At 40.6% G+C, this 248,468-nt stretch overlaps 1 protein-coding gene across 7 annotated transcripts; it reads right to left on the reverse strand.

The window, feature by feature from the left end:
• Nucleotides 1-3,431: 3,431 nt before the first annotated feature.
• pds5a (PDS5 cohesin associated factor A) lies at nucleotides 3,432-228,162 on the reverse strand. Of its 7 annotated transcripts, none has more exons than XM_072567817.1 (34): nucleotides 228,033-228,162; nucleotides 227,046-227,195; nucleotides 173,183-173,386; nucleotides 157,183-157,269; nucleotides 143,472-143,569; nucleotides 141,805-141,931; nucleotides 132,235-132,315; nucleotides 126,104-126,244; nucleotides 110,929-111,044; nucleotides 105,674-105,768; nucleotides 102,311-102,456; nucleotides 99,809-99,960; nucleotides 91,514-91,627; nucleotides 86,553-86,634; nucleotides 86,271-86,319; nucleotides 79,652-79,791; nucleotides 76,202-76,317; nucleotides 74,067-74,172; nucleotides 69,042-69,202; nucleotides 64,489-64,612; nucleotides 63,182-63,349; nucleotides 61,813-61,881; nucleotides 58,259-58,395; nucleotides 45,007-45,130; nucleotides 35,953-36,157; nucleotides 31,862-31,976; nucleotides 31,566-31,698; nucleotides 26,099-26,218; nucleotides 25,004-25,066; nucleotides 21,285-21,430; nucleotides 15,338-15,455; nucleotides 11,758-12,110; nucleotides 11,417-11,567; nucleotides 5,799-7,677 (listed from the first exon to the last, which is right to left on the reverse strand). In XM_072567817.1, the coding sequence occupies exons 2-34, from the start codon at nucleotides 227,154-227,156 to the stop codon at nucleotides 7,633-7,635; spliced, it is 4,197 nt and encodes a 1,398-aa protein (XP_072423918.1). In that variant the 5' UTR covers nucleotides 227,157-227,195; nucleotides 228,033-228,162; the 3' UTR covers nucleotides 5,799-7,632. The 7 variants fall into 7 exon arrangements, with proteins under 7 accessions (XP_072423922.1, XP_072423918.1, XP_072423919.1 ...); XM_072567818.1 differs by having other exon boundaries at nucleotides 63,191-63,349; nucleotides 227,046-227,198; nucleotides 228,033-228,159; XM_072567820.1 differs by having other exon boundaries at nucleotides 11,758-12,077; nucleotides 227,046-227,198; nucleotides 228,033-228,159.
• Nucleotides 228,163-248,468: the final 20,306 nt, after the last annotated feature.

Below are 248,468 nucleotides of genomic sequence, written 5' to 3' on the forward strand. Positions count from 1 at the left end.
TGGAAGCCTGGACCACAAGTGTTGGTATAATACTTGGTGTCACAAGCCTCATCATGCTTTCACCTAATATTGAACTCATGGGTAGAAATTGATATCCTGTACTTGTTTTGGGATGTAAAGGAGGCAAAAATATAAGTTAGCTCACTGAGCTGGAGGATTTGTTTTCAGATGTTTCATCACCATCCTAGATAATATCTTCAGTGAGTTTCTGGTGATATGTCCCATCTATTTATAAGTCTTGGTTTCTTAAGGTGGGTGATGTCATTTCTGGTTCTGTTTTTCAAGGGAAGTTAGATAGTGTCTAAATCAATGTGTTTATTGATGGAGTTCTGGTTAGAATGCCATGCCTCTAAGAATTCTCATGCGCATCTTTTTGATTAGATTACTTACAGTTTGGAAACAGGCCCTTCGGCCCAACAAGTCCACACCGCCCCGCCGAAGCGCAACCCACCCATACCCTTACATTTACCCCATACCTAACACTAAGGGCAATTTAGCATGGCCAATTCACCTGACCTGCACATCTTTGGACTGTAGAAGGAAACCGGAGCACCTGGAGGGAACCCATGCAGACACGGGGAGAATGTGCAAACTCCTCACAGGAGGTCGCCTGAGGCGGGAATTGAACCCGGGTCTCTGGCACTGAGAGGTGGTAGTGCTAACCACTGTGCCACCAAGCCGCCTGTCCTAGCATGTGTGTGGTCCTAAAGTGGTGTCCTTCTTTGTCTGTATATTAAAACTAGTGCTAGTGGGCCATATCTTTTGGTGGTCAGTTGGTGTTCGTGTATCCTGGTGTCAAGTTTCCTGCTAGTTTGTCTGGTGTGGTGTGTTTTTTTTAAACAGCTCTTGCAAGGTACCTTGTAAAAAGGCATTATGTGTTAGCAGGTTTGTGGGCTACCATGATGGCGAGGGGTTGAATGGTCTGGAAGTCATTTCTGATATGCCTTTGATGTAAGGTAATGTGGCTATAGTTTGTGGTTGCGTGTATGGGTTGGTTTTTGAGGAATCGGTGGATTGTGTTTATTGGGTTGAGTGTGTGTTGCTGGAAAAGCACAGCAAGTCAGACAGCATCTGAGGAGGAGGAAACTTGATGTTTTGGGCTGGAGCCCTTCATCCGGGGCTCATTCCTGATGAAGGACTCTGGCACGAAACATTGTTTTTCCTGCTCCGCAAATGCTGCCTCACCTGCTGCGCTTTTTCAGCAACACGGTCAAATCTGATCTCCAGCATCTGCAGACCTGTCTCCTGGTTGATTTTGACCTTACGGTGAAGCCTCTTCCAAGGATGTCTACTTGAATAAATTCTTCTCCTCTCTCTACAAAGATTTCAGTGAGTCTCTCTTTCACTGTACTTCCCAAGTCCTCTCCTCTGCTCTGAAGCTCTTCAGCCACGTCCTCAAGCAGACTCGCTACCACAGCCACATCGCCTTCCTCATTCCTGATGAAGGGCTCCAGCCCAAAATGTCAATTTTCCTGCTCTTCAGCTGCTGCCCGACCTGTGTTTTTCCAGCAACACATGCTCAACTCTGATTTCCAGCATCTGCAGACCTCACTGTCTCAGTATTTACTGAATACCCGTTTTACTTGAAAATCTTGTATAGATATTTTCCTTCTGCTTTTTGTAGTTCTTGGGTGCTGCAGTGTGACGTAGCTCATTCATATAATGTCTTGATGTAGCTCAGTTTGTGGGTGTTAGGATGATTGCTTCTGAAGTTAAGTATTTGACCCATGTGTTGTTTTTCTGTTGACACTGGTTTGAAGCTCTCTGTTGACTGTACGTTCAACTGTCACGGTTAGGAATGAGAGTCTGATGTCGTTTTCCCTCCTTTTTTGTGAATTTTATGCCTGTCAGGATATTGTTGATGGTGTTATAATTCCTCTAATTTGTTCTGTTTTGTGATGACAAAGGTGTCATCGATGTAGCGGACCCAAAGTTTGGGTTGGATAGATGGGAGGGCAGCTTGTTCAGGTCTCTGCATGACTGCTTCCACTGTGAGCCTTGATATTGGTGATCCCATAGGTGTTCCATTGACTTGTTTGTAGTCTTTGTTACTGAATGTGAATGGGTGGTGAGGCACAGGTCCACTAGTTTGAGGATGTTGCCTTTGCTGATGAAGTTGGTGCTGGCTGATGTTTGAATTACAAAAAGCAGAAGAAAACTATATAATGTTTTCAAAGATGACTTCCAGACTACTCAGACCCCTTGGCATCATGGTGGCTCACAAACCTACTAACATACTTAAACAGCGACTAATGCACCTAAAGGATCTATTAGATACCACCAGCAAAACTAACGTCATTTATGAGATCCATGCAAGAACTGTAAAATAAAACACTATACTGGACAATCTAGCAGGAAACTTACCACTAGGATACATGAATACCAACTGACACAACCCACTATCACTAATTGCTATACAGAGAGACAAAGATGGACACCATTTGATAGGGACAACACACACATCCTAAAACAGGCAAAATAAAGACATGCACGAGAATTCTTAGAGGCATAGTATTCTAACCAGAACTCCATCCTTAAAACACATTGATTAAGACTCTATTTACCTTCCTTTGAAAAAAAGAACCGGAAATGACATCCACCCACCTTAAAAAACTAAGACCTATAAATAGAGAGGCAGGACATAGCACCAGCGCTTCACCAGAGACCCTCACTGATGATGTTACTGAGTGATGGTGACGAAACATCTGAAAACAAACCTTCAAGCTCAGCGAGCTAACTTACATACTTATTATCAACCTGAGCTACAAATAGTCTCAAAAATCACTAACAAAGCATTCTAATTTAACTGTTCTTAAACCTTTAGTGCCAATATTTTCTTGGATATCCCTGAACAGAAATTGGGTTTATTTGAGATGTAAACAACACTAATGTGGGATAATGGACACTATTACAAAATTTATCAACCATTCTGCATTTTTCAGGAGATCCTGCAGCTGCCAATAAAAAGCAAATGCTATTGATTTCTAATATCCTCAATTCTGGAACAGCACATGGGCACTCCCCAAAGTCCATAGGATTTGCATTCAATCCCTTCTGTGATAATCTCTCTACCTGGCACTTACCTGCATGCTAATGCAGACAAGGGTATGGAATCATGATCAGGATGCAGATTGCACGAGGTCAGAGGTCCAATTTCCTTCAATCATTTTGCTCAATTCCAGGTTCAAGCTGGATGCACAGCACCAAGTGTGGGCTCAAAAACAGGGCAACACACTGGCAGTGTAGGCTAGTGATAGGAGGAAGTACTGACTTAATCTCTCCTCCCAGTTTAGTGGCACTGACATTAGTCACAACACATGTACACCTTTGCCCTGGCAAATTAATTGTATACAGATGAGGACACCAATCTGGTATCTTTCTTGGTCCATACAGTTCAATTACGCATTGGAAAAACCTGCTGAGTCATTGGGAAAGTTGGAAAAGTAGATTTAATCAAGTGAGTTGATAGTTTGATAATTGTTAATATTGCATTTGCTATATACATGTTAAAACAAATCCGTGGCTCTCAACCTCAACTTCCTGGGTCAGTCACCAAGTAACACAAATATATTACAAGGAATGATTCCAAAATCTGCACATTATGCTGATTCTCAATTGTTTCATTCCTCTTCAATGCAACATGACAGATATCTTGTAAGATTGCCAAGTGAAAATAAATATCCTTTTTAGATTACAAAGGGAACAAAACCTTGAATTTTCTTTGCCTAATGGCACCTTTCTTTAGCCATTAAAAGATAACTAGATATTTCTGTACTGTCCAACAGGTTTGAATACTTGTTTTGAGAAAGGTAGCCCTCAATTTTCATGTATTCCCCTGAACTCAAGATTTCTTGAATAGGTGCAATCCTTCACTGACAGTTGAATCCATGACAATGTGCCATTTGCCATTTAAAAAAAAACTATTGGATGCAGTCCACAGGAATTCTTGCTATGATCTATTATGGCAGCCATTCACTGCTGATGTGCATTCTAAAGTGTTCAAGGTCTCCGAAAGGTTTCAAACTCCATTGGTAGTCCTCAAAATAGTTAGGATTGTTCATAAGGTACATTCTCTGTAAAGGTAACTTCAAGAGGTTCTTTTTTGGAGTTCCTCAGTCATATATGTAATGCGGTGTGTTCCATCTATTAAGGCCATTCATAGTTGATTGCTATAACACTGATCCTCCTAATTGATTTCAATATTTTTATTGTACATTGTTCACAATTGCAGAGTTGCTTTGGGAAGTGTTAACAATAGTCTAGAGAACATACACAAACTTCATCTGGTGGAATGGGGAGGAGGTAATGCACATTTGCAGTTTCAATGCTGAATACAATTTCCTTTCAAACATTTAATTTTCTTTACACTTTCGTGGGTGGTTAGCAGCTTTGGGCATTTCCATATTCTGTCATTTTATATAATAGAGCTTATATCCATCTTTGTTTTTCTTATAAAATCGAAGTTGACTTCTCAGGAGTATTTAAAACCAGTTTGCTTAATGACTTTTTTTCCCAACAAGATATAAAATTAAGTTCCCTGGAGCACAAAAGTGCTCTTTCACTTTTATCTATCTATCTTCTAGATACAGAACCTAGAGTTAGACAAGTCTTGCATCAAAGGTTGTGCTAGTCCAGAAGACTTGGTAACAACTTCAAATTGGTCATAAATTGCTGGAAACCACTCCTCAGGTTTGTTTTCCTGCAATACTCATGAATACCTCTTGCTTAGCTCAACTGTGAAACTCTCTGACCTGGAGCAATTGAGAAAGTACACGCTCATCAAGCTAGTCTTCTAGTAAACAAGCCAGCTGCATTGAAGTCTTTGCGGAGTTTGAAGCAAGCCTCATACTGCTTAAAGTCATGCAACATTGGAAGGAAGTACTACAAATACCAGGAAGTGACTGTTGTGGTTATTTGACATGTCTTAAGGCACAATTCACTATTGGCAGAAAGCCAGCTGCTGAATTTGTTTTACGGAGATATCAGCACCTGCCTTGTCCTGGTGACGACTTGTGTTTTGTTTGTAGCTGCGAAATCCAAACAGATAGGTGGTTACTGTGAATCTGTATAACTTGTCAAGCCTGTTAACAAAGCTTCAGCTCTGCTATGCACTCCAAGTAACAGCTTGATTCAGTAATTGGAAAAGAAATTTTTAAAAAATTAATAGCTACAGGAGTCATCCATAGACACAGGATTCAGAAAATAAAGACTAATCTTAGGTGAGGTTGACATTACAGTTATAAATTGAAATGACACCATGATTGAAGGTATAACTAAAGCATAAGAAAAATTCAACAGTGGCCTCCTATAAAAGGTATTCATAAGCCATGGTCAATGGATACTTAATTGATGAGATTCAACATTGAAGCCAGTGAACTGTTCACAAGGATGCTACTGCTAATGGCCTAGGATTGATCAATCCTTTTAAGTTGACATGGAAACAAAAAACAAGTCCTTTATCAACAAATAAATTCTTTTTAAAACCATGTTGACTGTGCCCCAATGGTTTAGGTAGAAAATTAAGACTCCAAAATTCCCACTTTATTATGCATTTTTGAAGGCGGAAGAAAAGTGAGAGGATTCAATTCATGATGTATGGTGGCGATGGATTAAGTTTCCCAGTAGTCTAAGAAGGCTCATCTTCTCTGGACAGTTTCTCCTTCCCTGCTCCTGACTCCACATCATTTAAAATTTTAAACATAGACTGAATCATTTTCAATACGCATCTCTTGCCATTAATCTATCCTGTTAAATTGTTCAGGAGTACAGGTTTTGAGAGAGAGAAACAGAAACCAGGAAACACCTAAGAAGCATTTATTTTTTATGCAACAAAAATTTAAATATGATCATGTGTACATCAAAATGTACACAATAACTACAATGAACAATGTCTGGAATCACAACATTGATGCAATTGTAACGAATTTCACTAAAATAAACAAAGATGAGCGTGAACTGGGAGACAAACTGGTGAAAAATAGTATTTAAAAAAAATTCAAACATATCAATAAAAACACTCAGTTAAATGCATTAACAATCTGAACTTTTTGAACTGTCTTCACAAGCTGCCAAAATCCAAATTTTTCTAAAACACTTCATTTTTTACATCATTGGTTACAGAGCCTGGTAACTTGAACATTTCATCATAAAACTGGTCTTTCAAAAGTACCTCAATTTACTTCAAGATTTGATACAAAAATCTGAAACTCAAAACGTTTCCATTTACCTTTCAGAGCAATATACTTTTATAAGAAAGTAGAACATAAAAGGCCTCTGATAAATTTTCATAAATTAAAACTACTAAAAGCAGGATTTAAAAGGTAATGTTAGGATAGAGGATTTTTTAAAAACATCCTGTTCTAATTTTTACTCTTTCCAATATTCAACATTAAAAGCTGCAATTCAAGAATAACCCATTAAGTAGAGTATTGAACATCCACATAAGGGTCCTTTGAACCCCAAATTCAAATACTAGCTTAAACAAACATTTGCACTTTGCTACGAAGGTTCAACTTCACAAGTTCTCAGCTGGGTTGTCAGATGGTAGAGTTTTATTGTAAACTCAACCATGTAGGGAAAGGGTAGATATAATTACAAATAGCCCAATCCCACCCTAGAAAGTGTGTTGCCTATTGGCCATTGGCAACTGTAGAGAACTCCATATTTTCAGATCATCCTCACTCTCCTGGGGAAATGAAGGTAAGCAGAAGAGAAAAAAAAAGAAAATACATTGGAGTGGAGGGGGAGAAAAGCACAAAAGGCAGCAATTCCATGATCATGCCATCATGAGACTTCAGTCTGTATTCACAAAAGACCCACATTTCCCTGTGCAAATTCCATTAACTGTTAATATATATTACACAAAAATATGATTTTTTTTGTAAATACAGACTCTGGCTAGTCTACAGATACACATAACTTGCTGCAATTTCTTATTGAGAAGGATAAACAATATGGACTCAGTGCAAAAATTTCAAAGAACAGTGTCAAAAATATCCCCAACGTCTAACAGCAGACTTTAGTAATCACTTTTTTTTGTAAGTCTTTACGACATGTATGGCAGTAGATCCAAATATTATAAGTGTATATCCAACTGCTCTTTTAAGCAATAGTTTCATTCTTCCACACTCACCAAAATGAAATTCTGTTCAATATGGGACTATTTAAAATAATACAAATGCTTCTGCCTGAAAAAATTGATAGTAACGCATGACGATAATGCACCACTAATGGCTTCACAAATCAGTGTAATAACTTACTTTGGAAGGTAAACTGCTGCAGTCAAATTACTGATGCATAATTAAAATGGTTAAATAAGACATCTTGTAACAAAATCCTGATGTAGCAATTATTTTTATGAGTGTTGATAATAGTTAAGTAATCTTAACATATAAAAATGCTTCATAAAAATAATCCCAGGGAATTACAATGCTGCCGTTCCAACATTGCAAAGTTAAATGTTCAATTAGATTTAAATGAAGGAGTTCAATAATATCTTAACTAAAACTCTGATGCAGTGCTGTCCTGATGTTTTGAGGGTGAGGAGTTGTGTAAACTAATTTAAGGTTTTGTATAGTATCTCAAATCCTTTTATGTGGTACATTTCCCTCAGTGGCAAGGAATACTTCTTTTCTACAGCCTTTGTCTCCTTCCCTTTGGCATGGACTTTCTTCTTACCTACACAAAACAAATTATGAAAAGTTGAAGAAAGCAAAACAAAGAAATTGTCGTACTGAACAGGCACACATTATATATGTATGTATATTGTGATTGCTTTGTGAATTGGTATTTTCTGTGAGATCAAATGCAAAAGAGTGCTTACAATTTTGTGGAAGTAACAACTTGTAGTTTTTTTTTAATATCCAAGAACGTACCACACAGGAGAACAAATACAGATGCTTTATGGAAGTTTTAGGAGGTGAAGAAGTTTGATTTCGAAGCTTTGAGTTGAGTTAAGGAATTGATTTGGAGAAATCTTTTAAAGATGGGTTCAGAACAAGAAGGGTTTACAGAGGGAGTTTCAGAGAACAGGGTTGAGATCGCAGATAGTTCTGCTGCTAAAGATGAAAGTTTGTGTGAGGGACAAAGCAGAGGGCTAGAATTAGAAAAGCAAGGGGAAAAGAAGGAATGTAAAGCAGCAAAAGTTACCGTGAAGGTTTGGAAAGATGGAAGGATGAGGAATTTAAATTCAATGATAAATTAGTGGACGTCATTCTAAATAATCGAGCTTTGACAGACAACTTGTCAAAGAGATTGGTAGGAGCAGTCTTTTCTAGAAATACTTAGTTTCAGCAGCAACTAGGATGGCAAGAGGAAATGTTGCATATTTAGAATGCTGTCTTGTTAAAAGGGTATGAAGCTCAATTTTGATAAGGTAGTTTCATTTATAGGAGTAAGTTATTTTTAACCCTTTCCTGTAAGAATCTCAGAACTACAGATTTTTTTGACACATATTGAGTGAATTTCGTGCCCATGGTAAAGAATGTCAACACTGGAATTTGGGAGACTTAGCACGATCTTACTTTGTGTCAGCATCAAACATTCGAATAAAGCATTGTACACAAGCTGTAATGCAAATATTCCACATTAGCAACTATATTGAATCCTCACAGTCAAAGGAAATCTGTAATGTTAGTCTATGCATATTTGCACCAAAGCTCAGCATATACCTTATTATGTGACACAATCAATCGTGAAGTCCTCACTGGGGAAACAACCCTAGCTAAGAAAATTCTCTAATAATAGAATATATATGCTTTTACTTAATTCTACAAGAGGGAAAGATGAAATTCACAAGTTTTTATTCTCAATAGTTTTATCTTTAGTCGTCCAAGGGAGGAAATAACTGAATAAACTGAAGAGGCAGAACAAAGGGTATGCTTAATAGATTTTGTCAATTTGGTTCATGTGTACTTGGCTGATTACACTTTTTCTTGCTGAGATTATTACGATCAAGATGTCAGTTTATAAAACTAAACGCCGAGGATTCAGAAGCAGAGGCAATAAAAGTGCACATGGACAATTCTTGGAAAAACTTTTTAATTTAGAAAATAGTGGAAGTTATATGTCTTTAGAAGATTCAAAATTGTCATCATATGATATCAGATTTCAAAGAACATCCACAGATAGTCCGATGCTGAAACTGTCAGCATCCCATACAACTCTGTTTTTATCTTCATATGAAATATTTTAAAGGGATCCAAAACAGATTTCTTAACATCTAAACCTGGATTTTCTACACCAGCTTCAAATGATTTGCTATAACACAAAAACTGTCCTTCACTTCACAAATCAATGTGAAATACTGAAGAGTATTAAGAAGTTGTCAGCAAGAACTGAACAACCATCAGAGGCCGACTGCCTTGGAAATCTCAAAAGCTTCAAGGCTGACCAGAAGATTATCCATTACAAAGTAAGTCATATTGAAACAAAAAAAAACAATCTGAGAAAGAACATACCCTAAACTAAAATTAAGGAAGCCATCACCTTGATTATTCATCTTTTCCTGTCTTTTCTTGTAAAAAAGGCCGATTTGTACTTTGATGAACATTCCAAAGATGCATCTGAAACTCAGTGTGAGGGAACCCCAAGGATTTTTTTCTACCACTTTATGCAAATATAAATTTGAAGTTTCTAGTTCTCTCCAGGCAAACCAGCTGGAAGGTCGAAGACCACTCTCCCATTGTGAAAGAAAGCAGAAAATTCGGGAAATACTTAGCAGGTCTAGGAGCATCCATGGACAGAGAAAAAATGTTACAGGTTTAGGTCAGTCACCTTTCACTTGCCCAGATGGTAGGTTATTGACCTCAAAAATTAACTTTGTTTCTCTCACAGCAGTTTTGTCTGACCTGCTAAGGATTTCTAGCACTTTGTTTTTACCTTTACTTCAGATTTCCAACATTTACACCATTTCACTTGTCTTCCAATTCTGAACTTCTCTTCAAGGACTTTTTTGTGACACTAATCATATGGGAGGTCTTGGAGACACACAAAAACATAGACCTTTAGCCCACCAGGTCTGTGCCAACCATGATGCCATTCTAATCTAATCACAACTGCCTGCATATGGTCCATATCCCTCTATTCCCTGCCTGGGGATTTTTGTGTCAAAGTGCTTCTTAAAAACTGCTACCATCTCCACTTCTATCACCTCCGCTGGCAGGGCATTCCAGGCACTTATCACCCTCTGTGTGAAAAAAATTTCTTTGCACATCTCCTTCAAATTTCTTCGCTCACACCTTAAACTTAAGCCTCCTAATATCTGATGTTTCCACCCTATCCATGTTTCTCATAATTTAATATACTTCCATAAGTTCACTCCTCAGACTCTGATGCTCTAGCAAAAACAATTCAAGTTTGTCCAGCCTCCTTATCACTAACACACTCCAATCCAGGCAACATTCTGGTAAACCTCTTTTGCACTTACTCCAAAGTCTCCATACCCTTCCTGTTGTGTGGTGACCTGAACCGCATACAATACTCCAAATGTGGCCCAACTAAAGTTTTAATTAGCTGCAATATGACTTGCCAACTTCTTTACTCAGTCCCCTGACGGACGAAAGCAAGCATGCCATTCGCCTTCTTTAACCACCTTATTCACTTGTATGGCCACTTTCAGGGAGTTATGGAGTTGCACCTCAAGATCCCTCTGTTTTCAATGCTCCAAAGGATCCGGCCATTTACTGGATACTTTCCTCTTGCATTTGACCTCCCAAAATGTACCACCTCACTCATCCAAGTTAAACTCCATTAGCCATTTCTATGCCCAAATTGTCTATATCCTCCTGTAACCATCGATAATCTTCCTCATTAACAACAACAACTCCAATTTTTGTGTCATCTGCAAACTTACTAATCAGATTACCTGCATTTTCATTCAAATCATTTATATATAGTACAAACAATAGAGATCCCACCACTGGTCCCAGACCTCCAGTCAGAAAAACACTCCCCACAACTACCCTGATTTCTATGACCAAGCTAGTTTTGTATCCAACTTGCCAACTCACCACAGATGGCACACAGTAACTTTAAAAAAAAACAAAGTAAAATCAAACATCTCAGTTTCTTGCAACAGACCTGTAGAATTTGAATTATTTTAACTTGCATTATGTTATGGTATGGGTTATTGATGGAGTCTCTAGTGTGTGAAATTTGCACCTTCGTCAATCATGAGTTTGTTAACAAAAGTGATTTTGGCTGCATTGAGTCTTGGCTATTTCACAGAGTTAGAAACTTATTTTGGACCTGGACGTCTCCAGATGAGGAAGATGTAAGAGAGCTGATTTTCAATAGTGTTCTGAGCCTAAAACAGTTCATTTAAGGTCTTCCACCTAACCCTAGTTAGGCTAGTCTTAATGTTTTCATGTTGTCTCTTTCAATAAGATTTTACAATTGGTCTTTAATACTACTGCACCTTAAGGAAGCCTCTCTCTGCTAGCTTTGTGTTATCAACCTCATTCTGGCTGCTCTCACAGGATTTAAACAAATCCAGTTCCTCAGCTGAACTTTCTGGAGTAGACTCTAGATCCATCACTGAATATCCATCACTGTCCAAAACCTGGATTCTGAAAAATAAATAGGGCTCAAAGTCAGTAGCAGGAAATTCTATTTCATTCCCTTAAACTGACGTGTTATGTTTATTTAGTTATTAACTTGTTAAAGCTGGCAGAGAGGACAAAAGCAAATTTTGAAAGTAAAAAACCAGACAAAGAGAAATAAACATTCATCAAAAGCTCCCCTCCCAACAAAAACTACCTTTGTAGATCCATTTGTCTCTGTGCTGATGTTCGCTTGACGTTTGTCTCTTGCTGTTTTGGTACTTTAACATTTGTCGTTTCTGGTTCTGCAGGACTCTCCTGACTGGCTGCAACTCGCTTCCTGCCTCTTCCTGCAGCTTTGTTTGGGTCTGAGTTCTTTGCAGTATTACTTTCAGATACAGCTTTGGGAGGACGGCCTCGTCTGGCTTTGGGTGGAACCGGTGCTGCTGACTCTTCAGATTTTCTCTCTTCTGTTATCTGCTGAATATTCTCGGAACCAGCTGGCGCTGTCCTTTTTTTTCCACGTTCTGTACTGGTCTGTGGTGGTAAAGACTGTTCAGAGGACATCTCCTATTATAAGGAGGACAGAATGTACACAGAGCAATGCGTAATACTGCAGTAGATAATTACAGAAGCTATTGCTCATGATTCTATTTTGAAGAAGTTTTGTTTTAGTTTATAAAACCCATTGATTAAAAATAACATTCGAATGGTGGAATGCAATGTGTCAGCTGTCCATGTTTAAAGGACATCTTACCATAAGGCACAAAATTGATAATGCATAGCTTGTCTCTAAGATTTTATAATAAAGTTGAGGAAAGGATGAAATGTTTTCAATCCAATTTGACCAGAACCATATATTTTGCAATTAAATAAAGTATATTGATATGATTTATTCAAAGGATTGGCAAACATGACAATATCTGAGAAAGGGCGCAAGGATATGTACTTGTAACTGAAGGTCTACCAGTTTAACATCAACAGTAGATTTTGGTGATTGAGAGTTTAGAAACAATAATTTGAGAGGAAAAAAGTTAAGAAGGACCCGGAGAGTTAAACTAATTAAAAGATAGGTAGTACAGATTTGGAATAGGCAGATCATGCCTGACTAATAAGTGAAGATTTTATGAAGTGACAGGGAAGGCAGATGAATGGAAAACAATAGCTGGTGCCTACAGGGATTATACAAAAGTGTCTAACAAAAGTACTAAATAAAAAGCTGGTTAGCAGAATTCAGGCTGCTGGAATTGTAGTGTTAGCTTTCATAAAAAATGGTCTATGGACAGAAAACAGTATGTTTTTCAGACTGAGGATGGCTACAGTGATATTCTCCATAGTTCAGTACTAGGACAACTTTTCTTTGGTGTATATAAAATGATTTAAGATTAGGAATACAGAAACATTTTTTCTACAATACCAAACTTGGGTATCTGGCAAACAGAGCATGATACAGAGAAGCGAGAGATGTTGCATTTTGGTATAAGAAACCAGGAAATGCAATACACCATTAATAACATAGTTTAAAGAATGTTTAGGGACAGAGATACCTGGAGATTCATGTGTATTAATCTGTGAGAATATTGAGAACAGTAAACAAAGCATGTGGGATTGTGTTTATAGAAGTAAGTATTGAGTACAAAAGGAGAGGAGTTATGAGGAACGCTTACAAAAGTCCAGTTAGGACACAATTGAAGTTCTGCTATTATGCGTGTTTTATTAATGCGAATTCTCTGTAATGCAATTGATGAATTGGGGGCACAAACTTTTAAAACGTGTGTTGGCTGTAATGCAATTACATTGCCAGCACTTTAAGTGTAGTTTTTAAAGTGTGATTTTTCTATAAAGTGAGGTTGCAAAAGAACAAAAACATCACGCTATTGAAAAACTAGCTGTACTGCATCCAGTTTTGGACATCGCACTTTAGGAAGAATGTGAGGATGCATAAGAGGGTGCGCACAGGTGGTTTAGCAAAATTATTCTATGGAATTTTAGTTACAAGATAATATTTGAGAAGCTGGGTTGGTCCATTATGGAGCAAGAGTAGAGATTTGAAAAGATATACAAAGTAGGAAAAGTAGATAAAGAAAAGAGTTTGAGGATCAGGGAGCACAGATTTAAGGTTCTGGGCCAGAGATGCAGGACACCTTTGGGGAAGCAGCTTTTGTAAAAAATATATGCAAGTGGCAAATACCTGTAAATTACTGCTTATGAGGATAATGGGAGCAAATAATGAAAATAACAGATGATTTCATAGAGTCATAGAGCACGGAAACAGACCCTTTAGTCCAACTTGTCCATGCCGATCAGATATTCCAACCTAATCCCATTTGCCAGCATTTGGCCCACATCCCTCCAAACCCTTCCTATTCATATACCCCTCCAGATGCCTTTCAAATGTTGCAATTGTACCAGCCTCCACCACTTCCTCTGGCAGATCATTCCATATATGCACCATCCTCTGCGTGAAAGCGTTGCCCCTTACGTCCCTTTTATATCCTTCCCCTCTCACCCCAAACCTATGCCCTCTAGTTCTGGTCTCTCCCATCTGAGGGAAAAGACTTTGTCTCTTTATCCTATCCATACCCCTTGTGATTTTATAAACCTCTACAACGTCACCCCTCAGCCTCCGACGCTCCAGGGAAAACAGCTCCAGTCTGTTCAGCCTCTCCCTATAGCTCAAATCCTCCAACATCCTTGTAAATCTTTTCTGAACCCTTTCAAGTTTCACAACATCTTTTCGATAGGAAGGAGACCAGAATTGCACACAATATTCCAAAAGTGGCCTAACCAACATCCTGTACAGTGCAACATGACCTCCCAACTCCTATAATCAATGCTCTGATCAATAAAGGAAAGCACACCAAACACCGTCTTCACTATCCTATCTACCTGCGACTCCACTTTCAAGGAGCTATGAACCTACACTCCGAGGTCTCTTTGTTCAGCAACAATCCCTCGGAGCGTATCATTTTGCTTTCCCAAAATGCAGCACCTTGCATTTATCTATATTAAACTACATCTGCCACTCCTCAGCCCATTGGCCCATCTCATCAAGATCTCATTGTAATTTGAGGTAACCTCCTTCGCTGTCTACTACATCTCCAATTTTGGTGTTAGCTGCAAACTTACCAACTATACCTCCTATGTTCATATCCAAATCGATTATATAAATGATAAAAAATAGTGGACCCAGCACCAATCCTTTTGGCACTCCACTGGTCACAGGCCTCTAGTCTGAAAAGCAACCCTCCACCACCACCCTCTGTTAAGCCAGTTTTGTATCAAAATGGCTAGTTCTCCCTGTATTCCATGAGATCTAACCTTGCTAACCAGCCTCTTATGAGGAACCTTGTCAAACGCCTTACTGAAGTCCATTTCAATCAAAAACAAACTGGATAGGCAGTTGAGGGAAATAAATTTGCAACACTATTGGGACAGAGTAGTTGAGTGGGACCAACTGGAGTCCTTTAGAGAGTAACATGTAGTTGACAGACTACATAGCTGTTCAGTGTCATAATGGCTGTATAACAATAAGTGACTCTCAATAAGTGACCATACATTTTCCTTCTTGTGAATTTTTGTACATTAGAAATCACAATTGGCCATAAATGCTCATCTTTCTCTTCCAAAAGAAAGACATGGATACAAAGCATATGGATTTGATAAGGGGCAGATAGTGAAAAGTGCGTTTCATATCAAATTTATTTCCCATCCTTCCTTCTAAGGTCAGGAAAAAAACAAGACTGCTGTGGTGACTTTTAAGGGTCCAAGATCCAAACAGACCAAGCGTACTGCACCTTGTTTCTGACTGGCTCATCCTTCTTCTCCGTTTTAGCTGGTACAACCGTAAGTAATATGACTGGGTTTTCCTCATTCTCACTAACTTCTGTTTCTGGAACTTCCGAATTCTGCTCCCTGCGATGAATTAAATAAAGATGCAAATAATCTTTCCAAAATCAGAAGCACCATAGCAGAATTAGTTAATTCAAATAGTTACACTACAAATGTCACTATAATTGTACTTTGAATTTGGCATTAGGAATGTCAAAATATTGCTTAAAATTGATTTAACTGCCCATGCAGCTGTTTCAAACATTGGTTAGACAAGTAAGTTAGCAAAAAAGACAACACATCTGGAGAATGTACAGACAACAGGATTTACATATATGATTTGAATGGGTTTAACTGTGTGCAAATACTAGAAGAGCAGGAACAGCATCTCAGCTACTAACATCATAATATTCAGAGGGAGAACATAAATAACATCCAGATTTTAAGCTGATCTTACAAAAATATCCTAACTATAAATTCAGGTACTCTGATAGGCATTTCAAAACAATCCTCTTTTCAATAAGCATTATTCATATTTCAAAAATAATATAAAGGTGGATTTATTTCATCCAAGGTAAGTTTTGTACCATTTAGTTTGATTTTACAGTATTTTCTCCAATTATATCTTATGCTATCATATTTAGGATCGCCAAAATACTATTATTCAACATTGTTCTACTGCAATAGAATTTTATTATTCATATTACCTATAACATATATACAAGTTATATTAATTATTTTATAAATGTGAAGACTCTATGGCAGTTTCAACTTTTTTTAAAAAACAGCAAGTTTGCCTAATTCAATTTTCAGTCAATTCAGTAAAAAGTTTGAGTGTGGCAGAGATTTGATTGAATGCAACAACAGAAGACTATAATGCGTTGAAATACTGTATACTAGAAAGTGTTTTGAATTGTGTATATGCAAGGCAGTATATGGTGTAACGGGCAATTAACACAATCAACTAATTAAAAAAACAAATTCACAAGGGACTCCACAGCACTGAAGATGTCACCTGGAAAGAGGACAAAACGTCTGCAAACCAAATTCCCAGCTCAGCACACATGCCCACAACAATTGCAACCAGCACCCAAGCTAAAAATCTTTACACGTACCTTGAACAACTAGTAATACACTAAGGTTTTTCCTTATGTTTAAACAATGTGAATACACTAGATACCGTCTTTCAGGTCAAATGGAGAATTTCATATTGGTCACTCCATATGCAGAGCAAAAAGTAAGCTTCAGAAAGCAGTGATGCTCAACACAAAAACATGCAGAATTGAGATCTACAGCAAATAGCTGGTTTTCCAGCCAAACTATTTCTATATGGTATATCTCTCCACTGGCAGAAAGGCAAAATAAATGGCTTTTTACTTAAATATGCATAATATTCAAAACAACTGAATAACTGAACAGCACAAACATAGGCTAATGAGTATGATCTTATAGCTGTGACGAGACATTACAAGATCAGAGCTAGGAACTAAATATTAGTGATGTACGACTTTTGAAAAGACAGTCAGGAAGGGAAGGTACGGGAAGCAGTGCAACTTTAACAGTACTAATATGATAGCATGATCGAGGATCAAATGATATAGAATATTGATGGATGGAGACAACGAATAACAAGGGAAAGATGACCCTGTTCAGCATAATTTATAGGCTTCTAACAATAACTGTCTGTAGGACAGAATAAATCAGGAGGAAGTGAATATACAATAGTGAGATTTGCAGATAACTCAAATCAGTGGAAAGCAAAGTAATGAGAAGGAACTACAGTGAGATATAGACAGATTAAGTGAGTATGCAAAATTTATCAGAAGGAATGTGTGGAAATGAGAGGTATTGCATTTTGGCAGGAAGAACAAAAGAGCTGAACATTATTTAAATAGGGAAAGACAGCAAGCTGCAGCACAGAGGATTTTGGAGGTCCTCAACATAAATCAAAAAAGCTAACATCCGTGCTCAGCAGGCTATAGGGAAGGCAAATGGACTGCTGACCTTTATTTCAAAAGGATTAGGAAGTTTTACTAAACTGTACAAAATATTAATAAGACGACATCTGGAATATTGTGAACAGTTTTGGTTCCTTTACCTAAGGGCATACTGCCATTGAAGACAGTCCAGAAAAAGTTCACTAGGTTAATCCCAGGTAAGGAGACATTTTCTTTGAGGACAGATTGAGTAATTTGGTCATGTATGCATTGCGGTTTAGGAGAATGTTAAAAGACCTGATTGAAGTATATGATTCTTAGAGGCCTTCACACAGTCGATAAAGGGAGGATGTTTTACCCTTAGAGAGTCTGTCGTACCAGAGAGGCCACACATTTAAGACCATGATGGGGAAGAATTTCATCTCTCAGGGGATTTTGGGAATCTTTACCACAGAGGGCTGTTAAGTCTAGGTTATTAAGTACATCAAGGTTGAGATAGCCAGATTTTTAATTAGTAAGGGAATCAAGGGTTATGAGGAAACAGCAAAAAAGTGGAGTTGAGGATTATAAAATCAGTCAATTTTTCACCAAATGGCAGATCATAACTTTAAAAAAATATTCATTGTGGGATGTAGGTGTCATTGACTGGGTTATCAATTTTTTCCATTTGTGGGACTTGGATGCTGCTGACTTGACCAGCATTTACTGCCCATCGTAGTGGCATTTGGTGGGAGACTGCTGCAATCCACATGCAATAGGTAGACACAACACAGTTAGGGTCAAAAGTTCAGGATATGACTCAGCAGCAGTGAAGGAACGGCAATTTATTTCCAAGTCAGGAAGCTGAATAGCTTGGAGGGGAGCTTGCAGTTCTTGGTGCTGTCACATATTTGCTGTCCTTGTCTTCTGGATGGAAGTGGTTATGGGTTTAGAAGGTGCTGTATAAGAATATTGGTGAATTTCAGCAGTGCATCTTATTGATAGTACACTGTTGCTACTAAGCTTGAGGGATGGAGGTTGTGGACATTTGTGGATGTGGTGCCAATCAAGGGAGCTGCTTTGTCCTCAATAATATAAAGCTTCTCGAGTGTTGTTGGAGCTGCAGTCAAGTAGGGACTTTTTCATTGGACTTCTGACTTGTGTTTTGGAGGTTTGTGGGAGTCAGGTGATGAGTTCCTTGCTGCAGTATTCTGAGCCTCTGACCTACTCTTGTAGTTGAGTTTCTGGTCAATGGTAACTCCCATGCTGTTGACAGTGGGGGATTCATTGATAGTAACACCATTATGTGTCAAGGGGCTTTGCTAGATTGTCTTTTATTATAGATGGTCATTGGCTGGTAAGTGTGTGGTGCAAATGCTACTTGCGCTCAAACCCTAATATTGTCCAGGTCTTTTTGCATTTCAACAGTAACTAAGTCATCATGATTGGTTATGAAAATTGTGCAATCATCAAACATTCTCACCTCTAATCAATTGATGGAGGAAAGGTCATTGGATAAAGCAGCTGAAGATGGTTGGACCAGGACTTGATGGGCCCAAATGCCTACTTTGCTCCTACATCTCATGGTCATAAATGTGGGAGGGTGAACATTTGCTGGAAGTCCACGAAAACACCTACATAATTTCAGATTCTTTCTTGAACTTCCATTTTGAAATGATGAGTATGCATAATATGGCTTTGAAGCTTCCTTAGATAAAGCATCCTAAAATTTAAGTTTTGTATCTTTGTACTGAATAATTCCATCACAGAAAATAGTTTCTCCCCATCTCTCTCAACCAATTATTCTGTCACCTTAAGCAATTCAGTTAGATCACACCTTAACTGTCCATATTCAGGAGACCCAAGCCTCATCTATTCAACCTGCCCTCATAATAAATCTGGTATTGTTTTGATGAACTTACTCCAGGCTTATGCTATGGCATCCAAAACTGAACACAGTACATAAAGTAGGTTTAACGGTACCATTGGCCTTCATTCCTGTTCTCCAAGACTCTTGCAATAAAGAAGTTATGTGATAACTATACTGGGCTTTGTTGGGACCCAATTCAGAATACTATGCCAGTGCTTGCCTCCAATGAAGATAGATATACGTCTATTGGAGGCAGGTCAGAGATGGTTAATAAATTGTCCCTAGAATGAGGGCATTGTCCTGTGGAAGGCTGTTTAAAATGTGCCTTTATGCCCTGGAATTTAGAGAAAAGAAATATTATTCAATTGAAACATAGAAGCTTCTGAAGGAGTTTTATAAGATAGATAGTAAGAGATTGTTTCCAATGGCTGGGGAATTTTTAAAAAATCACTCACAGGATGTTGGCATCTCTGGCTAAGCCAGCATTTATTGCCCAGAGGGCAGTTAAGAATCAACCACATTGTCAATGTTCTGGAGACACATGTAGGCCTGACCAGGTACAGATGATAGATTTCCTCCCCAAAAGGACATTAATGAACCAAATGGGTTTTTCTGACAATCAACAATGACTTCATGGTCATCATTACACTCTTACTTCTAGACACTCCATTAAATGCAAATTTCACCATCTGCCATGGCATGCTCTGAACCTGGGTCTGCAGAACATTAGGCGAGTTCTTGGATTCGTCTTAGCGATAATACCACTAGGCCACTACCTCCCTCGTCTAAAGTATAGGACCACAATTTCAGGATAAGGGTAAAGATGATCATTACTCCAAAGAAAGGGCTGTGAATCTTTTGAATTCTCAGAGAATAGTGGACATTCTATCACTGAATACATTTAAGACTGAAAGAGAGAGATATTTGATGTCTCAAGGATAAGGTAAATGGACAGGAAAGTGGCAAAGAAGTTCAAGATTAGCCATAATCAGTCCTGCTCCTAGTTCTTATCTTAAGGTACTTTATCAACAGCATTTCTTTTAGCATGTTATCAAAAACAGGGTGAAGCTGGCACAATATTCAGCACTATTTGTCCTTCCTTAGATACTGAAGCAGTCCATGTTCATATTCAGCAAGATTTGCACAATATCAAAGCTTTGCAGATATGTAATACCAGCGTTACTTGCCATTGATCAGCCAGTGCAATAACCATCTGCAACAAGAAAGAACTTCTTGATATTCAGCAGCAACGCTACGGTTGAACCTCCCCACCATCAACATTCTAGACATTACCATTGGCCAGAAGCTTAACTGGTCTTGCCATTTAAATACCGTAACTCTATCAAGTCAGAGGCTTGGAATCATCCAGCAAATAACTCAGCATCTAGCTCCCAAAATCTACGCTCCATCTCCAGGACACAATTCAAGATGGACTTTCTCCATTTGCCTGGCTGAGTGCAGGTCCGACAATGTTCAAGGAGCTCATGCAAGACAAAACAGCGCACCTGATTGGCACCCCTATCCACAACTAGTGTTCACTGGCACCAATTTATACCATTTACATGATGTGCTTCAGGAACTCACTAAGGTTCATTCAACAGCATCTTCCAAACAGGTGACCCGCTCCACCTGGAAGGGCAAGGGCAACAGATGCATGGAAATATCACCATCTGCAGGTTCCTCTGCAAAACTGTACCACCTTGACTTGGAAATCTTGGAATCTTGTAACTGAAGCTGTACCTACCCACCTTTGTACCTAAGATGATGCTGTCAATAGCAACTTAACTTTTCATTTGAGTACATGACAATAAAGCTAGTTCAATTCAATTGAAATATATCACTCACCTTCACAGTTACAAAGTTAAAAATGTGGAACACACTTAACAGCAGTGAGTATGTACTTACATTACAAAATGCAGCAGTTCAAACTTCACTGTCCTATTTTCATCATTCACTGTCCTAGCTATTACATTAGGTAATAAACTTGCTAATGTAGTTAGCTATTAGCTAATAAATTATCTTTTCTGCTCTTTACATCTTTCCAAGTCTATATAATTTTGATAATTCCCAACAACAGTGAAAGGTCCAATCTATTCTTCTGTTAAGCACAACAGTGTGATAGCTTACCTTCCCCTATTTGGGGCTGGTGAACTGGGCTCGGAGTTTCCACTTATATTACTTCCCATCTCTAACCCTGGAGCTCTGTCTTGTGGTCTTCTACCAGCAGCTGACAAAGGTTTATTTACTGTACCCAGTACAGTGGCTGGTTTGGGCTGAGAACAATAGTGTTAAAACATATGCATGAATCACCACAAAAAATTCATCCTTCAAATGAACTAACAGGTTTGAAACGTTTTGCAGAAACAAGAAGTTATCATGCATTGGAATCCTACAAGTCAATATGCCACAACCTGAACTATTTACTGGGAAAAATTAACTGCTGTATTCTTCAGCTGGTACTTGTCCAGAAATACTGAAATTAATATTTAATAAACAGACTACTGCAATGCTGCTGAAAATGCATGATATAACAGATCACTTACATGCCACAAAATGGATAATCAAAGTACAATGCATGTGACAACCTGCACTGTGATGGATCAAAATCTGTCATGTTTTGACAATACAGAATTATATTTCAGAAAATTGGGTAATGATTTTATGACTAATGAAAGCAACACCACCACCAATTTTTATGATTTAACCACAGTGAAAAATAAGATCACTGTAATGACTCTTATCAAATGAACATACTACCATAATTTTGTTTTCAAATAGTATACAATTGTTTCACTTGAAGCTCATTTTAAAAACTGAAATTACACCCAAAGGATCACATTGAGCCAAGCAACTAGTGAAAGAAGGATCTTGCATATAGATCTACATAAACTTCTTATATTGTAATCAGTGTTAATTTTATGAACAATATTCAAGTACAGTAGTTCAAAATTACATTGCACATTTAACAGAACTCTGAATTCCAGGAAACTCATGACTGTTTCAAACATTGATGATAACACACTCCTGAATAACTGAAATCAAACTCTCAATTAAACCAAGCTTTGATTATTTGAACATCTCAATAGCATGGATGTCAGCCTTTATATCGATTATTCTATTCGTAAAATTAAATTTTAAATTTATTGTAAGCTGATATAAAAAGTTGGAAGAAAATGTCATGCCTTTAACAGTTTCCACGATTAACAGGCTAAAAACCTTGTTAATTATTACATCAACTTCATTTCATGATCTTTCGAGCCATTCTAAAATTTAGCCGAGTTTCTAAAGACAATGACTATAAGGGTAATTGTTACCATTAAGTAGGACAGGAGGGAAAGGGAATACGTGAATGTAGCGAGTTGGAGAAAGATAAGCATAGCAGGACAGGGAGTCTAACAGTAGTAACTCCAAATTAAAAAAAAGTGGAAAAATAATAAAATTAGTGATCCTCTGAAAACCCAACATTTATAGTAACCAACTGTAACTAGTGACACTAATGGAGAGAAATGGTTTAGATTCAACTATGTCATTACTTTGATGCAGTTACAAGGTGAGATTGTTCCTTGGAAATTGGGCACTACTGCAAAGACCAGTAATCTTGCCCGTCCTTAACTTCCCTTGAAATGAGTGGCTTGCTAGGCCTTTTCAGAGGGTTGTCAACCATATTGCTGTTGTCTGATATAATATCTAGCCAGACTTGTTTAGGCTGGCATCATTTCCTTCCCTAAAATACATTAGAGAAACAAATGGTTTCATGGTCATCATTACTCAGACTAGGAGGTTTATTAATTGACTTTCAAACCTCAAGATGGGATTTGAACCAATGTCCACAAACCAAGACCTCTGGTTTACTAGTCCAAAGAGATTACTGCCAAGCCACCATTTCCCTCAACAGAGCACACATTTCATGAAAAGGTAGATTAGACAATAGCAGATGATCAGAAGAATGAACAGATTCTGACTCCTCAGTAGAATCAGCACTGATAGAAATTTGGTAATTAGGAATAACATACCCTAAATGATGACGCAACTAGTATTTTTGGATCTGAACATTAGTTGTACCAGTGGATGGAGCATTAAGCAAATAATGACTGACTTGCAACAAAGACAATGAAACAATCTTGAGGAAATTGAATCTTAATTTTTAAAATTAATTTATTAACAAGATTAGTTGCTGGCTAGGCCAGCATTTACTGCTCATCCCTAATTGCCAAGAGGAGTCACGTGTAGGCCAGATCAGGTAAGGATGGCAGTTTCCTTTCCTAAAGGCCATTAGCGATGGTTCTTTCTAACAACTGACATTGACCAAATTGACAATTTCAGATTTTTATTGGTTTAAATTCCACCATCTGCCATTGTGGGATTTGAACCCAGATCTCCACAATATTATCTGGTCTCTGGATTAACAGTCCAACATTAATAACACTAGGCCGTCACCTCTTAAAATTCAGGGTGGACAAATCAACTTGGCAAAGGTTGTCTTGAAAATGAGTTTATAGAATGTTTCCATGATAGCTTCCTGAAGAACACGTTAAGGAACAAGGACAAAGCTGTTTTAGATCTGGTACTGTGTAGACGGCTTAACTGGTAATCTAATAGTAACAGGTTCTGAGAAAGTGTGACTCTCACAACTGAACAACGTATTAAGTTTGGAACACCATATTCAAATTTAAAACAAAAATCTGAATTACATGGGCATCAAGGGAGAGCTTGCCAGGATGAGTTAGGGTAAATAGTCTAACGTGTGTGAGAAGAAACAGCAAGAAACGTACAAATGAACAATTCAAAATGTTGCACGAAAATATGTATAATTAAAACACAAAAACTTGGAGAACCATTTGTGGCTTACGAGGGAAACAGAATGAGAGAAGAGGCTACTAATGTTGTGAAGAATAATTGCACACCTGAGGACTGGAACAGTTTCAGAAACCAGCAAAGCACAGGCAAAAAGGGTGTCAAGCAGAATGAGAGTAAATTAGCAAAAAACGTATAAACAGACAGTAGAAGTGTATGAAAAGAACGAGAATCATTAAAGTAAACATTTGACCATTAGGGGTTGAGACAAGTGGGAAACAGGAAAATAACAGACACTTTGAGTAAGTATTTTTTTTAAAAAATCGGTCTTCAAGCAGCAAGCACAAAAAAAATCCAACAAAATAGAAATACTAAAAGAGAGGGTGTGGGAGGCAAGAGGAGGGGGTGGGCAGGAGAGGAGGGATGATGGAATAGAGGGAGACCGGGCGGGGGGGGGGGTGCAGAAGAGAGGCAGCGGGCGGAAGGGGGGCAGAAGAGGTGGGGGGCGGAAGAGACATTTAGGCAGCAAGGGAATCAAGGCGAAAAGGCAGACAAGTGGAGTTGAGAGTTATCAGCCATGGTGCAGCAGACTTGACCGGTGAATGGCCTATTTCTACTCCTATGCTCCTATGTTTTATGGGCAAACTTGTGGAACTGCACCTAAGATATTGAAAGTTGCATGAAAACTACACAAACCAAAATCAAAACAACTATCTTAAATTTACTTTTTTTAAAAAAAAACATATAAATAACCTAAAATGTTAAAGTATAAAAGATTATTCAACTTATACAATTTTATTTTGTTCTTGAATTTTGACACTTCGAGATGTCACTTGAAAAATGGAACATTTTGATTTTTGGAAACCTGAAGGGCCCTGTCAAAAATTGCAGATCATGTAAACAATGTACCATATACACAGCAAAACTTTGTATGTTTTCTATTAAGAACAAGCTTAACCTCAGGAGTTCCACATAATTAATGCTAATTGTGTTAAAATGTGGGGAATTTTGTAACACAGAACCGCAGTGATGAGGACTGGATTGAACCTTACCTTCCCTGTCAGTAATAATGTCTTTGCCTCATCTGACAAGTAGCACTTGTTATTACTGGAGTCCTGAACAAAGAAACATTGATCAAAAACAATATATTTGCTATTGAGGCAGGAAAAAAAATCTAGAACCAAAGCTACAGTGAAGAAACTAATGGACATGCATTTTGTTAAAACAGTAAAACAAAATAAAAGATTACAAGTAATTTACTCGTTCTACCATGAAACCTCAATGTGAATACATATGCCTTATCTTGCTTGTTGAGTTACATGTTGCACAGACCTCTACTAATCATACTTGAACCATGAAATGTACATTTGATACAAATGACCATTTTCAAACTGCCTTTTCTCCGTAACTCACTTGATGAATGAGAAACATTACCAGTCCATAGTGTGGTATATTTAGTATACACCAATGTCACCAGATTGCCTTGATGGTCTATATTTTGCATCATTTTCAAAACTGAGAAATTTGAAAACAGAGTTATCAATACTCTTCCATAGGTGTTATAGATGAATTGCCATGGTTCACAACCTGAAAGCACCTAAAAATGTAAAACCTACTCCATCTCACAGCACAATACTTGGAATTTAGTTATGCTCCAACACTGAAGCTTGGTACATGGGTTGTTTTCAACAGTTCATCACAACACTATGAATATTCTCTTTACCATCCAAGAATTACATTGATGCAGCTGTTAAATTATGATGATAAAAACTGCGTAGCCTATCATGCATATAAGAATGGTGAACGAGGAAGAAATTCTGATTAAAACCGCACTGACCAATTACTGCAATAATCTACAGCGTGCTCTTGTTAATATGCATTTGCCCTAGCATTGCCCACTTACCAACTTGGTGGGTTTGCAAGTTGGCTACTTTGCTGTTGCTGGGAATATTTCCCACATTCTCACCACCTTTTGTGCCTTCCTCAATCATTTAAGTTCAAAATTTCTGCTGAAAGATAATCCAATGTCAACCTTCCAATAAAAGACTCACTCAGTTTTGTTTCTGTTGGGAAGAGCTGACCACCCCAATACCATCCCTTCACAAGGATATTTAAAGCCAACTTCAAGAACAAAATTAACAAATTACTTTGTCAGGTGGGGTGAAGAACTTCGTCGGCAGTACAGGATCCTTTGGGGAGTCCAGGTTATAGGTAGTACTTTTGGTTGTGATGACAATAAGCGCCACATCACATACTATGTAGAGTTTCTGTAAACACAAACAGAAAAGCATAAAAGTAGCAACATTTGTCATGTTTAAGAGGTTCTGAATATGAAAAATAGTTGCAACATTCCAATACAATTAGATTTCCCATTGAATCTTCCATGGCAAAATGGAGGTTATGACTTTACAATGGCAGCAGCTTGTCATCACTCTGATGCTAATGACATTTGCAACTTAAATGTGAAATTAAATCAATTAGAGCAAAATCATGTTTCCAATTTGGTGGCAACTTTTGCTGTATCTAAGATTAGGAAAACATGAGCAGGAAATGACTGAATTTCCAGGCTTGAAAACTGAAAACTACAAAATGTGTAAAAGTCCATCTCAAACATTATATTTATCTTCAACAGGTCAATCATCTCGGCTCCAGGACATCATTGCTGATCCTACACCCAAGTATCTTCAACCTTCATGGGTTGTGGGCATCACTGGCAAGGTCAGGGTTCATTGCCCATTAGGGGTCAAAAATGTTGCTGTGGATCTGGAGTCGCATATAGCATAGGTAAGGACAGCAGTTTCAATCCCTAAAGGACATTAATGCCCCAGAACATAACCTAGGCCTCTGGATTACTTATCCAGTGAAATTACCACTTTGCTGTCGCCTTCCCTTGCTTCAAGTGTCCTCGATTACTTTTCCTCCATCATAAGGTCAGAAATGGGGACATTTAATGACAATTGCACCATGTTCTGTACCATTTGGAACTCTGCAGATTCTGAAGCAGTCAGTGTCCTTATGCAACAAGAATTGAACAATATACAGACTTGGACTGATCAGTAGCAAGTAGAATTTGTGTCACCTAAGTACCAGGCAATGACCATCTCCAATAAAAGAGACTCTAACTATCATCCCATGACAATCTAAGCATGACTACACTGACTGTCCAAGTCTTAACAATAGTGTGACATGAAAGTGTAGATAAATCGGAAAAGGTTAGAAGTGCAGACATTCACAAAAGGAACAAAGTCATCCTCATCAATGAGCAGATTGTGCAATAGTGGTAATGCAACTGGATTAGTAATCCAGAACACCCCATGCTCTGATTCAACCCCGGCTTTTATCTGATTTTCATGTGTTGCCAGTTCCATAGCAATGTGACTGATGCTAGGTAATAATTGCAGGCCAGCCAGTGGTACCCTTATACCTTGAATGAGTACTAAAAAAAAAATTCACTGAAGAACACGCAGCTGCAGCAAGCATTTAGAAGGTCTAATGGCATGTTAAGCTTTACCACAAGAGAATTTAAGAACAGGAGTAGCAATGCTTCAAATGTTTCAAATCTTGGTTTGACTACATCTGGACTGCTCTGTGCAATTTTGCCCCCATAAGGCATTGGAGCAGAAGCAGGACAGTCAGGTCCATGAAGTCTGCTCCGCCATTCAATGAAATCATGGACGATCTGATCATTCTAAAAACTTTCTTGCCTTTTCTCTGTAACAATTAATGCCTGTACTGATTAAACATCTGTCTATCTCAGCCCTGAATATACTTAACAATCTAGCTTATACAGTCTTGTGAGGTAAAGGACAGCATAGATTCCACAGCAATCCAAAAGAAATTCCTTCAGCTCTGTCTTAAAAGGGTGACCCCTCATTCTAAGATGGTGCCTTTAAATCCCAGAGTGTCTGACAAGAGAAACCAATATCTCCATGTCTACTCTATTAAGTCCAGTAATAAACGAGTATGTTTCAATAAGGTCACCTTTCAAGTCTTCTAAACTTACTAAAGTACAGGCACAAACTCATCAACCTCTTCTCATAAGCAAATCCTTCCAAATCTAGGATTGACCTCGTAAAACTTCTCTGGATTGCCTCAATTGCTAGTACATCTTACTTTAGGTAAGGAAACCAAAACTGACATCCACTGCTTCCCTATTTCTCAACTCTTCAAAGAATCTTAATAAATTTGAATAAAGGATGAGTAAACATTCCCACTGGAATGTTGTAAAAAATAACAGGATTTTTTTCCAATCATCAGTTCAATTGTCACAAATATAACTCCATTTATTGCAGTTTGCTGCTACAACATCATTCATTATTGATTTGATATAGGAGCCCTTACTGCACTGATACATACTGTTGTATTTAATTTGTTTGAAATAAAGGTACAGAGACCTGGACATATTGAAGAAATGTTCAAACAATGCAGGAATATCTTATAATGTGTTCTTGGCCACTAAATATAATTAGCGATGAAATGTGATTACTTTTTTATATTATGCAGAATGCATGAGAACAAAGGATCTCCAATAAGTAAGCACAAACTGAAGTTCAAATTTACGAAGTTCATTGATCACTAACTGACTTTTTATTTCTAAAATCCCTGAGTGTGAACAAAGATAGAAGTTTGTTGAACAAAATTAGGAAGGGACAGGGAGGCTGGCCAGGACATGCTAAGAGGAACCTGACCAGTAAAAGATGTTGTGGAGGGAGGATTTCAAAGGAATAGGGGGGAGGAGTAGGAGAACGAGAATGGCTTGAAAATTGAAATTAGTAGAACATCAAAAGACTAGCACAGAGCAAACAGACATAGAATTTATCAAGGCACTGCCTTTAGGCAGAACACATATTGTGATCAAGTAGTGCAAAGTGCAATGCACTTACAGTAAACTGACTAATACCTGCACTCAAGTAGCAAACAAAAGTTGGAAGATTTGTGTGTAGGACTCAATTCTGTTTCAAAATAAAGTTATATAAGTGAATAATTAAATTAAGTTAGACACATTAAATAGATTATTATGTACTTTTGCAATGTTAGCACTGAAATAATCTTCAAAATTGTACACACTTGATAATGGTACAATTTACCTCAACCAGAAAGGAGTTGCCTCGGAAGTTTTCAACAATGGCTCCGGGTTCCATTAAGTCTAATGGCATCAGGTCAAACTCCATGGGCAAGCAAATTTCTTGCCAATTGCCACATACCTTCTGCTGACTGATCAGTAGTCCTCTATGTTGAATACCACTTGGAGGAAATATGGATGGTGGCTAGAGTGTAAAACATACTGTGCATGAGGGATTTCAACGTCCATCACTAAGAATGGCTCAGCAGCACCACGAGTGATCAAACCGTCCAATTCCTATGGACGTAGCTGTGCTGCAAGATTGGGTATGCAGTGGGCAGTGAATGAACCAACATGAGGTAAGAATCTACTTGGCCTCATTGTTGCCTTTTTACATGTTACAGGTGCTTCCACCACTGCATAGTCCTTGTGGAGATTACATCATTTGTTTAAAGTTTGAGTTACTGTCATCACATGTTCTGAGAAACAGTGAAAAGTGTTGTTTTGCATGCTGTACAGGCACATCATAGCATACAAAGTGCCTCAGGGTGGCAGAACAGAGTGCAGAATAGTGTTACAGCTGCAGAGAAGGTGTAGAGAGAGATATCAGAATTAACATTTGAGAAGTTCGTTCAAATGTCTCATAACAGCAGGTAAGAAGCTGTTCTTGAATCTGATTGTACATATATACAAATTTCTTTATCTTCTCCCCGACAGAAGAGGGATCTTTGTGTAGCCTGCTTACCCAAGGCAGCAGCAAGTATAGATGGAGTCAAATGGATGGAAGGCCAGTTTGCAAGATGGACACTGTAGTTTCTTACAGTCTTGGGCAAAGCATTTACTGCATCATGCTGCAATGCATCCAGATAAAATGCTTTCTATGGTGCATTTATAAAGATTGGTAAAGTCTTTGTAGACATACCGAATTTCATTAGCCTTCTGAGGAAACAGAGACATTATTGTGCTTTCTTGACTGTCACTTTGATGTCGGAGAATCAAGACAGATTGTTGGTGATCATTACTTCCAGGAACTACGTAATGGGACAGACTTTAAATGGATCTGCAATTAAAAAATTAGGCTTCTCTGAGATCACAAGAGCTGTTAGTAACAGCAGAATTGTATTTAACTACAATCTGTAAGGCCTAGCTTATCAGGCACTCTGTCATGCCCAGAGATCAACCTTTGTTCAATGAGGAATGCAGGAGTGCATTACAGAAATGCCAGTTACATTAACAAATGAGGTCTCAACCTGGTGAAGCTAAAGGGCAGGATGACTTGCCTGCCAAACATTGGAAGTAACATGCAACAGACAGGATGAAGTGATCCCACAACTGGAGCCCAGCCATGAATAGTGGTGGACTATTAACAAGACATCAGCCACGATCCTACTGAATGGCAAAATAGACTCAAGGTGCCGAAAGCCCTACTCTTCTTCCTGTTGTCTTATGTTCTTATAGGAGATAGGCTTCCATAAACATTCCGTATTCAACAATGGGAGCGCCCACATCAGTGCGAAAGAAATGGCCGTAGTATTTACATCAACCTTCAGCCAGAAATATAGAATATATTTTTATCCGACCCAACAGCCTCTTGATGTCCCCAGCATCAGAAATAGGGGCATTTGCTTATGCTTGTAATAATGTTCAGTGTCATTCAGGAGTTCTCTGCTTCTTCTGAAACAGCCTGTGACCAATACTACCAAGTCGTGGATAACATCCATGCTTGGGCTGATAAGTAGCAAGTAGCATTCATGTCAAAGAAGTGACAAGCAATGACCATCATCCTTGACATTTAGTGGCATTACTGTCACTGAATCTCCTACAATCAATATCCTTATGGTCACCATTGACCAGAAGCTGAAATGAATCAGCCATAAAATACTTAGGCTGCAACAGTAGGTCAGAGGCTAGAGATTTTGTGGCAAGTAACTCAGCTCTCATTTCCCCAATGCCTGCACCACCATCAAAAAGTACAGTAAAGAGTGTGATGGAATACTCTTTCTTTGTGGAGTACAATTACAACACAAGAAGTTTGACACCGCCCAGAACAAAGCTGTCACTTGATTGATACCCCATCCAACACCTTCAACATTCACTCCTTCCACTACCAGTGCACAGAGAGTGTACCAACTACAAGACATACTGTAATAAGTTAACAAGGCTCCACACATTGGACCTTCCCAAATCTGCAAGCTCTATTACTGCTTGAAGGACTGCAGGTGCCTGGGCACACCAACATCTGCAAATTCCCCTCTAAGCCACAAAACCATATTTACTTAAAACAATATCATTGTATCTTAACTACTGACAAGTCAAAAATCCAAGAATTTCCTTCTTAATTGCATGTTTTATATGAAAGAATTGCACTGTTTCAAGAAATCAGCTCACCATCTCTCCAGGGCAATATTTAGGGACAAATGCTGATCTAGCTAGCAAAGTCCACAACTCATGAGTGAATATATAAAAAGGTTATCTAGTAGATTACACTATGTCAAGTAGCTTTTATTCAGTATCTCTGTACAGCAGTACAGTACATGTTTTGCACTTCTTACCTCATTCATTTTGCCATCATCCGGTGCTTGGGCATCCTTTGTTTGTTTGATGTTCTCCACCATTTTTCTTATAAAAGCATGACTATTATTTTCATTTTTTGTCATTAAAACTTCCAACATGAACCATAGGCACCTTATCAAATATAATTTTAAAAAAGCATTAGATACTTTAAAACAAAACAAAGACAAGGCTTACAAAGCAAAAGGAGAATGCTATAATTGGCACCTTACATTGAATGGAACACTACTTGGAAATAGTTGTCAAGGTCAAATTTTTGCAGTATAATTTTACTTACTCTTTGATGTCACGCAGCTGTTCAATATCCTGTGTTTTTGTAAAATCTGGGTCATGAGCAAGCAAATGAACGGTGTATGGAACTACATATTCTGGCAATAGAGATAACAGCTTCTCTGAAGAAAATAAAAAGCATCGTTTAAAAAGTCTTTTTCTGAAAGGTTACAAGTGCAAGATACATATATGTCAACTTGAAAAGTGGCAAAAACTGACAAGCAATTTCTAACAGTCTTATACTAACAAAATCGAGTAGTTAGTGCATAGAGTTGTTATTGCTTAAACTGAAGCTTATTCAAGATTTAATTATTAATTACAGAAGGAAAACCTGAAATAATCAAATAGCAGTTTATCTCAGTAGCTATTTTTCAAAATTATTAATGAGTGCACTTATTATCAACAATGGTCAATCAGCCATGGAGGCCTGCTCTGCCACTGAATTAAATGGCTGCACTTCAACACCATTTGCCCACCAATGCTCTATATTTTTAGGCGACAGAAATCTCAGCTTCAAAATCTCAATTGATGTCGTACTCTGTATTTTGAAGAGAAAGTTCCAGATTTCCGCTTTCCAAGTGAAAAAATACTTGTGATTTTGCTCTCGCATAGCTGAGCTCTAATTTGTAAGATTATGCCCTTCCACTACATTTTCAACTCCTCGTCATACTTTCAACCTCTCAGCCAGATCTTTGCTACATATTTATCCTCAAAGAAATGAAGAATTTAAGGAGGACTAGAATTCCACTCTTATTTTTGAAATGGATATATTGGCAGGCACCCAAGAAAGTAGAATGTTGATAAATGTGAAGTTATTCACTTTGGTGCAAAAATAAGAAAGCAGGTTAATTGAACCGTGATAGATTGGGAAAGGGGAGTCCTGAGCGTTTTTGTGTATCAGTTGCTGAAAGGTGACTTTTAGGTGCAGCAGGTGAAGGCAGAAAATGTTATGCTGGCCTTTCTGCAAATGTACAGGACCTTGGTGTGACCACATCTGGAATAGTGTGCGCATTTTGGTTTCCTTATCTGAGGAAGGATATCCTGACTATGAAGGGAACATAACAAAGGTATACTAAATTGATTCCTGGAATGGCAGAACTGACGTGATAAAAGAGAACGGAATAGTTAGAATTATATTTCCTTAGGTTTAGAAGAATAATTAAGTGGTGGGGGGGGTGGGGGAGGTATTATCTCATGGACGTCAATAAAGTCCAACAGAACTAGATGGGTGTAAACGTAGGATGGATGTATCTGACGATTATGGAGAATATGGTCATGTCTAAAGGGATAGGATAAGCAATTTAGGATAGATAGGAGGAGAAATGTCTTTACCCGGAGAGCGGGAGCTTTGTGGAATTCCACACACAAAAATGAATTGAATATTTCCAAGGAGTTAGACAAAGGTTACTGAGTTGGATGATCAGCCATGATCAGTTGAATCATGAAGTTGGTTTGAAGGGCCAAACAGTCTACATCCGCTCCTATTTTCTATGCTTCCATGCTAATAAACTTTTTAAAAAAATTTAGTGTGTTTTTACAATAATTTTGACTTTCGGTCCTTGTTTCTACTGCAAGGGAGCTGAATAAGCTGTGATGCAAGGAAGTGGAGAAAGCTCACACCTCAAGACTGCGATGGGCTAAATGGCTATTAATAAGAGTAAACAAAAGGGCAAGTTGACTTAACTGCTTTTAAAGAGGAATGGAAGAACATCTAGGCCAGCTTAGGTATCCTGGCTCAGTACAAAGCATTGGTGCTGACTTGCTCAAAGGACATTTAAATCTGCAATGTTAGTAGATGGTAGGTTGCAAATTAATGCAGGGTGAGGTTGATGTCAGGGTTTAAAATAGTGGAAAAGGGAAAACTGAAAGTGGCATGATTAAGTGAGAGAGGCAGTAGAGTAAGAGCTAAATAGTAATGTGTCCAAGTCCAGAGCAACAACCAAGCAACAGATCAGAGTGAACAAAAAGTATGATTTGCATATCAAGGATTTGGCAAAACTGATGACAGACTTAAGCTAAGTACAGGAGGACAGAATTTAGATCATCCAGCTGACCAAGCAGTTATAGTAGGAGGACAAGTCCACTTGTACAGATGTGGAAGAGAAGCTGGAGCAGTCACAAGTTACTGAAAGGGAACCATTCTTGATGGGCGGCATGGTGGCTTACTGGTTAGCACTGCAGCCTTACAGCACCAGGGACCCGGTTTAGATTCCAGCCTCTGGCAACTGTCTGTGTGGAGCTTGCACATTTTCCCCGTGTCTGCGTGGGTTTCCTCCGGGTGCTCCGGTTTCCTCCCACAGTCCAAAGATATGCAGGTCAGGTGAATTGGCCATACAAATTTGCCCATCATGTCAGATGCATTAGTCAGAGGGAAATGGGTCTATGTGGATTACTCTTCGGAGGGTCGGTGTGGACTTGTTGAACCAAAAGGCCTGTTTCCACATTGTAGGGAATCTAATCTAAGCAAGAACAAGAAAGCAGTTGACCCAGGAGCTATCAAAGGGGCATAAAATTGTTTCAGTACTATTTGAAGATTGACACCAGGAACATATTTAAAGTAAAACACTATTTCATGGAAGGCTTTTCAGATAAAGTTCATTAGGATGATACTTAGTATGGAGGAGTTATCTCATTAGTAAAGGTGTCTAGTCCTACTCACTGGAATTTAAAAGAATAAGAAGTGATCCCATTGAAACATACAGGATTCATAAGGAGCTTAAGAGGGTAAATGTTGAGAGGAGGTTTCCCTTCTCAGGAAAGTTGGGCACAGTCTCAGAATAAAAAAGTGCCAATTTACAATTGAGAGGAGGAAGAGTTTTCTCTGAGGGTTGGGAGCCTTTGGAATTCTTATGACAGAAAATTGTGGGGGCAGAATCCTTGTCGTTAAGATTGAGCAAGAAAAGATTCTTGATTAATACTGGAATCGAAGGTTATGGGGAAAGGGCAGGAAAGTGGATGTGAGGATTGTCAAATCAGTCATGGTCCTACTGAATGGCCTTCTCTAGTTCCTAATTCTTATGGTCTTATTATCCTTGGAGTTTGGAAAAGGAGTGATGAAATTATCAGGAATCAGCAGAAGTTGGTTTCAGATGCTAACAGTGGAAATCAGCAGACCTGGACAACACCAGTGGAGGAGTGAAAATCCTTACCCATGACCAGGGTAAAGAGTAAACAAAAAAAAATGCTTGCCACAAGTCAGCTGAAATTGATCTTGGGGAGATGGCAGAGGGAAGGTATAAATTTCAATTGGTTCCGAGAATCAACAAGCAGTAAGAAAAACTTTGTAGTCTCAGGTCTGAAAAAAATAACTCAAAGAGTACATCATATGATTTATACAGTGGCATGGTATTTTAAATAGATCTAAGTTGGGTGCTGCTGCAGAAACAGTTTTTAGGAATTACGCCCAGTTAGTAGCTTCTAACTTAAGAAACTTACTTAAGAATTCTGTATGTAGATTTGAAAAGGGATGAATACCTTGACAAAGGTTTAGCGAGGCTCTGAGGACCCTTTTGCTCCCCAGGATGAGGGATAGCTAGAAATCACTGTCAGAATGTGAAGGCAGAAACCCTCAATATGTAATAAGTATATCAATGAGTACTTGAAAAGTCATAGCATATGGGCCTAGTGCTAGAACATGGGATGAGAGCAGATAAGTACTTGATGAGCAGCGCGGACATGCTATAAATCTGTACTATAAAATTGTAAGACTTCAACCAAAGGTAAGAGTATGAAGATTGACAAAGGAGGGAAGGGGCACGAGTGGCATCCGTAGTGAAAGATCAAGTAATTTTTCAGCATTTTAACATCATAAAAATTCCAAGACACTTCACAGAAGAGTTTTCAAACAAAATCTGACACCAAGGAACAAAAAGTAATATTGGGGCGGATGACCAAAGGATTGATCAGAGCTAGTTTTTCTTAATCAAAGACAGTTGGACTGTTTCGCAGGGAGGGAATTCCAGTGCTTAACACCTAGGCAACTAACAGGCACAGTTGACAACAGGACTGACATGGCACACCCACTGGATGAGCCAAACAAAACTATCTACAATTTATGGAAAATCTTTATGAATATTGACTGTAAATGGCAATACTAACCATGAGCCATTGGGTTCTGTTTGATATACTCTCTCCGTATACTTATATTTTTAAGGAGGCACTGTCTGGCATGCGCTCTTCGCTCTTTCACAGGGTCCTTGGCACAGAGTGCAAACACTGCCATGTACTCCAATGGAAGCAGCAATTTCCCGAGGGCCTTATGGAGTTTCAGAGCAAATATCTGCCTCACCTGGTAGCACTCATCCTTCAACAATAAAATTATAAAATCAGAAAATGTTGGACCAGTCAGAATTTTAGAGCATAAGGCACTACTTTTGTAATTTAAAAAGTTGAATAAGGCATAATAATTTTTCACACATTATGCAGCATGTCATCTTCTGAAACCTCAGCTGGATGTTTCTTGAGCTGTGAACATTCTGATTTGCAGATAATAATTCAATTTCATTACAACACAAACAAAAGACTGTGAAGGCTCAAAATCTGAAAGAACAACAGGAAATGATGGAAACATTCAGCAGGTCTATCTGCATGTGTGGACAGAGAAAGAGTTTGCTGCTTCACCATCCACAGATACCAATACTATGGAGTCCAGAGCTGTTATTATTCTATTTCACTATATGTGTCTTGGTTAAACAAGCTAAACACTAAATTCTTTACAAGCACGTTAGCATCATTAAACCAATTAATTATGAATGTTTTATCAGCATGTCAAAATTTATTGAGACACTTCCAGTTGCTAATTACATACTTTAACATCTGATAATTCATTGAGCAAGTTTCACTTATCAAGCACAGTTTAGCAATACTCTCCTGACCTCATTTTGAATTAGTACAAATGGGCCACTATTTTCCTTTGATTATATTAAAAAAAAACAAATAGATTATTAACATTGCTTATTTCAGGACACATCCACCAAAGTGAAGTAATACCAGTCTTACAATCACAGTAATGTTGCAGCACAGGAGGCCATTCAGTCCCTTGTGCCTGCACTAGCTGGTTAAATGAAAGTTATTGCGAGCGCCAATCACCTAATCCCCCACCAGCCCCCTCCATACCCTTACACACTATTTTTCTCCAAATAGTCATCCAATGCCCTCTTGAATTCCTCAACCGAACCCACCTTGACCACTCTTCCAGTTGGTGCATTGCATACCTTAAACACTTGCTTCATGAAAACTTTTTTCCTCACTTCTCCCTTGATTTTGTTTTGCTGATTACTTGAAATCTACAGTCCCTCATTCTTCTTTCTTTTACAAGCAGGAACAGTTTCTCCCTATTCATTCTATCTGACCCAATCACAATTTTCAAAACCTCTATCAAGATCTCCTCTTAGCCTTTCTTTTCTCTAAGGAGAACAGTTCTCAACTTCTGCAATCTATCTTCAAATTAAATTCCTTATCTCTGGAATGATATTTTTAAACTGTATCTCTATTCTCCCTCCTTCCTATATTGTGTCATACAGAACTGTACACATTACTTGAGGTCTAACCAGTGTCTTGTACAAGTTCAACATCACCTCCTTGCTCTTGTGCTCTATGTCCCCTATGACAAGGCACCGGGGCCAGATGAGATGCATCCAAAAATTTAAGGGTGCGTGTGTGGAAATTGGAGGAGCACTAGGCCCAATCTTTGTCCGCCATAGCCTTTGGGATGGTGCCAGAAGACTGGAAAATTGCAAACAGTGACTTTGTTCAAGAATATGGCTAGGATAAGCCCAGCGAATACAGACTAAGTGTTCTGCCCTATCAATTTTGAACCCTTCGATTGACTGAAGGGTTCACTTAACACCTCAGAAATGAGCCTCGTCTCCAGCTAGAAATCCTATTACTGGTATCTAATCGGCCATGCCTCTCCTTTTGCAACCCTTTTACTGCTTATATGGCTAAAGATGACTTTAGGACGCCTGTAGACTCCCAGTCTTTTCTCATATTTCCTCTTTGCTAATATTTGCTTTTTCATCTCCCTCACTGAACTTCCACTATTCTTCCTGCTTCTCAATTTTATTTTCTACCTGATACTTGTGCATTTGTTTCTAATTTATCTTAATTTCTTTTGCCTTTGGCATCCAGACAACTCTGGATTTGTTTCTACCATCTTCGTGTTGGAGGGCAGCTAAATCACATCCTTTTATAAAGTAGCCCATTGTTCAATTACTGTATTCCCTGCCAACCTCTTGCTCCAGTCAATCCTGCCCAGCTCTGTCCTCAGCCATTGAAGTCCGCTCTCTGTCAATTGATTTGTTCACTCTGGGTTGTTGTACATCTTGTCACAATAGAACATTACAATACAATGATCACTGTCACTTGATCAATTTGGCCCAATTAATTTCAAAGAACCAGGTCCAACATTGCATCCTTTCTTGTTGGAATGGAAAGGTACTGTTGTAGCGAGCGCTCCTAAATGTGGTCTATGAATACTTGACCCGTATTGTCCTATACACTACAAGAATCCTAGCTTATGTTCAAGTGTTTGAAGTCACCCATTATAACTGTCCTATAATGTTGACATATCTCTGTAATTCCCCTGCAGATTTGCTCTTCCACATCTAACACTGCTTAAAATTGCTGAATTCTCTCACATTTTGCAATTACAGTAACTAACAACTTAATTATTAAAACTCCTCCCAATCCTACCCTGGATCCCACCATCCTTGCGAGCGACCATCGCATCTACAAATTCCCTTTATCTCCAAAACCTTCAATATGTTGTTAACTCCGAAGTCAACTTGCAGCTTTCCTCAAACTCCATATTCCATGTTCAAATTCCTCTTATAGAGTCATAGAGATGTACAGCATGGAAACAAACCCTTTGGTCCAACCCGTCCATGCCGACCAGATATCCCAACCCAATCTAGTCCCACCTGCCAGCACCCAGCCCATATACCTCCAAATTCTTCCTATTCATATATCCATCCAAATGCCTCTTAAATGTTGCAATTGTACAATCCTCCACCACATCCTCTAGCAACTCTTTCCAAACACGTACCACCCTCTGCGTGAAAAAGCTGCTCCTTAGGTCTCTTTTATATCTTTCCCCTCTCATCCTAAACCTATGCCTTCCGGACTCCCCGACACCAGGGAAAGGACTTTGTCTATTTATCCTATCCATGCCCCTCATAAGTTTGTAAACCTCTACAAGGTCACCCCTCAGCCTCCGACGCTCCAGGGAAAACAGCCCCATGCTGTTCAGCCTCTCCCTGTAGCTCAAATCCTCCAATCCTGGCAACATCCTTGTAAATCTTTTCTGAACCCTTTCAAGTTTCACAACATCTTTCCGATAGGAAGGAGACCAGAATTGCATGCAATATTCCAACAGTGGCCTAACCAATATCCTGTACAGCCGCAACATGACCTCCCAACTCCTGTACTCAATACTCTACCAATAAAGGAAAGCAAACCAATTCTCCCAACTTCCACTCATTCTGCCTGCCCCAGCACCAAAACGGGGTTGTGAATCTCTGGAATTTTCAACCCCAAAGGACTGTGATGGGTAGTTTGCTGTTTATATTCAAAACGGAGATTGACAGATTTCTAGATATTAAAGCCCAAAGGGCATTTGTGGGAAATAGCATATTGGTAGAGGACCAGCCACAATCTAGTTGAAAGCAGAACAGGTTCATGGGGCTGACTAGTTTATCCTGGTCCTATTTCTTATTTATCGTATTACTCCGCTTGACCTGCTTGCTACCTTTGACACAAATACCACATCATTCTACTCCAACACCTTTCCATTGTTACCCAGTGTTTGGAATTGTTCTCATCTGGTATCATTGTTATCTACAATTTTAGTCAGGAATCCACTTACAATCACTTAGCTTCCTGATCCTGCTCAAGTTAAACCCTTGTTTTCCCAAGGATCTACCCATGATCACGCCCCTGTCCATTGATCTCTATTTGCATGGTGTCCCCTCAGCAATATCAAACACACAGTTTTAGTTTTCACATGTGCACTGATAACACCCAGCTCTACCATACCATCACCTCTTTTGACTCTTGTACAATTACTAAATTAGCATGCTGCTTATTTAATATCTATTATTGGATAAGCAGAAATTTCCTCCAATGAAACACTGGAAAGATTAAAGGACATGGCCTTTGGCTACTTCTCCAAACTCCATTCCTCAGATTCAAAATCCAAACCTCTTTAGGACAATTGTCTGCGAGCCAATGTCTTTTTGCAAAAGCAAAATCCTGGCGATACTGGAAATCTAAAATAAGAATAGCTTACAAAACTTAGTTAAAAATCACACAACACCAGTTTATAGTCCCAACAGGTTTATTTGAAAGCACTATCTTTCTGTGTGCTGCTCCTTCATCAAGTGGTCATGGAGTAGAAGATCACAGGACACAGAATTTATAGCAAAAGTTTAGCGTGATGTAACTGACATTATATATGGCACGGTGGCACAGTGGTTAGCACTGCTGCCTCACAGTGCCAGAGACCCGGGTTCAATTCCCACCTCAGGCAACTGACTGTGTGGAGTTTGCACATTCTCCCAGTGACTGCATGGGTTTCCTCTGGGTGCTCCGGTTTCCTCCCACAGTCCAAAAATGTGCAGGTTAGGTGAACTGGCCATGCTAAATTGCCCATAGCGTTCGGTGAAAGGGTAAATGTAGGGGAATGGGTCTGGGTGGGTTGCGCTTCGGCGGGTTGGTGTGGACTTGTTGGGCCGAAGGGCCTGTTTCCACACTAAATAACCTAATCTAATTTATATATTGACAAAGACCTGGATTGTTGGTTAAGTCTCTCAACTTTTAGAATGGGCAAGTTGGTTTCAGTTCTTTCATATGTAAATTCCAGAACTAAATTACATTCTCAAGTGAACTTTAACAATAGGTGCCATGTTAGCCCAGATAATGCATTGAAGGTGTTAGGTGCCTTGTGTGAAGCTGTCTGTGCCCCAATGTTCAGACTGATTCTAATCTAAAAAAGGGATTTATAGAATCTTACATGGATTCATGCAGTCTTTGAGCAAAATAAAATGTAATTCTGCAAGTACAAATTCATCCCACAAACTTGTGTGTGTGCACGCGACAGCTGCAGAGGGGGGAGGAGGAGGAGGAGGTGTTAATGAGTATCTGTAAGAGGGTGCATGTGTATGTGTGAGCGTATGACAGAGAGCTTGTGTAGAGTGTGTGCGCACTCGTGTGTATCTGGAGGAGTGCCTGAGAGTGTGCACGTGTGTGTGTATCTGTATCTGTGTGTGTGCAGGTTGTACAGTGGGGTCACCTGTAGTGTCACATGAACCCAATGTCCCGGTTGAGGGCTAACCCATGGGTACCAAACTTGGCTATCAGCCTCTGCTCGGCCACTTTGCATTGCTTCCTGTCCCAAAGTCCACCTTGGAGGACGGTCACCCGAAGGTTCGAGGTCAAATGTCCCAGAACAGTGAAATGTTCTCTGACTGGGAGGGAACAATCCTGTCAGTTGATTTTTGTGAAGTGTCCATTCGTCTGTTGCCATAGCCTCTGCTTGGTCTCACCAACGTACCATGCCTCAGGCCATCTTTATCTGCAGTGTATAAGATAGACAATGTTGGCTGAGTCACAGGAGTACTTGCCACGTACATGGTGGGAGGTGTTGCCACATGTAATGGTGGCATCCGTATTGACACTCTGACATGTCTTGCAGCATCTATCATGGCAAAGTTGTATGGTGGTGTTCTGAAAACCAGGCAGTTTGCTGCGAACGATGATCTGTTTGAGGTTTGGTGGTTGTTTAAAGGTGAGAAGTTGAGGCATGGGGAATGTCTTGGCGAGCTGCTCATCCTCATTGATCCGTGTTGCAGGCTGCGAAGAACATGGCGTAATTTTTCAGCTCCTGCGAAGTACTGGACAACGAAGGGTACCCTGTCAGGTATAGCTCGTGTCTGTCTCCTGAGGAGGTCATTACGGTTTCTCGCTGTGGCACGTTGGAACTGATGAGTTGAGCATCGTACTCAGTTCCTATGAGGGCATCCTTGAGTACTTCCAAATGTCCGTCACATTACTCCTCATCTGAGCAGATCCTGTGCATGCATAGGGGTTGTCTGTCGGAGATGGCTATTTTAATGTGTTTTGGGTGGAAGCTGGAGAAGTGCAGCATTGTAATGTTATCTGTGGGTTTGTGGTAGAGCGAGGTGCTGAGGTGCCCATCCTTGATGGAAATGCATGTGTCCAAGAATGAGACAGATACTAGAGAGTAGTCCATGGTGAGTTTGATGGTGGGATGAAACTCATTGATATCCTCAGTGGTTAGCACTGCTGCCTCACAGCACCAGGGTCCCATGTTCGATTCCAGCCTTGGGCGGCTGTCTGTGTGGAGTTTGCATATTCGCCCCGTGTCTGCGTGGGTTTCCTCCGGGTACTCCTGTTTCCTCCCACACTCCAAAGATGTGCAGGCCAGGTGAATTGGCCATGCTAAATTGTCCATAGTGTTAGGTACATTAGTCAGAGGGTAATGGGACTGGGTGGGTTACTCTTCAGAGGGTCGGTGTGGATTTGTTGGGCCGAAAGACCCGTTTCCACACTGTAGGGAATCTAATCTAATCAACACTTAGTTGTTTCAGTGGCTCCTCACAATGGGTCCAGAGAGAAAAATGTCGTCAATATACCTGGTAGATAGTGCTGGTTGGAGGTCCTGCTTAGAGAAGAGGTCTTGTTCAGACCTGTGCATGAAAACGTTGGCATATTGGTGCAAACTTGGTTCCCATGGCTGTTCCGTTTGTCTGGATGAAGAACTGGTTGTCAAAGTTGAAAATGTTGTGGTCAAGGATAAAGCTGATGAATTGTAGGAGATTGATGGTTGTTGGTGTTGAGTACTGAGGCTGTTTCCGCAATGCCGTCATTGTAGGGGATATTGGTGTAGTGTGAGACACATCCATTGTGACAAGCAATGCTCCTGGTTCAACTGGTCCGTGGGTGCTGTGTTTCTGTAAGAAATCTGTAGTTTCGCGACAGAAGCAAAGTACTCAAGGATGCCCTCATAAGAACAGGGTACGATGCTCAACTCATTGACCACCAGTTCCGGCGTGCCACAGCGAGAAACCATAATGACCTCCTCAGGAGATAGACACAAGCTACAACTGACAGGGTACCCTTCGTTGTCCAGTACTTCCCAGGAGCCGAAAACTATGCCATGTTCTTTGCAGCCGGCAACACGTTATCAATGAGGATAAGCACCTCGCCAAGACCTTCCCCACGTCTCCATTTCTCGCCTTTAAACAACTACCAAACCTCAAAGAGATCATTGTTTGCAGCAAACTGCCTGGCTTTCTGGACAACACCATACAACCACGTCAGAATGTTGACACGGATATCACCATTACGACACCTCCCACCATGTATGTGGCAGGTACTCATGTGACTCAGTCAACATTGTCTATCTCATACGCTGCAGGCAAAGATGCCCTGAGGCATGGTACATTGGGTGAGACTGAGCAGAAGCTACGGCAACAGATGAATGGAAACCTCACAACAATCGACAGACAGGAGTGTTCTCTCCTAGTCAGAGAACACTTCAGTGTTCTGGGACAGTTGACCTCAGACCTTCGAGTGATCGTATGAAAGAACTGAAACCAACATGCCCATTCTAAAAGATGAGAGACTTAACAAACAGTCCAGGTCTTTTTCAACATATAATTTCAGTTACATCACACTGTAAACTTTTGCTAGAAATTCTGTATCCTACGATCTTATACTCCACAAATTCCTGAGTAAAACAGTGATCTGAATTTATCATAAGATCTTTTTATACAATTAGATGAATCATTTGCTTGGTATGAATTTCAAGTTGAAAGCAAGATTGAATTGTACAAATTTATTGGAATTGTTTTTATGTTGAGCATCTTTCTAACTTTGAGATCTTTGCTGCAAACCATATTCATTTAATAGTATACTGAAGCCCGAGGAATGACATAGGAGCAGCGCTCCGAAAGCTAGTGCTTCCAAATAAACCTGTTGGATTATAACCTGGTGTTGTGTGATTTTCAACTTTGTACACCCCAGTCCAACACCGACACCTCCAAATCATTACAAAACTTAAGAGGTCAGGGAACACCTGTGGACAGAAACAGAGATATTGTTTCAGGCCATTGACATTTCCATCAGAAAGGTCAAATATTACCCTTTTTTTGTTTAACCACAGATGCTGAAGGAACTGCAGTGTGTTCCTGGCCTTTTCTGTTGTTATTTCAGTCTGTTCACAAGCTTGGTATCAAGCTGAGTTGATGACTACATTTTCACTGTATTACCAAAATTGTTTATTTCCACCAATATAACATTGCCTGACTTCACCCCTGAAATACTCACTCATATTTGTTACCTCAATTCTTGACAATTCCAACAGTCCTGAATAGTTTCCCACATTCTACTCTGTGAACTTGAAACCATTCAAAAGTGTTTAAAATCCCTTTTATTTCTCGTCCTGTTCCTCTTTTTGCCCTGTGTTCGCCTATTCAAGTCTGTAAACTAGTGATCCATGTTTTCTAATCCTTCTGCAGTTTTGCCCCTCCTTCCTTATCTATGTAACCTCCACCAGTTCCATGACCCTCTAAAGTGTCTGCATCCCCCAATATAGGCCATTAGGAGCTCCACCACTGGTAGATGTTCCTCCAGTTACATTGGTCCTAAAGCTCTGGAACATCCTTCTCACATCGAACCTAAATGTTTGACCAAGTATTTGATCATCTAACCTGAAATAATACACGGCTTGGTGTCAGACACAATAACTTAAATCTCCTGAAAAGATCTTGGGAGATTTTATCACATTAAAGTGCTAAATAAATTATTACTGCCAAGAAAGGCAGCTTTATTTGGAAACCAACTTTTCAAACTTTTAAAATTCAGCATAACTTCCTGAGTAAGCACTCTCTTAATTAAATATTTAAAACTGATTTGAATTTTTTGAAAGATCTATTTATACAATTAAATGAATCATTTGCTTAGTATGAATTTCAAGTTGGAAGCAAGATTGAATTGCACAAACGTGTTGGAATTGTTTTTATGTTGAGCATCTTTCTAACTTTGAGATCTTTGCTGCAAACCATATTCATTTATTAGTGTACTGAAGCCCGAGGAATGACATAGGAGTGAAAAGAAAGCAACCACACTTACATTAATAACAAGTGCACAGAGCTGGAACTGCTCTGGGGTGATAATCTCATGATAACAAGGTTCTTGTGCAAGTTTTAGTATGGCACATCCTGCAGCCAACCGTAATCGAGACATATCAGATTTACTGCAAGACAGGAAAAACAACGTCAACTATTCATGGTAAAGTTCCACATCTGTACTTAAGAAAATCTCCCAACTAGATCACTGACAACCTTCAAGAAACCAAAATGAAAATACTGTAAACAGAAAAGTGAATTACTTGACAATCTTTACTCCTCAAAGAAAAGGTCTCCCACAGACATGGGCATGTCGCATGTCTGAACATGACAATGAGGAAATCAGGATTTTCAGTTCCTCTTTTTATTCCTCAGATCATGTTTCCGACTGATTCTTGCTAATATATGAAATACTGTAAACATCATTAATTCAATTTTGACCATCTTCAATAAACAAGTACTTTTTTCATAAGGAGCAAAGGTGTTTAGAGAAGAGGCATTTTATTTGAAAAAAATCATTGCAAACTAAGTGGTCTACTTTTCTTTTATCATTCTTAGACTTCGTTCACATATATACAAGCAACCTCGCCAAACAATAGTTCCTACCAAAAGCAAAAGTTAGAAGTCAGAGCCAATTACAGCTGGCAGTAAAAGTGTTTCAAAACGTACAGATTTCACTCAAAATAACTGAATCCACTTGTGATAAAGTGAACAAATATATTAAGCCTGCCGAAGAAATTTAGAATACTTTAGTGGAATTATCAAAGACAATTAAAGCAGCACTATAAAAGCAGACTAATATATTTGCTCAAATATGGTTGATCTCCAGTTTAAGAGGTCAAGTCACAAGTAATAGTTTTCAAAGAGGAACCATAATCTGTAGAAGTCCAGAACTTATTTATGTACAGGTACCGGATGAACAGATTTCCATCCGAAGGGTTGCAATCTCCTCAATGGTAGGGGGAAAAAGAAGATAGTAATTAAAAATATACTTAAAACATTGCAGATGCTGGAAATCAGAAATAAAAACAGTAAATGGTTAAGACACTCTGCAGGTCTTGCAGCAACTGCGGAGAAAGAAACAGATTCAATGCTGTAAGTCCAACATCTGCAGGACTGAATGGGACTGGAAAAATTGTGTTTATTTTGCTGTTGACAGACAGGATGTTGAGCAGGTGGAATAGATTGCAAGGCTGCTCAAAGCAAAAAAACAAAGGAAGTAGCAAGAGAGATCTAAAATGAGCATATATGACTGTTGTGAAAAGGGAAAAAAAAGGTCCACACTACTGACAGCAAAACCAACAAGACGCAGATGCAATCAGACGGGGATTGGGAATCAAAACGGAAGCCAGAAGAACTACTCTGAAGCTGTCAAGTTCAATGACGAATCCTTAAGATTATAAAATGCTAAAGTGGAAATTGAGGTGTTGCTCCTCTTGCTTTATTGGAACACTAGCAGGTATAGGATGAAATTTGTTAGGATGGGAATAAGATAGTTTATTGAAATTACAAGCATTGTAAGGTCAGGGTCATTCTAGTGGACAGAATGGAGGTATTCCACAAAGCAGTCACCTAATCAGTGTTTGTTGCTTTTTACCTCAAAGGAGGATTCATTCCTTGGCCCACCCATACCCTCATCCTCACTTTCCACCTCACCATCTCTGCATTCAAAGGATCATTCTCTACCATTTCCACTATCTCTGGCAGGACAACAGTATCAAACAAATCTTCCCCTATGCTCCATTATATGTACTCTGCAGGGATCCTTTTCTCAATGTCACCCTGGCCCACTTCTCCTTGACTTTGAACAGTTCCTCACTTTTCCATGAAATACAAGGTCCTCTCTGTCCAAGACCTTAACACAGTTTCCAGATGAAACAATCTTTTACTTAGAGTCATTGGTTTTTTGAAGTAACAAAGAGGATTGACGATGGCAGAGCAGTGGATGCAATCTATGTGGACTTCTGCAAGGTGTTCAATAAGGTTCCTCACGGTAGACTGGTTAGCAAGATTAGGATCACTTGGAACACAGAAAGAAATAGCCACTTGGATACAGAACTGGCTCGAAGGTAGAAGAGAGAGGGGGGTGGGGGAGGGTTGCTTTTCAGACTGGAGGTCTGTGACCAGTGGTGTGCCGCAAGGATCGGTGCTGAGTCCATTTTTTTTGTCATTTATATAAATGACTTATGTGTGAACATAGAAGGTATAGTTAGTAATCTTGCAGATAACACCAAAATTGGAGGTGTAGTGGACAGCGACTGTTACCTCAGAGTACCTTGGGATCTTGATCAGACAGGCCAATGGGCCAACGGGCCAACGAGTGGCAGATGGAGTTTCATTAAGATAGCTCTATTTATTTTAATCTAACCTACTGTAATCTGCTTATCACAATGCAGTAGCTTTGACGCTGGCAAGATGAAACGAAGTCTGGGAGACCACTTTGCTGAACACTTTGTTCTGCCTGTAAGAATGATCCCAAGTTCCAGTTGTTTACCATTTCAATGAATCACCGTGTTCTCATGCTAATATTTTTGTTCCGATCTTGCTACCATGTTTCTATGATGCTTGTTGAAAGCTGGAAGGGTACCTAATTTTCTGTGCAGACACTTTACAGCCTCTATGACTCAACATTGAGTTCAATAACTTCACAGCATGATCTCTCTGTTGTCCATTTCGATTTCGCTGATTCGCCAAAAACCTGCTTTACTCTCAGCAGAGCGACCCATTTTACATCTCTACTCTATCATCATTAGCATTCCCTTTTTCTTTTGCTCTGGACACCTTCATCTTGTTCCTCCCCTCTTCTGTCAACAGCTTTAAAAACCACCATTTTTCAGCCCCTGTCAGTTCTGAAGAAATCATTTCAGATTTGACATTAACTCTTTCTCTATCTACTCACACTGCCAGGTCTGCTGAGTTGCTCGAGCAATTTCTTTAATTAAAACTATAGGTCACTTAAGAAAATACCTGATAGATAATTACTAAAGTATGGATTTTTCAATTTGACACTCAATTTGTTTTAGTTAACAGTTCTCCCAGCTCCAAGTCAGATGACTGTATGAATCGAGAATCATTCAAGTCCTTTCATGCATAATACTTGCATACCACAGACAGTTATGAACTGCTGGAGATACAAACCTCTTATTGAAAACTCAACTTTCACTAATGGTTGGAGCATACAGTAAAGATACCATAGCACTATATGAAGGAGAGAATGTTTCCTCCATCTCCTGGAGCCAATAGCTTCAAAAACCACTCTAAAACACAAAGAACTGTAGATGCTGGAAACCTATAATACAAAGTACTGAAAAAACTCAGTGCATTTGGCAGCATCTGCAGAGAGACAAGCAGATTAACATTTCGAGTCCAGTGACCCTTCATCAGAAGGAAAATTCATGTTATCAAGTATCAAGCCTGGGTGGAATGAATCTCAAGATTAATGGCAAAATTAGATATGCCAAGGAGGCAGACTGAAAGGCTAGAAATACAACACAAACTTCCTCTTGTCTGCAAACTGATATTTATAAATATGAAAATCATAAACTGCAGCCAAGCATTGTAAAGTTACTGATATTGCTTAAAAATGTGAACTTTCACTTGTGCATTTCACATCTCAAGGGGGCAAGGAAATATAATCCAGCCCATTATCATCATTCAACCAACTTAAAGATCACAGGCTAAGTTAATTAAAATGTCAACAACAATGTCACAAAATGACAGCTACTCATCATAAGATCTCGGAGCAGAAATAGGCCATTTAGTCTATTGAGTCTACTCCGCAATTAAATGAAATAATGGCTAATCTGATAATCCTCAACTTTCCTGCCTTTCCCCTGTAACACTGGATACATTTACTAATTAAAAATCTGTCTATCTTGGTCTTCAACAGACTTAACCACCCAGCGTCTACAGCCCTCTGTGGTCAACAATCCCACAGATTTACTACCCTGAGAGAAGAAAATTCCTCATCTGTCATCCTTTCATTTTTCTAAATTCCAATGAGTACAAGCGCAACCTTCCCCTTTCGTCAGAAGACAGTTCTTCGATATCCACCTGTCCAGCGATCTGGACTGCCTTCAATGCTGTTATCCCCTTGCTTAGATAGGAGTTTCAAAACTGTTCACAGTATTACAACTGAGGTCTGACTACAGCCTTCTAGTTTTAGCAAAGGCTACTTTTATACTCTGATCCCTTCGAAGTAAAGGCCAACATTCTATTTAAATTCATCATTACCCATTGAACGTGAATGCTAACTTTTTGAAATTCCTACACAGGACTCCCAAATCCTTCTGTGCTATAGCTATCTAAAGTTTTTCTCTGCTTAAATAATATTCAACTCCTCTATTCCTCCTGCTGAGGTGCATAACCTCACATTTCCCCACATTCTATTTCACTACCCAAGTTTCTGCCCACTCGCTTAATCTGTTCATATTTCTCTGCAGTCTTTGTGGCATCCTCAAAACTTACCTTCCCATATATTTTTGTGTTATCCATAATCTCAACTGTAGTACATTCAGTTTCTTCATCCAAGTTATAAATTTATGTGGAAAACAATTGTGGCCCCCGAACTGATCACAGGAGCACTCCAGTGGTAACAAGTTACCATCCTGAAAATGACCTGCTTATCCCAACTCTGTCTTTTATTAGTTAGCCAATCCACTATCCATATAAATATACAGCTTCCAACACCAAGGGCTCGTATATTATTAAGGAGTTTAATGTGTGGCACTGCACCAAACACCATTTGGAAATCTAAACTTATTACATCGACAACTTCCCCTTCATCTATCCTGCTTGTTATCTTCTCATGGCATTCAAGTAAATTTGTCACGCATAATTTGCTCACTGAAAAATAGCTTGGCTTCAACCAGAAAGGTTTAAATGTACAGCCTTGATCCAGACTATGAATCTGAAGTGCTACAATGTGCTTGAGCAAATGTTAAAATGCTGTTCAAGTTTTGGTTGAGCTGAATTAGAATAGAGGGGGAAACCAAGAACAGGGAGATTGGATTGAAAGTGCAGAAATGAGAATGATCTTGAAGACAACAATTTCAGAGTGTCTACTGTCAAGGTTTTTTTGTGTAACACATTGGAAGTGATTCTGTTCTTCCCATTTATAGCTCCTCCGGACCCATCTCTTGCTTCTTTACTTTCCCGTTCACCACCTTCTTTAGCTTTGTATTCTTGCATTTCATCATTTAATCTCTTCAGCCTTCCAAAGAATTACAGATATTCACTTTTGTTCTTACATCCACCACCTCTTCCTGTCATGGCATTTGTTCAAAACCTGTTTTGCTTCAAGTGTTTTCAGTTCTTGCGAAAGGCCATTAAACTGAATAAGCTATCCGGTATTTTATTTTCTGTTCTTTGGGTTTCATTCCATAACTTTGTAAATAATTTCTGTTTTTTTGCTTTTCAGCTTCCACAGCATTTTGCTTTTAGAGTCATAGGGATGTACAGCACGGCAACAGATGTTTAAAACTTGGCAGTCGAATCAATTAATTCACTCCAAGAATATCCACTATACAAATAGCAAAGTTACGGTCTGGGCTACCTGCTTAAGAATGTTTGAGGGGTCCATAACAGAGTGGGGGCTCTTTGTGGGACTTAAACAGCGAGTGTTAAGTGTTAGTGTCTTTTATTTTGAGCGTTGATTTGGTTGGTTTTAAACAGCACTCAGATAGCAATGGCTCTTTCAGCCACCAAAGAGGTTCTGGAAGTGGAAGAAGTGACCTTGAGGGTTTTCAAAAGGCAAATAAGACCAAGCTGTGGGAATTAGTTGACAAGCTGGAGGTGAAGTTACCTCCTAACGTGAGGAAAGATTAGATGATTACAGCAATAGCTCAGCATTGAAACTGGCTGGAAACACCATCAGGATCTATAGAGATGGGAAAAATTCAACTGCAAATGAAACAGCTTGAGTTAGAGGCAAGAGATAGGCAAAGGGCAGCAGAAATGCAACCGTTTGAGTTACAATTGAAAGCAGAAGAGAAAAAAAGAGGGAGTTTGAACTTCAGAAAATGACACTTGGAAAGGAAAGTCAGCTTAAAAGGATGGAGATGAATGCTGATGATTCTGAGCTGGTTCATAAGACATGGTTTGGCTTTCAGAATCCATTTCAGTCCATAAGGGATAGAAATTAAGAAAAAAAGAGAAATCCTTAATGGAAAGGAAAAGGTAGATCTCGGTGAAGACCCTAATGATAACTTACCACAGGGTAAAAAGGAAACCCCTGAAGAGGACAAAAGTTAAAAGCTCGTGTTTTCACTGCAATAAAGTGGAGTGCAATGAAATCAGAGTGTTGGTGGACTAGGAAAAAAACAGATGTAAAAAAACAGGAAAAGTCTGGGAGTTTTGTTCAAATGGTAACAGAAAGCACAGTGGAAGCTAGAAAGCTGCATCAGAGTGTACAAGGTGATCAGAGGCTGGTTAAGGAGGAATAGCCAGATCTGTTTAGAAAATATATCTGCAAAAGTAAAGTTTATTCACATAGGCCAGAGGAAGCAGGAAAAGAGGTTACACTATTAAGGGACACAGGATCCACTCGGTCTGTGATGCTGAAGGATGAGGAGATATATACTGAAGGACTATTGCCAGAAAAGGTACTGGTAACAGGAATTCATGGAAAGCCAAAAAGTGCTCAATTATGTAAGGTGAGGCTAGGGTGTCCAGAAGAGAGTGGAAAATTTGTGGTAGGAGTACTGGACAAACTTTCAGCTCCAGGAATACAATTTGTTCTCTCAAATGATATCGTTGATTCATCCGGTAGGCATGCTATCGACTGTCGTTGAAAAGTCTGTGGAGACTTGGGCAACTGAAGCAATGCAGGATTTTTACCTTGGAATCTTCCCTGATTGTGTAGTAATGAGGTCACAGAGTCACCAGTTGAAACAGAAAAGATCAAAGGGTATAGATAAGGAAGCTGAAGTGGCATTAGCAGAGACTGTATTCCATCAGATAGTTGAAAATAAACAGGAGCAAATAGGTAATCATGTAGATATCTTTAGCTCTGCAAAACGCATTGAGTTACAGCAGAAAGGTGAAAATTTAAAGCAGTTGTACCAAAAAGCAAATACAAAGCAAAAATCTGAATGTATCCTTGAGTATTATTACCTGAAAAATGATGCTTTATAATGAGGAAATGGAGATCATCACATATTCAAGCAGATGAGAAATGGGCAGAAATTCATCGAACTGTCTTGTCAGCGAGGTATAGAAAGGAGGTGTTGCGAGTGGTGTATGAGCTATCATTTGGAGGTCATTTAGGAGTGAGGAAAACACAGGCTAAAATAAAAAGACATTTCTACTGGCTCAGACTGCGTGAGGATGTAGTTGAATTTTGCCAGACGTGTTACACAACAGGTAATTGGAAAACCACAGGCTGTAATAAAATCTGTACTTGTAATACCTATTCAAGCATTTGCGGAACCTTTTACTAGAGTCTTAATTGATTGCGTAGGTTCGCTACCTCGAACAAAAAGTGGGAATCAGTATTTGCTAGCAATAATGGATGTGTCAACGAGACTTCCAAAGGTCATTTCATTATACAATATCATAGCTAAAAGGATTGTAGAGGAATTACTCAAATTACCATTACTAAATATGGAATACTGACAGAGATAGAGTCAAATCAAGGATCAAACTTCACATCAAAACTATTCAAGCAAGTAATGAATACCTAAGCCATAAAACAATTCAAATCTACTGTGTGCCATCCAGATTTGCAGAGGTGGCATCAAACATTAAAAGATCATGTTGAAGGCTTTTAGTCAGGACTATCCAGATGATTAGGATAAGGGAATTCCGTTTGTGCTTTTTGTAATCAGAAATGCACCAAATGAACCGACCAAATTCAGTCCATTTGAATTAGTTTTTGGGCATGAAGTGAGAGGACCATTAAAATTGATTAAGGAGAAGTTAGTAAGTCAGAATTCAGAGACTATGCAATTGGACTATGTGTCAAATTTTAGAGAATGATTGAACAGAGCTGGGGAGTTGGCTGGACAGCATTTTAAATATTGCAGCATGCAATGAGACTGGAAGCAGACAAGAGATCAAAAATGTAGAATTTTGCTATTGGGAATAAGGCATTAATGTTACTTCCAGTAATAGGTGAACCTTTAAAAGCGAGTTTTAGTGGACCTTATCAAATTGAAAGGATTGAGAGTAAGGTGAACTACTTGATAGGGACTCCAGACAGGAAGAAATCTCAGAGTGTCTCATGTGAATATGCTCAAAAGGTATTTTGACAGAGAAAGCAAGTAGGAGGAGGTGGTGTTAATGATTACAAGACAGAAGGAAGAACCAAGTTCAGAGGACTCTGAATTGGATATTCCTCAAATCAAAGTGGACAATGAGGAAGTTGCCAAAAATTGGGATAAATTACTGAGAAAAATCGAAATGATCTGAAAGAGTTTTTTCTATCCCAAGAGCAGATATGCAAAAATATACTGGCAAGTACTAACCTAATAATATACAATGTAGTTATAGGAGATGCTGTTTCGATTAAGCAACATCCTTATAGACATAACCCTCTAACATTGACAGGTTCAGAAGGAGACTGAACACATGTTCCAAGATGACATAATCAAAGTGAGTCACAGTGACTGGAGCTCACCTGTAGTAATGGTGTCAAAACTAGATGGCACCCAATGGTTATGCGTGGACTATTGCAAACTCAATGCAGTTACAAAAATGATGCATATCCAATTCTGCTGTTGGATGACTGTGTTGAAAAGTTGGGATAAGCAACTTATCATTTCTCAGTTGGATCTGCTCAGAGGCTACCGGCAAGTACCGGCAAGCAATTTTAGCTTTCATAATACCAAATAGATCGTATCAGTTTAAAGTCATGCCATTATGAAAAACACTCCGGCCACATTTCAGAGACTAACCAATAAGGTCATTGCCAGATTACCCAACTGGGTGGTGTACATTGATGACCTGGTAAATTTTAGTCGCTCAAGGAAACATTTACAACATTTATCAGACTTGTTCGATCTACTCTGGAAGGCAGGCTTGGTGATAAACCTTGCTAAAAGTGAATTTGCCAAAGCCCAAGTCACCTTCCTGGGTCAAGTAATTGGACACGAACAAATGGCCCCACAGGATGTGAAAACAAAAGCAACTGGTGAATTTCCCATACCATCGACAAAAAGAGCAGTACTACTGTTCCTGGGATCGAGTGGATTTTATCGAAAGCTTGTGCCGAGTTTCAGCAGTATGGCTGCTGCATTCACTGAATTGCTAAAAAGAGGCACAAGTTTCAGTGGACAGCGGACTGTCAGAAGGCATTTGATAGTCTGTGTTAACCACTGCCCTGATATTACCCACACCTGATTATACAAAACCTTTCAAGGTGGCTATCGATGAGAGTGTTGGTGCTGTGCTCCTGCATGAAGATGACGAGAAGATAGAAAGAAGATAGGTATTTCTCCAGGATGTTGAACAATCATTAGCAGAAATATTCGACTGTTAAGAAAGAGACTTTGAGCTTGGTGTTGGCGCTACAACATTTCACTGTTTATATTACCAACAACACATCTGAGATAATCATTTACACTAATCATGACCCATTGAAATTTGTGGAGAAATTTAAGGACAAAAATGCCAGACAGTTTAGATGGAGCCTGTTGTTATAGCCATTCGATTTGAAGATTGTGTACATGGCAGGTTGAGAAAACGTGATTGCTGATGCATTATCAAGACTCGAATGGGAGATGGAGGCATTTGGTGGTGAGAACTGCAGACTGAATCTGAAGGTAGTCATGCGTCCTTATCGTCAGTGAATGGATGTGTGTATTTTAGGGTATTAATCACTAGCTTTTGGGATTTTGAAAAATGAAGCCATTTTGGATATTGATGGTTCTTTTTTTAAGGGCAGAGGTGTCACAATGCTGGCGTTTTTACAAGGTTACTATGCCCTTAAGTGTTTTTCTCAAACAGAGGGTAATTGGCCAGACTCCAACTAGGCTGGGTTTGAAAGATTTATTGGGGCCCTAACAAATAATGTCTCTGGCCTAAGGCTTTCACGTCTTTTTTAAAAAGGGTATAGTCAAAGAGGAGTGACTAGCTAGCTGTGTAGCTAGCCTTCATTTGGATTAGAGTTTTTGATTCGGTTCAGCAGCAGTGTGTGAGAAAAAAAGGGTGCTGAGGCAAATCCAGCCGGGTACACTCTCTCTCTCTAACTGCAAGCTTGTAAGCCCTAGTTTGTTTCACTTTTACACTTTGTGCTAAGGGATGTGTTTACTGGGACTGTTAGAAGTATTTTCGGAACAGCATTGTTAAGTTGGGATGGTCTGTCGAGCTTTCAGATAGGATAAGCTATCTGGTATTCTATTTTCTGTTCTGTGTGTTTCATTCCATAATTTTGTTAATAAATTCTGTTTGTTTAAAACTTGGCAGTCCAATCAGCTAATTCACTCTGGGAATATCCACTATATACTTACCTAAACAAGTAGCAAAGTTATGGTCTGGGCTACCTGCTTAACAATGTTTTGAGGGTCAAGCCTGGTCCATAACATCATGCATTCCAGATTCCCACCATCCTCTGACTTTAACATTTTTCTTCAAATCCCCTCTAAACCCCCTGCTCACCACTTAAAGATTAAACTAAGGAGAACACAGCTGCTTCCTATCCAGCCTGACTATGCCCCTCATAACCTGATAACGACTCAAGTCAAGTGCCCATCAGCCTTGTCTGCTCCACAGAAAATCACCCAAGCCAATTAAGTTTCTCTCCATTGCTGAAGTGCGCAATCCCAGGCAACATCCGAGCGAAAACAACAAAAAATGCTGGAGATCACAGTGGATCAGTTTTTCTTAACAGCTGAAGAGAAGTGTGGAAAGTACAGTATTTATGCCACGGGGTGGGGGAGTGGGGTGGGTGGAGGGTGCTGATGCAGAAAAGGTGTTGATAGTTTCAATTAAGTGATTCTCATATTCCAATCACTATAGTGAGGTACCCAGAACAGTACTGCAGCTGTGGCCTAACCAAAGTTCAGCTCTAACCTCCCTGCTCTTATAATCTATTCCATAATTTAGAAAAGACAAACATCCTGTAATGCCTTATTAACCACTCTATTAGCCTGCCATCTTCAGAGATCTGTGGAGAACCTCAGGATCTCTGTTCCTGAGCTTCCTAGTATTCTACCATTCATTGAGTACTCCCTTATCTTGTTTTTTTTACCAAAGTGCATCATCTCTCACTTTTCAGGGTTAAATTCTGTCACTAATATGCCTATCCAACCAACCTGTCAATATGTTGTAACCTAAGACTTTCTTATTCACTATTACCATTCTGCCAATCTTCCTATCATCCACAAATTCATTGATCATTTCCCACATCCTCCCCCGCCCCTATTCTCACCAATATCATGAATGATAAGGAATGCAGCACTAATTCTGGTGGTATGCCACTGGACAATGGTCTCCAGTTATAATTAGCCTTCTATTTATCATCCTCTGTCTCCTACCCCAAAGCCAATTTTGGATCCAACTTGCCAAGTTATCCTGGATCTCATGTGCATTTACCTTCTTTATCAGACTCCCAGTTGGGACTTCGTCAAAGGCTTTGCTGAAATCTATATCAACTAGATTAACTGCCCTACCCTCATTATACACCCGATCATCTCCTCGAAAGATTCTATCTAATTTGTTAGGTACAATCTCCCTCTGATAAGCCATGTTGATGATCTCCAATTAAACCTTGTCTTCTCTAAATGGACATGGAGGTGCTGGTGTTGGACTGGGGTGGACAAGGTCAAAAGTCAGGCGACACCACATTATTGTCCAACAGGCTTATTTGAAATCATAAGCTTTTGGAGCACTCAAAAAGTTTAAGATTTCAAATAAACCTGTTGGGACTATAACCTGGCGTCGCCTGACTTCTGACCTTCTCTAAATACAGCTTAATTTCAGCTTCCAGAATTTTTTCCAATAGATCCTCTATCACTGATGAGAGATCCACTGGTGTGTGATTCCCTAATTTATCTCTACCACTCTTCTTGAAAAGGGGAACCACATCAGCTGTTCTCCAGTCTTGTGGCACCTCCCCAAGGCCAGAAAAGAATTAAAAATTTGAATTAGAATCCTTGTAATTTTCACCCTTGCCTCTTACTGCAGTCTGGGATACAACTCATCCGGATCTGGTAATCTGTCCACTTTTAAGTCTGTCAGCACTTCCAATAGCTTCGCGGTCCAATTTTCAATCTTAACAATTTCACAGTCTGTCTTCCCAAATTCTGTACCTACATCATCCTCCCCGAGTGAAAATGGATGTGAAGTTTTCACATCTGTTTAACACTCTACCAATGTCCTCCCCCTTTGTCCTTAATGGGCCCTACTCTGTCCCTGGTTATTCTCTTCCCGTTGTGGCACATCGTATAGGCAGTGGTGCAACAACAAACATTCAAAATATACAGGCAACTTGGCAAAAGGATCATCAGGTACTTAAACAAGCAGCTTTTCTTTTCAGTGTACAAACAGAAGATGACTGTACCTTGTGACAGAAAACTGAACTTCAATCACATAAAATCACTTTATATAATCGGTGATGAGAGAATTGAAAAAGTAGAGATGAAGAACAAAGAATAATCTTACCACTTCCCCACCATTCGAGATATCTACCTTTATATAATTGTGGCCTCTTCAGTACCCTGATTTTAAATGCTCCAAGATTAATGGCCATGTCTTCTGATGCCTTGGTCTTCAGTTCTGAAACTTCCCCTCTAAACCTTTCTGCTTCTCTATTTCTCTTTCTCCTTTAATTGAATCTACATTCCCTGGAGTTTAGATGGAAGGTAATCTCATAAGAGATAACAGATTCTGAAAGAGTTTGACAGGGTATATGCTGATCGTTTTAGAATTCCTGACCAACAAAAAAACACAGTCTTAGAATAATAGGCTGATCATTTAGGGCTGAGGGGAGAAATTATTTCACTCAAAAAAGGCAAAACATCTATGGAATTTTCCATCCCAGAGAACTGTGGATTCTCTATCATTTAACAATTCAAGGTAGATAGATTTTTGATCTCTAGGGGAACTGAGGGATATGGGAGCAAGCAAGAAGGTGAGGTTGAAGGTCAAGATTAGCTGTATTAAATGGCAAAGTCAAAGATATGTAGTTGAAAAGTGCTCCCACTCGTGTCCTTAAAGGGACTCTTAAAAACTTCCCTCTTTGACCAAGCTTTTGCCCTAATCTCACCCTAATGAGCGCAGTGTCAAGTTTTGTTTTATATTTCTTCTGTTATAATTACCTTATCTTTTTCTGTTCAGTTAAGTCACCCTCACTGACCAACATGGCCGATAGCAGCCGGAGTGTGGAATTCGCAGATTTGGATTGGTTGTTCTTCATCCCTAACAACCACCGTACCAAAAGCTTAATGGCTTGAACCTAATGAAAAACATTGAAGTTACTGCATTACATATTCACAACTGTTTCTAAATGAACAATTTTTCAAATATAGACAACCACCAGTAGACATTTCACTTGTTGTGCATGTAGTCAGAACTGATTAAAATATAAAGTAGCATCGACTAAGGAATATTTTTATTGTTATACATGAATGCAGAGACAAGCACATTTTAAGAAAATGAAGCTTTTCAAGTCTTAAACTAGTAAAAGGCAGCATAGTTATAGTTTCTAAAGAGGTGTCACAGAGTTTTACAATGTGGCAAGAGGCTCTTCAGCACATTGCATCTGCGCCAGTCATCAAGCACCTATCTACTGCCATGTATGTTATGAGCACTGTATGTTATGACACTTCAAGGGATCATATAGTGTTTTTTTTAAAAAATGTTTTGATGATTCCTGTATCTCACACCATTTCAAGCAGAGTTCTACCTGGAGTGATAAAAATATTTTTACTGAATCCCCTTTAAACATTCGACCCATCACTTGAAATCGACATCCTCCACTTATTAAACCGTCTACTAAGGGAAAAGTTTCTTCCTATTTATGTCTCTCAATTTTGTACATCTCAATTCGGTCCTCCCAGCAATCTTACCTGCTGTAAGGAAAATAATTCCAGCCTATCTAGTCCTTCTGCATAGCTAAAACGCTTCAACTTAGGTAACATTTTGGTAAATTTCTTCGTAACCTTCTCTTGTGCAATCACATCCTACTTATGGTGTGGCAACCAGAACTGCACACAATACTCCAGCTGTAGCCTAAGTAACATGTAATACTGCTCCATTACAAGTTCCCTGCTGTTGTATTCAATGCCTTGACTAATAAAGGCAAGTACTCTTAGCCACGTGACATGCTGTTTGAGGATCTATCGACATGCACACCAAGGTCATCGTGATCCTCTGAACTCCATAATTCATCAAAATCACCCTGGCCTTGTTAGTTCTCACAAAATACATCACCTCTCATTTTCCAGGACCAAACTTCATTTGTCACTGTCCTGCCCATCTAACCTGCCCCCAGATATACTGTCATCTTTCTCCTTTCTCCTCGTTATTTACCACATCACCAATTTTCATGTCATCTGTGAGCTTACTAACGTATCCTCTAACATTCATGTTTCGAGTGTTACGCATGCTACACACAGCAAGGGACCCAGCACCAAACTGTGAATGTATCATTTGGTTCGGACTTCAAGACACAAAAACACTCTTCAAACATCACCCTCTGCCTCTTTTCACTAAGTCACTTTTGGATCTAATTTGCCAAATTGCTCTGGATCCCATGGGCAAATACCTCCTTGGTCCCATGCAAACTTCATTCAATGTACATCTTCATCCACACATCTAGCCATCTCTTCAAAAAACGTATTCAAACTTGTCATGCATGATGTTCCTCTTGATAAAGCAATACTATTACCTTGGTTAATCCTCATATCTCCAAGCAGAAATTAATACTTTCCTTCATAACTTTTCTTGGTCATTTCTCTACCACTGACATTAGACTCATTTGCTAAATGTCCCTGGTTTATCTAAACCACATTTATTAAATTATGGTCCACATTAACTATCAGCTAGTTCTCTGGAACCCTCCCACGACTAGAGAGGACCTAAAAATTTATGTCAAAGACCATTTAATCTTCTCTTCAATGCCTCCCATATCCAGCGTGTCTGTGGTCTGAGGACTTATCCAATTTTAAGGCCACTCACCACCCCACCCTCCAACTCCAATCTCTGACCACCAACCCACCCACGCACCTGCCCCCTACACACACAAAGTACTCACTGCCCTCTTCCCTGATTTCTATCCCTACACGTTTTCTCTTATACTTATTCATAGGTACTTTCTTAAAACCTCATTTACATCTTTTGACTCCACCCACAGTTTGACATTTAGGTTCTCTAACAGACCTACTCTTTCCCGAGTTATCAATTTGCCCCTAATATACTTATTAAAGGACACTAAATTTTCCTTTATTTTACTCACCAGTGTTTTCTTGTGCCATCTCTTTACTTTGCTGAAATCTTTTCTTAGTAACCCCTTGAAGCTTCCATTGGCATTTTCTGGTGTTCTGAGCCCTCAGTCTGTACCACAACTGTTTTTTCCCCCCTTATCCAATCCTGTATAATCCACAGTATCCAGGATTCCTTGGTTTTGGTCCTACTGATTACCTTTATAGGGTCATGTGGGCCCTGTACTTCCACTATTTCCTCTTTGAAAGGCTCTAATGTAAATTCTTCTCCAAGTAGCTGCTCCCAGTCCACTCTGGTCAGATCCCATTTTATCATACTAAAATTGGGCTTTTTCCCCAATTTAGAAGCTTTATTTCTGGTCCTTCCACATGACATCTTAAATCTTACTGAGTTTTTTTTTAGATTAGATTAGATTAGATTACTTTACAGTGTGGAAACAGGCCCTTCGGCCCAACAAGTCCACACCGCCCCGCCGAAGCGTAACCAACCCATACCCCTACATCTACATCTACATCTACCCCTTACCTAACACTACAGGCAATTTAGCATGGCCAATTCACCTGACCTGCACATTTTTGGACTGTGGGAGGAAACCGGAGCACCCGGAGGAAACCCACGCAGACACGGGGAGAACGTGCAAACTCCACACAGTCAGTCGCCTGAGGCGGGAATTGAACCCGGGTCTCCGGCGCTGTGAGGCAGCAGTGCTAACCACTGTGCCACCGTGCCGCCCAGAGTTATTGTCTCTATCGTCGAAATGCTCCCACACTCTTACTTCTACCAGTTGCCTTTGTTTCTTAAAACTAAACTACCCCATGTCATGTAGGACTTTGCCTTTAAAAGCTCTCCACTTTAAGAATTCTGCCCCCCTCCCACTAAGCCATTTACACTTTGTCTATCCCATTTAATATTACAAAAATTCCCTATTATTTTACACTTCATTGAAATTTGTCTAGAATCTGCCCTTTTATCTCTTCCTGACTGGTTGTAAGGTCTATAATGCATTCCTAACAATGTAACTGCCTTACGTTTTTAAAAAAAATTTCCACGCATATGGCCTCAATTGAGGAGCCTTCCAAGGTCTCAACTCTTCTAATTGCAGCAATTGACATTTTAATCACTACTGTAACATTACCTTCTCTGTTACACTCTTCCTTGTCTTGCCTGAAGATGCCATACCCCAGACATTGAGCTGCCTCAACCACATCTTCACGATAGCATAGATGTGTTAATCAGCACTGTAACTCATCTGCCTTACTTGCAAGGCTCGTCATATGGAACTCGAATTGGTAACTTACTCACTCTCCACAGATGGTGAGAGAACTACGCGTTTCCCTAGCACTTTGTTTTTCACTTCAGATTTCCAGCATCCACAGAATTTTGACTTTATATTAACACAGCTATAAGTTAATGTTTCAGCCTACAGTACCTTAGCGAGCACCTCTGGAGAGACTTCTTCATTTGGAGTCCACAATTTACCATTTTTCCCTCCAGGAAACTATAGAAATGAGATGCTAATTATTTGTATGTAGAGAACAGATGAAAGAAATCCGGTCAATAAGCAATTTCTTGCTAGCTAGTGATACAATCATTCCGGGACATTATTCCTATCCCTGATAAAGACTCAATATATAACTCAGCAACTTTTACTAAATATAATACTTACAAGAAGTCCCTTTATAACAAGTGCACTACAGCATCCTGTTCTAAAGATGATCATCAATGATGGGGTGTGGTTTCCAAATGAAGCATCTTACCCAAGTGACCATTACTCACTAGAGCATAGAAACTAGAAGCAATATTAGGTATTTGGCCCTTTCAGTCTCTTTTGTCAATCAATACGATCATGGTTGATCCTCTAATTCATGCCATACTCTAACTTTCTCCTCATACTCCTTGATTCTCGTCAACGAGAACAGTTGTTTCCTTTCCACTCTGTCTACATCACTTACAATTGTTCAACACCATAAGACATAGGAAAGAATATAAAGAAATTAATTTTGCTACTCAACTTTATTCATCATTGTAATGTTGTTTATTGCTCATTATTTTCTTGTCACGCCATAAGATTATTACTATTGTGACAAATCACATATCATAAGGAAGACATCTATATACAGGTGAACAGTCGATAAACTTTTCAAATTTACTCTAGGATCACATCTCAGCATTGGTTGATATATCAAGTGTAGGTTTAATCAGACAACTAAACATGGGTCTAAATTTGTAAGCATTTCTCTAGGATATTTGCTAAGTAACCTGGTACAAATATCTCATAAAAGCCTGCCAAAAGAGTTTTTTTTCCAGTCTATAATTCCACGACATTTGTAAAAATCAGACATATCCTTCTCAAAAACTGTTCGAGAGTTAGATGATGGGCCCTAAGTTTCCTCGGATGTCCTCCCATCATGTTTCACTTTGATGGAGGTGCTGCAGCAACTACACGTAAATGAATAAATACTATACTCAGTATAGCAAAGTTAACAATGTCATGATAGAAAGTCTGAAGAAATTCAATTTTTTTCTTTCTGGCCGATCAATTAACAAGTGAAGTTAACTACTGAGTAAGTCAACTGAAATAAAAACCCCAAATTAAGATGAGGAAAGCACACCTGAATTTAATATGGTGGGACATTTATAGCCTCTGTGACAAATGGTGAGCCACATATTTCAATATTTAGATTCCAGTAGTGTTTTAAGATCAAAATGAAGAAAGCCATCATGACCATGGTAGACAAAGAAAAAAACATCAGTTCAGTAACATCATAAAAATAAATTAGGAAACCAAGTGCACAAACCTGACATACCCTGTCATTCATAAGTAAATCTTTGACAATAAAATTTGCAACCACTGATTTCATTGGAGATGCAAACTGATCTGGGGCCAACATAGCAATGTGTCCGAGGGAGACGAGCGGCGTTATTAGCTGTTCTGGGGTGTCAGCATTTAGGCTTTTGCTTAGTGGCTGGAGAAAACAAAATGTAAATGGAAAGAATTTACAAAAATTTAAACTTCAGAAAACATGGATTGAACAGTTCACTGAATGTGCAGTATTTGATTCCAGCTTTAAATTTTCAATGAAGCCAGAAAGATGTTTGCAATAATTTCAGCAGTAAAGATCTTAAATGAGACAAAATTCTTTCCATTACAGACAAGTTATTGACATTTTCAAATAGCAATATACAAACTCAGACAATGCTCGATCTCGTTATTTCTTGTAGAAACTATTTATTGTCTTAAAACTTAAATGCTATATCAAAGACCTGAAAGCTAACTTTGATCTTTCAAAAGACGTGACTAATTACAGCTCATATCAACAGATAATGAGGAAGTGGTCTATAGGTAAAATAATTACTTAGACCAAAAGAAAACAGAAAATTGTATTTTGGTCTTGATGAAATGTCAATCACCACCCAGCAGAAAACCAACCAACCTTATTTCAGTGAAGTCTGGGGTCAAACAAGGCTGCGTCATTGCACCAATTTCTTCTCCAATTTCCTTGCTGCAATATTCCATCTTACCTCCAGCAAATTACCCAAACGCATGGAGATAATCTATGGAACAAACAGCGAAGCTACACTGCCTTCAATCCAAAACCACTCCAGCCTCAGTCATAGAACTGCAGTATGTGATGACTTAAGTGCCTGCACATTCAAGAAAGGAGCTGCAACTCATTGTTGACTCCTGCTCTTAAGTATATGGCCTTACACTAAGCATTCAGAAATCCTCTTGCAACCAACTCCACAGCACAAATGCCAGTGAACTTATTGGCCAGCTCATAACCAAATTTCCTCCTCAGTTTGCTTAGGCTTCCACAGGCTAAAATAGCACGCCTTGCATTGGCTTCCACTTGTGGAAACGACTGCTATGGCAAAGGCCTTGGAGTTCCACATATTGCAAAATTATATTATACTGAACGCTGCTTAGAACGCACAATTAGACTAGAAGCAAACTATCCTCAATCCTGAGGGACTACCTAAGAATTGATGATCAGCACCCTGCATCAACTCAATGCTGTCAAACAATTTACTACTAATGCAGTCAGTTGATCACACTGTTCATGGTTTAAACAAAGAATAATTGAACAAAACTAAGCTTACATACCTCAAAGATCTGTGCCAACTGTACTTCTTTGTTTGTGAAAATGGCATGAATGCAGTGTACAGCTTGCTTCGCCTGGCGAGGGGTACCTCTTTTTGCTTTCTGATGCAGAATGGGAATGAGGGTGCTGCAACAAGAATAATCAAATTACGCTATTAACAAATTTATTTTTCTCAGATCAAATTCAGAATTTAAAAAATTTCTATTGCACATTTTAGTTTTCTTTACTTATATTAGTCATATCCTCCCAACAACATTAACTTTATATAAATTCAAAATGGTCTACTTCATTCCATACGTAAACTTAAACAAGTAATTAGACACAGAAATAAAATATAAAGTAGAATCATAGACTGATACAGCAAACAGATAGATCATTAGTATTATACCATTTCTGCAAAATTCCTTTTCCCCTGTTTTACCCACAGTCTTTTAAGTATTTCCCTACAAATATATGTTCAATTTGCTTTTGAAAATCATTGCTCCACTACCCATTCAGACATTACAGGTCGCAACAAATTGCTGCTTTATAATTCTCATCTTACCTCTGTCTTTTTCCAATAACTGAATTTGTTTCTTCTGGTGTTGAAAAATGCTACTTCAGCAAAACATTTTGAAGGCCTTTTTAAAATCTTTCTTACATTTTCAACTCTCAGTAAAACCATCCCTGCTTCTTTCGTCTCTAACTGAAGGTCTACATCCCTGATTATATTCTAATAAATTCCATCTGAATATCGGAAAAGCCTGACATACTTATTGATGTGCTTTGCTAAGGATTGGAAACAATAATCCAGCTGGAGCTGAAGCAGTGATTTCCAAAGGTTAAGCACATCTTCCTTGTCTTTGGACTTGATTCTTTCGGAAGTAAAACACTGCTCTTGTTCCCACTTTAAAATTGGACCATTTAGTTTATACTGGCTCTCCTTTCTCTTCCTTCCAAAATACATCTCCTCACATGTATAGAAGAGACTCATGGTTTTAGAAGGGAGAGCTGACAGGAAACAGTGAGTAGAAATAAAACAATTTTTTTTTAGAAATTGTTGGAGGATACCAAAAAGATCAGAGCTTGGGACCCAGCTTGTCTCAATACACATCATATATTTGGTTGAAAGGCTCAAATGCAATATCCCAGTCTGCCGTTTCTACGGTTTCCACCTCTGCCTGGAAAACACTTGGCTTTCAGGTGAAATGGTAAAACATGCAAATTGCACATGACAGTCCGAATGGACCAATTACTGAATCAGGTTATCTGTGTATTTCACACATTGCCATGCAAACATAAAATACTTCAATACTATAGAGGGATAGTGCCTATCAGCAGGTAGTGTTCGGCCTAAATCCAAGAACTGAATTTATAAATCATTCCCTATGTCAGCTGTATTTGTTATCAACACCACTGCGAGGTGGAACAGTGACAGTGCATGCACAGTGACACAGGCTTGAAGTGCTACATAACTGCAAAGGTATGGAACTGCAGCTGCCAGGAACAAAGTTGGAACTGCATATGTAATGAGTTTGCAGATTTGGTTCAATTTAAAACTGACACCTGAGCAGTCAGCCAGGGGAGAAATGGCTCCCAGGCTGTGGATAGTAAGAGTGACAGGAACAACAGTTGCGACAGCAAGCGGTGCTACCAGTCAACTTTTGACTGTATTTAAGACAGAAATATCATTGCTTGTTTTCACTGTTTCAAAGCTGTCTTGCTTCTTTCCTACGATAAGGTGGACAGTACCTTGTGGCAAAATGAATGTAACTCAAATAATAAATCTTCCTACTTCTCATGCACGAGAAATACTCCAACATATCCATGCATGCCAAAGATTGCCATCTTTGCATTCAGGTCAATTGCATCATTTGATGTCACTGGGTTTTTAAGAAGAGCATGTGATTTTTTTTCAAAATGTACTTTTCTCCTTTATTACTGAACTTGCAGGAGGTTCTGGTCCAAGGTTGAAGGTTCACAGTTGCTTGTAAAAAGTATTACATAGGACTTGAGTCAGGCTAGGTAACTGGAAAATAGCACCAATGGATTCAGGTGTGGCCGAGAAAGGAAATGGGTAAGATGCACTTCAGGGAATAACCAAAAGTTGAAAAAGGATAATAAAAAGGTCTCTTTTATATCTTTCCCCTCTCAGCTTAAACCTATGCCTTCTAGTTCTGGACTCCCCCACCCCAGGGGAAGAGACTTTGTCTATTTATCCTATCCACGTCCCTCATGATTTTATAAATCTCTAAGGTCATCCTTCAGCCTCCGATGCTCCAGAGAAAACAGCCCCAGCCTATTCAACCTCTCCCCATAGCTCAAATCCTCCAACCCTGGCAACATCTTGTAAATCTTTTCTGAACCCTTTCAAGTTTCACAACATCTTTCAGATAGGAAGGAGACCAGAAATGCATGCAATATTGTGTACATGTATGGAATGAGCTGCCAGAGGAAATGGTGGAGGCTAGTATGATTGCAACATTTAAAAGGCATCTGGATGGGTATATGAATAGGAAGGGTTTGGAGGGATATGGGCCGGGTGCTGGCAGGTGGGACTAGATTGGGTTGAGATATCTGGTCAGTATGGACGAGTTGGGCAAAGGGTCTGTTTCCATGCTGTACATCTCTATGACTCGAAAAGATGAAAGTGACTACACAATGGAAAACAGTATATATGACAGGAACAGTCTTTTTTTGCAGGAACAGTCTTTTTTTGTTTTTGCGATATAGGCATGTCTGGGAAGGCCAGTATTGCTTGCCCATCCCAACTCCCCTTGAGTTATTTCAAAAAGTATTTGAAGAGTCAATCACAATACTGTGGCTCTACAAGTCACTAGTAGACTAACACAGTTAGCAAGTACAATTTCTTCCCTGAAGGAAATTTATGAATCAAATGAGTCTTTATGATAATTGACAATAGTTACATTGTTGCAATTAGCTTTCAATATTCAAGTTTACTGAATTCAAATGTTACAAGCTGCCACTGGAATTTGAACCCATTCTCCCAGAACACTAGCCTGGACGTTTGGATCACTCGTCCAAAGATATTACCACAATGTCACTGTTTATCGAGAAAGAGAGATAGATAGATAGGAGGACAGTATGATTGGAGTAGAACTGGGTCGAGGACACCTAAGACTCTGTTTCAACATTGCAATTGCTGCCAATGACTTCTCCAGTTCTTTACTCTAAGCATCCTTCCACCTTACCTGTAACACTCCCAAGATTTGATGAGCCAGAACACATACAAAATACAACCAAAGGAAACAGTATCAACAGTAGACAGTTTGGTCCCTTCAGACTGCTCTGCCATGTAATACAATTACGACTGATCCAACATTCCTCATGTCCACTCTTCTACCTTTCCCCATAACCTCTTGGTACCCCCATTAATCAAGAATCAACCTCAGTCTTAAATACACACATGAATTCTGCCTCCAGAACTATCAGTTGCAAGGAGTTCCAAAGATAATCAACTCTCTGAAAGAGGATATTCCTCCTTATTTTAGTGTTAAATGGTCACTCCTCTAATTTAGATCTGTCCTCTGGTCCTAGATTCTCCCATGAAGGGAAACATCATCTCAACAGTTACCTTGTCAAGCAAATTCTTTATGTTTCAACAAGATCACTCTCGTTCTTCTAAACTGCAGTGATTTGAGCCCCAATCTGTTCAGCCTTTGCTCTTTAGACAATCCATCCATACCAGGGATAATTCTAGTCAACCTTCTTTGAACCACTCCTAATTAAATGATATCTTTTCTTAAATAATGGGACCAAAACAGCTCACAGTACTTCAGATGTGGCTTTACCAACACCTTGTGTAGTTGCAGTAAGACTTCCCTACTCTTATACTCCACCCCCTTGAAATAAGGATCAATATTCCATGAGGTTACCTGCTACATCTGTGTGCTGGCTTTCTGTTTCATGCACAACTTGCCCCAAGTCCTCTTCTGTTGCAGTTTTCTATTGCTTTTCTCCATTTAAATAATTTTGCGTTTTGTTCTCCCTTCTACAATAAACTACTTCACAACTTCCCATATTATACTTAATTTGGTAAATTTTTGCCCACTTAGGTAACCTATTCATCTACAAATGGGGCTACAATACATTCACTTCCTTCTTTTCAAGTCATTAATGCATACAGTAAATAGTTGTGGTCCCAGCACTGCTCCCTGTGGAACCCCAATGGTTACACATTGCTGACTTGAAAAAGAACCCCCATGTGCTGTTTCTTGTCTATTAATGAGTTCACTGTGCACAGCTGAGACTTGTCCAGGAAACTCAAATAAATTAGTCACAAAGCCATGCTAACTTTGCTTGATTGGAAAGAAGAGGAAGAGGAGAAACAATGTGATGCAACTACAAAATGACAAGTGGAGCAATTCTGTCACACACTAAAAAGTATCTAGCAAGGCAGATGGCATACACTAACTTATCAAGATCAATACTACAAGACATCTGCTTGCGCATGCATATGTTTTCTACAATTGCATTATCGATAACTGAGTACTTGAAACAATATTTTGCACACTTTCCTTTGCACAATAATGTTTTTGTCCAAATATGTACTTACGAACGAATTTGTAGAAGGTCAGTCTCTATTTTGTGTCCAGTATTTCTGAAGATTTGAATAGCAGCTTCAGCTACTTTATCATCCTCCATCTTAAGACATTGTAACAGTGATTCATAGGTCTCTGAAGAGTGGAAGGAGGTGGGATGTGTGAATGATAAAACCTGTGGGACAGAGATTAGGAGAAGATAATAAAACTTTCAATTGTCATTTTTTAGCGTAATAGCCTTTGAATAAGCCATCGTACCTTTCTTTTATTTAACAGGAACTAGCACATTACAACAAAACTAATTCAGTGTTGTTGCATATTACTGAAAGATTCATGAAACAAGAATGATGTTAGACAACAAAGTAAAATAGACATTTGCTAGCACAGAACTTCATTTTTCTGCAAAAAGAGACATACTGTCAAAGCTTTTCAACTTGCACTTGGGCACATGAACACAAAATTTCAAAGGTAGCATCTGTAAAATGCCATCTGCAAAGCTGTGATAAGAAATTTTAAAAACTAGGCTAATGTTAACCAGGTGCCCAAATATACTGGCCATTCACTGTGCATGCACATCACTCACTCTCATTCAGTTCAGTCAGCTGATGAATCAGTACTACTCCATGTTACACATCACTCAGAGATAGCACTGAAGGTGGCAACAGCACAAAATGTGGGGGTCCTAAATGTCCATCATCAAGAATGGATTGGTAACACCATTAAGCTGGCTGAATCTTAAGGACAAAGCTGGGTCTGCAGCAGATGCTGAAGGAACTAACAAGAGAGAAAAATCTACTTGATCCCACCGATCTACCTGTCGCAGTTGCATCTGTAAACAACAGTATCAAAACAGTGACCAATGCGCAGACCTTATGCAGACAAAGTCTCAACTTTACAGGGAGGATAACTTCCATCTCGTTTTGTGGTACTACCAGTGTGCCAAATGGGACATACTTGAAACAAACATACCAACTCAAAATTGGGCACCAATGAGGTGCTGTGGGGCACAAACAGCAGCAGAATTGCATTGACACATTATCTGTAACCTTACTGCATGGCATGTCTTCCAGTCTAACAGAATCACCAGACTGGGTTATCAAACTTGATTCAATGAAATATGCAGGAGCAAAAACAGGCATACCTACAAATATGGTGTCCACCTGCTCAAATCACAACATATGATTAGTGTGTGTAGACATGGCTAAGGAATCCCACAACTAACAGATCGGATCCAAGATCTGCAGTCCTGTCACATCCAGTCACGAATGGTGGTGGACAACTAAATAACGAACAGTAGGAAATAGTCTATCCTCAGCAATTTTGGGGGTGGTGGTGGTGGGGGCAGAAGACAAAATAGCACGGATGCTCCACCTTGACTTATTCCTGAGGTCCCCAGCATCACAGATAGCAGTCTTCAACCAACTGAATTCACGTTATGTGGTGTAAAAAAACATGAGGAGGCAATGGATACTGCATAAGCTGGAGGACACTGACAAAATTTGATAAAACTATTGAAGGTAGGTTCTACAACTGGTCACATTCTTAGCCAATTCAATAGTTACTATGCTGGCATCGACCCGACAACGTGGTAAATTGCTCAGTTACATGTGCTGTACCAAAGCATGACAAATCCAACCCAACCAATCTATTCGTCAATTCACATTCATTCATAATGTGATGCAATCAAGTGTCACTTGCAAAGGAATAAGCTGCTCATTTGACTTTCAGTTTGGGGTTCTGACAGGTTCACGCGGTGCCCTGATGTCAAGGTAGCATTCACTAAATTTGGGATCAAGGAGCTCTAGAAAAATTGGATTCAATGGCGGGGGGGGGGGGGGGATTCTACAGGTTGGTGTCATACCTGGCACAAAGGAAGATGGTTGTGGCTGTTAGAGGGTTAGATTACTTCGTGTGGAAACAGGCCCTTCGGCCCAACAAGTCCACACCGACCCGCCGAAGCGCAACCCACCCATTCCCCTACATTTACCCCTTTTACCTAACACTACGGGCAATTTAGCATGGCCAATTCACCTGACCTGCACATCTTTGGGCTGTGGGAGGAAACCGGAGCACTCGGACGAAACCCATGCAGACACGGGGAGAATGTGCAAACTCCACACAGTCAGTTGTGACCTCAGTTACAGGACATTACTGCATGTGTTCCTCAGGATGGTCTCCTAGGTCCAACCATCTTCAGCTGCTTCATCAATGACCTTTCCACCATGATTAGGTCAGAAGTAGGGACATTCACTGATGATTGTACAATGTTCAACATCATTCACGACTCCTCAGATGCCGAAGCTATCAATGTTCACATGCAGCATGACCTGGACAGCTTCCAGGCTTAAGCTAAGCATCACCATTTAAGTAACACTTTTTGTTTCTCATACTGAAGTGTATAACTTCATATTTAGCCATGTTGTACGACAGCTGCCTTCATTTTTCCCACTCACTCAACTTAACTACATCATGGTGAAGTCTCCTTGCATTTTCCTCACAAGTCAAGCACGCTCCCCATGTCGTGATCAAACTTGGAAATGCTGCATTTGATTTCTTCATCCAAATTATTTCTAATTATGCTTAAATAGCTGGTTTCAAACAGTGAGCCTTGCATTACCCCCCTTTAACTGCTGCCACCTGGAAAAAGACCAATTTATTCCTGTTGTTGTCTGTCTGTCAAACCAATTCTCAATCCATGCCTAAATATATTATATACTTTACCGTTAATTCATTTGTGGGACATAGGTGTTGCTGGCTGGCTAGCCTTATTGCCTGTTTCTGGTTGCTCTTAAAATATATGACCTCCATCCCATGTGTTTCATTTTGCCCACTGACCTGTTATATGGGACCTCATCTAAATCCAAATACAACACTTCCACTGGTTCTCCCTCATCTATATTACTAGTTACAGCCTGAAAAAAAGTTAACTGGATTTGTTAAGCATTATTTACCTTTCTTAAACCCATGGTGACTTTGTCCAATCCATTTAATGCTCTCCAAGTGTTATCACATCTTTCCAGTATTTGAAAAGGGCAGTAGACAAAAGATGTGGAATTATAGACCGGTTAGCTTAACATCTGTAGTGGGGAAGATGTTTGAGTCTATTATCAAGGAAGGAATAGCAAGGCACCTCGATAGAAATTGTTCCATTGGGCAGACGCAGTATGGGTCCATGAAGGGCAGGTCATGTTCAACTAATCTTTTGGAATTCTATGAAGACATTACAAATACAGTGGACAACGGCATCCAGTAGATGTGATGTACCTGGACTTCCAAATGGCCTTCGACAAGGTGCTGCACAAAAGGCTGCTGCATAAGATAAAGATATATGACGGCATGGGTAAAGTATTAGCATGGATAGAGGACTGGTTGACTAACAGGAAGCAACGAGTGGGGATAAATGAGTGTTATGCTCGTTGACAATCAGTAACTAGTGGTGCACCTCATGGATCAGTGTTGGGGCAGCAATTATTCACAATTTACACGATGATTTGGAGTAGGGAACAATGTGTCATGTGTCAAAGTTTGCAGATGACACTAAGATAAGTAGCAGAGCAAAGTGTGCAGAGGACTGTGAAAATTTGCAGAGGAATGTAGATACTTTGAGTGAGTGGGCAAAGGTCTGGTAGATGGAATACAATGTTAATAAATGTGAAGTCATTCATTTTGGGTAGGAATAACAGTAAGGAGGACTATTACCTGAATGGTAAAAAGTTAAAACATGCTGCTGTGCAGAGGGACCTGATGTCCTTGTGCACGAATCTCACAAGGTACAACAGGTAACTAAGAAGGAAAATGCAATTTTGACCTTCATTGCTAAAGGAATTGAACTGAAAAGCATGAGGTTATGTTGCAGCTGTACAGGCTGCAGGTGAGGCCACACCTGGAGTAGTGCATGCAGTTTTGGTCTCCAACTTGAGAAAGGATGCACTGGCATTGAGGGGGGTACAGAGGAGGTTTACGAAGTTGATTTCTGAGTTGACGGGTTTGGCTTATGAGGTGAGACTGAGTAGACTGGCATCATATGGATTAGAATTTAGAAGAATGAGGGGTGATCAACAGAAACATTTTGAATTATGAAGGGAATAGATAAGATAGAAGTAGAGAGGCTATTTCCAATTGTGGGTGATACTAGGTCAAGAAGGCATAGCCTCAAAGTTAAGGGGAGCAGAATTTAGGACTGAATTGAGAAGGAACTTCTTCACCCAGAGGGTTGTCAATCTATGGAATCCCTTGCTGAGTGAAGCAACTGACACTATTTCAGTAAATGTTTTTAATGCTAAGATAGGCAATGATTTTAAACAACAAACAAATTAAGTGTTACGGTGAGAGGGCGTGTAAGTGGAGCTGAGGCCACAAAAAGATCAGTCATTATCGTATTGAATGGCGGAGGTGGCTTGAAGGGCCAGATGGCCTACCCCTGCTCGTAATTCTTATGTTTTAATAGGCTCCAGCATTTTCACTATTACTAATGTGAGGCTAACTGGTCTGCAATTTTTTTTCTCCTTTTTTAAAATGGCGGTGATACATTTGCACCCTGTAGGAAATGCTCCAGAGTCTACAGAATTTTGGAAGATGACCACAATGCATCCAATATTTTCAGAACTCTGGGATATCAATTATCACACACTGATGATTTGTCAGCCTGTAATCCCATTAATTTCCCTTGCACCATTTTCTCACTAATACTGACTAGTTCCTTGGTACATTCTCTGAAAACCAATCCAAAACTAATTTGCTGATCAATCAGTACACCTTCTTGTGCAGTATAAAATGTCGTTCATTTTGAAATTAGGTAATCTTGTATTGGTACTGTTGAGTGCAGGACAGTCTTGGCACTGTCTCTTTTCTTCAGCATTTCTGAAGTGAAATTAGGTCAGTCTGCCAAATTATAGATATTAATTGCATTTATAGAAAGGTCTTCACCCTTCTTAGAAGTCTTACATCAACTGAAGTGTTGAAACACAAAGCTCAAAAGTAACATTTAAATAAAAATGGAGTCTAGAGCATTGCTTTCAGAAATATGGATAGATGCATACCTTAAGCAACTCCAAGCCTGCCCTGATTGCAGAATCGGGGGTCACACCTTCCTCTTCATCATCTGCAGTCCCTTCTATAGATTTGTTCATTAGTTTCACTAAAGAACTGCAAAATGTACAAAGCATCTGTAGTTTAATACAGGCAGTAACGTGAATGAAGACAAGTTAATCCAAAAAATGCTGCCGTTTCTGTGAACTATGCAATTCAGGGAGTCAATCCAAATATTTTTAAGAAATTCATTAATGGAACACGAGTATTACTGAGCAGCCCACTGTTTATTGCTGCCCTCTAGCTGCCCAGTTTCCATGTTTCCCTTCAACCTACAAGCATTCGTATTTTACTTTAGAATCCATAGAATCCCAACAAGCCCTTTGGCCCAAGTCCGCACCGACACTCTGAAGAGTCATCCACCCACACCCATTCCCCTACCCTATTACTCTACATTTACCCCTGACTAATGCACCTAACCCACATATCCCTGAACGCTATGGGCAATTTAGAATAGCAACTTCACCTAACCTGCGCATCTCTGGATTATGGGAGAAAACCAGAGCACCCAGAGGAAACCCACACAAGCACAGGGAGAATGTGCAAACTCCACAAAGACAATTGCCCAAGGCTGGACTCGAACCTAGGGAACCTAGGTCCCTGGCGCTGTGAGGCAGCAGTGCTAACCACATAGCCATCCATTTTGTGTCAATGGATGACAGAATTGCAAATTGTTTTAATTATCAAAGGCTGATTTGGAGGTTATGAAGAAAGATCCAGAATCACGGCCTACATCACAAGTGCAAAGGTAGGCAGACTAGTGGTAAAATATTTCAGAAATACTGCAAAATAAAAAAAATTGCTTCAAGTGTCATTTTGGTAACATGTCAGGCAATTGCTGACAAGTCTGGCTCAAATTATTTTCTAGTTAAACTTGGCAAGAACACAATTGTCTATGTCCATGTCCTTTTCCTTAAATATTAGTTGCAGTGAAGAAGTGCTTCATCAATTTAACAGTAATAATTCTATAAGGGACTGTCATCGTCAATGTAGTTTCCCAAGACATTGGATGATGATCATACCAACAGCACAACCAGCACTCTACTCATGCCACAATGAAGATAACCATCCATTGTGTAGCTAAGACAATCACTGGGAACAGTTACTTCATTTCACTTGACCTCAAGATCAGTCTGAGAAACTGGACTCAAAACTGCACTTACAGTATAGAAACACCTACTTCCCACAAGAGAATAAAAACACTTGGACACGAATGCAAAGCAAAATGATTTAGTAGCAAAGCTCAAGACGCAGTATAATTACAACATGTAAACATTATACATTAAATCAATTTAACTTTAAAAAAATTACAAATTCAGAACCAGTGACACAGTGAACTTTGAATTGTTGCCAAACTTCAATAGAAGGGAAAAGTTAATCAATATATGTTAACAGTTTGAGAAGATTTGTAGCTCAGGTTGAGGTCCTCAATGTACGTTTGCTCGCTGAGCCGGAGGGTCATTTTCAGATATTTTGTCACCCTACTAGGCAACATCAGTGAGCCTCCAGTAAAGCACTGCTCTCAACCTAACTAAATGACATCTCTCACTACCCTTCCTGCAGTTCAAGAGTTTCTTCTGAAAAATATTAAATGCCTCAGGAAAAGTTTTAATACTGAATTTATTGCTTCAGTTAGTATTTTGTTTAACTTTATTTTGTTCTGTATTTGTGCTTTTTCCCCTGAACTAGTAAGCTCATTTTGACTTCATTACTGTCATGCATTCTTGCAATCATTAAAAAAACACCAAAACACACAAGCCAAAAAGAATGCTGTGATCAGAGGTACATGCAAAAACTGTCAAATTTCTAAAAATCTCTAAGTACAACTTGTACTAATGAGACAAAACATTTCAGTGATAGCATCCCAGAGGTGTTTAAAAGTTACATGAGACATCCCTGATCTTGTGATACAAATTCATATGTAATATAGCACTTATCAATTACTTAATATTTTAGTGGCCTCACAACTCTTTTGTAGAACAAACTATTAAAGTCACATAATAAATATTTCAATCATACACTTAGCATCAACAAAAGTTTGTAAAATACAGTTTGACTAAATAGCAAATATTACAAAAAAACATACCTTATGGCTTCCGAATCGATGTGTACTGGTGCAATCCTCTCCAGTAAGAATTTCACCATTTCTAGGAAGGGATTAGTGGGCTGCTTTGGATTTGCTAGTTTACGTGTAATTTCCCTCTAATTAAAGGAAAAGTGTACTGTTTAATGATAACATATGGATGGTGCCATTGATAAAGCTTGTCAAGCAGTATCATTTTTTAATTCATTCATGGAGTGTAGCTGAGCGTTTATTACCCGTTCATGTTAGCCCTTGAAAAAGAGGTGGTGAACCACCTTCTTGAACTATGTAGCCAAGCAAGTGCTGATTGACAACACCAGTGATGACCTATTAGTTTACGGATGATTGAGAATAGACTGATGATGTAACAATTAGCAAGTTGAATTTGTGTACACAGGGCTTACTTGGAAAAGTAGTTATATTGTTGGAAAGATGCCAGTGTTGTACATTGTCAATGCACATTACAATGAAGTTTGAAGACATGAGCTGATTATATAACTAACCACTTGTGTTTTTACTAAGTGTTTGAAACTACCATGACATCATTTCACAAGAAAATTATTAAGTCTTTATTGGGGTTGTTGCTTTTTACTTTTCATCATCCAGGTCAATTTGAAAGCAAAACATGAATTTACCCCAACTAATGTGAAAAGTTCATACATTGTTCTAGTCTAAGCATATAATTTTAAATCAATTTTTGAGAATTTCATCATAGAATGGGAAAATTTCAAGTGTTTGCAGAATAAGAAATCACCAGTTAGACTATACACCACGTCACTGCTGCTTACAAAGTTGAATAAAAAGTTGATTTTTGAGAGTTAGGAATACAATTCATATGAAGGGAGTTGTACAAAGAATTATTTTTAAATTTAGATGTTACTTTAAGGATCTTTCCTCAAGTATGCCTAACCATTACAAAAAGACCAAAAGACATAGGAGCAGAAATTAGGGCATTCAGCCAATCAAGTCTGCTCCACCATTCAATCAAGGCTGATAACTTTCTCAACCCCATTCTCCCGCTTTCACCCTGTATTCCTTGATCCCCTTGATACTCAAGAACCTCTCTATCTAACCTATATTCAATGACTTGGCCGCCACAGTCTTCTGGAGCAATGATTTCCACAGATTCAATACTCTCTGGCTGAAGAACTGTCTCCTTATCTCTGTTCGAAAAGGTCTTTCCTTACTCTAAGGCTATCCCCTCTGGTCCTAGTCTTTCCAACCAATGGAAACATCTTCCCAACATCTACTCTGTCCAAGTCATTCAGTATTCTGTATGTTTCAATAAGATCCCTTTCCCCATCCTTCTAAACTCCATCAAGTACTCAGAGGAACCTCTATTATCCAGCATTCGATTATCTGAATACCAGCTTATCTGGCAAAATCACAAGGTCCCGATGCTTGGCGAAACAATGTTATCTGGCATTCGATTAACCGAATGAAATATGCCCCACCAGTGTCCTTCGGATAATCGAGGTTCCTCTATAAACGTACCTCATGTGTTAAGCTTTTCATTCCTGGAACCATTCTCATGAACCTCCTCTGTACAAGCTCCAAGGTCAGTACATCCTCCCTGAGATATGGGTCCAAAAACTGTGCACAATACTTCAAATGTGGTCTGACCAGAGCCTAAAAGAGCCTCAGAAGTACATCCCTGCTTTTATATTCAAGTCATCACAAAATAAATGCATCATTGCTTCTGCCTTTCTAACTACTGACTCAACCTGCACGTTTACATTCAGAGACTCCTGAACTAGAACTCCCAAGTCTTTTTGCACTTCAGACTTCTGAATTTTCTGCCTATTTAGAAAATAGTTCATGCCTCAATTCCTTCCACCAAATGCATTACCTCACACTTTCCCATGTTGTACTCCATTTGCCACTTTTTTGCCCACTCTCCTAACCTGTCTAAAGCCTTCTGCAGCCTCTCCACCTCCTCAATGCTACCTGCCCCTCCAGCTATCCTGGCAAACTTAGCAAGAATGCCCTGCTCCTTCATCTAGATTGTGAATGTATAAAGTGATAACTTGTGGTCCCAACACTGAGCCTTGCAGAACACCACTTGTCACCTCCTGCCATCCCAAGAAGGACCTTTCTGTTCCCATTCTCTGCTTTCTGCCGGACAGACAAGCTTCTATCCATGCTAGCACGTTGCCTCTGACACCATAGACTCTAATCTTACTCAGCAGCCTCCCTGTGTGGCACTTTGCTAAAGGCCTTCGTGAAGTCCAGGTAGATAACATGTATTGGTTTTTCTTGGTCGAATCTGCTTGTTACTTCCTCAAAGAATTCTAGCAGATTTGTCAGGCACGACCTTCCTTGACCAAACCATGCTGACTTTGCCTTATTTTACCATACACTTCCAAGTATTCAGAAATCCCTTCCTTCACAATGGATTCCAGGATCGTACCCACAACCCAGGTTAGGCTAACTGGTCTGTAATTTTCCATCTTTTTCCCTACTCCTTATGAAATGTTTTACATTCTTCAAGCAGAATATCATATTTGAGCTTTCTGATCACCATGCTCATGAAATCTCTGATTTAAAAATAAAATCTTCAGGCTTGAAGAGAATCTTGTTTTTTTGTTAATTACAAGTAAAATCCACACCAAGCTTCAGACACAAAAGTAGAATAAATTCAAACTTTCGATGTGTACATCAAATCAACATTTTTGAGTGAGAGTGGTTAAAGATAAGGTACAGCACAGGGAAATGAATGCACAGTGAGGGGATTACACATTGCCAGATTTTGCCACCAAAGTAATAATAGTGCTGCTAACTATTACTGTTATTTATATCTATGTAGTTCACTAACTTCAGGCTAATGACAGATTTGTGCACAAATCTGAATATCTAAACGTTAAAGTTTGACTTGTGCCACTTCATAATTAGTCATACAAAAATGGGATTTTGCTGTCTGCATTGTGACATGTATTGATCGCAATTCTGTACGGAAGGCATTAAATAAATAGTGAAAATACTTTCGAATCATAAGATCTGCAGCACAAAAAAAGGCCCTTCAGCCCATCAAGCTGCACCAGTCAAAAACAGCCATCTAATTAATTCTAAGTTCTAGCACTTGGTCAATAGCAGTGCGTCCTTTGGCATTACAAGTTTACAGCTAAATACCTTTTAAATGATATGAGGGTTTCTACCTCTACCATCTTTTCAGGCCGTGAGTTCCAGATACCTATCACCCTCTTGGTGGAAACATTTTGCTCATATCCCCTCTAAATCGCTTGCACAATAGTTTGAATTTATGCCACCTGGTCATTGATCTCTCTGCCAAGGGGATCTCTTCTCTTCTTCCTGTCGATATCACGTGAAATTTTATAGATCTCAATCATACTCTTCTATTCTTTCCCTTACTTACTTAACTATTTTCTTCTTAAAATAGGATCGCAAAGTATTTAATAACAGGCCACATTCACATAAAATAATAATGCATCTTACCACACAGACTTCTGCTTGTTTACATGAACATGCTGGGCTAATCAGCAGCTCTAACTGAGCCCGCAGCCTCTCATCATCACCCAGCACCTGGTTGAACTTCTTCATGAAATCTTGTGCTTTTCCTGGATCAGGCAAATTTTCTGCTCATAGACAAAACAGATTTTAAGATTGTGCATTATTAATACTTACTGTATACAGCAATCAGAATTACTATTCTTAAAGAGAATTATTGAACATTTCCAAAATCTAACTTTATTGTCAGTAACTCTACCATTTGCACCACTAAGTTTCAAACTGGTAGTTTACTTACCATGAAATGAATTGTCTTAGTTCTTCCAAATAAGTTACGTTACACATAACAGTAAAAGTAAACTGAGAAAACAGGGGTGCCTGCCCCTTTGAGAAGCATTTCAAGTGAAACTCCTGATCTTTCCTACCTGTGCCCAAATACAACACTGCCCTCATCTTGTTATCTTCATTTATGTTTCAGGCAGTTGATAAAGTAGCCAAATTTAAAGCAATGTGACCAAAAGACTACATTCCCTCCTAACTGAAGGGATTCATTTCTAAGGCTTTTAATTTTGCATTGTTGACAAAGCAGATTTGTAGTAACTAGGTTAATTAACCACAACATATGCAGCTCACCACTTTAAAAAACTAAAATGATAAAAAAAATGCCAACCATCAATAAATAAATAATTCAAGAACATAAATGCAGCATCAACACTATGGCCCAGTAGGAAGGTGAATGGGAAATATGATACGTGGAAGGTCACTGCCAGAGGAACCAAAGGAGGAGAATCTTTGTTCAGTTATTATCTTCCACATACCATGGGTAACTTTTTATCTAAAGCCAAGACAAAAGCTTTGACAAACCACAGGCATGATCAGCTTTCAAAACTTCACAAATTGAAGCAAACTGATCAGTGGAACAATTCATTCCATTGGTTTTCAGTATTCAATATCAAATGGAACAGGTACGCCCAGAATTAAATCCCATAGATCATGTCTGAAAGTGTATTATTGATAGAGAATTCACAATCTACAAGCCTTTTGCTTTTCTTCAAAAGGAATCCAGATAACCAAATCATTGGATTAGAGGTCGGAGGTCAAATCACAAAATTAACGTCACCTTTATGAATTCAGAATTCTCTTACCAGTCAAGAACATTTAAAGACAATTAAGTTGAACAACAGAATCTTCAGAAGTGTAACAGTGGGAACTTAAAAGCTGACTGCTGCAGTTTCAGACAACTGTAAAGTGACAATTCCTACTGATGACCTAATACCTAGAAGTGGCTTAAATGACAGCAGATAGACCCTGCAATTCAAATCCTACCAAAGCCAAATTTTGGATCTTGCATATTTCCAGATTTATAAGTGTAGCCATTTGAAGGATGTCTTCCATTTTCACGAACAATCTGAGGATACGACCCAATTGGGCAGCCACTTAAAAAACAGGTCTTCCTGTGGCACTGACACATGGTTATCAGCCATGCTTTTGCTGATGCTAAATATCAGAGATTCAACACCTAATATTTTCAAACGGTGAGCATTACAAGAGCTTACTGACACATCCGATGTTAGACAGATTTCCATTTTCTTAAAGGTATCCAAGGCACATTTCTGGTGGTGTGATTCTCGGTGTCCAAATATGTTTTTGTGACAGGTGAAGAATTGATTAGAATGACCATTTAATTTGAAAACTGAGAAAGAAATGCATTCTTTTACTCAATACCAAAGATTTGTTAAAGGGAGATGAAGCTTGCTAAAATGGAGGGTATATTCCTTATTCAAAGAGATGATTTCACTTCATGAAACTGATAACACATCATTACAAAGACCAAAAAAGTTTGAGGCATGAACTGGTTACATTTAGAAAGAAAGATAAGGAGGCATGTATTGCAAATGCCTCAAACTCAAAACATTTTTTTTTAAAAACATGCTCAAGTTGATACCCAAAATTCTCATGATACATGGATTGCATTCCTGCTCGCCTTTTGTATTCCACTCAGACAATGGGTTGCATTTACAAATTATATTCTTTGTTGAGGCTCATCGATTTTGTCTATTCAGCTGTTTTTGTTGCCCAAATAGTAAATGAGATTTCTGAACGATAAACATAACAAACATGAACTGGTATTCAGTGTCATTCAAGTAACTTTACAGTTGATTCATGCAGAGTGTGGCACTAACATGCCCAGCAAAGATATATCCTAACTTTACAGACAGAAAGATAAAGACAGAGTCAAACAGAAGGAGACAGAGCGTAGAAATGATAGCGAGCTTGCAAAAAAAATCTCCTTCAGCTTATCACTTCTGGAGAACACAGCAAGGCAGATTTCCATGATACCAAGAGCCTATCAGTTTTTCAAACAAACTCCAGGAATTATGGAATAAGTCAACTTGTAGCATAGTGGTATTGCCAGGGAACTGCCAAAGACCTGGTCTAGGGGCATGGGTTCAAATCCCTGATTAATAAATCTTGATTTCACTAGTTTCAATTTAGCATTCAGAAAATGAACAATGACAGATGCATATCAAACCAAGACATTTAGGTGAAGAGTACCAGCCCCATTACTCCTTGTCAATTCAGTGTCTTGCCTTTGTTTGTTTTTGGTGGTGGTACCTGGAGTTGGGGAAAACGCACACAAAATTCCAAAAGTAGTCTAACCAATGTCCTGTACAGCCGCAAAATGACCTCCAACTCCTATACTCTATGCTCTGACCAATAAAGGAAAGAATACCATCTTCACGATCCTATCTAACTGTGATTCCACTTTCAAGGAATTACAAACCTGCACTCCAAGGCCTCAGCAACACTCTCTAGGATCTTATCATTAAGTCTTGTTCTGATTTGCCTTTCCAAAATGCAGCACCTCACATTTATCTAAATTAAGTCTGCCACTTCTCAGATCATTGGGCCAGCTGATCAAGATCTTGTTGTACGGAGGTAACCTTCTTTGCTGTCCACTACATCTCCAATTTTGGTGTCATCTGCAAACTTGCTATCTATACCTCCTATGTTCACATCCAAATCATTTATATAAATGACAATGAGCAATGGACCCAGCACCAATCCTTGTGGCATCCCACTGGTCACAGACCTCCAGTCTGTAAAGTAACCCTCGACCACCACCCTCTGTCTTCTATTTTGAGTCAGTTATGTATTCAAATGGCTAGTTCTCCCTACATTCCATGTGATATAACCTTTCTAAGCAGTCTACCATGGGGAACCTTGTTGAACGCCTTACTGAAGTCCATGCAGATTACGATCACTGCTCTACCGTCATCAAACTTCTTTGTTACTCTTCAAAAAACTCAATCTAGTTAGTGAGAGATGATTTCACACGCACAAAGCCATGTTGACTATCCCTAATGTATCCTTCCCTTTCCAAATATAAGTAAATCCTGTCCCTCAGGATTCCCTGCAACAACTTGCCCATCACTGATGTCAGGCTCACCAGTCTATAATTCCCTGGCTTTTCCTTACCACCCTTCTTAAACATTAGCCAACCTCCAGTCTTCCAGCACCCCAGCTGTGACAATCAATGACAGAAACATCTCAGCAAGGGGCCTAGCAATTCTTTCCTTAGATTCTCATAGAGTTCCACAGTATACCTGATCAGGGCCAGGGGGATGTAGCCATCTTTATGCATAGTAAGTCATCCAGCACTTCCTCCTCTATAATATGGAAATTTTTCAACATGTCACCATCTGTTTTCCTACATTCTATATCTGCCATGTCCTTCTCCATAGTAAATACTCACTTTGTACCTCCTATGGTTCCACACATAGGCTGCCCTGTTGATCTTTGAGGGGCCCTATTTTCTCCCTAGTTACCCTTTTATACTTCATGTATTTATAAAATCTCTTAGGACTCTCCTTAATCCTATTTCCCAAAACCATCTCATGTCCCCTTTTTGCCCTCCTGATTTTCCTCTTAAGTATACTCCTATTGCCTTTAAACTCTTCTAAGGATTCACTTGACCTCTGCTGTCTATAGCTGACATATGCTTCCTTCTTTTTCTTGACCAAAACTTCAAATTTCTCTAGTCATCCAGCTTTCCCTACACCTAGCAGCCTTGCCTTTAAACCTAACAGGAATATACTGTCTCTGGGCTCTCGTTATATCATTTTTGAAGACTTCTGCGAACATCCACGCCCAATCAACTTTTGAAAGTTCTTGCCTAATACTTTCAAAATTTGTCTTCCCCCAATTTAGAACTTCAACTTTTAGATCCAGTCTATCCTTTTCAATCGCTATTTTAAAACTAATAGAATTATGGTCGCTGGCCCCAAAATGCTCCCCACTGATCCCTCAGTCAATTGTCCTGCCTTATTTCCCAAGAGTAGATCAAGTTTTTCACCTTCTCCAATAGGTACATCCACATACTGAATCAGAAAATATTAGTGTACACACCTAACAAATTCCTCTCCATCTGAACCCTTAATATGGTGGTGTGCGTGTGGGGGTAAAAGTAATAGGAGTTGTGGGGGGTGGTTTGGCACAGTTACATCCCAATAAGATGATCATCTCTTTCTTACTTCTCAGTTCCACCCAAGTAATGTATTCCCAGGAATATCCTCCCCTTAGTCAGCAGTAATTTGAACCCTTGTCAAAAACACCACTCTCGCTCCCTCTTCATATTCTCCCTATAGCATTTGTATCCTAAAACATTAAGCTGCCAGTCCTGTCCAACCCTAAGCCACACCTCTGTAATCACTATAATATCCCAGTCTCATGTTCCTAACCATGCCTTGAGTTCATCTGCCTTCCCTATTAGGCCTCTTGCATTGAAAGAAATGCTGTTTAATTCATCAGTCCTACCTAGTTCTCTGCTTTGCTCCTGCCTGCCCTGACTGCTTGACTTAACCCTTTTCTCAACTGTACCCAGTCTTAGACTGATCTCTTTCCTCACGATATCCCTGGGTGTCTCCCCAACCTTAATAATTTAATCGAACTTCTGGGTAGTTCGATCAAATCTCCCTGCCAGTATATTAGTTCCCTTCCAATTCAAGTGCAACCTTTCTTCCTTATACAGGTCACTTCTATCCCAGATGAGATTCCAATGATCCAAAATGTGAACCGTTCTCAACTGCACCAGCTCCACAGTCATGCATTCATCTGCTCTACCCTCCTATTCTTACCCTCACTAGCTCGTAGTCCCGAAGGTAAACTGGATATTATGACCCTTGAGGACCTCCTAATCGAACTCCTGTCTAACTTCCTACATTCTCCCTTCAGAATCTCAATCTGTTCTCTTCCCATATCATTAGTTCCAACATGCACAACAACCTCCTGCTGGTCCCACTCCCCTTTGAGATATTCTGCACTCTCTCCGACATATCCTTGATCCTGGTACCAGGAGGTCAACATTGATTTCTCGCTACTGGCTGCGGAAAAGTCTAACTGTGCCTGTGACTACAGAGTCCCCTATCACAATTGATCACTCGGAACTTGAGCCAGTTATATTTAAGCCAGTCTCTGTATCAGAAACTTGACTGTTCGTGCTACATTCCAGAAAGTCCATCGGCCTCTACATTTTCCAAAACAGCATACTTGTTTGAGATGGGGATGGCCATAGGAGTCTCCTGCACTATCTGCCCCCTTCATCTACCTTTTCTGGAAATAACCCATCTACCCGACTGTATCTGTGGTTCTTCTCCCTCCCTATAACCGCCATTCATTACACCTCTTAGCTCCTGTAAATTCCTCATTGGCTCTAGCTGCCACTCCAACCGATCCATGCAATCTGATAGGATTTGCAACCAAACACACTTCCTGCAAACATAATCATCGGTAACGTGGAAACTCTCCCTAATCTCCCATACCCAATAAGAGCACATCACTCCATGAAAGGTCATCTTTGCACTTTAACAATCAAAAAACCCAGTAAATAGCACCATCTTACTGCTCTAAAAAACACTGATCCAGGCTAACTTTGAACTTATGGCTTATATTTTTAAAATTTAAGCAAGAGACATCTCAATAAAAAACACAATCAAAAACAAAGTCCTTCACTACTCACTATTGTAGATTTACAGCAAGGTAACATTTAATAACAATGCAGTTTGCAAATGAAAAGGTTTTAACTACAAAGCTAAGAAGCAATTTAGAGATGCTGTGTTTTAGGACTAGAACTTGTGTGCAAATCATGCACCTCATCACTGAATGAGACCAACAAAGCTTCAGCACTATGAATGAAGAAAAGCCAAGGCCTTTCAAGGCAATCAAGAAATAAATTGGTCAAAAACTCAAGAATGCTGTGAAATCCTTAAAACTTGATTTTTTATTTGCTTTGCTTTAATTGGAAGAAAGGTGTAAAGGTAAGACAACCATTGACAGTATTTGACAGGCATAAACACATCAGATTCCAAAGTTTAGGGAAACAGGATTATTCACATATTCAATCAAGAGATTCACATCTGCAAATAGGGAGCAAAGTAATATCGGAAATTAAGGTAATTAAGCATATCATACAATCAAATTATATTCAGTCAAATAAACAGATACAACTTTCACAAAAAAAAGGAAAATTCTTTCAGAATAAATGTCAACTGCTACATCTTAAACCACACCCCGCCCCAAAAAATTACAAAACAAATTAGGTACTTACTTGCTATCGCCATGAGCTTGGCAAACATTGCAGTATTGTTTGCTTCTGACTGGAAAAAGACAAAGGATTAAAATTAGGAAAACAGATCTTACTCTTGTTTGAAAAGAAACATTTTTTTGGAAGAGGTGATGCTCACTTTCAAATTTTGTTATGCTTCTCTTCTTTAAAAAAATAAATCAAATAACATTCCAGAAGAATTGGTAAAATATCAGAACATAATTTATTCAGTTTTTGATCAAAATGATATGCTCATGAAAATATTATAGAGTAAGTCAGACTTACAGCAGGCTGTTTGTGCAGGTCTAATAACTCCCGGACATGACTCCGTAACATGTTCTGGCACTTCCACATTTCGTTCAATGCTCTGTGGGAGAAACCAAGATTTAGAATTGAAAATAGTTCTGTTTCTCAGCCATTTCAGAAATCCCTTGAGGAAACTGCTCTAGGCCTAAAGTCACAAAGCACAGAACGGACAAGGATCGCAGACTTTCCTCCAAAAGGAGGTAAATAAATGGCATTTCACAACTGTGCAGTTTTTTCATCATCACCATTGTTGCTATTGGCTTTTTATTCCAGATTTGCTTAAGTAATTTAAATACCCTAACCCACCAGGGTAGAAATTTGACAGAGGGAGAGAGTGCAATCTTCTGCATCCCATTTCTAGTTTCCATGCCAACACTCTCAAGTTGTTGTAAGATGTAGCGACTGTGCATTCACTCATTAGTCATAAAACAAACCAATTTGTTTCAGAGATGTGCTTAACCAGAATTTTTCCCTGTAGAGTGTAAACAGTTAGACCAATAATATGATTATGCAATATTGCTCTAAAAGCAAAAAAATTAAGATTTTGACAGTGGAAAAAATATCTAAAAATGTGATAAAAGAACAGACAAATTACTTTGCAAGAAAAAAATGAAGTTAAAGCCCTTTTGACTAAATGATTCCTCTTTTCAAGACTGGAATTTAAGTAAACAATTATGTCAAGCTAAACAATGGATAAGTTTAAACTGAAAATCTCTTTACTGCATACTCATTACTGGAGCTATTTTATAGTATAGGAATACTTTAATTACAAACAGTTATGCAAGCACGATCACAAAACAATAAAATGGAATTGGGTAAGCAATACCAGATACAGCAAGGCTGAGGTGCAACACACTGATTGCATAAAACCAGTTTCTCCACAAGTGGTCTCATGCCATGGAGTGAACATATCGTGGGTAATAACTTAGTTTGCCTTATAAAGTTGCTTTTTATCATTAATTAAATTCTCCTTACAGTACTTGCATTGTGTTTTACATTTATAGGTATAATTCCCAAGATTTTTTACCAACATATTGCTAGCTGTGTCTTTCAGGTGAGGTCAATTTCTTAGAGTATCATTTGTCAGCATGATTGTCTTGTAGCATCAATGTTTTAAATTCTGAATTTAATGTTGTGTTTTTTTTTGTAGCTGGGACCAGTAGATTGAGGACCATGGTAGCCCACTTACTGAACTCCTTGAATATCGAAGCAACCCAGGTCGAAAATGCCACAAGATCTGGGTAAGATCTAGGCTTGGGCTGACAAATGGTACGAAATAATCGCATCACACATAAGTGCCAGGCAATAACCATACCCAACCAGAGTAACTAACCATCCACCCTTAATGTTCAATGACACGACCATCACGGAATCGTCCCCACTCTCAACATCCTGGAGTGGGGTTCCCGTTGACCTGAAACTGAACAGGATTAAACGTATAAATACTATGGTCATGAAATCAGGTCAGGGAGTGACTCACCTCCCTACTCCACAAAGCCCATCTACCACCTACAAGGCACACGTCAGGAGTGTGACTTGCCCACTTGCCTGGATGAATGCAGATGCAACACTCAAGAAGCTTGGCATGATCGAAGACAAAGCAGCTTGCTAGATTAGCACCATATCCACAAACATTTAACTCCCTCCAACATTCAGCAGAGGCAGTATGTATGATGTAGAAGACGCACTTAACTGATCAAGGCTCTTGAGACACTTCTTTCCAAATCCACGACCACTGCCATCTAGAATAAGGGCAGCAGATACTAGAGAACATATTGACCTATAGGCTCTCCTCCAAGCCACTCTCAATCTTGATTTGAAAATACATCGCCCTCCTTGGAGCACTGCTGGGTCAAAATCTGCAAACTCTCTCTGAATGCATTATGGGTGTAGCTGCATAAAGTGGACAGCAGCGCATCAAGATAGCAACTCATCACCGCATTCTCAAGGCTAACTAGGGATGGGCAATAAATGCAGCCCAAGCCAGCAACGTATATAAAACAAAACCCTGTTTTGCATCAGAATTCCAGGAAACTTCATAAGTTCAAAAAAAGAACTTGAGTTGCTTGAGCTGAACTCAAAAATTTCAAAGCTTGGAGGTACTGGTGCCACTGTACTACATCTGGGAATCATGATCATGAGTTTCATGAAATAGTCACCCCACTTCCACAGAAGATGCTGGCAGTGAGAGAAAGACAGACCACCAGACTGTGTAAGGAGAAGACACAAATACTGCTGCAAACTCCCAAGCCATGGGCATTTACTAATTAGTTTCAGTCTTGAATAAGGGGGTCTGTGACAAGTCCTTGGAGAAATTTTACAAATAAAAACCTCATCACTAGGAGAAATTTGAAAGTCTATGTGGAAAAGACTAAAATTTATCTGTCTTTCCAAGAACTGCTCTGCATGTGACTCCAGACCTGAAACAAGGTGGTTGTCTATTACCTGCCCTCCTCAATGGTGCTCAGAAAAACTAGGAGACAGTGAGGTCTGCAGATGTTGGAGATCAGAGTTGAGTGTGTGTTGCTGGAAAAGCACAGCACGCCAGGCAGCATCCCAGGAGCAGGAGTAGGGAATGGTACCTGAAGGGCTTCAGCCCAAAATGTCGATTTTCCTGCTCCTCGAATGCTGCCTGACCTGCTGTGCTTTTCCAGCAACACACACAACTGCTAAGAAAACCGCTTCGCTCAAAAGTAAGTGGCATGTGAAACAAATGCTGACCTTCCCACCAATATCCAAATTCCATTAAAGAATGAAAAGTTAGGTTTTAACAAGTGTTGGGAAGTGGAAAATGAAAGTAGAAAAGCAGAGAAGTTTTGAGAAAAAGCTAGAATCATTACGGCCCTTGCAGCTGAAGGTACAGTCATCAATGGTACAGCATTTAAAATCAGAAATGGTCTCGAAGCTAGAATTACAGCACTGCAGGTGTAGTTGGTGAAGACAACAGGGATAAGGAAAGATGAGATTACATGAACAATGAATTATTGAGTAGACCATTCAGCACCTTTGAGCCTGATCCAGCAATGGCGAGATTCAAGAACTGAGTTTACAATATGATAATGTAGCTAATATTTAGCAGGAGCCAATGAAGGTTCGTGAGCATGGGTTCTATGAATGGGACTCTAGCCAAGATAGGAAACAAGCAACAAAGTTTTGGAGATCAGGCAGATGTGTGTGGTAATACTGAAGTCTCGAGGCAAAGGAATGGCTGAGGCTTTAAGCATCAACGAAATTGAGGCTCACTTAAAAGGGACCTGGCATAGGTCGAATGAAAAAGGTAACTGCAGGACAGAGCAGCAAATCAGAGCACTGGTGGCCATGCATAGAAGAGATAACCTAATACAAACTAGGCATCCTCTGTGAAGGAAAAGTGTTGATCAACAGCTAATGTGCCTTGCATTACAAAGGAAATCAAAATTAAAAACACAAAGGATTATAAAAATACCAACAGGAAAATTTAGTTAAGAGCTTGTGATGTTGTAAGTATTGGTGGGAATTTGAAAAGTTAAACAGGATGCAGCAAAGTCAGAAAAAGAAATCGCAGGAAGCAATAAATTGAACATGTTATAAGAGAATTAGTACTTAATAGGGTTAACCAACAACACAGGAGAAACTTCACCCACTTGGATATAAAAAACTGGTCCTTGAAGGAACTAACCAGTTATTTCAGTATTGCAGTGCTCCACTGTACTGGACGTTTTTCTAAGTTGTGTCCTAAAATATTTCTGCAGCAATAGAGCTGAATTTCAAAAGTGAGGTGAGAGTGGCAGCCCTCGTCATCAAGGCTGCATTCGACAATGTGGCATCAAGGAGCTCTGGCGAAACTGGAATCAATGGATATTAGGGAGAAAACTCTCCAGTAGTTGGAGTCATACCTGACACATAGGAACTGGCACTACATCCACAAGCATCCACTCTTTCCACCGCCAACACTCAGTAGCAGTAGCGTGTACCATCTACAAAATGCACTGCACAAATTCACCAAAGATCCTCAGACAGCACCTTCCAAGCCCCAGACCACTTGCATCAAGTTCTCCTCTAAGCTACATACCATCCTGACTTGGAAATATATTGCTGTTCCTTCACAGTTACTGGGTCAAACTTCTGGAACTCCTTCCCTAAGGGCATTGTGGGTCAACCCACAGCAGGAGGGCTGCAGCGGTTCAAGGTGGCAGCTCACCACCATCTTCTCAAGGGTCGGGCAATAAATGTTGGCCAGTCAGCGATGCCCACAACCCACAAACGTATAAATTTTTAAAAAGCCTCTGTACAGTCACATCCTTTAGACTCAAAATGCATGAGAAAACACATACAACATGGCACAGGTTAGTGGTAAACCAGAAGATTAGGAAAAGTTTAAAAACCAACAAGACAATAAAAAAATTTGATAAAATAAATTGTAAGGGAAAACTAGCAAGCAATATTTTTAAAATGTCAGACCTTCTTTAAATATATAAAAAGACAGAAAGAGATGCTAAAGTGAACAAAGGCGCTTAGATTAAGGCTAGGGAAGTAACAAGTGGGGAACCATGAAATGGTCGTGTTGAATAAATGCTTTGTATCAGTCGCCATGTGAGAAGACAGAAACAGCAGTCATCAAATACAGTAGCAGTAAGCAGATGGGAGGGCTGATAAACATGATACCACATTTCCTGAGTGGGAAGAGCAATAAACCACGTAACTATGCATCTGTCAGTCTAACATCAATGGTGAGAAAATCAGAAAACATTATCAGGGACTATAAACCCTTTTTGGAAACACAAGGCTACCTGGATTTATTAAAAGAAAGCAGTGCCTCAACTATTTTGACTGAATTCCTTGATGAGCTATTGGAGAAGGTTCAAAGTAGTGCACTTCAGGAAGGGCAATGCAACAAAATGCCACACAAATAATGTAAATCATTCTGTAGAACATAAAATTTAACCTGAAATAACACTTACTTTACTGCATTTGGGTCCAAGGAAGCATAAAGGTAATACAAACACTTCATTCTTTCCTCAGTCTCCAGATTATGTGGAACAAGGTACTGAGCGAAGATTTTTTCCACCAATAATCTAACCAAAGAGGAAAACACAAAGTATGAGATAAAAAATTGGCTAATGCTAGACATGCATACAGGTTGGATATATACATTTACATAATAAAATACTCCAGTCCCAAACAAGACCTCTGAACTTGTTTGTCTCCCAACATGCGCAACTCCCAAGAGGGAGGGTAGCAGCCTCCTGGTAATGTCACCAGCTGGAAATCCATTGAACCAGGCTAATTTTTCAGGGACGTAGTGGGAATCCCATTACAGCAGGTACTGAAATTTAAATTCAATAAAATCTGAAATTACAAGCTAGTCTAATGGGCGAATGTGTAGCCGTTGCCAACTGCCGTTTAAAAAAAGCTACTTCATTCATGTCCTTTTGGGAAGGAAATCTGTCATCGTTATCACATCTGGCCTCCATGTGACTCCAGAACCACAGCAAGTGGTTGGACATAACTGTCTTAGCTGAGATAAACATTCATTTCAAGGACAATTAGGGAGGGGCAGAAAATGCTGGACATCCATGCACGAACAAAAATATTCAGCTCCACCACTGTTCATCCCAAAGTCCAGAGCACACCTGCACCAAATATTAAATAAGACCATAAGACATAGGAGCGGAAGTAAAGCCATTCGGCCCATCGAGTCCACTCCGCTATTCAATCATGGCTGATGGGCATTTCAACTCACTTACCCGCATTCTCCCCGTAGCCCTTAATTCCTTGTAACATCAAGAATTTAACAATTTCTGCCTTGAAGACATTTAGCGTCCCAGCCTCCACTGCACTCTGTGGCAATGAATTCCACAGGCCCACCACTCTCTGGCTGAAGAAATGTCTCCGCATTTCTGTTCTGAATTTACCCTCTCCAATTCTAAGGCTGTGTCCACGGGTCCTAGTCTCCTCGCCTAATGGAAACAATTTCCCAGCGTCCACCCTCTCCAAGCCATGTATTATCTTGTAAGTTTCTATTAGATCTCCCCTTAATCTTCTAAACTCCAATGAATACAATCTCAGGATCCTTAGCTGTTCCTCATACGTTAGACATACCATTCCAGGGATCATCCGTGTGAATCTCCGCTGGACACGTTCCAGTGCCAGTATGTCCTTCCTGAGGTGTGGGGACCAAAACTGGACACAGTACTCCAAATGGGGCCTAACCAGAGCTTTATAAAGTCTCAGTAGCACAACGGTGCTTTTATATTCCAACCCTCTTGAGAGAAATTGACAATATTGCATTCGCTTTCTTAATCACGGACTCAACCTGCATGTTTACCTTTAGAGAATCCTCAACTAGCACTCCCAGATCCCTTTGTACTTTGGCTTTACGAATTTTCTCACCGTTTAGAAAGTAGTCCATGCTTGTATTTTTTTTTCCAAAGTGCAAGACCTCGCATTTGCTCACATTGAATTCCATCAGCCATTTCCTGGACCACTCTTCCAAACTGTCTAGATCCTTCTGCAGCCTCCCCACTTCCTCAGTACTACCTGCCTGTCCACCTAACTTTGTATCATCCACAAACTTCGCTAGAATGCCCACAGTCCCTTCATCAATATCATTAATATATAACGTGAACTGCTGCGGCCCCAACACTGAACCCTGCGGGACACCGCTTGTCACCGGCTGCCATTCCGAAAAAGAACCTTTTATCCCAACTCTCTGCCTTCTGTCAGACAGGCAATCCTCAATCCATACCAGTAGCTCACCTCGAACACCATGGACCCTCACCTTGCTCAGCAGCCTCCCGTGTGGCACCTTATCAAAGGCCTTTTGGAAGTCTAGGTAGATAACATCCACTGGGTTTCCCTGGTCTAACCTACTTGTCACCTCTTCAAATAAGTGCTCTCTTCTCTAGGCTGCCAGTCGGCATCATTATCCATGTGATGGTTCCTCACTGCAGAACCACTGGAAGTGCTACCATATCATCAGCTATCTCTATAATTGGAGAATCTAGCTTAGAAGTTTAAACAAATACATTATGAATACAAGATGTCCAAGAATGTAGGGAGGCTGTGGAGAAGGTAGCACTGACAGGGAATACTTGCGGACACAGAGATGGGCTCAAGTGTGTATACTTCAACGCAAGGAGTATCAGAAATAAGGTGGGTGAACTTAAGGCTTGGGACTACGATGTTATGGCCATTACAGAAACGTGGTGGATAGAAGAGGGACAGGAATGGTTGTTGGAGATCCCTGGTTACAGATGGGTGGTGGTGGTAAAAAAGGAGGTGGGTGGTGTTGCTAATTAGAAATGGTATAACGGCTGCAGAAAGACAGTTCGAGGGGGATCTGTCTTTGGAGGAAGTATGAGCTGAAGTCAGAAATAGGAAAGAAGCAGTCACCTTGTTAGGTGTTTACTATAGGCCCCCCAATAGCAGCAGAGATGTGGAGAAACAGATTGGGAAACAGATTTTGGAAAGGTGCAGAAGCCACAGGGTAGTAGTCATGGGCGATTTCAACTTCCCAAGTATTGATCGGAAGCTCTTTAGATCAAGTAAACTGGATGGGGCGGTGTCTGTGCAGTGTGTCCAGGAAGCTTTTCTAACTCAGTATGTAGATTGTCCGACCAGAGGGGAGGCCATATTGGATTTGGTACTTGGTAATGAACCAGGACAAGTGATGGGCTTGTTAGTGGGTGTGAGCATTTTGGTGATGGTGACCACAATTCTGTGACTTTCACCTTGGTTATGGAGAGGGATAGGTGCGTGCAACAGGGCAGGTTTTACAATTGGGGGAAGGGTAAATACGATACAGGATCTGAGGAGCATAAATTGGGAGGATAGGCTGTCAGGGAAGGATGTCATTAAAATGTGGAACTTTTTCAAGTAACAGATACGACGTGTCCTTGATATGTATGTACCTGTCAGGCAGGAAAAGAGATGGTCGTGTGAGGGAACCTTGGTTGACGAGGGAGGTTGAATGTCTTGTAAAGAGGAAGAAGGAGGCTTACATAAGGTTGAGGAAACAAGGTTCAGACAGAGCGTTGGAGGGATACAGGATAGCCAGGAGGGAGCTGAAGAAAGGGATTAGGAGAGCTAAGAGAGGGCATGAAAAATCTTTGGCGGGTAGGATCTAGGATAACCCCAAGGTCTTTTATGCTTATGTGAGAAACGTGAGAATGACAAGAACGAGGGTAGGTCCGATCAAGGACAGTAGTGGGAGACTGTGTATTGAGTCGGAAGAGATAGGAGAGGTCTTGAATGAGTACGTTTCTTCAATATTTACAAATGAGAGGGACCGTATTGTTGAAGAAGTATGAAACGGACTGGTAAGCTAGAGGAGATACTTGTTAGGAAGGAACATGTGTTGGGCATTTTGAAAAACTTGAGGATAGACAAGTCCCTCGGGCCTGACGGGATATATCCTAGGATAACGTGGGAAGCAAGAGAGGAAATTGCAGAACTGTTGGCAATGATCTTTTCGTCTGCACTGTCAACGGGGGTGGTGCCAGGGGACTGGAGAGTGGCGAATGTTGTGCCCCTGTTCAAAAAAGGGAATAGGGATAACCCCGGGAATTACAGGCCATTTAGTCTTACTTCGGTGGTAGGCAAAGTAATGGAAAGGGTACTGAGGGATAGGATTTATGAGAATCTGGAAAGACACTGCTTGATTAGGGACAGCCAGCACAGATTTGAGAGGGGTAGGTCTTGCCTTACAAATCTTATTGAATTCTTTGAGGAGGTGACCAAGCATGTGGATGAGGGTAGAGCAGTGGATGTAGTGTACATGGATTTTAGTAAGGCATTTGATAAGGTTCCCCATGGTAGATTTATGCGGAAAGTCAGGAGGCGTGGGATAGTGGGAAGTTTGGCCAGTTGGATAGAAAACTGGCTAACCAGTCGAAGTCAGAGAGTGGTGGTAGATGGTAAATATTCAGTCTGGAGCCCAGTTACAAGTGGAGCTCCGCAGGGATTAATTCTGGGTCCTCTGCTGTTTGTAATTTTTATTAATGACTTGGAAGAGGGAGTCGAAGGGTGGGTCAGTAAACTTGCAGACGATACGAAGATTGGTGGAGTTGTGGATAGTGAGGAGGGCTATTGTCGGCTGCAAAGGGACTTAGATATGATGCAGAGCTGGGCTGAGGAGTGGCAGATGGAGTTCAACCCTGTCAAGTGTGAGATTGTCCATTTTGGAAGGACAAATAAGAATGCAGAATACAGGGTTAACGGTAGGGTTCTTAGTAAGGTGGAGGAGCAGAGGGATCTTGGGGTCTATGTTCATAGATCTTTGAAAGTTGCCACTCAGGTGGATAGAGCTTGTAAGGCGGCCTATGGTGTATTAGCGTTCATTAGCAGAGGGATTGAATTCAAGAGTCATGAGGTGATGTTGCAGCTGTACAGGTCCTTGGTAAGGCCACATTTGGAGTACTGTGTGCAGTTCTGGTCGCCTCACTTTAGGAAAGATGTGGAAGCTTTGGAGAGGGTGCAGAGGAGATTTACCAGGATGTTGCCTGGAATGGAGAATAGGTCATACGAGGATAGGTTGAGTGTGCTAGGCCTTTTCTCATTAGAACGGCGAAGGATGAGGGGTGACTTGATAGAGGTTTATATGATGATCAGGGGAATAGATAGAGTAGACAGTCAGAGACTTTTTCCCCTGGGTACAACAGAGTGTTACAAGGAGACATAAATTTAAGGTGAAGGGTGGAAGGTATAGGGGGGATGTCAGGGGTAGGTTCTTTACCCTGAGTGTGGTGGGAGCATGGAATGCGCTGCCTGTGGGAGTGGCAGAGTCAGAATCATTGGTGACCTTTAAGCGGCAATTGGATAGGTACATGGATCTGTGCTTAAGCTAGGACAAATGTTCGGCACAATATCGTGGGCCGAAGGGCCTGTTCTGTGCTGTATTGTTCTATGTCTATGAAACTCCCATGCTGTTCATGGCGTGTCAGACATTTAATGACAGAAGTGTAATGCCAGGCAGCATCACCAATGACAGCACTTAACAGCGCTGAGGTAATTTTAGGATCTGAAACGGTGTCCTTTTCAAAAATAAGAGCTTCTTATAGTATTTTCCGGGAGTGCTGGAGAGAAGGTTCTACTGCTCCATGCATCTGGGAAGTTTCCCAGTAGAATTATAAATCTTAGTTTTAATAGAAATTTTGACTGACTAAACAAGACTAAAGATGCACAAATATATCACTGTTAAAGGAGCTTCAATACAAGTTTTAATTGTCAAATTTAAAGATCTCTATTTCAGATGATTTTTTTGTGCTTTTGATAGAAAATAAAAGAACTGATAAATTCACAAACAATAAGTGCATATTGAACAAATCTAAATCTCAGGAAAATGAGAGTGAAATGGCAAACAACAAATAATTACATGACGTGTAGATAACACAGTTACAGGTAGAAATGTTCAGGCAATTGAAAAAAGTGCAATGAACATTTTCACACATCCTTTCTGAGCAGAATGTCTCATTATTAAGTTTCATAAATTGAAATAACGCAGCTCAAACCACCTTCACGGAAAGATTTTTCATAAGGTGACATTTGATAAGGTGGCATTTAAACAGTGACTACACAAGAACTCATGATTTGTTTTATTCATTCACGGGATGTGGATGTGCTGGCTAGGATAGCACTTATTAATTGTCTAGAATAGAGTGGTGTTGGAAAAGCACGGCAGATCAGGCAGCATCCTAGGAGCAGAAAAATCGATGTTTCAGGCAAAAGCCCTTCATCAGGAATAAAGGCAGAGAGCCTACAGAGTGGAGAGATAATGAGGGGGTGGTGGGGAGAAAGTAGCACAGTACAATAGGTGAATGGGGGTGGGGATGGAGGTGATAGGTCAGAGAGGATGGTGGAGTGGATAGGTGGAAAATAAGATTGGAAGGTAGGATAAGTCATGGGGACAATGCTGAGCTGAAAGGTTGGAACTAGAGTGAGGAGGGGGAATGGGAAACGAGGAAACTGGTGAAGGCCACATTGATGCCCTGGGGTTGAAGTGTTCTGAGGTGGAAGATGAGGCATTCTTCCTCTCGGCGTCGGGTGGTGAGGGAGCGGTGGTCGAGACGGCCCAGGACCTACATGTCCTCAGCAGAGTGGGAGGGGGAGTTGAAATGTTGAGCCACAGGGTGGTGGTGTTGATTGGTGTGGGTGTCCCGGAGATGTTTTTACCTAGCACTTATTAATTGCCCAGACATCAGTTAAGAGGCAACTACATTTCTGTGGATTTGAACTCGCAGAGTAGGCTAGGTAAGGTCAGCAGATTTCCTTCCCCGAAGGTCATTAGTAAACCAGATGGGCTTTTCCAACAATCAACAACTGTTTCATAGTCATCATCTGTCTCTGAATTCCACAAACATTTTTCAACTGAATTCAAATTTCACCATCTGCCATGGGTCCTGGGTCCAAATATTTCCTGGATCTCTGGATTAATAGCCAAGAACAATGCCACGACGTTATCCCCTCCGTCCTACCAGGGTGATATATTACCATTGGGGGCTGAATTATTTTCTTGAAAAACACTCATTAAGACAACAGGCATAAATTAGCAAAAGATTTTCCTTTCCCCAAAACAACAGATATACACTTTGATTATTATTCTAAACTTATCTTCCAAGACTGGTCACAGCTAATGCGTTTCCACGCCATTTGTACAAAGCTGCAAGTGTTTAAGCAGGTATTTATAACCAATTTGTTGCACCTCAGATTTACATTTAACAATTGATAGGGTTCAAAATCATAGCATCCAGTCATTCTTTCTCCATATCGCTCCTAAAGATACAAGTCTGAAGCTAGGAATTCCACATTGGTTGATAAGGAAGTTCTTTACTGATGTGATTTCAAGATTTGTTGGCTCCTAGTTTCCCGTAGACCTTGGCAAAAACATTACCCAGCCCTGGCAAAAGGTTGCATCCCATCCTAGTTCCAGTTTTGGAAGATGAGTCACCCCTCAAAAAACAGGAGGATGATGAGCCAGTGACCTTCAGTTTCTTTACCTGAATGCTCACTGCTCTACAAATCACAGGATGGCTTGCTTCCATGTTACTGCTGATGCATGTAAGCCAACCCGTCCTTTCACCCTCACCAGCTGGCCTCTTGAATCTCACCCCCCAACACCCTCATTGAGATCCCCAACCTGGACTTGCATAAACTGTGCAGCAAAATGGCATGGGTCTTAGTACCAGCAGTAGCCATTGTTTTCAACTGATGCTGCGGGAAGACAAAGATACTAGTCATCTGATTAGATTAGATTAGATTAGATTAGATTAGATTACTTACAGTGTGGAAACAGGCCCTTCGGCCCAACAAGTCCACACCGCCCCGCCGAAGCGCAACCCACCCATACCCCTACATCTACCCCTTACCTACACTACGGGCAATTTAGGATGGTCAATTCACCTGACCTGCACATCTTTGGATTGTGGGAGGAAACCGGAGCACCCGGAGGAAACCCTCGCAGACACGGGGAGAGCGTGCAAACTCCACACAGTCAGTCGCCTGAGGCGGGAATTGAACCCGGGTCTCTGGCGCTGTGAGGCAGCAGTGCTAACCACTGTGCCATTGACTTGCAGTTCTGTAAACTGGGGATTCCTCTGAAAAATAGACAACAGTCTCACTTTAAAACAATTAACATTGTTCTCAGCATTAACTTTCCAAATGGCAGCCATCACATATGTGGGCAGCCGTTCATACTCAATTTACAGTGAAGGGTACAGGGGCTTCAGCGTCCTGTAAATTCCAGCTTAATTAATATCTTGGGATTTGGGGCACTTCAAGACACTACAGAAGTGTAATTTCTTGCTACCCAAGGGGAGATGGGTAGGGACTCAATATAGCATTATTCAGATTTTTGTCGTCATTAGTTAATGAAGAGCAAGTATAGTGAAATACTTAAAATACACAAATAAATGCAAGAGAAAGAGGATGCTTCATGGACCAATACATCTGAAAAAGATCAGCTTGTACAAAAAAAAGTAATTATTTATTAACTAGTCAAATAAAGATAGGAGCTACTGGAAAAAAGCAACCCAAAACAGACCAAGTTCTAACACTAAGGCCCACAAGGCAAAAGTGCAAAACTAAGGAATATTAATCACATAGGTATGAACAACAATTCAAATCCTGTTTCAAATTCGGAAGAAAGAACAGTTGCAAAATTGTGAATAGCAACGTTTTCTAAACACATCTGAAAACCATCCATGGTGTCATATATTGTGTACAGTTATTTTCCAATCAAAATATGCAACTCAACCTACTTGTCATCAATGCTGTTCTGGTAATAGATATGCAGGAGCTTGTCCTTGATCCAGTTTACTTTTTGAGCAGCCTCCTTCCCAGCCTCTGCATGAAGACAGTACTTTTTGTATAGTTGAGCCAAACCCATCATTGCTTCTTTCCGCACTCGCCACTTAAAACACAGAAAGATAACTGAAAGTCAGTCTGATAAAATATTGAATATTTTTGTTGTTCTTATGATTTTATCCCTCAAATTTATAGCAACTTTTGGATTGGCTCCCTTGGAAAAGTGATCCACCCACTGCACAAGTTCTGGCAGCCATTTTACCGATAGCCAGAAAATAAATGAAATCAGTTTGGTGAAGACTGCTCTGAATTTCCTTATCTGTGCAGAATGACCGAGCTTGGTAGAAGCAGAACAATCAAACTTCTCTACAGAAATAGATCTGTGGTTCATGCTGCTGTGACTAAGGTCTACTGCTATAAACTGACCTCCACACAAATCTTTTAAAAAATTCATTCATGGGATGCAGATGTCACTGGTCAGACCAGCATTTATTATTCATCCCTAACTGACCTTGAGAAGGTGGTGGTGGTGAGCTATCTTCTTGAACTACTGTAATCCCATTTTGTGGAGATACACTATGCTGTTAGGGAGCTCCAGGAACTTGACCTTTATGGAAGCGATGTAACATACTTCCAGCTCCAGATGGTGAATGGCTTGGATGGGAAGTTGTAGACAGCATTCCCATGTACCTGCTGCCTTTGTCCTTCCAGATGTGGCGACCATAGGTTTGGAAGTTGCCGTCTGACTAGCCTTGGTGATTTTATATAGAACTTTGCTGTCACCAAGCTACAGTGGTTGAAGGACTGATTACTTGATTAGCACTACATCCTCAAGCATGCTGCCTTGTCCTGGATGGTGACCAGCTCCTTGAGTGTTGTTGGAGCTGCATTCATCCAAGGAAGTGGACAGCATTTCATCACACTCCTGACTTCATCACACTCCTGACTTAAGCCTAGTAGATGGTACCCAGGCTTTGGGGAGTCAGAAAGTGAGTTACTCACTGCAGGAATCCTAGATTCTGACTTAATCCTAGATTCTGCTCTTAATAACCAAAATCTTTATATTGAATTTCTGGTCCATAGTAACACCACAATGTTGACAGTTGGGAATTCAATGATGGCAATGCCAAGAATATCAAAGGGTGATGGTTTTACTCTCTTGTTATGGTTATTGCCTGGCACTTGTGAGATGCGAATATATACTGTCATTACATTGAGGAACTAGGGCTCTTGTGGTGCCCCTATCTCTTTACCAGGAGGGCCAAGCTCAAGGCCCACCTGCTCCAGAGTAGTGCATCAAAATGTGAAAGTAATTTGAAAAGACCTACAAAATTAGTAATTTTGTTTTTGGTCATGCAATGTTATTTCTACATCGACATTTGTTCATTTATCTTTAATAACTGAATGATGAGAAGGAATTCAACATATAATGAATTGGGAATGCATTTCTGTCACTGAACAGAAGCAAACTGCTGATGCTTATGGTAATCATTTTTCTGCCTTCTCTGAGGGGACAAAATGTATGCAGTGTCAGAGGGACAGTACTTTTATTTAAATACAGCACGAACGGACAAAGTTTGCATGAAATCCAAAGTAAAGGTGACTTTTGAACTATTACAAATGAACTGTGTCTGAATATACGTGTCTAAATTTATTAGTTTCCTACAAGTTTGTTCCTACAAGTTCCAAAAGTAACAGTTTTCCTGTGCAAGATTAATTCAGTCAAATATGTGTGGCTTTACATTTCACAACTCTGAAGTGAACATTAGGAAAATTGTTAAAATGATCAATTTTTAATAGGTAGAATAGAACATAACAGTGTTTATGTAAACAAACAGGACATGCAAGATGAAGGAAAAACATCAGCACCAAGGTAATGATGTGACTCATTATCTTTTTATATTTGGTTCTTTAACAGTTAGGTTCTTCTGACCAAGATAAAGCTATTCCTGATGTTTGACTACAGTTATGATAGTTTGATTTCAATTTTGATTTCAGATTTACAAAGAAACAACAAAATGTGGATTACTGTTGAAACAAGTGTTTCACTTTCCCTGCTTGTGGATACACTTCTAAATATATCAATTAAAATTGAACAAATGTAAACTTTTCAACATTCTACAATGCCAAGTTTCATGAAATGATTTTGACCAATTGTTATGCATTACGGGAATATTTATTTCAAGAGTACAACATATTGCAATAACATTTTATTTTCAGTGTGACTACTGTTCTTATGAATTGTCATTTACAGAAATATTACAAACAACAGAAATAACACCAATACTCATAAGGCCTGGACACCACAGGTGGCAACCTTACAGTTTTCATGAATTGATAATTAACACAAAATCCTTATTTGAATTTTAGCTTGTTTATGAAGCAAAGAAATGGAACCAAGAGATAAATTATGCAGAGGCAAATTATGTGCAACAAGTGCAAATTTGAGACCTTACCCTTTTGTCTAGTGTTCTCTCCCTCACAAACCCAAGCAGTTGGTCATTCACTAGTGATAGATCTTTCTTCCCTGCTGTTATTATTGTAACAATGACATCATGCCGGATTGCCTCTTCTGGATCATGTGATCGAACCTTCAAATATTCTATTAAAAGAATTCTTATTTAAAACATAATTTCTGAATCAGGATTACTGCAAAACCTTTTACACAGAGACATACACTGGAGTAAACAATTATACTACCTCACCTAAAGATCATATTTTTATTCAAAATTCTTGCAGATCCACAAAACTAAGTTGGCCTATTCTTTCAGACTATTAGAAAATTAGCAATATTTAGTGCTATAGACCCAAGTTCTATGCAAAATGTTAATTACTATTACATTTTGTGAATTTTAAAAATCGAATTCAACAACCTGGATTCTGCACTTAGTAGTGAAGTAACTGTGACATGGTTTTCTCTTTTCAGCAACAGTTTAAATCTGCCGTTTAAAGGAATCTCAGGACATGGAGCAGCGCTGATGTCAACCAGCACATAACTAGCCAACTACATTCATGTCTTCACAAATAATTTCAAAACAAATCTGAAACAAAAACACTATGTTGGGGACACAAAACAAGTCTTTGACATCCTAGTTGTGCAATCAGCCAGGGTTTCTCTAGTACCAAGTGCAAACCTATCTTCACTTGGCAACATACTTATTGGAGGTCCTACAATGTCATACCCTATTAGAATACTTATTAGCAAGCCCAGAAAAAAGGGCAGAGCCATTTGTGTACTGTGGGTGGGCCAACACCAGATAGTTTGAAGTGACAGCTCACCAACACATTCTCAATGACAATTAGGGACTGGAAATAAATGCTAGTCTCAACAACAATGAATACTTCCCAAATGATTCCTTTTTTAAAATGCATCTGTAGCAGTGCATTTTTCAAGACTCTAGTTAGAATATAAGCCCTTGCTCGTGGTTTAATTTTGTTCACAAATCTAACCCTGCTAATTTATATTTGCAAATATGCTTTAAAAAGTATAAATTCTGAATAACATGAATGAATTTATCTGAAAGTTAGGATTTTTAAAATAGAGGAAGGTTGATTTTGGTTTCTGCTCTGTAGGCTAACCTTTTATGAAAAGAAAGGGGTCAGAATGTCATTTGGGATAGTGACCAAACTACATAATGTCCAAGAAAGCATGTAATTCAGTGAAGAGCTGATGAAATGTTTCTAACTGCGTCTTATGACTTACAGTGAAAATAGATCAGGGACCACTCATTTAGCTTGGTCAGGTGTTCAGTTCAGAAAAATCAAGTTTTCATTTCAGAACAACAGTAAGAAAGGTTTTCTTGTGATGTCTACAAGCTGTGACAGTTGTCCATAGCTTTTTCAAGTAATCAGAACTGAAGAGGGGTTCAGGCCAGCAGAAGTGGAACTAAGAGTTAAAACTGTCTCAGCAGTCCAAGAAGAACTGAAAAAGGTCAGTTAAGTTGGAAAGTAAAGACTTGGAATAAGAGTGATGCTTCTCCCGGATTGACTGTCAAGGGTAAGGGCTGGATAAGAGGTTGAAAGTTGGTTTTGTTCTCTTTATGTTAATGTCTTGTGTTAAAGAATATGGCAGCCACATAAGAGTATGTTCACTGACTAACCACAACAGTAAACATGCAAAAATTAAACTTGTGATACATCAAGCTTATGATCCATCAAAGTAGATTCCACCAAGGTCCGACTTGCCCAGTTTCATCACCAGCTGGAATCATAACAAAAGACTTTCAATTTACTAAATTAATCTGTATTTTCGTGATCGGCCTAAAAGAAGCCTCTCTTGCAGACTACAGGATCCAACACAGCAAATGCTAATTCAAAATAAATATCAGGAGCAAAATTTGGGTAGCTTGCACAAAATGATGGCGCATGTTAAAAGTAATACCAATTTTAAATGAAGTACTATTGGATTTATTTGATAACCATCCAGATCGCAAGGATCGCCCATGATTATATGGGCCAAATACACAAAGGAAACGCAAAACTCTGTCAACAAAGTTGCAAGACTGGACAAATTTCAAGAGCAAGGAGGGACAAGGTCATGCAGAGATTAAACAAAGCAAGAATTTAAAATATGAAGCACTCAGGGACCAGGAGTTAATGCAGAAGTACAACAAGGTGTTGTACCAAAAACAAAAAGTACTGGAGGTCACAGCAGGTCAGCAACATCCATGGAGAAAGAGCAAGCTGATATTGAGTCCAGATGCTTCTTACATTGTGTTGGGCCATAATGTTGCAAAGGCTATTTATGGGTGGCAAATTTTCAAATGAATATCTCCAGAAAAAAGTAAGAAATGATAAACTCACTGAATTAGTAAATAGACATTTATGCTATTAGCCAACTGCTAATAGTTAAAAAATCAAGTTAACTCAAGTTAAAAATCACCAAACAATTGTTTCAAATTCAATGAGCTATCATTTGTTACCAATCCAGTATTTCTCACTGTATTACTCACTTCGTTTCCCCTTTAACAATGCACTTCTCAATTGGGAAGAAGCATGTAATTAAATAATAACACAGAACAAGATATGCAAAAATGTTCCAATGATAGTATATATCAAACACTGAATAACAGGATGGTTAAGCATGGTCTGATTGTTCAAGCATTTCATACAGTTGAGAAACAACATAGTAACATTAAATATAGATGTAACGCTTCCAGACAGATGTATCAATTTAGAAATTGGGAGATGCAAGTACTCAAGAACTTACATATTTTTAAAAAGTCGTGCAACAACTATGAAGCAATTGGCTTTTATCAGCCAACTCTGCACAGGCACCTAAACACTTACATTAGCAAGTGAAGGTAGACTTATGCTAGACTTATTAGAGTAATAATCATCTCGCCAATTTCATAACGAGGATATTGATGAATTATTTTAAGCCCCCAGATAAAGTGTTCGCTATTTGTAAATACTTCAATGCAACTGACGAGCTAAGTGCTTGTTGATAGGAGTGGGGTTTGGTCCATGCCCTGAGATCCTTTTGATTTTGCAGCAGATTTAAACTGTTGTTGGAAAGGAAAAACCATGTCATAGAGTTACTCACTACTAACCATAAAAGCCAGGTCCTTGAATTCAATTTGCAAAAATCACAGATGAAATCATAAGCCAAAATAATTGATCATAAAAGTTCGCACAGAATTTGTTCAGACCGCATGTATCTGCATCTAGCTTCCAAATGTGCAGATATGGTAATGTCCTTTAATCAATTTCTGATTGATTCCCTTCAATCGCCAATCCACTGTTCACACAGGTGCATTAATACCTCAACTATTGACCCTGAAAGCAGATTTTGCAAACTACGTGGGTTAATATCTCACCTGTAAGATCTTTGGCTAAGTCTGGATGATTCATCAAACAATGACTTGCAAACTTCACGCATTCTAGTCTCACAGGAACATGTATATCGTTAAATCTATATAAAAAATAATATTTTTGATTTTCAAGTATGTTAACACATGCAATGTATTTTCCCAATCTCAAAATAATTTATAGAAGACTCCTGAACAAAGAAATAAACTGATTTATTCATCTAATGAACACAATAATAAAGATACTTCAAAAACAAGATGTGTATTGATCATTTACTGTAGAGTCTGTTCTTATATTCTTTAACTGTACCTCACGCTCCATGTTTTCTGATCAACGTTCTGCAGAAAAACACTGGAGGACATTGTCTACTTTGAGCATAATTGGGAATCCTGAGGCAAATTTTGGTCAAAGTTATACCTGCTTTCAACTGATTTTCAAAAAAAATTTACATTTATATTGTGCCTTCAATGCAATGAAATGTCCCAAGGCAGAAGCAGATTAAAATAAATTATGATATAGAGTCAGGAGGAGATAGTCGGACAAACAATGAAAAGTTTTGTCAAGGAGGTAGTTTATGCAGTGTCTGAAGGGATAAAGATGAGTTGGATACAAAAAGAGCAAGTCGAAGAACATCTTCCTAATCTTGGGTTAGAGATAACTGAAGGCTCTGCGCCCAATAGAACATTAAAATTTGGAATATACAAGAGGTCAGACTAAAAGGCCACATGTGCCTGAGGATTGTGGGTGAAATTACAAAGATAGGGAAAGGCAAAGCCATGGAGGAGTTCAAAAATTGGGATGACATTTTCAAATCCAGATTTTGCTTGAACTGGAGCCAGCATAGATCAGCAAAGAGAAAAAAAATGATGAGGATAGAAATTTCTACCCATTGATGAACTGTGAACAGAGTTTGCAGATACATTCTATTTTGCTAAAAAAAAATGCATAATCTGCAGGCAGTCAATAAGTGTAATGTTTTGTAAATTCGACTTTGGAAAAAGAACCAGTCTGACTCATGATTGGGATACAGACAGACTCTGACCTCACACCTTTAATGTATTGTCTGAGCTGAGATGTTACCTTTTGTTATAAAACCTTAAGTTATCTCGTGAAGGTGAATTAAAAGTAGTTCTGGGATTTACATATTAATGAATCGAAACCAGTAACCCATTCTAAAAGATGAAAGACTTAAAAATCCAGGTTTGTTCAATATATCATTTCAGTTGCATGACACTGTAATCTTGTCATAAATTCTTTGTCTTTTCTCATATTCCATAACCACCTGATAAAGTAGCAGCGCTCTGAAATCTAGTACTCCAAATAAATCTGTTGTTGTGTGATTTTTAACTCTGTTCACTGTGGCGACTTTGCACAGTGGCAACAGTGTGTACCAGCTACAAGATAAACAGCAGCAACTTTTTGACAGTACCTTCTAAACCCAAAACATCTGTTACCTAGCAGGATAAACATATTAGACATAAGACAATGCCAATGCCTACAACTTCACTTTCAACGTCATTCTTACTTTGAACTTTGCATTTTTGCATTGTCACTGGATCAAAATTCATGGAACTTCCTTATTAACAGTATTGCGGGAGTGCTGTGTTTCCAGAAGGCAGCTCATCATCACCTTCTCAAGGGAAATTAGGTTTGATCAATAAATATGAGCCAAGCCTCCAATTCCCACATCCAACGAAAGAATTAAAGAACTATAGCTTAGGGAGTAAAAATGTCTTAATAGATGCCAAAAACAATAACTTCAGCATCCGCAATGCTTAATTGGAAGAATTTTTTTATCATCCAATATTGAGTATCAGATAAGCAAACTGATAATTTATCAACAACAGAGCAAGTTGAAATATGCTACTAGTATGGTAGAGTTGGGTGTCTTTGGCATAGATAGGAACATTACAGCTGCACTTGTGAATGATTCTGCTGAGGGATAGCAGGCAGATGAAAAATAAGAGGGTCCAAAGACTAATCCCTGCAAGGCACCAAAGATAAAAGTACAGGAGCAGAAAGAGAAGCCAAGTCATGTTTGGTTCCAGTTAAATAGGGGAGAATGGAACCTGGTGAGATGACAAGACAGACGACAGTGCTGAGGCAACCATTATTCTCTCTTGATTCCCAAACTCCCTCCCTCACAGCAATTTAGGTGCACCTACACCCCAAGAAATGCAATTGCAGTTCATCATGAGCTTTTCGAGAGCAACTTGTGATGGCAATAAACATTGGTTTAACCATCAATATATGCTTCCCCGAATGAATTTTTTTTAAAAACTATTAACCTACCTTCCTCTCAAAACAGTCTCCAAATTCCACCATTCTCCTTGACACCAGGTCAAAGGTTATCAAAATATAGAGTATATCAGGATGTTCTTCATACCCCCGCATCTCAATCAAAATTTCAGACTGTGCCCCCTATTGTCAGTAATGGAAACAGCCTTTATCTTTCTTGTCTAAAGCTACCATAATCTTGTACAGCTCCATCAAATCTCTCCCCAGTTGTTACTATTCCAAGGAAAACAATCCCAACTTCTCCAACCTCGCTTCATACCCAAAATATCTCATTCTGGGAAATCTTCCCTGTGCCCGCTACATGGGAGTTCCATTTACTTCTGCTTAAATCTGCAATGGCAGGCCACTCTTATTAGTCAACACGATTCTAAGTAAGTTCAGTATGACTTAAAAGGAAAAACGTCCTGCATTTCTATCAAGTACTTTCTGCAGCCCAGTTGTCTTAATATTGGCTTGAATAATTTTAAGCCTTGGCACCAAAGTGGGCTGAATAAAGAGGAACCTCGATTAACCAAATACCAATTATCTGAATATTGGATTATCCGAAGGAGATCTCAAGGTCCCAGTAGAAACATTACATTAAAGAGATGTTTCCAACACTGATCCTGTGTTTTGTTTACAATGATTAAACAGGCACTACCTCCAAATGACTGACCTCCCGCTCCCCCTTCCCCCTCTCCCACATTTTCCCTGGAGTTCTACACAGGGGTGTACCCTAAACCCACCCCCTTCCCCAGATAATCTCTTCAACATTATCCTGCACGGGGTAAAGGTGGAACCTGTCAAAACATTGCAGTAAAAAATTGTGTGCACGCGCGCGTGCTTTATTTGGAGACTTACCCCACAAAGACAGTAGCAGCAGTCTTGTTGGTGGCAACCAGTCTGGCTGCCTCAGAAAGGAGGCGGTGTTTGTGGGCTGTGAGCAGTGTTGGACGGAGGCAAGTGGCGGTGTTGGAAGCGGTGTTGGATGGGGTTGGAGGCAGGCTGGGTGCAGTGTTGGACAGGGTTGGGATGTGGGCGGTGTGTGTGTGTGTGTTGGCTGGGGGGGCGGTGTTGAATGGTGGGGGCAGGGGCTCGCATGTGGTGTGCTGCTGTTTCGTCCCCTGAATGGGGAGCAGACTTAAAAAACCCCGAGCCCCAGAGGAAAGGCATTTAATCAATTAACCGAATAATCGATTCTCGGAACGAAATGTGCCCGCCCATCTCGTTTGGATAATTGAGGTTCGTCTTTACACTGGTATTTTGGGTGACAAGACATGAGGGATCTCTTGTGCCTGATATGACATCCAGAACCCTGTGCCAACAAGGCAATTTCCATCCTTGGTACTAATTAATATCCTTGCCCTTCAAGCTTCTGGTTCTTGGAGTCCACTCTGCTATGCCAAATTTTACACATTTTTGTTTCTTCTCATTTCCTTCATTTTACCTCCACAACTATTCTCATGCTGTTATGACTCATGCACCTTTTTTCTGAGGTTCTCTTCTCTCATTCAAAGAGCTTAGAACATTACAGCACAGTACAGGCCCTTCAGCCCTTGATGTTGCACCGCCACATGAAATCAATCTGAAGAACATCTAACCTACACTATTCATTTCTCGTCCATATGCCTATCCAATGACCATTTAAATGTCCATAAAGTTGGCAAGTTGACAACTGTTGTCGGCAGGGCGTTCCATGCCCCTCCTACTCTGAGTAAAGAAACTACCTCTGACATCTGACCCCACAATTTGAAGCTATGCTCCCTTGTGCTATCCAGCATCATCCTAGGAAAAAGGATTTTCACTCTCCACCTGGTCTAACCCTTACATGTCTCAATTAAACCACCTCTCAACCTTCTTCTCTCTTAACAAAACAGGCTCATATCTTTCAACCTTTCCTCGAAAGACCTTCCCTCCATACCAGACCACATCCCAGTAAGTCTCCTCTGAACCCTTCCTTTCCAAAGCTTCCACATCCTTCCTATAATGCGGAGACCAGAACTGCACGCAGTACTCCAGCAGCAGCCACACCAGTTTTGTACAGCTGCAGCATGACCTCATGGTTCTGAAACTCGATCCCTCTACCAATAAAAGCTAACAAACAGTATGCTTTCTTAACAGCTTATCAACATGGACGGCAACTTTGAGGGATCTATGTGTATTTTGCACACTCCTTTTGCAGTTAGCATTTTACAGGCCACTATCACACATTTTCCCCAGACACTTCCCTTCACTTTGTTCTGTTCCATCTTTGAATGTCACCCATCTGCAACATCTTCCAGTTGTGATAAAGTGTCCATGCTTGAAATACTAATTTGTCTGTTCTCTCCCCAAATACTAGCTAGTTTGTGGAATTCTTCCAATTTCTTCTGTTGCAGATTTCCAGCACTTGCTGGTTCTAAAAGTGCCTTTTAAATTAATTTGAATAGATTTTCTTGGATTTTAGAGGTCGCATATGGCAGATGTTACGGAATCAACATTTAAGCTAATGAATTCCTAATTTACGAAATGACCTCAATACCCATTTGGAGACAGAGAAGAGGAAAATCTGGAAAGCGTGCTCATTCTTGATTGAGATCCATTAATTTGACAAAGTATGAACACTGATATATGGCAATCATCAAATATTTGGTATAGGGGCTTGGGGTTTGAAACATCGGCCTATATTTATTGTGAACAGAGAATAACAATTTGGTCAAGGTGCAATGATGCTATCCCTGTAAACGATACCCAAATTCTTTTCACCACTTTTACAGAAGGAACTTTCAATAGCACCCACATTTTAATATGGGATAACAGATAAAAAAATCATGAATAGAGTAATTATCATGATAACTACAGCAAGTTTTTCTGAAATGTAACCACTACAGTAGTATCGGAAACTCAATTTGTGCACTGCAAGCTCCCACAACTATCTTGAGCTTCCAACAAAAGTAAACCATGCACAAGAACACCACCTTGAATCATTTACAAGTATGTATTGTACCGTCCAAGGAAGCACTGCCAGAGAGGACGATTTTGTGTTGCGAGCTCTGAATCCTTTGCACCGAACAACTTAGCCAAGAGTCGAACAACAGCCAATCGCTCTTCTCCATCATTACTCTAGGAAAACAAAATGACATGAGTAAAATATACAAGAAAGACTAGTTTTTTGAGGACTAATGGAAGTTAGAGAAAACCTGAACTCTGACTAAAATACTGTACCAAGATGTACAGTAATTCAATTTGACCATTCACCAACTTACCTAACAAACCAAATACATCTTTTACATGCTGATGCAAGAATAGAATCTAACTGAATTAAATTCATCCATCTCATAGCCAGGATGGGCCTTAGATACAAAGTTTTGACTGCACAATTCATTGAATATTCAACCATTAAGTGGAATATTAGAACGTAAAATATTAATGCCATTATTACCACTTTAACCACCAGGAGTAGAAATTTTTATATCAGTGCTGTCTCATTAAACAGCACTGTATTGTTATCTATTTGCATTATATTTAATAACTAAACATAAAATAGATCCTCTGTCACAGAAAACCGACATCACATTTCACAGAACAGTATAAACAAAGGGCTTAGCGTCAGAGTCATGCCGCACGGATGTAGACCCTTCGGTCCAACCAGGCCATGCCGACCATAATCCCAAACTAAACTAGCCCCACCTGCCTGTGCTTGTCCCATATCCTCCAAACATATTAGCCATGTACTTATCCAAATGTCTTTTAAATGTTGGAACTGTACCCACATCCACCACTTCATTCCACTGCGTGTATAAAAAAGGTGCACCTTGTCTTTTTTAAATCTTTCTCCTCTCACCTTAAAAATAAGTCCCCTTGTCTTGAAATATGATAAAGTATTTCAGTCAGCATATGTACTGCCTGGATGTAGGTTTGCTCGCTGAGACATTTCGTCACCCTACTGAGTAAGATCTTCAGTGGGCCTCCGAGTGAAGCACTGTTGATAATTCCTGCTTTCAATTTATATGTTTAGGTTGGTGATGTCATTTCCTGTTCTTTTTCTCAGAGGGTAGTAGATGGGGTCTAACTCGATAAGAGTTCCGGTTGGAATGCCATGCTTCTAGGAATTCTCAAACATGCCTCTGTTTGGCTTGTCCTAGAATGGATGTGTTGTCCCAGTCAAAGTGGTGTCCTTCCTCATCTGTATGTAAGGATACTAGCGAGAGAGGGCCATGTCGTTTTGTTGGTGGTTGATGTTCCTGTATCCTGGTGGCGAGTTTCCTGCCTGTTTGTCCAATGTAGTGTTTGTTACAGTCCTTGCATAGTAGCAAACACTACACTGGACAAACAGGCAAAACACTAGCCACGAGGATACATGAACATCAGCTAGCCACAAAAAGACATGGCCCTCTCTCAATAGTATCCTTACATATGGATGGTGAAGGACACCACTTCGACTGGGACAACACATCCATTCTAGGACAAGCCAAACAGAGATACACATGAGAATTCTAGAAGCATGGCATTCCAACCGGAACTCTATCAACAAACACATAGAGTTAGACCCCATCTACCACCCCGAGAAAAAGAACAGGAAATGACATCACCATAGAAAATAACATCACCAACCCAAACATCTAAATAGAAAACAAGAATTATCAACAGTGCTTCGCCTGGAGGCCCACTGAAGATGTTACCTAGTAGAGTGACGAAACGTCTGGAAATGAACCTTCCAGCTCAGCGACCAAATCTACATCCAGAACTGCAAACTGAGCTACAAATCTTCTCAAATCTCACTAATACGTGCTGCCTCTTAAAATGACTTCCATATGAATGCACCCCTCTACTTGCTCAGCAAAATTCAGGCTTTGTAGTTTTAATGCACATATATTTACGTCAATGACACAATATAAAATACAGGTCTGCATAAAGTGCTCATGTTCTGATTTACCATGAGCTGTACCTCTGGAAACTTTCAAATAAAGTAAGAAAACATACTGAAAGTCTTACCAAGTTATACCTGAAGACAAAGAATAACTGAACTAAAACTAAACCAAGCAGATAAAAAAACCTTCTAACAAGAAACTACTACAAACTCAGGAAAACAGCCAATTGCAGCCGGCAGTAACAGCAATGCGTTAAACAGTGAAGCAATAAAATCACTTCCGTATTTTAGGAAGCATTAGCCTTTTTCCTTCAGGTGTTAAATGAGGCTTCAAACAAAGTTTAAATTTCAAAAAATTATATATTCACAACCAAATTATTAAATTCCCTCTCAATTATATTTTATTGTTTAATGTCTCAGATTTTCTCAGTAGCTCAAGCTTCAATTGTATATTTTGCTCCAGCATAATTAGAATGTTTTCAGTCACATCTGTGCACATGCAGCTTGCAGAATTTTTCATTATCCTCAAAATATTTTGGAACTGAACTAGTGTGACATGAATTTTGCATGGATTGGAAAATTTGTTTTTAAAGATATTCTTTTCTTCGACCTGTTCTATTAAAATCCTTCCAACTCCTTTCCTGTTTTAAATTCTGATCAAAGTAACACTTGTGCTCAAGAATTCCTAAGACCCCTTCACAGTGAAACTAAAAATTGCTAAATGCTTCTTCGCTGAAAAGGTTTCCAGTTTGTTATTTTCCAAGTAATTTATGCCCACTTTGTTTATGGAACTCTGTAGAAAGTTTATTATAAGTGTATCAAATACCTTTGTACAAAAATGCTAACAAGTGAAATTGGCTGATGATGAGTTAAGCAGTTTGCAACATAATAAACACAAAAGGGACTGCTGCATAACATGAGAAACAATGGACAAGTGAGAATGCAGAATGAGCACAATGGCTAGTTTTTGGAGGCTGGGGGTAAGTGGTTTTCATTGTATATTGACATATTATGAGCAAGATCAAAACATGAACTGTTAACCCAGAATTAGCAAGCATATCAGTCTCTTAAATATTGCTTTAAAAGCAGAATAATAACTGCCGAAACAAATCAACAGAGTTGCAATATGGTATGAAATAGAATTATTACTCATTACAAATTAGTGCCTAACTATTCACAAACATAATTGGCAAAATAAAATACTCAACAGGGTAACTTGCTACAACTTCGAGAAAGAAAGATATTTGTGTTCCAAGAGATCAACTGGGATTTTGCAGTTGTATGCCTGTGCTCAGAAACAACAGCAACTTCTTGATGCTCACACACATGCAATTATGTACAAACATCCAAATTAGGAATAGACTACTCAGCTCCCCCCACTACTGTGCTGCCATTCAATAAGACCGTAGCTGATCTGATTGTTAATTCAAATCTATAATTTCACCTCCCCTCGATAAACTTGAAAGGTTGAAAGGTTAACAAGTATCTATCTACTTTTGTCTTTAAGATATTCAAGTATTCTGCTTTCACCACATTTACAGGAAGAGAGTTCCAAAGACTCATAAACCTTTATAACAAAAAAATGGTTTAATCTCTAAGCCACATCTACCCTGCCAGGATCCCTCAGTGGTTTATATGGTTCAATCAACTAATTTCTTACTTTTCTAAACTCCAGCAGATACAAGCCCAGTTTGCCCAACCCTTCTTCCTATGACAATGCGCCGATTTCTGGTATTATTCAAGTAAATGTTCTGTGAGCTGCCTCCAATGCATTTACCTCCTTCCTTAAATAAGGTCACCACTCCTGTGCATGGCATTCCAGATGTGGTCTCACCAGTGCCCTGTATAGCTAATACATAACCTCGCTACTTTTGTATTGAATTTTCCTCAAGATACACCACATTCTATTAGTTTACCTAATTATTTGCTGTACCTGCAATACTTGCAAAAGGACTCCCAGCTCCCTCGACAATTTCTTAACAGTCACATTATACGTCTTACTTATATAATTCTTCCTCCAGTTTCACATTATCCCACATAATATTGTATTTGTCAGATATTTACCCACTCAATTTTTTGTAATCACTTGTGTACTCATCAGAACTGATTTTCCTATTAATGCTCAACGAAGAAGTGTGTCATCTCAGTGCTAGGACACTCCCGCTGAGGCTCAAGAAGAGCCCTAGGCTTTACCACTTTGTCTGCATCATTAATGATCTGTCCTCCACCATAAACAGCGAAGGAGATTTTCTAAGATTACAAAGGGATCTTGATGACATAAGTCAATGGGCTGAAAAATGACAAGAGTTCAATCTGAATAAATACGAGATACTGCACTTTGGTACAACAAACAAGAATAGGGCTTATACAATTAATTGTAGGGCCTTAGATAATATTATGGAAGAGGGACCTAGGGGTTCAGGTACATAAGTCTTTGAAGTTTGCGCCACATATAAACAGGGTGGTTAAAAAAATAATTTGACAAGCTTGCCTTCATTGCTCAGTCCTTTGAGGACAGGAGTTGGGATATCATGTTTCCGTTTGTCCAGGACATTGGCGAGGCCTCGTGTGGAATACTGAGTCCAGTTCTGGTCACCCAGTTATTGAAAGAGTATTATTAAGCTGGAGAGGGTTCAGAAGAGATGTACCAGGGACTTTTCTCACTGGAACACAGGAGGTTGAGAGGCGGACCTTATATAAGTTAATAAAATAATGAGAGGTGTAGATAGAGTTAATGGTAGTTGTCTTTTCCCCAGGATGGGAGATTTCAAGACTAGGGGGCACATTTTTAAGGAGAGAGGAGAGAGATTTTTTAAAAAGGCATGAGGAGTATTTTTTTACACAGAGTGGTTTGCATGTGGAATGAACTTCCTGGAGAAGTGAAGTGGTGGATGCAGTGCAATTATAACATTTAAAAGATTTTTGGATAAGTCTGTGTATGAGAGAGGCTAGTGGGTGGAGAGATATGGGCCAGAAGCAGGCAGGCGGGCCCAGTTTAGTTTGGGATTATGGGCAGCATGGACTGGTTAGACCAAGAGGTCTGTTTCCATGCCGTATGACTTGATAAAGTCAGGCGTGGGATGTGTACTGATGATTGAACAATATTCAGTACTATTTGTGACTCCTCAGATATTGGAGCTGTCCAAGTTCATTTGCAGTAAGACCTAGATAACCAGGTTTGAAGTGACGTGTTAAGTAAGGTTTCATGCCACACAAATGCCAGAAGAGGGCCTAAACACTAGCTCAAAGTTCAATAGCATTATCATTGCTCAATCCTCACTATCAACATCTTGAGTATTACCATTGACCAAAGTTTGGACTGGACCATCCTGCTGTAGCAAGAGCAGATTAGAGGCTACCAATCCTACCGGAGGCAACTCACCTCTTGTCCACCAACTATAAGGCACATCAGGAATGTGATGGAATACTTGTTTGGATGAACACAGCTCCAACCATGCCCAAGATGCTCAACACCATGCAGCACAAAGCAGCTCACTTAATGAATAACCCCATCTACTACATTAAGTATTCACTCCCTTCACCACTATTGCACAGTGATAGCAATGCACAAGGTGCACTGCAGCAACGCACCAAGTCTCCTTCTACAGTACTTTCTGAACCTGCAACTTCTGGAAAGACAAAGGTAACAGAAACGCCACTACTTGCAATCTACCCTTCAAGCCACACACCATTCTGACTTCGAAGCACATTGCTATTAATGTGACAAACAGTAATAATATGAAGACAACAATGAATAACCCTACTCACCAAGTGCTATATCGTTTCAAAAAGGCACTTCACCATAAGCTTCTCCATGGCAATTGAGGATGGGCAATAAATACTGACTGGATCAGCAATGGCCAACAACACAATTTGTTTTTGAAAATGGGAGATCTTCCAGCTTTTTTCAAACTGTGTCCCTTAGTTGTAAACTCTCCCTTAAGGGAAAACATCCTTTCAGAGTCCTGCTTGTTAGCCTCTCAGAATCTTGAACATCTCAATAACATGACTTCCTAAACTTCAAAGCTCCAATGGATACAAGCCCAACATATTCAAAATCTGCCTTGTGAGAAGCCTCTCCCACATCCAAGGTATCAGTCCAATGAACCTTTTCTGAATTCATTCTCAAGCATTTAGATCCTTTCTTAAGAAGACCAATATGCAGTACTCCATGTGATCTCAATGCCCTATACAACTCTCAATGCTCTGTAAAACTGTAGCAAAACATCCCTATTATTATGCTCCTTGAGCAATAAACAACATCTCTCTATCATTCTCTGCAATTAGGACTTTTTAAATTTAGGTTTGCTTTCTTTGAAAATCCTTCATCACGACTGGCTGTTTAACTTGCTGAGCAATACATGTCTAAGGAGCCTTAAAAAAACTCAGGAAAGGTCCTGCTAAGGGAGCATGAACAGGTGGCTATACAACAAAAATCACTACCACAAAGACAGTGTATTTGGATTACTAGGCCTCACCCCTTGCAAATGTCCATTATCAGGTTCTTGCAAACTGTGAGGAAGGATAAGTAAACTGACCATAGCTATTCAAGTGGAGAATGGAAACAGGAACGTAGTATTGGTAAAGATAGTATAATTAGAGGAATAGGTACTGCTCTCTGCAGCAGTGAGCGGGAGACCCAAAGGCTGCATTGCATGCCCAAGGTTGAGGTTAAGGACATTTCTTCAGGGCTAAAGAGGAAATTGGAATAGGAGGGGAAGGTACACATCCACACTGGTACCAATAATATTGATAGGACAACAAAGGAACATTTTCTTGAAGACTTTGAACAGTTACAAGCTAAAGTAAAATGCAGAACCTCAAAAGGTAATAATGTCTGGATTACTACCAGCGCTAGATTCAAAGCAGCAGCTCACCACTATCTTTCTCAAGGGGAAATTGGTATGGGCAATAAACGTGGTTCATGAACAAATTTGAAAAGACATTAATCATGGGAAGAAAACAGCAGAAACTTTCAACAAATATTTTACATGTCATCACAGTAGCACATGTAAAATGCATCCCAAGAATAGTTGAAAATCAATAGGATAGAGTGAAAAACAAACTAACACTACAGGGAAACAAATCCAGGAAAAATAATAAGATTAAATGCTGACATGCTCACATCTGATGGGTCCTCTTCCCAGCATCTTAGAGTCATAGAGGAATACAGCACGTAAAGGTGCCCTTCAGCCAAACTCATCCATGCCAAACATGTTTCCTAAACTGAACTAGCCCCACTTGTCTGCATTTGGCCCATAACCCTCGAAACCGACTCGATCCATGTAACAGCCGAAATGTCTTTTAAATGTTGTCATTGTAACCGCCTCTACCACTTCCTCTAGCATCTTGTACCATAAACACACATGAAAAAGTTGCCTCTCACATCCTTTTTAAACCCTTCCCCTCTCATCTTAAACCTATGCCCTCGATTTTCCAGCGGCAGCAGCAACTCGAAGGGTGGGAGCTTGGACCAGGGGCCTGCCGGGAGCAGTGAGTCACTGATTTGAGCTTTAAAATTTGAAGTCAGAGAACACAGGTTTCTGGGAAAGGAGGGACTTCTTACATAGCTGGACGGAAATAAAAATAAGTCAGTGTCTTCTCAACTCGAGACACTACCTTTTTAAGGCCTCTCACCCAACCACCTTCTCTAACCTTAAAGACCAGGGACATATCAAGTAAGCGTCTCTCGTTTTTATTTTGCGATAAGCGACTAGCAGGGATGGTAGTGCAGGGAAAGCAATGTTCCTCCTGCATGATGGTTGAGGTGAGGGACGCCATTAGTGTCCCATCCAAGTACATCTGCAGGAAGTGCACCCAACTCTCGCTCCTCCAAGACCGTGTTAGGGAACTGGACTGGGAGCTGGATGAACTTTGGATCATTTGGGAGGCAGAGGCTGTGATAGATAAGAGTTACAGGGAAGTAGTTACTCCTAGGCACGAAGAAAGCTGGGTGACTGTTCGAAGTGGGAAAAAACAGTCAGTGGAGGGATCCCCTGTGGTTGTTCCTCTGAAAAACATGTATACCGTTTTCGATACTGTTGAGGGGGACAACTTGCCAGGGGTATGCAGTGGGGCCCAGGTCTCTGACACGAAGCCTGTCCCTGTTGCATAAAAGGATAGGAGGAGTGTGTTAGTCATTGGAGACTCGATAGTTAGAGGCTCAGATAGAGGGTTTGTAGAAAACGAACGAGACTTGCGGTCGGTGCGTTGCCTCCCAGGTGCCAGGGTCAGTGATGTCTTGGATCATATCTTTGGGGTCCTGAAGGGAGAGGGTGACCAGCCTCAAGTCGTTGTCCATGTAGGTACCAACGACATAGGTAGAAAGAGGGATAGGGATGTAAGGCAAGATTTCAGGGAGCTAGGGTGGAAGCTGAGAGCTAGAACAAACAGCGTTGTTATCGCTGGTTTGTTGCCCATGCCACGTGATAGCGAGGCAAGGAATAGGGAGAGATATCAGCTGAACACAAGGCTGCAAGGATGGTGCAGGAGTGAGGGTTTCAGGTTCTTGGATAATTGGGGCTTATTTTGGGAAGGTGGGACTTGTACAAACAGGACAGTCTTCACTTGAACCAGAGGGGTACTAATATCCTGGGTGGGAAATTTGCTGGTGCTATTCAGGTGGGTTTAAACTAGCTCAGCAGGGGGATAGGAACCAGAGGTATAGTTGCAGTGCACAGGAGGATGAGAGTAGGAAGGACAGGGACAGGATTTCAGGGTCACAGGAATGTGCTGGCAGACAGCAAAGTGGTTTGAAGTGTGTCTATTTCAATGCCAGAAGTATCCGAAATAAGGTAGGTGAGCTTGCAGCATGGATAGGTACCTGGGACTTCAATGTTGAGGCCATTTCAGAGACATAGCTAGAGCAGAGTGAAGAATGGATGTTGCAGGTTCCAGGGTTTATATCTTTCATTACGAAAAGGCAAGGCGGTAAAAGAGGGGGAGGCGTGGCCTTGTAAGTCAAGGATAGTATAACATGGCTGAGAGAACTTTTGATGAGGACTCGTCTACTGAAGTAGTGTGAGTTGAGGTTAGAAACAGGAAAAGGAGAGGTCATGCTGCTTGGGGATTTTTTAAATAGGCCTCCACAGAGTGCCAGGGAGGTGGAAGAGAGGATTAGCAAACTTATTCTGGGTAGGAGTGAAAGGAACAGGGTGGTCATTATGGGGGACTTTAACTTCCCCAATATTGACTGGAAATGCTATAACTCTAGTACGTCAGATGGATCAGTTTTTGTCCAATGTGTACAGGAGGGTTTCTTGACAAAGTATGTCGAAGGGCCGACAAGAGGGGAGGCCACACTGGATCTAGTGCTTGGTAATGATCCAGGCCAAAAAAGTGTTTGATTTAGTTGTAGGTAAGCACTTTGGAGAGAATGATCATATTTCAGTTACGTTTAGTTTAGCGATGGAAAGGGATGGGTACATGCCACAGGTCAAGAGGTATCGATGGGGCAAGGGCAATTATAACGCCATTAGGCAGGAATTAGGATGCATAGAATGGGGTAGCAAAATGCAGGGAATGCAGACAATGGAAATGTGGAGCTGGTTTAAGGAACAGATATTGCGTGTCCTTGATAGATATGTCCCTGTGAGGCAGGGAGGAAGTGATAAGGTAAGAGAACTGTGGTTTACAACAGTAATTGCATCTCTTGTTACGAAGAAGAAGGAGGCTTGTGTGTTAATGAGGCAAGATGGTTCAGATTAGGCGATGGAGAGTTACAGATCAGCTAGGAAGGATTTAAAGAGAGGGTTAGGAAGAGCAAAGAGAGGACATGAGCAGTCTTTAGCAAATAGAATAAAGGAGAACCCTAAAGCTTCCTATAGGAATATGAGGAATAAAAGGATGATTAGGGTAGGAATAGGGCCAATCAAAGACAGAAGTGGGAAGTTGAGTGTGGATCCTGTGGAGATCGGAGAAGTGCTAAACGAACATTTCTCATTGGTTTTATAGAGTCGTAGAGATGTACAACGTGGAAACAGATCCTTCGGTCCAACCTGTCCATATATCCCAACCCAATCTAGTCCCACCTGCCAGCACCCGGCCCATACCCATCCAAATGCCTCTTAAATGTTGCAATTGTACCAGCCTCCACCACTTCCTCTGTCAGTTCATTCCATACACGTACTACTCTGGTTTTCACTCAGGAAAAGGAGAATATTGTAGAGGAGAAGAATGAGGTACGAAATATTAGACTAGAAAGGATCGAGGTTAGTTACGAACAGGTGTTATCAATTCTAGGAGGAGTGAAAGTAGACAAGTCCCCTGGGTCGGATGGGATTTATCCGAGGATTCTCTGGGAAGCTAGGGAGGAGATAGCAGAGCCTTTGGCTTTGATATTTCAGTTGTCATTGTCTACAGGTTTGGTACCAGACCACTGGAGGATTGTAAATGTTGTGCCCTTGTTCAAGAAGGGCCGTATAGATGACCCAGATAATTATAGCCCAGTGAGCCTTACTTCTGCTACAGGTTGCAGGGGGACTTGGATAAACTGCAGAATTGGGCTGAGAGGTGGCAAATGGAGTTCAATGCAGCTAAATGTGAGGTGATGCACTTTGGGAAGAATAACAGGAAGGCAGAGTACTGGGTCAATGGAAAGATTCTTGCTAGTCTAAATGTGCAGAAGGATCTTGGAGTCCATGGACAGAGATCCCTAAAATTGCCACCCAGGTGGATAGTGCTGTTAAGAAGGCATACAGTGTGTCAGGTTTCAGTCGTAGAGGGATTGAGTTCCGGAGCCGCAACATCATGCTGCAACTATACAAAACGCTGGTGCGGCCACACTTGGAATATTGTGTACAGTTCTGGTCCCCATATTTCGGGACTGATGTGGAAGCCTTGGAAAAGGTGCAGAGGAGATTTACCAGGATGTTGCCTGGTCAGGAGGGAAGGTCTTATGAGGAAAGGCTGAGACACTTGGGTCAGTTCTCATTGGAAAGAAGAAGGCTAAAAGGGGATTTGATAGAAACATACAAGATGATCAGAGGATTAGATTGGGTAGACAGTGAAAGTCTTTTTCCTGGGATGATTACTTCAGCGTGTACGAGGGGGCATAACTACAAATTGAGGGGTGATAGATTTAAGACAGATGTCAGAGGCAGGTTCTTTGCGCAGAGTGTGGTAAGGGCATGGAATGCTCTACCTGCTAATGTAGTCAACTCAGCCACATTAGGGAGATTTAAAGAATCCTTAGATAAGCACATGGATGATTTTGGGATAGTATAGGGGGACGAGCTGAGAATAGTTCACAGGTCGGCGTAACATCGAGAGCCGAAGGGCCTGTTCTGCGCTGTATTGTTCTATGTTCTATACTTTTGAACCCCCCCCCCCCCCTCCCAACATAGGGAAAAGACCTTGGTTATTCACCTTATCTATGCCCCTCATGATTTTAAAAATCTCCATAAAGTCACCCTGAGCCTCCTCCACTCCAGGGAAAAACATCCTAGCCTATCCAGCTTCTCCTCATAAATTGAACTTTATAGTCTATGTAAAATCTTTCAAAATATTTTTGCATCCTTTCCAGTCCAACAACATCTGTGCTACAGCAGGGTGACCAGAATTGACCGCAGTAGTCAAATGTGGCCTCACCAATGTCTTTTAAGGCTGTAACAAGACATCCCAACTCCTGTACTTAATGCTGTTACCAATGAAGGTAAACATGCCAAACACCCTCCTCACCACCCTGCCTACAGAACTGGCAAGGGTCAATGGGGGCCAGCAGAAAAATGGAGTTATGGTCACAATCAGATTATCCAGAATTTTACAGAGGTTTACAGACCAAATGATGTACTCTGGTTCTTGTTTCTTACAGGTCATGGACTCAAACAAAAAACAAATTTAATTTGTTCTTAGTGAGGTAGCAGTTTCTTTCATTCAATCACAAGACACTAGATTGAAAACTAGTTATTCACACAATTATACCCACAGTTTTATTTAATCTCAATGTCAACATGGTTTACTCCGTCTTCTCAAAAACTACAGAAAGCCTCCAGGGTGCAACCAAGCCACAAGCAAACAAAAACATCTACAATTTTCCGATTTAAGTAAACAACTGACTGATTCTTCTAATTTGAACAACTATTTGAACTCCACCACCTGCTTAAAGGTTGTTTAACTGGATTAAACTACTTAAATCATTAATTTGGCTTGATCCTTTCAAAAGATAAATTAGGTTAATTAGTTGCTACATTCAGCAAGGTGACAAGTGCTGCATGTACAATTAAATACTGTCATTGCAGCTTATAGATCATCATAATCTGTTTATGCAGCCGATTAGTACATAAATTTTGTCACTGCTTTCCTTCAAAATATTTCCTCAATTAGATTTTTGATACTCTTCTGCTTTAAAGGTACAATAGTGTGAAAGCAATTTATCAAAAAGGTTAGAGGTAGTAAAGCTAGGAATCAAAAAGAATCAAGATTCATCCATGAGTCATTTTAAATACACAAGTCAAAGTAGAAAAAAATCTAAATATTCACAGAATTATAGAATCATAGAATACTTGCTGTGCCATTTGGCACTTCAAGTCCACCCAAACCTAGATGCCCCACACCTCCCCTGTAACCCTGCATTTCCCATGGCTAATCTACCTAGACTGCACATTCCTGGAAACTACAGGCAATTTAGCATGGCCAATCCACCTAACCTACACATCTTTGGAATGTGGGAGGAAACTGGAGATACAGAGAGAACATGCAAACGCCACACAGTTGTCAGAGGGTTGAATCGAACCCAGGTTCCTGCCGCTGTGAGGCAGCAGCGCTATCAACTGAGTACTATGCCGCCCATTGCCTTCCGGTTTTCTCATAATTCATGAAGAGTTAGCGAGACAATTTTGAAACATTTTGAGTGATGTGGTGAAAATCATAATTAACCAAGCAACGTGAGCATTTCAACCAAAATGGACAGAGGAAAACCAGTAGACATATTGTATTTGGATTTCCCAAATGTGTTTGACAAGGTACCTCTCAAAAGGTTAAGCCATAAGAGAAGAGCCCACAGTTCTGGACGCTGTATATTGGCACAGATAGAGAGTTAGCTAACTGGTAGGAAACATCAAGTAGAGGTAAGAGGTTCTTCCTTAGAGTGGTGACTTGTGACTAGTGGGGTTCTACAGGGATCAGTGCTGTGTCCACAACTGTTTACAGTATATATTAATGACTTGGAGGAAGGAAGTGAATGTAATTTTCCAAATTGCACATGATACAAAGTAGGTGGAAAGGCAATTTGGGAAGGATACAAACAGATTAGAGAGAGATATTGACAGGTTAAGTAAGTGGGCAAAAAGTTGGCAAACCAAATGTGTGAAAATGTAAAGTTGTTCATTTTTGAAGGGAGAACAAGTGAACAAATTATTATTTCAATGGAGTAAAAGTGCAGACAGCTGCAACACAAAGGAACTTTGGAGTATTTGCAAATGAAACACAGAAAGCTAGCATCAGGGGTGCAGATATTCAGGAAGGCTAATGGAGTATTGGCTCTATTTCAAAGTGGTTGGAGTATAAGAGCAGGGACTGGTGAGACCACATGCGGAGTACATTGACCAGTTCAGAGAAGGTTCACTTGGATGAGACCCCACCCCCCACCCCCACCCCCCAACCCGCCCATATGGATGGACTGTCTTATGAGCAAAGGTTAAAAAGTTTGGATCTTTACTCATTGGCATTTAGAAGAATGGGAGGTGATCCCTTTGAACAAACAGGGTTCTTGACAGGGTAAATGCTGAGAGGATGTTTCCCCCCCCCCCCCACCCAGTGTGTCTCGGACCAGATAAAGTAAAGTCTTAGAATAAAGGGTCATCAATTTAAAGCTGAGATGAGGAGGAATTTCTCAGAAGGTTGGTAGCCTTTGGAGCTCTTTGTCACAGTCAGGTGTGGGGGCAGTCCTTGTGTATATTTAAGGCTGAGATAGATAGATTCTTGATCAGTAGGGTAATCAAGGGTTATGGGGAAAGGGCAGGAAAGTGGGACATGAAGAACATTAAATCAACCATAAATGACAGAACAGGCTCGTGGGGCTAAATGGCCTACTCCTGTTCCTACTACTTATGGTCTTAGGAAAACTGTGTTTACTATCAAATCTAAGGGGGGTGCCAATGTATAAGTGTGGAACTGGGCACCAGTATGGTCCCTAAAATACCCCAATCAATTTATATCTAGCTTGGTAAAAGAATGTATTTATGTAATATTCTGCTGTAAAATAATTTTCTTGCTCATGCCGCTTCAAAGGTTTTATGACTCCATGCCTTAGCTATGAATTTTTAAATGGAATAACAACAAAGCTTTTGCAGGTAGCTAAGACACAATAAAAAATTAATTTTCATTGTTTTATTTCAAAATCATATTAATAGAGAATTTTGGGCCTTTTAACTTTACGTGCCTTTTCCTGAGTCCATATTCACTGCCTTTATAAAGTTATGATTTTCCTGGAGCTCAAAAATGCAAAGCTTGAAACTTGTTGGAAATATTTGTCTATAAAAGTGTTTCTAATAGACCATTTACAGCTATGTTTTCATTCTTTTAATGATTATGGAGTCGTGTTAGTTACTTTGCAAAGCTCAGGAACATGATCGTACGTTTAGTCAACTTAGCAAGCTTCACTAAGTCAACCCTCTTTGCTTTAAGATACCTGATTGCAAGTGACTTTGGCTTGTTTCTTTCAAGTGTACCTAACCTCAGGATGGCCAGAATATCATTTACTATATGCCTAGATTAGGTTCTCCTCTGTGCTTCCAATAAATTTGATACTTCATCCAGCAAATCTTTATTACCCCAGGTAAAGGCAATATAATTTAATTGTAATCATCTGAAGTTGTTTTTGTGGTCAAAATATTCAAATTATCTAGAAATTCAAATTAAAGAACTTGCACACTGACTCTCATGAATGATTTTGAATTATCTAGTAATTTGAACCAAACAATTCCTAATTAACAGGAGTAAACAGTCATCTTTTATTCATTTTCTCTTTGTTCTCAGATTCTAGGCTCTTGCAATCACTTTACCTGGATTTATACTTTAACGCTTGCTTATTGCAGTGAATTTGAAAAGTGTTTCCTTTTCACTTCAGTTATAGTTAGCAATGTTTAAATGAGTACTTAGTTGATGTTTCTAACCTATTTTCGCTAATTTATTCCATTTACATACAAACATCAGATTTTAAAACTTTGTAAGTCTTGAATGCCCTTTTCATTACCGTTAGCAGTGTTTAGATCTAAACAAAATCGCTTGAACAATCACTTATCTTCAAAAAAAAGATAAATCACAATAATAATTCTCTCCTTCATCACTCATCCATCAACATTTCCGAAGTTACCTTAAGTTTAAACTCCAGCTGTGGCATAACCGAGAGAAGGAGATGAGGATCAATAGCGAAAAGTTCCATAATGAGATCAAAAACGTGTTCGGATAAATCACTCACTGAAGACTTTCCCAGAACTAGGACCTGATTGAAGAACTGGTTAAACAAATTTCATTAAATATACAGCTGAAATCAGTGACACCACATAGAAAACAAAAGTAATAATTTTATAAATAGTATATCACCATTAAGATCCAGTATTACTCATTTCAGTAAAGGTAGTTCTCCTATAACAGCGTGGTTATATCCAGCGAAACCTAGCTTAATGGAAAATGGCTTAAGATAAATAACGGGGCCTATGGGAAAAGTGGGGTATGGGGCAGACCAGCAAAGAATATCACTCACGATCACTCAAAAATCACCCAGAAGTCTAACACAAAGTATAGCACAGCCCAAACAAAGGTTGAAATCATTTTAATAAAGAAAACACAAGTAATTTTAACACAGTAAGTTTAAAAACTGTAAGAAAGCTACTCTCTGTACAGTATCGTTCACAGAAAGTGGCTCTTGGAAGCTGACATCAGTCCATGTGCAGAATGGCATGAAGATTGGCACTGACATTGCACATGTGCAGAATAGCACATAGATGTCAGCGCAAGCGCAAAATGAAGCGTGCAAACCAATCCCCGCTGGAATCGCACTATTGCCAACAAAGACAATATCGTTCTAAAATATCGTTCCCTGATTCTTCAGCAACATTGCAGCTAAATCGCACTGCTGAATCGAGTGTTATAGGGAACTGAACAGAACTCCATTGGTTATATCAATATTTGAGTGTTCTTACTACAGTAGTAAAAATATTACATCCTCTGTGATGACATTTCACCTCTCCCGATGTGCTTTTGCTCACGTAAAATATGTGACTTGCTGCTTTTTGTTTGAAGTTCAGCTCAAAATCAATATTAGTTTACAACCGTTTGTTTATTCCAGACTAGGTGCATCAAATTTTAAAATTACAAACCAACCAGTATCATACAGCCATAGGAAAAAATCCACTTCTGATTCATTACCTACACTGAGACATAATACTGAAAAAGAGCACCTGATCTGGGAGCTGCTAGTCTGTAATGTGTACTATTTTTGTGACTTGGCACACAAAGAAGTGAAACATCCTGCACTAAAAAGAATTGAAAACTACAAGTTGTTGAAATAACACAACTGTCATAAAAAGCCACATTTCCCAGCTACTTGAGCACAAACTTCCTGTTTTAAAATGGTATTTTGACCAAAGTTTTCTGAAATTTAGCAACTATTAACAATGGCATCATTTACATAGTAGTGTCAATGGCATCATGACGAGGCTGTAGCTTGAAGGTTGGTTGAAGTGACTTCTATCATAGGTATCTTTTCATGGTTTAATGGTCTGATTCTGAAAACTCAGCTGCATTTAGGAAGAAATTTATAAACATAAATAAAATACTTCAAGGGTTTTGGAAAGCAGGCAGGAAAGTGGAGTTGAGGTTGAGAGGAGATCAGCCTCGATCCAGTCAAATGGCAGGGCAGGCTCGAGGAGCCAAATTACCTACTCCTGCACCTAGTTTTTACCACTAATACATTACAAACTGAATACCATGACGGTTGCTAATAAATGTTCAAGACGAACAGCTTTAGTGCATTCCAAATTTGTAACATAACACTGGGAAATAATGACCAAGTTTCAAAAAATGAAACATCTAACATTTACAAGTTGATCAATACCCATTCACTGTTAAAACAGTTCTATGGTTAAGAATGATCACTTTGTCTAACCAAACGTAATGTTAAGATTTATAAAAGCCAAACCATTAAAACAAAAATGTTCTTGGGCTTGGAGAAAATCCTGAGAAAAAATGCAGCCTTTCCTTCATTCAATCTGATTTACATAATATACGAAATAGGAACAAGAGTGAGCCCTTCGGCATGAATCTGTTCAACTTTTAATACAACCTGGGCTGACATCCCGTACACTTTCCCAAATTTTCTGCATATGTCTAATTCCGTTAACACTTTAGTCTCTGATATAGATATACTCAGTAACTGGGTTTAACAGCCCTCTGAGGTAAAGCTCATTGAACAAGCAAATTACTTGCCCAGCTATTAAATATATTTAATGGCCAGCCCCTTCGTCTTGAGACTTATCAAGACTCCTAGCTCCACACCGCCAAGCCCCTTAAGAATTTAAGTTTCATTGGGATAACGTCTCATTTTCTAAATTCCAGATAGATTACAAAGTCTATGTTGACCTTTGAAGCCTTGAAAAATCCTTCCAAGGGCAGTCAACATAAATCCCAAGTGAAAAATGCAGAAGCTTGTTGGTCTAAGGAATCAGTAGTGTGAAATGTAGAAAAGACAATGTTGGTTAACTCAAGTTGCACAAATTGTTTGTGCTTTATTGCATATAGGTAGTTCTCTTCTAACATCGTAGCTGTATTCTAGCGGAACCTCGCTAAATAGAAAATCGCTTCATATTAATAATGGGCCCAAGGGAAAAGTGGAGTTGGGGCAGACCAGCAAAGAACACTCACGATAACTCAAAAATCACCCAAAAGTCTAACACCAAGTATAGAACAGCCTGAATACAGGTCAAAGTCATACTTAGAGTCATAGAGATGTACAGCATAGAAACAGACCCTTCGGTCCAGCCCGTCCATGCCAACCAGATATCCCAATCCAATCTAGTCCCATCTGCTAGCACCCGGCCCATATCCCTCCAAACCCTTCCTATTCATCTACCCATCAAAATGCCTCTTAAATGTTGCAAATGTACTAACGTCCACCACTTCCTCTGGCAGCTCATTCCATACACCTACCACCCTCTGCATGAAAAAGTTGCCCCATAGGTCTCTTTTATATCTTTCCCCTCTCACCCTAAACCGATGCCCTTTAGTTCTGGACTCCCCGACCCCAGGGAAAAGACTTTATCTATTTATCCTATCCATGCCCCTCATAATTTTGTAAACCTCTAGAAGGTCACTCCTCAGCCTCCGACGCTCCAAGAAAACAGCCCCACCCTGTTCAGCCTCTCCCTGTAGCTCAGATCCTCCAACCCTGGCAACATCCTTGGAAGTCTTTTCTGAATCCTTTCAAGATTCACAACATCTTTCAGATAGGAAGGAGACCAGAACTGCATGCAATATTCCAACAGTGGCCTCACCAATGTCCTGTACAGCCGCAACATGACCTCCCAACTCCTGTACTCAATACTCTGACCAATAAAAGAAAGCATACCAAACGCCTTCTTCACTATCATATCTATCTGTGACTCCACTTTCAAGGAACTATGAACCTGCACTCCAAGGTCTCTTTGTTCAGCAACACTCCTTAGGACCTTGCCATTAAGTGTGTAAGCCCTGCCCTGATTTGAGATTCCAAAATGCAGCACCTCACATTTATCCATATTAAACTCCATCTGTCAATCCTCAGCTCACCAGCCCATCAGATCAAGATCCTGTTGTACTCTGAGGTAACCTTTTTCATTAATCAGTACACCTCCAATTTTGCTGTCATCTGCAAACTTACCAACCATACCCCTTATGTTCACACCCAAATCATTTATATAAATGACAAAAAGCAGTAGTCCCAGCACCAATCCTTATGGCACTCCACTGGTCACAGGCCTCCAGTCTGAAAAGCAACCCTCCACCACCACCCGAATTCTACCTTTGAGCCAGTTCTGATTCCAGATGATTAGTTCTTCCTGTAACCTATGTGATCTAATCTTGCTAACCAGTCTACCATGAGGAACCCTGCCAAACGCCTTACTGAAGTCCATATAGATCATGTCCACAGTTCTGTTCTAATCAACCTTGTGTGTTACTACTTCAAAAAACAACTCAAATATGTTAACAAGACACAATTTCCCATGCAAAGCCATGTTAACTATCCCTGTTCAGCCCTTGCCTTTCTAAATACACGCAAATCCTGTCCCTCAGGAGTCCCTCTAACAACTTGCCCACCATTGATGTCAGGCTTACCGGGCTGTAGTTCCTTGGCTTTCCTTACCACCTTTCTTCAATAGTGGCACCATGTTAGTCAATCTTTAAGTCTTCCAGCACCTCACCTGTGACTATCAATGATTAAAATCTCTCAGTAAGGAGCCTAGCAATCTCTTCCCTAACTTCCTATGGAGTTGTACGATACACCTGATCAGGTCCCGGGGATTTATCCATGTTTGCGCATTTTAAACCAGTCAGTACCTCTGTAATATGGACATTTTTCAAGATTCGCTATCTATCTCCCCACGTTCTATATCTTGCCATAATCATGCACAACAATTCCTACAAAGAATTTAAATTTTTAGCATTTGACTTCTGTAAATCACCACACACTTCAACTGTGCTCCAGCTACCACACATGAAGGTTAACATCACAACGAACCTTCACTGATCATATCCTGCAGTTTTCACTAGAATGGTTTCTGGATCTTTCCAATCCATTGTCTGGGCACACCAACTTAAAAGATATTTCAATCACGCTGTTAATGTGAGATAATGGGTGTTCACGTTTTTGACAAATCACTGGATACCAGTAATTCTGACATGGACCTTTTAATAGTCCGTGGACTCTAGGCCTTCTGTCAGAACACTGGACATGTGTGTTCCGAAAAGCAGTTTTGCCAACTAGCTGCTGCTATAAAATCTTGGCACACTTAGCTGACACTTGTGTAGATGCATTGCATATCTGGTAATATTGTAACCATTCAAACAATTTTCAATATCTGCTTCTCAAGATCAAGTCAGTGGCTGCTCCATGTTCTCAGCACATTTGGTCTTAGGCATCATGTTGAGCATGCATTCTTCCTTATTTCATTCTTGCACCAATTTTTGACTAAAGCCTTATTTCCTTTTTGCAGAAGCTAATTTTAAACCTGACTTTTTTTGCAGAAGGCTCTTTTCTCCCCCTGGTCATCCACCAGGCACTGCTGGATGCGTTTGGAGCCTGTCTTAAATTTCCATACATCACTCATTTGATCCTCTGCACTGACTTACAGAATGCATAAAACACGCATCATCCAGCTATGCCCACAAAAAAGCAGCTCAAAACAACTCTGATAATTATCATTCAACCAGTCCACTCTTGGTATCAGCAAAGTGATGATTAGTTAGATTAAATTAGATTACTTACAATGTGGAAACAGGCCCTTCGGCCCAACAAGTCCACACCGCCCCGCCGAAGCGCAACCCACCCATACCCCTACATACCCCTTACCTAACAGTACAGACAATTTAGCATGGCCAATTCACCTGACCTGCACATCTTTGGACTATGGGAGGAAACTGGAGCACCCGGAGGAAACCCACGCAGACACGGGGAGAACGTGCAAACTCCACACAGTCAGTCGCCTGAGGCGGGAATTGAACCCGGGTCTCTGGCGCCTGTGAGGCAGCAGTGCTAACCACTGTGCCGCCCACAAACAATATACAAATATTTATATACAAACAATGTGCAGTATTACAGGGAAAAGCAAGGAGATGGGCATTCAGTCAAAATGTTCGGAGAGCTATTTTCGAGAGCAGAGGCCAAATGGCCCCCTTCTGCACCAGAACAATTTTGTGAAGCTGTGAAAGAAATAAAAGTTGTGGAAAGGAGGAATTACATTATTTAAGAAGCATAGCCTCAATCAAGAAGTGAGAAAGATATGAACACAACTGCTAATACTTTTTCATAAATATCTTAAGTTATTATAAAGATTATGAGCAGATACATTTGGTACACTTGGAAAAAGTGGAATTTTAATTTCAATATTTCTTAGCGCAACAGCACAGATGATCAAATATTCTTTCTTCATTTTTTTTCTAGATCTGACAGGTGGTGAAAAAATGTAGGATTTCCCACCAGTTGGAACACAGTTACTTTATCAGCAAGGACCAGAAATGTTAAAGGAGCAACTAATCAATGAAAGAACAAGTCTTAAAACTACACCAACTGGATTTATCTTTCCAAACAAGGTGGGTTAGGTTACAAAGTAAACTGTCACAAGGACTATGAAGAAAGTAAATAATTGACCTATTTCGAACGTCAGTTTATAATTGGCGCAATCAAAACTGCACAATCCAACATTTGCTATGGACGTGAGCAGATAGGAACATGGCTAATTTTGTACTTACACTCGCAATACACGGTTCAATTGTTTGAGCTGTTCTCTTCAGGAGTACTTTAGCTAAATCATAAGCTTGCTTATTCATGTTCTGAAACAAAAAAAACAAGAACAACTATATGAATGCATTCATCACACCTAATAAACTATAATCAGAAACATGCCTTGAAATAAATATGAAAGTTATGGTCAAGGCTATCGCCTAGATAGATTTTTAGGGGGTTTAGTCTGGTCCATAATATTCAGCAAGGTAATGGGTAAATGGGATTTGACACAAGTTAGAACATAGGGAAGAGTTTTGGATTACGTCAAGTTTTGTCATTTATATAAAAGTATTAAATACGGTCAGGAGTACACGAAATAAGTTTAAAGTTAACAAATCAGCTTAGGCAGGGAGATAAGACAGATGATGTTATGAAAGTAGAAATAGCTTGTCTCAGTGATGGTGATCATGTGAATTAAAAGTTCATCTTATGGTAATATACCAGCATGGTTGTGAAGTCTGGTCCAGACTCAGATGATTGCCAAGGAGAGCCTGAAAGTCAATGGCTCAGGAACAAAGTTTGTGGTGCAGACTAAATACAATGACTTCAGTCTTCTCAGTATTTAAGTAGAGAAAATTTTAATTCATTGCTACGAGATATCAGGCAAACACTCTGAAAATTTAGAATCTGAGGTAAAGTTGCATGTCATGGAGAAAGAGAGAGAGAGAGAGAGTCATCTAAGGTGGTACAATGCACAACAGACCAGAAATGGAAAAGCACAGCCTTGGAAGTTGGTGTTTTGAAGATGATAATTGAGACTGAGAAAACAATTTGAAAATAAGAATAGGAGTTGCAATATCATGTTGAAATTGTAAAGAGCATTGCTGAGGTCTCTTCTGGAGTACTGCATACAGTTCTGTTTGCTCTGTTAAAGGAAGGACATTATTAAATTGGAGAGGGTTTAGGAAAGATTTACCAGGATATTGCCAGGGATGGAGGGTTTGATTCGTAAAAATAGGCTGCAACTATCTTCCACTGGTACATAGGAGGTTGAGGGGTGACCTTATAGAGGTTCATAAAATCATGAAAGGCATAAATGAGGTAAATGACAAAGCCGCCTCTATATTGGGGAGACAGGCCGCCTACTTGCGGAACGTTTCAGCGAACACCTCTGGGACACCCGGACCAACCAACCCAACCACCCCGTGGCTCAACACTTCAACTCCCCCTCCCACTCCACCAAGGACATGGAGGTCCTTGGACTCCTCCATCGCCAGACCTTAGCAACACGACGGTTGGAGGAAGAGTGCCTCATCTTCCGCCTAGGAACCCTCCAACCACAAGGGATGAACTCAGATTTCTCCAGTTTCCTCATTTCTCCTCCCCCTACCTTGTCTCAGTCCCAACCCTTGAACTCAGCACCGCTTTCCAAACCTGCAATCTTCTTCCTGTCCTCTCCACCCCCACCCCCACTCCGGCCTATCACCCTCACCTTGACCTCCTTCCACCTATCGCATTTCCAACGCCCCTCCCCCAAGTCCCTCCTCCCTACCTTTTATCTTAGCCTGCTGGACACACTTTCCTCATTCGGGCTCATGCCCGAAACGTCGATTCTCCTGCTCCTTGGATGCTGCCTGACCTGCTGTGCTTTTCCAGCAACACATTTTCAGCTCTGATCTCCAGCATCTGCAGTCCTCACTTTCTCCTTAGAGGGATATGAGCCAAACGTGGGCAGTATACTTATCCAATTAGTAGTTGTGTCTCACAGGTCAGTGTGATAACAGGTTTAATCTCTAGTATTTGCAGAGTTAACTGATCTGAAGTTGGACTCTGCCACAGATGTGATGACCTGTGACTATGTTAGTGAGAGTTCTCACTTGATTATCTTTATAGTCCTGACAAACTTTCTGGAGTGAAAACAGGATTGGTCTCAAGACAATAATGTAAAGCTGAAATCCAGATTGTTGTTACTGACAAAAGCTGGATTTCACATGTTCTAAGAGCTATTAGACTGTTAAGTGAAGCATTCCACTGGACAATTAAAGAACGCTAGCAGGGTGGGAAGGTCGTGGTATAGCGGCAATGTTAGTAGACTCGGAACCCAGAAATGCCAGGCTAATGTCCTGAGGACATGGTAGTAACTGTGAATTCAAGTTTTAAAAATCTGGAATGATGACCGTCATAAAAACCCATCTGTTTCACGAATATAACATCAGGCAAGGAAATCTGCTATTCATACACAGTCTAGCCTACATGTAACTCAGCCATGTGGTTGGCACTTCAATGTGGTTGATGGGTAATAAATGCTGGGCTTGCTAATGATGTCCACATTCAAAGAACATGTATTAGAAAAATGCTATGCAATAAAAATCAGAAGATAAAGCAAATCTTTAACCTTCCACTCAACATGACTGAAGCACTATTTAAATGATGCACAGATGTCAGTCATCTTTGTTGAGACAAAATTATACGTTAATCCCTGCACTTGCTTCTGCTAGTTAACTAATTCAAAAGCATGGGTCCTGAATTAAAAGCAATTATTTTCTAATTAAGAAGGTTGAAGTTAGTACAGGTGCATCTTCTGGATACTGATGCAGGACCGAACACGACCATCTTGGTCCTTGATCCTTGGTCAAGATCCTTGAAATATGCATTTTGCCACTCTCCCCTCCCTAGCTCTCCACAAATTGCTTAGGTTGCACAAATAAAAGCAGATCTGTTGAGAGAGTAACAGATTTAACTTCCAATATGACATTTCCTTAGAAACAAAGAGAGGTCAAAATGTTTTATGTTGCTGAAAAAGGGATTGGTGGTTAGTTGGAACACAAGAAGCGTCAGGATAGGGTACGAGGTAGGAGAAATAAATAAGAATTTCGTGGAACAAATGGAAAAATCAGTGGTAATGGTAATTGCTTGATTACAAATTTTACAATATTTATTCTCTTTAAAGATTGGGAAGAAAAAAAAGAATAACATTGCTTATAAATATATAAAGTGAGAGCTGCAGGAGGGAAATATCAAGAGTAGAACAGATTTTGAAAAGTAAATCTCATCTGGTGGTTTTTAGGGGATAAGAATGTAAGAAGAGAACGGACCAAGTTAGCTTGAAAAAAATCAAGATCTGCGAAAGAAAGAAAAAAAAGGAACAGAATCCAAATTGGAATCCACAACTAAAACAGAAAATCATAACATTATAGTTCCAACTGAAATGTGGACAGAGGTGTTAGGGCTCACAGTAAAACATTCCAAAGTACAAACCTTCAGGGGAAAATGGTAAAGAAACCAGAGAATAGATACCGTAATTAATTAAAAACAATATTATTATGACTATTTTGAAGACAATTCAGCTTGTATTCATTTAGAACCAAACTATGACCTCTGGTTCCACACACAAATTACCATTAAGGCCCTGAATGGACCATATTCTTTTCCTTATCATCCTTTTACCTTTAATGCAATTTGAAATAATTTAGGATTTTCCTGTATTTTACCTGCCATTATTCTCATGCATATTCTGTATTCCTAGAGCTTCTGTTTATCTGAACCCTTGTATCTGCCATAGACTTCCCTTTCTCTGTTTATCCAATCCTGAATATCCCTTGATATCCAAAGTTTACTGGACCTGTTGATCCCACCATCTACCTTTAATGAAACATGTTGGTCTTGTACCCTCCCCATTTCCTTCCTGAATGTGTCCCACAACTCTGACACATATTTGCCTAAAAGTATCTACTTCCAGATCACTTGTCCGAATCATACATGGTCTTAATAAAGTTGGCCTGTCCCCAGCTTCAAATTTGATTCTCGGCCCATCCTTGCCCTTTTCCATAACAATCTTCAATCTAATGAAGTTTAGATCGCTGTCTGCAAAGTTCCATCACTGATGCTTCAAACATCTGCTCAACTTCATCTCCTAAAATTAAGTGAAGACTACCCCCTCTCTTTTAAGACCTCTACACAATAACTTGAAGAGCTCTACTGAATGCATTTTAAGAACACCATTCCCTCTGAACCTTTTACACGATGGCGAAATTGAAATCCCCTATTGTGACCCTATTACTTTTGCCCTTATCTGAAATTTACCTACAATCTGCTCTTCTATTTGGCCTCAGAATGTGAGGGGGCACAGAGTACACTCCCAGCAATGTGATTGTTCCTTTTCGGTTTTTAAGTTCTATACTCATGACTTAATTTGAGGAGGCTTCTAAGATGCCTTCTGTCATTCCTTGTTCCTGCTGTAATTGATTCCCTGATCAATGTTACAACACTCCCCCTTCCTTACCTCCTTCCCTACCTAACCTGAAGACCCTATACCCTGGAAGCTTGTATCAAACTGCAATTCCTGCCCCTGCCTCAACCACATCTCAGTGACAACAATAATATCATAAGTTCATATTTTAGTCTGTGCCCTGGAGTTATTCGTTTATTTCAGCTGACTCCTTGCATTGAAACAAATATCATCCAACATTGCCAGACATGACTTCAAGGGCCTATAATTTATATGCCTTCTTGATTTACTTGCTGTCACTTCTACTTTTGGCCATTCATCTAGACTAACCTCCAAATTCTATACTCACTCACACGTGGCACTGCAAGTAACCCAGGGACTACCACCTTTCAGGTATTGTTCTTTAATTTACTTCCTAGCTCCTTAAATCCTGTTTGGAAAAACCTCATCCCTTTTTCTATCTATGTCATTAGTACCAATGTGTTTGCCTTCCCACTTCAGAACGTCCTGCAACCAGCGATATCCATGATCCTGGAACCAGGGAGGCAATTCACCATTCTGGAATCTTTTTTGTGGCCACAGAAATGTCTGTCTTTTCATCTTTCAATTTAATCACCTATCACTGACACCCTTTCATTCTTCTTCCTCCGCTCTAGTACAGCAGACCCACCATGTTGCCATGAAGTTGGCTCCTACTCCTTTCCGCTGCACAACCATCTCCCCCAACAGTATCCAAAATGGTAGATTGGTTAGAAACGATAATGCCCATTGGGAACTCCTGCACTGTCTGCCTTACTATACTCTGCCTGCTCGTCATCCATGCCCTTGATGCCTGAGCAGTCTTCACCTATGGTGTGACCATCTCACTGAAAGTGCTATTCACAACATGTTCAGCTTTTCAGATGCTCCACAGTGAATTCACCACTGCTCCAGCTCCAAAATGTGACTAGCTAGCAGTTTCAAGCCAGACACACTTAAATCTGAGTACAATTAACTTGCCTCCCTTACCCTACATTGTTTACTTACATCACTTTATCATACTGGACATGTTCAGTTATTCTTGTTGTTTCTCAGGTAATCCCTTCCTCCAAATAAAAAAAGTGCACTTCTTTAACATCTCAAGCCAATCATCACACCATTTCCCTGTGACAATTTGGCTTGACTTTTTCTTCCTCTATCAGCAATTCCCTGAAAATGGAGACATTAAAGTAGGTCCCTCCTGTGGCACAATGGTACTGTCTCTACTCTTGGACTGGGACGTACGAGTTCAAGTCCCACCTACTCCAGAGTTGCGTAATAACATCTGTAAACAAGTTGATTAGAAAAAATGTATTAAATTAGGACTCTCCTCTTGTTGCTGTCCCTCTCTGATCCTTGGCCTCAAGTTAACCTGTTACTGACTTGCCCCTATCTGCTGTCCATCTGATCCTGGGACCCAATTTACCTTGTTGCTGACTCTTTTCTCTTTGTTCAGTTGAATCTGCAGCCATCTAGGCAAGTAGAGGGTATTCCATCACACTTCTGACTTGATGGTCAAAAAGCATTACGAGACAGAAGCTGAATTACTCACCACAGAACTTCTAGCCTTTGACCTTTCCCATCGTCTTATAGAACAAAGAACAAGGAACAAAGAAAATTTACAGCCCAGGAATGGGCCCTTCGGCCCTCAAAGCCTGAGCTGATACAAATCTACTGTCTAAACCCGTCGCCCAATTCCTAAGCATCTGTATCCCTCTGTTCCCCACCTACTCATGCATCTGTCCAGACGCACCTTAAATGAATCTACTATGCCTGCATCTACCACCTCTGCTGGCAACGCGTTCTAAATGCCCACCACCCTCTGTGTAAAAGTACTTGCCGTGTGTATCCCCCTTAAACTTTTCACCTCTCACCTTGAAAGCATGACCTCTCATTATGGAATCCTTCACCCTGGGAAAAAGCTTATCTCTATCCACCCTGTCTATACACTTCATGATTTTGTAAATCTCAATCAGGATCCCCCTCCTTTTTTCTAATGAAAATAAGCCTAACCTACTCAACCTCTCTTCATGGCTAGCACCTTCCATACCAGGCAACATCCTCGTAAACCTTCTCTGCACCCTCTCCACATCCTTTTGGTAATGTGGCGACCAGAACTGTATGCAGTATTCTAAACGTGGCCGAACCAATGTCTTGTACAATTTTAACATGACTTGCCAGCCTCTTATATTCAATACCCTGTCCAATGAAGGCAAGCATACTATATGCCTTCTTGACCACTCTGTCCATTTGTGCAGCAACCTTCAGGTTACAATGGACCTGCACTCCCATATCTCTCTGCCCATCAACTTTTCCCAAGGCTCTACCATTCATTGTATAATTTGCTCTCGAATTAGTCTTGCCTAAATGCATCACATTTGTCTGGACTGAAATCCATCTGGCACTTTTCCGCCCAACTCTCCAGGCTATCTATATCCTCCTGTATACTTTGACAGCCCCTTATACTTTCTGCTACTTCATCAATCTTCGTGTCACCTGCAACCATGCTGATCATACCAACAGTGCCCTCTTCCAGATCATTTATGTATATCACAAACAACAGTGGCCCCAACACTGACCCCTGTGGAACACCACTGGTCATCTTTTTCCATTTCGAGAAACTCCCTTCAACTACTACACTCTGTAATCTGTTGCTCACCACCAAGCTAGAACACCCTGCACACCATGTGACTTCACTTTCTCCATTAGACTACCATGGGGAACCTTATCAAACGCCCTACTAAAGTCCATGTATGTCATGAACAGCCCTTCCTTCATCTATCAACTTGGTCACTCCTCAAAGAACTCTATTAAGTTGGTAAGGCATGGTAAGTTGGTAAGCTGCCTATCACTTTTCTAAATATAAATAGATCCTATCCCTCAGTACCCTCTCCAGCAACTTTCCCAACACTGATGTCAGGCTCACTGGTCTGCAGTTACCCAGAATATCCCTACTACCCTTCTTGTACAGGGGGACAACATGGGCAACCTTCCAATCCTCCGGCACCTCACCTGTGTTTAAGGATGCCACAAAGATATCTGTCAGGGCCCCAGCTATTTCCTCTCTCGCCTCCCTCAGCAAACTAGGATAGATCCCATCGGTGCTGGGGATTTGTCCACCTTAATAACCTCTAGCCTACCCAACAGATCTTCCCTATTTATATCAACATGATCCAGACTAATGAAACCTCTACCTCTAATCTCAAGATTCATCATGTTCCTCTCCTCAGTGAACACTGATGTAAAGAAATCATTCAGAATCTCACCCATTCTCTCACGTTCAACACACAGCCTTCCTTTATTATCCTTTAGTGGACCAATCCTTTCTCTAGTATTTAGATGACTAGTCCAGTTCAATTTCTGATTAATGGAAGCCCCAAGAATGTTAACAGCAGTAGATTCAGCAATGGTAATGATCATATCTAGTGAGCGGATTCAACTCTCTTCTTAGATATAATTGTTTGGCACTTGGATGATGTGAATATTACTTGCCACTCATCAGCCCAAGCCTGGATACTGTTCAGTTCTGGCTGCATTTGGAGATGGATTGCTTCAACATCTGAAAAACGTGTAGCCCCTTGATATTTCACAGACCTTTTTTAAAAATTGTGATCATAGCCTAACTGGTCGATCCTTGAAGCCTGAATCCTGAGTTGAAAATCCAACTGAAAAGCAAGTGTTTTTCACTTCAAAATATTCTGTGCACTAAACAACTCCCATTCCCTCACTTGCTCTAAAGTCTTTACCCCTCCTTTGCCCAACCCCACACTCCTCACCGTCACAGGGTTCTCACCTGCAGGAAAAGGAATCGACGTACAAGAAAACCTTCAAGCACATACAACACCAGAATACCTGAAAACCCTTGAAGAAACTCAAATTTGTTGATCAAATTATAAACCATATGATGCACTCCAAGTGCCTGAGGACGGATAGGATTTCTCTGGGTTCATAGCAGCTCTTATTATACTACATATGAAATTGTTTCACAGCTTTGAAAAACGCAATAAGTCCTAGTTTTTTTTCTTTAGGGAACAAAAACTTTACTGAGTTAACAGAGCAGTTAGAACCATACATATTTGAATAACAAGGTGACTGAATTCCAACATCCAATTGTATAAACTTGGGTAACAGTGGTGGGATCTGCAGCCCGAAAGGGATTCATCTGCTTACAGTTAGACATGAATAGCCAACTCATTGCACCTTGTTACTTGCAAGTTACCTTAAAAATGTAGTCTTTTGCTTCTTAGTTTCAAGAAGACAGCTGTTCCACCACTGGGGGCTTGTATATGTGAACATAATTCTGCTAGAAAATAGAATCTATTGTGATTTCTGATCACTCTGGCACCTCCAATATCCCAGTCTTTATTTCTACCTCCTTTGTAGCTGCAAAGACACTGATTTCACATCATGGATTTAGAAAGAAGGAAGATTTACAGTGCGACCACATCTTTATTCTCTCTCAGAACCTCAAAACTGTAAAATGCATTACAGTACTCAACCTCTCTTCCTCCTGTAATCTATCTTTCAGTTGGTTGGACAGGTGTTTGCAAAGCAGAGTGCAGTTCAATTCCTGCACCAACTGAGGTTACCATGAAGGAGTCTTCTCAACCTCTCCCCTCACCTGAGGCATTGTGACCTTCAAGTTACTCCACAACTAGCTCTCTTCTCTTGAACAAGAGAGCAGGCCTATGGCGACTTGACCGTTTAATGTCGGTTTTATATCATATTACCTGTAATTTACTTTCCATGTTTGAAATTTGGTGGCATGCTGCAAAGTAGACACCAAATATCATCTTAGTTGCTCATGAAAAATATCTTCAAGCCACACACTGTTCTGAATGGACACAAATTATCTGATTTGACTTGGTATATTTGAGGGAGAATTCAGTGGAACGATGAAGTGCAAGAATGGTGGTACTGGTAATCACAGAAAATAGGTTTCTTTTTAAAAAGTAGTATGATAAGCACAATAAAAATGAAGCTAAAGGTACAGTTCAGCATGAAATTTCACAAATAAAAAGCAGGTCAGCTCATTACATTATAAAGATGCAACAGAAGACCACAAATGAAACTATGGTAGATAGTCAAATAATTTTGGATCACAGTTTAATGTGTTTTAATTCCTCAGAAAACATCTCAAAGACTTGTAAAAAGTGGATTCAATGAAAAGGTGCGAAAAAGAATAGACATTGAGAACTGCCAATCATCCAAGAGACAAATCTGATGCACAACAGACAAGATGTGAGAAAACAGCAGTTTAGGACAACTGCAATTTAACAGTTATCAGATGTTTATTTCTACTTCAGATAATTTTGTTTCCTATCAAAATATCCCATTCAAAATCAAATACCTTGTGAGCAGGAATAAGGTTGATAAGAATAGAGTCCAGTAGGTCCTGAGTTACTCCATCTCCTTCCATGATGATAGAACTCATCAAATCCAACATGTGCATCTGAACCTTCTGATTGTGGCTGTTGCTACGATAAAAACATGTTCAAATCATTAGGATTATTAGTGCACCTCTTGAAAACAGACTTTGTGTGCCTCCTGTAGTTGCTGCATTTGGGAATAACAACTTCTGAAAAAAACTCAGGGATACTATTTATAAACATGTGAATTAAGAGTAGTCATCCACTGAGCCCTTCGAGCCTACTCAATCATTTGACAAGGACATAGCTGATCTGACTGTGGCTTCTACTTTCCTGCTACTGCCTATACTGTACTCTACAATGTCCTAAACCTATGGCAATTTTTATGTTTGAAGTTGAAATTGTCACTTTTATTTTGATTGCATGGCAAAATGCCATGCAACTACAAAAAGGTGGCTTACAATTATATTACCACTGAACATAAACATTTGATCATCTTTCCTGATACTGTTACCACAAATATATAATCAAAAGATTGATACAACACATTGTATTTAATTTGAATTTACAGTGAGCAGAAAAATGTATATTTAGAACTTCACAAATCACATTTTGGAGAAAACTAACAAACTAAACCCCACATCAGAGATTGCACCAGGTAGTAGAGATAATTGATTACTCTAATGTGTTCTTTGTATCACCTCTAATTGTCAAAAAACACACTACTCAACAAAAGCACAATATCTAGCGCTAGCTTTTATTGTGTGACAATATTTGAACGCACATAGAATGATCATTTAAGAAATTAAACATAGACAAAAAGAATTCCTCAGTGACTAAGATTAATCAAGATTCAATGATATATGTGAATGCGAACTATATAAATGCCACGACTATTTTATAGTATAAAAGGTGAGTAATTCAAACATAGCGCACATTGCAATATTCAACGGGAAGATCTGTTTAAGTTCTTCCATTTGTCTACAATACTGCTTCCCTGAAAATTATCATGGTTACACAGAAGGAAATTGGAAAACAGTATTAATGGGAAACAAAAAGCAACTTAAAAAATGGTATCTGTATTTCAGCAGTTAATATGCCCAGACAAACAAGCTGCAAGATGCCAACTTTGATCTTTAGTCCAAGTTCTCTCAGGATAGACTAAGTAGAAGGACAACGGAAACACAAGTAGCAATCCTGGACCAAAACATTCTCCCCGTGTCTGCGTGCTTTCCTCCGGTTTCCTCCCGCAATCCAAAGACGTGCAGGTTAAGTGAATTGGCCATGCTAAATTGCCCATAGTGTTCAGGAATATGTAGGTTAGGCGCTTTAGTTAGGTGTAAATATAGAGTAATAAGGGTAGGGGAAATGGGCCTGAGTGGATTACTCTTCGGAGGGTCAGTGTGGACTTGTTGGGCTGAATGGCCTGTTTCCACACTGCAGGGATTCTCATGATTCTGAAACACCAAATCTAATATTTCTTTGGGCAGACTCATATCTATTAGATTTCTATGCCTTGCATTCAGTATATAGGGTTCACACTAAGTACAGCTAGAAAAAAAAAGGAAATAAATAATTTTCCCCTGTTTTTAACTTTTGGAACAAAATATGATGTAACAAAGTATATTGGGAGTTAAAAAATACTTACTTAATGACCGAGAAGAGAGTCCTGAAGAGCTGTATAAAAATCTCATTACAATCTTCAAGCTCAAAACAGATGTTATATGACTTGACCCACGCCAAATTCTGTGGAGCAAAATTATATACTAAGTTTACTATTCCCAAGAAAATAATTAAACAGCATAAGACATAGAAGCCGAAGTAGGCCATTCAGCCTATCAAGTCTGCTCCAATGAAATTACAGTTGATCTCATTGTCACCAATTCTATTTTCCTGCTTTTCCCCTTTATCCTCTTACTTGTGAATTCAATATTTGCAGAAACATAACTTCAAAATAATCAGCATGAAGAAAACAAACTATAAATATCTGGGCTCCCAAATATTTTTAAACAAATAAATAAATAGAGCAAATGCTGAAATAGAACATCATTCACGGTTTTAAAAATGACACTCACAATACGGTTGAGATTTAAAACTTAGGGTTACAATAGCCAAGTGTATCCAATTGTTTTGTGAATTTTTTATGAATCAAGTGCTATATTTTCGACAAAAACAATGTGAAATAAGAACTTGCACATGGAAGAGACTTAGAGACAGGAATTGCTCAAGAATGTCTCCAAAACTACAGATAATACGAGCTGAGATTATAATCCAGCAAACTTGACTTAAAACTAAATACCATTCACTGTTACTTGAACTATATGGAAGTATATAATATTGAAAATTTATGAAAAGCATCAAGAAAACACCGAAGATTTTTTTTCTAAATACATAAACATTACAGGATTACAACACAGATAATCTGATAAAAGGCTCTTAGGAGCCATTAGCGTAAACTGTTTGCAGAGGGGTAGGAAGTTGGAATGGTTCTTATTAACTACTTTGCATCAATTTTCACAAATGAGACACTCTATTTGGAGGTGATTCTGAAAGGTAGGATTTACATGCAATTGGAGAGGCAAGGGATAGTCAACAGGGTTTTCATTAAAATCCCTACAGTATGAAAGCAGACCTTTTGGCCCATCGAGTCCACAACCGACCCTCTGACAAACCTCCCACACAGACCCCCACCACCCCAATCTCTGTAACCCTGTATTCCCCATGGCTAACCCACCTAGCCTGCACACTTTGCACAATTTAGCATTGCCAATCCACTTAACCTGCACATCTTTGGACTGTGGGAGGAAACCAGAGAACCATGAGGTAACCCATGCAGACATGGGGAGAATGTGCAAACTCCAGTCGTCCAAGGCTGGAATTGAACCTGGGTCCCTGGCATTGTGAGGGGGTTTTATGCAAGGGAAATTGTGTCTCACGAACTTGAGTTTTTTGAGGAAGTAACCAAAATGATCGATGAGAGCAGAGCGATAAATGTTGTTACTTTGACTTTAGTAAAGCCTTTGATAGGCACTGCATGATAGACTAATTAGTAAGGTGAGATCACACAAGATTCCCAGTGAGCTTACCAAATGGATAAAAGATTATTGTGACGGCAGGAACAGAGGGTGGTGATGGAGGATTGTTTTTCCGAATGGGGAACCCATTACCAATGGTATTCTACAGGGATTGGTAATGGGTCCACTTCTGTTTATCGTTTACATAAATCATTTCAATGAGAATACAGGAGGTGCAGTTAGTAAGTTTGCAGATGACACCAAAATTGGTGGTGGAGCGGACTGTAAAAATGTTACCTCAGATGACAAAGAAATCTTAATCGATTAGGTCAATGGGCTGAGGAGTAGCAAATGGAGTTCAATTTGGATAAATGTGAAGTTTTCCAGTTTGGTAAAACAAACAAAGGCAGGACTTATACAGTTAAAAGTTGGGCCCAGGAGTGTTATAGGAAAAAACAATGTTGCAAAGACTAGCAGTAAGCCGGAGGATTTCAAAAGTTTAACAGAAGGCTATCAAAACAAATTGTGGGAGAATATAAACTTTGAGACTAAACTTGCAAGTAACAGCAAGATAGACAGCAAGAGCTTCTTGAAATATCCAAATAGGAAGAGAAAGAGTGAACATAGGTCTATTAGGGAACAAGGTTGGAAAAATATTAATGGGGAACCAGGAAATTGCAAAGGAATTGAATAAATACTTTGCATCAGTCTTCAAGTAGCATTCCCAATTACTAATAATGAAGGAGCAAAAGGAAGAGCGGAAATAAACATTACCAGAGAAGACATATGAGTGGAACTAATGGTGCCAAAGATTGATATATCCCCTAGACCCGATGAAATGCATCCCAGGATACTGAAGGAAGTAGCTTTGGAGATAGTGATGCATTGGCAACAATTTTCCAAGAATCCTTAGAGTATGGAAAAGTCCCACGGGACTAGAAAACTGCGAATTTCACCCCTTTATTTAAGAAGGGGAAGGGACAAAACAGCAAGTCAGCTTGACATCTGTCATTGGGAAAATGCTAAGAATCTATTATAAATGATGTAATAGCACAGCATTTATAAATTCATACCATGATCGAGCAGAGTCAGCATAGCTTCATGACGGGGAAGTCATGCCTGACAAATTCACTTAAGTTCTTTGAGTGGTTATCAAGCAGAATAGAGTGGAACAGGTCTACAGCAAGAAAAAGGTCCTTCAGCCCATAGAGCCTGTGCTGGTCAAAAACAGCCATCTCGCTATTCCAATCCATGTTCCAGCACTTAGCCAGTTGCCTTGTATATCTTGGCATCATATCTGTACTTCTAAACACTACTTAAATGTTATGAGGATTTCTATTTTTACCTCACTTAGGCACTGAGTTGCAGATTCTCAACACGCTCTGGGTGAAAGGATTTTTCCTCATCCTATGTAAATCTCATATCAATTTCCTTGGGCATTCATCCTTCCACCAAGAGGAAAAGATCATTTCTGTAGACCTTGTCTATGCCCTTAGAATTTTACATATTTCAATCATATTCTCTCTCTCTCAATCTCAAACCTGATCAACCTTCCCACATTCAAGTCTAAATCGCTGGACAGTGAAGGAGGTTACCTCAGAATACAACAGAATTTGATCAGATGGGTCAATGGGACGAGGAGTGGTAGATGAAGTTTAATTTGGATAAATGTGAGGTACTGCATTTTGGAAACTCAAATCAGAGCAGGACTTAATGGTAAGGTCCTGGGGAGTATTGTTGAACAAAGAGACCTTGGAGTGCAGGTTCATAGTTTCTTGAAGGTGGAGTCTCAGGTAGATAGGATAGTGCAGAATGAGTTTAGCATGCTTTCCTTTATTGGTCAGAGCATCGAGTATAGGAGATGACCATATAGAGGCTTATGAAAACATGATGGGCATGGATAGGATAAATAGACCCTGGGTTGGGGAGTCCAGAACAAAATGGCATAGATTACTTACAGTGTGGAAACAGGCCCTTCGGCCCAACAAGTCCACACCGACCCGCCGAAGCGCAACCCACCCAGACCCATTCCCCTGCATTTACCCCTCACCTAACACTACGGGCAACTTAGCATGGCCAATTCACCGAACCTGCACATTTTTGGACTGAGAGGGGAAACCGACGCACCCAGAGGAAACCCACGCAGACACAGGGAGAATGTGCAAACTCCACACAGTCAGTCGCCTGAGGCGGGAATTGAACCCAGGTCTCGAGCGCTGTGAGGCAGCAGTGCTAACCACTGTGTCGCTTAGGTTTAGGGTGAGAAGGGAAAGTTTTAAAAGGGACCCAAGAGGCCTTGGGTGGTGCATGTATGGAATGAGCTGGCAGAGGAAGTGGTGGAGACTAGTACAATTATAACATTTAAAAGGCATCTGGAAGGGTACATGAATTGGAAGGAGTTAGAGGGATATAGGCTAAGTGCTGGCGAATGGGACTAGATTAATTTCGGATATCCGGTCGCTATGGATGAGTTGGACAGAAGACTCTATTTCTGTGCTGTACATCTCTACAACCCTAAGACTGTTGTACATCTCTACAACGCTGTGACTCTTATACATACTAGAAACAAAGGCCCCCAACACCGATTCTGTGGAACTTCCATGGACAGGGGCTTCCAGTCAAAAGAAAATCCCATGACCATCACCCCTGCTTCCTACCACTCAGCCAATTCTGGATCCATTAGTCAAATTTCCCAATGTTGGATATGCACAATCATGCATACAGTCAGGACTGCCTCCCATCCTCTCTGAGAGAAGCAAACATATGTCCTTTATTCTTAAGGGGGGGGAAAGCCCCAGAGGATCGTACTGCGAGACATTACCTTCTAATAAAGAAGAGATTGATGGATTCTGGCTTCCCAGAAGAGTTTCCTGTTTGAGAGATTTATTTGAGGGGGAGGTCTTGATGTCTTTTGAGCAGTCGAGACAGAAATATGAACTATCTCGGAGGGACCTCTTTCGTTTTTTTTCAGATTAGGGATTTATACAGAAAAAGACTACATTAATGGTAAGTCCCTATATGTCTGATGTGGAGAGGAGAGTACTTCAGTCCAAAGAAATGCAAAGAAATGTGGATTTTCAAATTTTGCCAAAAATGCTCGCATTGAGATTAGAGAAAGTCTTGCCCTCCATCGTAAAGGAGGACCAGACAGGTTTTATTAGGGGTTGCAGGTCTTCTAATAACCAACAAGTACTGAATATGGTTCAGGTATGCCAGCAAGGGTAGATTCCGGGCTTGATAGTCTCCCTGAATGCGAAGAAAGGATTTGACTGGGTGGAGTGGCTGTACCTCTTCTATGTCCTAGAACAGTTTGGTCTTGGAGGGGTCTTTGCCAGGTGGGTGGCAGTGTTATATAGTGACCCTAAGACAGTGGTACTCACCAATGATATAAGGTCTGACAATTTTAATATAGGTGAAGGCAGCCGACAAGGGTATCCCCTTTCACAGTTGCTATTTACACTGGTGATAACCTCTGCCAACGGCTCAATCTGGAGTGACCCCAATATAATTGCCTCAGAGGGAGGATCAGGAGGGCATAAGATCATCCTTTATGCAGGTGACGTTCTTCTTTTTCTAACTAACCCATCAATATCTATAATCACTTGTATTAAGTGATTAAATTACTTGGTTCTTTCTTGGGGTATAAAATTAATTTTATGAAGTCAGAAGCGATGCCTGAGAGGGGGGGTCTTGTTAGAGTACCTAATCTTGGGGGTGGAATCCAATTCCCTTTCAGGTGGTCACAGGAAGGTTTCCTATATTGTATTTGCATACCATTGCATGGTATTTTGTAAATGATGTTAGTCTTACTGCTAGTATCTAATGGACCTCTTAGGTTCATTTGTCACTGTTTAAGTGTGTTGGTAGGTTTGTGGACTACCATGATACCACGGGATCTGAGTAGTCATCTTTGATATGAGTATAACAGCAAGGAGGTAATTTTGGAATTGGACAGAGCATCGGTCAGGGCACAGCAGGAGTAGTGAATGCAGTTCGGGTCACCTCACTACAGCAAAGATGTGATAGCACTAGAGGGAGTACAGAGGAGGTTAACCTGGGTTGGAGAAACTGAGCTATAAGGAGAAACTAGACAGACTTGGATTGTTTTCTCTAGAGCAGAGAAGACTAAGGGGGGACATGATTGAGATATTTAAGATTATGAGGGGTTTGGACAAGGTGAATACAGAGCAGCTGTTTCCCTTGGTTGAAGAGTCAATCACAAGAGGGCACAGTTTTAGGGTGAGGGGCAGGAGATTCAGAGGGGATTTGGGAAAATACCTTTTCCTCCTCTGTCAATAGGGGAAATTATAGAATGCAATGCCCGGGAAGGTAGTAGAGGCCAGAAAACTTACAAACTTTAAAAACTATTTGGATGGGCACTTCAAACATTCAAGGATATGGAACAAGTGCAGGAAATTGCGATTAGTGTCTTCAGTGATAGTTCTTGTCAGTGCAGCTTCAATGGGCTAAAGGGCCTTTTCTGCACTGTATTTATTAATAAACATAGATATGGGTAAAAGAAAGGTTGCATTTATTTCGCTCTCTTCAAGTCTCAAAGCAACTTTTTCATTGGCTATGAATATCACTTTTATTACCCCAACCCAATTGCCTTTGAAGTGTTGGTAAGTTGCTTTCTTGAACCACTGCAATCCATCTTGTTTAAGCAAACCAGAAATGCTGTTCAGATGGGCATTCCAGATTTTTGACCGAAGAACATAATAGGAACAGCAACAGCTCTGAATTAGGATTGAGGAGACGCTTAGAGGGAAGCTTGCAACTGAAAATTGTTCTGCTGCCTTTGCCCTTCAAAGTGATAGGGGTTGTGAATTTGGAAGACCATTTGCTGCCAAAAAAAGTACTTTGAAGTGCTGCCACCACCGCAATGTTGGAGATCTGGCAGCTAATCGGTAAAGAGCAAAGCAATCTGACAATGACCAAACAGTCTGTTTTTATGACATTGAGTTATACATGTTGGCCAGAACACCCAAGGTAACTTTCTTGTTCTCCTTAAAAATATGGTCATAGGATCTTTTATATTCTCCAAGCAGACAGGTATGGCTAAACATTCATCCCAAAGATGGCACTTTCTCCACTGCAGCATTCTCTCAGTACTGAACTGAGCCATTATATTTATCCTCAAACCTTGAAATGCGACTTGAATCACGATCTTGTGACTCAGAGGTAAGAATGTAATTAACTGAGCCACAGCTGTCAATAAATAAGAAAACTGCAGACCTGTTAGAATGAGCAATCCGTTTTCAGAGCAGAAACATGGACAAAATACACTGGAACTTAAATTCCAAGAAGCAATTCAACAGATTTAAGTTAAGGATGATAATGGTGAAAACTTCAGCACTCAAGACAGACAATCTACCCTTATGACTTCCACTCAAGATAGAAGGAAAGCAAATTGCAAATGTATGAGTGAAAATTTCCCAAAGCTCTCTTGGTTCAGAAAATACACATTTGATTTGGGAAATCTTTTATCATTTAAGTAAAAAGGAGAGAAACCAGAAACAGAGTGCCTTCCAAGGTTATCTCCAGACTCAATTCAGCCAGCTGAAAAATTGAGTTGGTGAATTGTCATTGTATACTTTTGATAGCAATGATATCTTTCCTTAGCTAAGGAGATCAAAACTGTCCACTGAGAATCAGGTGCAGTCACATCAAAGCTCTATACAATTGCAGCAAGACTTCTTTACTTGTAATAAACACCAACTATATTAGTTAAGACAATATAAAAGGTTGAACAACAACTCTAGCAAAATTACAAACTGAGAGAAAATAAACGTCTTAACATTGGAATCACCATCATTACAACCACAAAACTTATTCTCGGGTAATTCAAAGATACAATGGTAAATAGGGATATAAACAATCCATAATACAATCGATATATGCTTCGGGATCAAGATCGCCAGTGGAAAGATGGTATAATCATAGCAGTACCAAGCCTGAGCAACTGAAGAATTTTAAACATCAACAATAACTCGAGAGTGAAATGAAAGCAGCAGGCTTAATCACTCACTTCATACTAAAGCTATAGAATATAGATTTTCCTGCAATCGATTCTCCTGCAATGTCCCAGAAGTCCCTCTTTTTTTGTGCTCAAGATACTAAATCAATGCCCTCCATCTATGTATTCCTAACCGATAAAGACAATTAACACAGCATTAACATGGCTAATCAATAAAGCTTGAAAGTGGGAGAAACTAGAAAATCGTAACAAAACAAAAACACTTATTGCAAAACTAATTGTGCATCTTTGACAAGACAGAGATAGGAGAAGTTACATGGGAAATAAAGAAACAGGAGAGACAATAAGTAAAACAAATTGTACAGGTTTTTATTGCAGAAGACAAAAAACATAACCAGAAGAATGGGAATCAAGGATCGAAAGAGGGTAACAAATTTAAAGTAGCATTAGTAAAGAAAAAGCAGTGGAGAAATTAGTCCAATGAAAAGTTGACAAACCCAATGGTCTATGAGGGAAATTTCAATGCATTGTAACTCGAATGGAATTTACTAAACATGAGAGTCGACTGCAGTCAGAATGGATATGTTGGCTTTAGTGCTTCAAAATTTCATTGGTTCTAAATCAGTTCCAGTTTAAAAGGTAGCAAACATATTCAAGAAAAGGGGCAGATGAAGATCAATCATCAAATGGTATTAATATCTATGGTCAATGATATCTCCTTCATCAGTCCAGATAAAATTTAGCAGCTGTGAGCCATGAGCTAATGATGTAAGTTTTGACAGAGACAGAGGGTGAGAGAGGAACAGATATACAGAAGGAAAAGCTACCAAGCTCAGTCACACCGGAGAGGCCATGTTCTCCCAGCAGCCAAGAGGAGCAGTTTCACCATGACTGCCCCCAGGATCCACAAAATTATGGTCAGTGAAAGTGGTTGGCTGAACTCTCAAAAAGATTCAACGGCTACAAAAAACAAACCACTGCTTCAGCAGATAACCTGTAGCTTGATGAGCAAAGGTTCCCTTGTGCAAAACTATAGCAGTGCTGCCTTGGGTTCCCTCTGAGGGTTATGGAGGGGAAGCTTCTGCAGTAATTGCAACAATGATCAGGGAGCAGGAGGTACTGCAAATTAAAAATTCATTCTTCAAGTATTGTGAAATTTATTTTGTTTCAATAGTACTTGTTTTGCCAATGTAGGAATATAGCCGTAAAAGTTTAGAGCAGAGAAAGAGCCCCATTTCAGCAATCATGCCTGCAGCAGTCACCAGGTATATATCTGCTCTGATCCCATTTTCCAGCACCTGGCCCATAGCTGTATATATAATAGTGTCTCCACTGTTCAGCTGAATACTTCTTAAATATTGAGGGTTCCAACCTCCACCACTCCTTCAGGTAATTAGCTCCAAATCCCCCAAACTCAGGAAAAGTCCATGCTCCTTACCTTAAATATACACCCTTTGTTAGTGACCCCTCTACAAAGGGGAAACATTTCTTCCCATCTGCATTGCTCATAATTTTGAGTACACCATTTAGGTTCTCTTCTCAGCTTGTCTGCTCTAATGATAACAACCCCAGTCCTCCATCATAGCTGAAACACTCCGGTGCAGGCAACATCCTCCTGATTTCTGTCTGCAGCCTCCATAGCGTAATTACATCTTTCCCATAGTGCGGTGACCAGAACTGCACAGAATACTCCAGCTGTAGCCTGACTAGCATCTTACACTGTTCCATCATCAATTCCTTGCTTTTGTATTAAATTCCTCAATTAATTAGTATTCCATGTGCCTTCTTAATCATTTTAGCTACCTGTCCTTCAATTTTCAAGAATCTATAAACATACGCACCATGGTCCCTCTCATCCTCTACCTCCTAGGGTCATTTATTCCCTTGACTTGTTAGCCCTCCCAAAGTACGTCACCTCTCACTTTTAAGGATTAAATTTCATTCGTTACTGTTTTGCCCACCTGATCAGCTCATGTATTTGTAGTCAAAGGCTTTCTTTGTTGCTATTTACCACACCACCATCATTCATGTCTTCTGCACAATTTCAACCTCCTACATCCACATTTCAATATAGTTACTTCCAATCCACTTTGATATGATAAGACAGGATCTAACCAAAGTCAGCCTTTGTCCAATTTAGAACATTTAATTCCAGTCCATCTAGTCCTTTTACATAACTAACTGAAATCTTAGAGGCTGTGGTCACGATCACTAAAATGCTACCCATTGTAATTTCTACCATTTGCCTGGCATTGCTCCCTAAAATTAGATATTGACAACTGCCTGGCTCTCTTTTTCAAGCCCATTTCTTCTCTGACTGCAAATCTAAAGATTTATTATCCACATAACTTTCAGCTTTGCAGATGTATTACTGCGTCCCTGGCCGAAACTCAACCTTCAAAAACAGATGCTCAAGCTGCTCAAACAGGGAGCACTTCTTGTAGATGTGAAGACAGTTCAGATTTCCTACGTACTGCAGGCCTTACAACATATGGGACTGAGCTCCCTGCCATACTAGAGATCAATTACACTTACTCCAAGAATAAGACAAGTTTTAAAAGTATTTATTTTTATTCTTTTGAAAAAGATAAAAAAACTCTTCATTTTTATTAATGCAGCTTGAAAAAGTGAGAAAAAACTTATTCATTACATACCAATCAACTTTCTGCTTTGTGCTGATGTCACAGCTTTTTCATATGCTAGGAGGGCTCGTGCATGGGGTTCATTGCTGCTGTGACTGGCAAGATTTGAGCCCCAATGCTTTTATTGAGCGATCCACTGCTGCCTTATATCAAAGGGCTGCTTCACTTCCTTTGTGGTTTGGATAGGCTCTATTTTGACTTCTACCCTCAAGCTTTCATTGAGAAGTACCACTAACAATGTTCACAGCTGGACTCATTCTGCTTTGTTCCCAATTGGCCCAAATTCCATGTGAAGTGCCACATTTTAACTGACAGGATACAGGTATAGTGGAAGGTGAGATTTTCAGAGGAGTAGCAATTGTTATGATTTTTTTTGGGTGCACATGGTGTGATGGAGGGTGGGGGCATAGAGAGCAATATGGTGGAGTGGGAGATTACTCCTTGAGGGATCAGTTTAATAATTACTCTAGAGTTAGATTAGATTAAAGGACCCAGCCTTTCCTGAGTAACTCGGCCAACTGCAACAGAATCCTTCACTTTAATTCCAGGAGTAAGGCAATTGCACAGCAAAATTTCAATTTACTAGACAATTTGCTCAGACTGCAACATGAGGGATTCCACAGGACCCCACGATGCAACAACTATCTATTGGTAAATCAGACCATATTTTAAATAAAACCAGAAATTACTCAACAAACTCAGTTCTGGCAGCAACGCAAGTCATGTCAGATTCAAAAGGTTAGCAGTTTCTCTCTCTACAGTTGCTGCCACACCTGAGTGTCCCCAGCATTTTGTACTTTTCATTTCAGATTTCCAGCAACCATGGTATTTTCTTTTTATTATAACTTTTAATGTTTTATTTTTCTGTTAATTATCATTAATCATTGGTGATCACTTGCTGTTGAAACTATCGTGTTGTCATCCACATGCTTGATTAGCACCATAATCTTCTGATTGGCCACTCAGTATTCATCCTCAGTTTCCAAGTTCTACTTTACACATTTTAAATGCGTAACCAAATTCTGTAACTGTTAGCTGTGATTTGGCAGTCTCTCATTGTCCTAGATTTTATTGTTTTGGTCTTCTTACTTAAAGGAGATTTCTACTTTCACTGGAGGCAGTTGAGAAGGTTAGTAGATTGACTCATGAGGAAAGTTAAGCAGAATGGGGCTGTAAACATTGAAGTTTAGAAGAAGCAAGCAACCTTATACAGAATATGAAGTGTGTAGGATTTTTAGGGGGCTTACAAGGTAAATGCTGAGGGGATGTGTCCCATTTTGGGGTAATCTATAACTGGGGGCACAGATTTAAAATAAGGGGCCTCCCATTTAAACAGTGCCAAGAGGAATTTCTACTTAGAGATCTGTTAATCTTTGGAATCCCCTTCCACAGAAATGAATTAACGCTGAGTCACTGCATATCTTCAATTTTGTGTTTGGTGGGGGGGTGGGGTTGCCTGTGTGGGTGCACATGGTAAGCAGAGTTGAGTCCCAATCAGATCAGTCATGCTTTAATATCTCAAAATTTGTTTTCCATGTGTTTAAATTCCTTCAGTCTCATTTCTCTGCCACACTGCAACTTTTTCAAACTTTAAAGCACCTTTCTACATGCAGACACATCCTCCAGCACCATAGCCACATTGTTAGATGTCAATGTCTCACTCCTGTATTGTCTTCTCCACCAGTATCTCTCCATCCACTCTCCTTCAAATCCATTCTTTAAATCCAATTTTTCTACCTGGATTTATCAGATCTCCTAAAGATCCATTTTCTCCTCTCAACTGTGTTCAGCACATGGAAAAACTATGTGTGATAATACTATCACTTTAAGAGCTGCATTATGTCCTACATTTCTTTGAAGAGAGGTTTTAAAGCAGAGGTGAATCCACTGAAGTTGACAGCTGGAGAGGCCTCAAGTTTTTGTTGATGTTGAAACAGTAAAAGCAGCCTAAATGGGTGGAGTCAAGCTCCCAGAGAGCTAGGATTTTTAATTTTTAGATTTTCAGTAGTTGCTGTTGGGTTTGGAAGCTGCAATACATCTCACCCTGCTACCCCCTCACTCAGTTTTCTCTCAATGTTTTTTCTCCGGGACCAGAGAATTGCCTGTCAGACAATTCATTTTACTAAATTTGCCTTTCATAGGATGTTACAAAATTGGAAATGTTACTGTTTAGTGGTTAAATAATCTATTTTTCTAAGTTTTCAAGAAGTTATGTTATTCCAAATTTCTTTCATTGTATTTTTAGTGTATGAATAAAATGCGTTTTGCTTAATGTCAAGTAGTTTGACCAACTGAATTGCATCTGGAACACAATACTTTACACTTACCTTTAAAGTAAGAAATAGTTCAGGTCTAAACTATCTCCTGAACATATTTTGAGGCATTTGGTTTGGTCCATGACAATGTGAAACATGATGAAAGCTAAAATAATAAAGCACTATTTACATTTTTTTATTTATTTATGGAACGTAGAAACCACTGGCCAGGTCAGTATTTATTGCCCATGTCTAATTGCATAGAAGGCAGTTGAGCGTCGACCACATTGCTGTGGGCCCGCATTGAGACCAAACTGGGAAAGAGCAGCTGATTTCCTTCCCAAAGGACATTTGTGAACCAGATGGATTTTGCCAACAACCAGCAATAATTTCACAGTCATCATTACACACTTAATCCCAGGTTTTTATTGAATTCATATTCCACCACCTGCCATGGGTCTCCAGAACATTACCTGGGCCTCTGAATTAATGGTCTGGTGATAATATCACTAGGTCATCACCTCCCCTCATTACACTGCAGTGAACATTTAACCTATGGCAACCTGCATGAGGCAGAATACGCAACTATCAAGAAAAACACAACAGGTAAATACTTGACCTAAGCAGATAGGTCTGTTTTGACAATCATTATTGATTACCAGTAAAAAGCAGCTATCCCACTTTCTCAGATGGTCAGAAAGATATTTTCAAATTAAATTGCAAGCCTTTTTTTTCTGAATCTGCGCTTGTTTGAGTGGAATACACCACCTTACAAATACATTCGTAAAAAAAAATGCATGAGAAGTTTTTATATACAGTATAAAACAGCATTACTTGATACTGTATTAAAATGAGACATTCCAAGAAAGAAATGATCTGAAACATTAACTCTGCTTCTCTCTCAACTGCTGTTTTCAGAAGTTAATATTTACAGTAGTCAAAAAAAAGGACACATTTTAACCCAAAATATTGATCGCTCAAGAATACCATCTTTAAGTCGGACTGCATTCTGAATACCCCAAATAATTTTTCTCGTTAACACCAGCTAGATTATTCTAAACCTTTGCTACCTCTCCTCCTCTGAATATCACCTTTGCAAATATCTTAAACGAGTCTACATTTGTTTCCTATAATTATATTTTGCAGATTTATTTGAAAGTGATAGCAATATTTTCTTTAACAAGTTTCTTTCTCAAACACTTGCTTTCAAGACTGGAGACATATTCCAGTACTATGAAGGGATTCCAGAAGACAGTCATGTTAACACCACTATGACTGAATACAAGGAGCTTTGCAACATTTTCAGTAATTTCTGTCATTCAGCTAACTTCGAACAAGTGACAGCTAAACCTTTAAATAAAATGTTGAGCCTACATTCAGAATAAAATTCTTAGTGTAAACAGTGTGTTTTTTAAAAATGTCACATATAGGCTTAATTTCTGTAATCTTAAAACAGGTTTAAATGGCTTACCTCTAACAAATAAAAATATCTATTGAACTGTGGACTTTTGGTATCTTCCAATCCTTTCAGCTGCCGTGTAATGAACATGAAAATATCCTGCCCAGATAAAACAACAAGCAAAATTTAACAAATATTTTCAAAACAGTTAAAAATACTTCTGAACGATTCATGATCAAACAAAATGTTATACCCTAATTTGCAGAACTTTATCAAAGTTGCATTTGTGGTAAAATATCAGCATAACTTTAACCCCCAGTCATTTGACTCTGTCTTTTATCTGTAAACCAATCCTGCTAATACATTACACTAATACCAGGAGCTCTTATCGTTGGCAATAGCTTTATATAATAACTTCTGAAAATTTTAATATCTTACATCTACTAGTTTCCCATTATCAACCCTGCTTGCGATATCCTCAAAGATCCAAAGCAAGTTTATCAAACATGATTTTGCCCTCTTGTGGTGCTGTGATTGTGTCCCTACCCCTGGACTGGGAGGCTTGGGCTCAAGTCCTACTTGCTCTAACAAGTGTGAAAAAAACATCTCTGACCAGGTTGATGAGAAAAATGCTTCCCTTCCACCAAATCATGTTGACAGTTTGATTGTGTTAAGGTTTTCTAAATGTCCTATCTTGCCTTCCTTACTCATGGTCTCAAGCATTTTCCCAACAACAAATATTAGACTAACTGGCTTAGATTCCTGCTTTCTGTTTACCAATGCTCTCGAACAGCAGTGTCAAATTGGTGGTTTTCCAAACTACTGGAAACCTTCTTGAATCCAGTGAGTTCTGGAACATTTCAACCAATACCTCAACTTCCTCTACAGCTACTTCATTGCAAACCCTTGGATGCAAGCCAACAGATCTCAGTGACTTGACTGTCTTTAATCCCATGAATTTGTCAAATACTTTTCCCCTTGTGATACAGACTGTTATTTGACTATTTGATTTATTGTTGTCACATGTACCAAAGTACAGTGAAAAGCTTTGCTTTGTGTGCAGTATAGGCAGATCATAAGGATATGCAAAACTAAGGGTGTTTCAATAGAGAGAGGCATACAAGGTTACGGTTACACAGGAGGTGCACAAAAGCAAGATCAACATTAGATTTCAGAGGTTACAAAGCTTTTCCTCCCACTGGAATCTTATCTGCTTTCTCAGGAATGTTTCTGATATCCTCCACTATGAAGATCCATGCAAAATACTGGACTAAATTATTAGATATTTTCCCTTGATTATCAATTTCCCAGTTATATCTTCCATGAGTCCTATACTTAGTTTAGCTATTTTCTCCTCACATTTCATATACAAAATCATCTTCCATGCATCCTTGCACATCTGATTTGTCCACTCAACATGCAGATTAAAATCACCCATGACAATTTCAGAATCTTGCTGTTTGTTTTAATATTTCCTACCAATTTACTTTCATTATCAATTTCCTTCACCTATTTGCTTTTTAGTCACCTGCTACTGGTTCCTTAAAATAAAACCCAATCCTCTGGTGATTACCTTCTTCAATCATCTCTGTTAACCACCAATGGTTCATCCTTCTCACTGAGACATTTATTTTGACCAGGATGAACTTTTGCTGAGCATTATAAAATACCTGCTTAAATGTCTGCCGCTGATCATCCACTGACTTTTCCCCTTAAGTCTATTTTCCCAGCCCACTTTAGAAAATTCATACCACTGTAATCACCCTCATTTAAGTTGAGACATTGACTCTTTGACAGCAACTCAAAGCATAGAGTCATAGAGATGTACAGTATGGAAACAGACTCTTCGGTCCAACTCACCCATGCTGATCAAATATCCTAACCTAATCTAGTCCCATCCAGATTCCTTTTAAATATTGTAATTGTACTAGCCTCCACCACTTCCTCTGGCAGCTCATTCCATACATGCATCACTATCTGCATGAAAAAGTTGCCCCTTAGATCTCTTTTATATCTTTCCCCTCTCACCATAAACCTATGCCCTCTAGTTCAGACTCTCCCACCCTAAGGGAAAGACCTTGTCTATTTACCCTATTCATACCCCTCATGATTTTATAAATCTCTATAAGGTCATTCCTCAGCCTCCAATGCTCCAGGGAAAATAGTCCCAGCCTATTCAACCTCTGCCTATAGCTCAAATCTTCCAACCCTGGAAACATCCTTATAAATCCTTTCTGAACCCTTTCAAATTTCACACCACGCTTCCTATAGGAAGGAGACCGGAAATGTACACAATATTCCAAAAGTGAGCTAACCAATGTCCTATACAGCCGCAACATAGCCTTCCAACTCCTATACTCAATGCTCTGCGCAATAAAGGAAAGCATACTAAACACTTTCCTCACTACCCTATCTACCTGCAACTCCACCTTCAAGGAACTATGAACCTGCACTCCAAGGTCTCTTTGTTCAGCAACACTCCCCAGAACCTTACCATGAAGTCCTTCCTTGATGTACCTTTCCAAAAGGCAGCGCCTCACATTTATCGAAATTAAACTTCATCTGCCACTCTCAGCTCATTGGCCCATCTGATCAAGATGCCATTGTATTCTGAGGTAACCTTCTTCGCTGTCCCCTACACCTCCAATTTTGGTGTCATTTGCAAACTTACTAACGATACCTCTGATGTTAACCCCTTAAAACTGAACGCAAAGTTTTACTATGTAATCAACTACACATGAACTAGTGAGGTGTGATGAGGTAGAATTAATGAGAGATCCTGTAAACAACACAGCCACAATATAGTGTAGTGAACCCTCAAATGAATCATTCTCCCACTAATTATTTTAAAGCCCTATCGACAACCGACTTCTATGATCCATTAGAGAAGTGGAGACCATGACAAACATAACAGCTCTCTCTTTACCAAGTATTGGTGCCAATGGCCCCAGTAATGGAAACTCATTTTCCACTCACCAATATCTTATTTATCCAATACCAGTTTGCACATGACTTAGATAGTACTCTGGAAATTGCCACCTATATGGCCCTGCTTCTTAATTTAGCCCCAAGCTATTCCTGATATCCCAGAACACCTAACACTCCCACAGCCAAGTAATTGCACATGGCCATTATGGATCCAACAAGCTTTCAGCAGCACCGACGTACTAGAGCTGCAATACATCACCTGGCCAGCCATCTCTATTCTTAACTCATCCATTCCGAGTTAACTATTTTAAAGGTTAATTTCTTAAATGTATTCTTTAGCTGCAATAACAGCTCATGATTTAAACCCCTTCGTCAAGACACATGGAAGAAATACCCACCAATTATCTACATGTTTCTTGTAATGTGACACTTCAGCTCTAACAGGAAGAAACAAGCTCAAGAGGCTCTCTAGTACCAGTGAGTAACTCCATCAGTAGCTGCTCTTATGGTCTAAAAGTGGTCTTATGTAAGATATTGGAGCAGATTGAGCTATCAGGCCCATCGAATCTGTTCCACCATAGCTGATCTGTTTCTCAACCCCATTCTCCGGTCTTCTCTCTGTAACCTTTGATTCCTTTACTAATCAAAAAGTCATCTCTGTCATAAATGCACTCAATGACTTAGCCTTCTGTAGCAATGAGTTCCACAGATGCACCATCCTCTGAGTCAAGCACTTTCCCCTCATCTCAGTTCTGAAGTCGCCCTTTCATTCTGAGACTATACCCTTGGGTCCTAGTCTCTATAATCAGTGGAAAGATCTTTGCCATGTCCATTCAAACCAGACTTCTGTGCTCTGTATTCTTCTTTGTTAAGCTGCTAACCTGCTTCCTCAACTGTTCGCAAAGCTGATGATTCATCCGTCCTTGACTGGAGTAGCCAAAGTAAGTCTCTAAAACTTCACGGTGTCTCAAAATACTTCAGAAATTATCCAACAGGTCTCACGATGAATGATGAGCAAAATGTATGCTAGCTTTGCCAGAAATGGGCCCATCTTATTCATAAAATATCAATTAAACATTCACTCTTGACATCAGTAACAACTGCAGCAGTGTGAACAAGTTGTACAAGAACAATTCGCCAAGCCTTTCTTTCACAGCACTCCGAAAATTGTAACCTCCACTACCTGGAAGCACAAGCAGTGCAGGAACAGAACCACTAACTGCAAACTTCACTCAAGTCTCACACAATTCTAAATTTGTAATATTTCGCCATTCCTTGACTATTAAGCACTTAATAGCACTGTGGTTGTACCAAAAGTGTATCTCATTGAAATAGAGGTTCAAAATAGATCCTTGCCACTACCTTTTCAAGGACAATTAGAGTTGTGCAATAAATGCAGGCCTTGCTGACAACACCCATGTCCTAAGACCAATGCAAACTCTGTTGCTCATCAACTGACACAAATCAATTACACCTCACCCTTGAAGCTATCCTTACATTTGTGAATACATTGGTGTCATGGTTATGAGTCAATTACTCGAGATAATTTGAACTCTTAATCCCAACTTGCAGTTCAAGAACATGAATAAAGTTTCTAAAAAATTATCCAAACAAAATAGTCGCGATTCTGTAAGACTGTCAGGACATCTTAACTAATGACCTTTTGAGAAGAAAATATGCTTTTCTTACCAAGTCTGGCCTATAGGTGGCTCCAGTCTCATACCAATATGGTTGATTTTTAACTGTCCCACTTCCACTAAAGTACATGAAACCACAATAAAGAAGGCAGCACACATTGCAGTAGGGCATCTCAGGATAGACAATCAGTATCAACAGCAACGCACACAAACATGAACAAAACCTAGTCATGGTAAAGATCACATTTTGTGCATATTTTATCTAAATGTTGAAGGACTGGGGAATGTTCAGATAATACTATAAATTTTATACCAATTTGAATGAGATTAAATATAATACATTTAACAACATGAAGATTTTTTCTCCAGAAGAGGAGGCTAATAGTAGACCTGAGAGAGATAGAGTCATAGAGATGTACAACATGGAAACAGACTCTTCGGTCCAACCTGTCCATACCGACCAGATATCCCAACACAATCTAGTCCCACCTGCCAGCACCCAGCCCATATCCCTCCAAACACTTTCTATTCATATACCCACCCAAATGCCTCTTCAATGTCGCAATTGTGTCAGCCTCCACCACTTCCTCTGGCAGCTCATGCCATACATGTACCACCCTCTGAGTGAAAAAGTTGCCCCTTAGGTCCCTTTTATATCTTTACCCTCTCACCCTAAACCTATGTGCTCTAGTTCTGGACTCCCCGATCCCAGGGAAAAGACTTTGTCTATTTATTCTATCCACGCCCCACATAATTTTATAAACCTCTATAAGGTCACCCCACAGCCTCCGACACTCCAGGAAAAACGGCCCTAGCCTGTTCAGCCTCGAAAGAGCTCAAATCCTTCAACCCTGGCAACAATCCTCTTAAATGTTTTCTGAACCCTTTCAAGTTTCACAACATCCTTCCAATAGGAAGGAGACCAGAATTGCACACAATATTCCAACAGTGTCCTATATAGCTGCAACATGACCTCCCAACTCCTGTACTCAACACTCTGACCAATAAAGGAAAGCATACCAAATGCCTTCTTCACTATCCTATCCACCTGCGACTCCAGTTTCAAGGAGCTATGAACCTGCACTCCAATGTCTCTCTGTTCAGCAACACTCCCTAGGACCTTACCATTAAGTGTATAAGGCCTGATAAGATTTGCTTTCCCAAAATGAAGCACCTCGCATTTATCTGAATTAAACTCCATCTGCCACTTCTCAGCCCATTGACCCATCTGGTCCAGATCCTGTTGTAATCTGAGGTAACCTTCTTTGCTGTCCACTACACCTCCAATTTTGGTGTCATCTGCAAAGTTACTAACTATACCTCTTATGCTCGCATCCAAATCGTTAATACAAATGACAAAAGGTAGAGGGCCCAGTGCCGATCCTTGTGGCACTCTACTGGTCACAGGCCTCCAGTCTGAAAAACAACCCTCCACCACCACCCTCTGTCTTCTACCTTTGAGCCAGTTCTGTATCCAAATGGCTAGTTCTCCCTGAATTCCACGAGAAATAACCCTGCTAACCAGTCTCCCATGGGGAACCTTGTTAAACGCCTTACTGAAGTCCATATAGATCACATCTACCGCTCTGCCCTCATCAATCCTCTTTGTTACTTCCTCAAAAATCTCAATCAAGGTTGTGAGAGATGATTTCCCACGCACAAAGCCACGTTGACTATCCCTAATCAGTCCTGGTCTTTCCAAACACATGTACATCCTGTCCCTCAGGATTCCCTCCAACAACTTGGCCACCCCCGACATCAGGCTCACTGGTCTATAGTTCCCTGGCTTGTCCTTACCACCCTTCTTAAACAATGGCACCATGTTAGCCAACCTCCAGTCTTTCAGCACCTCACCTGTGATTATCGATGATATAAATATCTCAGCAAGAGGCCCAGCAATCATTTCTCCAGCTTCCCACAGAGTTTTTAGGTCACACCTGATCAGGTCCTGAAGACTTATCTACTTTTATGCATTTCAAGACATCCAGCATTTCCTCCTTTGTAATATGGACATTTTGCAAGGTGTCACCATCTATTTCTTGCATATCTTTTTCCACGGTAAACACTGATGCAAAATACTCATTTAGTATCTCCCCCCATTTTCTGCGTCTCCACACAAAGGCTGCCTTGCTAATCTTTGAGGGGCCCTATTTTCTCCCTACCTCGTTACCCTTTTGTCCTCAATGTATTTGTAAAAACCCTTTGGATTCTCCTTAATTCCCCTTTTTGCCCTCCTGATTCCCCTCTCAAGTATACTCCGACTTCCTGTCTATACCTGACATATGCTTCCTCCTTTTTCTTAACCAAACCCTCAATTTCGTTAGTCATCCAGCATTCCCTATACATACCAGCTTTTCCTTTCACCCTAACAGGAATATACTTTCTCTGGATTCTCGTTATCTCATTTCAGAAGGCTTCCCATTTTCCAGCCATCCCTTTACCTGCGAACATCTGCCCCCAATCAGCTTTCAAAAGTTCTTGCCTAATACCGTCAAAATTGGCCTTTCTCCAACTTAGAACTTCAACTTTTAGATCTGGTCTATCCTTTTCCATCACTATTTTAAATCTAATAGAATTATGGTCGCTGACCCCAAAGTGCTCCCCCAATGACACCTCAGTCACCTGGCCTGCCTTATTTCCCAAGAGTAGGTCAGGTTTTGCACCTTCTCTAGTAAGTACGTCGACCTACTGAATCAGAAAATTGTCTTGTATACACTTAAATTCCCCTCCATCTGAACCCTTAACACTATGGCAGTCCCAGTCTATGTTCGGAATGTTAAAATCCCCTACCATAACTACCCTATTTTTCTTACAGATAGCTGAGATCTCCTTACAAGTTTGTTTCTCAATTTCCTGCTGACTATTAGGGGGTCTATAATACAATCCCAAAAAGGTGATCATCCCTTTCTTATTTTTCAGTTCCACCCAAATAACTTCCTTGGATGCATTTCCAGGAATATCCTCCCTCAGAACATGCCATCCCTCATCAAAAACACCACTCCCCCTTCTCTTGCTCCTTTTCTATCCTTCCTGTAGCATTTGTATCCTGGAACATTAAGCTGCTAGTCCTGCCCATCCCTGAGCAGTGTTTCTGTAATTGCTATGCTATCCCAGTTCCATGTTCCTAACCATGCCCTGAGTTCATCTGCCTTCCCTGTTAGGCCCCTTGCATTGAAATAAATGCAGTTTAATTTATTTGTCCTACCTTGTCCATGCCTGCCCTGACTGTTTGACATGCTTCTGTTCTTAACTGTACCAGTCTCAGATTGATCTCTTTCCTCACTATCTCCCTGGGTCCCACCCTCACACCTTACTAGTTTAAATCCTCCCAAGCAACTCTAGCAAAGCTCCCTGCCAGTATATTAGTCCCCTTCCAATTTAGGTGCAATCTGTCTTTCTTGTACAGGTCACTTCTACCCCAAAACAGCTTCCAATGATCCAAAAATGTGAATTCTTCTCCCATACACCAGCTCCTCAGCCATGCATTCATCTGCTGTATCCTCCTATCCCTGCCCTCATGAGCTCGTAGCACCAGGAGCAATCCAGATATTACTACTCTCAAGGACCTCCTTTTGAAATTCCTGCCTAACTCTCTAATCTCCCTTCAGAACCTCAACCTTTTCCCTTCCTATACTGTTGATACCAACGTGGACAGTGACCTCTTGCTGGCCCCTCTCCCCCTTGAGAAAATTCAGCACACTCTGAGGCATCCTTGATCCTGGCACCAGAGAAGCAACACATCATTCTGATTTTTCACTGCTAGCCACAGAAACGTCTGTCTGTACCTCAAGGACCAAAAGGATCAAATAAGAATCTTCAGAATTGTAACCTGTAAACAGTGGAGTGCCAGAACAATCAGAGCTCAAGCCACAATTATTTACAAAATATATTAATGACCTGTGTGAGGCAAATGAATAAATTATAGCCAAGTTTGCAAATCAAACAAAAATAGATGGGAAGGGAAGTGGTCAGTATGATGGAACCTGCAGAGAGTTGCAGACAGCAAGTGGGAAAAAACTGGTCAGTTGGAATATAATGTGGGGCAATGAGAGGATACACACATTATCAGTAAGAACAGAGGAGTTGAGTATTAGTTAAATAGAGAAAGACTAAAGAAAGCTACAGAATCCTCATGCATAAATGATAAAATGGCTGTTGTATACATTCAGCAGGCAATAGAGAAAGCAAATGTAATGGAATCAGTAAGTTTTGAGATTTGTAGTTCAGGTTGAAGTTTTGGATATAGGTTTGCTCGCTGAGCTGGAAGGTTCATTTCCAGATGTTTCAGCACCCTATTAGGTAACATCTTCAGTGGGCCTCCGGGTGAAGCACTGTTGATAATTCCTGCTTTCTATCTTTATGTTTGGGTTGGTGATGTCATTTCCTGTTCTTTTTCTCAGGGGGTGGTGGATGGGGTTTAATTCGATAGCGAGACTAATTTTTTTTTTACAAAATACTGTGCAAAGACTGTAACAAACACTACATTGGACAAACAGGCAGAAAACTAGTCACCAGGAACCGTGAACATCAACTAGCCACAAAACAACATGACCCTCTCTCACTAGTATCCTTACATACGGATAAGGAAGGACACCACTTCAACCGGGACAACACATCCATTCTAGGACAAGTCAAACAGAGACATGCATGAGAATTATTAGAAGCATGGCATTCCAACCGGAACTCTATCATCAAACACATTGACTTGGACACCATCTACCACCCCCCGAGAAAAAGAAAACAATATCACCATAGTAAAGGACTCTAAACAAGCCATCTTTCACTTTAAAACTCTACTTCTTGTTTTTTAACCTTGGACTAAGGGAACCAGCTACTTGCTTTTCTATCTGGTCTCCACTCAATCTTCTCTACTCAGGAGAAAACAACCCATGATTATCCAGTTCCCTTTAAAGCAGAAATGCTCCATCCTGGGCAGAATCTTGGTCAATCTCCTCTGCACCTGATTCGCTGCAAGCACATCCATCCTATAGTGTGGTGACCAGAACTACACACAGTATTTCAGTTGCGGCCCAACCAAAATTTTGTACAGCGCTGTGCTCTTATAATCCGTGCCTTAACTGAAAAAGGCAAGTGTCCCATTTGCCTGCTTCACTATCCTACAAACCTGTCTCGGGATCTTTGGGCAAGCATCCCAAGATTCCTCTGTCCATCTGAGCTTCCTAGGTTTCTGCCATTCATAGATAACTTGCTTCTCTTAATTCTAAGAAAGTGCAGCACCTCTCATTTATAAGGAATAAATTCTATCGGCCTCTGATCTGCTCATCTAACTAACCCATTTCTATCTTCCTGTAACCAAAGACCCCTATCCTCAGTATCAAACACACGGGCAATTTTTGCGTCAACCACAAACTTGCGTATCACCAACCCCAATCAAGATTCTCTGCTACATCATTTATGAATAACAAAAACAATCAAGGGACCCAACAATGACTCCTGTGGAATACCCCTATACACTGGCCTCCTGGCACACAAACAGCCTTTTACCATCACCGTCTGTCTCTGGCCACTAAGCCAATTTTGGATCCTATTTGCCAAATTACCCCTGCTCTCATGAGCTTGTATTTTATCAGTGTCCCATGTTGGAGTCTGTCAAAGGCCTAGCCAAAATCCATATAAACTGCATCAATGGCCCTACCCCACCTACATACTTGGTTACCTCCTTGAGAAATTGAAATTTGTTTGGGATGACCTCCTTCTGACAATCCCTGATCAAACCATGCTTCTTTAAATGGAGATTTATTTTCTCCTTCACTATTTACTCTAATAGTTTCTCGACCACTGATGTGAGACTCACTAGCCTGTAATTCCCTAGTTTCTCTCTACCACCATTCTGGAAAAGTTGGAACATAGTAGCTGCCCTCTGGCACCTCCCCTGTGGCCACAGATGATTTAAAAATTTGGGTCAGAGTGCTTATTATTTCCTCCTTCATCTCCCACAGCTGCCTGAGATGCAACTCATGCAGACCGGAGAATCTGCCCCATCTTAACTCAGCCAAAACCTGTAGTACCTCCTTGCTTCCGATAACAATCTCAAGAACATCACAGTCCAACTTCTCAAATTCTGTACTTGCATCTGCCTTCTCTCAAGACAGATAATAAGTACTTGTTTAACCCTACCCATGTCCTCTAGCTTCATACACAGATTGCCTCCTTATCCCCAATAAGCCCCCACTCTATGGTTGTGATCTTCCTCGCCATCAAGTTGTAGAATATCTTGGGATTCTCTGTAACCTTGCCCAGCAGTGCTTTGTGTGCATGCCCCTCTTTGTTCTAATTGCTTTCTTGAGAATCACTCCCTCTGTACTTTGTACTCTTTCAAACCTCCACTGAAACGCTCCCTGTGTCCCAGTTAGACCTCTCTCTTTTTCTTCAATGCAGAATATTCCAAGACCTCCAGGGTTCTCTGAGCTTGTTGGACTTACATGTCAACGTCGAGGGACATGCTGGGCTTGTACACTCTCCCCATCACCTTTCTGAATGCCTCTCACTGTTCTGCTGTATATTTACTGTCAAGTGGCTGTTACTAGTCTATTTTGGCCAGATCCTGCCTTACTCTAATAAAATCTGCCTTAATTCATCCAAAACCCTTTTCTATTTATTCACTCATGAGACATCGATGTCACTGGCCAGTGTTTATTACATGCCCAAAGATGTCCTTGACAAAGTGCAGGTGGACTGCTGCACTCCTTGTGGTGTAGACAGAACCACAATGCTGCTGGGGAGGGAATTCCAGGACATTGACTCAGCAACAGTGCAGGGTGATTTATTTGCAAATGGTGGTGTTCCCATATATCTGCTGACCTTGTCCTTTTAGATGGAAATAGTTGTGGATTTGGAAATTGCTGTCTAAGGGTCTTTTGTAGATTTCTGTAGGCATCTTGTTGTACACATTGCTGTTACTAAGCATCAGTGGAGGAGCGAGTAGATGTTTGTCTATGTGGTGCCAATTAAGCAGGTAGCTTTGTCCTGGATGGCATCAAGTTTCTCAAGTGTTGTTGGGGCTGCAGCCATGCAGTTAGGTGATAAATGTTCCATAACACTCCTGACTTGTGCCTCATACATGGTGGACGGGCTTTAGAGAATCAGGAAGTGAGTTACCCACAGCAGTATTCCTAGTCTCTGAACTACTTCTGTAGCCACTAAATTTATATGGTGGGTCTAGTTAAGTTTCTGGTCAACATGTCGTCTCGCTCTCCCCTCAGTCAAAGCAAAATGCTGAGACACACTGTATGGTTTTACCTCCTTCATCTTTATTCCGGGCCCTGGAGGGAGAGAGAACGATTGTCCATGTGCACAGAGACAATCTTGGTTTTCTCTCTCAAACAGCAGTTTCTTGATGAATATAGTCATTTTACAGGGAGGAGCATCCAGATATGGCAACATACATATTGATTGGGTGAGCGTTACAATCAACAAGTGTCGATAGTAAAGATTAAGCCATCTGCTGTTACACAATGAATGTTCTTAACTTTAACTGGCTTCACATAATGAATACTGTTTACCTTGTTAAACTGACCTGACATACTGAATGCTTCCAATATTGTTAAATGGCTCTACATAATGAATGCTTTTTAACCTTGTTAACCCATTACCCTTGCCTCCAGTACCCTATTGTTAATTGCAAGTTCTTACCTGACCTGTGTCATGCTCAGATGAACCTCTCATTTCACAAAACTCAGAACTTAACTCTTTCCCTCCTTGCTCATACCATATACACATTCTTAAACGATAACTCCAAGTATGTTAACTTTGGGGGGGGGGGGGGGGGGGCAAAGAAGAATTCAGTGACAGTGACACCACTATCGATAGGCGATGGTTAGATTGTCTCTTACTGGAGATGGTCATTGCCTGGCATATGTGGCACAAATGTTACTTGTCACTTGTCAGCTGAAGCCTGTATATTGCCCAGATCTTGTCGCATTTGGACACTTTCAGTGACTGAGGACTCGCGAATGGTGCTGGACATTGCACAATCATCAAACATCCCCACTTTGGAGCTTTTGATCGAGAGAAGGTTAGTGAAGCAGCTTTGCACCTTGAACATTACCCTGAAGAATGTTGGCTCTTGTGCCACAGTGGTAGCATCCGTATCACTGAACTGCGAAGCCCAGGTTCCACTGTCACCTGCAGATGTGTCAAGGGCTGTTATTTTCACCTCACCTCTGGAGTTCAGCTCTTATACATTCTGGAACCAAAAATATAATTTGGCCAGGAGCTGAAAGTTCTTAGCGGAACCCAAACTAAGTGTAAGTGAGCAGGTTGTTGCTAAGTAGATGCTCGCTTGATAGCATCTGCTTAGCAACAATGTTGGGTAGATCTAAGTGTCACAGCTGTACTGGAACAGCTTGGCTTAGGGGACTGGCAAGTCTTCAGTACTATCGCTAGAATGTTGTCAGAGACACTGCAGTATTCAATAGTTTCTTGATATCATGTGCAGTGAACAGAATTGCATCAGTGATGCGGGGAGCACTGGAAAAGGCAGAGATGGATCCTCTGCTCAGCACTTCTGGCTGAAGATTGCTGCAAATGCTTGACTTTCATCTTTTGCACTGATGTGCCTGGATCTTCCATCATTGAGGATGGGGATATATGTGGAGCGCCCATTATCCTCCACCATTCATGACTGGATGTAGTAGGACTTTAGAGCTTAGATCTGATCTTAGCGTGTTTTGAGAAGATTTATAGTTCAGGTTGAGGTTCTCGCTGAGCTGGAAGGTTCATTTTCAGACATTTCGTCACCATGCTAGGTAACATCTTCAGTGAGCCTTCTGATGAAGCATCGGCACTATGGCCCACTTTTTGTGTGTTTAGCTTTCCTTGGGTTGGTGATGTCATTTCGTGTGGTGACGCAGTTTCCTCTGGTGATGTAATTTCCTGTTCTTTTTCTCAGGGGGTGGTAAATGTGATCCAAGTCAATGTGTTTATTGATAGAGTTCTGGTTGGAATGCCATGCTTCTAGGAATTCTCATGCGTGTCTCTATTTGGCTTGTCCTAGGATGGATGTGTTGTCCCAGTCGAAGTGGTGTCCTTCCCCACCTGTACGTAAGGATTCTAGTTAGAGTGGGTCATGTCTTTTTGTGACTAGTTGTTGCTCACATATCCTGATGGCTATTTGTCCAATGTAGTTTTTGTTACAGTCCTTGCAAGGTATTTTCCACAGGAAATGATGTCACCACAGGAAATGACATCACCAACCCAAGGAAACCACAAATAAAAAGCAGGATATGCTTCATCCAGAGGCTCACTGATGATGTTACCTGGCATAGTGATGAAACGTCTGAATACAAACCTTCCAGGTCAGCGAGCAAACCTACATCCATTAGATCTGACCTGTTGTTTGTGGAGTTGCTTAACTCTGTACATCACTTATTGCATATACTGTTTGGCACACATGTAGTCCTGTTTAGTAGCTTCACAGGTCAACATCTCATTTTCAGGTGTGCTGGTACTGGTCTTGGCATACCCTCCTGCACTCATCATTGGATCAGGGTTGATCGTTGGGTTATAGCTTAAAGGAATCATTTCAGCTCCAGCACATCGCTAAAGGCATTTCATCATTTTTGTCTGCGACCCACCCTTTTTCACCGCTTTGTCAGTGACTTTCCTCTCTTATATAGTTAGAAGTGCTGAGCTTTGCCTATGATTGTGATGTCCATTATCATCCCAACATCTTAGATACTAAAACAATGGCTATTTGCAGCAAGAACTGAATGACGTTCAGTCGAGGGTTGAATTAGAAGCAATCCTGCTGCTCACGTGCCATGGATTGATGAGCTAACCGGTTCCCCATGATACTTATTAACATGACCATCACTATGTTACCCCACCATCAATTTCTTGGGGGTTACTTTTGATTAAAAAAACTTAATTGGACTAAACAGACAAAAATTGTTCAAAATAAATAGATTACTCCCATAAGAGTTTTATACTCTTTGCTTTTTTTTAAAGTTCCATTAAACTGATTAGCTTAGAAAATCAAGATGCAAACAGGCTAGGGCTATTTTCCCTGGAGCGCGGAGGCTATGGAGTGACCTTATAGAGGTTTACAAAATTATGAGGGGCATGGATAGGATTAATAGACAAAGTCTTTTCCCTGGGGTCGGGGAGTCCAGAACTAGAGGGCATAGGTTTAGGGTGAGAGGGCAAAGATATAAAAGAGACCTAAGAGGCAACGTTTTCACGCAGAGGGTGGTACGTGTATGGAATGAGCTGCCACAGGACGTGGTGGAGGCTGGTACAATTGCAACATTTAAGAGGCATTTGGGTGGGTATATGAATAGGAAGATTTGGAGGGATATGGGCCGGGTGCTGGCAGGTGGGACTAGATTGGGTTGGGTTATCGGGTCCATGCTATACATCTATGACTCTACGTGCCAGAGTCCTGTTTCTTTTTGTCACTATTCTCCTTTCTAACTGTGATTTTTGCCTTTCCCTTTCCATTTTGTCTGTCTCGTTTAAATATCAAAAAGCCTGGAATATTTAGTTTTTTAACCTTGGTTTTACTGTGACCAGTGCAATTCGTTTCCACCTGTGTTATTAATTTATTGCCTTCGCTGAGATGCTTCACGCATTCAAATTTTGTGCTTTAGCTTTAATTTACTTCTGTTTTCCCCCCTACCTCATTACAATTACCAATGTCCTATTTAGTTATGCTATACTTTGTCCCTTTTTTTCCCCACTCTGCTTGTTTCTACTTGCAGCTCTGTTCTCTAACCTTGACATTTCTCTTACTGCTCAACACTATTTTTTTCTGAATCCTCTCACTCAACCCCTCTTCATGAATTTAAAGCCCTATCTGCTAGTTTGTGTTCCACTGATCAGAACACTGGTTCTCTCTTTGTACTGTTGCCACTGCCACATGAAATGAAACTCCTAACAGTTATACCATTTTATCAACCACTTATTTAACCGTATCACTTTTTTTCTTTTTCTAACCTTTTCATCTATTTATCCCAATGCTAATTTGCACTTGGCTCAGCCAAAAATTAAAAGATTATTGCTGGTAAGATTCTGTATTTTACTTGCAACCCAGCTTTTCGAACTCATTCAGATTAGCATCAATCTGGTTCTACCAATGCTGTTGAATCCGAGATGGACCATTACAACTTGATCCTCCATCTCCCCACTCCCACGTTCTCCTTGTAGCTATGAGGATTAAACAGTTGGCAGAAAATGTAGCCTTCAAAATTCCTGATCTCACTGGAGACAACAGTGTCTTACCCCCTCACACCCCTTGAATGGCATTTTATACTACACTACCATGGTCAGTTTCCTCATTAAGCTTGCAACTTTGCCTTCATCCCCTCAGGCAGTTAAAATTTCAAAGTAGGAATGACGACCCAGATAAATGGCTTTTGTGGAAGAGAACACAGAAATCAAATTGTCAAAACAAACGTAACTGTCAAAGAAAGTAATACATTCTAAGAATGAACACTAAATACTGCCTTTAGTCCATGAATGTTTCAATTTCAACAATCATTATTTACCTTAAGTTTGTCATGAGATGTATACGGAGCTTCTGGAGCATAGATTCTGAAGATATCAGCCAGACAGCATGCCACAAGCAAACGAACATCTTTATTGGGATTCCTGAGAAAGAATTCCGAAGCCAAATGCAAAGCCAATGGAAGATATTGTTGCTTTTCATCTTCAGAGTCCTGGTCCATATCCATGAATGTTTTCACCACCATCTGTACAGTAACAAACACATTGTCAAGTGCAAATTCCCAAATTAAATTCAACATATTTTCTGCAAGGGATAAAAATGAAAAGAAAAATAAAAAAAATCTTGAAATGCCAGATGCATACAACTTAATTTTCAGTATTTAATTTTAATGCTTTAGAATACAGAAATGCAGAAAAGAAGAAGAAATGAATTTAATTGTGATCCATGAGACAATTTAAATCCAAATATTTCTTGGACTTTTAGAGCAGCTATTCTTTAAATAAACAATATTCCAGTCCATGCCTTTCCTGTATCAACAACTTATATTTGTATCACGTCTCTAATGTAAAATATCCCATAGCACTTCTGAGGCATTATAAAACATGACACAGAGCCAGATTAGGAGGTATCAAAGCAAATTACGAAAAGCCTAGTTCAACAGATAGGTTTTAAGCAGAAGTGTAAAGGAGGAAAGCAAACATAGAGAGGTTGAGAGACTGAGGGAGGAAATTCCAGAACAACAGCCTAAACAGGTGAAGGCAGGACCACCAACAATGAACCAATAATTTTAAAATTCAAGATAGTGCTTCGCCAGAACCCAATGTGATTCAAGAAGCATGGGGAAGAATAAGTGAACAGCATCTGGTGCAAAATAGGACAAAGGTCCGGATGACCTCAGGTTTACAAAGGGTTGAAATGTATGAGATCAGACAGAGGTTTGGAAGCATTCAGTCATAGGAGCAGACCACAGGTATGTTTAAGCGATGGGGAACAAGGCAAGAATAGCGAAAATATTGTCGCAGAAGGGGGGACTGATTGGTCTTTTTTTTTTCTAACTTCTTAGGTCCTTGCTAAGTCCTAATTTATTTTCATTAAGTTTGGTTAAACAAATAAAGGAATTCCAGGGAACCTCAGTGATATGAAGCTCACATCCAGAAACGTGTAAATTTCAAAGCAATGCACACACAAGGATTGCTGTCACCCAGAGGAGCTAATACTCAAGGTATCAGACTTTAAGGAAGTAGTTGGCATCATGTTGGTGTAACAAGATTGAATGGGTAGCATGTCTCATCTCATAGCTAAACATGTGCAGGCAAAAGGGGAAATGCTTAATCATCAAGAAGTCAAGGGTTATCAGGCATTCATCTGATGGCATGTCATACTTCAGAATATGGGTGACAGCGATGGTTCCTCTCCAAAGTGCAGTCAAATCCTCAAATCTACAGCACCATACAGCACAGAGGCAAAGAGGGCGTTTAGGAAGAAATTGGTAGGGAATTCCATAGTTCCACGACAGAGAAGATGAATGCATGATGAGAGGGGTGGTGCAGAGGGAGGGCTTTCAATTCCTGGGATAACAGAATCAATGCTGCAGGAAATGTGACCTGCATAGGCAGGTCAATTTATCCTGACTTTTTAAAAAGTAATATTGTTGCAAACTTGCTCATGCGATTGAGGACAATTTATACTAACATGACAGGGGAATGAGAACAAGCAATTAACATTTAAGACAGAAAACAATATACCCAAATAATTGGGAGATACTAGCAGCATTCAAGAACAAAATGGTAAGGCATTAGGTGCAATCAGAATAGAAGGGCAAGCAATCAAGTCCAACTGAGGTTTGCTGTATTAAAGGATCTGTTTTTTCGCAGAGTCTGAATGAAAGATGCCGTCTCCATGGGACTCGGTCCAGCTTGGGGTTGAGAAGAAAGCAGAGCCTCCCCACCACATACAAAAGCACACCACAGGAAACACTTCTGATTTTTGCACAGTGACCTCCAGAGCAATGAAGGGGACTGTCTGTTTCTGGGCTTCATAGCAAATGGTCTTTCCTTCGAAAGGGCATAAAACGGATGAACTTGTTGCTGTATGAAAACAGATCTCAGAGGATTCAATTAGAAAAAAAAGTGAAAAGTAGTAAATGTAAATTATCCTAGAGCTGAGATGAAGAGAATAAATTTACAGTCACTGCTTTTGTTATTTAAAAGGAACGGATTCACTGGAATTGGCCATTAAGTTGGATGAAGTTGATTCTGGTGCATACGCACCATCAAGACTATCAATAGTAAAGACTAGATGCTGTACCTCAATTTTATATAGTGTGTTATCAGAACAGCACAAAACAGTAAATCAGCTTAACAGCCATGTTGACAATTAAAATAACAAATTACATGAATTGAGAGCTTATGCTGCCGATTGTTCCACAAGGTAGTTATTCAAATTCATTCAATGTGGATATTACCGTCTGGGCAAGCATTTATTGCCATCCCTAGATGAGCTGCTTTACTGAACTGCTGAAGGAAGGAGTTCCAAGATTTTGACCCAATAACCCTGAAGGATTCGTGATACATTGCCAAATCAGAATGGTTATTAACTTGGATGGAAACCGCAGTTAGTGGTGTTCCCATGTACTTGTTGCCCTTGTCCTTTTTGATGGAAGTTGTCATGGTTTTGGAAAGTTTACTCAAAGGAACCTCAGTGAATTTTTGCAGTGTGTCTTACAAATAGTACACAGTGCTGCGACTGAACATTGGTGATGGTAGAGCAAGGTGCATCATAACATGACTGAACAGGTGGATTGGAACATATTGACCCTGAGGACTGGAACTGAGATGAGTGACGTGCAGCTATTACTACCTTCCTTTTAGCTAGGCATTACGCCAACAAGCAGAGAGTTTTCCCTCAGATTCCCTTAGACTCCAGTTTGGTTAGGGCTCCTTGGTGCCAAACTCAGTCAAACGTGGCCTTGATTTCAGTCCCTTTCTCTATGTTTGAACCAAACCTTTAAAGATGTCAGGAGCTGAATGGCCCTGTCAGAACCCAACCTGGGTATTACTGACCAAGTTATTGCTCAGCAAGTGCTGTTTGATAGTACTGTTGACGATAGGTTCAGCACTCAGTTACACAGTCTGTGTTTGGTTTCCCCAACATATAGATGATAAATTGTGAGCAGTGAATATTCGAATAAACTTAAAGTAGTACATGAAAATCTAAGGTTCATCTGTAAGGAATGCGTGGGGCCTGGCACAGAAGGTGGTGGTAAAAGTACTGGCATTGTGTCTCCTATTGTTGCATGGAAGAGTGTTGGGGTGCTAAGGCGACTGAGGAGATCAGGTGTCCTACAGAGAACAATTCACTGGCATGCTTAAAAGCAGGGGGATGACAAGATATTTGGTGGTAACATCACAATGGATTTGGCAAAAATGGTGGTTAATGATCTGGTGAATATAGATGAGTGGAATGGAACATGAGGAACCTGGAAACTCAATGCTGGTTAAGTGAATGGACAAGGGAAAGGGGATGGGGAAGCAGGAAATTTCGTTGAGGGGACAAAGCAAGTCATCTTTCAAGAATTGTTGTGGAAAACTGCCTCATCAGAACAATGGAATAGAATCCTTATAGGATGCACAGTGCAACAGGCATAGGGGATGTCACTGCAGCAGAGTGGATATCTAACAAATATAATGACAGCTTAACTCCAGAAATAGAGACAGAAATAAAGCAAGGGATGGGAACAATCAGAGATGGACCATAAGAGAAGGGTGGAAAATTTGAAGACAAGTTGAAGATGTTTTCCAATTCAGGGCAAGAGCAGAAATATCAACACAATGTATTGGAAGAGAGGGGACAAACCAGCGTAGTAAATAAGACCTGAAATACTAAATATATCCAATAAGGCGGCCAGCACAGCAAACTCTCAAGGCAGTAACCATAGCAAATGATTTGGAGGAAATGAGGTAAGTTTAAAAATAAATTATTCATCGAGGGACAAGTTCAAGCTTAGTGATCAATGGAAACTGGTTGAGCCTCCACTCAAACATCAAGCAGAGAACCCACAGAACATCCTGGAAGGAGATAAATATGTAGAAAAATTGAAACGTAGATAAGGAAGTTTCAATAACATTGCCTTTTACTCTTCTAAATACGTGGGTATACCTTCATCAAATTAGAATGCAACAGTTCAAAAAGGTAGCTCATCATCGCCTTTCTGTCCAACAGCATGCAAGGTCAGCATCACTTTGAAGGACATAGGCAATAAAATACTGGCCCAGCCAGTGAAGCCTACACTTCCTGAATGAATTAAAGAAACCACATCAACCACTCTAACCCTCTCAGTTACCTCATTAAAAAAGATGGTAAAAACAATGACTGCAGATGCTGGAAACCAGATTCTGGATTAGTGGTGCTGGAAGAGCACAGCAGTTCAGGCAGCATCCAAGTAGCTTTGAAATCGACGTTTCGGGCAAAAGCCCTTCATCAGGAATCATGAATGAAGGGCTGATGAAGGGCTTTTGCCCGAAACGTCTATTTCAAAGCTACTTGGATGCTGCCTGAACTGCTGTGCTCTTCCAGCACCACTAATCCAGAATCATTAAAAAAGATGTCAGTATGCAGTCAAATATAAACTGCCTTCCCAATCTGTGCTGGCCTTCCTTAATTAAGCCATATTTGAGCAAGTGAACATGAGGTTTCTTCCAAATTACCACTTTTAAAAGCTTTTTCACTCCTGAGGTTGAACAGATTTGGACCAGCTGATATCAGGCTTATACTTGCTGCCTTTCAATGAAGGTGTCACTTACATATGCCAGTCATGTTGCAACATATGCATCCCAACTAGCAAGGTGATTTACCACCTCTAATTACACTAACCTCAATTGCAAGTTGCCAAGGAAAATACAGTTCGTTCTGCTACAGCATGCGTTTCGTTAACACAAATTCACTGTAATGTGATTACATTAATTAGGATACTTTGTAAAGTGCAAACTTTTAAAACGTGCGTTGGTTGTAATACGATTACATCGCTAACATTAAGCGCTGTTTCTAAAGTGCAATTTTTCTATAAAGTGGGGTTGTGCAAGAATGCAAGCATTGAATTTAGAAGAATTACCTGTAAAGGTAGATGTACTCATTTAGTATCTCAGCCATTCCATCATTTTCAGGTATAAATCTCTTTTTAATCTCTTCCACAATCACCCCAACCCTTTCATCAACCTCTTCTATTTATAAGCTTATAACAGACTTCTATAAGGGCACATACAGTACAATGGCAGTTACTCTACATCTAAGCCATAGGCCCAGGGTCAAGTTCCACATGCTCCAGCAGAATGTTACAAACTCTCTGCACAGATGATGAAAAATAGGTATACCAGACTCCCGGATTCCCTTTTTTGTTGTAGCTATCGGTGCCTTCCATACTATCCCTTTTGAGCATGATTTTCACTTGTTTTGTCTATTTGAGATGTGTCATATCCATACATTTTCAGCTTCATCTATCATCATCCAGGAAGCTCTGGATAGGTTTGTCACTGCATTGTATCTTGAATGGCATGTGACTGTGAGGGAGTGGCTGGCGGTTGTCTTGTGGGCATTACTAACTGTGATGTAAAGATTTTGTATAAAGGAAGGACTGTTTCCTTTGTTCAGAGAGCTTCCCTGAATATGCCACACAAATTTGGCGAGGAGTGTTCAGAGCTTCTCCAAAGCTTGCACTGTACTGTGCTTAATAAAATTTGATTGTTGTTCACAAAAGTTGGAATTATGCAGATGCATTGTGTATAAAGACCTCAGGATACAGAACTCAACATTTGGTGGCAGTGGTGGGATTCCAACATACACGGAGCTTTCAGGTGGACTGAATAAGCATGATCGTCTGAGTGTAGGTTGCGTGAGACGGATGGGCCCCTAAAAGGCAAGATTCATCTTGATCTCTCTCTCTCTAAACTTAACTCAGTCAACCCCTCATCTCCTAGGACTCGGTGGTGACAGGATCTTTGAGGTAACGTTAAGGAATCTCCAAGGTAACTTATGCAGACATGCCAACAAGGGGAGAGGCCACGTTAGATTTGATACTGGGTAATGAACCCAACCAAGTGTTAGATTTGGAGGTAGGTGAGCACTTTGGTGATAGAGATCACAATTTGGTTATGTTTAGTGATGGAAGACAATAGGTATATACCACAGGGCAAGAATTATTGCTGGGGGAAAGGTAATTACGATGTGATTATGCAAGATTTTGGATGCAGTGGATAGGAAAGGAAACTGCAGTGGATGGGCACAGTTGAAATGTGGAGCTTATTAAAAGACCAGCTACTGTGGGTCCTTGATAAGTATGTACCAGTCAGGCAGGGAAGACATTGTCGAGCGCGGGAGCCATGGAAGTTTAATCTCTTGTCAACAGGAACACGAAGGCTTATGTTAGGATGACATGTGATGGCTCATTTGAGGCACTTGAGAGTTTAAGTTAGCCAGGAAAGACCTAAAGAGAGAACTAAGAGCCAGGAGGGGACATGAGAAGTCGTTGGCAGATAGGATCAAGGAAAACCCTAAGGCTTTCTACAGGGATATCCGGAATAAAAGAATGACTAGAGTAAGATTGCAGGTGAGAAGTTGTGGGTGGAGTCAGAGGAGATGGGGAAACATTAAATGAATACTTTTTGTCAGTATCACACTAGATAAAGACAACGCGGTTGAGGAGAATACGGAGATACATGCTACTAGCCTAGATGGGATTGAGGTGCATAAAGAGGTGGTGTTAGCAATTCTGGAAAGTGTAAAAATAGATAAGATTCTGGGTTTGATGAGACTATCCTAGGATTCTCGGGGGAGCCAGGGAGGAGATTGCCAAGCTTTTGGCTATGATCTTTATGTCATCATTATATACAGGAATAGTGCCAGAAGACTGGAGGATAGAAAGTGTTGTTCCCTTGTTCAGTGAGGGGAGGGGAGTAGAGACAACCCTGGAAATTATAGACCTGTGAGCCTTACTTCGGTTCTGGGTAAATTGTTGGAAAGGGTTATAAGAGATAGGATTTATGATCATCCAGAAAGGAATAAGTTGATTAGGGCTAGTCAACACGGTTTTGAGAAGGGTAGGTTGTGCCTCACATACCTTATTGAGTTCTTTGAGAAGGTGACCAAACAGGTGGATGAGGTTAAAGCAGTTGATGTGGTATATATGGATTTCAGCAAGGAGTTTGATACGGTTCCCCACAGTAGACTATTGCACAAAATAAGGAGGCAGGGGATTGAGGGTGAATTAGCGGTTTGGATCAGAAATCGGCTAGCTGAAAGAAGACAGAGGGTGATGGTTGATGGGAAATATTCATTCTCGAGTTCAGTTACTCATGGGGTACCACAAGGATCTGTTTGGGTCCACCATTGTTTATCATTTTTATAAATGATCTGGATGAAGGATGGGTTAGTAAATTTGCAGATAAGGTCGGTAGAGTTGTGGACAGTGACAAAGGATGTTGTAGGTTACAGAGAGACATAGATAAGCTGCAGAGCTGGGCTGAGAGGTGGCAAATGGAGTTTAATGCGGAATAATGTGAGGTGATTCATTTTGGAAGGAGTAACAAGAATGCAGAGTACTGGGCTAATGGTAAGATTCTTGGTAGTGTGGGTGAGTAGAGAGATCTTGGTTTCCAGGTATATAGATCCTTGAAAGTTGCCATCAGGTTGATAGAGTTGTAAATAAGGCATCCAGTGTGTTGGCTTATATTGGTAGAGGGATTGAGTTTCAGAAACATGAGATCATGCTGCAGCTGTACAAAATTCTGGTGTGGCCACATTTGGAGTATTGCATGCAATTCTGGTCACTGCATTATAGGCAGGATGTGGAAGCTGGGAAAGGGTTCAGAGGAGATTTACTAGGATGTTGCCTGGTATGGAAGGAAGATCTTAAGAGGTAAGGGTGAGGGACTTGAGGGTGTTTTCGTTAGAGAGAAGAAGGTTGAGAGGTGACTTAATGAAGACAGAAGATAATCAGAGGGTTAGAAAGGTTGGACAGTGAGAGCCTTTTTCCGAGGATGGCGATAGCTAGCACAAGGGAACATAACTTTAAATTGAGGGGTGATGGATATCGGTCAGATGTCAGAGGTAGTTTCTTTACTTTCAGGGAGTAGTAGGGGCGTGGAACACACTGCCTGCAGGTAGAACTTGGAAGCTGAGCTGTTTCAGTTCTGTCAATTATTGTTATGATTCCAATGGCCCCTTTCATATTGTAAATTCAAAGAATGTTGATCTCTACCAAAGTTGCCACTGTAATTCTTTTATTTGGGAAGTTTCATTTGGAGAACATATTTTAATATGTTCTGCATTGGCTTACCATGAATATTTGAGATCTAAATCTGAATTGAAGCTGCCTCTTAAATGGCTAAAGCACAGGAAACATTTTGTTATCTTTTTGCTGTTCCAAATTTTGGAAATACTTTTCCTGACAGCTTTCACATTAAGCCAAAGTATTAACTTGTTAAAGGAAAATAATTTTTGACTAACCTGAATGAGGTCCCCCATGGGTTTAATTTTAGGACCGATTGTTATTTATAATTGACTGAATTGTTTAGACAGTACAATTTCTAAGTTTATGGGATTGTATAAAACTTGATAATGTCATAAATAGTGAATGGAGTAACAGACTTCAGCCTGGAGTATGCTAAATGACAAAGCCTAAATACCCTTCTGTAGCAAATATTCCACAGATTCACTACCCTCAGAGAAGAAATTCTTCATCTCTTCTAAAATGGGTGACCCCCGATTCTGAGATTATGACCTGTGTTCCTAGTATCTCTCACAAAGGGAAACAACCTTGTCACATCTACCCTTCACAGGTCCCATACAAATCTTCTATGTTTCAATAAGCCTCTGATTCTTCTATACTGCAATGAGTATAGGCCCAATCTATTCAACCTCTCCTTATAATGCAATATTCAATGACTCCTTCTTCCACCAAGCTCTAAGGAAAAGAAATCTCATCTTCAATGTTTAAGTCTTCAGTGTTAAACTGTAACTCCTTAGTTCTAGTCTCTCCCACAAAGGAAACATTCTCTCATAAGACCATAAGACCATAAGACATAGGAGTGGAAGTAAGGCCATTCGGCCCATCGAGTCCACTCCGCCATTCAATCATGGCTGATGCGCATTTCAGCTCCACTTGCCAGCGTTCTCCCCGTAGCCCTTAATTCCTCTAGACAACAAGAACCTATCAATCTCGGCCTTGAAGACATTTAGCGTCCCGGCTTCCACTGCACTCCGTGGCAATGAATTCCACAGGCCCACCACTCTCTGGCTGAAGAAATGTCTCCGCATTTCCGTTCTGAAATGACCCCCTCTAATTCTAAGGCTGTGTCCACGGGTCCTAGTCTCCTCGCCTAACAGAAACAATTTTCTAGCATCCACCTTTTCAAAGCCATGTATTATTTTGTACGTTTCTATTAGATCTCCCCTTAATCTTCTAAACTCCAACGAATACAATCCCAGTATCCTCAGCCGTTCCTCATATGCTAGACCTGTCATTCCAGGGATCATCCGTGTGAATCTCCGCTGGACACGTTCCAGTGCCAGTATGTCCTTCCTGAGGTGTGGGGACCAAAACTGGACACAGTACTCCAAATGGGGCCTAACCAGAGCTTTATAAAGTCTTAGTAGTACATCTCTGCTTTTATATTCCAACCCTCTTGAGATAAGAGACAACATTGCATTCGCTTTCTTAATCACAGACTCAACCTGCATGTTTACCTTTAGAGAATCCTCGACTAGCACTCCCAGATCCCTTTGTGCTTTGGCTTTATTAAGTTTCTCACCATTTAGAAAGTAGTCCATTCCTATATTCTTTTTGCCAAAGTGCAAGACTTCGCACTTGCTCACGTTAAATTCCATCAGCCATTTCCTGGACCACTCTCCCAACCTGTCTAGATCCTTCTGTAGCCTCCCCACTTCCTCAGTACTACCTGCCTGTCTACCTAACTTTGTATCATCGGCAAACTTCGCTAGAATGCCCCCGGTTCCCTCATCCAAATCATTAATATATAATGCGAACAGCTGTGGCCCCAGCACCGAACCCTGCGGGACACCGCTCGTCACCGGCTGCCATTCTGAAAAAGAACCTTTTATCCCAACTCTCTGCCTTCTGTTAGATAGCCAATCCTCAATCCATCCCAGCAGCTCACCTCGAACACCATGGGCCCTCACCTTGCTCAGCAGTCTCCCGTGTGGCACCTTATCAAAGGCCTTTTGAAAGTCCAGATAGACCACATCCACTGGGTTCCCCTGGTCTAACCTACTTGTTACCTCTTCAAAAAATTCCAACAGGTTTGTCAGGCATGACCTCCCTTTACTAAATCCATGTTGACTTGTTCTAATCAGACTCTGCTCTTCCAAGAATTTAGAAACCTCATCCTTAATGATGGATTCTAGAATTTTACCAACAACCGAGGTTAAGCTGATTGGCCTATAATTTTCCATCTTTTGCCTTGATCCTTTCTTGAACAAGGGGGTTACTACAGCCATCTTCCAATCATCTGGGACCTTTCCTGACTCCAGTGACTCTTGAAAGATCTCAACCAATGCCTCTGCTATTTCCTCAGCAACCTCTCTCAGAACTCTAGGGTGTATCCCATCGGGGCCAGGAGATTTATCAATTTTAAGACTTTTTAACTTTTCTAGCACTATCTCTTTTGTAATGGCAACCATACTCAACTCAGCCCCGTGACACCCTTTAATTTTTGGGATATTACTCATGTCTTCCACTGTGAAAACTGACGCAAAGTACTTGTTAAGTTCTCCTGCTATTTCCTTATCTCCCATCACTAGGCTCCCTGCATCAGTTTGAAGTGGCCCAATGTCTACTTTTGCCTGTCGTTTGTTTCTTATGTACTGAAAGAAACTTTTACTATTATTTCTAATATTACTGGCTAGCCTACCTTCATATTTGATCCTCTCATTTCTTATTACACTCTTTGTTATCCTCTGTTTGCTTTTGTATCCTTCCCAATCTTCTGATTTCCCACTGTTCTTAGCCACTTTATAGGATCTCTCTTTTTCTTTAATACATTTCCTGACTTCCTTTGTCAGCCAAGGTTGTCTAATCCCTCCCCGGTTAATCTTTCTTTTCTTGGGAATGAACCTCTGTACAGTGTCCTCAATTATACCTACAAACTCCTGCCATTTTTGCTCTAGTGTCTTCCCGGTTAGCCTCTCAGTATCCAACCCATCAAGTTCTCACAGGATCTTATGTTTCAAGAATATCATTTCTCATTCTTTCTAAACCGTTACAGGGCTTGCCTGTTGAAACTTTCCTCAGAGTACGAATCAGTAAAGCAAACTTTTTCTGTACTGATTCTGGTGTAAATATGTCCTTGCTTAAAAAAATAACTAAAATTGTGCACAGTATTCCTTAAATGGTCTCACTAATGCCCTGCACAACTGTAACAAAGCACCTCAATCCCCTTGCAACATCATATTTACCTTCGTAATCATTTGCTGCACTTGCATACTACTTTTTGTGATTTACCAGAACACCCAGATCTCTTTGTAATCTTCATGATTCCAAACACTGTTCCAATAAATAACCTTCTATGTTCTGAGAAAAACATTTCTCACACAGGACGGCACGGTGGCTCAGTGGTTAGCACTGCTGCTTCACCCAGTCCCAGGGACCCAGGTTCGATTCCAGTCTTGGGTGACTGTCTGTATGGAGTTTGCACATTCTCCTCTTGTCTGTGTGGGTTTACTCTGAGTGCACAGGTAGGAAGAGTAGAGGAGACCCAGGGAGATTGTGAGAAAGGACATCAATCTGAGACTGATGTTGTTGGGAAAAGCAGCAAGTGAAACAGTCAGGGCAGGCAGGAACATAGCAGAGAACGAGGCAGAACTGATTTATTAAACTGCATTCATGTCAAGCAAGAGGGTTAACAGGTAAGGGAGATGAACTCAGGGTATGATTGGGAACATGGGATTGGGATATCACAGCAAGTACGGAGACATGGCTCAGAGATGGACAGGACTGACAAATTAATGTTCCAGGGAAAAATGCTCTCGGAAGCATAGAAAGGGGCAAGACAGGGCGGAGACTAGCATTTTTGAGAAGGAATAATACTGTGTTACAGCTGTACTTCAGGAGAACATTCCTGGGAAGGTGTTTGGTGAAACTGAGAAATAAGAAAGGGATCATCACTTTATTGAGATTGCACTATAGAATCCTCCAGTAGTCAGTGGGAAATTGAGAATCAAATTTCTAAGATCTCAGTTATCAGTAAGAATAAGAAGCGGTAATATTAAGGGATTTTAACTTTCCAAACACAGACTGGGACTAGTATTGTGTTAAGGGCTTGGATGGGGAGGAATTTGTTCAGTATGCACAAGAAAATGTTCTGATTCAGTAAGTGGATATACCTGATAGATAAGGTGCAAAATTTGACCTAATCTTGGGAAAAGGTTAAAAATCTCACAATACCAGATTTATTTGGAAGCACTGACTTCTGGAGTGTTGCTCAAAAAGCTAGTACTTCCAAATAAATCTGTTGGACTGTAACGTGATGTGAGTGATTTTTAACTTTGCCCACACCAGTCCAACACCAGTACCGCCTAACCTTGAGAAGTAAGGCAGGAAAGGTGACTGAGGTGTCAGTGGGGGAGCACTTTGGGGTCAGTGATCATAAATCCATTTGTTTTAAAATAGTGATGGAAAAGGATAGACCAGATCTAAAAGTTAAAATTCTAAATTGAGGAAGACCAATTTTGACTATATTAGGTAAGAACTTCCAAAAGTTGATTGGGGTTGGATATTCACAGGTAAAGGGACTGGAAAATGGGAAGCCTCCAAAAATGAGATAACGAGAGTCCGCAGACAGAATGTTCTTGTGAGGATGAAGGGAAAGGCTGATAGGTGTAGGGAATGCTGGATGAAGAGGCAAGTTGAGGTTTTGGTTAAGAAAAAGAAGAAAGCATGTGTCAGGTATAGGCAGCAGGGATCAGTGAATTCCATAGAACAGTATAATGGCAGCAGGAGTATACTTAAGAGGGAAGTCAGGAGGGCAAAAAGGGGACATGAGATAGCTTTCAGAAATAGAGTTAAGGAAAAACCAAAGGGATTCTACAAATATATCCAGGACAAAAGGGTAACTAGGGAAGAGAATGGGGCCCCTTAAAGATCAGCAAGGCTGCCTATGTATGGAACCACAGATGCTGGAGGAAATCCTAAACAAGTATTTTCCATCAGTGCTTACTGTGGAGAAGGATATAGGAGATAGAAAACTTGGGGAAGTAAACAGCAACATCTTGAAAAATGTCCATATTACAGAGGTGGTGGTGCCAGATATCTTGAAATGCATAAAGGTGGATAAATCCCCAGAACCTGATCAGATGTACCCTGAAACTCTGTGGGAAGCAAGGGAAGTGATTGTTAGGCCCCTTGCTGAGATATTTGCATCATTGGTAGTCACAGGTGAGGTGCCAGAAGATCAGAAGGTGGCTAGCGTAATGTCATTATTTAAGAAAGGTGGTAGGGAAGAGCCAGGGAACTGTAGACCGGTGAGCCTGACATCTGTGGTCGGTAAGCTGCTTGTGGGGTTTCTGAGTGACAGGATTTGTATGTATTTGGAAAGGCAAAAACTGATATGGGATAGTCAACATGGCTTTGTGCATGGGAAATCATGTCTCACTAACTTGATTGAGTTTTTTGAAGTAACAAAGAGAATTGACGAAGGCAGAGCAGTGAACATGATCTATATGGAGACAGTGAGGTCTATTGATTTCAACCTTACTATGAAGCCTCTTCCAAGGATGCCTATTGTGAAGGGGTTCTCCTCCTCTCTCTGCAAAGATCTCAGTGAGTCCCTCTCTCTTTGTACTCCCCAAGTCCTCTCCTCTGCTCTGAAGCTCTTCAGCCACGTTGTCAAGCAGACTCTTCTCCTTCCTTAGTACCTGTCTACGGAACAGTCTGATTCCATATGGAATCCGGACCACATTCAGACAAACCCAGTTTGGACCTGAACAGGATACCCAGTACACATTACAAATCCAAAACCTTCAACGATTCTCTTTCCTGATCCTCCCTCATTCCTGATGAAGGGCTCCAGCCTGAAACGTTGATTTTCCTGTTCCTTAGATGCTGCCTGACCCGCTGTGCTTCTCTAACAACACACTCTCAACTATGATCTATATGGACTTCAGTAAGGTGTTTGTCAAGTTCCCACATAGTAGAATGGTTAGCAAGGTTAGGTCACATGGAATACAGGGAGAACTTGCCATTTGGAATCAGAACTGGCTCAAAGGTAGAAGACAGAGGGTGGTGGTGGATGGTTGCCTTTCAGACTGGAGGCCTGTGACTAGCTGTGTGCCTGAAGGATGGATACTGGGTCCACTTCTTTTTGTCATTTACATAAATAAAGTTGGATGTGAACATAGGAGGTATAATTACTAAGTTTGCAGATAACGCCAAAATTGGAGATGTAGTGGATAAGGTTACCCTCAGAGTACAATGGGATCTTGATCAGATGGAGTAAAACAGGACTTATACACTTAAAGGTCCTGGGGAGTGTTGCTGAATGAAGAGACCTTGGAATGCAGGTTCATGATTCCCTGAAAGTGGAGTCTCAGGATAGTGAAGGCGACCTTTGGTATGCTTTCCTTTAATGGTCAGAACATTGAGTACAAGTCATGTAGCACCTGCACAGGACACTGGTTAAGCCACTTTTGGAATACTGCATTCAATTCTGGTCTCTTTGTGATAGGAAGGATGTTGTGAAACTGAAATGGTTCAGAAAAGATTTACAAGGATGTTGCCAGGGTTGACAGGTTTGAGCTATAGGGAGAGGCTGAATAGGTTGGGGCTATTGTCCCTGGAGCATCAGAGGTTGAGGGGTAACCTTAGAGAGGTTTATAAAATCATGAGGAGCATGGATAGAGTGAATTGCCAAGGTCTTTTCTTTGGGTTGGGGGAGTCCAAAATGAGAGGGCACAGGTTTTGGATGCGAGAACAAATATTTAAAAGGGACCCGAGGGGCAATCATTTCATGCAGAGGATGATCTGTGTACAAAATTAGCTGTCAGATGAAGTGGTGGAGGCTAGTACAATTACAACATTTAGAAGGGATCTCACTGGGTTTATGAATAGGAAGGGTTTACCAGGATGTGGATCAAATGTTGGCAAATGGGATCAGATTAATTTAGGATATCTGGTCAGCATGGAGGAGTTGGATCGAAGGGTCTGTTACCATGCTGTCAAGCTCTGTGACTCTACCAGTGTAAACCTTGTACAAATCCTAGTCTATGCCTTTAGCTATTCCAAGACAGCAGCTATACTTATTTCCTCAGCATTTTTAGAGGCAGAGGGAAGAAAGGACTTGAGTTTATATTTGCTCAAAAACGTCCACAAATTTTGCACAGAACAGGAGCTGGCTACAGTGTCAAACAGCCTGTCAGCATTCACCGTGCAGGCCTGAAAAAGACCACTTACAAAAAGTACTGGAAGACTGCCAGCACCCATGGCACCAGGCCTCGATAGGAATCAGTGGCTTAATGCAGAAAAATTAGAAATATAGGGAAACAAAACTTTGAATTGACTTAAGTTTTGGCATGAGTTTTAAAATCTAAATGAAAAACAAGCTGGTTTTGAAACTCCTGTGTATACTCTTCGAAAGCCAAAATGCAGACTGAAACTGTAGTAACTTATAAATAATCGTCAATGGGATAGTCAACATGGCTTTGTGCATGGGAAATCATGTCTCACTAACTTGATTGAGTCTTTTGAAGTAACAAAGAGAATTGATGAAGGCAGAGCAGTGAACATGATCTATATGGAGACAGTGAGGTCTATTGATTTCAACCTTACTATGAAGCCTCTTCCAAGGATGCCTATTGTGAAGGGGTTCTCTTCCTCTCTCTGCAAAGATCTCAGTGAGTCCCTCTCTCTTTGTACTCCCCAAGTCCTCTCCTCTGAAGCTCTTCAGCCACGTTGTCAAGCAGACTCATCTCCTTCCTTAGTACCTGCCTATGGAACAGTCTGATTCCATATGGAATCCGGACCACATTCAGACCAACCCAGTTTGGACCTGAACAGGATACCCAGTACACATTACAAATCCAAAACCTTCAACAACGATTTCTCTGCCCCCCCCCCTTTTTTCTTGACCCCAACATCAAAAATGAACTTTCCACTGCGCCAATATTCCTTTTCCAATTTCCCAAAGCAGCCATCTTTACAAGAGCTCTAATAGCACTGATGAATTAACAGTTTATGGTCAATAAAACTTGATAGATGATGCAGAGACGTTTCAGGTACAGGCAATTCTCCTGTAATGCTGAAGCTGTGTTCCAGCGAAACCTCGCTGAATAGAAAATCACTTAATATAAATAATGGGGCCTGTGGGAAAACTGGAGTTGGGGGCAGACCAGCAAAAAACACTCACTATTGCTCAAAAATCAATCAAAACATCGAACACTAAGTATAGCATAGCCTGAATGAAGGTTGAAATCGTATTTATTAAGTAAACAAAAGTAAATTTAACACAGTACATTTTAAAAATGTAAGAAAGTTGCTCTCTGTATAGTACCTCTCAGAAAGCTGCTCTGTCCACAGCTGACAGAAGCACATGCGCAGCACAGCATGAAGACATTCGCAGACATCACGCATACACAGAACAGCACAGAGACCAGTAGTGACATCGCACATGCACAGAACAGCGGAGACTTCAGCACGGACATCGGCGTATGCGCTGAACATTACAAAAACTTGCATTGGCGTTGTGTATACATGGATACTGGCACATGCACAGAACGGTAAAAACATTGGTGCATGTACAAAATGCGCGAAGGTTTCACTACGCATGCACAAAACGAAGCGCACAAACTGATCCCTGCTGGAATTGTGCTATTGCCAACTGAGGTAAACGTTCTCCAAAATAGCATTCCCCAACTCTTCAGCAACATTATAGCCAAGTCACATTTCCTGTATATAGAATCCTTACAACTACTGCAAGAACAGAAAACAAGCCTTAAATCAAAGTTAAAACAAAAAGTCATCAAAATAATGCTGCACACTTGGCCACCAGGTATTGTACAAGTCACTTTGTTGATTATTTTCCTTGCAGAACTAAAACTCAAAACTGGGAAGATGATAAAATATATCTACAGAAAATATTTAATATTCCAATGGCATTTTTGCATGTTACAGTAACTCTTACTTCAACATCTGTTCAAGTCTCACTCCAAAACCTTTCCTGCTATCAACTAATCAACTGCCCTTCTGGTTACATGAATATTCCACAGTTCGCAGTAATATTTTATTGTATTCATGGCAGAAGCAAACAATAAACAAGCAATCTACAATTATAAAGCACCTTTTTATGTTCTCAAAATCTACTCAGTGTTTCACAGTTTGTGCACAGCAACATTTCAGAAAGAGCAATGAAATAAGTGACCAGTTGATCTAGTTTAGTCGCAATGAGTTAGGGTTGAAGCAGGAGGAGAACGCCTCCTCTTCCTCAAACAAGGCCCACACTTTTTATTATATTCACTTGCAGATCACACATAGACAGGATCGTTAAAAAGGCCTTTGGCACGCTCGCCTATATTGTCCAGTCCTTTCAGTTAGGACGTTATGTTGAGGTTTTGAGGACTTTGGTGAGGCCTCTTCTGGAATACTGTGTCCAATTCTGGTCACCCAGTTATAGGAACGGTGTTATCAACTTGGAGAGGATTCAGAAGAGATTTACCAGGATGTTGCCAGCAATGGAAGATTTGAGTTATATAGAAAGGCTGGATCAGGTGGGACTTTTTCCACTGGAGCATAGGAGGTTTAGAGGCAAACAAAATAATGAGGTATACATAGAATTAATGGTAGCTCTCTTTCCCTAAGATGGGTAATTTCAAGCCAAGTGAGCACATATTTAAGGTGAGAGGAGAGAGATTTTAAAAAGACATAAGAGTCATAGAATCATCGAGATGCACAGCACAGAATCAGACCCTTCAGTCCAACTCGTCCTTGCCGACCAGATATCCCAATCCAATGTAGACCATCTGCCAGCACTTGGCCCATATCCTTCCAAACCCTTCCTATTCATATACCCATCCAGATGCCTTTTAGATGTTGCAATTGTACTCACCTCCACCACTTCCTCTGGCAGCTCATTCCATACACATACCACCCTCTGCATGAAAATGTTGTCCCTTTGGTCTCTTTTATATCTTTCCCCTCTCACCCTAAACCTATGCCCTCTAGTTCTGGACTTCCCCACACCAGGGAAGATACTTTGTCTATTTATCCTATCCATGCTCATGATTTTACAAACCTCTATAAGGTCATTCCTCAGCCTCTGATGCTCCAGGGAAAACAGCCCAAGCCTATTCAACCTCTCCCTCCAGCTCAAATCCTCCAACCCTGGTAACATCCTTGTAAATCTTTTCTGAACCCTTTCAGGTTTCACAACATCCTTCCGGTAGGAAGGAGACCAGAATTGCACACAATTTTCCAAAAGTAGCCTAACCAACGTTCTGTAAAACCCCTACATGACCTCCTAACTCCACTTTCAAGGAGCTATGAACCTGCACTCCAAGGTCTCTTTGTTCAACAACACTCCCTAGGACCTTAGCATTAAGTGTATAAGTCCTGCTAATATTTGCTTTCCCAAAATGCAGCACATCTCATTTATCTAAATTAAACTCCATCTGCCACTCCTCAGCCCATTGGTCCATCTGATCAAGATCGTGTTGTAAACGGAGATAACCTTCTTCGCTGTCCACTTCACCTCCAATTTTAGTGTCGTATGCAAACTTACTAACTTTACCTCTTATGCTCACATCCAAATCATTTATATAAATGACGAAAAATAGTGTACCCAGCACCAATCCTTGTGGCACTCTGCTGGGCATAGGCTTCCAGTCTGAAGAACAACCCTCCACCACTATCCTATGTCTTCTATCTTTGAGCCAGTTTTGTATCCAAATGGTGAGTTCTCCCTGTATTCCACGAGATCTAACCTTGCTCACCAGTTTCCCACAGGGAAACCTTGCAGAACGCCTTACTGAAGTCCAAATAGATCACGACTATCGCTCGATTGTGTTAGGGGACTCTCTAGTCTGAGGTACAGACAGACATTTCTGTGGCCAGCAGCAAAAAATCAGAATGGTGTGTTGCTTCCCTGGTGCCCGGATCAAGGATGCCTCAGAGAGAGTGCAGAATGTCCTCAAGGGGGAACGGGCCAGCAGGAGGTCACTGCACACATTTGAACCAACAACATAGGAAGGGAAAAGGTTGAGATTCTGAAGGGAGATTACAAAGAATTAGGCAGGAATTTTAAAAAAAGAGGTCCTCGAGAGTAGTAACACAGAGGAACCTAGATTATCCAAATACCAATTATCCAAAAGAGATCTCAAGGTCCCGATGGGAACATTATATCAAAGACATGTTTTCAACAGTCATTGTGTCTTTTGTTTACAGTGATTAAACAGGCACCATCTCCAACTGACTGTCTGTCCGCTCTTTCTGCTTTCACCTCCTTCTGGAATGTGCCTATGCAGAGGAAGTCTGGAGAGGAATGCAGTGGTGCTTGTCGAAGTTCGTCCCGAGCAGCGCCGTGACGCGGGACTCCGTGCTCTCCGGCCTGTTCCCCGGGACTCACACCGAGACGAACATTAACTGCGCCTGGAGGATCATCAACTCGGTGAAGGACGCTCTCTGGGCGGTCCGAAACCTGTTGATCTTCCAGCTGAAGGAGTTGACCCCGACCAAGTGTTGCAGACTGACACATTCCAAGGTCCAAGACTACGTGTTGAGGGACGCGCTGAAGCTTGGGGCAGCTGCCGCCAAGGCGCGGTGGGGAAAGACCACCGTGTAAGATCGGCCTGCCTAAAGAAGAACAGGGGGCCCATACAGACGTTTTTTTGGGCTCGGCTGATGCCTCAGCCAAATATATGTATATATACAAGATTGAAAAATACACAGGATTGTAAATGACAAGGATAAAGTCGAATCTGTGTTTGTAAATGTGGACATATGTATGGCATGATCCAATGTACAGACCATCAAATCATTTTATGAATAAAGTATATATTTGAAATTTAAAAAAAGTCTGTCCGCTCTTTCTCTTTCCCCATACATTCCCTGGAGTTCTCCACAGGCATGTACCCTAAACCCCTCTTCCCCACATAATCTCTCAAACACTGTCCTGTATAGGGTAAAGGTCAAACCTGTCAAAAAGTTGCAGTAAAACATTGTGTGGGGGGCTGTTGCTGCGTATGTGCACGCTATTTGGAGACTTACCCCACAAAGGCAACTGCAGCAGTCTTATTGTTGGGGCAGATGTGCACGGGGTCAGGGGTGGGGGTATGGTGGAGGCAGGGGTCGGTGTTGCACAGGGTTGGGGTGGGGGGGGCAGTGTTGCATGGGGTTGGGGGCGGGGGGGTGTTGGGGGCAGAGAGCGTTGCAGAGAGTGTTGGGGCGATGGCTGGTGTTGCACGGGGGCGGGGGGGGTGTTAGGGGCGGGGCCTCACGTGCTCTGTGTTGCTGCAAGTGTGCTGAACTGGGAGCAGACTTTAAAAACTCAGCCTCAGAGGAAAGACATTTAACTGATTAACTGAATAATTGATTATCCGAACAAAATAGTGCCTGCCCATCATGTTCAGATAATCGAGGCTTCCCTGTATCTGGATTACCCCCAGTGCTACGAGCTAGTGAGGGCAGGAATAGGAGGATATCGCAGATGATTGCATGGCTGAGGAGCTGGTGTACGGGAGAAAGAATCACATTTTTGGATCCCTGGAAGCTCTTTTGGGGTAGACGTGACGTGTAAAAGGAAGACAATTGCATCTTAAATTGAAAGGGACTAATATACTGGCAGAGCTGCTCGGGAAGATTGAAGCTAGTAAGCTTTTGGAGGTGGGGGAGGTGGAAAGAGGAGAGAGACACCCAGGATAGTGAGGAAAGAGATCATTCTGAGACAGCTACAGTTGAGAACAAAGGTGAGTCAAACAATCAGGGCAGGCAGAGAAAAAGCAGAGAACAAGGTAGGACTGATAAATTAAACTTGCATTTATTTCAATGCAAGAGGCCTAACAGGGAAGGCAAATGAACTCAGGGCAAGGTGAGGAACATGGGACTGGGCTATCATAGCAATTACAGAAACAGGATTGGCAGTTTAATGTTCCAGGATACAAATGCTACAGGAAGGATAGAAAGGGAGGCAAGAGAGGAGGAGGAGTGGCATTTTTGATAAGGGATAGCATTACAGACATACTGAGGGAGGATATTCCTGGAAATACATCCAGGGAAGTTATTTGGGTGGAACTGAGAAATAAGAAAGGGATGATCACCTTACTGGGATTGTACTGCAGACCCCCTAATAGTCAGCAGGAAATTGAGAAACAAATTTGTAAGGAAATCTCAGTTATCTGTCAGAAGAATCAGGTGGTTATGGTCGGGGATTTTAACTTTCCAAACATAGACTGGGATTTCCATAGTGTTAAGGATTTAGATGGAGAGGAATTTGGTAAATGTGTACAAGTAAATTTTCAGTTCCAGTATCTTCCCACTAGAGAAGGTGCAAAACTTGATCTACTCTTGGGAAATAAGGCAGGGCAGGTGACTGAGGTGTCAGTGGGGGAGCACTTTATTGTATACCTGTGTGGAATATTTATTTTTACACAGCTATTATTGAATTATCATTAGGAACAATAATCCCAAAATATATCCTAATGTGAATTTCACACACGTACTAAGAAACAAGAAAAGCACTCCCAAATTATCACTGGTGAAACAAATCTAAGAAAGAAAGAATGAAGTCCATATCCCTGATTAATTCTAAAAACTTTCTCAGTCCGGATTTTGCTGCTAATAGAAAGAGAATTGAAAACATTGCAAAAGCATAAATATGCAAGATGTGCACTAAAACAAAGCAGAACATCTACTTATTTCAAACATTAGTACAAAATGGAAAACTTTACCTTTTTTTGATAGAAACTAATGATGAACAAGTGTACATTGCATTATATTTAAGTAATTCTATTAGTTTTAAAATAGTGATCTAAAAGTTGAAGTTCTAAATTGGAGGAAGGCCAATTTTGACAGTATTAGGCAAGAACTTTCAAAAGCTGATTGGGGCAGATATTCGCAGGTAAAGGGACGGCTGGAAAATGGGAAACCTTCAGAAATGAGATAATGAGAGTCCAGAGAAAGGAGATCCCTGAAAGGAAAGGTTGGTATGTTTAGGGAATGCTGGATGACTAAAGAAATTCTGAGGTTGGTTAAGGAAAAGAAGGAAGCATATGTCAGTATACATGATTCGGAGGTGCTGGTGTTGGACTGGGGTGTACAAAGTTAAAAATCACAACACCAGGTTATAGTCCAACAGGTTTAATTGGAAGTACACCAGCTTTCAGAGCGACGCTCCTTCATCAGGTGATCGTGGAGGGCTATACATTCATGTAGAACTCTGAGCTCAAAAACTGCATGGATTCATGTAAAACTCTGTTATCTCACTTTTTAGATTAGAATCAATCTAAACATCAGGTCATGGACAGAGAACACAGGGGGCTAACACCTTCAACATATTGTCTAGCTATCACCATTGTTAACAGCTAACCCAAGAATGCAACTTTTAAAAAAAAGGGTTTTGTGATTTACACATGAAAGAAGTGAAACTATCACTGTATTCTAACAGATGAAAGGCTCAACAGATAATCAATTTTTCAATGTATAATTTCAGTTTCATCACACTGCAAATTTTTGCTATAAATTCTGTGTTACGATCGAGCCCTCCACAAACACCTGATGAAGGAGCGTCGCTCCGAAAGCTAGTGTGCTTCCAATTAAACCTGTTGGACTATAACCTGGTGTGTTATTTTTAACTATGTCAGTACAGACAGGATAGATCGAGTGAATCCTAAGACGAGTATAACGGCAGTAGGAGTATACTTGAGAGAGAAATCAGGAAGGCAAAAATGGGACATGAATAGAGTTAAGGAGAATCCAAAGGGTTTTTACAAGTACATTAAGGACAAAAGAGAACAGGGCCCCTCAAAGATCAGCAAGGCAGCCTTTGTGTGGAGCTACAGGAGATGGGGCAGATATTAAAACGAGTATTTTGCATCAGTGTTTTTTTAAAACACAGAGGATGGCTAGCATGTGGAATGAACTTCCTTGGGAAGTGATGGATGCAGTACAATTACAATGTTTCAAAAGCATTTGGAAAGATACAGAATAGGAATGGTTTGGAGCCATATGGGCTAGGAGCAGGCAGATGGGACTAGATCAGTTAAGTTTTCCTCCTCTCTCTACAAGAATCTCAGGGAGTCCCTCTCCCACTGCAACTCCCAGGTCATTTCCTCTGCTCTGAAGCTCTTCCCCCACTCACCCATTGTACTCTATGCTACTTTCTCCCCACCCCCACCCTCCTCTAGCTTATCTCTCCACGCTTCAGGCTCACTGCCTTTATTCCTGATGAAGGGCTTTTGCCCGAAACGTCTAAAAAGATTTCGCTGCTCGTTGGATGCTGCCTGAACTGCTGTGCTCTTCCAGCACCACTAATCCAGTCTTTGGTTTTCAGCATCTGCAGTCATTGTTTTTACCCAGTTTAGGATTATGTTCAACATGGATTGGTTGGACTGAAGCGTCTGTTTACGTGCTAATGACTCTATGAGGCTTCAGATACCATTTCAAATAAAAGACAGTTATTTTATTGTGAGTATAGGAATTGGGCATAATGTAGTGGCTGAGCAGGACATTGGTTAGGCCATTTTTAAAATACTGCATTCAATTCGGGTCTCCCTCCTTTAAGAAAGGTGTTGTGAAACTTGAAAGGGTACAAAAATGATTGACAAAGATATTGCCGGCTTTGAGCTATGGGGGAGGCTGAATTGGTTGGGGTTCTTTTCCCTGGAGTGTCAGAGGCTGAGGGGTGAGCTTACAGAAGTTTACAAAATCATGAAGGACATGGATATGGTGAATAACCAAGGTCTTTTCTTGTCAGGGTAGACGAGTCCAAACGTAGAGGGCAAAGATTTAAAGGTGAGAGGAGAAAAGATTTGAAAGGGACCCAACGGGCAACTTGTTCATGTAGAGGGTGGTTTGTGTATGGAATGAGTTACCAGAGGAAGTGGAGGAGGCTGGTACAATTACAACATTTAAAAGGCATCTGGATGGGTATATGAATAGGAAGATTTTAGAGGAATATTGGCCAAATGCTGGCAAATGCTACTGGATTAATTTAGGATATCTGGTCAGCATGCACGCGATGGACCATGCAATACAACTCTACGACTCTATTTCAACAAGTAGCATTCTCCCAAAAGTACAATGAAACACCAGCTGTAAGAACATTTTCAGATCCTACAGTACATTTTGAACCTACAACTTTCTGGTTCAGAGAGGTACAATGCTAAGTAAATACTTTTAAACCAAAATCTGCAGTTCAAATTTGCTATGCATTTACAATAACGTTCACAACATTTACTGCGGAAAGTTCACTGGACAAATTATACCTAATTACTTGACATTTCAGAAAAAGGAATGTAATTTCATGGCTGTAAACATTTTGTAAGTTTAAATTAGATCAAACCCCATTCTTAGAAGTTCTAAAGAACATAGGCCCAATTTCCATAAACATTTCTCAACACACAATCCCATCATCCCAGGAATTAGTCTGGTGAGCCTCCGTTGTATTCCCTTTAGACAAGTTTATCTTTTAATTAAGGAATTCAAAACTGGCCACAATATTCCAGATGCAGTCTCACCAAAGTTGTATACCATTTCAGAAGTCATCTTTAAATCTTTCCATTAAATTTATTTGTGATGAAGACCAACATATCATTGTCTTCCTTATTGATGACTACATCAGTATACTAGCTTTCAGTGACTCATGAACAAGGATATCCAGATACCTCTGAACATCAACATCTTCCAAACACTCGCCATTTAAGAAATATTCCTGTTTGTGTTTACCAAAATGAATATCTTCACACTTACATTATTTCTCATCTGCCATGTGTTAATCCATTCACTTAGCCTTTCCAAGTCCACTTCAAACCTCCTTGTACTGTCCACATATTTTGCAAGCCCCTTAGTTTAATGTCAATGACAAACTTAGAAATATAATTGATCCCCAAATCCAAATCGTTTATCTAAAGTGTACTATGGTCCTAGCAACACCACTCTGAGCATGATCTACTTACTTTTCGTGTCTCCTTTTTGACTGTTAAGCAAAACTCAATCAACACTAATCTATTACCCCCAATCGCATGTACACTCAGTTTCTTTACAAACCTTCCTGTGGAATCTTATTATGGGGCATTTAAAAATTCAAATATCACATGCACCAGTAGCCACAGAAATTCCTACAGGTTGTATTGCTATAATGCACGCTGCGTCAGTGTGAATTGGTTATAAAGCGATTGACAAATTGTGGATGTTGTTTGGATAACGCAAACATTTTACTGAACGGGTATAGCAATCTTCTACAACGAGATTTTTCTGTAGCGGTTTTCTGTCGCGCGATTTTCTATTGTGCAAGCTTGCAGAGGAACAGCTGTCGCATTATAGCAGAATGACCTGTCAACGAATGACAAATTTTGTCGAAGGTTTTCGCCTTGCGTTCATCAGGACAATTCACAAATACCAAAGTAAAGCAAAACTAACTTATACAGTGCATGAAAGAAGACTGATGTATGGTTGACAAGTGGACCATAACTGCCATACAGAAAGCATCAGTTAAGTGTCAATTGTTGTTTACATTTTAAATCAGATGTACTGTGATTGATGAAAACACTACTCTTAGAAATGCACCAGAGAATGTTCCAACTCAACAGAATGGAAGACAACAATGTGTAAACATATTCTGCCAGTCTACAAAAAAACGCAACTTTATTAATAAAGGTAGCTTCTTGAATGCACAAGTGGACCCAACTGACAATCTTAACTTGGTTGCCAGCATAATTCTTCACACATTGAGCATTATTGAACAAATGTTGTCCAACTGCAGAATCAGATCTAAAGTTGGACACCATGCAGTGAGTTCTGTATGGACTGGCTGTTTGAGCATGGTCAGTATTTTGCTTTGCGCAAACAGACAAAAAGATATGCTACTTCATATGACTCGCATGCCTTTGGTGGTACAACCTACACACTAAACATCATATGCCACATTACTTACGCATGTGATAAGAAGAACGTCTTCTCGGTTTGATAGTAGCATACTGTTAGTGGCACTCACGTTGCTACTGCAGTTGTACGAAACTGCTTGAGATACCATTTCCCTTTTAGGGTAACCTGAGGTGGACTGGGCACTTTCAAGGCCAATGACTAGAATGATTGCATGCTGCCCATTTGTGACTATGCAAAATATACAGTAAGAAACCTGACCAGGATAGCCAATTTCCACAGGATGGCTTTGAATCACCGATCAAGCTTACATAGTAAACCAATGACTCGGATGAGTTCAAGACAAAACTTTCTGACAAAATCAGTTTTCTTTTAATGAAACTCTAGTTCTATACTAGCAAATGACTATTTCCTATAAAGCCATTTCTTATAAAACCAGGAACAAACATCATTTGAATGCTAATATCCAACATTGCTATTTTAGGTGCTTCCTCCACTATCACCTATGTAAGAATTGCATCTTATTGTCTACTTCTCGAGTAAAATGTTTTGAGTTGTGACAGATACAAACTAAACTAACTAAAGATTAATCTCAAAGGTAAGGGGGCAGTGCTCGCGTAAGTGGACTGAGGAAAGAGTATAGCAGTAAAAGAAAGTTGAGGAAAAACGACTGACATTTTAAGAAAATCGTTCATGGCTCACAGCAAAGATATATTCCAGTGAGAAAGGAGAATTCAAGGAAGAGGAATGAGAAGTAAATGGAACAAATGAATACTGTTAACGCTCTGAAGTTGTTGAATTCAATGTCAAGTGTGAAAGCTGTAAAGTGCCTTAGCAGCCAATGAGGCACTATTCTTCCCACTCATGTTGAGTTTCGCTAGAAAACCGCAACAAGTCAAAGGGAGAAAAATTATCATGGGAGCAGCCTACCATTCAATTAACCAGCTTGCTCCCATACTAACATTTCTGTCTTAGCCCTAACGCAGTGTTCCAAGAAAGCTCAACGCAAGCACCTAATTTTCCGCTTGACACATTAAAGTCTTCAAGTGTTCAACAATTTCAGAGTATGAGTATGAACACTGTCCATCTATTCCACTTATTCCTCTTTCCTCTTTGTCAATAGCATACAAACACAAACCCAGCATCATTTTGCAGGTCCTTTCAGTTCTGAATAGTCATTGAACTTGAAACATTAACTGTTTCTCTGCTCAGATCCAGCCAGACCTGCTGAGTTACACCAGCGGTTTCTGTTTTCACTTCACACTGTCAGTATTTGCATTGTTTTGCTTTTAGTTCAAGACCTTTACTGCCTAATGAGGGCAAAATTCACAGCAGGGTGCGAATGGTTGCAATGCCCTCATGGTGTTGGGATTAAGTATGGAGTTAGAGAACAGTGGAATAGGAGAGGGAAGAATCATCTTGTCTGGTCCACATTGTAACCAACAATAATAGATACAGCTAGGAATCAATTTGCAGCCAAATTAGTGAAGCTGCTTAGAATGTTTAAGAAACAGGGTTTAAAACCAATCTCTGCAAGTTATGAACTCTGGATTGCTAACTGAGCCATATGCAAATACTCATTGAGACAAACAGATGCAAAGAATAAGTACCTGTTTGAAACAATGGCAAGAGATGCAAGGGTTTCAATTCATAGGGCATTTGCAACAAGTATAGATCAATTTATACAGTTTAGCTGAAGATAGGAGATCACAAGGAAAAGAACTATTAGGTGTTGTGCTGAGGTTCCTAGCAATGTGCACAAATGTAGGACAAAGCAAAACAATCAAAAAAAGGCTTCTAAGATTCTAAGTGGGTGATTTTAAAGTAGATAAATCAAATTGGTAAAGGTAGCCTTGCAAACAAGTTCATATAGGGTATTCAGACTAGTGTCTCGAAATGATAGATTGTAGGACCAACTAGAAAGCAGGCTATTTTATATTTGGTATGTGGTCCATTACAGGTAGAGACATGAGAATTTAAATTACAAGATACTGAAATGAGAGACACACTAAACAATTACTTTGTTTCTATCTTCCTGGAGGAAAATATAGAAAATCCCCCCAAAATGCAAGGGACAAAGTGATTCGTTAAAATGAGGACGTGAAAGCAATTGACATTACTAAAGTACTACCAGAAAAATTAAGGAAATGAAGGATAAAAAAAACTCCTGGACCAGATGAACTACATTCCATGATATTCAAAGAGGTAACCGAGGAGATAGTGGGTTTATTGATGTTAGTTGTTAAAGGGTTAATTTGTTCTGCTGATATCTAAGAAATTGGATGCCCGGGGGGCGGGGGGGGTTTCTGACTTGCAGGCAGGATGCAACAATCTAATCATACTCTGTAAATGTTTTAAGTAATAATCTAATTACTTTGCATTGTTTTTGGATGGCATGTGACTATGGAGGAGTGGCAGGGGGTGGTGTCCTGCGTACATAACTGTGATGTAAGATTCTGGATAAAGGGAGCACGGTTCCCCTGTTCAGGTAGCCTCACTTGACACGTTCCGCAAGCATTGTGAAGAGTGCTAAGTGTTCCTACAAAGATTTGTACTTGCTGAAATAAATTGTGGTTGTCCATACAAGTTGGCGTATTGCAGCTACATCAAGCGTGTAAGAATCTCAAGAAGCGAACCTGACATTTGGCGGCGAGAGTGGGATTCCAACATATATGGAACATCGAGGTGGACTGAGTAAGTGATCACCTGCATGACGGTAACGAGAGACAGATGGGCCCACGAGGTAAGATTAACCTTGATTGTTCTCACTAAACTTGTCACTCAGTCGACCCCTCGCAGTGATGGAATCTCTGAGATAATGTACACAAGTGTACACCAACGAGGTCATCCCAGGGAGGTTAGAGTCCCCATGGAATTCAGAGGTTTGAGTTCTCTAATAGCGGGATTTGAGGCTCCAGAACATAGCACATAAGGTAAAAGGATAATACTGTCTTTGTCTCACTCACGCTGCCTTAGAACGGTTGTTAAGAGGAGAGATCACCCACGTGAAGGTCAGGACCCTGAAATAGCTGTGGAGGCTGAGGACACTGCACTAGTTTAACAAAGGTACATTAGGAGGTTGAGACTTTAAAATGGGGCAGACGTTGCGTATGTCAGGCATCGAAACCACTTTACATCAATTTTGCCAGGATGACCCTCAAAATGAGGAACAGTTCAGGCACCTTGTCAGGATGTTTAAACAAAAAGTTGGGAAATGAAATTTGGCCGATAGGAGGAACTTGGGCAGAGATAAATGTTTAAAAGCAGAGGAGGCGGGGGGATCCAAGATGGCGGCGACCCAGCAAGTCTGAGTCTATAGTGCTCTTCCCAAGACTTGGGTAAAGTGGGTCACCCACCCCCACCACACTCACCAAATCATTCATAATAGCTGTTAAATTTAATTAGTTGCTTAGTATTACATTTAAAATAGTCTAATATTTAGTAAAAATGACCAAAGGGAAGGGAGCCCGCAGCCCTCAGCAAGCAGGACCCCCTCCCCCACCCTCTCCCTCTTCAGCTGCAGCAGAGGCATCCACAGCCGCCCCGGGGGACTTACCGACAGTAACAAGCCTTGTGGAGATGATCTCCAAACTGGACGCGAAGATCGACGCTTTTATTGAGGAGCCCCGAAATCAATGGGACTCACTCTTGGCCGCGCTGCAGAAGCACGACCGAGACATCCAGGAAATCGAGTGCCGAGTCGGAGGGGCAGAGTTAAAGGCCGCGACCTCCGAAACTACAGCGCAATCAGCCGTGGATAGGTCCGGACTCTTGAACAGAGAGTCCAGACCTCAGAGAATTACACTGGCGACCTTGATAATCGAGGTCGTTGAAAAAATATTCATTTGCTGGGCCTTCCCGAACGGGAAGAGGAAGGTCAGCTTACAGCATCCCTGGAGCAGTGGCTGCCACAGCTTTTAAATCTGGAAGCTGGATCAGGCCAGGTAAGGGTAGAATGGGCCTACCGGGTCGCAATTCGCGGGCCCGGCTCGAACCAGCGCCCACGCCCGGTCCTGTTCCGGCTGCAGAGCTACAGGGAGACGCAGATACTCCTAGAAGCTTCTAGAAATCTTGGAAAAGACCCCAAGCTATGAACTATAAACGATCCAAGATCATGTTATTCCAGGACCTTTTCCACAGCTCTGGTCCGAAAGAGGAAGGCATTCGACGAGGCGAAGAAGCGTTTAAGGGACTTAAATATTCAGTACTCCTTACTCTACCCAGCGACGCTACGCTTTAACCATGAAGGATCCGTATATAACTTCGGATCACCAGAAAAGGCTACGGAATTCTTGGACTCTCTTAGACTTTCTTAGATAAACTGTAAGAGATAATGGATGTTGTTTTGCCTTTCCCCCCCACTTTGGTCTATATCCACCACCTTTTTTTAAATCTTTTTTTCTTACCTTACTGTTTAATATTATCATAGGGGGGTGGGGAGAGGGATTTGATTTTCTTTAAATTTAAATTTAAAACCCCTTTAAATTTATATCGGAAGATTTTTCAAAATTGGTGCCCGTCATACAATTATAGGGGGAGACTTTAATTGTATTATGGATCCGGAAATAGATAGGATTCCCAAGAGTACTGTAGGAGTATCTCCCAGATCCAGACAATTGGTGGATCTAAACAAAGAATTAGGATTAGATGATGTATGGAGATGTCTTCATCCACAGAGCAGAGATTTTTCTTTTTATTCCAATCCACATAAATGCCATACCAGAATTGATATGTTGTTTGCCCCCTCGATTTTTTAAAATTCCATATCATCCTGTAAAATAGGTAGTATAGCAATTTCTGACCACGCTGCTGTATATATGGAAACTAAGGCGAGGAACAATGGGACATCCCCCTCGGCATTGGCGTATGGACCCCTTGCTCATGAAAGATAATAAATTTGTAAAGTACTTCTCTCATGAATTTAAAACTTTTTTAGAAATTAATTCTGGTACGGCTAGCAACCCATCAATGATGTGGGAGACCATCAAAGCTTACACGCGAGGTTTGATCATCTCCTACTCAGCGACCCAGAAAAAATTGAAGGGAGAACAACCGCGTCTGCTCGAAGCTCGCTTAAAAGCAGCTGAACCAGCATACGCTGATATATCTTCAATTATTAAATTGCAAAGGATTATGGCTCTTAGGACAGCTAAAAACAATACGCTTACTCAAACGGCTAAGAGGGAAATATTATTTGCAAAACAAAGGTTATATGAATATGGCGACAAACCGGGTAGATACTTAGCATTTCTTGCAAAGAAAAAACAGGCCCCTCAGACTATTACGTCTATCAAGGAAAGTACGGGTATTTTGACTCATGATCATAAAAAGATTAATGCGATCTTTAGAGAATTTTATTCTGAGTTATATAAATCGCAGGATTGTGAAGATAGGACTAGGAGGATGCAGTCATTTTTTAAAAATTTGACCTTTCCGGGCCTAACTCCGGAACAGGTATCGGTCCTAAATGCTCCTCTAACAGTACAAGAAATATTCGATGCAATTAGGCAACTTCAGAGTGGTAAGGCACCAGGCCCAGATGGTTTTCAAGCTGAATTCTATAAAGAATTTACAGAAATATTGGCTGGTCCACTTATGGACACGTATAACTATGCATATAGTCAGGGCTGTCTCCCGCCTTCGCTGAAAGAGGCAAATATCTCTCTTATCCTTAAAACAGGAAAGGATCCAGAAGATTGTACGTCATATAGACCAATATCCTTGCTAAATGTAGATTTTAAAATCCTTTCTAAAACGTTAGCACTGAGACTAGAAAGGGTACTGCCACATATTATAAAAGGAGGATCAGACGGGGTTTATTAAGGGCCGTAGATAATCCAATAATATTAGAAGGGTTTTGAATATGATTCAAGCCTGTCATCAGGGAAAGATACCAGGAGTAGTAGTTTCATTAGACGCGGAAAAGGTGTTTGATAGGGTTGAATGGTCATATTTGTTTTATACACTGGAAAGGTTTGGCGTTGGACAGGTGTTTACCAAATGGGTCTCAACACTGTATAGTGATCCCAAAGCAGTTGTGGTTATCAATGGATTAGGTTTGGATAGCTTCAGTGTGGGTAGGGGCTGCCATCAGGGATGTCCTCTCTCGCCATTGTTATTTACGCTAATAATTGAACCACTAGCAGAAGCTATACGAGCTGATCCTAATATAACGGCCCCGAGGATTGGTACAGGTAAACATAAAATTACCCTTTATGCAGATGATGTTCTTCTATTCCTCAGTAATCCTCTGATGTCCGTACCTCGCCTAATCCAAGTTATTAATACATTTAGTGCATTCTCAGGCTATAAAATTAATTTTTCAAAATCAGAGGCTATGCCAATGGGTGGCCTTGCTATGACACCCCACTTAGTGGATGGATCCCTTTTTCCCTTTCGTTGGTCCCTGGAGGGCTTCTTATATTTAGGCATTTTTATTACTCCAGTATTTGGTCAGTTGTATAAGGCTAATTTTGTGCATTTACTGGAAAGGATAAGGCAGGACCTCCAGCGATGGGGAGACCTTCCAATTTCCTGGTTGAGTAGAATAGCACTAATTAAAATGAATGTTCTGCCCCGTCTCCTATATCCTATGAGAATGCTTCCGGTGATGCTGCCGAGGATGGCTCTATGTAAATTATATGGCTGGCTGGGTTCCTTTATCTGGAATCAAAGACGGCCCCTCATTAAGCTGAAGAAGCTACAGCTTCCACAGACAAGGGGAGGACTGGACTTCCCAGATTTTAGGAAATATCAGTTAAGTTCCCTATTAAGTTACACAGCTGATTGGGTCTTGTCTGATCCACAATCAATCTGGTTGGATATCGAGGCCTCTCAAGTAAAATACCCACTTATTAACCTCTTATTTTCAGACAAGAGGAAAATCATTTCAGATCACTGTAAAAACCCTATAATACTAAACACAATTAAGGCTTGGAATATAATGCGGCAAAATGAGGGTAATTCACATAAAACATCCCCCTATGCACCGATAGTGGGAGCATGGGGATTCCAACCGGGGTTTACAGATGCCACTTTTAAACTCTGGAGATCCAGGGGTATCTCATGTCTAGGGGACCTATTTAAAGATGGGGTCCTGATGTCTTTTGAACAGCTGCGTCAGAAATTCAGATTACCTAATGGAGACCTCTTTCAATACTTCCAAATTCGAGATTATATACAGAAGACGACTACGTTATTAGATCGTCTTTGTAAATCAGATAGAGAATGTAATGTCCTACGACCAGTGGGGGGTATCCTCCGTCATTTACTACATGAAGAAGTATCAGGAGATATGGACAATCTGCTTAAAACATGGGATCAGGATTTGGGACTAGAAATCTCTATAGAAACGTGGAATGATATTTGGGAAAACGCTACAAGAATTACTATCTGTAACAGAACCCAGGCTATCCAGCTGAAGATATTTCATAGGGCCCATATAGCACCGGTTCGATTGGCAAAATTTAAGGCAGGAGCATCTCCAATGTCCCAAATGCAAAATAGAGGTGGGCACTCTTGTACATTGCCTATGGACCTGTCATAAGATCCGTAGATATAGGACTAAAGTAGCAAGTACCCTGACAGAAATTTTAGGAACGGAACTTAAAGTGGACCCTGTATCTCTCCTTTTGGGCTTTTCGAACTTTCCCTCCCTGGACATGCACAGGAAGAGATTATTTTCTATTCTCTCTTTCTGTGCAAGGAAAAATATTTTGGTGAACTGGGTGGCTGAGGGCCCCCCCGGACTTTCAAATGGGCACAGATTAATTATGGAATGTATTTCCCCTTGACTTCCTTACAAATATGGTGCACCGAAAGACCGAATTATTTTATAAAATATGGCAGCCCTTCTTGAATTACATAAATACAGATATTTCGGCTATCCTAACAAGGGCTTTTATTTAATTGAGATTACAAACCTGGCTGGTCCGGGGCCCCTTAGGAGAGGAATCCCGCCCGAATACGGGTTTTATTACATTTGATGTTAACACATTCAGAGCGTGTAAGAGACTTAAATATACACTCTGGTTAGTTGTAGGTTAGATTAGTAGAAAGTTGGGTTTTGTTTTTTTTTTTCTTTTTCGTTTTTTTTTTCTTTTGTTAAATTTTAGCTATTGTATATTTGATTTAATTGTATATCAAGGTTTGTATTTGAGAGTTTTGTTTAGTTTTATAAACTTGTAAAATGGTTAAATTTCTAATAAAAATATCTTTATAAAAGCAGAGGAGGCAATTTGAAAATATAATATGGGGAATAAATGGAAAACTTTAATATTCACGTGGAGAAAGACTGCTGAGGAAATAACGAATAAATCTAAACAGGCCAGCTAGGAGAATTGTGCACAAGGAGGGATTGGAGTGTGTGATCATAATGTAAACCCTAAGTCTTGGGAGGTGCTTAAGAGTCAGCGTGAGGATTATGGTATGAATAGAGAAAAACAGGTAAAACTGAGAAAGGAGACACAAAATAAGGAATCTGGGTTAAAATGTCAAGTCTGACTGTCGGGTAGGAATAAAACAGGAGGCACCTCCTGACATATCTGGTCTGCCAATAATGTTTCAAAAGAATGACACCGATGACCAGCTATGGTCACAACGCGGATTTCTGACCTCCTCAGGGAGGCCTATTCAGAACTTATTTTTTGTCCAAAATCTCGTCAAAGCCATCCTCCTCCCCAAGCAATTGGCCATAATCAAATGTGCTGCCCATGCATCCATGGGCAACATACATATTGATTGGGTGACTGTTACAATCACTGAGTGTCAATAGTAAAGATTAAGCCATCTGCTGTTCTATACTTAATAACTGGCTTCACATAATGAATACTGTTCACCTTGTTAAACTGACCTTACATACTGAATGCTTCCAATATTGTTAAATGGCTCCATATAATGAATGCTTTTACACCTTGTTAACCTATTACCCTTGCCTCCAGCACCCCATTATTAACTGCAAGTTCTTATCCGATCTGAGTCACAAAACTCAAAGCTTAACTCTTTCCCTGCCTGCTTAAACCCTATACACATTCTCAAGAGGAGGACAAGCTGGATGTCTGAAACCACATAAAGGTGGATAAATGCCTAGGACCTGATCAGGTGTACCCTAGACCTTTGTGGAAAGCTAGCAAAATGATTGGTATGCCCCATACTGAGATATTCAGATCATCAACAGCCACAAATGAGGTGCCAGAAGACTGGAAGTTGGCTAACACGTTCCATTTTTTAAGAAAGGTGTAAAGGAAAAGCCAGAAACTGTAAACCTGTGAGCACGACATCAGTGGTGGGCAAGTTGTTGGAGGAAATCCTGAGGGACAGGTGATGCAAGGTCAGTTTAACAAGGTGATTAGTATTCATTATGTGAAGCCAGATAAGGTTAAGAACACTCATTGTGTAACAGATGGCTTAATCTTTGCGATTGACACTTGCTGATTATAACAGTCACCCAATCAATATAAATGTTGCCTTATCTGGATGCTCCTCCCTATAAAGTGACTATATAATTCATTAAGAAACTGCTGTTTGAGAGAGAGGACCAAGAACTCGTGTCCTGTGTACATGGGCAATCATTTTCTCTCCCTCCAGGGCCCGCAATAAAGATAAAGGAGGTAAAACTATACTGTCTCTCTGAGCGTTTTGCTTCAACGGAGGGAGGAAACGAAGCGACACCGCCATTCCAGGAATCAGCCTGATAAATCTTTGTTGCCTCCATAGCGAAAACATCCTTTCTCTGATGAGATGACCAAATCTGCAGACAATACTCCAGGTGAGACCTCACGAAGGCCCTGTACAAATTCAACAAGAATCCTTGCTCCAGTAGTCGAATTCTCTTACTATTCCATTTGCCATCTTCAACACCCACTGCATCTGCTGCTTACTTTCAGCAACTGGTGTAGGAGGTCTGGTTGCACTTCCTCCTTTACCAATCTATCACCATTTGGATATTATTTTACATTCTAGGTCAGTTTGTAGCCTCTTTGGATCCTCTTTACAGCTTGTCTTATTCCTGATCAATTTTGTCTTCTCAACATGCTTATTTTCTCCCCATCATGGCCACTCCCACCCCTCACAATTCCTCATGCATCAAACGTGACATCACTTTCACCCCTCACATCATTGTTGATGTCACACGCTCAGTGACTTCCGCCACCCTTACTGCCGTGTCTGCCACCACTTCCGCCCCCACCAACACCACTCACCTGCATTATGCTGACACCCCCCCCCCCCCCCCCCCCCCCCCCCCCCCCCAGATCCCACTGTCACCATTCTCGGCCCCCAGAACCCTGAGGGGAACACCACCCCTGCTCATGACTCCACCCCCATTCCCCCCACCATCACTCCAGTTACCAGCTCCGCCCCCACTCCCAGCTCCACACCCACACCAGATCTCAGCTCCCAGCCCTGCAGATCTCCCCCTCACTAAGGAAGAACGATCAGTCCTCAGCAAAGGACTCACCTTCATCCCCCTCCGTCCACGCATCAATGAATTTAATACATGCCGTGACGTCGAACAATTCTTCCGTCGCCTCGGCCTCCGAGCTTACTTTCACAATCAGGACTCCTGCCCACCTTCCGAGAACCCCTTCGCCCACCTCCAACACATTGCATCCACCTGGACATCCCATGCTGTCCTATTACCTGCCCTCGACCTCTTCATTTCCAACTGCTGCCGGGACATTAACCGCCTCAACCTGTCTACTTCCCTACCCCACTCCAACCTCTCACCCTCACAATGTGCAGCCCTCCAATCCCTCTGCTCCAATCCCGACCTCACCATCAAGCCAGCAGATAAAGGGGACGCAGTGGTAGTCTGGCGCACTGACCTCTACACCGCTAAAGTCAAATGCCAACTCAAGGACACCTCTTCCTACCGTCCCCTCGACCATGACCCCATCCCCCATCACCAAAACATCATCTCCCAGACCATACAGAACATCATCACCTCAGGAGATCTCCCACCCACAGCTTCCAACCTCATAGAACCGGGCAGCGCGGGGTTCCCGGACTATCTCCTTCCCAAGATCCACAAGGCTGAGCCCACCCATTGTCTCAGCATGCTCCTGCCCCACTGAACTCATTTCGACCTTCCTCGACAACTGTCCTATCCCCCCTAGTCTAGGAACTCCCCACATACGTTCGAGACACCACCCACGCCCTCCGCCTCCTCCAAGACTTCCATTCCCCCGGCCCCCAAGACCTCATCTTCACCATGGATAGCAAATCCCTCTACTCCTCCATCCGCCATGACCAGGGCCTCCAAGCCCTCCATTTCTTTTCCTCTCCCGACATCCCCAACAGTACCCTTTCACTGACACACTCACTCGTTTGGCTGAACTGGTCCTCACCCTTAACAATTTCTCCTTTGAATCCTCCCACTTCCTCCAGACCAAAGGGGTAGCCATGGGCACACGTATGGGCCCCAGCTATGCCTGTCTCTTTGTTGGCTATGTTGAACAGTTGATCTTCCGTAATTACACCGGCACCACTCCCCACCTCTTCCTCCGCTACATTGATGACTGCATTGGCGCCACCTCGTGCTCCCGCGAGGAGGTTGAGCGATTCATCAACTTCACTAACACATTCCACCCTAACCTTAAATTTACCTGGACCATCTCTGACACCTCCCTCTCCTTCCTGGACCTCTCCATTAATGATGACCGACTTGATACCGACATTTTTTTTACAAACCCACCGACTCCCATAGCTACCTGGATTACACCTCTTCCCACCCTACCTCTTGCAAAAATGCCATCCCGTATTCCCAATTCCTCCGCCTCTGCCGTACCTGCTCCCAGGAGGACCAGTTCCACCACAAAACACACCAGATGGCCTCCTTCTTTAGAGACCGCAATTTCCCTTCCCAAGTGGTTAAAGATGCCCTCAAACGTATCTCGTCCACATCCCGCACCTCCGCTCTCAGACCCCACCCCTCCAATCGTAACAAGGACAGAACGCCCCTGGTGCTCATCTTCCACCTACCAACCTTCGCATAAACCAAAATCATCCGCCGACATTTCCGCCACCTCCAAAAAGACCTCACCACCAGGGATATATTTCCCTCCCCACCCCTTTCCGCCTTCCGCAAAGACCGTTCCCTCCGTGACTACCTGGTCAGGTCCACGCGCCCCTACAACCCACCCTCCCATCCTGGCACCTTCCCCTGCCACCACAGGAATTGCAAAACCTGCGCCCACACCTCCTCCCTCACCTCCATCCAAGGCCCTAAAGGAGCCTTCCACATCCATCAAAGTTTTACCTGCACATCCACCAATAACATTTATTGTATCCATTGCTCCCAATGCGGTCTCCTCTACACTGGGGAGACTGGACACCTCCTAGCAGAGTGCTTTAGGGAACATCTCCAGGATACCCGCATCAATCAACGACACCGCCCTGTGGCCCAACATTTCAACTCCACCTCCCACTCTGCCGAGGACATGGAGATCCTGGGCCTCCTTCACCGCCGCTCCCTCACCACCAGACACCTGGAGGAAGAACGCCTCATCTTCCACCTCAGAACACTTCAACCCCAGGGCATCAATGTGGACTTCAACAGTTTCTTCATTTCCCCTTCCTCCACCTCACCCTAGTTCCAAACTTCCATCTCAGCACTGTCCCCATGACTTGTCCTACTTGCCTATCTTCTTTGCCACCTATCCCACTCCATCCTCCTCCTTGACCTATCACCTTCATCCCCTCCCCCACTCATCTATTGTACTCTATGCTACTTTCTCCCCACCCCACCCTCCTCTAGCTTATCTCTCCACTCTTCAGGCTCTCTGCCTTTATTCCTGACGAAGGGCTTTTGCCCGAAATGTCGATTTTACTGCTCCTTGGATGCTGCTTGAACTGCTGTGCTCTTCCAGTACCACTAATCCAGAATCTGGTTTCCAGCAACTGCAGTCATTGTTTTTACCTTATTTTCAGACAAACCATGAACAATGATTGCAAATAATTTAGATCAAAGCACTAACCCTTGTGGCAGTCCACTAGTCACAGCTCATCAACTGGAAAAATGTATCCCAATAATTAAAAAAGGCAAAAGGTAGTGAAAAACCCAAAACAAGCAGTTGAGAATAGGTCTCCTGAAACTTAAGGGAATAAAGTTTAACAAATTACATAAGAACCGAAGTAGGTCAGTCACTATTCAAGGAGATCATGGCTGATTTCCATATGCCTGCCTTTGGCACATATCCCTCAATACCTTGCTTTACAAAAAATCTCAGATTTAAAATTATGAACTTATCCATTATGATTTGTAGAAGGGAGTTCCACACACCTTTTGTGTGCAGAAGTGCTTCTTAATACCTCTCCTGAACATCTAGTCCCAATTTTCAGACTATGTCCCCTAGTTCTAGAATCCCCAACCAGTGGAAATGGTTTACCTTTATCTACCCTTTTCTTGCTAATACCTTGATGTTTTCCATAAGATTATCCCTTAACTTCTAAATTCTAAATCCTAAAACAGGCTTAATTTATATTACTTCTCCAAAATAATTTGACCCCGAAGTCCAGGCATCATTCTTGCAAATCTACCCTAGGCCAATGTGTCCTCCCAAGGTACTCCAAGTGGGATCCAACCAGAGTTTTGTACAACTGCAACATAACTTCTACAGCCTTGTAATCCAGTTCTCTAGGCATAAAAGCTAGCATTCCATTAACTTTGAATAATTTCTGCACCTATTTGTGACATGTTAAAGATCAATACACTTTTACTCCCAAGTTTCCTTGGACATCCACTATATTTAAACTCATACCATCTACAAATTTACAAATACATGACTCCATCTGCCAGTCTTGCCCATTCATTTAGTCTATCAATTTCGTTTCGTAACTTTATAATATCGTCTGTAATCTGCCTAACTCTCCAAGGCATTAATAACATAAATAATGGAGGCCCCAAAATACAGATCTTTGAGACACACCACCAGTTGAGTTCTCCCATTTGAGTACCTACCCATAATCCCCACTTTCTGTTCCTTGCCACTCAACCAATTTCTCAGCTATGCCAATAATTTGCCCTATTCTGTGGGTTTCCTACCCAAATTAACAGTTTCTTATATGGGTCTATATCAAGTCTTCTGGAAACCCATGTTAAGAAACTTCTATAGACATTCCCGGTCCAATATCTTAGTCACCTTTTCAAAAGATTTCACTGCAGTTTACCAGCCATGATCTACCTGTCATGAATCTATGCTAGCTCTGCTTGAATAACTGTAAATTTTCAAGGTGCTCAGTTACCCTGTCCTTGATTATAGACTTCAACAATTTCCCCACCATAGATGTTAGGCTAACTGGTCTGTAGTTCCCGAGTTTTCTTGTTTTTCCCTTCTTAAAAAGTTGAGTGACATGTGGAATTTTCCAATCCAGAAGGATGACTCCTGTATCTAGGGAGCTCTGAAAGATTATAGTTAGGGGATCTACAACATGCTCCCTACTTCCTTTAACTTGAATGGAAAGTGTCAGATACCAGGAATTTGTCACTCTTTAATTCAATCATGTAAAACATTGATAATGAGGAAACCATTAATCTTATTCAGTGCCTGCCGTCAATCCACTATTAATTTCCTTGAGACTTCCAGCAAGCTATTCCCTTTCCTATTGTAAATATTGAAGCAAACTAATTACTCAATAATGTCTGCAATTTCCCCATGATCATTGATAATATCTCCACTTGCAGTCTTTAGCAGGTCAACATTACTCCTAACCACATGTTTTACCTTTATCAAACTGCTTCTTACTGATTTCAATATCTTTTACTGGTTTAATTTTATAATCCTTTTTCGTAGATCTTTTAAGCTGTATTCTGGTCCTTTACAGGTCTTTGTATCTTTCCTTTTCAGCAGGATCTGTGCCTTTTTGTTTGAATATTCATAAGCCTTTTTATCTCAATTTATTTTCCCTTATAGCTTTAGCTGCCATGGCTTTTTTTTCTGCTAAGTGGATTGGAGAGTGTCCTTCACAGGGGTATTAACTGGTTTTGTATGGTGTTAAATGTTTCTTCATACAGATGTTTCACCCATTAGCAGATATTCGTGGACTGTCTGTCTCATTAAAATTAGTCTTCATGATTCATACTTTTCACTTTCAAACATGATCTTGAATTCAATCCTGATTATTGCAGGTTCCAGGATTTAGATGTTTCAGTAAGAACAGAGAAAATGGTAAAAGAGGGGGTAGTATGGCACTGTTGGTCAAGGACAGTATTATGGTTGCAAAAAAGGACGTTTGAGGACACATCTACTGAGGTAGTTTGGGCTGAGATTAGAAACAGGAAAGGAGAGGTTACCCTGTTGGGAGTTTTCTATAGGCCTCCAAATAGTTCCAGAGATGTAGAGGATAGGATAGCAAAGATGATCCTCGATAAGAGCGAGAGTAACAGGGTAGTTGTTATGGGGGCTTTAACTTTCCAAGTATTGACTGGGAATACTATAGTGCAAGTACTTTAAATGGTCAGCCGCTGTCCAATGTGTGCAGGAGCATTTCCTGACCCAGTATGTAGACAGGCCAACAAGGGGCAAAGCCACATTAGATTCAGTAGTGGATAATGAACCCAGCCAAATGTTAGATTTGGAGGTAGGTGAGCACTTTGATGATAGTGACCACAATTCGGTTATGTTTACGTCAGTGATAGAAAGGGATAAGTATATACCACAGCGCAAAGGTTATCGCTGGGGGAAAGGCAATTATGATGCAATTAGGCAAGATTTAGGATGCATAGGATGGACACAATTGAAATGTGGAGCTTATTCAAGGCCCAGTAACTGCGGGTCCTTGAAAAGTATGTGTCAGCAGGGACGAAGCTGTCAAGCACAGGGGCCGTGATTTACTAAGGAAGCTGAATCTCTTGTTAAGAGGAAGAAGACAACTTATGTTAGGATGACATGTGATGGCTCATTTCAGGCACTTGAGAGTTTAAGTTAGCCAGGAAGGACCTAAAGAGAGAGCTAAGAGCCAGGAGGGGACATGAGAAGCCGTTGGCAGATAGGATGGATATCCAGAATAAAAGAATGACTAGAGTAAAATTAGGGCCAATCAAGCATAGTAGTGGGAAGTTGTGCGTGGAGTCAGAGGAGATAGGGGAAATGCTAAATGAATACTTTTCACCAGTATTCACACTAGATAAAGACAATGTGGTCAAGGAGAATACTGAGATGTACACTACTAGACTAGATGGGATGCAGGTGCCTAAGGAGGAGGTGTTAGCAATTCTGGAAAATGTAAAAATAGATAAGTCCCTGGGTCTGATGGGATTTATCCTAGGATTCTCTGGGAAGCCAGGGAGGAGATTGCCGAGCCTTTGGCTTCAATCTTTATGTCGTCATTGTCTACAGGAATAATGCCAGAAGACTAGATGATAGCAAATGTTGTTTCCTTGTTCAAGGAGGGGAGTAGAGACAACCCTGATAATTATAGACCTGTAAGCCTTACTTCAGTTGTGGGTAAAGTGTTGGAAAGGGTTATAAGAAATCGGGTTTATAATCATCGGAAAAGGGGATAGTCAACATTATTTTTTGAAGGGTCATGCGTCATAAAACTTAGTTCTTTGAGAAAGTGGCCAAGCAGGTGGATGAGGGCAAAGCGGTTGATGCGGTATATGGATTTCAGTAACGCATTTGATAAGGTTCCCCATGGTAAGCTATTGCACAAAATATGGAGGCATGGGATTGAGGGTGATTTAGTGGTTTGGATCAGAAATTGGCAAGCGGAAATAAGACAGAGGGTGATGGTTAATGGGAAATATACATCATGAAGTTCAGTTACTTGTGGGGTACCGCAAGGATCTGTTTTGGATTCACTATTGCTTGTCATTTTTATCAGTGATTTGGATGAAAGTATACTAGATGAGTTAGTAAGTTTGCGGATGACTTTAAGGTTGACAGAGCTGTGAAGTGACGAATCATGTTGTAGGTTACAGAGGAACATAGATAAGCTGCAGAGCTGGGTTGAGAGGCGGCAAAGTGTGAGGTAATTCACTTTGGAAGGAGTAACAGAAATGCAGAGCACTGGGCTAATGGTAAGTTTCTTGGTAGTGTAGAGGAGCAGAGAAATCTCTGTGTCTAAGTACATAGATCCCTGAAAGTTGCCACCCAGGTTGATAGGGTTGTTAAGAATGCATACAGTGTGTTAGCTTTTATTGGTAGAGGGATTAAGTTTCAAAACCATGAAATCATGGTGCAGCTATACAAAACTCTGGTGCAGCCACATTTGGAGTGCTGCCTACAGATCCGATCACTGCACTCTAGGCAGGATGTGGAAACTCTGGAAAGAGTTCAGAGGAGACTTACTAGGACGTCGCCTGGTACGAAGGGAAGGTTACGAGAAAAGGTTGAGGGACCTGAGACTATTTTTGTTGGAGAGAAGATGATTGCGAGATGACTTAATTGAGACATATAAGACAATCAGAGGATTAGATCGGTTGGACAGTGAGAGCCTTTTCCCGAGGATGGTGATGGCTAGCACGAGGGGACATAGCTTTAAATTGAGGAGTGATAGATACAGGACAGATGTCAGAGGTAGTTTCTTTACTCAGAGTAGAAGGGGCGTGGAACGCACTGCCTGCAACAGTAGTAGACTCGCCAACTGTATGGGCATTTAAATGGTCATTGGATAGGCATTTGGATGAGAATGCAATAACATAACTTAGATGGTCTTCAGTTTGGTTCCACAGGATGGCACAACATCAAGAGCCGAAGGGCCTGTACTGCGCTGTAATGTTCTGTATTCAAAATCATAATCACTATTTCTTAATTGTTCACACATTAGGCAACTCATTTAATCCAGCTCATTACAAAATCCAACATTCTGTATCCCTTTCTTGCAACGAAGACATACTGCTGTAAGAGATCCCAGACACAGTCCAGAAATTCACTACTTTCTGGAAGGTGCTTGTCTGGCTCCCAATCTATATTCAAGTTCAAATCCCCCATTGATACTACTCTGGCTTTCCTACACATCTAATTTGTGCAGTAATACAATCTAGCACTTCAGAGCTGATGCAAGGGGTCTGTACAAAGGCCTGTTAGTTTTAGATATAACAGAAATTCATCAAAAAACTCAGATCTGACAGCATCTGTGGAGAAAAATCAGAGTTAACATTTCAGTTCCAGAGACTTCAGAAAGGATCACTGAATCCGAAACATTAACTGATTTCTCTCCACAGATACTGCCAGACATGCTGAGTTTTTCTAGCAATTTGTTTCTGATTTCCAGCAGCTGCAGTTCTTTTGTTTTTTTTATATTAGTTTTAGATCCTTTGCTGTTCCACCGTTCCATCCATACAGTCTCCACTGAATGCTTTCCCCCTCATTGTATCCTCCCTTACCACTGAAGTAACTTTGTTTTTCACCAAATGCTATTCCACCTCCTCTGCCATTTTCCCCATCTGGTAAACCTTATAACCTGGCATATTTAGTTCCCAATCCCTACTAGCTTGCAGCCATGTCACACTGATGGCTACTGTATCATAATGTGCAATTCGAATTTATGTCTGCAGCTCATTTAATTTATTCCTTACACTTCACACATTTGTATATACAATTTTTAGTTGGGTCATACAGTGCAACTTGACCCTCAGCAATGATGTTTTACTCAACTCATTATTTCCCACTTCAGGTTTAATCGCTATACTTATAGTTTTGTCATTCCCTTCCATTGCTGACTTTTTTTCCTCGTCTATCATGTTATTTGATTTTGAAACTGTATTGACTTCCCCTAACCCTTCCACCCATTTACTAGTTAGAAGAAAGTGAGATTAGAGTCATGAGTGTGGTGCTGGAAAAGTACAGCAGATTCCTGATAAAGGGTTTATGCCCAAAACATCAATTCTCCTGCTTTTTGGATGCTGCCTGATCTGCTGTGCTTTTCCAGCACCACACTCTCAACACCCATTTACAAGTTACCTGGAAGTAATGGAGTGCATCCTATGGAATAAATGAACTTACTGCAGAAATAGTGGACGTATTGGTTGTGATCTTCCAAAGTTCCCCAGATTCTAGAAAGATCCGCAAGAACAGGAAAACTGCAAATCTAATGCCCCATCCAAGAAAGAACAGAGAACAATAAACTTGTTCTATCATTTAATAAGATATGGGTTCTCTTCTTCCCTGCCTCCCTCAACTCTTCTGTCTGCCAAACATCTACTCAGTTCAGCATACACTCAACAATCCAGTCTCCACTGCTGTTAGGGTAGAGAATTCCAAAGATGAGTGATCGAGAGAAGACTCAATCTTAAATGGGAGACTCTTTATTTTGAAACTATAATCCCCAGTTCTAAATGCTTCCACAGGGAGAAACATTCTTTGAACATCTACCTGGTTAACTAATGTCTGAATTTTATTCTTCTTTTAAACATCAAAGAGAATAGGCCTAACTGCCAGAAACCGGGAGATAATGGACTTGAACGTGTGGTTGGGGAACTGGTGCAGGAAGCAAGGTTTCAAGTTCTTGGATCACTGGGGTATATTTTATGGTAACCATAAATTCTACAAGAGAGACGGCTTGCACCTTAATAGAACAGGGATCGGCATTCTGGCAGGCAGGTTTTCTGCTGCAACACCGCTACATTTAAACTAAGTAGCGGGGGGGAGGGGACAAGCTGGATGTTTAAAAAGGAAATTGAAGGGGTAGTTAGAACAAGAAAGACAACTGTATCAAGGAGGCAGAAAACTGGAAAGGGCATCATGCTGTAAAGTTGAGTGAAATAAGGGTTGAGGGGAAGGGTGAGAGCAGTAACAAATTAAAAATTCTATATATGAATGCACGAAGCATTAGACACAAGGTGGATGAGCTTGAGGCTCTTTTGGAAATTGGCAGATACGATATTGTGGGGATAACTGAGACGTGGCTTCATGGGGACAGGGCCTGAGAAATGAATATTCAAGGCTACACGTGTTATCGTAAGGATAGACTGACGGGCAGAGGGGGTGGGGTGGCCTTGTTGGTAAGGGAGGATATTCAGTCCCTTGCGCGGGCGGACCTAGAGTCAGGGGATGTAGAGTCAGTGTGGATAGAGCTTCGAAACACTAAGGGTAAAAAGACCCTCATGGGAGTCATCTACAGGCCCCCAAACAGTAGTCTGGATGTTGGAGGTAAGTTGAATCAGGAGCTGAAATTGGCTTGTCGCAAAGATGTTACTACAGTTGTTATGGGGGATTTTAACATGCAGGTAGACTGGGAGAATCAGGATGGTATCGGGCCTCAAGAAAGAGACTTTGTAGAGTGCCTCAGAGATGGATTTTCAGAGCAGCTGGTGCTGGAGCCGACCAGGGATAAGGCGATTCTGGATCTGGTATTGTGTAACGAACCAGAATTGGTCAGTGACCTCGAAGTGAAGGAGCCATTGGGAAGTAGTGACCATAATACAATAAGCTTCAATCTGCAATTTGAGAGGGAGTGGGTACAATCTGAAGTGACAATATTTCAGTTGAATAAAGGGAAATATGGAGCTATGAGGGAGCAACTGGCCAAAGTTCAATGGTTCAATACCTTAACAGGAAAGACCGTGGAGGAACAATGGCGGATATTTCTGTGTATAATGCAGAAGATGCAGGATCAGTTCATTCCTAAAAGGAAGAAAGATCCCAGGAGGAGACATGGGCGGCCGTGGCTGACGAGGGAAGTAAAGAAACATATAAGGTTAAAAGAGAAAAAGTATAACTTAGCGAAGATAAGCGGGAAAACGGAGGACTGGGAAGCTTTTAAAGAACAGCGGATTAGTAAGAAGGAAATACGCAGAGAAAAAATGAGGTACGAAGGTAAACTGGCCAGGAATATAAAGGAGGATAGTAAAAGCTTTTTTAGGTATGTCCAAGGCAAAAAAATGGTTAGGACAAAAATTGGGCCCTTGAAGACAGAAACAGGGGAATATATTACTGGGAACAAAGAAATGGCAGAGGAAGTAAATGGGTACTTCAGATCTGTGTTCACTGGGGAAGACACAAGCAATCTCCCTGAGGTAACAGTGGCTGAAGGACCTGAACTTAAGGGAATTTCTATTTGCCAGGATTTGGTGTTGGAGAGACTGTTAGGTCTGAAGGTTGATAAGTCTCCGGGACCTGATGGCCTGCATCCCAGGGTACTGAAGGAGGTGGCTCGGGAAATCGTGGATGCGCTGGTGATTATTTTCCAGAGTTCAATAGAATCGGGGTTGGTTCCTGAGGATTGGAGGGCGGCTAATGTTGTGCCACTTTTTAAGAAGGGTGGGCGGGAGAAAGCAGGAAATTATAGACCAGTTAGTCTGACCTCAGTGGTGGGAAAGATGCTGGAGTCTATTATAAAGGATGAAATTACGGCACATCTGGATAATAGTAACAGGATAGGACAGAGTCAGCATGGATTTATGAAGGGGAAATCATGCTTGACTAATCTTCTTGAATTTTTTGAGGATGTAACTCGGAAGATGGACGAGGGAGATCCAGTGGATGTACTGTACCTGGACTTTCAGAAAGCTTTTGATAAAGTCCCACACAAGAGGTTAGTGAGTAAAATTAGGGCGCACGGGATTGGGGGCAAAGTACTAGATTGGATAGAGAATTGGTTGGCTAATAGGAAACAAAGGGTAGTGATTAACGGCTCCATTTCGAAATGGCAGGCAGTGACCAGTGGGGTACCGCAGGGATCCGTGCTGGGACCGCAGCTTTTTACAATATATGTAAATGACATAGAAGATGGTATCAGCAATAACATTAGCAAATTTGCTGATGACACAAAGCTAGGTGGTAGGGTGAAATGTGATGAGGATGTTAGGGGATTACAGGGTGACCTGGACAAGTTAGGTGAGTGGGCAGATGCATGGCAGATGCAGTTTAATGTGGATAAATGTCTGGTTATCCACTTTGGTGGCAAGAACAGGAAGGCAGATTACTACCTCAATGGTATCAAATTAGGTAAAGGGGCTGTTCAGAGAGATCTGGGTGTTCTTGTCCACCAGTCAATGAAGGCAAGCATGCAGGTACAGCAGGTCGTGAAGAAGGCTAATAGCATGCTGGCCTTCATAACAAGAGGGATTGAGTATAGAAGCAAAGAGGTGCTTCTGCAGCTCTACAGGGCCCTGGTGAGACCACACCTGGAGTACTGTGTACAGTTCTGGTCTCCAAATTTGAGGAAAGACATTCTGGCTATTGAGGGAGTGCAGCGTAGGTTCACGAGGTCAATTCCTGGAATGGCAAGATTGCCTTACACGGAAAGACTGAAGCGACTGGGCTTGTATACCCTTGAGTTTAGAAGACTGAGAGGGGATCTGATTGAAACATATAGGCTTATGAAAGGACTGGACACTCTGGCAGGAGGGAACATATTTCCGTTGATGGGGGAGTGCCGAACCAGAGGACACAACTTAAAAATACGGGGTAGACCATTTAGGACAGAGATGAGGAGAAACTACTTCACCCAGAGAGTGGTGGCTGTGTGGAATGCTCTGCCCCAGAGGGCAGTGGAGGCCCAGTCTCTGGATTCTTTTAAGAAAGAATTGGATAGAGCTCTTAAAGATAGTGGAGTCAAGGGGTATGGAGATAAGGCTGGAACAGGATACTGATTAGGAATGATCAGCCATGATCATATTGAATGGCGGTGCAGGCTCGAAGGGCAGAATGGCCTACTCCTGCATCTATTGTCTATTGTCTATTGCTCAAACAAAGAGCTCATCCCAGGAATGAGTGTAGTGAACGTTCCCTGAACTGCCTCCAATACAAGTATATCCATCCTTACAAGGTGGCTAAAACAGCATATACTACTCCAGGTACATTCTCACCAATACCTTACATGCAGGAGCCTACATTTATGCTCAATTTCTCTTGCAAAAAAAAGGGCCACCACTCTGTTGATTTTGAAGGAGTAGCTTTACTACTTGCCAACTTGTGTGCTTCATGTTTGAGGACACCCAGATCACACTGAACTGTAACATTCTGTGGTCTCTATGTGGATTTAAAAATATTCTGCCTTTTCTTCCCACCAAAACAGATAACCATATATTTAACTCACGGCCAAAGTCTTGTACAAATCACCCATCTGCATTCTAACATGTACACTCTGCCTGCTTCACAAGGTATTTTTCCACTCATCTTTACACCATCAGGAAATATGACTATCATACACTCAACTACTGCCTATAAAGGTGACACATAAATTTGTGCAAACTCAGAAGCTGAGCTTTTTTTTAGATTAGATTAGATTAGATTACTTACAGTATGGAAACAGGCCCTTCGGCCCAACAAGTCCACACCGCCCTGCCAAAGCGCAACCCACTCATTCACCTGACCTGCACATCTTTGGACTGTGGGAGGAAACTGGAGCACCCAGAGGAAACCCACGCAGACACGTGGAGAACGTGCAAACTCCACACAGTTAGTCGCCTGAGGCGGGAATTGAACCCGGATCTCTGGCGCTGTGAGGCAGCAGTGCTTACCACTGTGCCACCATGCCGCCCACAAACCATCTTCCCCTCGTTCATGAAGACACAAGGGGAAAGGGCCTTCAACTAAAAACGCAGAAAACAAACTTTTCTATCAGCATTTTTCTGCTGCATTACACTGCCCCTAATCATCATGATCCATGGCAATTCACAGGACAAAGTGGATCAATTCTCATTCCTTGTAAGCCTTCTTTCAGCAAGGCAGACATCAACAATGAAACTCAATATCACCTCCAGTGTGTCACCTCAGTCTTCTGCCAACTGAGGAAAAGCAAGTTTGATGACAAAGACTTCAAACCTGGCACCAAGCTTGGGGTTTACAGGGCTACAATGTCACCTAAAGCTCTCCTATATGCATCAGAGATATGGACAATGTACAACAGATACCTCAAATACCTGTACAAATATCAACAAGTTTCACTTCCAGAAATACTCTGGCAAGATAGGTGCTCCAATGTCAGTTTTCTCTCTCAGGTCTACAGACCAGCATCAAGACACTGGTTCAGGCCAATCGGTGGCATTGGATAGGCCACATTATCCATATCCTGATACAAATTCCTGAAGCAAGCAATTAACAAGAGGCCAGTGGCGGAAATGGAGCACTCTCACCAATTTATGGGAATGTCTTATCAAAGACTGCTCAAACTGTAAAGCATCTACAAAACAGCAACCAAAGAGCATTTGATAGGTCCAAATGATGTTCAAGCACAAATAGGAGTAGGTGAAAAACCAAACATCACACCCAAGTGCTTCATCAAAACTACCTGCCCACCAGTGACTCAATGTGCAAGTCTAGCATTGGACTGTTTTAATCACTTCAAGACCAACAACTCTTGATGGAAGAATGCCATCTTGGAACCCAAGGGAGTGCCAAAGAAAAAGGGGAGATTAGTGTACAGCCATTATCCTATGTGAATAGTTAAAATTGCAGCACTGATCCTTCTGCTGCGCTAATCACTGTTTTTCCAACCTGAAAATGGCCCATTTATTCCAAACCGTTGTTTCCTGTTAGTTACCCTGTCCTCTATCCATTCCAATACAATAACCCCAGAATCAAGAGGTTTATAATGTATCTTATAAAGTAACACTTTATGAAGTACCTTTTGTCTTTGGAAATACAAAATCACTACAAATACTTGTTTCACTTTTTCTACCCTACTTGCTACATCCTCAAAAGACTGATTATTACACACTACTTAACATTCACAAAACCACGTTGACATGACTTAGGTACCTTATGAGTTTCTGAATGTCCTGGTGCCAATTGTTTTCTTTTGGATTCAGCCATTTTTCCAAAACAGGCGTTAGACTAACTAGCCTACAGTCTGCTTTCTGTCTGTGCTGTCATATTTGCAGTTTTCCACACCATTAGAACACTTCCAAAAATCTAACAAAGTTTTGAACGTTACAGCCAGCAGCCATTTCCTCTAACACCCGTGGATACAGGCCACCTGGTCCAGAGTGCTTGTGAGCCTTTAGTCCCATTAGTTTACCGAATATTTGTTCTCTCGTGACGATGAATGCTTTATGTTTCTTCCTCCCAATCATGTTTTGATTTTCAACTCTTTAAAGGTTGCAACTCAGTGCCAAGTGGGAACCAGTGGATGCAGTGTCTTTCGATTTTAAACAAACTTTTAACTAGAGGTCACAATGGAATATTACTAAATATTAGGACCCATACATTTGGGGATAGAAAACAATTGAATACATTGACAAAAAGATTTTCAGCTTTGTAGGTTGTAACAACTGAAATATTCAAAGGATCAGCTCTCAGGCCTCAACAATTTACAATCCATATCAATGCATTAAATGACAGCATAATGTACCAAAGCTTGCTGTTGATAGCAAGTTAAATGGGAAATTAAACAGTGAGAAGGAAACAAAGAGGCTGCAAACAGATTAGGACAGATTAGGGAGTGATCAAGAGTGTGACAGAATATAAGTGAAGAACATAAAATTACCCATGTCAGTCGGAAAAATAGTAAAACACTCTGTCTCAAATAGAGATAGATTAATAAAGTTTGGGATTTGGAAGGATTCTGTGCTCTTATATACAAATCATGAAGTTCAGTAAGAATTCGGAAAGCAAATAGTACACTTTTATTATTGAAAAATTAACCCAATTTATTGTAATAATATATAGAGCTTTCGTGAGACTACACCTGACGTACTGTGTACATTTCTGCCTCCTGGTCAGAGAAATATTCACTCCAGAGATAATGTAACAAAGGTTGACTGACTGACTGACTCATGCAATGTAGGCACTGCTCTTTGAGGGAGTGTGCAAAAAGACTCAGCACATATGCCCTGGAAGTTTACAAAATAAGTGGACATGCTAAACCTTAGTAAATCATTGAGGGGTTTGACTGAGTCAACACAGAGACTGTTTATCATTACTCAGGGAGTTGGAATTAGGGTCAGACTCAAAGAAAGGATTGACCATTTAGGACTGAGATGAGAAGACGTTTTCGTTCAATCGATCATATTCCTTTAGCATATTCTACCCAGAAAACTGTGGGATGCTCAGTGATCGAGTAAACTCAATCAGAGATCAATAGAATTGTGATATGAGCAATGTAGGAAGATGCAGAAAAATGATGTCAATGCAAACCATCAGCCATGATCCCACTAAGTGGGGGTAAGCTCAAGGCCAATTTCTATTCATCTTCCTCTATTCTTCTCAATGCCCTCCAAGCTCTATCTTCTCCAGTGAGCATCTAGTCATCTCAATCACTCCAAATGACCAGTTCTACATTTTAACCAATCTCTGGATAAAGGCATGTTTCCTAAATTAAGTACACCAAATTGCCATTATCTGTGAAGGTGAGGTGCATAGACTTCCCATGGATAACAGCAAATATGGACAGAGCTACCATATAATTTTATCATGAGGACTGAACAATCAGACTGGATGCATCTATGAGAAAGAAACATAGAATGTGGGATCAATTTCACACGTACACAGATCCACAGGGGGAGAATCCGGACATAAAGCTCAAATTCTGCATTTACAAGCCATAGCAGAAACCATTGCCACTTCTACTCAATTAGACCTTCCATAAATTTAAAACAGTAAATGTAAAATCTAAGAATTCTCATTTTAAAATGTTGACTCCAGTTTTATTTATATGCTTAATTACACAGACCATGGTCCATTTTTCTATTGTGCTCAACAGAACCTCACAAATAGATCTAAAGACCAATAGTTATAATGGTAATTTTTTTCTTGTATTTCAGTGCCCAGACAGTACATAATTTCTGATTACTGCACATGCTTTGGCTCTTCTTACAGCCAACCTGAACTGTCATATTCCTTTCTTAGAATATCTATACATTATTGCAAGATTCTTTACGTTCTGATACCTCCTCAGCCAACAACAAGGCAAGACCAGATGTCAAGCTTCTTCATCTTTTTCCAATTTAACAAGTCATAGAGCATGCACCACATCTTTGAACCAATTTTCATCAGTACAATAAATCAATCTGATAACATTGCATGTCATAGATTTGTGGATAATAAACATAACACTGGATGTAACTCAAAGCACGTGTAAAAACTGGAGTAAATTAAGTGTATGGAGCACTATGAGAAATAAAAATTCAAACTGAATGAAAAATAAAGTATCAGTATCTCAACTCTGGCATAATAGATAAATGACTAGGCAGATTTCAACACTGTAAAACATTTGCTGTCAAAAATCAATTAGGTAAAGCAATTCCAAGATTTTTTTAAGCATTTCAAATAAAAACTCCATAATCCTGCACATTTTAGAATAATAAGTTAGCATTCAAGAACTGCAGCAATCTATTAATGTAATAGAAAACTTCCCCTGAAATGTTATGCTATCAAAATCCAATGGTACACAATTAAACTTCATTCAGAGTAATTGAATTGGAGAAGGAAGAGGAGCCACTGTCTAATTCTTCCATAACCTATGGCAATCCACTAAGAACTAAAGTCTCGACTGCAAACTGTTCTTTCAAGATAGGCTAATATAAGAGATAGCACAAAAACAAAGTGACCAATTTATAATGTTGATAAACTTCTCAATTGCTTAACTAACTTGAAATAAATTATCAATGAAATAGCAAAACAAGGCCAAACTGTGAATCAATGCAATACACTGCCATATTGCAATTTGTTCAATTATCAAAAAAAATGCAATTAAGTCATCCATGCAAATTAGAAAAACTTTATTGGTAATCTTAAGCATAGAATGAAAGGAAATCTAAGGACGAGTCCAGTTTTCGAGAGAGGTCGTGGAACTGAAACGTTAACTCTTTTCACCACAAATGCTACCTGACCAGCTGAGAGTTGCCCTGGGTTATGTTCTCAAAATGATAAATCTTTCAGAAAACAAAGCATCTTGGAAAATTGTTTCAACAAGTTACGTCTAAAAGTACCTTTAGCCTTTTGACCAATTCATCGTTGGAAATTTTGTCGGTAATTTCCTTAACACCAGGAGGGTAGATTATGATCTTTCCATCTGCAGATTTCGATTGTGGGAAAGCCATCTCCTTGAGTTTTCCCTTTCTGTAGATCACTACTGGCCTCTGCTGGTTAGACACAAGTTTAAAATGTTACTCTCAGTTTTTCCCCTTTCTAATCCTTGCTCAATTAAAAAAAATGTCAAGGTATAAGACGGCAGACCAATGTGACCGATCTTGTTCATTAGGTCGCGGAATAGAAAGAGCCAAAAGACTCTGAAAAAGATGTCTCTGAAGTCTTGAAGCCGCAACATGTTTTCCCGTCACTTTATTGACGGGGTCGGGGGTTGCAGAGAGAGAGCAGAAACGGCCACAAACTCCTCTTAATCGGCTTGCATTTTGCCCAAACACGGAGCAGGTATGATGCAGGAGCTATCCGGCCGCCCGCCAACCTCACATCGCCACAAAAAGTTGTCGCGCACGGGCCTGTAATCTCAGGCCTCGGCATCAGAACAGCAGTAGTGGTATGATGGAGAGGAGCGGCCAAACCTCGGGCCGGTTATTTACAACTTCATGGCAGGCAGGCAGGCAGTGAGGGGGGACGGGCGCGAATCCGGGAAACACTCAGTCCTATCCCGCCATAAATTACAAAGACTCGGGGAACAGGCCGCGGCCCCGAGTTCAGACTCGCCGCCGCTTCATTCAGCGACTCATTTTATTTCTGCAACTTCGCATCTGGGGCACGGGATTTTATTTTGTTTTTCTTCGTTTTACTTGTTTATTTTTTTTTTAAAGCCCCGATCCAGTCGGGCCCCGGCCTTCCCTCCCCCTCCTCCTCCTCTCACTGTCCCGCTCGAGTTCTGAAATACTGTATCTCAGCCAGCGGGCGGGCGGGAGGCTGAGCCCGCGGCCTGCAGCTAGTCTCCCGCCCCGGGTGCCGCGGACCCTCGCAGCGGCGCTCACCTCATGAATCCCGGCGGCTCTCTCTCAGGTGTCCAGCAAAGCGGGAGTTTCACACAGTCGCACCGAGTGGCGGCAGCAGGACGGCGCCGGGAAACAACGGACAGAGCGGCCACAACACGCCACAGGCACCGGAGAGAGACAGCGCCTCCTGGTCAGGAGGAGCACCAACACGTTGTGGGCGGGCGCTAGCGCCACCTTCCCCCGGAGGAGTGGACACACACGCGCCGACCGCGACACAGCGCCACCTACCCAGGAGGAGATTCCTTTTGTGACTTTTGACATCTCGCCCATAGGAAGTGCGCAATGGTGTTTGACAATCTTCGGACCAGGATGAGCCAAGCCATTTATCTGCACCGATAGAGCGGTTGTCTCAAAAGCAAAATACCTTGGTTGATAGAAAATCTAAATTGAAAATTTAAAACTAGGTTCGAAATCTTCAGCAGATCCAGCAGCATTCTGGAGAAAGAAGCAGAGTTATTGGTCTGACCAAAGGTCATCAATCTAAGTGGTTTGTTTCGTCTCCACAAAATCTGACAGTCTTTTTCACACTCCCAGTTTCTGTTTGACCTTGAAAATATTCTCATTCCAGTGTCCCCATCCTGTACGCAGCACTAAAAGAGAGTTACATTTTCAGAGAGACCTGCACCCTATTGGAGCACTTTATGATTTTAGATTTACAGCATCCACAATATTTTTCTTTTATTTATAGGTCTATTGTTTACTTAACGTGAATGGACACTCTCCATTTCAGCAACAGAGACCAGGGTTCAGAACATGTTGAGAGTAAGAGATCAATAGATATGCAGTAACATATTCTTTGAGAATTGAGCTAACCAATCCACAGTCCCCCTTATCATGAGAGCAGACTATCTAAAGTTGCTGGAACTATTGTTTAGATGAGCGAGGGCATATGCCAAAAACTGGAACAAAGGGCAATGCAGCACAGTTTCAGGTCCTTCGGCCCTCCAAGCCTGTGCCGCCACATTTTGCCTTCCATGCTAAACCTGTCTTCACTTACGGGATCCATATCCCTCTATTCCCTTCTTATTCATGTATTCATCCAGGTGCTTTGTGAATGCTGCTGTTGTGTCTGCTTCCATCTACTCCTCTGTCAATGTGTTTCAGGCTTTGTGTGAAAAACTTGATTCGCACAACTTCCCCTCTCGCACCTTGAATCTGTGTCCCCTAGTAATTGACCCCGACACCCTGATAAAAAGCTTCATACTTTCCACTCTATCCATGCCATTCACAATCTTATATACTTCTATTAGTTTCCCCCCTCAACCTCCTAGATTCCAGTGAAAACAAACCCAGTCTATCCATCTTTTCTTCATAGCTAAAATCCCCCACACTAGGCAACATCCTGAAGAAGGGCTTATGCCCGAAACGTCGATTCTCCTGTTCCTTGGATGCTGCCTGACCTGCTGCGCTTTTCCAGCAACACATTTTCAGCCAACATCCTGGTAAACCTTTTCTCTACTCTCTCGTAAGCATTCACATCCTTCTAAGTAGTGTGGTGAACCAGAACTGTATGCAAAATTCCAAGTGTGGCCTAATTAGAGTTCTATTAAACTGAATCATAACTTGGTTATTCTTATATTCAATGCCCCTTCCAATGAAGGCAACAATGCCATAAGCCTTTTTACTCCCTTATCTACCTATGCTGCCACCTTCAGTGATCTATGGGCCTGCACACCCAGATCCCTTTGCATATCAATACTTCTCAGGGCTCTGCCATTCACTGTGTAATTTCCACCTGTGCTTTACCTTCCAAAATGCATCACCTCACATTTATCCGGATTAACATTTTTCTGCCCATACCTCCAACTGATTTATATCCTGCTGTATCCTCTGATAATCCTCCTCACTATTCTCAACTCCACCAATCTTTGTATCATCTGCAAACTTACTAATTACCCCAGCTGTGTTTTCCTCCAAATCATTTATGTTCGATCACGAACAGACCCAGAGGTCCCAGCACTGATCCCTGTGGAACACCACTAGTCATGACCCTCCATTCTGAAAAGCATCCTTGCACTGTTACCCTCTGTATCTTATGACTAAGCCAGTTTTGTATCCAGCTTGCCAGTTCACCCCAGATACCGTCAGACTTTATCTTTTGTACCAGTCTGCCATGAGGAACCTTGTCAAAGTCCACGTAGACAACATCAACCGCTTTTCCCTTATCAATCATTTTTGTCACCTCAAAAAACTCTTTCACGTTAGTGAGGCACAACCTTCCCCACACAAAACAATGCTGTCTATCGCTAATAAGTCCATTTGCTTCTAAGTGCATATGGATCTTGTCCCGAGAAGCTTTTCCAACAATTTCCCTACCACTGATGAGAAACTCACAGGGCTGTAAATTCCTGGATTATCCCTGCTGACCTTCTTAAACAATGGGACAACATTGGCTGTTTTCCAGTCCTCTGGGACCTCACCAGTGGCCATGAGGATACAACGATGTATGTCAATGCTCCAGCAATTTGTTCTCTTGCTTCCCTCAATATCCTGGGATAAGTCCCATTGGGATCTGGGGATTTATCTACCTTTGTACTTTTAAGACAGATAATACCTCTTCCCTTTTAATAGCAACTTGTCTTAGAAACTCAACACTCGCTTCTCTGAGATCATCCTCCACCAATTCCTTCCCTTTAGTGAATACCAACACCAAGTATTCATTTAGGACCTCACCTACCTCTTCTGGCTCCATACATAGATTCCCTCTTTTGTCCTAGAGTGGGCCAACTCTTTCCCTGGCAACCCTCTTGGGTTTTTCATATGCATAAAAAGCCTTGAGTTTCTCCTTAATCCTGTTTGTTAATGTCTTTTCATGCCTTCTTTTTGTCATTCTACTTCCTTGTTTAAGTTCTTTCCTACTTTCCTTAAATACTTCAAGGGATTCATCAGTTCCCATCCTATGCTTCCTTTTTCTTTCCAACCAAGGGCATAACATCCCTAGTCATCCAAGGTTCACATAATTTACCATACCTTTCTTTCATTCTCAGAGGACCGTGCCACACCTGAATGCTTATCAACTGCTGTTTAAAATACTCTCACATGTCTGATGTAGATTTACCCTCAAACAGCTACCTCCAATCAAAATTATCCAATTCCTGCTTAATATTCTTGTAGTTCATCTTCCCCCAGTTTTACACCTTCACCTGAGGACTGCTGTTATCCCTATCCGTGAGTATTATGGTCACTACTCCTGAAAAGCTCCCTCACTGAAACTTCAGGAGTATATTGCCAAGGTCAAATACAAACTGGACATGTGTGAGTGATGATCTCTCTCATTGTGGTTAAGAATCTGGACATCTTAGAATCAGAGAATTGTTACAGCACAGAAGGAAACCATTGGATATTATGTTGGTACCAGCTCTTCAACTGAGCAATTTACCTCATGCCATTCCTTTGCCTTTGTACTGCCTGCACATTCTCCCTTTTTACTTAACAGTCTAATCTACTTTAAAATGTCTCAATTTTAACTTGCCTTCACCACTGCCTTGGGCATGACAATCTAGATTATAACTACTCATTGCATGAAAGCACTTATGTTCACATCACCATTGTTTCTTTGGTCCATTGCCTTAAATCTGCATCTGCTTGTCCTCGATCCTATAAATAGGAATAGTTTTTCTCTATCCAGGCCCCTCATACAAGTTTAACATAGTCCCCATGCTCTTGAATACCAAGGCCCTATTTAAAAGTTCAGGATACTTTATGAAGCACTCTCTCAATCTGTCTTGCCACCTTCAGTAACTTACGTGCATGTGCACCCAACTCCTCTGCTCCTGCAGCCTCTTTAGAAGTTTACTCTTTTAATGTCTCCCTATGTTCTTCCCACCTAATAAATTACTTCACACTTCGCTCCATTGAACTTAACTTGCCTTTTATCTGTTCATCCTACAATTTTTCCTATAAAATACCCTCCTCAGAATACACAATTCTTTCAACTTTCTATCATGCACACAATTTGTGCCCAATATTCCATTGAGATATATTATAAAGACAGTCATAGTTACAGTCTGAGGTAAGCTATTTTGGATTGAGATGTGGATAAATTTCTTCACCAGAGTGATGAGCCTGTGGAATTCTCTGTCTGAGACAGTGGTTGATGCCAAAACATTCAATGTTTTCAAGAAGACGTTCTTAGGACTAAAGGGATGAAAGGGTATGGGGAAAAGTGAGAACAGGCACATCAGGGACATTAAAATGATCAAACTGTAAAATCTGCATGTAATCATAGTGAACCTATGGTAAAAGTAGAATATGAATTAAATTGTAGATCCTCCCTGATAATACTGAATGACGGAACAGACTCGAAGAACTGAATAGCTTGGTCCTGCTCCTATTTTCTATGTTAAGACCAAGGGTCCCAAAAAATCCATCAAAGTCTACTCTTGCTTCTTACCAATCAGCCAAGTTTTTATCCATGTTGATACTATCCCTTTTATTCTATGAAAAATAACTTCACACACATGTCTGTTTTACAACATCAAATGCCCCTTTGAAGCCTATGTACACCACATCCACATCACTAACTCCATGAAACACCTCTATTACCTCTACAAAAGTCCCCAGCAACTTTGTATAACACAATTTGCCCTCAACAGTTCTGGACTGGTTTTCCTTAATTAATCCACATTCGCCCAAGTGACTATTTTATCCCAAATTATTGTTTCCTCACCATCATAGTTAAATTAGAATAGAATGGTGCTGGAAAAGATGAAGGTATGGTAAATTATGTGAACCTTGAAATTAAAAAAAATCAACTGATTCTTTACATTGATGCAGAACTCTCTGTTCAGTTGGACTCGAACATATCACAATCCCTTAAGGAAAGGTATGTTCAAAGAAATATGTTTGATCACAAGTCCGTCAAGCAGTGGTCTGCAGGTGATGTCCTCAAGATCCTCAAGGAAAAAAAAGATAGCAAATCCTGCCGGATAGATCCCTGAACAGACAAGGTCAATTTCCCCATTCTTCATCATCAAAACAAAAACCAACATTCAGCTTGGCTAGTAGAGAGAATTCCCTCACTGTAGATCCTTAAATCAACACACAGATTGGGTTTCCAACAGATCCATGCCTTAAAACCGTAAGATATATCAGCAGAATTAGACCATTCAGTCTATAAGTCTGATCTGTCATTCGATCATAATTGATCTCTTTCTCAACCCTATTCTCTTGCAACCTCCCTGTAACCCTTGATCCCCTTACCATTCAAGAACCTGTCTATCTTTGTCTTAAATTCACTCAATGACTTAGCCTCCACAGCGCTCTACGGCAATGAGTTCCATGAATTAACCACCCTTTGGCTGAAGATATTTTGGGTCATCTCAATGACCTTATTGGCCTTATTGGTAACCTCACCAACAGGGCATGAGCTATGTGTTCACCGTGCAAGCTTCATACTGAAATAGGATGCATCAAAATCATCCTGTGTGAAATTGGCTATGCTGATCAGAAAGCTGCAGCACAAAGCACAGAGCTGGTAGGAAATCTTTCTTCCTTCACAACAGGATAAAAGAGCTCTCTATTTGGTAAGTCCCTGTTAATTGGTTATAGCTATTCTTCCCTCAAAATTTTACATATTGGTGGTAAAGTTAATATAAGACATGAAAAGCAACATAAATAGATGAATAATTTAATAATTAACTAAAAGTTCATGAAGAATGGCAGGTCAGATGGTGTCTCAGGGCTGCAATATGTAGAAGCTCATGGATATTATTGTGATCCAGGGCAAATCTATCTGCGGTGAATGTTTGAAATTTAAGCAGCTTCAGGTCAAACTTTCCAAGCTGGAGGCTAAACTAAGACACGGTGATGTGTCAGGTAAGGGGAAAGATACTTGGATTCTTTGTACAAGGATATGGTCACATTTCTTAGGATAGGGCATTCTGATATAGTCAGTGGTCTGGGACAGGAGGGTGTGAATGAAAATGAGGCGGGTAAAGGGACCAGAAAACAGGAGTGCAGCACTATCAGCCTCTGTAATTATCCAATGAGTTTGTCAGCTTGTCTGGATGAGAGTGGGATCTGTAAGAATAGACAAGCCAAATGACCATAGTACCATGATACAGGATGACATCCAATCAGAGTGAGGCCAAAAGGAATGTAATGGTATTAGGGGACAGCATAGTCAGGGAGATTGACACTATTCTTTGTAACAAAGAACAAAAGTTCAGACTGTTGATTTTTCTGCCATTTGCTGAGGTTCAGGATACCTGCTCTGGCATGGAGAAGGACTTGCAGTGGCACAGAAAGGATCCAATTATTGTGGTCCACATGGGCACCAATGACATAGGTAGAACTAGGAAAGATGTTCTGCATTGCCGGTGTGAGGAAGTAGGCAACAATTTAAGAAGTAGAACCTCAAAGATAATAATCTCTTTATGCCACTTGTTAATTGGCATAGGGTAAACAGGGTTAAGGAGATGAATATATGTCTGAGAGACAGGAAGAGGGAAGTGGGTTCCAGTTTATTGGCAATGGCATCAGCTCTGGGGAAATTGGGATCTGTATTTTTGTCCAAATTGCAACTGAACTACTGAGATTGGAGATCAAAGATCAAAGATAGGTGGGAAAGTGAGTAGTGAAGAAAAAAAATCTCACAAAGGGATATTGATAGGCTGTGTGAGTTGGCAAAGATTTCACAAATGGAGTACAATGTAAGAAAGTGTGAAATTGTCTATTTTGAGAGAAATAATTTTTTTAAAACATGTCATCTAAATGGTGAGAGGTTGCGGAGCTCTGAGATGCAGAGTGATCTCGGTGTTCTAGTGCATGAATCACAGAAGGTTAGAAGACAAGTATCGCAAGTAATTAGGAAAGCTGACAGAATGTTATGGATCATTGCAAGAGGAAATGAATGTAGGAGTAGTGGGGTTTTACTTCTGTTATGTGAGACATTGGTGTGACTACATTTGTATATACCATGTACAGTCCTACTCATTGTACTTACAGAAGGATGTAATGCATTGGAAGCAGTTCAAAGAAGGTTTACTAGATGAAAAACTGGAATGAGCAGTTTGTATGTGAGGAAGGGCTAGGCAGGCTAGCACTGTATCCTCTGGAGTTAAGAATTGGAGAAGACTTAATTGATATAAGATCCTGAGGGGACTTCACCAGATGGATATATAAAGACTGTTTCCTTTTGGAGAAGACTCAAGAAATAACGTTGTAGTTTAAAAATAAGGCATTATCCATTTTAAACAAGAAAAACATGTGCTGTCAGTGGATTGAGAATCTTTGGAACTCCCTTCATCAAAAGGCACTGGATGCAGAATTTTTAAATAATTTTAAGGCAGCAATAAACAGATTCTTGATTACCAAGGGGATGAAAGTATTATTAGAATTATCCAGGAAAATAGAGTTGAGTCTATACTTAGAGCAGCATACCTTATTGAATTGTGGATTGGGCTATTCTATATTCTATCTGCCAAGTTTTTGCCCACTTGCTTAACTTATCTATAGGGAAGATAATGGTCTACTAGTAATGTCCTGGTAATCTTCTGATGATTTAGGTTTAAACCCCACCATAGCTGATGGTGGAATTTGAATTCGACAAAAAAGTGTGGAATTAAGAGTCAAATGATGATTGCGAAACCATTATTAATTGTTGAGGTAAGCCCTTCTGGTTTACTAATGTTCTTTAGGAAAGGAAACGCCATCCTTACCTGGTCTGGCCTACATGTGACGCCAGATTCACAGCAATTTGGATGAGTCTTGAACTGCTGTTTAAAATGATTTGGCAGGGGGATCCAAGATGGCGGCGACCCAGCAAGTCTGAGTCTACAGTGCTCCTCCCAAGACTTGGGAAAAGTGGTCACCCACCCCTACCACACTCACCAAATCATTTAAAATAGTTTTTACTTAATGTAATTAGGGACGAGACTGTCACACACCTCCTTCTGGAATGTGCCTATGCAGAGGAAGTCTGGAGAGGAATGCAGTGGTGTTTGTCGAGGTTCGTCCCGAGCAGCGCCGTGACGCGGGACTCCATGCTCTACGGCCTGTTCCCCGGGACTCACACCGAGACGAACATTAACTGCACCTGGAGGATCATCAACTCGGTGAAGGACACGCTCTGGGCGGTCCGAAACCTGTTGATCTTCCAGCTGAAGGAGTTGACCCCAACTGAGTGTTGCAGACTGGCACATTCCAAGGTCCAAGACTACGTGTTGAGGGATGCACTGAAGCTTGGGGCAGCTGCCGCCAAGGCGCGGTGGGGAAAGACCACTGTGTAAGATCGGCCTGCCTAAAGAAAAACAGGGGGCCCATGCGGACGTTTTTTGGGCTCTGCTGATGCCTCAGCCAAATATATGCATAAGATTGAGAAATGCACAGACCTGTATATGACAAGGATAAATTCGAATCTGTGTTTGTAAATGTGGACATATGTATGGCATGACCAAATGTACAGACCATCAAATCGTTTTATGAATAAAGTATATTTTTGAAATAAAAAAAATTAGTTGTTTAGTATTGAATTTAAACAATTTAATCTCCAGTAAAAATAACTAAAGGGAAGGGAGCCCGCAGCTCTCAGCAAGCAGGAACCCCACCCCCACCCTCTCCAGCTGCAGCAGAGGCGTCCACAGCTGCCCTGGGGGGCTTATCTACGGTGGCGCACCTCGTGGAAATAATCTCCAAACTTGATGCGAAGATCGACGCTTTAATTGAAGAATCCTGAAGCCGATGGGACTCACTCTCGGCCGCGCTGCAAAAGCACAACCGAGACATTAAGGAAATTGAGTGCCGAGTCGGAGGGGCGGAGCTAAAGGCCGCGACCTCCGAAACTACAGCACAATCGGCCGTGGATCAGGTCCGCACTCTCGAACAGCGAGTCCAGACCTTACAGAATCACATTGACGACCCCGAGAATCGAGGTCGTCAAAAAAATATTCATTTGCTGGGCCTTCCCAAACGGTAAGAGGAAGGCCAGCTTACAGTATTCCTTGACAGTGGCTTCCACAGCTTTTAAATCTGGAGGCTGGATCAGGCCAGATAAGAGTGGAAAGGGCCTACCGGGTTGCAATTCGCGGGCCCGGCTCGAACCAGCGTCACCGCCCGGTCCTGTTCTGGCTGCAGAGCTATAAGGAGAGGCAGATACTCTTTGAAGCCTCCAGAAATCTTGGAAAAGATCCCCAAGCCATGATCTATAAAGGATCCAAGATCATGTTTTTCCAGGACTTTTCCCCAGCTCTGGTACGAAAGAGGAAGCCGTTTGATGAGGCGAAGAAGTGTTTAAGGAACTTAAATATTCAGTACACCTTGCGCTACCCAGTGACGCTACGCTTTAACCCATGAAAGATCTGTGTATAACTTCAGATCACCGGAAAAGGCCAAGGAATTTTTGGACTCTCTTAGATAAATTATAAGAGTTAAATTTTGTTGGTTTGCTTTCCCCCCCACTCCAGTTTACATCCCCTCCCCTTTTTTATATATTAATCCCTTTTTTAACCTTACTGTTTAATATTATCTTGGGAGGTGGGGAGAGGGATTTATTTATTTGTTCTCTACTTAATGATTTTCTCCCCTTTTTTGAATTTCTATATACATTTATAGGCCAGGGGGTTTAGTTAATGTTGTTGGGGGGAGGTGGTTACCTTATCCGATTTTATCTCTGTCTCTAGGAGCGGGGTTATTTTTCCCTTGTTATTTTGTATTATTATATCTAATTATTACTTGTTGAGGCTGTAATTTTATAGTTATATATGTTTATACATGGTATTAACATTACCAAATATATCCAGGTGTTGGTGTGGGTGGGGGGTAGGGTGCTCACTGTTAACTCCAGCTCTGTAGTATATTTGAATTTTCTTCATCCCATTAAGGAGCGCCTGGGTCAAGGGTGGGGCACTGGTTGGGAGAGGATACAATGGACTTTTGGAAAGGAAGTGATACCCCCTGGGAGCAAGGGGGAAATATCTCCATTTAAATATGTTTTTTAATGTAAAAATAGTTTTTTATTATACTGTTGTGAGTGTATCAGAGAGCCTTTATCTTTGTGAATTTTATATGCTCTATGCTCGTGATGTTCTGGATAGGGTTTCCCCTCGCGAGGGGTCTCGGATCTGCCCGGACGATTATGGTTGATCAGTCGGTTAAGTGGTGTACCTGGAATGTCAAGGGGAGTAATTCACCAGTCAAAAGGAAGAAAATATTATCAAACCCCAAGAAAGAAAGGGTTGATATAGCTCTCCTCCAGGAGACACACTTATTGGATAAAGAACACTTGAAATTACGACAGGGTGGATTTGATCAGGCCTGTTTTTCTTCTTTTAGCTCAAAAAGCAGGGGAGTTGTCATTCTTATTCGGAAGAATTTCCCTTTCAAAATCCTAAATCAGATAAAAGACGAATCTGGACGATATATTCTGATTAAAGCCCTTATAAATGGAGAGGAATATGGGATTTTAAATTTGTATTTCCCCCGGCACATCCTTTTAAATTTATAATGGAAGCCTTCTCAAAATTGATGGTTCTCGGTGCTCGTCATACAATTATAGGGGGAGATTTTAATTGTATTATGGATCTGGAAATAGATAGGATTCCCAAGAGTACTGCAGGAGTATCTCCCAGATCTAGACAATTGATGGATTTAAACAAAGAATTAGGATTAATAGATGTATGGAGATGCCTTCGTCCACAGGGCAGAGATTTTTCTTTTTTACTCCAATCCACATAAATGTCATACCGGAATCAATATGTTTTTTGCCTCCTCGATTTTTAAAAATTCCATATCATCCTGTAAAATAGGCAGTATAGCAACTTCCGATCACACTGCTGTACATATGGAAATCAAGGCAAGGAACAATGAGACATCCCCCCGGCATTGGCATACGGATCCCTTCCTGATGAAAGATAGTAAATTTGTAAAGTACTTCTCTCAAGAATTTAAAACTTTTTTAGAAATTAATTCAGGTATGGCTAGCAACCCATCAATGATGTGGGAGTCCATCAAAACTTACACGCAAGGTTTGATCATCTCATACTCAGCAACCCAGAAAAAATTAAAGGGAGAACAACAGCGTCTACTCGAAGCTCACTTAAAAGCAGCTGAAACAGCATACACTGATACACCTTCTATTATCAAATTGTAAAGGATTACTGCCCTTAGGACAGCTCTAAACACCACGCTTACCCAAACGGCTAAGAGGGAAATATTATTTGCAAAACAAAGGTTATATAAATTTGACGATAAACCCGGTAGATACTTAGCATTTCCTGCAAAGAAAAAGAAGGCCCCTCAAACTATCACATCTATCAAGGAAAGTGCAGGTATTTTGATTTATGATCATAAAAGGATTAATGCAATCTTTAGAAAATTTTATTCTGATTTATGTAAATCGCAGGATTGCGAAGACCGAACTAGGAGGATGCAGTCATTTTTTAAAAACCTGACCTTTCCAGACCTAACTCTGGAACAGGTATTGGTTTTGAATGTTTCCCTAATAATCCAAGAAATACTTGACGCAATCAGGCAACTTCAGAGCGGCAAGACACCTGGCCCAGATAGCTTTCAAGCTGAATTCTATAAAGAATTTACAGGAATATTGGCTGGTCCACTTATGGACATGTATAACTATTCATACAGTCAGGGCTGTCTCCTGCCTTCGCTGAAAGAGGCAAATATCTCTCTTATCGTTAAAAAAGGAAAGGACCCAGAAGATTGCGTGTCATACAGACCAATATCCTTGCTAAATGTAGATTTTTAAATCCTCTCTAAAACGTTAGCATTGAGGCTAGAAAAGGTATTGCCACATATTATAAAGGAGGATCAGACAGGGTTTATTAAGGGCTGTAGATCATCCAATAATGTTAGATGGGTTTTGAATGTGATTCAAGCCTGCCATCAGGGAACGATACCAGGAGTAGTAGTCTCATTAGACGCGGAAAAGGCATTCGACAGGGTTGAATGGTCATATTTGTTTTACACATTGGAAAGGTTTGGCATTGGAAAGGTGTTTACCAAATGGTCTAAACACTGTATAGTGATCCCAAGGCAGTTGTGATTACCAATAGATTAGGTTTGGATAGCTTCAGTGTGGATAGGGGCTGCCGTCAGGGATGTCCTCTTTCGCCATTGCTATTTACGCTAATAATTGAGCCACTAGCAGAAGCTATACAGGCTGACCCTAATATAACGGCCCTGAGGATTGGTACAGTAAACATAAAATTACCCTTTATGCTGATGATGTTCTTCTATTCCTCAGTAATCCTTTGATGTCCGTGCCTCGCTTAATCCAAGTTATCAGTGTATTTTGTATTTCCAAATTTAGTGTATTTTCAGGCTATAAAATCAGAGGCTATGCCAATGGGTGGCCTTGCTAGCATATCCCACTTATTGGAAGGATCCCACTTTCCCTTTCGGTGGTCCCTGGAGGGTTTTTATATTTAGGCATTTTTATTACCCCAGTATTTGGTCAGTTACACAAGGCTAACTTTGTGCATTTACTGGAAAGGATAAGGCAGGACCTCCAGCGATGGGGAGACCTTCCAATTTCTTGGCTAGGTAAAATAGCACTAATTAAAATGAATGTCCTGCCCCGTCTCCTATACCCTATGAGAATGCTTTCGGTGATGCTGCCGAGGCTGGCACTACGTAAATTATATGGCTGGTTGGGTTCCTTTATCTGGAATCATAGACGGCCCCTCATTAAGCTCTGATAGTGGGAGCATGGGGACTTCAACCAGGGCTTACAGACGCCACTTTCAAATTCTGGAGATCCAGGGGTATCTCATGTTTAGGGGATCTGTTTAAAGAAGGGGTCCTGATGTCTTTTGAACAGCTGTGTCAGAAATTTGGATTGCCTAATGGACACCTCTTTCGATACTTCCAAATTTGAGATTACATACAGAAGAAGACTACGTTATTAGATAGTCTTTATAAATCAGATAGAGAATGTAGAGTACTATGGCCAATGGGGTATCTTCCGTCAGCACTATTTATCATTTACTACATGATGAAGTATCGGGAGATATGGACAATCTGCTTAAAACATGGGATCAGGATTTGGGACTAGAAATCTCTATAGAAATGTGGAATGATATTTGGGAAAATGCCAGAAGAATCACCATCTGCAACAGAACTCAGGCCATTCAGCTGAAGATACTTCATAGGGCCCATATAGCACTGGACCGATTGGCAAAATTTAAGGCAGGAGCATCTCCAATGTGTCCCAAATGTAAAATAGAGGTGGGCACTCTTTTACATTGCTTATGGACCTGTCATAAGATTCGTAGATATTGGACTAAAGTAGCAAGTGCTCTGACAGAAATCTTAGGAACGGAAATTAGAGTGGGCCCTGTATCTCTCCTTTTGGGCTTTTCGAACTTACTCTCCCTGGATATGCACGGGAAGAGATTATTTTCTATTCTCTCTTTCTGTGCAAGGAAAAATATTTTGGTACACTGGGTGGCTGAGGGCCCCCCCGGACTTTCAAATTAGCATAGATTAATTATGGAATGTATTCCCCTTGACTTCCGTACAAATATGGTGTACCAAAAGTCCGCATTATTCCATAAAATATGGCAGCCCTTCTTGAATTATATAAATAAAGATATTTCGGCCATCCTAACAAGAGCTTTTATTTAACTGAGATGGCGACCCTGGCTGGTCCGGGGCCCCTTGGATGAGGAATCCCACACGAATATGGGTTTTGTCACGATTTGATGTTAATACATTCCGAGCATGTATCTCACTACCCAATTTCTGTGTTATCCGTCGTTTTTTTAAAAATCTTATTTGAATAATGTAAGAGACTTAATTATACACTCTGGTTAGTTGTAGGTTAGATCAGTAGTTAGTTAAGTTTTGTTTTATTTTTTGGTACTTTTCTTTTGTTAAATTTTGGTTATTATTTATTTAAGATTTAATTGTACATCAGTGTTGATACTTGGGTTTTTTTAATATTTTGTAAACTTGTAAAAGTATGTTAAATTTTCAATAAAAATATCTATTAAAAAAATGATTTGGCAAACACTTAGATCAAAAGCAGTTAGCTTGTACAACAAATTCTGGCTTTGACAGTAATGGTCAGTATGTTGCCTCTCTGGTGCCAGGATCAAGGACATCTCAAAGCTATTGCTGTATATTGTCAAAGGGGAGAGTGAGAAACCAAACGTTGTTATACACATTGGTAGAAACAATATATCTAGAGAAAGGGTTAAGACTTTGCAGAGTGAATATCTCCTACTCTCACTAACACATGGTACTGGGAATAATCCAGAGATTTCTAGGTTTGAGGTTCCGCTTTTTAACATCCTACCTCGCTTCCTATATTCACTCTGCAAAGTCTTAACCCTTTCTCTAGATATATTGTTTCTACCAATGTGTATAACAACGTTTGGAGCCACAGGAGATGAGGGAGATACTAAACGAGTATTCTGCATCAGTGTTTACTGTGGAAAAGGACATGGAAGATATAGAATGTAGGGAAATATATGGTGACATCTTGAAAAATGTCTATATTACATAGGAGGAATGCTAGATGTCTTGAAATGCATAAAAGTAGATAAATCCCCAGGACCTGATCAGGTGTAACCTCAAACTCTGTGGAAAGCTAGAGAAATGATTGCTGGGTCTCTTGCTGAGGTATTTGTATCATGAATAGTCACAGGTGAGGTGCCGGAAGACTGGAGGTTGGTTAACGTAGTGCCACTATTTAAGAACGGTGGTAAGGACAAGCCAGGGAACGATAGACCAGTGAGCCTGACGTCAGTTGTTGGAAGGAATCCTGAGGAATGGGATGTACATGTATTTGGAAAGGCAAGGACTGATTAGGGATAGTCAACATGGCTTTGTGCATGGGAAATCATGTCTCACAAACTTGATTGAGTTTTTTGAAAAAATAACAAAGAGAATTGATGAGGGCGGAGCAGTAAACGTGATCTATATGGACTTCAGTAAGGCGTTTGACAAGGTTCCCCATGGGAGACTGGTGAGCAAGGTTAGATCTCATGGAATACAGGGAGAACTAGCCATTTGGATACAGAACTGGCTCAAAGGTAGAAAACAGGGTGGTGCTGGTGGGTTGTTTTTCAGACTGGAGGCCTGTGACCAGTGGACTGCCACAAGGATCGGTGCTGGGTCCACTATATTTTGTCTTAAGTGATTTGGATATGAGCATAACAGGTATAGTTATTAAGTTTTGCAGATGACATCAAAATTGGAGGTGTAATGGTAAGCAAAGAAGGTTATCCCAGATTACAACGAGATCTTGATCAGATGAGCCAATGGACTGAGAAGTGGCAGATGGAGTTTAATTCAGATAAATGCGAGGTGCTGCATTTTGAGAGAGCAAATCTTAGCAGGACGAATGCACTTAGTGATAAGGTCCTAGGGAGTGTTGCTAAACAAAGAGACCTTGGAGTGCAGGTTCATAGCTCCTTGAAAGTGGAGTCGCAGGTAGATAGGGTAGGGAAGAAGGTGTTTGGTATGCTTTCCTTTATTGGTCAGAGTATTGAGTACAGGGGTTGGGAGGTCATGTTGCGCCGTACAGGACATTGGTTAGGGCACTTTTGGAATATTGAGTGCAAATCCTGTCTCCTTCTTATCGGAAGGATGTTGTGAAACTTGAAAGGATTTACAAGGATGTTGCCAGGGTTGGAGGATTTGAGCTATAAGGAGAGGTTGAATAGGTTAGGGCTGTATTCCTTGGAGCGTCAGAGGCGGAGGGGTGATCTTATAGATGTTTATAAAATCATGAGGGACATGGATAGCGTAAATAGACAAGTTCATTTCCCTGGGGTCGGGGATCCAGAACTAGAGGGCTTGGGTTTCGGGTAAGAGGGGCACGATATAAAAGAGACGATATAAAAGGGGCAACATTTTCACCTGGAGGGTGGTGCGCGTGTGGAATCGGCTGCCAGAGGAAGTGGTGGAGGCTGGTACAATTGCAACAATTAAAAGGCATTTGGATGGGTATTTGAATGGGAAGGGTTTGGAGAGATATGGCAGGTGCTGGCAGGTGGGACTAGATTGAGTTAGAATATCTGGTTGGCATGGACAAGTTGGACCAAAGGGTCTGTTTCCGTGCTGTACATCTCAATGACTCTATGACTCTAGGTTAAGTAGAAAAGGCAGACGAGAGTAATTTAGAGAACAAGGTAACTCTGAAGAATTAAACTACATTTATTTCAATGCAAGTTGTCTAACAAGTAAGGCAACAAGTAACAATTCAGATCATGTATAGGAACATAGGAATAGTATTTCATAGCAAATACAGAAATATGGCTGAGGGAGGAACAGGATTGGCAGCTCAATGGTCTGGGGTTTAAGTGCAATGGGAAAGGTAGAAAGGGAGGCAAGAGAGAAGGGGATGTGGAGTTTTTGATTAGGGAAAACATTACTGCTGTACTTACAGAGAATATTCCTTAGGGATCATCCAGTGAAGCTATATTGGTGGAATTCATAGAAAGGGGATGACCTCCCAACTCCTGTACTCAATACCCTGACCAATAAAGGAAAGCATACCAAACACGTTCTTCCCTATCCTATCTACCTGTGACTCTACTTTCATGACCTTGATGAGAATGTACTATGTGCCCACCCCACAATAGTCAGCAGGAAACTGAGAAGCAAATATGTAGAGACATCTCAGGTACATGTAAGAACAACAGGATTGTAATAGTAGGGGATTTTAACTTTCCAAATATCAACTGGAATTGTCGTAGTATTAAGGGTTTGGATAATGAGGAATTTGTTAAATGTGTTCAAGAAACTTTTCTTTATCAATGTGTAAATGTACTGACTACAGCAGGAGCAAAACTTGACTTCTTGGGAAATAAGGGAGGGTAAGTGATTGAAGTATTAGTGGGAGACCACTTTGGGACCAGTGATCAAAATCTATTAGTTTTAAAATAATTATGGAAAATGACAGGTTAAGACTGTAGGAGTGGGGAACAATGGATGAATAAGTATATTGAGACTCTGGTCAAGAATAAGAAGGACGAATATGTTAGTATAAAAACTGGGTTCTTGAATCTCTTAAAGAGTTTATGGGGTGTAAGGGCAATCTTAAGAAGGAAATCAGGAGGACAAATAACGAATTTGACATAGCCTTAGCTGATAAGGTTAAGGATAATCCAAAGAGATTCAACAAGTACATTAAGAGCAAAAGATCAACTAGGGAGAAAATAGGGTCCCTTTGTCTATATGAAGACATGCAAGATACTAAATGAATATTTCACATCTGTATTTATTGTGAAGAAAGACATGGAGGCTAGGGAACTCAGGGAAATAAATATTGATGCATGGTGAAGCTAGCTATCTGCAGACAAGCTGAAATTGTGCCTGTGAGTAGTTGCTGGAGTGCAGTTTCTAGAATCCATGGAAGCTCAATCCTAGTTTGAACATAGAACATAGAAAAGTACAGCACAGAACAGGCCCTTTGGCCCATGATATTGTTCCGAGGTTTAATCCTAATGTAAAATATAATAACTTAACCTACACACCCTTCAACTCACTGCTATTTATGTGCATGTCCAGCAGTCACTTAAATGTCCCGAATGACTCTGCTTCCACCACCACTGGCAATGCATCCCTTGTGTTCACAACTCTCTGCATAAAGAACCTACCTCTGACATCTCCTCTATACCTTTCTCCTAATATCTTAAAACAATGACCCCTCATACCAGTCAATCCTGCCCTGGGGAAAAGTCTCTGGCTATTGACTCTATCTATTCCTCTCGTTATCTCCTATACCTCAATCAGGTATCCCTCTTTCTCCTTTTCTCCAGACAGAAAAGTCCGAGCTTATTCAACCTTTCTTCATAAGGCAAGCTCTCCAGTCCAGGCAGCATCCTGGTAAACCTTCTTTGCAACCTCTCCAAAGCCTCTGTATCTTTCCTATACTAGGGCAACCTGAATTGGATTCTGGATTAATGGTGCTGGAAGAGCACAGCAGTTCAGGCAGCATCCAAATAGCTTCAAAATCGACGTTTCGGGCAAAAGCCCTTCATCAGGAATAAAGGCAGTGAGCCTGAAGCGTGGAGAGATAATCTAGAGGAGGGTGGGGGAGGGGAGAAAGTAGCATAGAGTACAATGGGTGAGTGGGGGAGGGGATGAAGGTGATAGGTAAAGGAGGAGAGGGTGGAGTGGATAGGTGGAAAAGGAGATAGGCAGGTAGGACAAGTCCGGACAAGTTATGGGGACAGTTACTGAGCTGGAAGTTTAGAACTAGGGTGATGTGGGGGAAGGGGAAATGAGGAAACTGTTGAAGTCCACATTGATGCCCTGGGGTTGAAGTGTTCCGAGGCAGAAGATGAGGCGTTCTTCCTCCAGGCGTCTGGTGGTGAGGGAGCGGCGGTGAAGGAGGCCCAGGACCTCCATGTCCTCGGCAGAGTGGGAGGGGGAGTTGAAATGTTGGGCCATGGGACGGTGTGGGTGATTGGTGCGGGTGTCCCGGAGATGTTCCCTAAAGCGCTCTGCTAGGAGGCGCCCAGTCTCCCCAATATAGAGGAGACCGCATCGGGAGCAACGGATACAATAAATGATATTAGTGGATGTGCAAGTAAAACTTTGATGGATGTGGAAGGCTCCTTTAGGCCTTGGATAGAGGTGAGGGAGGAGGTGTGGGTGCAGGTTTTACAGTTCCTGCGGTGGCAGGGGAAAGTGCCAGGATTGGAGGGTGGGTTGTTTGGGGGCGTGGACCTGACCAGGTAGTCGCGGAGGGAACGGTCTTTGCGGAAGGTGGAAAGGGGTGGGGAGGGAAATATATCCCTGGTAGTGGGGTCTGTTTGGAGGTGGCGGAAATGTCGGCGGTGATTTGGTTTATGCGAAGGTTGGTAGGGTGGAAGGTGAACACCAGAGGCGTTCTGTCCTTGTTACGGTTGGAGGGGTGGGGTCTGAGGGCGGAGGTGCGGGATGTAGACGAGATGCGTTGGAGGGCATCTTTAACCAGGTGGGAAGGGAATTTGCGGTCTCTAAAGAAGGAGGCCATCTGGTGTGTTCTGTGGTCCTCCTGGGACCAGATCCGGCGGAGGCGGAGGAATTGGGAATACGGGATGGCATTTTTGCAAGAGGTAGGGTGGGAAGAGGTGTAATCCAGGTAGCTGTGGGAGTCGGTGGGTTTGTAAAAAATGTCAGTGTCAAGTCGGTCGTCATTAATGGAGATGGAGAGGTCCAGGAAGGGGAGGGAGATGTCAAAGATACATATTCTAAACTACATTATTATCTTCACTTTATGTCAGTAAAATTTATTGTTGTTTGTATAAAACTATGGTGAATCTTGTAGTTTTGTTCTTTTAGTAAGAACCTGGAATGTGTTTTTTTTTCAAGCTTTACTAGCCCCTAGCTAGAAAATAGTATAATAAACAGAATATACTGAAAGAGTTAGATGATGTGAGAGATCTTGGGGTGGAAGTGCACAGGTCCCTAAAGGTAACAGTACAGGTAGATAAGGTTATAAAGAAGGCATATGGAATGCTATCCTTGTTGGCAGAGGTATAGAATACAAACTGAGGTATATAATGATTTATCTATATAAGACACTGTTAAGGCCACACTAGAATACTGTGTGCAGTTCTGGTTGCATTACAAGAAGAACATAATTGCTCTGGAGAGACTGCAGAGATTTACTAGAATGTTGCCAAAACTGGAGAATTTTAGCTACACTGAGAGATTGGAGAGGTTAGGGTTGTTTTCCCTGAAACAGAGAAGTCTGAGGAGTGATATGATTGAGGTATATAAAATTGTGAGTAGAGATAGAGTAGACAGGAGGAACTTGTTTCCCTTGACAGAGAGTTCAAAATCCAGGAGTCATAGATTGAAGCTAAGGAGCAGAAGGATTACAGGGGATGTGAGGAAAAATCTTTTACCAGAGAGTGTTGGGTATCCGGAATTTGCTGCCTGGGTTGGTGGATCCTAACCTCGTAAAAAAAGTACCTGGATCTGCACCTTAAGTGCTCTATGCTGCAAGGCTATGGGCCACAAGCAGGAAGAGGGGACTAGAAGGGGCATCTGGGTGTCTTTGGGCCAGCATGGAGAAGATAGTCACCCCCTTCTGTACTGTATCATTTCTATGGTTCTAGAACATAAAGTTGATGGTTTATTGCAGGATCATAACAGGTTCAGTAGACCCTCAATGACTGGCACAGACATGATGATTGAAATTACATTCTTCCTTCCATAGTCTTACTCCTCACATCTCTGTAATCTCTGATCCCATTGCCTCTGATATATTTGTGATTGTCTAATCCTGGTGGCCTGTACTCGACCATTGTGGGCCATGCCTTTGGTTGCCTAGGACACTGGAATTCCCTGACTTTTCCATTTGCATCCTTTAAAAACTACTTCTTTGATTACCAAAGTTTTTGTCATCTGACTTAAAAATCTCGTTATGTGCTTTGGTGTCATGTTTTTGCTTGATTTGATTTGATTCATTATTGTCACATGCAACGAGATACAGTGAAAAGTAGTGTTTTG

The sequence above is a fragment of the Chiloscyllium punctatum genome, chromosome 1 (assembly GCF_047496795.1).
Source record: "Chiloscyllium punctatum isolate Juve2018m chromosome 1, sChiPun1.3, whole genome shotgun sequence".
NCBI classification, from domain to species: Eukaryota; Metazoa; Chordata; class Chondrichthyes; order Orectolobiformes; family Hemiscylliidae; genus Chiloscyllium; species Chiloscyllium punctatum.

Excerpts from the sequence above, each read along its gene's own strand:
- pds5a (XM_072567817.1), bottom strand. The coding sequence starts at position 227,156 with ATGGCTTTCCCACAATCGAAATCTGCAGATGGAAAGATCATAATCTAC. Across the intron at positions 86,320-86,552 it reads ACCTGCACAAACAGCCTGCT|TCAGAAGCAAACAATACTGC; the intron begins GTAAGTCTGACT and ends GTCTTTTTCCAG. Across the intron at positions 69,203-74,066 it reads CAGGCTTGGAGTTGCTTAAG|GTTTTATCATTCACACATCC; the intron begins GTATGCATCTAT and ends TCTGTCCCACAG.